The 286,944-nt window shown below is 46.7% G+C and overlaps 10 protein-coding genes and 2 long non-coding RNA genes across 30 annotated transcripts in view; 6 read left to right on the forward strand and 6 right to left on the reverse strand.

The window, feature by feature from the left end:
• Positions 1-16,264: 16,264 nt before the first annotated feature.
• On the forward strand, positions 16,265-25,708 carry LOC8032430 (zinc finger protein 423). 6 transcript variants are annotated; one of them, XM_029977112.4, is made up of 3 exons: positions 16,265-16,777; positions 17,518-17,647; positions 17,738-25,708. In XM_029977112.4, exon 3 carries the CDS (start codon positions 17,871-17,873, stop codon positions 24,927-24,929), a length of 7,059 nt encoding a protein of 2,352 aa, XP_029832972.2. In that variant the 5' UTR covers positions 16,265-16,777; positions 17,518-17,647; positions 17,738-17,870; the 3' UTR covers positions 24,930-25,708. The 6 variants fall into 6 exon arrangements, with proteins under 6 accessions (XP_029832972.2, XP_029832974.2, XP_040077232.1 ...); XM_029977114.4 differs by having other exon boundaries at positions 17,594-17,647; XM_029977113.4 differs by lacking the exon at positions 16,265-16,777 and adding an exon at positions 17,145-17,291.
• A 10,143-nt stretch (positions 25,709-35,851) lies between these two features.
• LOC115317484 lies at positions 35,852-38,178 on the reverse strand. The gene is made up of 2 exons (XR_003918070.2): positions 38,103-38,178; positions 35,852-35,946 (listed from the first exon to the last, which is right to left on the reverse strand). It is a non-coding gene; the product is annotated as an uncharacterized LOC115317484 (long non-coding RNA).
• A 22,913-nt stretch (positions 38,179-61,091) lies between these two features.
• Positions 61,092-86,185, forward strand: LOC8027870. 2 transcript variants are annotated; one of them, XM_040208357.3, is made up of 6 exons: positions 61,092-61,468; positions 70,495-70,668; positions 71,592-71,675; positions 76,115-76,204; positions 83,869-83,992; positions 85,940-86,185. In XM_040208357.3, the coding sequence occupies exons 1-6, from the start codon at positions 61,244-61,246 to the stop codon at positions 86,002-86,004; spliced, it is 762 nt and encodes a 253-aa protein (XP_040064291.1). In that variant the 5' UTR covers positions 61,092-61,243; the 3' UTR covers positions 86,005-86,185. The 2 variants fall into 2 exon arrangements, with proteins under 2 accessions (XP_040064291.1, XP_040064292.1); XM_040208358.3 differs by having other exon boundaries at positions 61,098-61,468; positions 83,869-83,983; positions 85,940-86,184.
• A 5,075-nt stretch (positions 86,186-91,260) lies between these two features.
• LOC8043801 (ileal sodium/bile acid cotransporter) lies at positions 91,261-130,232 on the reverse strand. 2 transcript variants are annotated; one of them, XM_002400754.4, is made up of 4 exons: positions 128,814-130,232; positions 99,929-100,100; positions 94,732-95,424; positions 91,261-93,199 (listed from the first exon to the last, which is right to left on the reverse strand). In XM_002400754.4, exons 1-4 carry the CDS (start codon positions 129,351-129,353, stop codon positions 93,186-93,188), a joined length of 1,419 nt encoding a protein of 472 aa, XP_002400798.2. In that variant the 5' UTR covers positions 129,354-130,232; the 3' UTR covers positions 91,261-93,185. The 2 variants fall into 2 exon arrangements, with proteins under 2 accessions (XP_002400798.2, XP_029849497.1); XM_029993637.3 differs by having other exon boundaries at positions 91,261-95,424; positions 128,814-129,621.
• A 327-nt stretch (positions 130,233-130,559) lies between these two features.
• On the forward strand, positions 130,560-133,590 carry LOC8043805 (mannose-1-phosphate guanyltransferase alpha-B). Its single transcript, XM_002400752.4, has one exon. The coding sequence runs from the start codon at positions 131,167-131,169 to the stop codon at positions 132,421-132,423; it is 1,257 nt and encodes a 418-aa protein (XP_002400796.3). The 5' UTR covers positions 130,560-131,166; the 3' UTR covers positions 132,424-133,590.
• On the reverse strand, positions 133,360-152,379 carry LOC8043799 (thymidine kinase 2, mitochondrial). Its single transcript, XM_040208361.2, has 9 exons — positions 152,048-152,379; positions 148,650-148,705; positions 146,936-147,010; positions 143,495-143,548; positions 142,104-142,267; positions 141,962-142,050; positions 140,699-140,778; positions 136,932-137,012; positions 133,360-133,889 (listed from the first exon to the last, which is right to left on the reverse strand). Exons 1-9 carry the CDS (start codon positions 152,310-152,312, stop codon positions 133,779-133,781), a joined length of 975 nt encoding a protein of 324 aa, XP_040064295.1. The 5' UTR covers positions 152,313-152,379; the 3' UTR covers positions 133,360-133,778.
• LOC8043806 (low molecular weight phosphotyrosine protein phosphatase) lies at positions 146,691-156,567 on the forward strand. Of its 4 annotated transcripts, XM_042287483.1 has the most exons (6): positions 146,691-146,731; positions 146,851-146,945; positions 153,497-153,570; positions 153,859-153,972; positions 154,037-154,198; positions 156,305-156,567. In XM_042287483.1, the coding sequence occupies exons 1-6, from the start codon at positions 146,706-146,708 to the stop codon at positions 156,386-156,388; spliced, it is 555 nt and encodes a 184-aa protein (XP_042143417.1). In that variant the 5' UTR covers positions 146,691-146,705; the 3' UTR covers positions 156,389-156,567. The 4 variants fall into 4 exon arrangements, with proteins under 4 accessions (XP_042143417.1, XP_029823480.2, XP_029823484.2 ...); XM_029967620.4 differs by lacking the exons at positions 146,691-146,731; positions 146,851-146,945 and adding an exon at positions 151,697-151,921; XM_029967624.4 differs by lacking the exons at positions 146,691-146,731; positions 146,851-146,945 and adding an exon at positions 152,856-152,896.
• A 6,219-nt stretch (positions 156,568-162,786) lies between these two features.
• On the forward strand, positions 162,787-190,871 carry LOC8031589 (craniofacial development protein 1). The gene is made up of 8 exons (XM_029967617.3): positions 162,787-163,005; positions 167,856-167,955; positions 171,851-172,034; positions 180,276-180,367; positions 180,792-180,860; positions 187,684-187,756; positions 188,008-188,093; positions 190,663-190,871. Exons 1-8 carry the CDS (start codon positions 162,933-162,935, stop codon positions 190,760-190,762), a joined length of 777 nt encoding a protein of 258 aa, XP_029823477.1. The 5' UTR covers positions 162,787-162,932; the 3' UTR covers positions 190,763-190,871.
• A 57-nt stretch (positions 190,872-190,928) lies between these two features.
• On the reverse strand, positions 190,929-191,558 carry LOC115309359 (CXXC motif containing zinc binding protein). Its single transcript, XM_029967618.4, has one exon. It carries the CDS (start codon positions 191,441-191,443, stop codon positions 190,958-190,960), a length of 486 nt encoding a protein of 161 aa, XP_029823478.1. The 5' UTR covers positions 191,444-191,558; the 3' UTR covers positions 190,929-190,957.
• A 42,998-nt stretch (positions 191,559-234,556) lies between these two features.
• Positions 234,557-236,848, forward strand: LOC121833833. 2 transcript variants are annotated; one of them, XR_006076885.1, is made up of 3 exons: positions 234,557-234,603; positions 235,188-235,317; positions 236,569-236,848. It is a non-coding gene; the product is annotated as an uncharacterized LOC121833833 (long non-coding RNA). The 2 variants fall into 2 exon arrangements; XR_006076884.1 differs by having other exon boundaries at positions 236,573-236,848.
• Positions 236,849-246,365: 9,517 nt separating this feature from the next.
• LOC115316270 lies at positions 246,366-263,063 on the reverse strand. Of its 8 annotated transcripts, XR_006076889.1 has the most exons (5): positions 262,731-263,023; positions 258,849-258,945; positions 256,982-257,142; positions 256,112-256,173; positions 246,366-247,514 (listed from the first exon to the last, which is right to left on the reverse strand). XR_006076889.1 is itself a non-coding variant. In XM_042287536.1 (3 exons), exons 1-3 carry the CDS (start codon positions 262,921-262,923, stop codon positions 257,139-257,141), a joined length of 294 nt encoding a protein of 97 aa, XP_042143470.1. In that variant the 5' UTR covers positions 262,924-263,023; the 3' UTR covers positions 257,071-257,138. The 8 variants fall into 8 exon arrangements, 2 of the variants coding, with proteins under 2 accessions (XP_042143470.1, XP_042143469.1); XR_006076890.1 differs by having other exon boundaries at positions 256,112-257,142; positions 262,731-263,056; XR_006076888.1 differs by having other exon boundaries at positions 256,112-257,142; positions 258,807-258,945.
• A 1,972-nt stretch (positions 263,064-265,035) lies between these two features.
• The window catches only part of LOC8033515 (structural maintenance of chromosomes protein 5), a gene marked incomplete at its 5' end in the record, with an annotated part of 54,331 nt that continues 32,422 nt past the window's right edge, over positions 265,036-286,944 (reverse strand). Inside the window, 10 exon segments of the mRNA XM_042287095.1 lie at positions 265,036-265,559; positions 267,823-267,915; positions 268,450-268,656; positions 274,571-274,687; positions 277,326-277,409; positions 278,714-278,809; positions 282,258-282,386; positions 284,906-285,028; positions 285,097-285,213; positions 285,260-285,334. Of these exon segments, the coding sequence (XP_042143029.1) occupies positions 265,422-265,559; positions 267,823-267,915; positions 268,450-268,656; positions 274,571-274,687; positions 277,326-277,409; positions 278,714-278,809; positions 282,258-282,386; positions 284,906-285,028; positions 285,097-285,213; positions 285,260-285,334 (1,179 nt within the window).

Consider the following 286,944-nt stretch of genomic DNA (forward strand, 5'->3'; position numbering starts at 1 on the left):
CCCCACTATCTACCGACAAAAACAAACGACTGAAAAAAAAAAAAAAAAAAAAAAAAAAAAAAAAAAACTGATCCTGCCTGCGGGGCTGCAAAGTGGGCCCGAGCAACACCTCCTAGAAATAAGGGCTTAGCGCTCCGAGTGGTTACGTCACAATGTCGGAGGAAGGAAGGCCATGGCGCAACTACGTGAACAAATTTTTCTTCTCGAGCGGCGCGGTGGTGTTCGTGCGCGTTTATCCGACATTAATATACGTTTTAAAAGCGCGGTCTTGTACAATTTGTTATATATATAATATAAACGTATACACAACGCGTTACCAATCTTGAAAGTACCAAATTTATATTTATGATTTTCCCCGTAACCGCGGGACTACGCGCAGTCCCGCAGCTCCCCACACTTTTCGAATGAACGGGCCCCGAATTTCCGATGCGACATCTCTTCCCTAGCTCGTACGGGCTCCGATTATGGTAAATTTACGTCGTGTCTGAGCTGCTGACTGTCTGAAAAGGAAAGCTGAGACATTTCAGAAGGGAAAGGAACTGAAAAGAAATCCAGTCATCGCCGCAGGGAGCGCACACGAGCAAGAGATGGGTCGACAACGTTAAGCCTCTCGTCCTGCTGCTGCTCTCGTGTGTGTGTGTGTGTGTGTGGTTTTTCTTTCTTTTTTTGTGTTCGCTTGATACAGCGGCATTTACGTGGATTCACGAAACAAGTCCTGGCCACGGTTTGAGTGACGTGTGTGGCAACTAGTCAACGATGACACTGGTCGATGACCTATCTCTCGACAGAGAGAAACTTCTTGAAGTTCGTGTTCAAATGTCTTCGTGATGGATAAACGCGAAAAACGACAGGTGAGAAACAACTTATTTACGGGCTTTCTTGGTCATGTAAGACGCAAGTAAAGTGCTGCAGTCGTTTTTTTTTTTTTTTTAATTTTGTTGATAGAATGGAATTTTGTTCTTCGTCGTTATTCGTTTGCTATTGCGACGACATTTGTAAATATGCGTGGTAATCTAGGTTTTACTGGAAGGTAAATAACAAGTCTGTGATTATTGAAAGTGCGTTGTTTGTGCTTATGTGTTTATTTATACTAATGTTATTTTGTTGCCTTTACCGCGTTTATACTAGAATCTTAACTGTATTAAGGTAATAGTATCATTGTATACAAAATAGGTTATATTCTGTTCTTAGGCTGCTCGAGCCCATAGGGAGAAGTAAATTAGTTGACTGTCACATAGTAAGTTTAGTACACCTGCCACACGGAAAAGTGAATATATTTTGATTAAATAATACGGGATTTAATCATCTCGCTATTTTGAGTGAGTATACGAGCGTCGCAAGCTGATTTGTTGACCCCATATTGTCATTCGATCGAAATTACATTAATTTTAATCAGGGATGGGCAAAATACATGCAAATATGTATATCGAAATACAAATAACAAATACTTCGTCAAATATGTATTTAATTAAAAATCCAATTACATCTCCAAAAAAGCATTTAAATACAAGATACAAATACAACCAAATGTATTTGGTCTTCTCCAAATACTTTTCCAAATACATTCCTCAAAATTTGCGCCAGCGACTTCAGGGCACCTGCAACGGGTTTCCGGGTATCTCATTTTAATTTTGCATCGCACACTCGAGAGTTAGTGTGCGAGGCTCTGGTAACGTAATAGAAATATAATCACGAAAAAATGTACTCAGCTTGGACGTTATAGGTGAAAAAAGTACAGAGCTTCAAACAGCTTTTTTGTCGATTACATTTTGGTATAGGCTCCTTGCATTGACGTCACATCGCACACATTTGCACACCAAGTAAAAGGAGGAGAGGGAAGCTGCTTTTGTAAGAATTTTGAGTGACGGGTTAATCTTCTATAATCTTCTGGGAGGAGAATAGCGACGCCTGTGCAAATCCGGAAGGCACAAAGGAGGGTCCTGATGAGAGGGGAGCTCCTTCTCCCCCTCTTCGCTGGAGGGTATCGGAAATGACGTCATGTGCAAGGAGCCTATAGACCAGGGGTGGCCAAGCTGCGGCTCGCGAGCCGCATGCGGCTCTTCGCGTGTTAAAGTGCGGCTCGCGGCTGCCTACCCTAAACCCCCTCCCCCCCCCCCCCCCCCCCACACACACACACACACACACACACACTCTCCCGGTCACACGAAGCACTTCCCCAAAGAGATAAATGGAACGTATTTCTAATTGAAAGATAGGTTGTGGTTTGGTAGTCTTGTGCTACTGCTGCCTTACGTACAGGTGGACTGCTTTTGACTCGGATGTATTGAAAGTAGTTCGAGTTTCGTTTATTGCTCTAAAAAAAAAGTTTGCCTCCCTTCCCCCCCCCCCCCCCCCCCCCCCCCCTTGCGGCTCTTGGAAGTTTCGTGGTTTTGTTTGCGGCTCTTAGGCCGGGTCAGCCTGGCCACCCCTGGTATAGACCAACAAAGAACCAAGACGACCAAGACGCGCAGCACTAGCTAGAGAATTTTTTATTGTTGCAACTCGGACCAGTTACGAAAATCTGGAAGACCCGCGCTTTTAGAATGTTCCAGGCAAAAATATGGAGGGAAATCAAGCTGGAAAGCATCACAAGTTGTCACAGGCACTTATTTAGCCAGTCTGCCTGTGAACGTCGATTTCGTCACTATTCTTGCCCTGAACTAGCACCGTAATCACGAAGTCACTAAACGCTTGTGCTTGATCGGTGCAGAACGTAGTTTTCTTCCTGCTCTGGACAGTGACAATAAATTTGAGGGATGTATTTTCGTCCACAAAATTGTATTTAATTACAATTGTCAGTTACAATTGAAAACGAGCGTGTTGGTTAATAGATACAAAACTTGAAAGTATAAAACAGAGAGAGGAAAGTATAAAACAGAGAGAAAGATGTCCTGTTCCCGTCCTCGTCCTCTCTGTTTTATACTTTCAAGTTTTGTAATTAGGCCATATGCGAAATTTAGAGCGCCATCTAGTAGCGCGCCGAGAACTACGTCCGCCATCTTGTTAGTGGCGAGAAAACGAAACCAGTGACCCGACCGGCAAAGACCCCATGTAAAAAAAGCGACCGCGCTTTGTGCGAGAGATGCAATGCCAACGCGTTGCTGCGTTCCGCTGTGGATGCAGCGATAAACCTTTGATTTGTGCGTGAAGTGAACGCAAACATGAACAGGGTTCACCTTTTTTTCCTTATTTTTATTTGTTACTTGAGAGGCAGCTTTTGACAAAAACAATCGGTGACAACGCGAAGAAACATGCGGACGTTATCGCGCGGTGTGAAGCCATTTACAACTACTGAACTGGGCCTTAATATTTTCACGAAGTTGTACCGAATTTGTTTATCACCTTTTTTTCTTCTATGTGCGTCGTAGTGTCGGCCTGCTTTGTTCTTGATGCGCTCGCAGCTCAATGCATGCAGACAAGACCAAGGCTGTTAAGCGAGGCAAAAATATGGCAGTTTTAATATTCTACGCCATCAACCAGAAATGAAGATGCGTTTGGTTAACAGTGGTATGGTTAGTTTCATCGCAATGGCTAAAACTTCGATGTCGACGGCGGCAAAAACTTACGTTGCGGACAGTATACCGCTAAAAAGTACGGCTTCAAGCGTATTCGCATCGAAAAAAAATTAAAAGTGTTCTCAAAGATGAAAGGCATGACGGCCTAGTACTTTCGGAGGCCTGTGCACACGCTGGCGACAACAAGCTTCCACAGCGAAGGCGTAGGACTTGGTCCGCTGCTTTGACGAGGTTGTCCCCAGCGTGCACAGGCCTCCCAGAGTTTTATCAGACAGTTGCAGTAGGTTGTTTAAACTGTTCGTCCACATAATATGGTCAGAAGGCGGAAAACAGTTCCTGCGCCATCACACATTGCCCGTACGGCTGTCTCCGATGCCTGCACCGTGCTTCGGTACCGACGACGCTTGCCAACATTAAAATGGCGACGTTCTCAGTGTTGTCAGACCACAAAACAATTTCGCATAAGGTCTAATACTCACGTTTTAGTATTTAAATACACACGTCAAATACATTACCCAATTTGTAACTAAATACAGATTCAAAATACACAAAGTATTTGAAATACGTATTTCAAATACTTTTATTTGAAATACTGCCCATCCCTGATTTTAATTCAGTGACTGCATGCGATAATATCGCTTACACGATCATAAGTGACCCTTGTCTAGCCGTGTCCGCGTTGGCTACGTCCACCCGATTTTTAACTATGATCTGTTTTGCTGTGTCCAATCACTGCGTGTCTCGCCATTTTGTCGAAATATTTCGGTATAAAATATGCATTCCTACAGCAATAATTGCATGACTCAATATTTTCTACTTAAAACAATCACATTTTTCTGTAGAGGTCTTCTACGCATACCTCGTGCCATTTCGTATCGATTATTTAGCGGTGAAATGTTTTGCCCGTGTAATAAAGTGTCTCTTAGACCCGTTGCAATCTGCAGCTTTCATTTTAAGACACGCGTATGTGACGAAAAGTGCGTTACGATCGACTGTCGATCCACGCGCGTTGCCTTCGCTTCGACGCGCGCCCCCGATGGTCTTCCTTTGTGACGTCACGAGAAGAGGGCCTTATTTCTAGGAGGGCCCGAGAGGCGCTTTTCTCCCACGCGGGCCCCGCAGCAGCTACCAACATGGCGGCTCGCGTGGCCAGGTCAGAGAGCCAGGTCGGCCAAGTCCATCTGGCTCAAGGCCGTCGCCATTCGCCGGCGCGAGCAGACGACGGCGCAGATGGCGCCGTGCGCCCGGCTTCCCCGACGCGAAACCCAGTTCACGCAATTGGGCATCGGACCGAAAGCGCCAGTCCACACTCAAGAGTCTCTTCTCGGCGTGAGCCAAGGAGGCAGATTCCGTTGCACTCGGAGAGAAGCGGGGTCTAATCTTGGCCAAGCGACGCCGGAGATATCGCCGTAGGGGTCGGCAACCTTCCAGAGCGTCTGGGGCCGCATGGAACCCTGCAACCTTTGCTCAATACAACATGTCCGTTAGTGGATTTCTCCCTGGGTTTCGATCAGGGGACTCATTCGAGTGTGGGGGCCCAGCCCCGAAAAGACGACCGCAGTACTGGGCAAGCGCACCATCTTTGCCCTATCGCACAGCTCAACAGGCATAAAAACATATATCTTCATGCGGCAGTTTTGGCTTTTCTGACAATTAGAAGAAAATACTTTCATTTTAAAGACACTGACCCTCGTCTATTTTCAGTGTTTTTATTCTTTCTGCGTGAAGTGTAGCTAGAAGCCCGAGCTAATAGTTTAATCTTGGGCCGTTGCATGTGCTGTGCAAGAGTTGGCGCAGAGCCGAGGTGCCTCCTAGAGCAAAGAGCTCGCACTTGTATACCTCTAGGACCAGTGGCGTCACAAGGGGGGACACCGCCCCGGTTGCCGCTGGCCCTATAGTGACGCCCCTGCCTGCTATTACTATTCCGGATGGTTGACATGAGAAAGTGCTGAGAAGCAGATATTTAGACAAAAACAACATTTAAGAGAGAAAGAGAGAGAGAAAAAAAAAAAAAAAGAACAGTGCAAAATACGTGAACAGAGCGAAGCTCCTTTTCGAGCGGAAATGATTCGACAATATAAAACTATTTATTTATGGAGCATGTGGCTGCGGGATGCTTCCGGGCCGCATCCGAGAGTCGCGATCGCGTGTTTAATGGTTTCGATGTTTCCTAATCTCTGCATACTTTCGCTTTTTGAATGGACCTCTCACCTACAGCGTTGCAAGAAAGCTCAACACACGTACCAATGCAATCATGTCGTTAATTAACGACATGAGTTTGGCCTTGACGTTTTTCGCGCAAACCCTTTCTCCTTTCTAGGTTGCGGTAAGCTCTGTCGCGAGTTGCCCGCCGAAAAAAGTGTCTCCAATCAAAGAGCGCAAGGACCGGGGGTACATCTGCTGCTCGAGCAGCTCGGGCCATTGCTCTCCCACAGGTGAGCTTTGCTTCGGACTTGTTGGGAAGCGCTATCGCTCCGCCCATAAAAAGCGTCTTTCCGCGCGGCGGTTTGCGATGTTCCGAGCCCGTCGGCGGCCCCAAACAGAATGCGCTGGACTCGAGGCGTGGAAGGTCCCTGCGGGAGCCTGCGAATCATGTATCAGGGCGGCTGTAAAGCAGATCTATTTACGCCACTTCCCCGGAAAGTTGGCGGTGCACTAAGTTGAGAGAACTCCCATCCTGAAAAGCACTTTTCGCTTCAATGAGCTCTTTTCTAGAACTAGAGGAGATGAGAAAACCTCAATTGGGGATAGGTTCCGGTTGTTCAAGAGGCGATTGGGCCTACTCAACGTCAAGCAGGTCCATTGGGGAAGTAACAATGCTCGAAACAAACCTTTCCTCACTACAAAGAAATGTCGGGGCCTCGACAGTTGTGTCTGAAAATAATTTTTCGGGTATGTATTCTGAAGGGCTCACTTTATCTCTAAGGTCAGGCGTTGTCAATACTTCAAAAACTACCCTGGAAACGTGTGATACTTCCAAAGGAACCTGTTATTGGTGTGGGCTCTAGCGCGAGATATTTTGTTTGGTTCAATTTCTCTCGTTAAAAATAGCAGCAGGCGGTGCCGAAAGCAGAAACCTGTGCCCGTTTCATGAGAACTTGTCAGAATACGACGAGACACTTGTAGGCACTGGCGTCTCTGAAGATTCGGATCAAGTGAGTTGGTCTTAGCCAGTAGCAGTAGCTGTACGATCCAAAAGACGTTGCTAACAGTGGCGTAGCCAGCAATATTTTTCGGGGAGGGCATTCGGGGTGCGAAAGGGGGTCACATTGTGGCTCGGTTGTGTTCTTCCGCGAGAACAGCAACTGCTGGAAAGCAGCCAACAGCTATGTCTGGCTCCTGCGCGTCTTTCCAACAGTCGATGAAGGAATATCTTGCCACCGTTCCTAGATTATTTCAAATTGTTCAACACTGCAATATATCGAAGAATGTTTTGTGCTTTGTATTGTACCTTATAAGTTAGAATGCAACATATTTTCTCCTCACATACGAACATAGGGGGTTTTAGAATAGCGTACATAAAAAATCGCACTGCGAATACGCCGAACGCTAAGGACGTTTTGTGTGCGCTATTCTAGCGTGCGCTAGTTTTCGGAAAGAGCACGCAAAGAGTCTTTGCGTTCCTCCAAGGAGGATTCGTGCGGGGACCAAAACCAGCACAGTTGGAAAAGGGCGGCTCCCAGGATCGCGGCACCACATCGGCGCCTTTCTCAGCTGCACTCCTACCAGAGGTCCGGCTTCGAAGACACAGCAAGCTGCCGGCAAAGATGGCAAATTGCTGCTTGCGACGTGCCAACGTTTGTCACCGATGGTCATGGGGTTTTCTTCACCGTGGGTGTGCGAAGGATAGCAGGAGGAGTGCGCAACCGTAGCCTTCCCAAGCAAAGCGTATTAGGCACGGGATTTGTGACGTACTTCCCGTAGAGATCATTCTCCGCCTGGAAAGCTCGAGAGATAACGCTGTCCCCTGAAGCCCGCTCATCCTACTCGATTTTTTCTTTTCTCGCGTCGTTTAGCGAGTTCTCATGTATATTAGTAATTAAAGTAAGCACGTCACACATATGTTAAAAAGAAAAACTGTTCTCTTTATTGGCCCGTAAAGGAAAAATATGTACACCATTTTAGGGAACGTTTAAGTCCATCAGAACAAACTCTTGACTTGGACGAACGAGAACAAAGATCGCTTGCCTTTGAGCCATTCTTCGAAGGATTGCGTTCTGAAGGCCTTTCTTACGTGCCCACAAAAAAGGCAAATCACACGAGTATGAGTAAACGAACAAGTTAAAAACAAAAAGATCTGAAAAACAAACAACTGACAAACTGTACACGTTTACGAATGCAAAACTTCAAAAATCAATTTCAGTTAAAAGAAAAAGTTTCGGAAAGTGCATAATTGGAGGTAACTCCAGCGCGTTGGGTTGCGGTGGACGCGTGCATTCGCTCCTGTAAAGATCCAGGCTGAATTGCCCGCCAGGGGAGAAATTGGGTGCTGTCGGCCTTTGGCGGTTAATAATGACCGCATTTGTTTGAAACGCCAAGCTGGGGCCCTATGCTAGACGGCGGGCAATTTAAAGCTGGGGCCCTATGTTAAACGGTGGGCAAAAACGAGAACTTTTTTTTAGGAATGTTGAAGTTTTGGGTGAAATGGAGGTGACATGAGGTATCTTTCCCTGGAAGCTGTATATCCGCCCCTGTAAGAAACAGCCCTGAACTTCCACGATCACAGATTTGGAGATCCATTCACAGATCCTAAAAGCAAACCCATGACACGAGGGTGGTGCTTCAGCCAATTGTGTCTTCTCAGTGCCAACCACTCAAATACCTCGAACAGTTTTGATCCCAATTATATTTATATATATATTACAAAAAAAAAAAAAACACACACACACACACATTTTAAAGCATGGGCTTGGGCAGTGCACTCAACGCGAGAAATAACACAAACCTTGATCGGTCACTGGCAATTGTGACTACCTCGCGCGACGAAACCTTCTCAAGTGCTGGAACTTACTGGCTTGACCTCGTGTCGCTTCAGGCACAGTCTCTAAAATGGGGAAATCACAACCAATGTCCTTAGACTGGAAAGAATTCCGGGAGGCTCGCGTTGTGGTTCCACCTCAAGACCCCCGTAGTCTCTTCATCGTCGTTCCAATAAGAGGATTCTAGACATTTCCAAATTTACATGGCGCTTGCTTTGCTCAAAGCGACCAACACAAGCGTGCTGCAGAACACTGCATTTGCAACGGTCATTACCATGCATGAATGCATGGTAATGACCGTTGCATGCATGGTAATGACTACACGTTTTGTAACGGGCGGCAGCTTGCGCCACCTAGCCAAACATTTCGTCATCCCTTTTTTTTTTTTATTTGTATAAATTTTGTTTTAACACAACCCCCCCCCCCCCTCCCCCTTTTGACGGGCAATCAGGGCTGCCAACACGGAAAATCAAAATTTCCCTAGAGGACGCCTGAAATTTCTCTATTTCTGCCAGAATTTCCTTATTTCTGCTGAAGTTTCCCTCGCTTGCCCAAATAATTATATAATACCAGATGTTCGTTGTTTTCTGCATGACTTCCATTTTCACTATGAGAAATATATGCGGAGCGAAAGTTCGTCTGCTCCTTGCACAAGGGTTGCGATGACGTCAGAACGCCGAATTTTTATTGGCTGATTAAAAAAAAAAAAAAAAAGGGGTAGATCTTAAGGCATCCAGCATTGAGCTCTACCCACTATCCTTTCAACCAAAGCCAATCTGAGATCGGCGTCGTTCTGACGTCACTGCAACCCCTGCACAAGAAGCAGACGACTTGCTCTACGCATAGCCTTTACGCCTCGCATACGTTTCGCAAGAAAAAAAAAAATAGTTTATCGGGATAAAACTGTGGCCAAACCAAATCTGGCGAAGGGAAGTGTTACCGGGGGTTAATATATCAAACTGACGAATGAAACCCTACCTTCGCCTTAGATGCTATGCACGTCATCAGAACATGATAATGCCTTAATAACTTCATTAGCGCTTTTTATAATAGTCAATCCAAAACAAAAGGTGTAGCAAAAGCGAGAGTTTTCAAACTCGAACAGACGTGGAACGCGACGGCACTTCACGAAAGATTATTAGTCATGGTAGCTATTCTTGTACTCAAGCTTTTTTTTTCTTCCGAGAAGGCACGGCCGCGCTCTCAGAATCTTCGACTCGGCTGATACCTTTATCTAGTTTTCAGGGGGCGATGAAAACTGATTTTGCAGAAAAACGTTGGGTGGATGGATGGGTGCTAACGACTGTACCCTTTATAACGGCCGGTATCTTGCACCACCCAGCCTAGTAGTGTTGCCAGATAGTCGCACGACAAACGGCCGTACGGCTGGAGGAAATAACCCAAATGTAGCCAAAGCCGCCGAAATTCGATGTTATCATCGGAAACAAATCATAATTGACCTATAAATTCCAGATATATACGTTGCCCAAAATTTCCCTCAAACTAGCAAGATTTTCCTTATTCCCAGATAGAACTTTCCCTCGAGTTGGCAGCCCTGCGGGCAATAGACCGATCTCGCCAAGCGTTCGGCGCATGCCAGACGCCGCCATAACTTTATTCCGCAGGAGGCAGTGGCTGCTCTCCACACGCAGAGGAGGTTGTTGCACATCCAGAAAGCCAAACTGACTGATCGGTCTATTCCAACTTCCAAGTAGAGCACAGCACGGGCCTACCTCCTGAGGCCCGACGGGATGCCCAGCAGTCGACTCCAGCCCGGCCCGGCTGGAGATGAAGGAGGTCTCGGGACAAAAGCCCGGCCCTTTTGGGTTTTCCCGTCCGAAAATTCAAAGACCTCCGGGACCATTAAATGAGAGACCTGCATACTTTCGCTTCCCCGCGGATAACCGTGCTCTTTCCACTCACTCCCACTATCGCGACAACTTTTCTTGGCAATGCAGTGGAAGGTACGTCCCGCGTCCCCTCTCCCATTTCGAGTGTACGCAGGCTCTCCTCCTCTCCCCGGAAATGGGGGAGGAGGAGAGCCTGCATACACTCAAAATGGGAGAGGGGATGCGGGACGTACCTTCCACTGCATTGCCAAGAAAAGTTGTCGCGGAGTATAGTGCCACCAACGATCAGAAAGCACGCCGAAAACAAACGGCACCGTGACTCGCACCAAAACAGTTAACGAAGATAACAAAAAGAATGAGAGGAAACTGCATCAAAACTCGGGTTGCCATATTACTTGTATATTGTCAACACCAACATTACTATTCCTAGTCCCCGGTTTCATGTCTGTGTAACTATATGTTACGATTTCTTTGCGTTCTTATGTACAGGGTATAGCGCGCAGAGTGGCCTGTGTCATGGCTATTGCATTTCACCAGATCCAGTGTTGGGAAGTAGTTTAATATAAACTGTACTTAAAGTACTACATCAGGTAGATTTAGAAAACTTGCACTACAAGTACATTCCCGGAGTATGCACCTGTACTGTACTTCAATTATTGTTTCCTGGTGCTTTCCGAGGAAAGTACAACTCCCGGCATTTCCAAAATTTGGCCGGTGAAATTAAGCCCTTTGAAGAACAACGCGCTCGTGTCCTTGGTTTTCCCAGTAAGGTTGAGTTCATCTCCACTTTTCAAAGCAGACGATCACGTCATTTCATGGATCCGCAATTTTATTTTTTCCCGGGTACAGTTTTCAGTTGTAAACAGCCTTCATCTAGGTTATGTTACATCTGGAGATCCTCATTCTTGGCCCTCTTTTTTTATGCTTATTAACAATCTTCCGCTCTCCATCGTATCTAAAGTACGTCTTTGCGCAGATGACTGCTTATTATGCCGTCCAATTATTTCACATAACCATGTGCTCTTACAGAATGATTTATCCACCATAATGACTCGGTGTTCCGATGGCTGATGGCTCTAAATTACTAAAAATGCAAATTCGTCCAATTCACCCGAAAACGATCGATTTCATTGCGCAATATTTTCTGGAGATACCATATCCATTGTACCTTTCACGTCGTACAAGTACATCGGTGTGGTCCTTACATCCGACTTATCCTGGACCGCTCACGTCGATTCCATTTTACTCACCGCTTCAAAAACCTTAGGATACATTCAGGCGTCGCCTACACTCTGTCCCTGCGAATCTTCGAAAGCTAGCCAATCAAACCTTTGTGTGACCAAAACTTGAGTATACCGCTGCCATCTGGCGTTCCCACCAAGCTTACCTCATCAACCAGATCGAATTCCATTAAAAACCGTGCTGCTGGCTACATCCTGTCCAGCTACCAGCGCACTGCAAGCGTCACGGCTATAAAGTCACAACTGGGCCAAAGTAGTGATTATAATGCAATTAAATGAAAAGGTGCAAGCGAGCTGGACAAGAATGACGAAGATAATCCCCAGAGAAGGGGATTATCACCTAGCTGTGTTATGAGATTTTTGTCCCTCTTGTTCCCTTCTCCGGGGATTATTTTCGTCATGTCTAAGTAGGCTGTCCACTTTCCGAAAAACACCAGTACACATCCGCCGGAGACGAAAATACATAATCGGTACAATATATAAAAACACCGGTGGTTGCTATTTCCTTCGCAACTGCCACCCCTCGAGGTTCGTCAAACGTGTTATCTGGTGGATCCTGCAAGGTCGCTTTGGTTCTTGGAAGACACTGCCAACACCGTGGAGAAGTTTAGTTTTCAAGGGCTTCCGGGGCTCGGCTTGATGCATCACCAAGTTTTAGGTTCGCTAGAACTGTTCCACTCCCTTGGCATAAGGTTTGACGCAACGAGCGTGCTGCCATGACGGATGCAAGCCTCTCGAAGTATGCTTGCATCTACTATTTAAGAACCGGCAACGAGCCGTTCGTCGAGAGACAATTTGTAGCAGCGCAGTTAAGGCGTTTCGTCATAGGGCAATTCGTCGCGGTGACAGTTGGTCAGACATATTGCTCCCCAAAGGAAAAACCTCGGATGAGGCCCTACTGAAGCAAATGTTGGGAGTCTTATAGCTGGTTGAATCGCTGTTACTTTCGCAATAGACGCTGTTTGGTTTCCTGGGACTCCGACACAATCCAGGTGCGAGTCCCGGTAACTAATGGAAGACAGCGGCAAATATGCAAGTTTGTCAAAACGAATTTATTTAGAAATTGTCACTCTAACCTATAGATACATCTACTCATAGTGAAATGTTTTGGGCGCACGTGGGTTGTGCATCACCGTATATCTGGATGGAATTGCTCCAGATAGAGCAGGCACTGGCCGGAATGAAGTTAAGCTGCAAGCGGAGTCGTCTCGACAAGGGTGTCCTGGAAGCAAGAAGCACGCGGCAAGAGCCTTCAAGGACTTCTTTGACGCTACAACGGAACCGACAGCAGACAATCACGAGGCGTGTGCCCGAAACATTTCGCTGTGAGTAGACGTATCTATATACGGTAGAGTGACCATTTCTAAATAAATTCGTCTCGACAAACGTGCATATTTGCCGCTGTCTTCAGATTAGTTACCAGGACGACTCGTACCCGGATTGTGTTGTTGGAGTCCCGGAAAACAAGACGGCGTCTATTGCGAAAGCCACAGCGATTCAACCAGCTACTGTAAGAGACTCCAAATATTTGTCAGTAGGGCCTCCCCCGAGGTTTATCATTGGGGAGTGATGGGCGCTAGAAAAATGGCACGGAAAAACCAAGTTATTTCAATAGTCTGACCAGCTGTCACCGCGACGAATTGCCCTATGACGAAAGGACCCACTATAAATTCTTTCGATGAACACTCCATGAGCCGTTTTTAGCCTAACGAGTCGTCCAAATGAAATACCCACCGGTGTTTAAAAAGTAAGTAAACACGGAGAACATTTGCCGATTCTTCTCATTAATAAACGCCGGAAAATACACACCCTACTTATAAGTTAATTTTGCTTTAAAAACCAATGCATACAGCGCAGCACAAAAAAAAAAAAAAGTTTGACGAGATACGTGTGGTACCAAAAATATTGGCAATGCCAATCTTTTTTGGTCATGGAAGTCCCCAATTAAGGTGCTAAAAGTTCGTCCGCGAGAGTAAATCAACTAATCTGTGGCCACTTGACTTTATCCAATATTTGCCACCATTTCCGAAAATAACTGATGCACCCCCGATTACCCGTGGGGCAGTGCATACCAAATGAAACATTGTGTTAAAAAGTACTCGCACTTTACCTTGAAAGTAGATTGTATTTATACTATTAAACTGCATTGCATTGCGCCCAGTGTACTTATTACTCGAAGTACTTAACCTCTAATTTACTTTGCACTTTTTAGATGTACTTTAGCCCCAACACCGATCAGATCTATCATCCTCATAAGTATTCTGCCCCATGTGAATATACCAAAGGTCCTATGCCCTTTGATTTATGCCTGGTGAGTTTTCTGTCACAATTATTTCGTTATGTCGTAATTAGCAACATACTGAATTTAAGTATATATATATATTCAGCAACATTACTTTATTTAATTTGCGTATTTAAATACTCGTTCAGGTCTTATTTGTTCAGTATTTCCTCGCTTATATTGTCTTACTTTCTGTGCCTGGAGACTGCGGCGGATCCCTAATTCGCTCCAATCGTACACATGTCCCGTGACAGGTAGACTGACGCCTCAGCGGCTTTCAGGGAGCTAAAATGCAGCCTAATTGAGAGCCAGAACTGTTTCGTATCGAAATCACGCCAGAACTGTTTGTTAAAGTACTACATGAATCATTTGCCAAGATTATCTGCGTCCGTCGGGGACAAAGCGATGAACCGGGCGAAGCCACGTTGACTACGCCAGCTGCAACGGACACCTCCTTGAAAGTAGCCCAACGGAACCCCCGTTCTAATCACTCGCAACTCACGAGCCAGGTCGTGCTCCAGTGGCCTCCGTGCAGCACCATTGCTCGCGCTCGGAGCAGAACCTGGCCACCATCGATTTTTTGCCTCGGGCCCCCGCGCAGTTCGAAAGCGAGAACCCAGGCGTCGTCTGCTGCGCGCCATCGACGCGATCGATGGAAATCGCGGTCGCCGGCATCGGACAGGGCAGGGCCGGAGAAATCAGCCACCACAAGGACAGTTAAGGAAGGGACTCGAAACGCCGGTTCTTTTTCTTAGCGGAAGGAGTGCGACGACATACGCCAGCTGATCATGACATGATAGATGACCAAGACGACGGAACAGATTAGCTACCTTTAGAAGTTTGTTACGCTTCGCCAGATACAGGGAGAACCGACTGGGGGGAGATCGAAAGTCATCGTATCATTCAATTGCAATTGAATGCAAAGGTGCAAGCGAGCTGGACAAGAATTACGAAATAATCCCTGGAGATTAATAACCCGGACCAGGCGGATTTTTTCGGTCGCGCACCAGTCACCTAGCTGTGCTTGGAGATTTGTGTTTGTTCTTTGTCCCTCTTGTTCCCTTTCTCCAGGGACTATTTTCATCGTATCATTTTTTTTCCCCTTGACTGCGTAGAACATGGATTACACGAAAAAGTTCACAGGCTTACTGTCTATTTTTAATCGCTGTGTCTAAAGTGCAGTCCGACGGCTCTCTTGCAGAGCGTTCAAGTGCCGTCCGAAAGTGTTAAGCACAAGTCACGCTTACTTTGACATGTGTTCCATCAGCCGCTCGCCGACAATTTGTTTTAATATAAAGCAGGAGCGAGACGAACGCTAGAGGAGTGAGCAGCATGCTTTCTTATGTTTATGCCTGCGCGATCTTCTCAAGTTTGCCGACGTGGGACTCTCTCGAATGTTCCGATTGCGATTTAACTCTCCTATCCTCCGGTGACAGCAGCAGCCTCTACAAAATAAATACACACACACACACAAAAAAAAAAGTTTCCAAGGCACGCGCGTATCGAACCTAAATATTTGAAAACCATAAAGTACAAGCCAGGCATGCTAACCATTACGACTCAGGGATACCATCCTTTAGTTTTCAGCTATAAATAAATAAATAAATAAAAGGCACAGCGAAAGCAGGCACACTCGGTGACAACTTTTCTTGGCAACGCAGTGGAGGGTACAGGCACAAGTTCCCTCTCCCATTTTGAGCGCGAGGTGTTGGCTAATAAAGCTGCGCGCGAGCTCTCCTCCTCTCCACTGCATTGCCAAGAAAAGTTGTCGCCGAGTGTAATTTCGGCCACAAAGTGCCAAAACCAAGCAGGACGGCATTTGCGCGCGCGGTAGGACAGCACTCGAATACGGCACTTGACGCTTCGCAAGAGCGTCGTCGTACGGCACTCTAGACACTGAGATTTTTCCGTCAAAGAGTGAGAGGCACGCGGTTCGACTGTGGGCGAACTGCAAATTCTCAAACCATTTGGTTTTCGGAGTCAAAAACAAAGGCCCAAAAGCAACTGTGCTTGTGCACCGCCAGAAGGTACCATGCCACTGTCTTACCGCGCCCACCTGGAAAGGAATTAGATAACATCTTTTCAAAATTAAACCAAGTCGCAATATCCGATCGGCAAAACTTGATTCCACGTCTTCCAATGATCAGCCAAGCACGGTCGAGGGAAACGAAAAGCTTCTGCGCGTCCTCCATCGTTCCGGACGGTCCACAAGTGCAGAACGTGGCCGTCTCCGAAGCAAGCCTCGGGGGCTTAAATGATGCGTTCTGCGAAGCCCCCGCCGTCCACCACGGCCCTGCCAAGGTCGACTCGCGCAAAGCTATGGCTTGGACGTCGCCGAGTGTCACGGATCGAACCAGCGAACAAACGCAGATAAAGTGCGAGTCGACGATGTGGCACGAGGAGGCCACCGGCGGCCAAAGGGCCAAAGTGGCCAAGTCTCGGCAGCAGGCAATCGCGCGCGTCGATAAACGTGAGCCGAAGCAGGCCAGGGTACCGAGCCAAGGGTTCGGCGGACGACCGAGCGAACCCGGTTGAGAGCCCCGGAAGTCGAGCGAAGAAGCACGCCAGCAGCAGGCTTTGACCAGGAGGGGCATCACGTGATGCCTCCTGCCAGACAGCAGATCGGCTGCGCGCAGAGCGGATGGGAGGCCGACGCCGGTCCGCCCAACTTTTCCAACCAGCCGTCCCCAGTACACCGCGGACAGTCATCGGTGCATCGCGGCTAATCCAAGTGGGCGCCGATCCTACCTCGTGTGTTCCGCAGAGACCGGATAGCAGAGCGACGCCACCGAGGACGGGTGTGACGCCGTGCATCTGCCCAGTTGGCACACTCCAACATGGCGCCCCAGCCTTGTCTGCGGGCCCGGTACAAAGAAACGCCTCTGGGCAACGCGCACTCGGCTTCTCACAGGTGAGTCCTGATGCCTTTCTCTGCACCAGGATTCTGCATGCGGGATGCGATTGGGCCGAGCAGCGCTGGCGCTGAGATCAGTGGGAGAACAGGGCACGGTCCGTGCGTCCGTACAGAGCAGGCACAGAGGATGTCTTGCTGCGTCGGAGGTACCATGTTGAATGGAGAGCTCTCCGGCTCGGCAGACGGCTTTCACACGCGGTTGCAGCCCCGCGGTGGCCACCGTTTAGTGATCGGTGGCAGTGCCGGGGTCACTTTGAGCTCCGACAGGCCAGGTAGCAGCGACGTACTACAGCCGTACCGGAGTATCTACCGATGGCAGCGGCAAGGCTCCGCGTGACGGGCAACACTGGGCCTGAGCGTTTTTGTGACTTTTACTTGCTCGTTTCCGGCGGCGGCCGCGATGGCGATCCGTCTGGTCCCGCAGCGGATGGTCAGCAAAAAAGCCTCCGTACCTCCGTACTATCCGTACCGACGCTGCGTGCCTGGTCGAAGCCGACGCCCAGCTGCTTATGTGAGCGGAAGGATGACGGAGAAACGCTGCGCCATTGCAATGGCAGCGCCCGGCTGCCAGGACTTTTCTCATGTGCGCTATGGCCTTCGAGTTGTGGAGGAGGCCGTTGGCCCATTTCTTGCCGTCGCGAAAATCCGTTTCTGGGGGGCGTTTTCCGAATCGTTGGCGGTGCTAAGACCGACCTCCAGTAGGACATCTCTGATGAGGCGCGCTCTTTGCCCCGCAGGACGGCTGGTTTCGTTGGCTGGTGCTGCTCTCAAGTGGACACATGGCCAGAGTAATGTATATCCGTGCTTTTGCAGTGATCCCAGGGGACTGTATGGGCCATGGTGCTGCTGCCGATTGCAAGCCGATGTGTGAGTTCTCGCAAATGCATTTGAATGTCACAGTGCCTGTCCACTGAACCAACTTAGTGTGTTGCCCTTTGTGCCTCCCCCATTTTGCAGAACCGACACTGCCAAGAGTTGCTGCCTCACATAACCAGAGGGTGCCTTGGTTGACTATCGTTGTCGAGAGATCAGTGTGGCTCTTAACTACTCTGTCTTACGTTGCTATAATAGGACAAGACGCAAACTTCCTATGAGGACTCGTGTCATGGCTGTGTACAATTGTGACAGTTGCAGTTTTGTGGGAAAAAACCGGAAGCACCTAGCCAACCATGTAGCCTTAAACCATAGCACCCGGGTGTATCGATGCACCCTGTGTTCATTTGTCACCCGGTACCAGGCCAACTTCTATCGTCACCGGCGCAGCATCCACAAGCTCAACAGCGCTAATGTGTGCGAGATGTGTGGCCGGCTCTGCGATAACCAGGATGAACTTGTTGCCCATACATCCAACGACCATCCTCAGTTCCTGGATGTTCTCCTTCGAAAACTTGAAGCCAAAAGGGCTCGGTATGCCAAGTACACAGCGAGAGCAGACACGGACGACCTGGATGATGCCGCAGAGGCTGTTGTGGAGATTAAGGAGGAAGTCCTATCGGAGAATGGCGCAAAAGAAGAGGAGCGCAAGCGACAGAGGAGCAGCTCCCCGCCAGCGTCGAGCAAGAAGGGGCGCACAGGGCGGAGGACCTACACCTGTGCTGAGTGCTCCTTGGTGACCAAATGGCCACGGGAGTTTCTGAGTCACAGGAAAGACGTCCATGGAGACCGGATAACCATCCATGACTGTCCGTTCTGCGAGTATGCCTCCAAGCAGCCGCAGAAGCTCCAGCGTCACTGCAACATAGTTCACAAGAAGGAAATGAATGGCGAAGATCCCAAGGACTTCCTGAGGGCAGTGGTGACCCCTGAAAAGCCGCCACAGAAAGTGCACCCGCCACCTGGGTTCAAGTGCAGCAGTTGCGCCTTCCAGGCTCGAAGCCGGGTGCTGGTCGAGGAGCACGAGAAGACGACGCACTTAAAGCGGCGCTTCTATCGCTGCCAGCAGTGTGGCTACATGTGCCATGAAAAGGGGCGCTACACTCGGCATCTGCGTTTCCACAGTTTGCCCAAGATCAAGTGCCAGTTGTGCGACTTCCAAACATGCTACAAATGGAACATGGACCGCCACCTCAAGTACCACGCGTCGGATGGGGAGTTTCGGTGTGACCGGTGTGGTTTCACGACCATGTCGCGCAAGAGCCTTACTGCGCACTGCCTTCACCACCACAATGAGAACTTGAAGGATATTTCGGACAGTGATGCAGACAAGACCCAGGAAATGGAGAATCCGGAAGACGATGAAGACGATGACCGACTCATGATTGACGAGGATGCAGAAGAGGACGACGCATTGCAGCCACCCTTAAAAATGACGCTGAAGAGGTCTGGGGACACGGCTACGGTGGAAAGTACGCGCTCAGCTATGCAAAAGTGTCGCTACTGCCCACAGAAGACCACGTGGCCATCCGAGATGAAGAAGCATGAAGCAACCCACTTTAAGATGACCAAAAAGCATGGCTGCCCACTTTGCCATATTCGCTTCGACCACCTCGAACACTTGGAGACCCATGTGATGAACGACCACCAAGAAGAGGACGAGCACTCGGCAGACACTTCGAGTGCTGGGATTGCTGCAGTGCGCACCACCAGTACACCTATTATCATTGAGCTTGGCAAGTCTGAAGAGCTGAATTCCCGAGCGAGCTTCTCTGGTTCATCTCAAGCACTGGACATCTCCATCAAGAGTAAACAGCCAATGCAGACGTGCGGCAGCTGTGGATACACTACACGCTGGATTTCGGAGCTGCGGAAGCACGAACTGGTTCACGGCAACCTGAAGCCCTTCAAGTGTACCTACTGCTCATACACGAGTCGTTGGAAAGGGGACATGACGCGGCATGTTTTCAGAATGCACAAAGAGAACTCTGGTGGCTGTGAGGGCCAGGAAGGGGATGTGGAGCAGTCCAAGTCTAGTCATGTTTTGCGATTTTTGCTGTCACAGCCCAAGAATGCCGACCATGACTATGATTCGAAACCCGTTGAAGCAGAAATCAGTAAAGTAACCGAGAGATCTGCTTCTAGGCATCAGGGCTCGCATCAGCCAGGCACCCCGTCGGGGAAAGTGGTGCAGAAGTACAAGTGCCCCCAGTGTTCCTTCTTGACCCGAACAGCGTCACGGTTCCACGTGCATATGATTCAGCACTTGAACAAGCGACCCTTCATGTGTTCAGCCTGCAACTACCGTTCCAATTGGCAGTGGGACGTGAATAAGCATATCAAGACAAAGTCTGCTTACGACACAAGCCACAAAAAGGCGGATCTGGTTGTCATGGACGAAACTGGATTTAAGAACTACTCCAAGTACAAAGTACACCTTGTGGATGTAGAAGAAACTTCCAAGGGAGACCGAATTCTGCAGCCAGCTCCGTCTGCCAAAGACGTTGCAGATGAGGACGAAACCGAGAACATTGTTGTAACCCCCGACATCCTTTATGGAGACCAAGATGATCAAGACCCTGGAGCAGTGGCTGCTGAGCAGGGAGGAAATCAGCAGTTGCTGAACTGCGGCCATTGCAGCTTCAGCCATGCCGACCGTAAGGTGATCGTTACGCACCTAGGGTCCCACACGGGAGTCAAGCCTTACCGTTGCCGCCTCTGTGACTTTGTTTCAAAGTGGTATCACATCGTCCTGATGCACGTGCGGCACCGACACAACACAGGGCCGCGGGACATTGAGAGCAGGGTGTCGTATGTTGAAGAAGGCGGGACATTCCGGTTGGCAGAAGAGGACGATCAGCCTGCCCCTGCTGTGCCTCAAGGGCCGGTAGAGGAATCAAAGATCTTCAGGTGCAGTGCATGCCCGTACCGCTGTTCCAAAGTCTGCCACATGGAGTTTCATATGAAACAGCATGTTCCAAAGGAAGGAGCAATTTACAAGTGTCCCCACTGCCCCTACTATGTTAACATCAAGAAGACTCTGGCTCGCCATATGAAACTGCATGAGGCTGAGGGGCAGCAGCAGCCCTTGGAAAGCATGCCTTACCAAATGCCACTCAAGATGGACATGAAGAAGCACACATGTGACTACTGCCCCTATACATCAGATAACAAGACACAGTACCTGTACCATAAGCAGTTCCATCGGCCCAACAAAAACGCACCATACAAGTGCACCCACTGCACATACTGGTCCACTCACAGCCACCTGATGGCACAGCATCAGAAGATTCACCGCATAGGTGAGGCCAATGGCATGCCTCAGCATACCCCAGATGGAACACCATACAGTGGTGGCATCCAAGCCATGACAACTATGGTGAATGGAACTGCCCGTCGTATGTTTAAGTGCCGCTTCTGTCCCCTAACCAACAAGCGCCGCGCTAACGTGAAGGTTCATGAGCGTATGCACATGGGTTCCAAGGGTGCCAAGTTCCAGTGCGTCCTCTGCAGCTACCGCTGCAACAACACCGGGGTGCTCGCCAGCCACATGAAACTCCATAAGGCCGAAAACCCATCTCTGGATCTAAACCGAATGAAAACCTTTTGTGAGAACCTTAACTCCCTCACTGAAAGACCAGTGGTTGTGAAGCAGGGTGTCTGTGACATGACGCAGAGCTTGAGCTCGGTGTCTTCAGCGAACAAGATGAAGCCATCGCCACGCAAAAAGATCTTCAGCTACTTCTGTGACAAGTGTCCGGCCATGTTTAAGAGCCACACGGACCTGGACACTCACAGAACGTACCACAGCTCATCCCACCTCTATCCTTGTCACCTGTGCGACTACAGAGCGCGACATAAGCCACATCTGCACAAGCACCTCCTCGTGCACACACCAGAGTATGCGGAACGCCAGAACGGGTTCACGCTGGCAGAGATCCGCAGCCAGGACCGGAGTCAGCAACAGGCCTCGGCCAGTACCCCCGCTGCGTCGACACTCGCTACTGCTGACCAAATGCTGCTCCTGGAGGAAGCCGAGACGCGTGCCTTTGTGGATAGTGGCTCGCAAGCACTGAAGCTGCACCGATGCAGCCGTTGTCCGGCAACCTTCCAGAAGGCTACTACCCTCGATTACCATGTGGGGCTGCACGGCAGCCCCGGTGTGTATGCCTGCCACTTCTGCAACTACGCTGCCAACAGCTCCGCCAATGTGAGTGCACACACACACCTGCACTACCGTGGTGCCCTCAAGCAAAAGCAACCTCCCAAGATGTTCAGCTGTGACAAGTGCCCCGCATCATTCTCCAAATACAACCGCTTTGAGAGCCACCTCACACTCCATGGACGTAAGGAACGTTTCTGCTGCACGCACTGTGACTATTCTGTCAGGTTTGCCGCCAATTTGGTCAAACACCGCAAGCTTCATGAGAAAACCCCAGCACCTGAAACTGGGGAGCCTACTGCAAAACCCACACCAGCCATGCCTTCTCTGGTGACTGCACCTAACATACAGGAGCCTTCAGAGAAGGTTGTCCAGTTGAACACGATGACCCCCATGTTGGACATTGAGGCAAAGGTGACACAAGCCCCAGCTGAGGAGAAGCGTATTTATGTGTGCAGTCGGTGCCCATACACATACCACCGGAGAGACACAGTTGCAAACCACTTGCGGCGGCACGGTGCGTCTGACGGCTCTGCATGCAGCTTCTGTGACTACCGAGCAGCCCACGTGTCGACGCTGCGTGACCATGTCAAGTGCCATTTTCAGCCGGCACGGCACAATAAACCGCAAGCTTTCATGAAGTGCGACACTTTCGAGGTATGGAGCAGTGATGGTGACGGTGCGAGGTTACTGCTCTTTCGGGATGGCGGGAGTGGCAGCTACTTCCCAGAGCATGTTGGAGAGCTTGACGATGAGGAAGTGTCTTCACTGAGCCCTATGCCGTCGAGTTCCACCTCGTCTAGTCCCTCCACGTCAAGCTCAGCTTCATCGGCTAGTGCACATTCACCTGGGTTGCCCTTGCAGAAGGAGGAGCTTCCAGAGGTGTCCATTAAACAGAAAACGGACGATGTAATTGCAGCCAGCAAAGAAACTTTGGATGACCTAGTCAGCAACGTCGTTGTGTTGAATGACACCAAGGACGACTTGCTTCAAAACTGCAACACCCAGGTTGTCAACATTGTGGTCTTAGACAACAGTGGAAGGAGTGCGGATGAGCACGAGGCTTCAGAGATTCATGGAACTACAGACGTTCACGAGGCTGTGCACTTGGAAGGACGAGAAGAGAGTGTATTAGAGAAAGACGAGGGAAAGGGAGAAAGTGCACAGGACCTTTTCAACCGCATCTGTAATCCAGGTGGAATGGAATTCGACGACGTTGAAGATGAGAAGGAGGTCTACGTTGACAGTGTCGATGAAGACGTCGATGAAATTGAATGTGAAACGGTGGCTTTGGTGGACAATATGGAGGAGGAGGAGATTTCTGTCTTGGAAGATGAGCAAGAGGAGCATCTGGAGTCGCCAAGCAAAAGACAAGACTTGAAAGATGAACCGATTGAAAATGATTTAGGTGAAGTGGACAAAAAGGAAAGTTTGGAAAACAAAGCTGTGGATGAAGAGAAGTTGGTGGAGAATAAGTGTGGAGTGAAGCAAGAAACTCAATACATCTCTGAGACTGTGTTGACTCGGAACCCTTCTTTTCTAGAAGATGGGAATGCTGAGGTGATGGACGATTCCTGTACAAATGTGCCTGGAGATGTTCATCAAGCTTGCAAGTCAGGCACTATACAAACAGTGGAGAATTTGTATGTCCCGAGTAACACTTCTGTAGAAGACCACGGTAGAGACCAACTACCTGCATATTCTAATGGAGCAGAGCTTCGGAGTAACCTAGCTCATGCCTCGGGAGACTTCATCGAAATTGAAGAGGTGTTCAGAAAGGACATCTTCTCCGAAGACTCCAGTCAAGTTGAACTGGAGGTTTTCAGCAACTCTAAGGAATTTGAGCATCTTGATGAGGCATCACGAGACTCTGCTAAGGAACTAGAATCTGTAAAGTACATGGACCAGCCCATACAATGTTTTACTGAAGAAGTGGAGCTTGCAGGGAACCTCAAGGATTCAGTGCAAGGTTCTGTTGAGGAAGACGAACCTGTGGGCAAGTCTCACCGACTGCTACCGGGATTTTTCAGTGAGGATGGGCCTGCAGAAAATCGCAACATGCAGGACTTTGTCAAGGAGGTTCCAGGTACTAACCTTGACCAACTGCCCAGTGCACTTGTTAATGTGGAGGAGGCTGTCAACCAACCTGCAAAATTTGTACAGGACATTGTTGAGGAGGAAGTGCTTGCAGATAACATTGACTGTCTGGCGCATGCCTTTGTTGACAAGGAGCAGCGGCCTGTACAGGACCTTGGACCAATGGGGCCGGACATTGTTAATGGTCAGGAATCAGTAGGAACCTCCGAACAACTTGCCAAAGACTTTGTGGATGAGGTTGAACCTGTTGGGGACCTTGGGCAAGTGGAAGAGGAAGTTGTCAGTGAGGAGGACCATGCAGAAATCCTTGACCAGCAGGTATTGGAATGCCTTCACCACCCAACACGGGGTCTTGAACCACTGGAACAGGAAGTTACCAGTCAGGGTGAGCTTGCAGGAGTCTTTGGCCATGCAGTACAAGAAGTAGAGGAGCCTGCTGGAAATCATCCAGTGGGCAACTTGGCTAAGGCAGAGGGACCTGCAAAAGACTTTGGTCAAGCACTTGAAGGCCTTGTTGAAGAGAACAGGCCTGCAGAAGACTTAAATCTACTGGTGCAGAAGCACATTGTTGAAGAGGTCAGACCCACAGAGGACTTTGATATACCAGCGCAGAAGAATGTAATTGAAGAGCCTGTTGCATCTCGAAATAGGGACGATTACCCAAGCCCCAGCAAGGTTGTCTGCCTTCAGACTTCCAAGGAGTTGAAAGTGCCAGGAGATCTTAAGAAATTGCAAGGTGATGCAACACATTTGACTATTTTCCAGGTCCAGTGTGAACAGAGCAGTGAAACAGACTCCAGTGGTGTTGAAAACGAGAGTGGTGTTAAGCCCAAAGACTCTGTCAAAGAGACAGCTCGGGCATCAGTATTGTCTAAAGCTGATGAAGTGGTGCTGGTGCCACAGGACGTCTTCGAGATGCAGTCGCCCACCATACAAACACCAGGTCCACCGGACGCCGAGCCCAGCATGGAAGTGAAGCATGTCAGCGTGCTGTTCACTGCTGCCGGGTCTCATTGATACTACTGTTTCAGCACGAGTGCTCACAGTCCATGGCAGCTGTGCAGATGCATCAGCTTAAAGCTGGTACAAACTGCACCAAATGGTTTTAGCTTGGTTCTGTGCGTAGAGTTGTGAGTGAACTTTTGTTTTCTTTAGGTCACTTGACTGCAGTGAAATCATTGAAAGCTGTTCATGTGCACTGGCATATTTTAATAAGAGTACATCTAGTTTTTCACACATTATGAAAAGAACCAAAACGTGTTTATCTTTCTGTGATTTACACTTCTAAACTGCATAGCCAGGTATGCTGTCAAGGAAGTTTCTTTTTTGTTTTATTAAATGGAATGTGTTTCACAGCTCTGTATATTCTGTCTTGTAGAAGTGGCTGGTAATTCTTTTTCTATCAAGCTGTTGCAATGCATTTTGAACTCTCAGTCGTATGGATGAATATGTGCCCTTCCTGCTCGTGTGTTTTAGCAGAATGGTTTTATTTACTGATGCAGCAGGCTTCCACTAGTTGGGACTGGAACATGCCTGCACCAGGGTGGAATGTCCACCTAAAGAGTAAAGTGTGTTTTGCCTAAAAGGGCTCACCTTTCTCCATTTCCTTTGTGCATACATGGTTGTTTTGTGCAGAAGGCTGAATATTGACAGATAATGTGCCCATCTCGTGCCAGCAAGCATTGGTATGGCAGTGGAACACATTCCTAGTCATGTGGGCAGACTGGCCGATTTGTGGCCTGGCCACCTTTCAAGGATCGACATAGTTGTGGATCAATAAAGTGCACCCATACCAACGCCAGGGATTTTGTGGACCCCTACTTGTCACCTAGTTCCAAAGAGGGTTTCGCTGTTATTGTCAGTCACCCATTTTCTTTCGCTCACGTTTCGCTGTCGTGCTTTATGCCTGTAGCTTGTTTCAACGCCATTAGTATGTTGGCATCGGATTATTGAAATTACTGGGCATCGCAAAACATTATTTTTTTGTTGTTTAAGTTAAATTAGCATTGTGTTAGGTGTAAATTTTATTTCAGCATTCAACGTTTTAGGTATATTCTAAATGTTAGTATAATGTTCAAATTGAACATAACATTGTGTACAAAACATAAAATCATTTAATGCATAACTAAAACCAATGTTATGAAGTCAATGCAGAACAGTAAATTAATGTTGTAAGATGCAATATTGAACTGTTTTGATAACATGTTTCCAAGGTTATTTTGCAGTTCATAATAAAACGATAACAAAATGCAAAATAGTAAAATAATGTCACAAATAATAACACTGAAATAATCTGGTTTGATCACATTTCTGTTATTTCAAAGTTCCAATAATTGTTGCAAAACAAATTGAACAAATTATTGGACAATGTTTTTTTAATTATTCGAAGTAACAGTGAAACACCGCAGTAACAATTTGTTTATTGGTTTAATATTTTCGAAACTATAACATTTGACAAATGTAAGAAAATGTAGTACACTATTTTAGTTTCAAATTTTATTAAAATTTAGTGTGAAGGTACAAAAAATGGCAAGGAAAATGAAAATATATGCTATGATGTTTTTTTGCATTTAATGTCTTTTACCCTGTAAAGATCAAACTGTTTTGAAGCTTTTATGTAACGGCTGCAAACTCCAGACAACGGGAAATCATCTTATCGTAAAGTATGATCCATAGAAAGACTGACGATAAATAGTATGCCCAAACGTTGCCCCTGTTTACTTCTGAAATTTTGTTTTTGTTTTGTTTAGTTAAAGTGTTAGAAAAATTGATGTTCCTGATCTCACTTTTGTTTTTCCAAAGATTATTCTAACAATCGGAAAATGTTCTTACAGCATACATGCAATGTCTGTAAAACATTAAGCACAAATATAAATCTTCCTTGAAGCAGCACTTTCTGCACAAAAAGAGGTTTTCCACAAAAGTGCCGTCTATCATAGTAATGTTATGCCATAACATAATTTCTTTTTAGATCTGCTAAACCTCTAATTAAGCTGCTGAACTCCAGGTGATGGAGTTTGTGCTTGTAGGAGCACAATAATAAATAGAGGAAAGCAGCAAATGAAAACAGGACGAGACATCTTGGCATAACGTCGTATCATTTTTGTTACTTCGTCATTTATGCTACTGCAATGCTTTCCTGCCAAGGACTAATTACAGGCACCAATCAGTTGGCCATAATGCCACTCAGTTCATGACTTGACAACAGAAATTAAGTCAGCCTAGCATGTGTACCAATGCAAAACAATGCAGAATTTTAAACAAGAAAGAAAACATGATTGACAGGACAAAAGATCCTCTCCAAAATCATCTCGGCAATAGTTGATCCTGCGCCGTAGCTTCTGAGGCATTTTCACAGTGCAGCAGTACACGCATGCCACTGATTATGCAGACGGGGGCACAGTGTGCTTGTTTCACTTGTTTTGGTTGTGTTTCACACGAATAAATTCCCTTCTCTTTACCAGGGAGGCCTGGGGGGAGGTGGGGATTATGTCGACGAGGGAGCTTGTGGAAGCGATGATGTGTATCACGACAGCCCTTTCTTCATAAACAGTCACTCGGCTTGCCAGCTCAATCCTGCCAAGGTCCTTGCTACGTTTCCTTGGCCCCAAGTGACCTGCATCGTGCTACAATCTACTAAAGAGGTGCCCGAAGGTGATGGAGTGTGCCCGGAGCGCCAGGGATTTACACATCCCCCCACAAAGAGACGGACACCACCTCAAAATATATGCCCCTAACACCCTTACATAAACAGTGACCCCCTTTTTCTCCCCTTCAATTTGTTTTCTCCATTGGAGAAAACAATGTTTTTTTTTGTTTTTTTTTTCCCTTTTTACTCCAGGGGAGTAGTGTCTTGATACTTCCTAATAATGAGTCCACCACCTTCGGGCATCTCAGTAGTAAATCATAGCGGGACGAGTTGAGAAGCCAATTTATGTAGTCCCTTCGAAGGACCAATGAAACATGAGAAGAGAGTCATAATCTCAAATTGCGGCTAGCGGGAGAATATGGCTTTGGGAACCTGTTGAACACTATGAGCGCGCTGCTGATGGTGAGGTGCACCGCAAACCTCTCGGTACTGGTATACCGCCAAGTTTCGGTTTCCATTGGCACCTACGGTGCGGCATCACATAGCGACTGAATGCACTGCTTGCAGGTCTGTCCAATACGTACCTCGCCACTCAAATCCTGCCTCTGTGGGCTCAGTTTTAAGAAAACATTTCAGTAGTGATGCAGCATAATCAATATTCGGTTAGTGCAAGCCCCAAAGGTGTTTGGTTTGCCAACAGCTTGCTCTTTGTCACATCAAGTTGAGCCTCACAGGCACTTGGTGTACAGGCGACACGCCTTTCTGTGATGCCTGCGCCCTCACGAAGAAATACTACTCTTACAAAAAGTGGCTTCCCTACACGCCCGTCACTGGCAGAAGAAAATGAATTAAAAACAAAAATATTGCTCTCCCTACTGCACAAAAACAACTGCAAACTCTTCCTCATATCCACATATATCTCCCACCCAAATTTTATACTGATTGGAAACAAAGTATTTGCAAACCCCGAAGATCGGCTGCGACGGGGATCACGTCGAATAGTCCCAACGGCGGTCCCCTGCTCCTCGGTAACGGCCGCTGGAAGGCTGTGTCTAAACAGCGGCCCAGTTAGGAATGTTGATAAAATACTAGCCTGAAAAATCATATCGGGAAATCTTTCAGTGCGTAGAACTCTTCCATGGTTTCACCAGAGCTTGTGTCAATCTTCGAATACTATCTCGGTAAAGGACTTAATTTCTCGCACACACGCTCGGGGATTGCATCACAAGGAATATATTTCAACATCGTTCAGCCTAACTGACCACCATAATAAGAAACACAATGCAAGGCAGTGAAGCCTATGATCCCCACCATCCGACGATCCTTTCAGTTCTGTGATGCCACGCAGTTGCTATGGATGTCAGCCATTGAGTCTTGCGAAATCAAGTGTGTAGTTTCATACCTGAGCTTATGATGGGCTTTACGATTATCTGGAGGCAGAACTCATGCAAGAAGCACAAAGAAAGGCAGTGCGAATGGAGGATGACGACGAGGCCAGCAGAAAAGACCGCCAAAGACTAGCTTTATCGTACAAAGAAAAACTTGTAAACAACATGCAGGAAAGGTTTTTTGAGGAGTTTTTAGAGCTGGCAAGATCTCACGAAATTTTGTTATCAAGGGAGGGAAATCTAGATTTCAGAAAAAGCGAAGAGGGCAATATAAGATCTACCGAAGATATCCCGGCGACCTGGCTTCTCGGAAAGAACTGCTGGCACTTGCATCCGGAGTCAAGAGGACAGTCACGTTTCCTGCACCGTCTGCTGCGGCAAAGATCTTGCTTCCTCCCGTTTCAACTGCTGATGCAGAGAGAACGTTCGCAACCATGGACAGGATCCTTACCTCGGAAGAGTTTTGTCCGACTCCCGCTCATTTAGGTGCCCTAATGAAAGTTTCCGTCGAAGGCCCCAACATTCCCAACATTAGAGATGCCATGGATGAGGAGACGGACCAGTACTGTCAGTTTAACCATAAAGCTTCATATCTGGGCATACGAACCATGTGGTGCCTTTTAAAGGTTTCTTTTTGCTCTCGGGTTGCATTAAGATGCTTTTTATGTTCTGCACATCTACATGCGACTATTGCAGGAACTATATTTCGTGCAGTACCACAAAGGCAAGTCAAAAGAACCATGACAGAGCGGTACTGGGAGGAGAGAAGCATTTGGTGTAGAGGACTGCAATCTGTAGCTATCACGGACAAGTTGTGTAAAACCTGTATATAAAACATTGTTTTTAAATATTCTGTTACAATCTTCTAGACTTTCTGGCACCAGCTGCTGTAGACAAGATGTTTTTTGTTTTTTTTTAAATGTCACCAATGCATTTTAAATTTTTGGCCATGCCGAAAATATTGATATGAGGCTTTATTTGTGGCCCTCCAAGAATAAAGCAGCTCCCCTTAAGATGTTTAGGACCTTTACTGTGTTTATAGGTACAGTAAACATACATATACAATATATGTCATCGCCCAGTGGTTTTGTTACGTCGCACACGGCAAAGCCTAGAGAGGATCGTCCCCAACAGCCCAGTTCACTGGGCATGGCGACACCATCGAGAACATGCATGCAACCAAATGCTGGCTCTCTATAGAGGTTAGTACCCATAAGTAGTAATAGGTTTATTGTGAATGTACCCAAGGGTGTCTAGCAAAATATTATTTTGAAATTCCCTGACTTTTCCAGGTTTTCCCTGACAGTTTCAGGTGAAATTCCCTGACCACTGTAGAGGCGATTAAATATATAAGACCATTACTACACAAGGCATTGAACACTAAGGATAATACTGCACGGGCTTAATCTAACTTGCATATTCCGAAATATTCGGGTTCGACCAGTCCGGATTAAACGAGCCCTTTCTTGCTGCCGACATCGTCAGTGAAGAGGCCACTTCCGGAAACATGATGAAAACGCAACATTCAACCACACGCGTCAATAACCGACTGGCAGCAAGGCCGCCAGATGCACTTTCGGGTACTTTCGGCTTAAGGCTTGGACTGGGGACTGCGACTTTTCTATTTGTTACTAAATCTAGTAGCTCTGACTGGATCTAGCCTAGTGTCGCACCCTCAATCCAATCCAATCTAATGCTTCGACTGAAATTGTCGGCTGTTCCCTTTGCATCAGGTAGCGCACTCTACATCGGGTAAGCAGAGCCCGCGCTCCGCTCTAAGCAGAATTTATTGCCTATTTTTCTGCCCCGAAGTTCTCAATTCGTTGCTCGGGGCACTCTATGGCGTTTCCGGTTCATTTTCCCCGACTGGGCTCGCTTTTTGACGAAATTCCTGACAATTCCCCGATTTGTTTTGGTAATTAAAATTTCCCTGACAATCCCCGGTTTTCCCGGTTGCTAGACACCCTAGTACCATGCCCACGAACCCTTTGTTGTATTGCATTTGGGTGTTTTGATACTTGCAAACTTTTCATCTGCGGTGATGTTGAATCCAATCCTGGCCCAACAGTAGAGGAAATGTTCCAAACACTAATGGAGGGCCAAAACACGATTAAAATGACCTCCTCGAATTGAAAACGCAACGAAATACAAGGTTCGCAGAAATTGATTCACTACTGAGTGATTTTAAGGCCATGACTGACCAGACAGATGTCCATTAAGCGGCAGTTGCCTCGTTGCGAGAAACCGCATGGGAACAAATGACAAATCAACAAATTTTGAAGATAGAAGTCGTCGCTCAAATCTGGTCGTTTTCGGCCTTCCTGAATTGTTTAGTAAAATGGAGGTCCAATTAAGAACACCAGTGACTGTCGATATATTTGGCTAGAATCCATCGGCTCGGAAAAAATAAAGGAAAACACCATGGGATCTTGTTTTTCCGAGACTATGTCGAAAAAGTTAACATACTTAGTTATGTTAAAAAACTAAAAGTCTCATCTATATTTATTCAAAATGATTATTCGCAAGCCACGCTGTTAAAACAAAAGATGCTATGGAATAGTGCTGCAGGTGATAAGGCAAGGGGCCTAAAAGCGTTCCTCGTCCATGATAAGCTATGAGTTGGCGATTTTAATGCAATTAAATGCAAAGGTGCAAGCGAGCTGGACAAGAATGACTAAAATAATCCCTGGAGAAGGGAAACACGGGGACAAACACAAATCTCCAAACACAGCTAGGTGTCTGTCCTGTGTCCCTCTTGTTCCCCTTCTCCCGGGATTATTTTCGACATACGAGTTGGTGTTAATCTCTATGTATGGGATGAGGCCCAGAATGTGAATGTGTTGCTATCGACTACCAATCCTGATCAGACGCCAACCGTTGTATCCTTACACCCCAGGTTGTCGAATGACATGCCTGTATTATGACCCGATGACAACTTATTTAGGCAATTAAAACTAATTAACTCAGTCTTGTTAATAAGGTAACCAACTTTGAACAGGTATTAGTTGAGCATGACCCAGACTTCGTGGCCATAACGGAAACGTGGCTGCATACTGCAGTAACAGACAGCAAAATTTTACCTCTTGGTTATAATATTGTATGTTGCGATCGTGAGTCGGGGAGGAGGCGTTGGTCTCGTAATAAAAAGCAGCTTCAGCTTTCAGGAGCTTGACAAATTACCCTAGATTGAATACGTTTTTGTTAAAATTCCCTCCTTTAACCCTCCACTGATTACTGGCGTGGTCTACTGCCCGCCTCATGCACCTAAATCCGTCCTAGAGTATCATAGCAATTATGTTATGCACAGAGTGGAAATCACTCTGTGCATCGGGCAATGCTTGTCCCAACTCCGAGCTTTTAATCGATATGGCATTCCATGCAAACCTTCTTCAAATTGTACACAACGTCACTAGAACACGTAAGGTTCTAGCCAAACTATCTTCAGGTTTACTAAAGGCGAAGCTAATATTATGGCTTTGAGAATACCTCAGCAATAGACATCAATATGTTGAAGTAAATGGCTGCAAATCATCCCAGTCCAATGTAGATTCGCGAGTTCCCCAAGGATCAATGCTTGAACCTTTACTTTTTTCCATTTTTATCCACGACATTACTAGGGTTGTGCGAATGGTGGATTTTGAGTTTGAATCGAATTCGAAGTGAATCGTGAGTTCGGTAGAATATTTTCGAATCGAATATTGAATATTTGCCGTTCAAAAAACTTGGCCATTTTTAGAGGGAAGTTTACAGAAATACTTCCAAACTGGACTTCTCACGCTGTCGTTAGTCCATCTTGCCAACCGACTTAGCTGCTGTCATTTTGACAATGTCGATGTCATTCACTCACCTTGTCACTGTGATAAAATATTATAGTTTAAATGTTTTGAAACCGTGTTTGAGAGTTTTATCGGAAATAAAAGTTTCTGAGCAATTATGCATGTTTGAGAAATTTCTAAAGGTATTTATTTTTATCCTAAACATGTTTTTCTAAATTTATGTCTGGATGCGGCGGTGGTGAGAAAAGAGTGCTGGCAACCAGGGCGCCAAGATTGGCAAAGATGGCGTCGGCGTCTTTGGAGTTCGTTGCTCGGTTTCTTTTGCCCGTTATTAAAAAAGTTGATGAAATTATTACGATAATATTTATACCATTTTTACGAACGTGTGAGTATATTCTTGATTTTAGATATCGTTTTTTTCTGGTCTTTAGACAGTAAACAAACTTGCGACCCTGAGTTTGCGAACACTTCGAAAAGCACGAATATTACAACTGTTTTCGAAGCGAATATCGAATAGAGTACTATTCGAAACTCGAATATTCGCACAACACTAGACATTGCCCATAATATACCTGCGACAATACACCTTTTTGCTGACGATATTATGTGTACAGTCTCCGGCAATATGAAAGGCCCACTGGGAGCGCGTGGCTGAGGCGGTGGCTGGCGGGGGCGCTGCGAGCGCTCCGGGCAATTCCATTCTGCTTCGAGGGGAGGACGCTCGCTCGGGGCTCAGCACAAACTGATAAGCGCGTTTAGCTTTAGCTGAGCCCGAGTGAGCATCCTTTCCTCGAAGCAGAATGGAATTGCCCGGAGCGCTCGCAGCGCCCCCACTTCGGCCACGCACTCCCAGTGGGTCTTTCATATTGCCGGAGACTGTACACCAAAGTAAGATCAATCGCGGATCAAGAACTCGGTGCTGGTTTAAATAAAGTTAACAAGTGGTGCAAGGAGTGGCAAATGTCCTTAAACTATGCGTATAACGTGAAAAAAAAAACTACTTCCCTTTTTAACTATAATATCCTCTTTGACTATTTACCTTATTTAAATACCTTGGAGTCATTATCACAAATGATTTACGATGGAACTCCCACATCACGCATCTACACGCCTTGCATTAAATAAACTTTGGTACTTAAGAAGGAAACTGAAAATCTGTATCATCTACCGTTAAATTAGCAGCATATAAAACATTTGTTAGATCAGTTCTTGAGTACGCTGATATAGAATGGGACTCTTTTACAGGATCTAACATTATTTTAACTGAAAAAGTCCAAAGAAAAAGATTATGCTTTTAAAATAAGTACTCTCGTACTGACTCTGTAACAGAACTGTACGCGATCGCTGGTCTTCAACCCTCGGAACTTCGTCGTAAAATCAACAGGCTAAAATTTTGTCTAATTTATCTTATGACCGCTTTAATCTGAACAAGAATAACTACATTTGCCGCCACCCTCCACCATGCTACCCCTCTAGATTGCAGAGCGTTATGGCCCTTGTTGAACATACTTCTAAAATAGACACATTTACATTTTCTTTTTTTTCCCAGGACAATACTTGACCGGAATTCTCTGCCTAATGATGTCATACAAGCCGAATGCGCCTAATTTGTATGCATGCTTTATTGCCATTTTTCTTAAATTTTTCGCTTTGTGCTCGGTGGACTCTGCTGTGTAAACCTGATATGTATCATGATGTTAAGATTCCCTTTCTATGTACACCTGAAAGTGTTGACATTATTATGCATAGTGCTGACCCTGTTGATTTTTCTCTCAGTGTATTAGCAGTGATAATTGTTTACTGCCCACTACTACAAAATCACCAATCAGAGGTGTAGCATCAATAAAAAAATAAATAAATAATTACTAGATCCAAAAATATTGTCATGATGAGATTAAGGACTAGACGAGTTTTGAAAAAGTTTAAAGGGGTAGGGAAACGAAATTCCAGCGCTCATTTTCTCGCTTGAATGTGTTGCATGTTGCACCTTAACCTCAAAAACACCAGTCTTCCGTTGAAAGGCACAAGGAAACTAATTTTAAAGCTAAATAAACAATCTTTCAATGTGCACCTGGGGGATGCATGCGGAGCCTATTTCAGAGGTAGTCTAGCAACGTTGTGGAATCTGCTACGTAGTCGTGACGTAGCAGATTCCTTCGGAGCAGCGCCGCTCTTTGGCATTTCAACATTTTCCCTCTTAGCTTTCCTCCCCAACTCACAAGTCACGCATTGTACCAAACGGTCCAAGAAGACGGAAAGGAAGGACTCCCCTCTTTCTCGGACCCTCGTTCGTGCAACCGGACACAGCCAACCTCCCCTAGAAGATTAGCCCGTCGCTCAAAACTCGAACAAAAGTTGCTTTCCCCACCCCGTTCAGCCCTAAGCTGAGTGTTGTGGAAGCTATGTGCTCCTTGGGCCAGCCACACGCTCGTCACCCCACGGGTACTTCGAACGGCTCGGTTGTAACGCGCTGACGCTATTGACACCACCACAACGCTGACGCCACCAAGGGCAAAGCTCATAACCACGCCAGCCTTGCTACGTCACGAATGCGGGAAATTTTTTTTTTTGTTTTCTTTTGCGCCGGATATCCTATGACGCATCGCGCTCTCCGTTCGCTTCTCTTCGAGCGCTTGCTCGAGTGCACCGTTTGGAACGAAAAATAGTCGTTCAAAATAGAAACGTGCGATTATCATTTACGGTTATTATCCGTCATGCTTGACTCATTTCCGAACGAAATTTTAATATTTCAATTTTTGTTTCCGTACCCCTTTAATAGATGTAAGTAACCAAATCATTTTTTTTTTGTCCTCTGAGCAGCAACAAACTCTTGATATTCAAACTTTAGTTGAGTACATTGAACAAGATTCTCAATTAAACAGCCTACATCTATCAGTACCGTAGAATAATAACCCCCCCCCCCCCCTTGAAATTTATGGCTACTTTGAGTTTATCCCAGGAATTCCTGGGGTAAATATCCTAAGGACGTCCCCAGAATATCTGGCATATATTGGTACACGTCCGTTGGATACTGCAATATCACAATGAGATTTCCCAGGGGTGGCCCTGGGATGTACTCGTGTTGTGTGGGGTTACTGCAACATTTTGATGTAACATTACTGAAAGGTAGAATTGGCGGCCGTTGGCAACGCTACATGACAAATCATCATGGATGACTGCAGGGCATTCGGAGGAAATGCCAGGATATCCTACAGATGATTCCCAGGTTCTTTTATTAGGTACATTTCTGCTGAAATGCTCAGCCATCAGCGGGCACGCTTCTGAAAAGAGAGCAACGATAAAACCCTTTTTGTGGGACATCTCGCAACATTTGGGCTCGAGAAATGCGACAATATCGGAATATACAGTCGTTCAAATGCCTTAGTGTCGTCCTTTAGGAAATACTAGAGTCAGTTAAATTAATTATGTTTAGCCTACTCAAGCTTGCTTGCAACCTTGTCTCTAGTTTGAGTTTTCAAATTTGTTGCCACATGAACGTTCAATGCAGAGGGCAATTTCGTCTGCTTCTTGAGCAGGGGGTAGCGGCGACGTCAGAACGCCGAGCCCTGATTGGCTGATCGCGACCCCCTATCTGAGCGTCGTCTGCGTCTGTCTTATCTTTCCTGGGACTTTTGGAAGTGCAGGTCTTTACGAGCGAGACTTCGCCTTTCAGAAAGGGCAGACGAAATGACTCGAGCGGTATATTGTTTTTGTCTAACAACTAGCAGACGCGCATCAAGGAGGGAAGTCAAAGGACTCACTAGCGAGGTGTCCCGAGGCTCCGAGGTTTGTTTGCTAAGAACCGAGAGTGAGGGTGGTTAGTGTCCGCAAGTCTGCTAATCAAAGCGATGGCTGCTTTACCTTTCCTGCGTCTGTCGGAGATTCACCGCTTTTTCACCGGCGAGAACGCGGCCTTCGAAAAAGATTTGTGTTTGTCCTTTGTCCCTCTTGTTCCCCTGCTCCAGGGATTATTTTCATCATTCTTGTTCAGCTCACTTGCGCCTTTGCATTTAATTGCATTATAACAATAATTACTTCTTGGTGTCAACGAGTCTACGACATAACTTTCGTGATATGTTTGACGCCGCTCGGGTAGCTCGATCGATCTTGCTCGGATTCTTTTCCAGAGATTAGCACAAGTTTTCAAACTTTTGCCACTTGGGTTTACGCCACACATACATACCCCAATACGCTCTGACATCAGCCTTTTAGTCGAGCGAGAAAGTTGTGACAACAAGTAGCGATCGAGCACTTTGGGGCTGATGTGCTCACAGTACCGATCGCACAGCCGCAGTTGTTTATTTACAGTCACTACATCGGCTGTCATCTGTCTTTAGCTGATTATCTTTGAACAACTCATTAAACGCGAGGTACTAATCACGAAACGCGTGCAACTACAGGTTTAGCATAGCGATGAACATGGTGTTTACTTCTTACCTGAGCGAGCGACCTGTCGCGGCATGCTGCTCTTGGGGCGTTGCAGCCACTGCTGTGGAAGGTCCATCTTGGACAGTCCATTTAGAGCCGCGTAAAGTGCGGTAGCCACCATGTGGCTGCACATGGCGGCCCCGCGAGGACACTCACAGTGACTCTCTAAAATGTCACCTTTATCGGAAAGCATCATCTTTACCACGTAGCTGCCTGGACATTCGCAACTAGAGTGAAATCCTTCACCTCAAAAGAAAGGATGTACACTTCAAGGTATTTCCCTTCGCCTTTTTCGAAGGCCGCGTTCTCGCCAGTAAAAAAGCGGTGAATCTCCGACAGACAGAGGAAAGGTAAAGCAGCCACCGCTTTGACTAGCAGACGTAAAGCAGACGACGTTAACTGCGCCAACCCGCCGACGCCATTAAGGAGTGAGGAGTCTCGCCGCACACTAAAGAAGGAAAAAAGTATTTGGGAGGGAACTTGCGGACACTAACCACCCTCACTCTTGGTTCTTAGCAAAAATACCTCGGTGCCTCGAACACCTCGCCAGTGAGTACTTTGACTTCCCTCCTTGATGCACGTCTGCTAGTTGTTAGACAAAAACAATGTATCGCTCGAGTTATTTCGTCTGCCCTCTCTGAAAGGCGAAGTCGAGCTCGCTCGTAAAGATCTGCACTTCCGAAAGTCGCAGGAAAGGTAAGACAGACGCAGACGACGCTCAGATAGGGGGTAGCGATCAGCCAATCAGGGCTCGGCGTTCTGACGTCACCGCTGCCCCCTGCGCAAGAAGCAGACAAACTTGCCCTCCGCATAGGACATATGAACCCTGCAGGTTCAATTCAAATATGAGAGCGTAAAAAAAATAGGCATTTTTCTTCTTTTTCCTCAAAACCCATGTTTCTCGCAAATTATGTGTCAGCCGTTTGTGTCCAGATAAACCAGTGCAGTGTTCTCCTGTGATTAGCCCTCTTGTGTCAGAAGCACTTGCAATGGTGAAGGCATGGCTTACCTTTTGCACTGGGTTCCTTGAAAAAATTTAGGCGCTTGGGCTTCCGGGTGGCATAGCATGGCACAGACATCTGGAAAGAAGGCGAGAATAGGACTTTTAATGGGACTGTAGTGATTTTGGGGTCAGCAAGGTGGGAGCAAGAAAATGAAGAAGAGAAAGAGACAAGAGCGAGCAGTTTGCACAAGAAAAAAAACTGAGACGAGAGACGAAGACAAAGTAAAAAACGTTCTCGGTACGGACAGGGCAATCATCAAGCTCACGGGGGCTAAGGCTTGCAGCTATACGCAAGGTCTTCACCCCACATCGAAGTCTTGCAGCTTTACGCAAGACCTCGTTCCGCCAAGACGGCACAACCAAACCTGGACTCCGCCGCTGCACCACCAACGAGAAAATGAACTCTGATGAAGCTCGCCGCATCCGTGAATTGTAAGACTTACATCAGTATTGTTTCTTTTCCTTTTCTTTCTGTGTTTATGTCATTCACGCTTGAATCTTGTACTTTTTGTTTTAATCATTGTATTATCTGTCCAAATCTAAAGTTTATTTTTCTTTCTATCTATCAAACTGGTCTCGATATCCTTTCTCTTCGCGTCGCATACCTGCGAGAGTGAAATAGTCCACTACAGCGACATCACAAAACGTAGGACACCCAAATTAACAGAAACATCTCACGAAGGCAAATTAAATGCCTAATGCAAATATTACGTGTGCTTGACATTTTTCATGTTTGACTCAACAGACCTAATCAAAAAAAGATAATACCCGTAAAATCCCGAGAGATGCCCCACCCCCGAAGGATAGCCCACCCCTATTTCTGGCTTGGTTTGCTATACTTTTTTAAACACCGAAAGATAGCCCATTCCTATTAATCGTAGTGCTGGGATCAGTGATGGCCTCGGCGTAAATGCGGCTAGTTAGCTATGGTGGGATATACGCGAACATTGCTGACTGAGAAGTACAGATATCTTTGCTTCATTGCCGGAAGGGACACAACCTTACAATAGCAATTTTTTTAACTTTTCTTGATTGTACATTGAAAGTTAGCCCACTCCATATTTTCACCCGATTTGCTGTTGATGTTACGTGGGCTATCTCTCGGGATTTTACGGTAGAGTGAACGAAACCATCCCCAAATGGGCATCATGGAAGCATTTATTAGGAAATATTCACAAAATCACCTTATTAGAACCATTCCCATTGCGATGTCGGCTGCAAGCCAGATTAGACAAAAACAACAGAACAGCAAAAACAAGACTAACGAGGCAACCAAGATGACCGCGGGGGCATGGGACAGAGCAGAAAGTAAAGTACCGGCTGGAACGGCCAGAGGCCCAGATGGCATAGGAATGAGACTAGTCAAGGCACTAGGAACAAAGAGCAAATTAAAGTTAAGACAGGCAATTGATCAAATAATAATGGGGGGAGAGGTACCCAATGATTGAAAACTAAGCAGAATGAAATTACTATATAAAGGCAAGGGAAATAAGGATAGCATAATATCATACCGACCAATGACACTAACGTCTTCCCTGTACAGGCTAGTGATGCAGGTAGTAAAAAGAATGGCTAGAATGGGCAGAAAACATTTTAGGTGAGCTACAGAACGGCTTCCAAAGAGATAGAAAGAGTAGATGATAACTTATTCATCATCACTCAATGTATAGAAGTGGCACAGGTAAGTAAAACAATGTTATGGATAGCATTTCTAGACATTAAAGACGCATATGACAATGTGAGTCAGGAAAAACTTTAGGTACAGCTGAGAGAGTATGATTTGATGCACACTTGATTAGGCTTTTACAACGGGTATACACAAACAATAAGGTTGTTATAACATAGGAAGAAGAAATAACAGAACCGGCAGAAATAAAAAGGACTCGGGCAGTAGAATGGAAAAGAATGGAAAAGAAATTAGAAGAGTGCAATTAAGGTTTTGATGTAACATATATGGAGAGAGGTAGAAAAGTAAACCAAGTTATACCAGGAATGTTCTACGAAGACGACATTGTACTGTTAGCAGATGGATATGTTACAGGAGTCGATTAGGATCTGTGGAGAGGAAGGAGACTCTCTGGGCCTGAAATTCAGTAGCGACAAGTAAGGAATAATGGTTTATAACAATGAGAAGGGGGACCTGTAAGGCAGTGTGGCAAAACCCCATTTATTTTCGTTTAAGATTGTTCCATGTTATATTAAGCGGCGGAATGCCAAAGAACGAAATCTGCTCGGACCAACAGGCTTTCTTCGAAGATGCGCCTTTTGTCCGGTGTCATCCGCTCGCTAACTAGGGCGCGGGGGCCATCTGGAACCTGGGGACCGTCCGTGCGAGTTATAACCGGGGCGCGGGGCTAGCCTCGCCTCACCAGAGCGACCCCTCCGCGGCTCCCCGGACGCCACTGCAAAGAAGTGGGACCTTGTTAACGTATTCTTTGAAAACTCATTTCCCACTTGCTCTGGTTCTGTTGCCGCTTGCTTCGCTTTTAGAAGTTTGCTTTGATTTGTTGTCACTTGCTTTACTTTGAGAAGCTTGCTTTGGTTTGTTTCGCTGGCTTGGATTTGAGAGGTTTGCTTTGGTCTTTTCCCGCGGAATGAGTGAGTCTGGAACTGGGAGCGGAGAGAGACGGACTTCTCAGCAGCACCCTCCTAACCCACACTCCGGCAACAAGTGTGCCGATATCTGGCACCATACTATTTCTGAAACCTTGCTTGATTGACAGTCCTGAATTTTCTATAATATTACTTTTCATCTTTACGAACGTCTGAGCGGTTTGGTGGTCTGCCATCGAAGTCACAGGTGTGTGCGGAATTGCTGGACGTCCGGAAGCTTCTCAACAAGCGACGCCCAGCAGCGACGAAACATCCATCGTCGACCGAACAACGAAGTAAAAGAACCTTTACTGGACCCACTGAACATTCAAGACGTTTTAATAGAACATGTAGAGAAGTATAAATACCTAGGAGTATGGCTGTGTCGTGAGAGTCAGAGTATGAAGAGTGCGCCATAAGGCAGACCACAAGGAAGCCAGCGAAGGGACCAGGCATGTATCCACCCCCCAAAAATTTTCAATTTTGCTGGGGCCTCCTCTCCCCCCTCCCCCTCACACAGCATTTTGTCATGGGCGGGACTTCTCAGCGTAGAACTTCTACAAACATGCTGGAGAGGATCAAAGAACAGAAGCAATATCCAACTATCGTGACAGTCAGGAACTATTGTTCTACAACGTGGCCAGGGGCGTGTCACTGCCACTTGCAGTACAAACATATGCCAACGTGTCCCAAGAGCTCACGGTAGTCGAGGGACTTCTCCTCAAGGGAAGTCGCATTGTCATCCCGCCAAGCATGCAGGACGAGGTGCTGGAAAGCCTGCACACAGGCCATCATGGCGTAGGTTGTTGCAGAGCGTGGGCCAGTCAATCAGCTTGGGGGCCTGGCATCAGCAAAAGTGTTCAAGTCTACGTCTCAAAATGTCCAGTGTGCACGACACACCAGAAGCCTGGCACAGAGCCCTGCTACACGCTCCGCTCCCGAATCTCCCATGGGAAGTGGTAGGCACGGACCTCTTTTACAAAAATGGAGAGAACTACCTTGTGGTGGTAGACTATTTCTCTAGGTTCTTTCAACTTGAGAAATTAAAAAGGACAACAACGCAAGACATCGTACAAAAACTCAGTCAGATGTTTGCCCGTTTCGGAGCACCCGCCATCATTTGGTCCGACAATGGGCCCCAATTTGCTTCCGCCGAATTAAAAAAGTTTGTGAAGGAGTGGGGGATCACACCATGTAACAAGCCGCCCATATTATCCACAGAGTGATGGGGTGGTGGAAAGGACCATACAGACAGTGAAGCAGCTGCTTAAAGGGGCAGTGCAACGGTTCTAAAGGGGCCCTGCAATCATATTTAAGCGCCTACCTTTTTTGCGGTTTCCACGTCCTTCGGGGTTTGGGCAAGCCAGCGGGCACGGAGAGAGTAACTAAATATCAGTGCGTCATATTTTAACCGGACGAAGCGGAAACCTCCTCCACCGACGAAGGCGACCTGCGGTACCGAAAGCGCGCAAAATGTGACGTCTTTGGTCCTGGGCTTACTACTGGTCAGAGCCGCTAAAAGCTTCTTTTTGGTCGAAATACAAAATATAAGTGGCGCGCACAGTTTCAATTATTTATAAAAGTAGTTTTTGTTCAGAATTTGAGATTAGAAAAGAAACGAATGCAGTTTATAAAGTACGGAAACAAGAAATGACCCGCCGACATACCCGCCACCAAGCGGTGCAAAAGGCGGCGCATACTAGAAAGGAGTAGTGGCATCGGGCGTTGACACGGAAAGGTCTCGGATGTACGCAGCGGTGCTGCGGTCGTGTGGACAGGAGGATCCGACCGGCTCCGAGTGTTCCGAAGGCTTTCGGCGTGAAGCTTTGTCTAGCGGTTTGGCCGTTTTGCCGCATGGCAGCGCGAAGTGGCTCCCATTCTGAACTGATCTTTACCACGTGCTTGCTGTCGTTTGTGGCTAATGAAGTGTCAAGCCGAATTAGTGTTTAATTGCGCAGCAAATGCAATGAAAGCCGCTCTGGCTTCCCACTGCATACAGCCTATCCAGAATATGCTTTAGTGGCGCCCTCTCGAGCCGTCAACACGGAGTGCGGCAGCCGTGAGCGGTCGCCGAGCTCACTACCCCTCCTCTAGTTCACGGCCACTCAAGCAACCAAGGACGTCATGAGGAAGGTTATTTTTTGCTTGTTTTTATAATTTTAATTTGCCCATAACTTTTAAAAAAAAGTGAATTTTGAGAAAAGAAAAGTTTCACTAAGTTCCTACGTCCAGTGCACTCAGGTTCGATGCAAATTAAAAATTAGTGGAAAAGTCATTGCAGGGCCCTTTTAATGTTGAAAGAATTGCCAGTTTGCATTTTTTATATTGTTTATACAAGCCAAGTGACCAAAAATGAGTCACCTTTACCCAAAAAATGGCTATTCTGCTGCGTAATCGCAAGGCAAAAAACGAATTATTTGCCGATCTGCAGCCGCCTGTGGCGGCTACGGGAACTAAAATGACGGCGTCTCTGGGGGATGCGCGGAAGTCAACAAACCCTGTCCCCCTCCGCCGCTACACTTGCCGTCAGCCCCGTGGCGAACCGTCTTTTGTGTCGATCGCTCGCTGTGACCTTTGACGATGCTAATCCTTTGAAAGTTGACAATCGCGGAGGAAGCGGCTGGGGTCTCTGAAGAGAGGGCCCAAGGGGAAACTATGTGATCCCCCAGAATACGTCATTCGAAAGTCGGCGTGGAGAGTTGAGAGGCAGTTTGACCTTCTATTTGTTTCATTTTTTTAAATAAGAACCAGCACTCTCAAGAAAATGCGGCTTTCGGTTTTTCGTTCCATAGGTGACACAGATTAATTTCCACAGTTAATTGGCCAAAGTCTGAAAATCGTTGCACTGCCCCTTTAAAGGACACATGCAAAGGAAAAAAATATTTTTTTTTAAACAGGCTAGATGGAAAAAGAATATTATTAAACAAAATTACAACGAAGAAAAAAAATTTAGAGCTATATTTACGGCGCAAAAGGAATTTGTAGCCCCCGCTGGTCACGTGGTAGGCCTGTGCGCCGCCACGCTGCGTCCCCACTGCCGCACACCGAACGTGGTGCGACGCCGGTTCAACGCGTTTCTCCACGCCACCGTCGCCTGACCGGCGCACAGGTCTATCACGCCTGCCTGCGCTGTTTCAGGAGTTTCCTTTGGCTTCTAAAAGTTACGTATTAATCTTAGTTTTTTGTTATACTTCCAACAAAGATGAATACGTTACTTTTAGAGGCCATAGAAAGCTTCCGAAAGAGCGCAAGCACAACGTGACAAATAGCAGCCAGTCACGTGACAAATAGCGGCCACTTTTCCGCGGCACCCACGGGCGCCAACTACAAATTCGTATCGTGCCGTAAATATAGCTCTAAAATTTTTTCTTTTTCAATTTAAATTCGTTTTATGACTTCCTTTTCCCAAACCCTCTGGAATTGTGTTCCAATCCTTATCCCCGTCCAGTGGAATTCACTCTATCTCACTCTTGGGTAAAGGTCTTGTACCCGCTGCGTTCGAAAACCTACCCGCGTCCAGCATGGCTGTATCTGTCTTGTCACGTGACTTGATCCACCGGAATAACTCTGATCCATTTGAGTAAGATTGGAAGGGAGCCCCAGAGTGCCCATCTGCTCACCGTGATCTGCCCAATCTGATCTGGCCCACCTCTGGCTGCAGCCATCTTAACGTCACGTGATCACTAATGAGGCAAACAGGCAAGATGGCGGCAGCCCGGGGGTTGCCATTTTTGGCCGCTGGTTTACCGCTCTATGTTTACTCAAGCTCGTTAGTACAGCCGTTAGCATCCATCCATCCAGCTGGTGTACTTTCTACATCTTGAAAACCCGAGACCAAGGGACGCAGAAAGGGGAACAGACTTCTGTGTGTCTCGTCACCATTTTTATTCCTCGGTCTCGGGTTTCCAAGATGCAGATTTGATAAGTGTGAAGCTGTTTGACATTTCATCCCTGGGCCAACAGTAGTTACGCCCAACCATTTAACTTAGCAACAACAAATCGCTTTTCTAGAAGAAAAACAAAATTTAACAAAGGTTTTTCAGACATCTGCCATAAAATGTACTTGCAGAAGTAAGTGAAATATAAACAACTAGCACAGTGGGTGTGATTTCGACAAAATAGCGAAAGGCAGAGAAGAGTACAGGCGGAGCGCTGCATCTGTGTACTCTTTTTGTCCTTCGTCGCTTGTATCGTGCTGTCCTAGAGTAATAAACAACTATTCATTTTTCTTAAGAATTTGCACTGCAAAGGCAGGCTGGCTGTAATATATTCTACACGCTATATTAAAAATGAAAAGGCTGGAAACTTGCCTTGAAATTGGTTTCTTCCCATCCAATCAATCCATCAGCGATGTTAATGCGCTTCCAAATTCATTAGCCGGGAATGTCACCTCAGCAGAGTGGAACGATCCAATTCACTATGCATCTGCATCCTCTTCTTGTTAAACAGGAAATTTCTGAAAACGAAAAACAATTTTTTTCTTTTTTAAATTTTTTTTAAATTTAATTATCACTCAATTTTTACCCACTTTCAGCCAGCATACAGATCAATTGAGATAAAACAAAGGGTAGACTGCAAAAAAATTGTCAGCCCGGGGCACTCAAACACATTTGAATGCCACATCTTAAAGGGGCCATGAACATAGTGAGGTTGCAAAAAAACTAAGCACTTCTTCATATTACTAATTAATTAATGTGTGGTCCAGTTACGATGGGACTTGATCGTCCTTTATCCAGCAAGTGCCAAGACGTGCAGCCTCAGCTCTGGCCGGGTCCATATCACATGAGTGAATGACGTTTTAGCGAACAGCGACATTTGAGCGAATGGACGTTTTAGCGAATAACGGGGGCGCGCGTTAACCCATCCGCCGCGCTGCGCTTACGCCACTTCGCGGCGACAGTCTGCGGCGGCTCATTACAAAAATGTGAAGCCATTTAGCCCACCCGAAAACGCCGCTTCGCGGCATCCGACTATTCGCTTAAGCGCCATTCGGTGAAACGTGGGCGTTCGCTAAAACGTCATTCGATCAAGTGAGTGCCTCCCGCTCTGGCCATGCCCCACGTATTGTTCTTGATTGACCGGCCTCGCAGCTCACCACCAATTTTTAGTCTTTTCTTTTCAATAATATGTAAATAGACCACCATGCAACACTGGCAACGAGGATAAACCTGGATGGTTCAGTAAGGATGGTGGAAGTTCCAATTCCAAACTACACTCCTCTTACGAGTTGGACGTCCTGGAAGGGAAGGCTCCAATTCTACTTCCAACGACGTCACAGAGACGTCAAAGAAGCGAGCGCTACTCTTCAGCCTACGTGGGGAGGAAACCTACGGCAAGGTTTGTGATTTACTTCACCCACAAGTGCCATCCGAGTTTCCCTACGACGGCGTCATGCAACGTCTACCACACCATTTTAAGTCTGGTCCATTGGTACTATCATATTTTCCAGTGTATAAGACACACTTTCTAAAAATATTTCAGCAGTGCTACTTTTTTAACTATTATGACAGCTCAATGCGAATGCGATGCTACCGCCAGAACTTGCCGAACTTTTTGAGAGCGCGTCGGAAGACGACCACTTTGAAGGCTTCGAGTAATAAAATGTTTCTCCGGCAATTTCATAAGTGTTCTTAGAGATACGTCTTATACACAAGTGCATCTTGTATACTAATTTTTACTTATACTAATTTTTACAAAGTAACTTGCTAAAAATGGGAGGTGCGTCTTAAACAACAACGAGTCTTACACACCGGAAAATACGGTACTCGGGAGATGGCGACTTCACAAACGTGATTAGGAGCATCACGAAGCCATTGCCGATTATGTCGATGCTCTGCGGGCTCTTGCAAAAGACCACAACAACGGTCACGACCGTGGCAGCTGAGCGGCTCCACAATCGGCAAGTGGCGCCGGGAGTACCATGCAGCAAGCATCAATGGCACAGTTAGTAACATCTACAGTTCTTCCACTGGAAGTTATGCTATGCGACCGCTTCATATGTGGTTTTCGAGACGTTTACCTCCAGCAAGCCAATGGCATCTTGCACATCACAAGTGCCCCCTATCACCCGGCTACCAACGGCCAAGCCAAACGAATGGTACGGGAGATTAAGGAGTCGCTGCGCAGACTTTCGGAAGAAAGTCTGAACTGCTGCTTGGCACGTTTCTTGTTTAGGCATCATACAACACCAAGCTCAACAAATGGGAAAACACCAGCAGAGTTGATGTTTGGACAACAACTGCCTTGCCCATTGGACAACATTCATCCATGGGTTAAAGGGATACTACAACGAAATTTTGGCGCTTATTTTTTGGTCTATTCGTGTTCAATGGAGCATTATCACATTAGACACAGCAATGTCTTGTTGAAAAAGACACGAAAAGAAATTTTAAAACTACTTAAACGATTAGCAAAGACCACCTGGTGGATGTTGCTAAAGCCTTGTTTGTAATGCCTGTCTAGGAACCTTGACAGGGAGTGACGGTAACTGCCTTGCCTCCAGCCACGATAAGAGCTGAAGGAGGAACTTCCCTCTCCCCAAGATGATCTCTTCTGTGGGTCCCAGAAGTCGCTACTGTCCCTCTACACGATTATAGAAGATTAATCTATCGCTCAAAATGCGTACAAAGACAGCTTTGAGGTTACTTGCGGTGGCCCAATCGCTGGTATGCTTTGGCTGTCTTCAGCGGATACTTACGAGCCATCGGGGCCTACCCAAGGCCGTGTGAATGTCACGTGACCTTGGAGAGGGGCAGAGCGACGCACGGAAAGCGTATCACGGGCAACGTCCACAGAGCGGGATTGGCTGGGATAGCTCGCAGTTTCCGCTGCGTCCGGACGTAAGGTCCAGAGACAAACTACGTCACAATTGCAGCAGATGCGATGTGCTCTCCGCTGGCTGCTCTCCGAGCGCTTGCCAGAGTGGGCCGTTTATAACGAAAAATACAGCCATCAGGCTCAAAATACAAACGTGCGATTGTCATTTACGGATATTGTGGATCATATTCAGCTTATTTGTGAACACGACGGGTATATTTCAAATTTTGTTGAAGTATCGCTTTAACGAAGTTGAAGAAGGCTACAAAGATGCTAAGTTTAGCAATTCACAAGCCGTCTTTATTAAGGGATTCGCGGGACAACCAAAATGGATAGCAGTTAAGGTGCTCAGCCAGGTTGGTTCCGATTATTTGAAGTAACGACTTCAGATGGAAGAATATAAAGAAGGCACATCGACACGCGAAGTTGGTTAGCCCAACATTCGCAACTATGAAGTTCCCCATTGTCTCGAATTATTCAGCAAGTGCCAAGACGAATGGCCTCGGCTCGGGCCACGCCCCACGTACTGTTCCTGATCGAGCTAGCGACATGTTCGCCGGGCTCGCAGCTCACCACCAATCTCTTACAGTTGCCTCCCACTGGTGGTAATAATCAGTCTATCGAACAATGTTTCATCAACAGGCAGTGTTTCATCGCCAGCTCAGATTGGCTTTTTTCTATAGTGAGCAGCCCAGATGTCGCCACGAAGTGGCAACGGGTGGGTCAGGTGAGTTAACATTTTTGTAATGAGCCACCGCAGAGCAGCGTGAACAGGTGGGCCCGGTAGGTTAACACGTGCACCAGTGATGCACACTCGACGAAATGACCTTATAGCGTGTAATTCGCGTAGCGAGTGTTCATTAAACGTGTATCCATGAAAAGTTGTCCATGAAACATGTTTCTATGAAGTGCCGGAATAAGAAAGTCAGTATTCTACTGGCAGACGTCACGGGATTTCAGACAACCAATGGGAGGCGACTGCCTGTAGAATTTCGGGTGAATTATTCTTATGGCTGCCGGGAGAATAGACACTGCCAACAAATAAACGGACAAGCACCCAGCCGTCTCAAAGGTACGATCGAGTCAAATATGAAAAAAAAAGTGCAGGTGTCGTGGCCATGCTAATTATGTCGCGCAGTGTGAGGAACTTTTCGCATATCGTACGCAAGAGCTGTGCTGAGAGTGCTGCCAAAGCTCCAAGCGTTCAGACGTGCCTTCGTAGAGCGACCGGTGGTTTTGAGGAAGAGAGTTTGAAAGCCTCGCGCTTGTAGCGTCTACTGCAGTCTCAACGCAAGGATGAACTGGGTGGAGCTCATGCCAGCACTTTGAAGACAGATTGAACGCGCGCCCGCAGGGTCTGCAATTAGGAGCGCATGATTCACGAAGTCTTGAATGGGGGTACCGACTGTGCGCGCGCTGAAGAATATAATTTAAAAGAAATAAAAACATTCAACTTCATGCACTAAATTTACGATAGCGTGCATAACGCGTGTGATCACTTACTGTGGGTTTCAATCATTCTAAACTCGCTCAGGAAAACTGACGCGCTTCAAAACAAGGAGCCCAAATCGGCGCGCGCCTCGAAGAGATGGTGAGATCAGAGGAATGGAGCACCCTGGTAGGGTGCCTACATGTCTGTCTGTCTCAGGGTGAAGACATCCATTGTTGCCCTGATTGTGCCAGCGCATGACGCTCTCGCGCACTAGGTGCGTTACATGGACGGTAAAATGGCGTCTATGCATTAGCCAAAGCTACGCGCTCGAGCTGAGTGACACCGGATTGCGCGCACTTCAAGATGTATAAAAAAACAATTGGGCCGAAAAATGGCTGAGATGTCACCACTCAAGCAAAAGCGCGCGTGTGTATGAAGGCACTCTAAACCCTGGGAGGCCGCAGCGCCATTTGAATCCCCTGGTATCTGGTGGCTGTACTAAAATCTACATGGCGGTAAGTTCGTTTCACACGCACTGGCACCGTTCGAGTTTTCTCCCAGAATGCATCGCACTCGCAGAGTGTTGCACGGAAAACTGGACTCAAACGAACTCGCCCAATGCACCGAGTGCAAAAGACTGATGCTGCCGCCATCTGTGTTGTAGAAAAGGTACCGAGCTCAAACCGAAACTAGCGCCTTTCTGTTCGGAGTGATGGGTAAGAATGCGAGAGTGCAGTCACTACTAACGTTTATCTACAAACGTTGAACGCTGCAACCTGTAGTTTATAGTTGCGATGACTTCAAGCAACTCGGCTGTCGTAGGTATAGTTACAGAAGGCGTAAATTTCCGTACCCAGCTGTCTACAAAGCAGCTGGTTGCGATCTTTCAAATCTTATAACCGTTTACACTGAAGAAAACTGATGATGCTGTCCGAGCAGAAGCTTGATTCGTTTGAGCATGGTATTATGCGTGAACCACTGAAAGGGTACGGCTTAAAACTAGTCTGTCGGAATATCCAGCAAAACTTTTCGTGGGACTTTCGATTTCAATCGTCATTACAAATGGATCAGATATTAATTAGCCTTGGTGAGGATGTCAAGAACGAGAGCTTTCTCGAACAAAATACGACGGGGCAAGTTAGCTGACGTAGGTAAATGTTAAACATGATGATGTTGCCGAAGCCTCGGGTAAAGTCACTTTGTTTTGCTTTCTCTGTTGCTTATTTGCAAGTCAGATGTTTCTGCTGAGGGAGTTTTGTCGACAAATGTTCAATTTTTCACCCACACACGGATGTTGATAAACATCTGGGGGCCGCTGGTGCATTTGTTCTGAGCTTTTCTTGACACACTGTATAGTTCAGCGTCTGTACGGCAACAGAGCGACTTAAAACCTGCAAATAAAGTACGGGTTGTCAATCGCTTCTTTCATGTAATAGCAGACGCTCACAATTCAAGCTCGCTTTTGATTCTGTTGCCCGCGGGACGCGATTTCTATCAGAAAATCTACTTTTTCTCCTTTCGGTTCCGCGACACATCGCAGCAGACGAACCCTCGTCGTCTGCTCCCGCTCCTCGTCGCCTTCGCCGGAGCGAGGCATGACGGGATTGCATTTTGGCGCACGCCCGATTTTCTCGGTGCAGCGAGTGCATGCACGCGTGGGGTGCCGCCGCTGAAACGAACTCGGAGAGTGCAACTACTCGTGGAGTGCCTGCCGAAACGAACTCGTTTTACGCCGCGAGTGGGCACGCGTGGACACGAGTGCCGTGAAACGAACTCGCTATAATAGCGAGTTCGTTCCACACGCACTGGCACCGTTCGAGTTCTCTCCCAGAATGCATCGCACTCTCAGAGTGTTGCACGGAAAACTGGACTCAAACGAACTCGCCAAATGCACCGAGTGCAGAAGATAGAGTGCCTTCATACACACGCGCGCTTTTGCTTGAGTGGTGACATCTCAGCCATTTTTCCGCCCAATCGTTTTTTTATGCATTTTGAAGTGCGCGCAATCCGGTGTCACTCAGCTCGAGCGCGTAGCTTTGGCTGATGCATAGACGCCATCTTACCGCCCAAGTCACGCACCGAGTGCGCGAGAGCGTCACGCGCTGGTACATTCCGGACAACAATGGATGTTTTCACCCTGAGACAGACAGACATCTAGGCACCCTAGCAGAAGACTGATGCTGCCGCCATCTATGTTGTAGAAAAGGTACCGACTTTAAACCGAAACTAGCGCCTTTCTGATCGGAGTGATGCGTGGGAATGCGAGAATGCAGTCGCTACCAACGTTTATCTACAAACGTTGGTCGCTGCAACCTGTAGTTTATAGTTGCGATGACTTCAAGCAGCTCGGCTGCCGTAGAGATAGTTACAGACGGCGTAAATTTCCGCAACCAGCTGTCTACAAAGCAGCTGGTTCCGATCTTTCAATTCTTATAACCGTTTACACTGAAGAAAACTGATGATGCTGTCCGAGCACAAGCATGATCCGTTTGAGCATGGTATTATGCGTGAACCACTGAAAGGGTGCTGCTTAAAACTAGCCTGTTGGAATATTCAGCAAAACTGGGACTTTCGATTTGGATCGTCATTATAGGTGGATCAGATGATCCACCTATAATGCCTCGGTGAGGGCGTCGAGAACGAGAGCATTCTCGAACAGAATACGACGGGGCAAGTTAGCTGACGTAGGTAAATGTTAAACATGATGATGTTGCCCAATCCTCGGGTAAAGTTACCATCTTTAGCTTTCTCTGATGCTTATTGGGCGGTCAGAGGTTTCTGCTGAGAGAGTTTTGTCGACAAATGTTAAATTTTTCACCCGCACACGGATGGTGATAGATATCTCGGGGGCCGCTTTTACGTTTGTTCTGAGCATTCCTTTACACATTGGTATATTTCAGCGTATGTGCGGCAACAGAGCGATTTAAAACCTGCAAATAAATCACGGGTTGTCAATTGCTTCCTTCGGGAAATAGCAGACGCTCACAATTCAAGCTCGCGTTTGATTTCGTGGCCCGTGGGACGCGATTTCTATCAGAAAATCTACTTTTTTTCCGTTCGGTTCCGCGACACATCGTAGCAGACGAACCCTCGTCGTCTGCTCCCGCTCCTCGCCGGCCCCGCCGGAGCGAGGCATGACGGGATTGCATTTTGGCGCACTCCCGATTTTCTCGGTGCAGCGAGTGCATGCACGCGTGGGGTGTCAGCGCTGAAACGAACTCGGAGAGTGCAACCACTCGTGGAGTGCCGGCCGAAACGAACCCGTTCCACGCTGCGAGTGGGCACGCGTGGGCACACTCCCATAGAGAAAGCTTTGAAAAAGTGGCCCCAATCTGTCTCCGAGCACCGAGCTAATGACGAACACAACGCCACCATTTCTCCCGCAGCGGCCACTCGAGGAACTGCACGTGACTTCTATTTTGGCTCTAAGAGCAGATATAGCGGTAAAGGTTATAGCGGTGCCACCCCCGTATCCCCGGCGGACGCGCCGCGCTCAGCAATTGGAGTTAAAATGCACCTAGGGCGGGACGTGCTACATGAAAGGCCCGCTGAGGCATGGTTGTATAAAAACAATATTGATTGTGCTGCGAAACCCTGTAACCTAAAAATTTTAAAAACGTCACGCGCCCATCATTTGGTACCAAACTCCAATAAATTTCATACGAAAAGAGTCTTTTCCGTTTGTTTTTACCCCAAAAAACATGCTTTCTAAAAGCTCAAGGTGTCCACAGTACAGACAATGGATAAAGAGTGGCGCTGTTGTCGCATTTAGCTCGGTCTCGGTGGACGCCAGCGGCCCAGGTTTCGGCGGCGAGTTTCCCAACTGAGTGTTTAATAGCATCCTCGATCATCCGCACCGGTGCGCACCGGGGCACTCGGGTTCGCCCCTTCATCTTCGATCAAGTGCACCGGTGCGCACCGTACGTCCTCGATCAACGATGCGCACCCTCCCGGTGCGGCTTTTCGTTGCCCCAACGCGCACCGAGAAAATCGGCGGTGCGCCGGGGGGCAGTCCCATCAGGCATTGCGGCCACGAGCGGGAATCGAGAAGATGGCGGGAGTAGCAGACGCGCAGACTATCGAGATGGCGATCTTGCAAAAACGAACACGCCTCGCAGCTGCACTAGATGATTTCCTCGGGTCTTCTGACGGCGAGACGACGAGCTTCTCACCATCGCCGCGATTACTGCCGAATGCTGCGGTGGCAAGGAGCGCCCGAAAAGCACGAACTTCGTGGAAAGCGGCGCGAGGCGTTTCGATGAAGCGAGGTACGGCTATTATCTGGTGTTTCGCTTTCTTGAACTAATAATGATAGCCAACATATACATGTGGAATTGTCACCCGCTTCGTGACCCCATAGACAATCACGTCCACGATGTTTATCTCTGTGGGACCGTCAAATCCGCGAGTAAAAAAATAGAAGAAATTGACAGCAGACGGGCACCGCGCGCTGACCTACGCAAAATAAACGAACAAAACGCGAAGTGACGCAAGGTGCACCGGCGCGGCGCAGTTTGTCCTCGATGTTGCACCGACATCGCGCTGCACGACCGAGGAGCGCTGTGCACTGTGCTGGTTTCAGGGCGATTCCGGTGCGAGTTGATCGAAGATGCTATTAGTATGGTGCCTGGAACGCGTCTCCGACTGGTGTGTTTACCGGGTTCAAAAAAGTGGTCCCTCGATTTCCGCCTGATGACGTCATAGAAGTGTCATGCTGTCGCCTGTTGCGACCCTGGCGGCGCCCCAACAGTTGTGGTGTAAGTGGCAGACGCCTGTTCTACTGCAGGTCGCTTTCCACTGTGACAGTTCACGGAAGCTGCCGCAGCCGGAAGTTGGGACGCCTAAAGGGACGCCGTGACGAAAGCGACACACGCGTTCGCTCGTGCTTTTCGCCAGCATTTCTACGGCCAACCGCCAGGATCGCGACAGGCAACAGCATGACACTCGCGTCATTTGTTGCCACATTGGGACCATTTTTGATGTATGGGCGGGATAGGACGCTAAACACACCAGTCGAAGACGCGATCCAGGCATCATACTATTAGTAACGTTGATGGCGGCACAGCGAAACCAAAACCAAAACAGCACGGCAGCGCTATTGTGTTTGAATGGATGGGCGGTAGTTTGCGCCACCTAGATTAAAAAAAAATATATATTGTAGCTTTAGTACTGTATTAACTGAAATAGCCAATTAGCGCTGTACTTAATTCATCTCTTAGCCATTATCATCCAATCCGAAGCCAACTGGCCTGCCTGCCGCGCATGCGCACACGAGTCGAACCTCAATAGAAAGTTCGTCGAACTTTCCACTAAAGTTCGAAAAAGTCGAACCTGGTCGAACTCGAACCGGGGCCGGTTCGCGACACCCCTAGTTGCCGCCGGTCGCGATCCTGGCCAACAGATCGGCTCCTTCGAAAAGCCGAGCCCCTCCGTCCTCCCCATAGGTTCGTGCGAGCGTGGTGACGCTATCGTCGCAGCCCGCCTAAGGCCCAGTACACAGGGGCCTTAAAGGCCGACGTACAACCTCGATTTTCTGCAGGGAAGATAATCCTCTCAGCGCTCCCCTCTCCTAAGCTGTGAGGGGAGCTAATTCCACTCCTCTCAAATCCAATATCCTCGGCGCGGACAGGTTTTCTGGGCTTGGCGAGAGCCAACTATCGTCGGGGAGGTCTCGGCTATCGGGCGGTGAATGATGATGATGATGATGGTGGTTCTACATACCAAATTCATTGTTGTGGAAATGCTCGAGACACGTGCCGCGCGCCACTTCTAGGAAGAACATGGCGCCTAAAATCTAGCTCAGTGCTGTGCCAAATACTTTGCTGCGCTGTGCCGCCACGATCTTCCCAAGGGTTGCACGTCGCACGTGCCTCGTGCATCGACGCACCTTGCGCTACTCTTGAAACTTGAAGGGGCTTTAGGTGGAATCGAAGACGACGCCGCCGCGGCCGCCACGAACATCCACGTGCGCATGGGTGTGGACTGACGCGGACCGTCAGGGCTGGATTCGGCGCTGTAGGCGTTCTGTCTAATGCAAATGAGCGGAGTGGAATGTATTGGTAAAAGGGCAAAAGTGAAAAGCGCGAAGACTACGTCGGCCTTTAAGCCCGCCCGGTCCGCAGCATAGGTCCGCAAGGCCGGCCAAGCTCTGGGTACAATGGCTTAAACACCGCGACGTCCCCGGCTCCGCGAACAGCCGAGTTGAGCCAGGAGCTCGTTGTCGGGTGCTTTAAAACTCGATAACTGCACCTCATATTTAAAAAAAAAAAAAAAAAAAAAAAAAAAAAAAACACTTATTAAATTTTTTAATTTATATCCAATGAACGGACGATTACGAGGCTTGTATTGGTAAAGAATAAATATCTGAGCACCACCGAAAAAAAAAAAAAAAAAAAAAGCGCGCGTTTTGAGGAGGTTGTGAGAGTCGGTTTTTCGCGCAGTGCAGCTGTTCGTTTATTTTTTTTCGCTCGACAGCAGTTGCTACACCGCTAAGTTGGAAAAGCCTGGATGACAGCTGCTCCTTTTGCTATGTCCGTGCTTGCACGATAGATATCGGATTATTTTATTTTCGCGGACTGTTCCAAATGGATTTGATTCAGATGGCGCACGCAACGCGACACAATATTTGAGAAGTTTATCACAAGTGGAAATATGTCTATTTATTTATTTATTTTTTCATCACTTGGTACACTGAATGAGAAGTTGTTTGAAGGTGGGTGAGAAGTGTAAATTGTCCAGTCCCAAATATATATCTGTAAAATTCTTTATTCTAGTCTCTGGTGCTTTGCGTCGTAGTGCCTTTGGGCTTGCTCGCTCCATTTGTGGGTCGCAATAATCGTGCAAGAACTAGCGCAAAAAACAACAAAAAACAGAATGGCTATTGAAGGCTTATGAAAAAGTGCGTTAAAAAATGTAAACGTGGGAGGTTTCTCACTGGCTTAATGGGCAACGGTACATGAATATTTTAAAATATGTGATAAAGAAATTTATTTCTCTTCGCAATTTTCTAGCGTTGGTGAGTTCGTGCAAAAAGGATCATCTTATTACTGCACGAGAGTTATTTCTGTTCCTCGCTTTCATCCTCGTTAGTGAGGGGTCAGGTACCCAGCACTACAGTTAACGTATTATTTTTTTTTTTTCGTCTTGGAGCCTCTCAGATAGCAGATAGCTAGAAGAAAAGTATGTATTGATAAGACAATAAATAACCTAAAAATAGACGTAACACAGTCAATGAATTGGGGATTGTTTTATCTATTCCGACTTACTTTTTACAAGACATTTCCGCACTCTCAAACTGTAGTTCGTCCGCAGCTTATGTATTTTAACAAAACAAATAAAGTACGGCAGAGGCCCACGTTTTGGGAGTATCTTATCAGAAATATTTGCCAAAATGTTTTCTATCTTCGAACCGCTATAGGGTGGTTTCATTTGAAATCGAACACGCTTGTCGGGGTGGGTCTTTCGATTTTTTTTTTTAATATATGTAATTGCCCCATTTCTGGAAAGAACAAAACCGCTTTTCAAATTTAAAAAAAAAAAAGAAATATTTCGCTTCACAAAAAATTATTGAGTGGAGCAGGGTGGAAATCTGTTTTTTACTCCGTGATTTTTCTACCCAGTTCTGTACGCTGGTACGAATACGGGAAGCATACAAAACTCACAGTAATTTTTTGTGCTCTTGTATGTTATTTTGACTTTTTTTAATTCAAAGGAAAATACTTTTGTATTTTTGTTTATTGAGGTAAAAAAATGGCAAACATCGCCTCTTTGACAATCCGGTGACATCTTCAGAGCCTTGTAACTCGTGAGTTATTATATTTGTCGCTTATTAAATACTATGCGGGTGTAGCCCTATAGACCGACACGCGGAGCGGCTCTGTTTACCAACACGGCCGGGAGGCCGCGCATGCGCGTTAGCTATGTGGGCAAAAGCAGCCCGGCTCTCCGTGTTTGCGCCATTGCGCTCTATGGCGTGCGCTCGTTGTGGACGTTGTAGGGACGCTTGTATCTTTATTTGTGCGTCGTATTTCCTCATAACGTATGTCGTATGCTATGCCCGACTATTTGAGCTCGTTGCCCGAGCCTGAACGGTAGAGGTATCGAAACAAACTGTGCGTGGACGGCGTTGCCTACGAGGATCCGTACGCCATAAACAAGGCCTGCTGGACTACCGACGTAAAGTTGCTGCCACGGAAGTCGACGGCTCATGTCGCCGTTCATTTAGTTTTTTCGCCAAGCCAGTTCACGGTCGACACGGTGCAGGCGTACAAGTCTCTCGAGGTCTACGATTACATCGAGTTGGTTTCCGCACTGCCGGCGGGATCAGCAGACTGTGGGTCTGCGGAAGTGTGTGTATTCATTAATTGATTAAATACACAAAGCATCTGCAAGTCAAGGTATGATATTTTTCATACCCTCATGACCACAAGGCATTACAACCAGTAAAGGTTTGTCCGTTCTGCAGTCTTGGCGGTGACAGGCTACAAGTAACGGCGTTACCAGGAACGCGCGTTACTTTTTTCAGTAACGTAGTAACCTACTCGTTACGTTTTCGACACAGTAACGGGTAACGTACTTATGTTACTATTTCAAGTAACGTAGTTACGTTAGTCGTTACTACTTCCCAAGTCTTAAAAAAATTACACTTCAATTGTTTCCGTGTTTTAGGCGTCAAGCCATGTTTTTCTTTGCGTTTTTTCTCCTAAGTATTTAAGTGAAACCGTAAAAAAGAAATAAAGTAATTATGTTCAGTTTCTGCATAAACATAATGTTTCTTGATATATGACCTGCATCGTCAAAACCCTAAAATGTGTTAAATCATTATTAAAAAAAAATAACGCACAAGTAACGTGCCTTACTTTTTATCGGTAGCGGCAACGCGTTTCTTTTATTTTTAGATAACGTAGCTCAGTAACGCGTACCTTTTATTTGCAAGTAACGAGTAACGTATTTCGTAAAATTTTTTTTGGTAACGCCTACAACACTGCCGTTCTGTCGCCGATCCCCTTCTACTCGGTAGCACGGGCGTAGCGAGCCTCCGACGAGCGCTTGGCCGGTGCGTTGTGCGCGAACACCGTGGGAACAAAATCCGGGTGGTCTCGATCAGACAACGGTTTCCCTGCACATAAGCAAGCCTCGGGACAGAGATTGAAATGGAAGCCGAACTTGCATCCAAGAAAGTGTTTGCCGCACAAACGGTCGTTCGCGCGAGGCGACCATTCCTTTCGATCCACGGATATTATCCACCTTCTATGCCTTTCAGAGTCTGCCGGGAACTTGTGGAAACTCACTCCGCTGCTTTTCTTCTACATTTCGGTGCAATTAACGGCAACACAGCTTCGCGGCATGCTGAAATGCTATGACGCCCATGCAAAACGTGCGCGCTTTTGCCCACACCCCCCGGCTCCGGCGCGATCGCAGCGCCGCCGCAGCTCCGTGACGTCAAGCCCGCGTGTCGGTGTATACATGGGCTATCGACGGGCATAAGTTTAGTTTATTTTATTTTCACCGAATATTTTATATAAAATTTGAAATATCGTCGAAAATGAAATGAACCGATATTTTGAACCCACTTTATGGAAAAAGGCCATTTTTTTTATTTCGTTCGATTTTTTTATTATTGCTGCCGATCATATGACCTTTCAATTGGCTTGATGCGATTTCCCCCTTTTTTTACTTTGGGACTTTGGGACAGACCCGCCGCGTACATAAAGGGTATGACGCCAAAGGCGTCAATGCTTTCTTCCACACATTTTAGGAGACGTTCTTAGAGTAAGGAATAATATAGGTCCTTGATATCGATGGAAAATATCTTTAGCCCTTCCTGACGATGTTCTTCTAGAAAGCTGGAGACCTCGTAGGAACTTCGAACCGGGTAGGGATCGTCTTTCTTTAGCAGATTTAGCCTCTCCTGAAGGAATATTGCCACCGATTTTTGTCATGTTCCTCTTTCTAAGACAATGTCTCTAAGGGGACATTCTGGTTTGTGTGTTTTTGCGCTGAAGAATAATTCAAGGTTTAGATTTTTGGTGCGATCAATAGAAGAGCAGAGCTTTTTTTAAATCGAGTGATTGACAAAATTGTCTTGCCTCTCTTCCATCGATATCAAGGACCTATATTATTCCTTACCCCCAAAACGTCTCCTAAAATGTGTGGAAGAAAGCATTGACGCCTTTGGCGTCATACCCTTTACACTCTCAAGAAAAAAGGGTGTAAAAGGGCGTATCGTTACACCCTTTGTCCTATATAATACACCCCGAAACTTTCATTCGAGGTACAGCACCCTACAGTCGAAGAGACGGCCCGAAATTTTACGAGGGGCTTGATGGCCGTGTGGTACAACTTATTAAAATAGCTAATCTACGTTTTAACGACAACAACAAAAATAATCGGGGTTTTCTTGACCCACCGTAAAAACTCGGTGTTTTATTTATGCGGTCTTTGATACGTACTTTAGCTATTTAAAAAGGTATATCGCACCGTTATCAAGCCCCTCGTAAAATCTGGGGCCGTATGTTCGACTATAGGGCTCTGTACGGTCGAAATGAAGTTTTGGGGTGTGTTATATGGGACAAAGGGTGTAACACCCTTTTTTCTTGAGAGTGTATGAACGCGGCGGGTCTGTCCCAAAGTCAGTTTCTGGACTTCCTGAATATCTATTTGAAGTCCACTTTCGCTGCTTGGGATGGAAATGCCTACCTGCAAAAGACGGGAGTATGCAGAGGATCCAGCATTGCTCCAGTCCTTAGTGACATCTTTCTTGCACACCAAGACAGGAGTCTACAACGAATATTGGATACATAAAAAGCAGTGAAAGTATGTAAATCCATGTAAAACGGCAATAATTGTGAGTAAAGCATATGGTGCTATCAAAGTCGCGACTTTCGACAATCAGAAAAACTTCGAAATGTGCCGCCAATCCTTCCAAGCTAACTGCCCCCCCCCCCCCCCCCCCCAAAAAAAAAAAAAGGATTTTGTTGTTTTATTTTACAATTTTGTTTAGGACATTTATTTTCTTTCATTTTTGCGCGACGTAGTTTCGCCAATCTCAGCCTTTCCAGGTCTAAGGAACGACTACCCGTCTGCATGTCAGGCCACTGCGGCAAGTTTCGTTGGCGCTGGAACCGGTGAAATGAAACATTAGTGAGTTTCAGTATTGCGTAAACGAGCAAACGCAAGCACTGTGTGTTTGCGTCATGTTGCGTGATCCACACTGCGCGTGCGCGGAGCCCAAAACTGCGGGCTTGAATCGGCACATTGCGACGACGCGCATGCCGCAGCGTGGAGCACACAACTCTAACGCAAACGCAGGGCGTTTGCTTATATGCGCAAAACTGAAACTCTCTAGTAAGGTACAATCCTATACCGGCTGCAGCACTCCAATGGGACAGTGAAGGGTGTTGTTTGCATACGGAAATGACATTTCGCGAGCCATGATCGCGAGTAGTTCCGCCGTGGCCGCTGAGCAGAAGAACTGGGGGACTCTAGCGCTTTCCGTTTCCGCCGCGAGAGGGCGAGCAACGAGCTGGAGACGCTAATAGTCAGATAAAACTTAAGAAAGACAGTGCGAGGGCGAAAAGGACGTGGAGAGGAGCGACCTCCTTGCCACAAGGACTTTTCTCGTGCGCGCCCTTCCCCCCTCGCACCGTCTTTCTTATTGTGTGAACTTAAAGGCGCCAAGAAGGACTCGTCGACTCCCAGATCCACAGCTACCCCTGAACGGAGGCTGAAGATTCTCCTTTTTAATCGTGCGAGCTTGGAAAGAACAGGGAGTGGACGTCTCTCTTCAGGAACGCCGACCCGACACCGAGACGAATGGAGAATGAAACTAGTTTTCTTTTTCTCGTGGTGATTTTGATTATCCACTTCCTGGATAAATTCGAATTGAGGAAAATGTGAGCATCAAGTGCTTTTGGGATCTTTTCGAGTTTCTCCAAAGCAGTTTCTCAAAGCCGTGTGACGTGCACGAAGTGCGTGTCGTCGTGCACTCCCGAATCCCTGCTGCGAGAGGCTACATTCCACGAGCGATTACGAATAACACGCATGAAGCCCACAGTCTGACGAAGACCCCGTCAAAATGTCACGCCGTCCGTTCCTGCCGCAAGATGGCGCAAGCTCCCAAGTCGTCGGGTTCCTTTGTTGCGCTCCTTTGTTGTTTGGTTGTCTCGCAGAAGGCGGCCTTTCCGCGCCGTGGAACCTTTCAAGAGCCGGCGGTCAGAGATGGCGTGCCCTCTCCTTTTGCCCGTTTGTGGGTTAGTCGAGGGCCTGCGGTGGAGGGCAGCTTTGCACCCTTTCCACGCCTGCCATAATGCCCGTCGCGGTTGGCTGGCGCGAAAGGCGCTGTCCTACTTTGGGTCGAGCTAGCCGCCACTTTCCTGACGCCCGTTCAGTGCCTGCGTCTGCATCGTTCGGCGGCAGCAGCAGCGTCTCGACAATGGACAAGGCCCAGGAAGCAGCCGGCATGGGAGCTCTCGACTACGCAACCGGCGACCTCGCCAGTACCATCAGCAGCAGGGACCTGCTGCCCCCACCGGTGCGTTGGAATCACCCATCGGTTGGCCCTCGTGATCCATCCCTTGATGGGCGCAGACTCTCGGCTGGTAACACAAATCGCGGTCACACCAAGCTCTGGTACATCCGCCGAGGGGAACTTACACAAAGTCCAAAGAGCGCGCCGATTGTCCGAAAATAGCGTCCAATCGGCGCGCTGCTTCGACTTTGGCTCCCTTGATCGCAGGGCCGTGTATGACTGAACTCAGAGCCGAACGCGAACCGTCCCGCGTTCTTCGGGTGACGCGGAGAATTCATCGGCTTTGCTATCCGCCGAGCCGACCGATACACTTTTCTGAGCTGTCCTTAGCCGCCAGTGTTGTGCTGAAAAGAGGCGTGCAACTATCCTCATGGAACTTGAATGGATAGCCTTCACCGGTAATAGAGTGGGGATCTTCAGAGCTAAGAAGGGGCCTTCGTCGAAATGTGTCTGTCTGTGGGATCCCCCATCGTTTCAGCATCTATACTTTGTACTGAAACTGCTGACTGTAAAACATATCATAGAGGCCCTAGTGTTCGTATACGATGACATGTAACCGCAAATCAAATGCCAGAGGTGTCAGCGTGCATGTTTTGCTTGCGTCTCAAACGTGAAATTTGTTTGCAGGAGTCTCGAATGCTTCTGGTATAGTTTCAACGAGCACGGGTGAACCCGGAAAAATCACCGCAGAGATTGGGAGCAACGTTTCATATCAGCCGGCGTCGATTTCATTTATCTCCCTCAAAATGTCCAAAAGCACTGCACGAGAAAAGAGTAAAAAGAAAGAACAGAAACATAATTGGTGCAAAAACGTAATCTACGACGTCTCGTACAGATGAACAAAGATGTACACACCAGGGTATACCAGGTATAGCATTACAGTAGAGGGAATCAATGCTCGCTCCAGAAACCTTTTCAATCAAAAAGGTGAGAGCGGGAAAGTGTGGGCGGATTGCTGCGAGCAGACTGAGCGCAACGCCGTCGTGCAACCTGTTTTGCCGTCCTCCATACGGGTTATCGAGGGCATTCATGCCGAGCGACAGCCATTTTGCGGAGACGGCCGAGGACCCAGGAAGCGCACCGAAACAGCTTCCCGCTCTCGCAGCACGAACGCGTCTGCCAGCCGAGATCTTACTGTTGTTGCACCAAGTATGGAGGTCGACAAGATGGTGGCCGCCGGGAAGCACTCCACTGGCCACGCTGGCTTTGCTCGACCGCCACGTACAAGCGATGGCGCCGCGGGCAAGCAAAAGAGAGCTGACCACAGTATTGCAATCGTGTTGCTGCGCTGCCCTGGCCACCCTGCACCGAAACTAACGGAAGTTCGTTTGGCGCTTTGAATTAGGTTAATGGCTTCCTATGGCCGCCAGCACGAGACCGATTCACGCTACGATGCGTCACGCAAACAAAGAGCAGGAAAAGTTCAACGACCGCCCATAAGCCACTCACCTGTCACTCAGGAAAACGGACATTGTTTTTCTTTGGCGTGATAGGGATCGTCATTTATGCTGTCGCAGTAATAATATTTGCATCTTGGATTAGGCCCGTGGATAGGGTTATGACTGCATCCACCCTTATTGCGAGTTATGCACCCTTTATCATTATGGTTCTCTTGAACGGAACGCCTTTGATTCTCTCAAGTGTGGAAAAAAAGAGTAACGGTACAGTGTGTGGAAGCGATACCAAATAGCTTGAGTGGAGTTTGTTTTAGCGACCACGTTGAATAAGTAGTGCCTGTACCAATGTTTTTTACTTGGAGATACAATCCATGAAATTGGAGAAGCTTTATGTGAAATATTGACGAATACAAAGCAACAAATATGTAACCTCCCTAAGTATCGAGCAGTCACCATGCAAACGACTATATTTCAGCTGCCAAGTATACATAGAAGGCGGTGCAGTCAACGACGTCCTGTGGTTTCGGCCTCGCTCGTGCCTCATTGCATCTGTGTTTGTTTCTGTGCATGCGACAGCTATACGTGGTGCGTATTAATTGCTCGTAAATTTTTGGCTCGTCAAAAAAGATCCCTTGGATGCATAGGACCGCCACCAGCCTATCTTAGGAAGTTCACCAGCACTAGAAGGGTGTAGCTGTAACAGCCTCAAGGTGCAGCCTCATGGTAGTTATCAAGCATCACGACGTATCGAGGCATATAATGCCTTCTATCACATCCGTCGGCGCCGTCTCCGATTGGTCAGCGCCGCGCCGCTGACCAACCACAGACGGCGCTGATGTCCCCGTCCCGCTTGGTTCCGCCGTGATAGGGCCCCAGGGGTCTCCAACCTTGGCCCGCGGGCCACATCCGAAAAAGGGAGGCGTTCCGGCCGGCTCCAGAAGAACCCTGCTCTTGAAAACAAACGAAAAATGGGATGTTGAGACAGCCTCCATGCACGGGTTACCGGTCTCTTAGCTGTAGATGAGAAATAGAGCCAGTGCAGTACAACCGCTGACCTAGGGGCTACACGAACGCGTGCCGGTACGAAACTTGTCCAGATCGAACCCAGTTCAGTAGCGCAAGTTTTCGTTTGAGTGACGCCCGGTCGACTGCTACGAACGCCCAAAAATATGCGCGGCCAAAACCAACGGCACCTTGACGCGCAGCAAAACATTAAACGAAGATGGAAAAAAGAATGAGAGAAAACTGCCTCAAAACGCGGCTGTTACGCGTTGTATATTCATTGTCATTACTATTCGTAGTCTCCTGCTTCATGTCTGTGTAACGATGTCAAAATTCCTTTGTGTTCTCATGTCTAGCGTGCTGAGTGTTTCGTGTTCATGACTATTGCATATTATTCTTATGTGAGGTACCACCCTCGTCGGTCTTCTGCCCCGTGTGAATATAGCAAAGTTCTTATGCACTACGCCTGGTGAGTTTTTTGTGTCACAATCTATGTCATAATTTGTAAGATATTGAATGCAGAGTGTTTCTTTCTAACCTGTATAAAAAAATACAGGGGATTTCTTTTTAACCTTAACAGATTTGTTTAAAAAAGCCTTGAAATCTACACTAATGCGGTTTGTGCAAGTAACAGGTGGGCATAGTATAGGGGTCAATCGTAATTATGAGTCGGGTAATGAATTAAAATATGTGCATTACCGTTGTAATCCTCGATGCAATTGTTCCGCCATTGTGCAGTGGTTCCAAACTTTTGATAACCGGCACGTGAATCTCGAAAGGAGTCTATTTAGCCGTGACTGCATCGCTTGACTACCGCCTTGCCCGCTATTTGCTAATGATGGAGGGTTCCTCTTTGTTACTGAAGCAGATTACTTGTTACCTTTTGAAACAAGAATCGAGCAATTGGGAACACAAGCCTTTTTTAAAATAATGTTAAAGTTTCATTTAGAATGGGTATAAAAAATGTTGAAAAATGAATCATATCGCAACACTTTGGTTCGGATAAAGACTCCCTCCCCTCTCTGTTTTATACTCGGCAGTTTACTTAGCCTGTAAATATAATTTCTGTAAAATGCCAGCAAAAACCAGCATATCCGCTAACAGGTGTATCAATAAAGATGCGTCCTATAAGTTTTATGAACCTACCAAACTCAACGCTCTAAACCATAAAACAACCACCATATTATGAAAACGTGTGCTTTAAAAGTGAAACTTCTCTTTAGCGGTAAGTCAAAGTTTGCGGCTCTTTCGATCGACAGCCAAACGGGAACTACCTTGATATAAACCAGCGTTTTTATTTTTGGCGCAGTTATTTCTAAGTAGAGGTCAACCTGCCATCAAGACCTAAGCAGGTAGACCTGTAACAGTAGTGAACATAATTTCCGAGCTTATCAAGCTAACCCAGAGCCGTGTATAGAGTTTGATCAATAGGAGGTAGAATACCCGAGACTGTGGTAACAGCTGGAAAACTTGGTCGAAGAAAAAAGACAGGCGAAAAGAACGTCTCACTAGGAAAAGCAGGCAGAGTCAGGGCGTGCACCAGACGCAGAAAGAGGGCTTGAGATGCTCTCTCAGCCAACCAGAAGCTGAAAGTAATCCCCTAGCGGTGGTAGTGACAAACAGTTTTAATAAGTGCTAAGAGTTAAATGTAGAAACTCTTCATGGTTGATAGTGTGGTTCACGCGAGGTTTCGATTATGATCATGCAAAAAGATGCAAGAAACGAATGACTTCTGTTTTGCTCGGACAGGGTACGACCGCTCGGACGGCAGATTCCCGGCCCTCGACGCCTGGCGTACGGATTCCGTCCATCGTTCTGCTAGTCGCGCACGTCCTGTTTATATCTCCTATGCCTCTATATATCTTCCAGCATGATTTTGCATGACCGTGATCGAAAGGTCACGCGCACCTTATTTTCAGTCAGCGAGAGTTACTCCGTCGCACTCATTAATTTCGTTTCTCGCAACCACCACCAGGGTATTATTTCCGGCTTCTGGCTGGCCACATTCGAATTTGTGAAGACGCCCTGGAACACGCCCAGCCCGCTTTCGGCCCCAGTTGCCTCCGATACTTTCCAATGAATGGCCCAACTCCCTCAAATGCCAGCCGTTGGTCCGAGCAGCCCGGTGCAAAGCGCTGAAGCTGGACGCAGGTGAGAGGTGGTGAGGGTTGACGCCAAGTATGGTCAACGCTTTGTCCCCGCGAAAACTGGGTGGGGCGGTTGAAAACACAGGGTTGCGAGCAGCAACAGAAAACATGCAGCTGCACTCGACAACGACGTGAGCTCAGCTCCGAACAAGAAAGGCAACGATGCCGACTCGCTAATCGCTAACCCTGACTGTGAGCTCAGCCGTGTACCGCCGCTTATGTTTCTCGCCGACAGCGCACAAGGCCGTTCCGTCCGTCGCGGCCGGAGCGAGTGGGTGCCGCCGACGTCGCCGGAAACGCGGATAAGAATCCGCCTTTTTGCATTCCCAATTTTTCGTCCGCTGCACCAGTGGAGACGTTGGCCCTTACCCCCGCGCTTCTCACCTTCTCCAAGTCGTCCCAAAATTGACGAATTTAGGGGTTTTCGATAACGCTCAGCAAGTTTCGAACTCCAACTATACGTTTATTTTCACGAAATAAAACGTTAATTAGTACATTTTAGGCTATTATCTCGCTAATTAGTACGCTTCCTGCAATCTCTAACGTTCGCCGTGTCTCGCAGTTTATGTTTCTTTTTTATTCATCTACAATGCACTGGAAGCCATCTGCAGGCCCAAGCAGGGTGGGACAATATAGAGTGAACTGTAGACAATTTACGACCATTAACGCTCATATCGAAAGGCAATAAACCGCAATATAAACTAGCGCAGTGGATCAACAAATAGCTGGCGTCATAACCACTGCGGAACCAGAATAATGATGAAATACAACACCACGCGCTTAGTCGTGACGATGTTTAAACCACAAAAAAAAAGAAAAGTATATGCTAAAAACAATGACTTGTAAAGATTGGCAGAAACAGCCAGTATGTCTATGTTTGTGCTCACGAAAGGGAGCTCAACATCGTTTCATTTTGAACCTAAAGCAGACCGGAAGCGAAATCGATGTAAGGAGGCGAAAGAGTTTTGGCTCGGAACGCCCGTCCAGCCAACCTACCTAAGGACGTTCCTCAGATGAAGGCAAATAGCGCATGCAAGGCGAGCGAGTTCGTCACTCCAAGTTGCGCGCCCGGTTCCCGCCTGCGAGGAAAGCGCACTTTCGCGCCCAAACCGGCGCCGTCCAACGGCCCCCCCGGCGGAGCTTTTTCCACCTGCTCGGCTCAAGTGGCATCTAGGACGCGGCGACGCAGCCAAGCGAACCGCCGGGCTCCCACGTCTCGGGTCCAGCGAGCGTGTCCGTCGGGTCGCGCGCTGGGCGGCCTTGCCGCTGGCCAGCCTCGTGGAACGCCACTCACGTTCCCGGGGCTTGCAACTCGGCCGTGTTGCAGAGACGCGACCGAAATCCTCGTCGAATACCCTTTGCTTGCCGATTCGTTCATCCAGTGTCCCATTGGCTGCGCCAGCGAATCCTCCGCTGGCCGCGTCATGTCCGCGCATCTTCAGCATCGACCGCCAATGGACGCTTAAGCTTCGCCTTTAAGAGGGGAATAATAAACCCCCATTCGTTCTCAAGCCGTGCAAGCCTGTCTGGCTCGCAACCGAAGGATTGTGGGTTGAATCCCGCCTGAAATTCTTAAATTTTTTTCTCGAGGGCAGATGAATTAACTTATAAAGTGAGAACATTTGAGACATGCGGCGACCTTTAATTCGCATTACATGTCACGTTTCCACGCGTGACGTCACGTTGCACGTGAGCGTTGTGGGCTGTTTGAAATCCCCGCGCGAGGTCATGTGGCTGTGACGTCATAACCCTATCGACCAATCAGGATTTTCGCGGCTTCTCTAGGAAGCCACCTGCTTTTCTCTTTTCGGGGGGGATCGGTGGCCGAGAGGGCTAAAGCCACGGCTAAAGCCAACGTTGGCTAAAGCGCACACCCAGCTCGACGCGCGTGGAGCGAAAGCTCGCGCTGCAGAACCCAGGGATCCTGGGCTCGAGCCCCACCCCTGCCCGTCTCGATCTGGATGAGCATCGTACCGGCGTGCGGTCGTGTATCACTGCTGCGTGGTGCACTTTAAAGACCCCAGGCTAGCGGTTGTACTGCACTGGCTAAATTGCTCATCTACAGCGTGTGACTCGTCGCAACTTTAAATGGCTGACCAACTACTCGCTGTATAAATATCCCTCCCCCCCCCCCCCCCCCCCCCCCCCCCCAATTTCTGTTTTTGGAACGCCACCGAAACCGGCGCGACACGAGCTATAGGCTGTCGCTTTAAAAAGTCGGCGCTCCAATCCACGCTGTGGAGGTGGTTGGACAGCGATGCTTGGCATCACCTGCAACGATTGCCCACTGCACTACAGACACTTTTTTGGTAAACGGCACCAGGTGGTGCTCCCGTCTTTGACGTCCCAGAGAACTTCCAATTCATAAAAAGAATTAATAAAGCCCACCCTAACAACGCTGCTTGAAATGGCGATGAAATGTTTAATCATCAATTCTCCACGTGAACGCCCCCCCCCCCCCCCCCCCCGCCCCCGAAAAAAAAAAAAAAAAACACGAAAAAGCCCGAGATCTGTTATAAGTTTTCCATTATTTTTGTAAACCAACTGGCCTCCTCCAAGACGTTAAATTATCCCTCCTTAAATCTCAATTTTTGATGTACGTGTAGCATTTATGCTTTCTAGCACTGGTGACATAAGCAAGCTTGACAGGCTTGCAAAAACGGAGCGACCAGAAGTCGCTTGGGATGCAGGAGGCAGTTCATGTTTGTAAGCAAGCTGGGTAACGCCATTTTGAGAGCGAGAGAGAAGAGGCAAAGGGGCTACCGGCCGGCGCATTCCCCCTTGCTGGTGCGTTAGTGTTAGAGAGAGTGGAAGGCCCAGATGAAAGGCTTTGCCGGTGTTGGGTGTATGCATTGCCCGAACTTGGTTCGCGATGTCTTCTCTGTTTTAAACTCGCAAACTTAATTAAAGCCACGGGCTTGGATGGCGACAGTCCCCCGGGCATAGGGACACTTTTGCTATGTCATAGGGTGCACGAATAACGACAGAGAGCGTCGAATACTGTCCGAGGACCTATGGAGCTTGCACGAAATCCGGCAAGTGCGGCTGCAATGTCTTTAAGCTCCATCGCTTTCCACATGACCCCGATCTCCGGCTGCGGTGGGTTGCGTCCGTAGATCGAAAAGACTTTTCCCCAACGTCATCCTCTCGACTGCGCTCGGAACATTTTGCAAATGGAGCGCGCACCAAACGCTGTTCCGCCGATGAACATGGGGTACGCTCGCAAGGTGCGTGCGAGTTTTCTCGTGATAATTGCTGTCTCAGCTTGTAACCTTTTGTAACCTTTTGTAAAACAGAGAAGAAAGCGCGAACGAAGTTTGGGCAATGTATACACCCAACACCGGCGAAGCCTCTCATCGGGACTTTCACTCTTTCTAGCGCACCAGCAAGGGGGAAAGCGCCGGTAGCCCTTTCCCCTCATCTCTCTCGCCTTCTTTCAGCAAATGATTGACGAAAGAAAAGTAAATGCACTGTGCCAAAACTTTTTATGTATGAAAGGCTAGTGACGTCACTCGGAACGACGCAAGCTGCGGTCGCCGCGGCAGCTTGCGCAACAACCGGGAAACGTATGCGGTGAGCGTACGAGCTTCGCATTGTTATCAGGAGTGTCTTATCACCAATAATGTGGTTCGGATACTCGTTTCGTGCTTGTCTTTATTGGAACGAATGCTGTGCTGTGTGTTGTATGCGCGATGTATGCACTTTTCTCTTCAACCGCTAAAAGCTTTTTTTGTGAGGTTGACGACACGAAGCAATTCCAGAAATCCGACCTGTGAACTATGTACAGCTAGCCTGCACCCTCACCATTGCTTCGCTGTAAAACATTCTGAGAAGCGGCAGAGTGGCTCGCTGGTCGCCGCTGCCGTGCGGTTATCGGGGACTCCCGCGAAAGGCCCCGGGCAACGTCGGATACGGCGACGCGTTTCCATTGCCATAGCACAAGTCATGGTTGCCCGACTGGTTTATTCGAGCAGTTCGTGTGCACAGCATGCATTCCCAGAGGAACCGACCCCGTTTGTTCCCCTCACTTCAGCATGAGCGCGGATCGCACTTACCGCTGGAACGGTCGACGCCCGCGTGGCTGCGCCTCGGTGGCTCCGAGGCAAAGCGCCGGCCTACGGATCTCCATGTGGCGGGTTCGAATCCCTGCCGAGGTGCACCGCAATCTGACGGAGGCTTATTGCGGAAGGCGCCGTGTAACCGAGCTTTCGGTTGCACGTCAAAAGATCCCCTGGTGGTCGAAATTAATCCTCAGTCCTCCGCTGGGGCGTGCCAGATGCCCGTCGTTGGTTTGGCACGTAAAACCCCCAAATAAGGCAGAGCTGTGTGAATGCGCGTCCTGCACGAGGGTTAGCTTGGCGGGCGATAAAGGCTCGCTCAAACATTTGCGCACACTGGACGGCCCTCGGTTGCCGTCGTTCGAGGGCGCTTTCGGGTGCTTCCTACGGCAGCGCTTTGGCTGCAGGCGTCTTGTGTTGCGCAGGCGTACAAGCGTCCCGGCTCGGAGAGGCTCAAGATGAGCGTGGTGCTGGCCAGCGCCCTGGTGGCGGTCTCCGTCGTGGTCGGCGTCGTCGTCGTGCTCGTCGTCCACCTCCGGGGTCAGCAGCAGCTCCAGTGCGCCTGCGCCCAGGCGCTGCCCGCCGCCATGGCCTTCACGGTACGCCTTCCACGCTGGCTTCGCCGTTCCTTTGCGAAGATTGGCTGCGATGATCAGATGCTCGGGATACTTGTGGCGATTGGGGGACGTCTCGCGCCGCCGAGACGTCCCCCCAACTGAACCTCTCCACCAGGGACGGCGCCAGGATCTTCATAATGGGGGGGCAGTGGGGAGGCGAACCAAATTGGGGGGGGGGGGGGAGAGGCGGTTGCTTTTAGGTGCTGTCGCCCACGGGCTTATGAATGATAGCTTATGCGGTGTGCTCATTGAAAAGGGAAATGCGTAGACACGAGGAGGAAGAAGGGGGGGGGGGGGGGGGGATATCACAGCAGGGACCTCTGCCCCCTTAGCTCAGACTCACAACCAGGTTTTGCTTCCCTTTCTGAGACAGTCCGGAATTCCCCATGACCTCGACTTTAACTAAGCTCCCCTTCGTTCACGTCTCCGGTCTCCGCTGAAGATAAGCACCACAGAGCGGAATACGGAGAGAAAATCCAGCAGGCATCACAAAGGGAAGCTGCTTTTTCTAAAGCGCTTGATAGTTTACTCGCCCGCGGTTAGGGAGACATGAAGGCACCCTACCCGAGGTACGACTTCCAGTGGCTGGAAGTTAATAGAAAAAAAAAAAAAAAAAACGCATGAACGGCTTACACTGGATCTTCAAGCCGACGTCGTAGGCAATTATTTGTGTACAAAGCTGCTTCATCTTGGGGTGGCAGAAGAAATTTTAGGGGAGGCGCCCGCCACCCCTCGCATCCCCTTGGCGCCGTCCCTGCTCTCCACTGCCATAAAGGGGAGTTTTATGGCTGTGTCCACGCGGCTCGGCCAAGTGATTCGGGGGCTTTCGGGTAACTGGGGCAGAGTGCGAGCAGCGCGAGTGCCGGCCCGGGAGACGCGACCTGAGCGGCTGACTGTGCGTGCAGGGACGCGGCGGGGCGCAGCCCGACCTGTCGTCCGGCCTGGCCTCCAAGATGCCGCTCAAGCTGCAGCTGGATCCCCTCGCCGGCGTGAGTGCCCACCACTGGGACTCTACCAGTGCGCTCTAGATCCCTTGCAAAAGGGCGGACCAATCAACTGCCTGATCAGCTGAGCTCCGCGCGGCAGCGTGGTCACGTGGCGAAGGCTGGTTGAGCGCGCTCGTAGCTTCCAGCGCAGCCTCAGCTCCTTCCCAGTGCTCCTCAGCAGAAGGCCGGTACTTGTACGAGTGGCGCCAAGGATAGGCTGACGGTACTTTTGTTGTTCCATGTTAGCGGGATGAGAATTGGAAGCTTCGGTTCCTTGGAAGTCTCGCCTTTCCTCCAGAGAACTCGTAACAAAATGCACGACGCCAGTGAAAACAGCGCTCGCACTTTAGTCAAGCGGTCAACCTCGCACAGACGAGTTGAAGCCGAGTTGAGCAACCTGTGCTGCCTTAACTGCCTTGTCACAGGCGTCACTTGAGCGAACGACGAGTTCGGAGAGGAGCCTGTCACTAGCTTCGCCCGATTTACCTTCACCTCCTCCGCCGGTCAGAAAAGTGTAGGGCAGAGTACTTCCGGTCAGGGGAGTAGCCAGGGGGAGGGCTTATGGGGCTTCAGCCCCCCGAAATCCAGCCGACCCTATAATATACACATGCATTTTGACCCCCCCCCCCCCCCCCCCCTCCCTCTCCACACCCCAAGTCATGGACATCCCAGGCTCCCAGCCACCTCCAGAGTCCTCCCCCGAAAAAAATTCCTGGCTACGCCACTGCTTCCGGTATGTGTAGTTCGACACGACCGGAAGTACACCGCCCTACACTTTTCTGCACCGATAGAGGAGGTCAATCGAACGCAGCTATTGTTGGCAATGGGCGTAGGCCGGCAACCCTGTCGACGACGAAAGCCAACTGGGCCAAGGTCCTCCGCTCGTATTTCTACCGCTCACCTTGGAGCGGGGCGAAAGTCTCTCAAGTTCCAATGCATCTGCGCACGGCATAGAGTTAATATTCTAGATAGAAAGGTCTGCATTTCGGTCGCCTCGGAACGACAAGCCATAGATGCGGACATCGTCAATCCCGATGGGACCATATTGCCGGCGACCCTTACACAAAAAGCAGCAAAAGATCTAGTTTTTTTCTAGCTTTAATTTGCGCAAAACCATGGGCGTCCCGGATGACAAGTACTCGAGCAACTTCTACTCGTCGCGGCAATTAAAACGAACACGCCGAGCGGCCCAAGCCTATCGTCTGCTGTAGAGAGCTATATGCGCCCGGATTGATTTCTGTTCCTTCTCTATCTTGCACGTGTTAATCGTGAAATGACTTTTCAACTTCTTCCTCCTTAGCTTCCCTCCTCAACTCAAAATCGAAATGAGAAATCACGTGGTCGACACGAAGTATATCATGACGTCCTGTATATTTACGCACGTCACACGCGAGTGTCACCGCGCCCAGAGCGCCTTTGATACTGACTGCGCCCGCCTAGAGATCGTACTAGATTGCACTCCTGCCGAGAGATGGCGGTGCATCTCAGTTGTTCTTAGAGTAACTATATAGGCTCTGAGCATATGCAGTTTCCCTAGCTGTTCTGCTCGGCGTTCTGGTTCTCCTTTGCGCGGAGGCGCCCTCGGCCCACGTTTATTAACAGCGCGAGCTGCGTTCCCGTGGTCCGTAAGCATTTTCTGGAGTAGTGTGTAATTTTTGTTACGGTTTTAATTGTGCCCGACGGATGTAAGTGGACATCTATAAGTTAACGCCATGGTTTACTGTTGCGTACCGTTTTGTAAACAGAACGGGGAAAAGCAGCGGGTGTTAGCTTCCACGAATTCTCCCTATCGCGAATTGATCATGGCCATTAACCGAAAAGGTGACTATCTTTCCATCTTGTTGAATTACCCGAGACTGGTGCGACAAACATAGGAAACATCGACCATGGAAGAGAAGGACGAAGGTGACAGGAGAACGAAGACGCAAACTCAGCTAAAGGATTATAAAGGGGTGCTTTTCGAGTAGTGTCCTTCATTCGGTAAATTCGTAATAAAAAATGGGGCGAAAGCAAATCATTCATAAACGATTAACGACCGCGCCGGGCGCGCACATGCCCATTACCCCAATCATTTCTAGCACGCCTTCCTTGAACAGCCAGAGCCTTTTAGTTTGGCCAATGAGCGGAGATTGTTGCCCGCTAGAACCAGCGGACTTCGCGACAACACAAAATGGCGTTACTTCTTTTTTCTTGTTTATTCCTGAGAAACCGCATAGAGTTCCCATGAGTAAGAGCCACAAAATGGCGTACGGGAGTAGTCATCCCCCGGTTGTCAGACTATGCTGCTGTGGTTACCAGGCTGTCTAAATCTCATTAAAGGGCAACTCCGCTTCATTTTTGATATTTAGAAAACTATGTAGCCCTCCCCATGTCCAATATTACGATCTAATTCCGTCTATATGTTTAATAAACTGCCCAGCAAACTTTCAAATCAGCCAAGTCGCCGAAATCTGCCAACTCTAGCGTGCGACGTGAGGGGCAATCGTCAGCGCAGTCAATGCGACGGAGTTGGAGCGGCCAACGTTGAGGCAGAGGCATGTCTACGTCATTCTCACGTTTTGTTTGTTTTTACTTCTCAGAGCGAAATTGAACGATGACGTCATGAGTTTCTCCTCCCGGTGTTCGCTGAACGGCGTCCACGTGATCACCGTAACGCGGATGCGCTAGTTTGCGCGGCCCTGTGCGCTTATCGGTCTGTTTCTCCGTTCCCCCTCTCCTCTTTCGTGTTCTTCCCTTCCCCCTCTCCCCCAGGCCATCACCGTCCACGCCATGCGAAGCGACCTGCCCGCGTCGCGTGTCCCGTTTCTCGCCCCTACGAACGTTACAAGACCACGTGGTTGACGTGACGTGGCCATGACTCTGACGACACGAGACCAATGGTGCCTGACGCAACCGAAGTTTCGGTTTCGGTATCAGCTGATGTTTAAATTAAGATTACCCAAATAACATTCCACATTTCGCGAATCCGAGGACGTAGAGCTGTTTAATAGTGCTTTGTGAAATGGAATCAGATGTAAGCCTATTTTTTTCGGAATTGAGCGGAGTTGCCCTTTAAAAAGTCTGTGACCAGCTGAGTAATGGCGCCATCTAGTGGGACAGCGAGAAATCGGCCGCATCAGGGCACAGCGCTGCCCGTGGCCGCGCTACCGGAATGCGATGATCCCAGGTTTCCGTGCTTTTTAAGCAAACCATGGAGCTTGTCCTTTGCAAGTGAGTGCCGTCAGGGCACTCAATAGCCATTAACGTGAATCGAAATATTCGTCGACGGATTGATTGTTGACGAGCGCATACGTCCGAGTGACGCAGTGCTCGTGCCCACTGCGTGAGCTGGGGTCCGCTAACGTGATTTGGGTGCCGCAGATGTAACGCTGTGAAAAGGCGGAGAGCTTTGGAAGGAAGCACGAGATAATTAGCTATATTTTAACGCGAGAGCGTTAAGAAGCTCGTGTCGCACAAAAGCTGATATCGGTGGCGTGACGCGAAAATCCGGGATTGCTCATGACGTCAGAGCCACATGTTGTCGCGTCCGAATCTCAAACAACCCACAACGCTCATGTGAAACATGACGTCACGTGTGGAATGAAAATGATTAAAAAAACATGACAGGTAGTGCGAATTAAAGGTCGACGTTACCTCAACCTTTTCGTTACCTCAACCCTTTTATAATCCACACTTGCATCTTCTCCGCCGAAACCCAGGGCCCCTTTACGTCTGTTCACCCTCTTGCACCTCAAAACCAGGTGTTCCATAGTTTCGCTCTCCATTCCACATATGCAACAAACTGTATCTATATCTTCGAATTTTGCTTTATAAGTCTTCGTTCTTAGTACCCCAGTCCTGGCCTCAAACAGTAAAGAGCTCCCCCGAGAATTGGGAAACAAAGTGTCTTTCTTTATTTCCTGTTTTTGTAACTTATACAAAGTTAAAGCTGATTTCTCCTGCATACTTCCTTCCCACCATCTCTCTCTCTCTCTCTCTCTCTCTCTCTCTCTCTCTGCATCCTTAACTCTGTTTTCTACTGACTTCGTTTCACTATCCGCCTGTAAAAATTTGTTTCCGAGCTTTCGAGTCCGTTTCGTCCCATTCGTGTTCAAGCTTTTCATGTTATCTTAGCTGCCCACCTCACCTGCTTCATATCTGCTAGCCTTTGGTGAAACTTTTTTTTTACTTGTTGCCTCTGTGCTTTCAAAGGGTGCCCAACCCATATCCCCTGTACGGCTGATGATCAGTGTTGCCATCCCTCTAGCATATAGTTTCGGGTTTTGCCGTAGCCTTAGCTGAAAGCAGTCGTAATCTCAAATTGCCATATTGACCGAAGTTGGCATTCCGTAAAGCACAGCGAGAGAACGAGGGGACTCGTGCTCTCGCTGTGTTTCGTTTGCAGCCTTGGAGCAGGCGGGCCCGGAGAGGGGCTTGTGAGCGAAGGACGTTTCATGTTTCAGCAACTGCTCAAGAAGAACCAGAGGGCCCAGGTGAGCTGCGTGGTGGAGAAGAAGAAGGCCAGCGAGGTCATCGCCCACGAGCCCAAAACGGTAAGGTCTAAAGTCTCTGAACGGAGCCACTCCTCGGTTGTCCACCGGTCTGCACAGTTTTCCTATATCAAGGCTGTATACCTCAAAACTTCCCATTCGCGTTTCGCCCGTTCCCGTTTCACCCCATTTTCGTTCGAACCTTCTCAAAACATCCAAACCGGGTTTTTCGCATTTGGGCCTATTCGCAGTTGGTCCCGTTCTCACTCGGACCGGATGGTGCGTATGGTACGCGTTTTCAGCCCTGGATTGGCTCCGACCGTGGCTCCGACGGCTCGTAGCAGACGCTGCAGTCTACTTGAAGGCAAAATAGAGTACAAAGTGGGGAGGAACCACTCCGGGTGCCCCCTCCCACGTCCCCGGAAAAGAGAGAAGCCCTGCGTTGACACAAAAGAGCAGTCCGAAAAATGTAGCTCCAACCAAATCTCGAAAGGAAACCTGAGGTTTCGAAACCAACTCGGTTTCTTCTTCGAGGGTGACTGAAAGAACGCGGAGCAGCAGTAGCTCCTAACCTCGTCGTCTTCAGAGAAAAGAAATATTCAAAAAAAATTCAAACATTTTCTTTTTTTAGAAGACGAAGAGGTTAGGAGCTACTGCTGCTCCGCATTTTTTCACTCACCCTCGAAGATGAAACCGAGTTGCTTTCGAAACGTCGGGTTTCCTTTCGAGATTTGGTTGGAGCTACATTTTTCGGACTTTAATTATCACCCAGCCAGGCAGATTTCTGCCGATTATGTTTCCTTTCAAAAGAGCGGTTGGGTGCTTTATTGCCCAGCGCCTGCTGCCACTTCCGGAAAACCCAACGAGCGGGCCCTGACTTTCGCTGCACGTTTCCAGAGCAGAAGGGACGTAGTACAGGAACGGCTAGCCAAACCGCGGGACTAATTAACACATGTGCGTGTGAGCGCTTGCGTATAGGCGAGTTGGGAGGGGCGAACTCGAAAAAGCTTCTTCAGGGATATGCGGTGACCCAGCCATAACACCGACACCTCGAGGTGCCCCCCTTGGACTTTTTTTCACGAAGGATGAAACGCGAATTGGATGTAACGAGAACAATGCGGTGGGCCCAGCCGAGAAGGACGTTTTAAGAAAGTCCCAACGAGCAAATAGAAACGAGAACGGACCCAAAAGGCCAGAAAGGCCACTCTGTGCCTCCGATCACACGAGGAAGCCATAGATGACTTTTGGGAGTTCATGCCTAGCTCCAGTGCGACCTGTCTCCCTTCAGCGCTCTGGGGACGCACCAACTTGCACTCTTAGAAAATAAGGGAGAAAAAAAAAGGTAGCAACAACGGGTTTTCCTCCCTGCTACAAACGCGCCCTCAAGCAGACTCGAGAAGGGAGGAACAAGACGTTTTCCTCCTCCTCCAGGCAGACGGGAGGAAACTTGCGCCATCCCGCCCCTAATTCTTTCGGTCTCGTTTGTCGGGCACGTCACGCCGCCGCTTTTAATTGAGCACCAACCGCTTGGTTTCGTGCGTCGCGCCCGTGGTTTCGGTTGTTTGGACGGCAACGTCGCAACGAAGACCGGCAGATTGCGCTGCCACGTGGCTGCGCGTCTTCTGCGCTAAAATCGGTTTTGTTTCCTGTGACCAGGTGCCAACCAACGATCAGCGTGGTTTGGTGTTTGAACGTGTCACCAGCATCGCCATGGCACGGCTTGCAGTGTTGTGCGTTGTAAACGAAGACTCAAATCGTCGCCGATGTCGCCATGTGTTTCGCGTACCGGTGGGGTAACAACAATATGAGATGACTCATCGATCACTTCGTATTTTACTGTACAATCGATCGGCCCGCGGAGAGTCATGTTGGAATGTTGGTCTGAACTCTGAACCGTAGCTCTTATTGTACCGTGGTCAACGTAACTCTCGTCTGCAATGCCCTGTTGGCCAGTGGCGCATCCAGGAATTTTTTCCCGAGGTGGGGGGCGAGGGGTTGAGGTCGCTTGCATGTCCATGACTTGAAGGGGGAAAGGGGGGGGGGGGGTCAAAATGCAGGTGTATATTATGGGGTCGGCAGTGTTTCGGGGGGCTGAAGCCCCATAAGCCTCCCCCCTGGCTACGCCACTGCTGTTGGCCCCTCCCTGAAAACGATTGCGCTCTCGGGATAGGGCTGAACAGGCTCGAAATATCACAGAAAGGAAGCATGGCTAAATACGTATTTTCATTCAGTCTGGAATGTTAGCGCTAAGCTCAATAAAGCGGAAAGACAAAAATGGTGCCAGGTGAATTTGCTTCGTGCCATATGACCGGATTGTTTATTTAGACAGCTAGTGGCCGAGAAGGAAAAAGAAAAGAAAATGCTGGTGACCCTGGTAAGATATTAAAAAAAAAAAAAAAGGCTCGTGACGATAAAATTGTACGCCTCTTATGTATACCAGTGGCGTAGCAAGGAAATTCTTCTTGAAGTATGGCCTTTCAGCACATTTTTTTTTTTTTTTTTTTTGCCGCAGGAGCGATGTCGCAACTCTACCGCATGTAAAATTGCACCGTGTGAATCAGGCATAACAATCAAAGAAGGCAAAACGTGAGAAGAACACTGCCGCCGAAGGCGGTGCGTCTGACACATTTCCGACTTCGGGGACGGTGTCCTTCGCTGTTTGCCGTCGTGCGCATCGCCGCAACTACCGCAATTCGCCATGTGACGAAGGGTTTTGTACTTCTAAAGATCTAACAACTTTATTGGCCTATATTCACGGGACGCCTTTTTATTGGACGTTGTTCGCAGCGCATGCTCAGACAGCTTTGATCGGTACTCATGGTCCGCGAGCGCACCGAGAGCTTCACTGCCTATGCACGCGGATGAACGTTCAACGTCAATCCTTGTTCTTGGAAGACGAGAAATGGGAGTCTGAGCATGCGCTGGCAACCATGTCCAACGATACGTCGTCCCGTGACATGAACGTCGTACAAGAGGTTCCAGTTGTGGTGAAGCACGGTCACAGTCAAACACAAATGTGTGAACCAGCCTCTGCCGTGTGCGCATGTGCGGCTAATCGTGGGGAATTGTGGGGCTGTTCCGACGTACGCTAGTGCTGAATCGAACGCTCTGTATATCTTGGAGATTATCTTTCTCTTATCATTCAAAGCTCAGAACGTACAAGAAAAAAAATATTACAGGACACTTAAGACTGCTTACGTGTAGGAATACGAAAGCATTATAGTCCCGCGGGTGAAATGTTTTCGAGTGTAGGACGACGTCCTAGAGATCGACGCCAAGTACGGCGTCTCGGACGACGCCGAGCACGACCTAAAGGACGACGTCTAGGACGACGTGGAGAACGACGCCTAGTGGACGACGTCAAGAACGACGCCTAGAGGATGACGTCTAGGAGGAATTCTAGAGGGCGACGTCTAGGACGACCTCAAATTACCGGTTAACGACGTTAGACCTCAAAGCGTAACATTAGGCCTAGCGTCAGGCCAGCGCATACCCGCGTCCCCCGCCTACCCCTTTCCCGCTGCACCGCGAGCAGTTCGGCTGGCCCCTTAGCAACGATAACGCCGTTGCTATGGAGTCACATGACGCGTCGCACCCAATGGGAATTCAGGTGTCGTTACACTCCGAGCCAATGGGAATTTAGGTGCCGTTTCTGGCCGGCTTCACTCCATGGGGAGGCCTCCATGGGATTCATCAGTATGAATACTTTATTGGTGATAACTACATCTCTCGGACGATGAGCTTTAAATATCTTGGTATAACAATTTCTAGCAACTTATCTTGGTCCTCACACATTGAACAAGTTTGTGCAGCTGCCCGTCGAAAACTAGGTATGATAAGGCACAAGCTTAACCACGTGCCTTCTCATGTGAAACTTTTAGCCTATAACACATTGATAAGAACGAAGTTAGAATACGCCTGTACAGTCTGGGATCCATTCACAAAAAAAAGATATCAAGATACTGGAAGATGTTCAAAAGCAAGCAGCTCGTTTTATATTTAATCGCTACCACTCGCATGACTCACCTGCTGCCTTAATTCGAAGTAACAACATCATCTCTCTTGAATCACGAAGGAAGCTAGCTAGACTAAAATTTCTTTATCAACTCTGGTTTAAAAAACTCCGGCTTGAATCGTCGTCCTTTCTTCACCCATCCTCGACTAGGCGCACAAGGCATGACCATCCGCATAAAATAACTCCAGTATTCGCTCGAACAAATGGATTTAAATACTCCTTCTTTCCCAGAATCATAACAGAATGGAACAACCTACCTCATCACATATTTATATCTGACAATGTTTTGGAGTCGATTGAGCGTTTGTTTGATGTGTAACTCTTTGCATGGTGTTTTATTTTCCTGTTCCCCCCTACCGCCACCCCTCCCAACTTTGTTGTGAGCTATTACATGTGCTTTATTACAATTTTTGCATAATTTTCCCCTGTTCCCCTCTCCCATTTTACGGATTAACTGGTGTTGCGCTTTTTTGACTCCACTTTTGTAACCCCCAATCCTGCTTGGGCCGCAATTGACCTGCAGTATTCCTAAATAAATAAATAAAATAAATGGGACAGTTAATGCTTGCGCATTAATAAATCAAGCACAAAAAGAGGCCCTCACATACTCTGTTTTGCTTCCCTTCTGCCCTCTCCGCGTTTCGAGATCACAAAATGTTAAACCAACGTCAACTTCGTCTTCGATTCCTGGATAATGTCAGGTGCCGCACATCGGAACGTCACAATGCAAACGGCGGGGGCGTCACATATTTCCGGAAAGGTATATTCGGCACTGGAGATGATGCGCGTGTCACGTGCAGCGATGTTGCGGCCAAAATCGCTGCCGCTAGCCGCACCACGGCACAAATCGCAAGGCGTCTTCCGGGAACGTTTTTTGCCACTGCGATGCCCAACGTTGCTTGCAACAAACGGACACGAACAATGAATTTTAGCCGTCTCCAATAACAATCGGAATGCCTTAGATTTCAGTTTCCTTTTTTTTATTTTTAATTATTTAAAATAAAATAACCCTTTAAAACATAAAAAACAGTTTTATTTGTTCTTTTTTTTTTTTTTTGAAAAGTTTGTTGTCGCGGAGGGTGCAACCTCGGTTGGAAAGACTCCAACAAATATGGCCGCCTCGGAAATGGGTATATGCATGGAGATATGTGTTCATGAGGAGGCGAAACACGACGGCACAAGAAACTCAAACACTATAGACACGGAAGTCTCAAGAATGCTGGACAGGTTCTTACACAAAAGGAAAGAGGAAAAGGGAACTTGACCTTGCAAGCACAGTTCCAAGACCAGCGGTGTCGGAACAGTGGGGACAAAGTTCAAACGATGATATGCCCGAACATTTCTGACATTTTATGCAAAATATTTGAAGGAAGGGAGGAACAATTTCCTCCCCATTGTCCCGAACAGTTCTGACGCGACCACCGAAGCAAAAAACGCTAAACCCACCGGTAAAAATTAAAAAAAAAAAAAAAAAAAAAAACCGCGAACCAGTCGCTTGCGTACTTTCTCTGCACGTTGTCTGCTTGAAAAAAGTAAAAACGCCATTCTCTGCGCAAGCTTTCACGCCAGGCTTTTCCTCCTGCCACGTAGTTCTCCACCGCGCTGTGAGTGGCCAGCGCGAATGCCGCCGCCTCTCCGCGCCGCTCTGCCGCTTGCGGCTGGCCAGAGCGCCGCGGCGGCGTGAATCGCGCCGCTCTAGGAGCCAAATCGCTGCATGGGAAACACCCCATTGTTCATCATTTAAACCCCAAATTCCCCAAGCAGCAAGAGCGTTCTGCGAGTGTAGTTACACGGGCTGCACGTGCAGGCGTCTGCAGTAATAACTGTTCTAAAGCAAAAGCCTATGAGGAATTTCATTTTGCACGCGTATTCGTCAACGCCTTGGTTATTTACTTGGATTCTTTTATGCGGGAAAGGCACTTACATTTCCAGCATTCTCCTTGATACTTGGGTATTTGAGGGTCTATTCTGTTGAGGTGCGAGCTATACTTTGTTTCAGCTTTGGTCCGAGCGCAGTCGATCTTATGAGCCGAAGGGCCAATCAAACACCGAAAGGGGCACAACGTCATGGCGTGCTCTCGGCAGTTGGTAGGACTAGCCAGTATTCGCCGTCTCTCTGTGCGTGCTCCTCCGCCGGCTATTCCTATCAAGCGCAGAGAGCACGCCATGACGCTGGGCTTTTTGGGCTCTTTGATTAGCCCTTCGGCTCATAACATTGGCCACGCTCGGACCTAAGGTGAAACCAAGTATAGTGCGTGAATTTCCTTGGGCGAGTTGTGCAGTGAAGCTCCGTTCTCTGGAACCTCGCGCACGGTTTCTGTGGTGCTATTGGCGACGTGCGCGATCAAAAGCGTCGCTCTGGTCGGCATCCCACGATTGGCCGAATGCTGACTATGACGTCAGCCAAGGATTTCCTATCGACGGAAATAAGAGGAATGTGAGAATTTGAATCTTGATGGTGTTGGCAGTGTTGCTTGGAGAGCGGAATGATTTCGAGCTTCCGCCATGCTAATTACAAACACCATCGAACTTGTTGTTAGCGAGGTAGTGACACCACGAGAGGACACCATAGGGGGCGCCACCAAAACATCTCGCCGCTAAAAGCTCTGCGTATCTCAGTTGGGATCGACTAAAATGACGTCTGGAAGTCAGAGGCTCGAACGGCTGCGAGCTGGACATATTTCTTTTCTGATTGCCGCCTTTGTCGATCGTCTTGCCATACCGAGCGTGCATCGGCGTGGCACGGTAACGTACTGACAACTCTCGACGCAACACTTGCACAGGCCCGCTTGCGCGCCGTCACCCAGCGATGCATTCCAAAGGGGCCACTGTGGTCAGCTGGTCTTCTAGGACACGCGCCCGTGGGGCGTGGGCCGGCTTTCCACGTCATGCGTGACCGAGGCCAAAACAATCGCGTGTCTTCACGTGACACAGCGAATACGCCTTTCGTTTTGGTCACCCTGCAGAGTCCCAATTGACCAGAGGGTGTAGACATTGTATACGGCCGTGTCGAGTGGAGGAAAAGTGAAAAAATAAGAGGTACATGTCTTTTGGAAAACCTTGCGTCGCTGAGGAAAACTTCTCCTCCGTATCCTACCCGTAACCCAGAGAAATGGAAGATGGTCACGCAGCGAACAAATTATGGCTCTCAAATGTTAAGCTCCACACTCCCGTATTTGTTAAACAACCTTAACAGCAATAACATTGATCTAGAAAATTTAACCTTTAGAGACTTGCGCTTATTATATGCTTGCACATGATCCTTTTCTCTCAACATTTGCAAAAGGTGCTTTTAGATTTGTGTACTGATTTGTAACATCATTTCCTCTAGCACGTTATTATGTTGTTTTTGTTTGTTTTCCCGCATGCTTCCTGCTGTCCATTGTAGGGGCCCAGGGACTCGTCAAGCTGCTTACTGCAGCTTTTTTTCTTGGGCCCCACCATCATAAAGGATGGAAATAAAGCATTATTATTATTATATCCGTAAAAGTGCTTAAAAGTTGTCGGTAAAAGGGCAAACAGAGTAGGCTTTCCGTAACTTATATTACGGAAAGCACTCTTGAGTATCCGTAATCCTATGCGGAGCACAAGTTTGTCTGCTTCTTGCACAGGGGTTGCGGTGATGTCAGAAGGCCGAGCTCTTATTGGCTGATTGAACCAAAAAAATAGTGCGAAAAAAAAAAAAAAAGAGTGAAGGGCCCTGCTGTTGCAGCTCATCACTCCGTTCGGCAACATGACCACGGAGCCGAGGATGGTGCACCTGACCGGAGAGCGGATGGTCTTCTCCTGCCTCACGGGGACGAGGGACGACAGCCCACGCAACGCCAGTACGCAGCGTGAGCTTCACCGACGCACCATTGGAGCCTTGCTCTCCCGCCTCGGGAGAGCCGAATGGGGCTTCCTTTCCAATCGAGGATCGACCTTTTGTGCAAATGGGGCCCCAGGAACCGAGAGCACAACATCAGTACATCCGGACGAAATTCGTTGAGCCATTTTGCGTTCTCCCCGTACCTGGCTCCAGCGAAGGTTGTGTTTCCTCAGAGTCCCTAGCGCATCCACAGTCCTTTTGCCATCAAAAGAAAATCCAGTCAAATCGATAAAATCCGAAAAGCACTCGCTGGTAAAAGGATTGTCAATAGACACATTCACAAATTCAGTGCCATCTAGTAGCTGAAAGAGCAGTCTAAATTGTTCTCTGCTGATGGCGGATAAAAGCTGGCACCTATTCATCGACACTAGACGTTAGAAAGTTACGCTTATTTCTCTATTGGCTTCAGTTTCCGACGGTGTCAAGAAACTACCACTCTGTGGTAGTTGCTGTTGCTACCTATGCTATATACTACCACTCTGTGGTAGTATATAGTTGAGTGAACCGCTTGATACAATTGACATTTTCTTCTCATGAGCTGTCTGGGGCGTGCCGAAGCCAAGCATTCCAAGGACTTGTACATTTACCATGTTGGAACTTATCCCGAGACTGGGGTAGAAACAGAAACTTAAAAGTAGAAGGGACAGAGACAAGTGAAGAAGAGAACGTCTCAAAAATTGAGACGTTCTCTTCTTCACTTGTCTCTGTCCCTTCTACTTTTAAGTTTTGAGACGTTCTCTTCTTCACTTGTCTCTGTCCCTTCTACTTTTAAGTTTTGAGACGTTCTCTTCTTCACTTGTCTCTGTCCCTTCTACTTTTAAGTTTCTGTTTCTACCCCAGTCTCGGGTTAAGTTCCAACATGGTAAATATCCACCAGCTCGCCTGCACTTTAACCGTTTTTTCATGACTTGTACATGACACCCTCAAATGCGTAGCGCATAGAAGCTTAGAAGTCTCGATGCTCAGGCTCCCCACCGGTTTGTCTTCAAATCCTTCCTTCACCAGCTATAAAAATGCCACCATTATGCATGTACAAATGACACACACTTCGGTGTTGATATCTATCCAAGTGACCAGACTGAATTTCAGAAAGGATGTATTGGGATTTATCCGAAGAACTCTGAATTTTAAAATGGCAAAGAAGGACGACGGTAAGTTTTCTTAGAGCACAGGGTCCCGAAGTGATGCAGCTTGAGTTTTCTTTCGAACCTGAGTGCTGAGCAAAATGCTTGTTCAGGACAACGGCTCATGGCAGGCAAAAGTCACTGTTCCGCCTTTCCAGTTTAGACTATACTATTAGTGCCTCTTAGAGGAGAAGGGGCTCGTGTTTTCTATCACGTGGAACAATATGAACCCATACATTTCATAGGCAGCTGGAGCTTCTATTCTTCCCAGCGACTAGGCGTCAGTTGCTTTCAAGTATTGACGTTTCCTCAGGTTTGCAACTTTTGTCGTGGGACAGTTAGTATTTCCAATGGCAAGGGCGCCGCCATGCCAAATCCAGCTAAAGATATTTATTTATACCCACATCGCCCTTTACTATGGCGTGATCTCATATTGAAATATCATTCGATACAGGTGAATATAAGGGATGGTTGTGTTGTTTGGGTATTATTTATATCTATTTTCAGTTATGTGCAACTGGGAAGCACAGCAAAATTTAACTCGGAATTTTTGAGAATGACCGCCCATATAGCCCGAATTTATCTCAAACAATAAACTCGGAAAAAGAGCCAAACTTAACTCTGGCAGATATGGCGTGTCATATTCTGTCATAAATCGTGCTTCATCTTTCTTTTCTCCACTTAACATACCAGAGTTGTGAGTGCGTCTGTGGTCCTTCCTCGTTGGTCCTCGCCTCTTGGTGCGCGATTTTGAACCGTGTTCCCAGTTCCAAAGCGCGACTTCTTCGCAGGAAACGGCCGGGTGAAGCGAGGCATCGCCGAAGAGAAAGACTGCGCCTGCAACTGCTCTTGCTGATCGGCAACCGCAATCACGGCAGAGTACAGTTCCAGAGGCTGCACATTTCGGACCTGCCAGCGGCACAGTGCAACGCCACTTTTTGTCACCGAAGAGCATCAAAGAGCTGGAGGGCCGAAAAAGGATATTAAAAGCACCACAAAGCACAAGTTTGCAAAAGGCCAATCAACCAACGGTTTCAACATATAAGAACCTGAAGCTACATTTGGGAATCTTCCTAACTCTACCCCGCCGTGGGTGCTCCTCCCTCTCTCCCCTTTGGCAGAGCACTAGCGAGGGGGCGACCTCCTCTCCAGCGTTCGCTCTGCTAAACTCCCCAGAAGTGAACAATTTAGGATATACTTGAAACTCAAGGTCTAGCTTGTACTATTTGAGCGGGTTGGTGGCTTAGATGAGACACATAGGGGACGGCACAGACGGGACAATCTTTCATTGTCCCGCCTTTGTCGTCCCCTATGTGTCTCCTCTTTCCAATTGTTTAAAAGTTGTCTTGGTTGTGCATTTGTATTGTGAAAATATTGGTTGTCCGTTTTCTGTTTTATTCTGGGCACAATCGGGTAAACACTTAAAATAAAGAGCCTTCCGGATGACGTTATCGACCGCGGCAGACGCCAGATGGAGCATTCACAATAGCAGAATGATTACCTCAAATGCTCGACTTCTGAAATGCAACTTGTCTGGATGATTTTGCTAAACCCGCGCAGAAGGTTTCGTGCGGGCATGACGCATGCGTTCTGATTTGTTGGTTAAAGAGATCTCTGGGGATACGCACTCCGTTGCCACCCTCAGAACAATTGAGACAAAATTGATTCGTTAGAAGGGCTTCTTCCGAGGGTACGTCCAGTGCCTCGAGAACCAAGGTTACTAGATGAGTTGTGGGACTCCCGCGGAGAAGGGTCTCACACGCTTTAGTTCGTCTCCAGTCGTTCGAAGCACCATCTAGATTTTCGTTTCAAAATTGTGAGTTCCATAGAGTACGGTGAGCGGTCATCTAGACGCTCTGCTTCGAAACGTACGTATTCCCAGAACACACTGCAGTTACTATGTTAGCCGTCTGGCGCGTGGAATGACGAGCCGTGGGGGCACAGCAGGAGCGGTCCCAGACTTTGGTTTTAAAGGGGAAAGGGCCAATTTGTTTCTAAAAAAAAACAAAAAAAAAAAAAAACATTGTATTGTATTGTACAGTGCACCCCAGTGTGCAGGTATTCAGGGAAAGGCCCATACACATTTTGTGCCCCTGACACCGACCGGGCGGCGCTATCTCGTTATTTGCTGAAGTCATTTTTATTTGTTCTTTTGTTTGCAGTTTAGTAATGAACAACTTAAACCTTGGTTCGCGATATATCTTTACGCTAAGTACTTTCGTCATAAGCAATTGTACAATAATTAAACGTGAGGAAGATACATAGAAAGAGAGACGGACAACAATGACTTCCAACTAGCAACAACATGTATTGACCCGAAGTATGCATATACAGGTGAAGGAGGGAAGGGTGAAAGATGCCAAAGTGGAAAGGGGAAAAGCAATGGGAGAGGGGATAGAGACAAGAGGTGAAGGACGATCCCGTGACATCTAATCGCTTGGAGCCGCGGAAACGAGGGACGTCAGCTCTGGCCCCAAGAGGGAGATAAACTTCTTGGGGCCAGAGCTGACGCCCCTCGTTTTCGCGGCTCCCAGCGATTAGGTGTCACCCTCAGGGGATCGTTCTGTGCCACTGGACGAGTCAACATGGATATCCGATGGATGTTCAGAAGTCCCGTTAAACGCTATTCGGTCATCTTGGACCGCAACCATGTCCTCGAGCGACGGAGCGTTGAAAATGTGCGCTCCGCCGAGCCGACGCTGAGGCAAGAATCTGCATTAACGGTCGCACATGTGGATACACATTGCAAGAGTCGAGGGGGAGTTTTCGTACACTGCGTTTCCCCCTCCGCTAAGAAAAAGCCGCTACTGCGCCTGCGCGCCGATGGCCTTGACTGTAGAGTTCCGGGTACCGTAGAGGGTTGCGGAGAGCCATTGCGGGACGCCGAAAACCATCTACCGAAACTCCCTAATGGTTGTACGCGAAAGCGGAATGTCACCGGTTGAGGGTGACCAAATCACCCCCGCCTGTGCGAGTGTTGCCCCTGCCCAAGGAAACTGACATTACGTGCAGGCATCCACTCTTCCCGTGTGTAGCAACACTCAACAACAACCACATGAGTAGTTCAGACGTAAGAGTTTTCCCCATCGCAGCGACCTGCTAGTCTCTTTATTCGTGCGTCATTGCCTTCAATTAAGTCTGTTACGAGAGTACGGAGTACACATACGTTCAAGTCGTAAACCGAAAGGGTTTCTTGGGGAAGACGCGAAGGGAGATCTTCAGTGATTGATTCCAAAATCGGAATAAAAACTCCGTGCCCGTAGAAAGTTTCGCAGTGTTGCGGAGTGCCACTCTGGAGTGGAATGATTCCGGAATTATTCCGCACTTTCGGGACCCCGGAATGGAAATGGAATGGGCACGGTCCTTATGCGAGCTGAGCCGATTATCATCTATGGCCTACGGGCTGATGGCGCCATTCGCTAGCGCGTGGTAAGTGGCTCTTGAAACAGCATCATTGCGCTGGAGGTGACTGACGGTTTCATCGTCTCACTGTCCTATGCTCCTTCGAGGATGAGAATGGCGCTCCCTCGGTCAAGCAACCAAACGGTAGACAGACAAGGTGTCGTTCCTGGTGCCGCGAGACGCGACAAAGGGACTGTTGTAATCGTGCGCGATTAGCATGCAGCTTTGAACCGGGGTGTCGAAGTGAACCCGAACACCGGAGAAAAGCCGTTAATTCTAACTGACCCGGAACAAAACTGTAACCAAAATCAAACATTCGATATTGAACCCGAGCCGGAACAGAACCGTAATCTCATGTGGCGGTTACCAGTTCATTGGAAACGGTTCGGCGAAATAAAATGCGAACCGCATCTTCCTGCGGGTGGCGGCTCAGTGAAAACAGCCGCTAACGCCACGTTAGCGGCTCAGTTTTCACTAAACAAACGGCTGCGACGACATGGAGACAGCGCAGTAATAATGAAACAAACAAGTATATTTCTGCACAGCGCGAATTGGCGTCGGCGTGGAGGCGTATTCCTATACTTTGCTTGAGCTTACGATCGATGGACCGCAAAGGAAGCTAGGAATCGCCACATGCCCTTCCGGTTGGGCGGAGCGACGCGGGGAGCGCCAAGTGACGAGACAAGCTACGAACTACGGCTCGTGTAGCTCACAGCGTCCATCGCGGCATATCGTTAGATGAATCTGAGCGTATCTGACTGTGCCGAGGGGGAGTTCGAGCTACGCTCTGTGTGTGTTTCTTTTCTTGCTGTGAACATAAACATCATCAAAGTAAAAACAAAAACTTGACGGCTGTCGGCACGTATGTTCCGCGGTGATGAAATCTGGAGGCAACAAGACGCGACGAGCACGACACTGCGGCGACCCCGGTTTATCGAAGCCTTTATAGAGAAGATAGAGAACCCATTTTAGAGAAAATAGCGATGAGCCTACGGCCGCCGCGAAGCGGCGTGTACGGGTGAATCAGGCGAGTTAACATTTTTGTAATTAGCCGCCGCAGACTGCCCCCGCGAAGCGGCGGGCGCGCAGCAGGGGGCATGGCTTAACACGCGCACCAGTGATACACGCGAAAAGTAGGAAAGCCTTTTTTTTAAAAAGCGTCCCCTTTTCGATAAACGGCGTTAGAAAACTTTGGCTCCGCTTTCTCTAAACCGTGCCCACTCTCTAAAACGTGCTTCGATGAAATGGCATGCGATCAACCGTAGTAAACCCCGCCAGAAACACGAGCCGCCACGAAAAAAAAAAAAAAAAAAAGTCAAATTTGGGGGTTTTACGTGCCAAACCAACGGCGGGCATCTGGCACGCCCCAGCGGAGGACTGAGGGTTAATTTGAACCACCTGGGGATCTTTTGACGTGCAACCGAAAGCTGGTGTCCAAACAGGACACTACAAAACGCACGACTCCGACAAATCGTGAAAATTGAAGCGGGCTTGAAGCGGGCGCGTCCGCTTCAATTTTCACGATTTGTCGGAGTCGTGCGTTTTGTAGTGTCCTGTTTGGAACCCGCTCTCGCCTCGGAGCCAACGAGGCGGCTAGCCGCCACGGATTCACACGTTGCAGCATGTTTCACATGTTTACTAAGAGATGGCGCCACCAGTCACACAAATCATCATGGTTTACACGGTCGCGCCAGTTTCACGATTCGCTAAAATATGTCAAATTTCACGTACGGTTTCACATAACAGACCAGCTGCACTGTTCGTGATTTTGGAACCGTGTGCTCAAAAGGCGACTCGCTAAAACTGGCGACTCGCTAGAACTCCCTATTTCTCACTCGGCCGAAAAGCCGTGCTATTCGCTAGGCCTTACCGAGGAATTTGACCGTCGCTAACCGTTCTTTTGGGGGGTAGTCAATTTTGACCACGTGTGAGGTTGTCATATTTATCGTAGGGGTCATTATAATCGTGGCAACTTTTTACCGCCCAAAAGGTAGTCACATAGACTACATTTCTTTCTTTGTGTCAATTTGTTTCCTTTTTTTTTTTTTTTTTTGCCCATCCCGCTTGAACTCAAGCACTTTGCAGTATGTAATAGGTTGTTTTCATATGACGTCAATCCGCCATTTTGTTGTTAGTTTATTTTTTCAAACAAATTCACTAATATGAAGGATTACATCGCAACCTGTCGAGGAGATGTCAGCGTGGTAAGACTTGTAATCTTCTGTGCTCTACGCATTTAAGGGGTCATGGAAATCCTTGGAATGCTTGCCTTCTGCACACGGTAAATAGCTCAAAACAACAAAATGGGGGACAAAATTACGTCAGTGAAAACTACCTATAAACAAGTAAAATGAAAGGAAAAAAGGCGGCTTTGCGTGCTTCACGGACGTTTACATTTTTCTCCCATCAGACTTGTAGGACCAACGAAATTGTCGAAACCACTACAAAACGGCAGCGTCCGGTCTTCCGATGGTGGCATAGTTTTACCCAAAAAGACTAATTAAAAAAAAAAAAAAAAAAAAAAGATTCAATAAAAATTAAAAAACACGTGCAGCAATCTAATCGAGCAGATCCCCGACGGCCGAACGAAAGGTCGGCGCAATGGCGGCACACGGCAGTGTGACAAAGCGCGCTCTTTTTACTTCTGCCCGCGGCATTTCTTAACACTGGCATTTGCGCGAGTGCAGCTTCACAAGCACAACAAACTGAACAACTTATGCAAAACAAATTTATTCACGATTGCCACAGGCAGGCCACCGACGACGATCCACATGCGCTGTGGTCGAAAATAATTCTGTAGCTCAAAAAATATAATTTGGGGTTAGAATGCAGCGTCTGGGAGTCCTATCCCCCTTTGCAGAGGGTAGACCCCACTGCTAGTGCCACAGCCTCATAAACTTGAGGCAGTGGCAAGTTAAGTACATTTGTATTGGATGGCTATGTCTACTTTCAAAACCTTGAACATACTATGTACGCGTGTTCATTTGCAATCTTGGTTGTTCGGGACATTCTTCCTCCTCATCAACACAGCAGAACATTCATTCTCAAGGACTGCCACTGCGGATAAAATAGCCAACGCAAATCACAGCATTTCACTCTGCAAGCAATGCAGCAGCCACTTGGCCAAGACAATTCTTCCGACACCAAAGTGTGTATGCACACTAATTACAAGGCCACCGAGATCTGGTATATGTAATTCACCGAGAGTTTAACCATGAGCTGTGCAAAACAGTGTAGAAACAAGTACAGATTCAAGGGCATCACTTAGCTAAACGATTTTTCAACTTCTTACGTGCACTCTACACAGACTGGAAATACATGAAGTTGCCACTGCATACTACAAGTGAATTTGCAAGTAATATTTAAGCAGTCCAACATGTTGCTCGAATATTTTGCTTAACCTTTTGTGCCAAAAATACCTTGCACAAACGATACTACCACGCTTTCAATAAAAGAATCCGCACTGGCACGTGCAATCAAATAGGTGCATCTAGGGCACAAAGATGCTCAATTTCTGGTACTGGCAGTCAAAGCATTGCTTGCTTAGTCTTTCCAATACCCGCTTCTTACTTTTAAAGCTGGAGACAGCACTCTGTATTGTGTGCAAACAGTGAAAAAAGATGGCTAGCTTTAGGTGTTTCGTTCCGTTTTCCAAAACTGTGAAAATTGGCCACCAAACACGGATTCATTTCTTAGGATGCTAAAATTCACATATACACTTAAAAAGTTCTGAACTAAAATTTCATTGCTACAACAGCAACAAGTTTCTTTAAGGTTTGTGCTGGTAAACTTGTAGCATTAACACTTTACTTGGAGTCCCAGTCCAATCAATCATGTGGCTGTATGGCTGAAATTACACCCAAGTTGCAAACCAAACACAATACAAATTTAGCCTTGGTACAAAATTCAATACCAAGCAGAGCATGGACCACTGGATAAGCAAAACAAGAAACAGAAGCACCGACTTACAATTCATACGTGAATAAAAAAACTCAGAAATTGAACTCGCAGGAATACCAGACATCTTCAATAAAAATTTTTGTCAAATGCTCGTAGGAATCGAGTTACTTGGAGCTCAACTGACTGAGCAGCCTGAGCCATTTCTCTCGTCCACTCATGGGAAGACCGATGTCACCCAAGGACCCGACAGGGCTGACATAGTCACTAATGAGTACACACTCCGAGATAACCGCAAACCAGTTTTGACACCACAAACTGTTACAAGAGAAACTGCTTGCTGCATATCAAAGCGTCAGGTATTGGTGCTTTTCCCATGAAGAGATGGAACTCCCGCAGTCACTTCACAAGCGTGGTTCTGCGAAAACTATATAAAAAACACATGCAATGTTCTTTTCCACACCTTTTCATGCGAGGCTTTTACAATCAATTATCAGTTGTGTGCAAGCTTTTGTGTGTCTTCCATTTAAGTAGTCGGTGTGCTGTTTGCTGTCAAATGCTGGCCTACTCTAGCCCATTCCCAATCGGCTCTGTGGCTCTTGTAACCCGACGCATTCATCTTGGCAGCACTGGGAGTCTGTCCCAGTGCTGGCAGACGGTGCAGGGAGGAGTGGGCCGATGCTGCTTCAGCAAGGCCCGGCCGCTATGGCCACGCCTAGAACGTGCAGCGACTCTAAGTCACGGGATGGACCCTAGTGGAGGGAAGAGAACAGAGGGACACCACACAGGAGAGACAAGGTCGTTAGTACCCTTGTCCCACTCTGCACAACGCAAACTACCAAGCTGGACACCGTTTACCAGACTGCCAAGAGCCTCGACTGCACCCTTCAAATTGGGTCAGATTGCTATGCCCAGAGCAAAATACCAAATTAGGAACCCTAAGCTTCAAGCATTTTGCAAAACAGGTTCGAGTTGTTTGTTAGTAGAAGAAATAAAATGCTCGCGATGCAATCAGGCAAAAAATAAATGCATCTACAAAACAGAAAACTGAAAGCAGCAAAATAACAATACTGCCAAAGACAACTACATACACCAGCGCACTCAAAGTTTGCAGAAAGTGCACTAAAACGAACACAGAGGTGTTGAAAATTTGGGAGATTCAGACATGCAAGGAACTTGTGGGACGGCCCAAACAAATGCATACAATGAACGCTCAAAGTCCAAAGGAGGAAAACGAGAAAGAAGTGTAGCGAGAAGAAAGCAGGCAACGTAGTCACAGACGAGGCTCTGTACGCTGGACTCAGTCCGACAGAAGCGGACATTCCAACTCGCTGTACTGGACCTGAAGGTGGGAGGGTTGGAAAAGAAAACGGGATGGGGTCTCGGGTGAAACCATGGCTCCATTCTTTTTCCACTGCTGTCGCGCATCTAAATGCAAACAAGTACAGTTTGACCCACACTGGACACTAAGCGTACGGGCAAAATTAACAAGAAAAAAGCTTTGCCCCTTTCACTTTAATGCAAAACTGTGCACACGCTAAACAAACATTCGAGCAGAGTTCCAAAGTCCTTCTAGACAGGGTGAGGCAAAAGTTGTGCATCATTAACAAATATGAATGATGGCTAGGGGTTAGTGGCTGGCGAAGCAGGCAAGAGAGCAGGGGTTGAGACCGGCCAGCAGTCAGATCATTCGGCCAACCAAGCATGCAGTCGCAGAGCCTGACGGAAGGGCTGACCCGGCTACCACAAGGCTAAAAGCAGGGACTCGGCCACTGAGGGGCTTGTGCGCCAATGCAAAAAACTGCCCCTCCATTCCATGCGGTGGAATGTGTGGAGCCAAAAAACAATGTTCGTAGCTCGCCTATTATGGCAGGAAGAAATTTGGTGTCAATATCACAGACATCTTGTCCTTATGTCAATTATATGTAATCACGGCTCACAACTGTGTACAAGTACCATGAAAGGGCACCGAGGCCATGGAAGGGCACTTGGAGACAAGGAGGTGGCAGCTTCATCGCTCCCCTCACCTTAGTCCGCAATCCTGGGAAAACAGTAATCGTCTAGGCATTCGGCGCACAAAAATTGGGTGCTCTCATCTTATGAGCACGACTGTTGGAGCAATCCAGGCACAGAAAGAGGCAGGAAGAATGCACAATAAAAACAGAGGTCATAATGAATAGCGACGAAAAGGGTGAAACCGCCAAGCTGGACACCACAATGCAAGCCGAGGAAACAAAGACGAGCCAGACGTATCACTTTCACAGCCTATCTGCCAGCTCATCACCGTAGCTCGCCGCCGCCGCCTTCCCGCCACCCAGAGTTGCCACGATGCCATTTGCTGTGAGTGCCGCCTTCTCGTCGAGGTCGTCGCCTACCTCAGCAAAGCGTGCCAGTGGGGGCACCCCCTTGGACGCCTCGGCGTCCGTCACCGCATCACTGCGTCGGCAGCACCGGCTGTACACCCGCTGCGCCAGCAGCAGTACCAGCAACGGGACAGGCGTCACGATCGAGGCCGCCACGGGTACTACTGCCGCGATGTCCGCCTCGGGCTGGGGCAGCGAGAAGCCCAGCAACACGATGGCAATGCCCGTGTTCTGCACGCCCGTCTCCACAGACACCGCCAGGACGTCCGGCCACGCCAGACCCGCCAGGCGCGTCGCCACCGCCCCGACCGCAAAGCCCACCCAGACGTTGGCCGCCGCCGCCACCAGCACCCGCCACGACATCAACTTGAACATGTAGAGGTTGGCGTAGGTGCCAAAGGCCACGATGTACACAATCATGGCCACCGAGACCGGGGCCAGGATGCGCTTGCAGAAGGCCGCCACCTTGGGACGGAAGCGCTGCAGCAGCAGCCCGATGGCCAGCGGCCCCGTCATCGAGACCAGGGTGGTGAAGATGTTACGGAAGGGGATGCGCACCGAGGCGTCCTCGAACAGGCTGCGCCCCAGCGTGAAGAGCCACAGGGGCATCGTGCCTGCGGCAAGGGTGAGGCCCCCAGCTCCCTCCAACAGTGCCCAAAGGCCCCTAGCTCTGTACCACACTCGCTCGTGCCACCCACCTGCTCAACCACAATGCTCCCCAAAACTCTCCAGATCTATGGCAAATTGCTGGGACACTGTGTTTGATATGTGCTCTTGCATCACAAACATCTAGGGATACTCTGAGCCTGTGTCCACAGAGTATGGGGAATGACAGGCCGTGGCCAATCACGTGACGTCAATTTCCCCGCTAAATCTATAGGGAAACACAATTTGAGTATAGCTCACGTGACATACATTTCTTTTGCTGCAGGGAAACTCGATTAAGTCATGTGATATCATTTTCCCCGCTAAATTTAGCGAGAAAACTGAATGGGTGTTGAGGTCACATGATGTCATTTTCCCGCTAATTCTAGCGGGGAAACTCAAGTCATGTGACGTCACAGGCCACAGCTTCACGAAATTCGGTTTCACGAAATCCAGAGCAACTAGCCGAAGAATGTTTCACATTAAAATAAGCGAGCCAAACAAACAATTCTCTTTTACCTAGTAATACAAGGTTCCTGGAACCTCTAGCACGTGGCCGGATATCAGTGCATGCCACAGCTGTCCCGAACGTACCACTACTACATCCGTTGTCAGTGTATTGCAAAAGCTACGTTGGGCGACGTTTTCCTCGTTCCTTTGACAAAGGACCCCGTGTACAGGGCACAGTTCAAAGTGCCCTCATCATTTATTTTTTTTTAATTTTCTTACAGGGATCCACGTGTTACAAGTGGCTTATGAACGGGGTTCCAGGTTTTCGCTACTACATTTAGCGACGTTAACCCGGCTTCATCGAGATCAGCGAATACCCAAAAACTGCCAACTGGAGCTTGAACAAGAAAAGTTTCACTGAAAGAAATCTTTATCTACAGCATTCTTTTGCATTCAGCCTGAACACAGCCCACAGCAAACAGCCACACAGTCCGCAAGGTTGCTTCTTTCTCAGGCTTTCCCCACTTTATACTTTGCAGTTTCAAAAGGGAGCTCGACACTAAAATCTTCCCTGTAGAAAACCCGGCTTGTACCTTCCGGGAATGTGCCTCGTTCTGTCAGTCATGTCATGTGCATGTACCCTGAAGGTTAGGAAATCCCCCGTTTCTTCAACACGACCCACAATTAATGCCCATTTTTGTCCCACACTGAGAAGAGACACTGAAAAAAACACCCTCAACCCTAATTATAAATGAACAGACAGCACAAGAAAGCTCTAGGACAATTATTGCCACTAATATTACAGGAATAATGTTTAATCGCGCCATTCCCAAGATATTCATATCGGCAATTTCAAACACGGATGTGGGAATATGATTCCAATTCAAAAAGGTGTTGGGAATAAAAAATTTTAAGATATATTTGTTCTGCAAGATGGAATGCCAACTTTGTGTCTATAGACAATGCGCGTGAATATGCATTGGTGTAGTGTTAGTAATGTTAATAAACCCACCTTACAAAATTCTCTTCAGTTGCAATGTGCACGTGGACAACTATTTGAGAGAAATCTCCGGTAGTTTTTCCTTCACCAAATGGTAAATAAAAGAAACAGTCATAAATATAGCTTAATAGTTTTTATAAATAAAAAAACTAGTGATGGGCCGAACGTTTGCTGAATCGAAAATTCAACGCCGAACCTTAAGATTCGGACAAATTTTTTTCAGACTTTTCTAAAGATTCGGCAAAAATACATTGTTCCCAGACCTAAAAGTTAATATAACGTTTTTTCGTGCGAAAAAAGTTTAGGGTTTTTGTTAAATGCATACTGACACAGTTATTACAAAATAAAATGATATTCTACGAGATAACTGTATCGGCGTCATTTTTGTGCGTTTACTGATATTTTAAAATGATTTTTTGCAGAAGTGGTGTGACAACGAGGTTGGCTAGTAGCGGGCACAGTCACGATGCGCGAGTTTTGGTTTTGAGGCCTCATCAGCACAAGTCTGAAGGGAGGAATTGTTGAAATAAAGGCAGTAACACTCTGTTCTTAATTTCCCTGTGAGTCATTATTTCGTGCATGAAAATGAATGCAACGGCTGCTGTGCCTTTACCAGAAGAGATAACAATGTTATTGTAAATATGCATGTTTTTCGATTTGAGTCACTTTAGCTTTGCATGGAAGTGTGCGTCCCATATTTGCAATGTCTCGTTTTTCACTTTTAAACTGCTGGTTTCTGATGTTTGGACTTACCGGACCTCAAGGAAGATGGCAAGAGTTAAGAACGTCTGATGTGCAACATTGCGCATGAAAGTTCTGTGTTCAGTTTTATGCGGATAGACGAAAACCGCGAATTAACGCTAATTGAAAAAGCAATATTTTGTTTTGGCACAAACTACTTATGAGCAGAAAATAGGATTGCTACAACGGCGAGGAGTGCTTTAAAGTATTTGTTGGTCAATGCTGCGATATCTCATTGCATCACTGGAAAGATCAAATGAAAATCACGTTATCCCGAATGTACCGCATCATTTGTCACTTGCACGGTGGACTGCGTCGTTTTTGCGTCCATTTCTGGTCGATCTTCTGTTCTTGAGGCAGAAAATATTAAAGAGACCGACACTCGGAAAGGCTGACACACAGTTATCATGTTGCCTACTCCACTCCTCGCCGTATCCGCTGGTAGTACTACACTGTACGATGGTAATCGCACGATCGCACGGCGTCCATCTCCAATCCATGGCCCCGTTTGCATTCTCGCACATGCGCAGACGTTTGCCGAATTTTTGCAGAATCTTTACCGAACTTTCCTTCAAAAGTTTGGCATGTGCCGAACTTTGCCGAATCTGAAGTTTGGCATATTCGGTCCATCACTAATAAAAACTAGCTCGATCATGCTGACAAAGACAGGGGAGCACAGAATGCGTCGTGAATGAGTTGGGCATGTGCTATACTCCGTTTAACGATAACTTGGCAAACTGTGGAAGCTACGGCTCCTGCGACCCAATAAGAGCGTCAGAGTGAGACACGTGACCTCACGTCACAGGAGCGCGTGTGTCAGCGCCAAATGCGAGGCCTGAAGAAACCTACTGTCGTTTGCTGGCCAAGGGTCGTCTGCTGCGAGACCAACTTCAGATGCAACATTGCCGTCAGCTAGGGTAGCGAGCTTTTTGGGAACAGTTAAGGAGACAACCATAAGCTCAAATTACCCGCGAATCTGTGGCGAGTATTCATGCCAGGGCTCAATGCCATGTTTGGAGCGGAAGCATTCGATTCCATGGCTGCGATCGCCAATGGCCACGGCGCTACAAGGAGAAAGAAATCGGGAGTGGATACGGATGCGGCGTCACTTTTTTTGGTCTAAATATAACTGAAACTGTAAATTAGCGAATATTTATTCCTTATTTTTTATGCACTGTCATAAGAAATAGAATTGTGCGAGTTCAATTGCAGTTAAAGGACTACCTTTTGTCGCAAACAGCGCTGTTGCTGTGGCGGTAACGAGTGTTAACACATACCTTGCTCCGATGCTCTTAACAGGGTCACGAGGTCCACAGCCTCCACAATTCACTAAGTTATAGTGAAACGAAGTATAGAGAGTGAGAGTGAGTGAGTGTGTGTGTGTGTGTATGTGTGTGTTATCACGTGACATCATAGTCACATGACGTCAGGATGACTCATGACATGACAGTGTGACCTCATGGTGTCAGTTGACGGTCCTTCGCAATGGTCCTTCTCGACGGTTTTCTCATGGAGTGCGTTAAAACCAAAGCTCGGTTCAGGTCACCTGCACATGTCATCTGCGTATACAATGTCTGTCTGAAAAGTATCCAGCATCTTACCTCGCTAACCCAGGGCACAGCTTCCATGTAAATTGGCAGGCAATCAGACGCAACTCTACTGCGCATGTCATTCGCATTTTGTCTGCTCAGTCGGCAGCACAACGTCATTGAATCAGGTAAGCGCTGTGTGATGGTCGGATTTACTATGACTGGGCGAGTTGATTAGCAAATATGCTCCAAGTTTTGGTTCAAACTTTGATATCCATCAACGGACATTGTTTGAATGATTAGGTAGACTTTTGGGGATAATTCAGAAAAAAAATATGGTACGACTGAGGGATGCTGTAAGGAGACAGAGTTGCGGGTTCCTGGCAACTGTCAGCTTCAACAAGAGAATACACCTGCCCATTTGTATCGCATAGGGGTTTCTGGCAAAATGTCACCCAGGCATGCCAGCCCTCCTACAGCCCAGACATGACACCCTGCAACTTGCGGCTTTTTCAAGAGCTCAAATGGCAGCTGAAAAGCAGAAGGTTTGAGATCGTTGACGAGATTAAAAAGAAAATGACGAGGCAGCTGATGGCCACACCAAAAGAGAGCTTTGCAGAATGTTTTGTACTTTAAAGGAGGGCGTCATTTTATAGAATAATAAATGGCTGGATACTTTGTAGACAGACCTTGTGCCTGTGTGCAAAGGCGGCAGTGAGTGCTGACCAAAAGACCAGAGAAGTGGGCACTGACCAAGAGAGGCGATGGTGCTGATGAAGGTCATGGCCACACTCAGGTTCAGGTTGCCACCCAGGAGCACTGTCCACATGTTGCTGGCGCCACCCCCTGGCGAGCAGCCAAAGGTAAACAAGCCCAGCTGCAGGTAGGCTTCGCTGAAGAGCCACTTGGCCATGCCGTACGCCACCTGTGGCACCAGACAAGCCTCTTAGAGGGCACCCAGAGAGTAAGCACAGCCACCACCGCAGGCCATGCTTCTAACCCAGAGTGAGCAACATCAAATTCAGCAGAAGCTACAAGCCTGTTTTATTTTAAAATCAATACCAAAGGTTCACCACCGAGCAAACAATATAGAAGGTGTGCTCTGAAATTTTCTAGAAAATATGACTAGCACTGATCATCTAAAATGAGCAACGGCTAAAATGAGCAATGCCATAAAATGTGCGAGTTGGCACTCACTCGCATTAGTTGCAAAGTTTAATAACCCTGCCACAGAGCAAGCGCAGACGAGTCAATCGGAAATGACTCATTCTTAAGCAGCATTAAGGGGAGGCACTCCCTTGGATGGTCTACTTTTTAAGTATTTGTGCCAGGTCAATGAAATTTTTAGGGTATGTTAAACGTCAAAACTTGGGAGGCTACACCAACTTTCAACCGAAAAGGTTTATTTTTTGACAAGTTACAGCCTTATTCGTTGAAAAAAATGTACATGTAACAGTGCCAAAGTAAAAAAACTATCGTTTCAAAATATTAATAAAAAGGCACAATTTCTTTGTTGGGATATAACGCTGAATGAATAAACTAATCGGTAGTAGGCTTGAAATAATTTTTAAGGCGATATTTCACGTAAAAATTAACTTTCAATAATGGTATGAATTTTTAATTTTTTTCTTGTTTCACAAACGTCAACATTTTTGTGTGAAGAAATAACAATTTGCAAAAAGTAAGCCCATAGCCGAGTTCTCCAGTAAATTTCATGCCAAAAAAGCCATACATTAGACTTGGGGGTGCTTAATTCATCAAACAATAGTTTTAGAGCTGTGAAAAAATGGTGAAAACATGAAGCTGAGAAAAACGGGTTTGAAAGTTCGAACACTGTTTTAGTTTAGATGGGGCTTGCCATTTCATCTAAAATGCTCCAGGGGTATATGTCACTCCTTCCTCTGCACGGTCCCTCTGTGCCTTGGCCACAGCTTCCATCTTCCTTTTTTTTTTTGTGGGACATCTTGGAGGACTTGAGCGCTTTCACTTGGGCCTTCGCAACCTTCATCTTGGTGGCCCTCTCCCCGTATGACGCTTGATAGCTCCCTGGCTGTATGCCCATTTCCAACAGAGCTTCCCGATTCGCTAGGACGAGCCACGTCACGTGGCTCGTCCTAGCGAATCAGAGCTCTTGTTTCGCCAGCTTGACCAATAAGAGCGTGCACAGCTATGTTTTCTACGGGGTTTTACGGTCTGTGAGCACGATATCGCGAACAATGCTGCGAACAGAACGAAAGAGGGCGAGACGCTCATTCCAACAAGGGGGGGCCTGTCCAAGCTAGTCCTAAGAAACGCGGAGGGAGCGCGCTTTGAAAATAGCATTTTCGTAATCAACCGCGTCGTTGGCGCGCACGTGCGGCCGCCAGCACTTCAAAAATAATTTATTTCGGAGTAAATACTTTACTTACAGGAATAAAATTTTTGGACAGCATTCTTTATGAGTTGTAAAAGCTGGTCAGCCTATTTTCCAAAAATGTAACTTTTTCGAAAAAATCGCGATTCCTAGGCCGTGCCTCCCCTTAAAGGACCTCAAAATGACTGCCTCTGTAGGAGGAACTCGTATCACCACGAAGGTCTGGATACAAATACTTGAAAGGATAAAACATCGAGGACGGAAACAGGACTTCTTTTTTGAAAGAAGTCCTGTTTATGTTTTCGTCCTGAATGCTTTATCCTTTCAAGTATTCATATCTATTCACCAACACGCTCATTTTCAATTATTACGGCCAAGGTTTGGATAACATGTAGTTTAGTCCTGAGTTTCCATGTCCCAGTGCAACTGTCATGACTCACTAATATAGATCTCCTTAGAACTGGTTTGAGACCTTAATGTGGCAGGCCAAGGGAAGGTTGTCTGCATTCTTTGGCGGAGGCAGCAAGTTTGCCTGCTTCCACATTACCGGGAATACCAAGGTGCCGACAGAATTTTATATAACGTCCGAGCTGAAAAAGGGTCTGCTTTATCTGTACATGGGAGTTTTGCAGAAAAAAACTCTTGCTCTTAGCTGAAGAACACCCTCGTAATCGAAAAAGAAAAGCGCCATCATTCCTTAGGAAAATCGTCCAGAATAATGAATCAAAAGAGTAGACAACAGGCACGGCCACAAAAGATGCAATTTACATAGCCCCCAAAAATATCATATTTTGGTCTGCATAGGCACTTTGCAGTGTAATTTGCTGTTCAAAAAGCACAATATGTCCGAGCACACACTGTCCACCTCTGCTCAATGCCCCACATTAATTCCAGTAGTGCCCTGCCCTTTGTTCAGACAAGGGATGCACGTGAACATCCTTCAGGTTTCTGTTCCAGTACATGCTTTGACATAATTGTACCATGAGAGGGTGGAGAAGAAACAGAGATGATTAAATCATAATTTGAATAATATTTTAAATCATGATTTAAATAGCACCGATATCGCTATAATGATTTAAATTGCACACTTTTACCCCAAAATAATACTGAAAATATTTTGTATTTACTGTTTGTCTATCGGCGTTTGCTTCCCGTAGACATTTATTTTGTATTTGAAGCAAATAATAATAAAGCAGGAGGGATTTATATCAGATAGCCATTAAACAAAACACATCTAGTGATAAAAAGCGTAATTACTTTCTAGCTTAAAGGGACACTGACACCCCCCTAAAATTTTTTTATATTTTTCCAGGCAATCCACTATGGTGTCAGAAGGCTACCCAATCAATATTTTGCTACAGCGTCACATATACTTTTTAATAAAGTAAAAAAACACAACTGCTCGAAACCGAAACTGGACTTGACAGGAAGAATAAATATAGAAGAGGAGAAAGTTACCGGGTGTCACATGGCTGTGAAACTTTTCTTCTCTCAATCAATGTATTTGCAGCTTTTTACAAGCCACAAAAAAATGGGTATAATATTTTTGTCTATTTTTAGCCTTGAGTGTGTGCCTTCAATGACCCACAACTTTTATTATATTTGGTGGTTATGGCTAAACCTTAGAAAACAGCATGTGACCACGGAGAAGAGAGTGAGTGCGACTCAAACCGGCCAGCTCTCGATCGGCGGTTTTCGGCCGTAAAGAAAACAAATTTCGAGCTGAAAATTCTGTTCTAGGTAGTCGGGCTGTCATATGTCATGTACAACTAAAAACCTCAGCGGCATAAATACCCTGTCAGTGTCCCTTTAAAGGGATGGTGAACTGAAATTCGGATTTCAAAAAAACAATGCAGGAGCTATAGGCGGGACGCTACAATCCCTACAACAGTACTCGTTAGGAGATATCTCGAATGGACGGCTGTACTTTTTTGGAAAAAAAGAGGTCGAGATTGAACCAGGCCAATGAGGCGCGTGACATAGAGATATCTCGTTTTCTCCCCTCTTCGCTTTGCCCCCTCAAGGCGGCGAGGAGGAGAAGACGCGAGGCCGTTCCCTCTCCTTCTCGGAGAAACATGACGTAGACAGATTGTCAAATGTGCCTCCTTTTTTAGAAAAATACGGTCATCCGTTCGAGATATCGCTGTATGTGTGATGTTTTAGTGTTTCTGGCATCCCATTGCATGCTTTGCCGCCATGTTTTGTGGAATCCAGATTTCGGTTCAGCCTCCCTTTAAGTGATTTAGATCATGTAGGTTTGATTTAAACCAAATAAATCTGGTTTAAACCAAACAAATCTGATTTATTTAATCAATTTGTTTTAATTTATCGACGTCGTCTTTTGAGAGCGTGTATCAAGGCGTAAGCTAAGCACGGGTCATGCGCAGAATGCACCTGTGGCATGTCCAGACACAAGTGACAGGGTCCAACGTCTCCAGGGCAGACGGCCATGTCAACCCATACAGTCTAGGCGGGACTGTACTAAAGAGAAGTCGCAAGCGTCTATCAGTCCCCCAGGGCTTGTACGGCAGTACTGGGAGGATATCTGAGGAGCGACTGCTGTTTCAACTCTTTCATGCAAGCTATGAATGTGAGCTTTGAAGTATGTATAGTGCAAAGGCATCTCCCCCTTCTCTCCCTTCTTTCGACTCAGCAGTGTGAGGTTCAGGGGAAACTCCTACCACACCCTTCTACTTTAAGAGACACTGGAGAGGAGGTCGCCTCCTCTCCAGCGTTTGCTCTGCCCAAAGGCAAAGAGGTGCGAGAAGCTTCCCCTCAACTTTTAACCTGTCACCAACTCTAAGTTGGCCCCCAGAAACGATAATGCGGTCTATAGAACAACTTTATTGTTTCTCCTGTTACATAACCAGATCATAGAGCTTCAAGGGAAGCTGACACACTTGTCAGATAACCCGAGTCAGAAGCAGCCCTTCTGTTGCTTTTTATCCCCTCTGCTCGAATATTGCACTGAAACTGCGCACAAGTATAACTAAACTGCTTTTATTCGAGACAAACGGCAAATGATGTTTGGCAAACCTCGCTGTTGCCTGCGATCGGTCAGTCATCATTGTTCTCTACAAGCTAGCTGTTACAGCTCCACTACAAAAATATGCTGTACTATGTTGTACTGGACAAAAGAAAACTCCCCATTTGTGTTTTTTTTTTTGCACAAATTATGTAAAACTTTAGCGTTGAAGCAGCAAAAAATAAATATGAAATGATTTGCAAAGCCTAGATGCTGGTTGGGTGATGACACCAAGCACATGTGTCACTTTCTGTGAGCAGTAGCTGTAGCTGGGATGCAGGTCACTTACGCAGTGTATTTAGCCAAAAAAACCGCTTCCAATCATTTATAATTAGGTAACTTTTGTAGGCTTGCAAGTAGCAAAATCTAAGCTCTTCGGAGCATGTCCATTAACTATAGAGGAAGATAACCATTTGTAAAATAGGGACAATATATTCTATTCTGGTCTGGACATGATTGACAAGTCAGCAGCAAAGTTCATGCCAAAGATGACTGGGGCACCAGGAACACTTACAGTGGTGGTCCAGCCATTTCAGGTTTTGGAGCAATTTTTGGAGCAAGAAAAACCCAATTTTGGAGCAATTCGTATCACATAAACTCCCCTTTTGGAGCAGGGAAAAGCTCGTTTTGGAGCACCTTGGTATCAGGAAAACTAAACATTTTGGAGCAGCATGAACATAGAGCAGTTCTGTGCCATGTCTTTATTATTATATATATATTACGGCTGCCGAAAGTCCGAAACTATAGCGATTTATTAAACATGTTTGCAAGCTCTATTCTGAGTTCGCACGCAGTGCGACAGTATGACAACCAAGGGGTGACCAATCGTTTACGGCATTTGACATGAAAAGGAACACGCAACAATTCGCAACAAGGAAATCAAGCAACGACCACGCGATCGAAAAGAGTACCACGTTCGGTATTGATGCCGCATGGTCTGCCGGTGAACGAGCGTCCGAGCAAATTTCTACTATGAAGTCTGTAACTTAAAACGCGCATGCAGAAAAAAAAAAACTACTCACGTTGGCTCCTCTTTAAGAGGACTTAGTAGTGGCGATGCAGAAATGAACAGCCACAACGCCGCATATCAAAACGGTCGCAACAAAACAATAATGCGCAATAATGCCACTGGGCCGGAAACCTGAATTGGATTGTGATGGCTATGGTAACGGCTCTACCCTTTATATCGGGCGGCAGCTTGCACCTGCTTGCACCACCTAGAGCACTATATAGCTCTATAGTGCTCTAGCACCACCTAGCCTAGAAAATAAAACTCCCCCGGGTTGCCAGCCGAAAACGCCATTCTTCCAAAAAAGGAATCGTTCACGGACCGACTAGCCCTTTTTGGCGCAGTTTGGCGCGGTTTGGCGCAATTTGTGTCTTTAGGCGCAGCAAGGCGGAGGTAAAGGAGAATTTATCAAAATGGCGCAATTGGCGCAGCTGGACCACCCCTGCACTTACTTATCGCATCCTAGTTATCAGCAATTGCCTAAGTGGCTGGCAACCTTCTGCCTATCAATTATCTCGGCACAAAGCATAGAAGACAATGGGATCCGCAATGAACAATGCCGCCAAAAATGAGAGCACCGACCACTGAAGGTACTTGAGAAGTGGCTCCCGGTGTCACTCTCTGTACCGAACTGCACGCCCTCAGCACTTATAGAACAGCTCTAATCACCAAACACAAAAGACCTCTGCCTCTCGACAGTTGTGAGGCAGAGTCAGCGGTATGTGGCACTTGTTCATCAGCCCAGTGCAAGGCTAATTCACTTTCTCTAGGAGAGAGGAATAAGATCAATACCCAGACAGATCTTCCTTTTAACAGAGTCTGAACAAAGATCTCGCAAGGAGAGCTGCAAATTCTCAGAGAAAGAATATCACTGGTCCTTCTGACAGGATCTGGGAAAGGTACTTCTCAACCTATATATATATATCGGTCTGCTTTGGTGGCACACACATTCATCTCCTGGTCAAGTTCTTTTGAGCTCAAAGACCAATGACCAATTCATGCTTTCCACCTTTTCCCTGCTTCCTCCTCTCCCCCCTCCTTCCCTGTCCACGGCTGCCCGTTTCCTCCTCCCCCAGGGTGAGGAGGATCTTCTGCCTTGCAGAATCTCATGTCTGGTCGCGGCTTTTAAGGGATATTGACAAGATATTTATGCCTGCCTAGACTGGAAACAAAAACCGAGGTAAAATACTGGCCAACCCAATTCAAACTCTAACACCCCTCTCCCCTCAGGTTCGAAAAAAAGTTTGCAGCCATATCTAGTTTAGTAGAACTCCTAGGGTACCCACTTTGGCAGTGTCTTGTGTACACCATTGTAGAGGATGTCCACAGCTTCTAACAGAGGGCACATTTTCAAAAGGGGTCTATTGTAGGGGTGTGGAAATATTAGAGTTTCGAATTGAATAATAATTGACCAAATAATTTAATTCAACATTTCTATATCTAGTATTCTAGTTTTTTTTTTAATATTTCAATATATGGAATATCAGTATCGCTGGCAAAAACTAGGGATTCGGGAAAGCTGTCCATATGGTGAAATAGTTCTCAAAGGCCTCTGCTGGATCTAAATCAAGCCTGCATTTAGAAGTCTTGATTGATGAATTATTTTGACTAAAAGCAGTTTGTTCTTTGCATTCCTCGAACAATCCAGTCATGCACCTAGCTTCTTGGATGCACTTAACGAAAACCCGTAAACCATGCAAGTCATCATTTTGAATAGAACAATATTGCACCACTTGTAATCAGCTTTATGCACTATAAACCTATTCTTGGTTCTGAAGTCCATAATGGCAATTTTCAAAATACAGATAATGGCACTAATTGAATTGGCACCTTCTGCTAACCTGCCACTCCCAGTTATGTCAAGCGAGGTTCCAAGGCTATGTTAGAATGGTTCAGTCATATCCATTCACTTGTCCAGCATGCCACGCATTTATGCGTGGATGAGTGGACATGGATACAAGCTATGCTAGAGAGTAACCACATTTGGGTCATCTCGCAGCTTAAAATCACGGTTGCCAGTTACCCGAAGCTTATAAGACTTCCATGCTCCAGAAATGTGGGAAGTGTCCGCAACATAGCAGAACAACACCTCCAAGCTTCAAGGCAGCCAATCAAAAGCTCAGGAAGTGGTATTTCTAGATCTATTACCAATTGCTCCTGAACTGCACTTAGCGGCAATTATCTGTCACCCCATAATCGGGGAGCGCCGCTACTCCAAGCAGAGCTCATTTGCTGGGTCTAGGTGAACACATCCCTCAGCTCTGTGCAAAGTTTGTCCTTTGCTAGTCCTTTCACATGCCCTGCAGGAGAACAAACACCTAGGACTTTTTTTTCTTGTCAATGTGTCTTTTGTAAGTGTTGAGAACATTGCAAATAAAATTTGAGGGATACAATATCCAATTTGGCATCAGACTTTTTGCCAACTAATTGGCACTATTCAATCTGAGCTGGAATTTCATTATTTGCACACCTCTAGTCTACATGCAGTGATTTTTCACATCATTGTCATGGGGAAAGAGGAAAAAATAATGCCTAAACACAAAGATAAAAAAAACAAAAAACCTTTGTTGTGAAATACTTTTTGTGTTGCTCGCTGAAGATATTATTATTGTTTGGATGAGACTTTTAATGAGCCCAACACGCCATAGCTCTCATTATTCATAGGAAGAAGGTGAGGCTAGCCTTATCCTCGAGGCCTGCAAGAGTGTGAAGCCAACTTCCCAATTAATGTTACCAAAGTGGCAAGCCCAAGATTTCAGGCAAACAGAAAAATCCAATTAGTAGCCAGATGCGAAGAACTAACAACACCCACACGCATCTGCAAACCTCCCCTGTCTCATCCCCTTCTTTGGCACTGACTTGCCTGTCTTAGGTACTGGGCAGCCTCTGGGGTCCTACAAGAGCACTGCCAGATTCTTTTGCCAGGAGCACCTAGTTACAACACTGAAGGCTTTCATTATGACAAACCACACATAAGAGTAAAGGATCAACCAAGCAAGTCTTGAAGCCAGTTCTACATACCTGTTGTTACCTGTTGTCTCAAAGAATTTGCAATGTCTTCAGGTCTTTGTTTTGCACTAAGGAACTTCACAGCCAGAAGTATATGCAAGTCTTCAGGTAGCACCGTTGTGCCTAATCTAGGCATTGGTAGCACATTTCCATTCATCTCAATCCTTCAAAAGATAACAAATAAACATAGCTTGTTGAGGTTAACAATGATTAAACGGAAGACCCTGGTCTTCGTGGGAATGGCAGAGCAAAAGTGTGTCAACTTAAGGTGCACTCGAAATCCCGGATACATCTACTGGACCGAGTGATCGGCTGCATCCAAGGGGAAAAACCCATCAGGGGTCACATTCAGGGTTCTTCCCAGTGGGCGGCAGGGATTTAAGTTCGGCTGACTGCCCATCTCTGATGCCTAAAAATGTCGCAAACCCACTGAGGTTCCGGTAGCATCAGGTTCAACAAAAGTTTGACTATTTAGAATTGGATTGTGATGGCGAAAACTTGTATCGGGTGATCACAATTTGGGAAACTGAATCTAGCTAGAAAACATAAAAACAAACAAAAAAACAAGAAACGCAAAAAAAAAAAAAAAAATGCCGTGAAGGTGTGATGCAAGGTTTGCAGGCACTATCAGCACAAAATGGAAAAGAACTAAACAAAGATTTTTTCCAATGAAACGAGATCTGTTGCATTCAAGACAATTAAGACGTTCATGTAAAAGCTTACATAGCATGTAGGCTTTTAATTAAAAGGTGAAATATAGGCGATGTTGTGTATGGCTATCTGTGTTATGACAAAACAGTAACCACTCTATGTTTACAAGGAAAAACAGTGTCTAGCAAATTATTATTTTTTCTTTTAATTCCCAAAGTTTTTTTAGGTTTTTGACAATTTCAGGTGAAATTCCCTGACCACTGTAGGGGCGGTTGAATATACAAGACCTTTACAACACAAGACATTGAGTACTGTGAGGATCATTATGCACGGGTGTAATCCCCGAAATATTCGGGTTCGTCCAGTCCGGATTAAACGAGCACTTTCTTGACGCCGACATCGTCAATGAAGAGGCCGCTTCCGGAAGCGCACTGAAAACACGACGCTTGTGTTACACGTCAATAACCGAATGGCAGCATGGCACGCCAGATCCACATTTTCAAATACTTTCGGCTTGAGGCATAAATTGGATTTCGGGTCTGGGCTTTCCCATTTGTTACCAAATCTAGTAGCTCTTACTGGACTAGCATAGTGTCGCACCCTCAATCCCATCCAATCCATTCCAAGGCTTGGACTGGATTTGTCGGTTGTTCCTTTTGCATCGGGTCGCACACTCTATATCGGGTGAGCAGAGCCCATGCTCCGCTCTAAGCAGAATTTATTGCCTACTTTTCTGCCCCCAAGTTCTGAAGTCTTTCTTCAGGGCACTCAATGGCGTTTCCTGCTCATTTTCCCTGACTGGGTTTGCTTTCTGACAATATGACTGACAATTCCCCGATTTTTCCTGGTAATTAAAATTTCCCTGACAATTCCCGTTTTTCTCGGTCGCTAGATACCCTGAAAAAGTACTTATCCAGAAAAGGACATTACACAGCACACTGATCTCTATGACAATTTGCTGGATAGTGCATCCCGCTTGGTCACTGCAGCCACAAGTGCAACCACCGGACGGCCATCTTGCCTGCAGCAAAATTGTGTTTTTGCGAGCATTGCAGGGGCTGGCGGCAGCATGCTGAAGACACGTTTTCTACTCATTCGTCATCAATCACTGAAGAAAGAAGTTTCGTAAACCCTCGTGAAAACTGTGAGACTTGCCTTTGATAACACGTGGAAATTTTTACGAAAGCACAGTGCCGCAGGAAAAAGGCACAACTCGTTGAAAGCAAGTTTTGCACGTCTCGCGGCGATGATCAAAGTTTCCTTGGCACGCCAAAGTGCCGAGTCTCTGTCCCTTCGCACGCTTAGATACCGATCAAGAATCGATGCTGTGTGTACCGTAATATCTTGAGAGATGCCCCACTCCTGAAAGATAGCCGACCCATATCTTTGGCATGATTTGCTACTTTTTTTTTTTTTTTGAAACACCGAAAGGTGGCTTACTTTTAGTAATTGCAGAGGTCAATGGTGACCTTGGCAAAAACAGTATAGCTTCACCACAGCGGGAGAGATAAGTGAATATTGCTAACTGGGAAGGACAGTCGTCTTTGGTTCATTACCCCTTCCAGCAATCGCTGGAAGGGTTAATGAGGGAAGTAAGGTATTGAGGGAAAAATCATTATCAAAACAGAGCTCAGAATACTAGTACAGAAGATGCAGAGAAGAGGGATCATACATAAAATTGCGTAATGATTTAACGAGACAGAATTCAGAGCAACATTTAAAGGGGAGGAGCATAAACGATTTTAGGCTAGGTGGTGCAAGCTACCACCCGAAACTAAGGGTAAAGCCAACACCATCCATCCATTCATCTTCTTCAAACTATGCTAAAGCTATAAGAACAAAGGCCGGACCAGTCAAAACTAAGGTTCAACGTCCCAGTGATGTCCTCGCCCACCTCCATATGAGGTGCTGTCTAGTATATATTGTTCAACTGGACCAGGTGACACTGTTTTTGCAAGGATGTCCTAGATCAATCTGTTTGGCCGACTCATGTGGCACCATGCATAGGTACAAATTCCTGCACACAAATCACTGTAGGCGAAAGAGCATCGTGAGCACCAAAAGTTGCAGCGACCACCCCCATTCCCCTGGCCAGGTGGCAGGTTTGAATCCCGGCTGAGGTATCCGCAATATGACGAAGGCATATTGTGGAAAAGGTGCTGCGCAATCGAGCTTTCGGTTGCACGTCAAAAGATGCCCAGGTGGTCCAAATTAATCCTCGGTCCTCCGCTGCGGCACGCCAGATGCCCTTTATTGGTTTGGCACGCAAAACTCCCCTATTTGATTTTTCCTGTTCTGGTAATTCAGAGGTTCACATCTCACAACTCTCTGGGGAGAACCCTGGTCACCAGGTTATCTACCTTCTTAGTACATGCTCAACCTAAGAATGGTCCACAAAAACAGCATGTCTGGTCATTTGCCAGCAGTGTAACAATCATTCATATTACAAAAACTGAACAGTTGAAGGCTTCCTAAAAAAATATGATGAACCAGACCAGCTCCCAAGGAAAGCAAGTGCAGCCCCAACTTACATGGCAACCAAGAGAGTCGATTGTAAAACAATACAGTTTCCTTGCTGACACCAGATCAGTTGGCAATGCTGCAGGTCACTAATCAGAGCTCAGATAAGCTCCCCGAGATCCTTCTCACCATTCCAACCCTCCCTAAAAGAATCGGCACCTAGCCAATGTGTGTGCTTGTTTCACAAAAGTTGTTTTCCTAGTACATGTCTTGCTTGTACTCTCCAGCAGTGCCATGAAGGGAGGCTCTTGGATAATGTTCCCAGAAATTATGAAGAAGCAACAACTTTATGGCAATTATCTGCAAAAGAGAATCATATGCTGCAATGCAGGTCCTGCTATACCGGTTTATTCATGGATGCTGTTTCATCTACATGCATATTCGAGTTTTGTCCATGATCATGCACTGGCAGTGTATTCGCAGTGGCTGTTTTATATACACAGAAACGTTAAATCCCAGACGGGGACTAGGCACCTGCAACACCTAAATGGCAGGCGTACAGAGCTCAACCAAATGCAAATGCTGGAGTGGAGGAGACCTCCTCTCCAGCATTGGCTCTGCTAAAAGAAAAAGGGGTGGGAGGAGGTTCCCCTGAACTCTTAACCTATCACCAACCATAAGATAAGTTAACCAAATGGTGGAGCCACGTGGTTATTCTACGCTAGATCAAGTAACTGTACAGGGTGTACCCAAAAAATTTTACAGGGATTTCTTTTTTTTTTTTTTTTTTCAGTGCAAAAATAAATTATGCATTACTGAAAGCTCATTCTCCGCCCAAATGTAGCCCTAGTGGTTCGAACCAGATACCGCATTGCCAGTCAGCGCACGTTTTAATGTTGCAATAAGGAGTGTGCCGATCAATGACTCTGCCGTCTTATTGCACGCAGGTCACACGCTAGCCACTCCGCATCCAATCATATTGCGGCGTTTTGAACACCCAAGAAGGAATCAGTCAGCGCATGAATACAATAAGCCAGATGGTTCTCACTGACAATGTGCTGCCCGATTCCTTCTTTGGCCTTCATAATGAGCAACACCGATTAGCTGCCGAGTGATAAAGGAAAGCCTGCGACAGAGCCATTTGGCAGGAACAGGAAAGGTCTTTAGGTGTCGCTTCCTATACTAATCACAATACCTTATGTTGTGTAAAGTCAGATGGAGTGTATGGGCCGCCCTTAATTTGCGAGTCCAATGGCCATATTTTGTCCTTCCTGTATTATTTGTTTGTCCGCGTCTAAAATGTCAAACTGTTGTGTGTTGTGTTTTATTCTGTGTATATTCATTAACTCACGGAATGTTGGCTTGCAGGCACCTCAGCGTACGGGTTTGTTAACTTTCTGCCAGCCACGCACGCTTCCCGTGTTCTACTATTTTGTGCAAATAAAGATTGATTGAGAGCAGTTTGGTTGCCTCATTTAGAAAAGAAACTGTCTTGTTCTGCCACCATCTCAAGCTTTAAAGACTAGCCCTTCGATGTGGCCACTTGACGCAAACATTTCCAAGTAAGTCTAATATACAACAGGTAGTCTTATTCAATAAAAGTGTGCGGCTATCGGTTTTCAATATAGCTCTATTCGTGTGGGAAGTTGCACTCGTAGACGTGAAAGATAGGTAAATCTACGGCCTCGTGCGCTCATCTGGCAAGTTTAAACGGTCGATTCATTCAAGCGCTCGGACCGCTAACTACAATTCAAAGTGACGTTATCACAATAGGCCCGTAGCTCTCAAGTTTTGAGCAGCCCTCCAGGTGAGGAAATAGAATATTTGTGGATCACGTTTCAATCGTTTGTCATTACGCTTCCCATTCCATTCTACGTGCCAGCGTAGCAGAGGCTACAAGAGCCAGCTCCAAACGTGAGCATCGTTCAGGGGAATGTGCTTTTGCAAGATTCAGCTTCGCTATCACAAAAAGTGAAACCTCTACCTCGTTCAGTGAAACACACGTGCTTACGGAAGCGATGAAAGAAAGCAATACAAATATTAAAGCTAAAGGAATGTTTAATGGGACGCTGTGGCTGCAAGCTATATATTTTTTTTTTCTTAGACGTTTTGTAATTGCGCATCCACAGATGCTGAGCTATGCTTGTATCCGAACATGGCACGCGCAAAATCGAACGTTACAGCGCCACGTAGATTGTGCAGCCAGCATAACATGGTCGCGTCTCGAGGACACACTCGCGCCCCCTGCCCCAGAGCAACAAGTTCATATTTTTGTAGTTAATACATGTAGCAATTGTTTTCCAAGGACTGGTCATTTTAGCAACTACGTTCGACGAGGCGTGAGAAAATTATTTGGCCGCCGATACGACTTATTAAACAAAAAATGTAAATTAATTTCTCACAACAAATTTTAAAGTAGGTACTTCTGTGTGTGCAAACGTTAGGATCTGTGGCAGAACTTAAAAACAGCCCAGTGATAATTGCAATATAATGAAATTTGGCTTTTACATAACCAGTCTGCAGAGATGATGTGATAGAGCCATCCAAGCAAATGGAAAGGGACATTGCTTTCACAAAACTGCTATTAGACTACCTGCTAGCGAGTTTCACAGTCAGAGGAGTTGCGAGCACAGCCACTAGCGATCGGTTGGCCCGGAATCCCCAGAACGCCGACAACTGTGCACTGAGTGTTACATGAGTTCGCAACTAATGCGGACTGCAAGTTTGTTTGCTTCTTGCAGGAGTTGCGATGATGCCAAAACGCCGAGCTAAGCTCTTATTGGCTAATTAAAGAAAAGAGTGGGTCTACCCACTATCCTTTCAATCAGAGCCAATGAGAGCTCGGCGTCGTTCTGACGTCACCGCAACTCCTGCGCAAGAAGCCGACGACTTGCTCTCCGCTTAGGGAATAGACTCGAGAATAAGGGGATGATGTAACAGCAAGCCTTTCAACTTGCGCAGCCACAAACATTCACTTATTTGTCACAACAATGTGGCTGCGAGTGCATACTGAAACACATAAAGGGCATCCAAATAACAAATCCACCCTCGCTTTTAATAAATTAATGGTATTGCTCAGTTGCTTGTCCTTACTCCGAGCAGAAAAAGAAAGAAATTCTGAGCACGTGATAAAGAAATGGCTGTTGTAACACCCAGAACCTCCTCACCACACCACGAAACTTGTACTGCGGCGCTGGGGCCAGAGTCGTATATAGAGAGAGTTTGGTCAATGGGAGGCGCGGGCAGAGACCGGGTGCGCATGAGACGCAGATAGAAGGCTTGATGTGCTCTCTCGGCCAACCAGAAGCCAAAAATAATCCTCAAGCGGTGGTAGCGAGAAACCAGTTTAATAAGTGCGCAAGAGTTAAATAGAGTAACTCTTTATGGTTGAAAATAGTGCACGTTATATTTCTATTATGATCATGCAATAAAGCACTGTTGGGTAAAGTACATCTAAAAGGTACTTCGAGTAAAGTACAAAGTAAACGAGACATGATGTACTTCAAGTAAAGTAGTAAGTACACTAGGTGCAATGTACTTGAACTAAAGTACTATAAATACAATGCACTTTCAAAGTACAAGTATTTTAACACAATCTTTAATGATGCCCTTTCATTCCCCTATACAGTGATATTTTTAAGTGGTATGCACTGCCTATTTTCAAAAACAGCGGCAAATACTTGATAAACTCAAGTGGCTACAGAGCAGTTATTTTCAGAAATGGAGCTAAATTCACAAGTCCCTCTTCTGATGTTGGCACCGCTTGCACTGGATTGTTGCACTCACGAGGGTTAAATATACTGGGAGAAAGCATGACGTCAGCCCCGTTGCTTCCGCAAGCAATCCTCTCATAGAAAAATGTCCTCTCCTTAAAAGAGCTGTGCAACGATTTTAACGTTGAAAGAATTGGCATCTTCTGCTTTTGATATTGTTCACCTTGTCACAAATGATAGAACACACCTCTTTTCATCGAAATGTTGCGATTCCGCCGCGTAATAGCGAGGCAAAACTTAGAATATTCCCCGACCTGCAGCCGCGAGCGGCGGCCATGAGAAACACGCGGCATGACGTCAATGGGGAATCTTGTAGAAAGATAGCAAGTTGTGCGAATACCTGCTCGATAAAAGGTAACTTTTCTATAAATCTTGTCGTTCCAACATATATATGAATACGTCAAAAACCTGGTATCATCGACAAAAACTTTTATTATACGGAGTTTTAGTGGCGCCATCTATCCTGGGTCCACAAAACCGTCAGCTCTCTTTGCTACCGCGAACAGCCACCAGAAGCCGGAGGGGGACAGGGCCGGACGGGTATGGCCGGACCCGGATGAGACTTTCCTCCTTTCACCATATCGTTTGCGCGGTGCCCGCCAGCACGTGGTCACGCGGTCGCGAGCGGATGATTTCTAACTGCTCACTGATGGCTCTAAAGAGAGAACTTTACCGGAACCCCACACCTACCCCATCAACGTCACTGCGCATGTTACCAGGAAGACGATGTACGAGTTGAGAGGCGGCAAAAACCTGGATCTTTTTCATTTTTTAAAATAAAAACTAGGGTATCCGGGCAAAATCTGTTTTCTGTAGTTCTCTTCAGAAGTGTCAGGCATCACTTCCACAATTATTTAAGCAAAGCCCTGAAATTCTTGCACAGCTCCTTTAATGAAAAAAACAAAAACAAAAATACAATGAGTGTGTAAGCGAGCTGGTGATAAATAATCATAACGTGACACCCGAGGTTGGAGTGCGAAAAAATTAAGGAACTTTCAAGTCGAAGGAAAAGACAAAAGAGAATGTCTCAAAACATTGTGACGTTCTCCTCTGTTGTCTTTTTCTTCGACTTGAAAGTTTAATTTTTCCACACCAGTCTCAGGTGCTACATTATGATTAATTCTGCTCTCCTAATATATTAAACCTCCTCGCCTGCGCTGACCGATCGACAAGTAGAGAGTTTAAAAAGCTACGGAAAAGCCGCCCCAGAACAATTGGAGCGATGCGTCATCTGCTCGCGTTTCTGGTGAGAGTAGAATATCCTTCCCAGTATTTGTTCAGGGTTGACAAGGCGTCATTTTGCGATAAAAATTTAACAAAACCAAATTCGGGGAATGTACTTTGAAGTCGGGAGTTGTACTTTCTTTGCAAAGTACCAGAAAAAAATACTTCAAGTAAAGAACAAATACACACTCAGAGAATGTAGTTCAAGAAAAGTACAAGTTTTTCAAACCTACTTGAAGTAGTACTTTAAGTACAATGTACTTAAAGTACTTCCCAACACTGCAATAATGATATAAGAATCGAATGTGCCACTCACTCTCTTTTGCTCAGGCAAAGCCTGACTGCTCAGACGACATATTCAAGACCCTCGGCCCCTGGATCATGTCGATCGTTCTCTTAGATTTTTATTTTGCATGACCGTGATAGAAAAATTACGTGCACCATATTTTGAGTCACCGAGAGTTACTCCGGCACACTTACTAATTTTGTTTCTCGCGACCACTGCCAGGGTATTAACTTGGTTGGTTATTGCACGTATTTCTCGAATAGATATGCGTGCAATGATGTTTCTAATTACACACAAGTATTGCGAAAAACAGATCATATATTTCTAATTTAAATCACATTTGGACTTCGGATTGCACGAGCTCGAAAATTCGCAGAATACTTTCTCGGGAGACTAAAGTTATATTTGGTTTTACGTGCACTTGTTTTGAAGCCTCATCTTACAAGTCTGTGCTTTATCAATTATGTGCTCTAACATTTAATTAGGCTGCCGCATATCATCGCGAGACTACTATATATATATATATATTGCACAACTTCACAATTTGGATATCCCCTATTGTTGTACTTTTGTTTCAGCTTAAAGGAGCATTGCAAAGGGACTAAGAAAACCAAATTGTGCTTCAAAAGGCGCATCTATCAGTGCCCTACACGAGCGTTCAATGACGACATTAGTCTAGAGCAGGGGTGGCCAAGCTGCGGCTCGCAAGCCGCATGCGACTCGCGGATCCCTCCCCTATCCCTCCCTCCCTCCCTCCCTCCCTCCCTCCCTCCCTCCCCCTCTCCCCCCCCCACACACACAGACACACACACACACACACACACACACACACACTCTCTCTCTCTCTCTTTTCCCACCTCCCTCCCGATCACACGAGCACTTCTCCCAAAAGATCAAAAGACATGGTTGCAGTCTGGTAGTTTTGTGCTACTGCTGCCTTAAGTACACTTGGACTGCTGTTGACTCAGATAGATTAAAAGTAGTTCGAGCTTTGTTTATTGCCCTGGACAAAAGTTTGTCCCCCCCTGTCCGCGGCTCTTGGAAGTTTCGTGGTTTCAATTGCGGCTTTTAGGCCGGGTCAGCCTGGCCACCCCTGGTATAGAGCGTCGGATACTGACGACATAGAATTCTAGAGAAAGGACTGGCTGAATAGCAAGGAGGTTATAAATACTAGAAGGGGGTAGGTTGCAATATTTGTGAAGCTTAGTCATAAAAAGTTTGAACTATTGTTTGGCCAACGTGACTGCAAGATGTCACTGGCAATTGGTGTGCGTGACATGTCACGTGCGAGATGAATGGTTGATTGTAGAAGCATCCCTTGCAAGGATTGCGCGTGCTTCGTCGGGTAGGTTTTATCAGGTTAAACATGAAGCAAGCAAGCGGTCGAGGTGGATAACGAGCAGAGGACAAACCTCTGATGGTACACAGGATGATCAGGGCAATCGCAAGGGAGAAAACAAAAGCCTGGCATCGCTGAGACGCTAATTCCCGCCAGCTGCGGGATAGACACTTGCAGCGCGGTCGGCTGCCCCACAGACTGGCTTTTCTTCAGCGGGGGTTAGCTTGCAAAGCGACCCTTGGTGTATTACACACACATAGTTTTACGATAACAGAAATCTATCAACAGTTCTCTCAGATCTCCAACGGTCGCCGATCTGCGGAAACAATGCATTTTGGCCGTTGGTCGCGGTGGAGGCTGGGCCCCATCGAAGTGGAGCATGGTGTGCTTCGAGCACCTACAACAGTCAATAAAAAATCTCCCAACCTCGAGTCCAGTTGAGCTGGTTAAATCTGTCATGACAACAACAAAACGTCCCAGTGGACGACCTGCATAGCAGTCGCAACGAAAAGAAAAAGCCAAACGTATTTTAGTGCGATATAACAGGAGTGCGATGAGAGTGCAGCTATCATTTGCAGGAGAGTGCGGAAATCATTGCCGTAAAAATGTGTAAGTATTGGTCCAACCTGTTGGGTCGACATACTAGTTACACAATCATGTGTGTATATAATTTATTCTTGCTTTGGCTACTCTAGTAATTAGTGGCCAGGAGATAAAAAGAAAAATAATTCATGTAGCAATTAGTGGCCACTAATTACTACATGATGGCATGTTTTTTTTGTTTTTTTTTAAACATTCTGCCATGTACATTAACTGCACAAGTGGGGTTGTTTACGAAACTCCTTTTAGCTGTGGCCACATTTATATAGTACAAACGAGTTTCGACGGCATGTTTTTTCAGGCATTCCGTTGTGTACACTAGCTTCACAAGTGGGGTTGTTTACAATATTCCTTTTAGCTGTGGCCACATTTACATTGGACAAACAGGTTGGTGTTTCAATGAGACAGCGCGCGAGCATAATCTGTCGGTACGAAGGAATTTGGGTGGTCATCTTGTTGAGCACGTAAAACAATGTGGGTGTAAACCGCTTTTGAATTTGACCAAGTTCCTGAAGAGAGCAAAGGACAAGACAGAGAGAAAAATTGCAAAGGCGTTTTTATCAAAAAAAGCGAGAAAAGTGTGTCAGCATGCCGGCGGTGTGTCTCACTGACAAAGAATTATCCTTTCTTGATGGTTTTACCTCAAGATAGGCCCGTGGTAGGCATGTAATCTGAATGCATAACTATTTTTGTGTTTTCTTTTGTCTGCAGGTGATGGAATATATTGCTTGGTTGGATGATGCAATAAACTTAGTTGGAAGTCAGCATCAGTATTGTTGTACCTATGCTTTTTTTTGTCCTTGTCAAGTTCGCACTATTTTAAGCTCGTCTATTACGAACCAACTAGCCCAATCAAAAGTCACGTTTGGCTGCCTTAATGATGTGTACATGTAAAATGGGTCATGCAACAATTTTTGTACATTCAGTAACACTAAGAGGTAATCCCTGACGTTGATAGCTTGCAAAAATAGTAAAGGAAAGAAATAGCTTTCCCCTCCTCAACTTGCTACTACAACAAGCGGCCGATGTGATCCGACTCTAATCACATACCGCCAGTGTTAGAGTTCGGCAATTCTCATCTTTGATTGAACACGAGCCAACACGAATGTTTGGCGATGCTGATTGTCAAGAACCTGAGCACTCGACTCGGGCTTCATGACAAACGAGTATGTCACAATGTCACGTGACTCGCGGTGAGAAGTCGTGATAGCTTGTGACGTCACGGTGTGAACAGCGCTAATACATTTATAGTCCGTTGCAACTCAGGAAGGCAGGGTGAGGGAAAGGAGGGTCGGGTAGGAAGAAGCAGACGGAACGCTGGAGAAGAGAGGAAGAAACCTCCTCATCTCTCCAGCGTTTCGCCTCCTGTCTCCTCCCCGGCCTTCCTTTCCCTCGCCCTACCTTTCCGAGCTGCAACGGACTACCGTGACATACTCAATTTAAGTCCACTTGACGCGGTGAGTCTCGCAACTACGTCAAAAGGCAACGTGATGCGACATTGTTTGATTGCACATCTTGATACCTCGACGTCACGTGACCACGTGACACGATTAATCGCAGTGCCAATACAAAAGCGCCACGAAAACTCACGATTTCTCATACTTTGCAATTCGGTATATGACAATTTGATTGCTGCATAAAAATACAGCCACTAATTTTTACTTCTCAAACACTCATTTTGTAATAAAAAAAAAAAAAAAATTACCGTGAACCGTTTACCCTTATATTTTTTTCCAGGTCAGTTCTAAGATGGCGGCAAAGATTTCAATTCGGTTCAGTTCCGGTTTGGCTAAAAATAATGGTTAAGTTCCGGCTCGACGCTCTAGCCGTAACTGCTTTTAGTAATTGAATGTAAAACAATGCTGCAAATGTGCAACGTTGCTCATGAGCGACATTTCAAAAACATAATAGACCCTTTCCAGAATTCAGTTCGGCCACTTTGATCACTATCATCATCATCATCTGAAAAATAGCATATGTGCTATTGGCGACTCCAGCGCAATCAATGCCGAGTAACGGCGACGCCAAGCTCTAGAGAGGAGGTCGTTTCGACTTTGTCGTCTGCTGTCGCTGCTTGGTTCTCGTAGGCAGCATATAAACAAACATCCTTTCCAGAGACTTTTTAGTGTTGTGTCTTTTACCCACAGTCTCGGGGTTTTTTCAACCTTTTCCAGTAATTATTTTTATGCTTCCGCCATGTCATTCCTACGCACTGACTGGAAGAATGTTTCTACCATCAAAACATTGCTTCGCTTTCATATATAACACAGATTTTACGCTGCAGTGCAAGAAATTTATGGTGGTCTGCATGCTGAACAATGAAAACGACCTCCTTTCGTCTGCCATTCTGCCTGATCAGCGCGCCCCTTATAGTTCGCTGGAGTCGCGAATACACGTTTCCAAGTGCGGTCTCAGGGTGCCGCCATCTTGCCCAATGGGGTACGCTTGGGCGCGACCATAATGCAATTATGACGCCTTAGCAAGGCTTCATAATCGGATCAGGACATGTCCAAGCGCTCCCCAGCGAGCAAGACGGCAGCGCCCTGAAGCCGGACTTGCAAACGTGTATACTAATGGCGGTCTTCTGTTTAATGATGAAGGAAGAAGTTGAAGATGCTCCTAAGCAGATGATTTGAGGCCTACACATTCTAAACGTTATCGCGACGTGAAGCAGGAATTGCATGCAAGAGCTGTGTAAGCGTTCATTTCCAACTCGGGCTCAGTCAATCTGTTGTAGCACACACTTGGCTTCAAAGCTCCTACATGTATAAACTCTATCAAGGCATCTATGTGGGTTGGCGCTTCGTTCTGACTAGTTGCATCTTTTCTGCCATTGACACTGAAAGGGATTGAAAAAGAACTGCACAATGAAGCGCACATTCTCGTTTACAAAAGTGACTGTGCCCCATAAAATACTGCACACCACAGGTTCATTTCCGCCATTAGTATGGTAAAAGTTAAACTGCCATTTGAGTCACCAGATGGCACTGAATTCCGGAAAGGGTCTATTATGAAAAAAAAAAGGTAATTTTTTCCCCGAGACCGGATTCTTATTATTCTGTGTTCTAAAACCACGTCAGGGTTTCTAGGTCTCCAGCATTTCAAGTAAAGTTTTGGCCTTAAATGGGAGGGAGCGGACGTGTTTTTGAGCTGCGGTAGACTCGCGAAGCTAAGTATTTTTTTTTTCTTGGTATTTTGGGGTTTAAAGCGTACATGGTATAATAGAAGTAGATTTATTAGCGACAAGGTACGGGATTTAGGTTAGCCTAAGCGACCGGGTGGGCCATGAGAAGGTAGAGTAGGGTCGGTCTTTGTGTAGAGTTTGGCGGGCTTTTTCTTTGTGATAGACGCGCGGGTTTATGAGTAGCTAGGCAATGAGTAGAAAAGAGAAGACCAGGGGGGACATGAACATGGTGGAGTGCAAAGAGTGCAAGCAGTGGTGCTATTTAGAAGAAACGGAATTTGGGAGCTTAGCTGACGCAGAGAAAAGTACCTTCGCTTGCCAACTTTCTGAGAAGATTGAGGCAGGCTTGAGAAGGCTAGAACGAGAGTGGAAGGATAAATTCAAAAAGAGGAGGAACTGAAGGAAGAGTAGGAAAAGTGGGTCCTGCTAGAGACGCAGGTCACCGAGTTGAAGAGGGGGGAGCCTGAAGTGAGATGGCAGGCTGAGCTTAACGAGGAAAGGGAGAAGCGGGCAGAACCTGAGAAGCAGGTAGGGGGAAGCATGGAAGGCAGGGCTAGAAGAGGGAAAAAAAGGAGTGCGAGGATAGAGTGGAGCGCGTCATCAGTGTAATTAGGAAAGAGAAGGGAAGAGCGAGGAAGGACAAGCAATGATGGCAGAGTTGCAGAGCATTCTCAGAGTAGAGGTCGAGAACAGGGCCGGCCTAGAAGCACAGTGGGAAGAGATGAGGAGGGAGTTGACAGTGAAGGTAATGCCTATGGTGCAAGGGGCAAAAAAGCAGGGAGAGAGCAGAGCAGTCCCGAAGGAGGATCCTAGGACCTATAGTGAAGCCCCGCAAAAGGAGAAGGAAACAGCTGGATTGGTAGAGCCCAACCTGGTACCGGTGGTAAATGGAGGGGGTAGCAGCGTAGTGCCAGGAGTGGGAGAACAGTCGTCGGCAGGTAGGAGAGTCCTAGTAGTGGGAGACTCCAACGTGGCAAGGATCATAGAGGGAGTGCTAGACAGGGTGAAAGAGGATAAGAGGGTGCAAGTAGAGGCTCAGCCAGGCAAGTACATGGTAGATGTGATTGCAAAAGCAGACGAGGTATTGTGGGACAACATGGAGGGAAAAAACCTAGTGCTGATCCACGCCGGACTCAATGTATTGAACGGGAGGAGCCAGAACCTGGGAAAACAAATAGAGGCTGGGCTGGGTAAATTAAGAGTGGTCAGTGAGAGGGGGCATGTGGAAATATGCACTATCCCACGTGTCCGGGGACAGTCTCTTGACATCGAGAGGCGGGTCATTGAGGCTAACTGGGTGATTATGGGGATGAGCCAACGGCTTGAGTACGGCGTAAAAGAGATAAACTGGGAAGTTAATGCGGCTGGCTCCTGCCCTTTTACACAGGGTGGAACCCACTACAGTCCAGACGCAGGTAGGAGAGTGGGAGAGAGGCTGGGTCGGCATATTGCAGCTTTTTTGGGGACCCACAGAGCCCGAAGGGCACCAGTGTAGATGTACCAGTACCATATGTACCGGTACCAGAGTGGGGGGAAGCTACTGGGTGCAAGTACCACAAGAGCAGCAGTTAGAGCAGGAGGAAGCCCCGTAGAAGTAAGAGAAAAAATCAGCTCAATATAGGGTTTATAAACATGCAGGGAGGTAGACAGACTCAAGCGGAAGGATATTGGTGAACAACTAGAGGCTGATAATTTTACAGTGTATGGGGTAGCAGAAACGCACCTTAGAGATGAGGAGGAACCACCATACATACCAGGCTACTCCTGGATGGGAAGCAACCGGAGGGGAGGTGAATGCAAAGGCGGAGGTCTAGGCATGTTAGCTAAAGGACTGGGAAAGAGAGGGAAGGCTGCAGAGAAAACATTGTTGGAAGGTAGGGTAACAGGTCTGAACATTCTTCTGGGGTTTGCTTGCCTGAAAACAGGAAATGACTCTAGGGAGGAAAATACAGAACACTTGACATGTATATTGAGGGACATCAGAGAAATTGGCCTTAATCAGGAAATAATTATTATAGGACACATGAATGCCCACCTAGAAGAGTTTGACGGATTCACAGACACGAACAGAAAGCTGCTAGAAGATTTCTGTGATGCCCTGGACCTAATGTTAGATAATGCACAAGTAAAATGCTATGGCAAAATAACGTGGGAACAAAACAACTAACACTCAACTACTGCCTCATGTCCCACAAACTGTATGACAGGTTAGAAACTATGGAAATAGATGAGGAAGGTACAAAAAGCTTAGGGAGTGACCACAAACAAATTAAGATTAAATTTGGCGCATCCGAACCAGAACAGCAAGCTCAGGAACGAGCAGGTAAGCCTAAACTAAGTGAAGCTCGAATACAAAAAGTATCCAAAAGCATTGAGAACATAGTATTGGAACAATCAGAGAGAGAGTGGACGTATGAGGATCTATAAGGAATCTTAAAAAGAGAATTAGAGGAGCATCAAACTAAACAAAGAGGAAAGCAAAAACGAAGACACAAACCTAAAAGCTGGTGGGATAAGGAGGTCAAAAAAGCCATATTGCGGCGCCAAGATGCATCTAGGGAGCATAGGTGTGCAAAGAAAAGGGGAGCCTTGCCAGCTGAAGTAGCATTCAAATGGGAGAACTTCAAAGAGCAGAAAAGGGAATCATCAGCTATAATACAGGCCAAAATTGGAAGTGCAGGAGTGCAGTGGATGATGGAAATAAATAAAAAAATATAAGAATGCGGCAAAAAGGCTTTGGGAAAATATTAAAGCGCAGGGGAGAAAGACAGAGGGTATCCAACACTTACTGACCAGACAGGAGGGGAGAACAGTGGAGGGGGAAGAGGCACGTGAATATATTAGGCAGACAATCAAAGAGGCTTTCTCCCAGCTTGAGCAGGGGGGGGAGGGTGGATAGCACGGTCAGCAGCAGTGTTGAGGAGGAACAGAATTGTGTAACAATAGAGACGACTACAAAAGAATGGGACAAGGCAGAAAGTAAGGTTCCAGCAGGTACAGCGGCAGGCCTAGACAACATACCCATGGAACTCATAAAGACACTTTAAAAACAAGCAAATTGAAGTTACGGCATGTGATTAACCAAATAATTATGAGAGGAGAGGTGCACAATGATTGGAAACTAAGTAAAAAGAGACTAATATATAAAGGCAAAGGAAACAAAGACAGCATTAAGTCATATCGACTGATAACGGTAACTTCAGTTCTATACAGATTAGCTATGCAGATAGTAAAACATAGAATGGAGCAATGGACAGAAGATATGCAAATACTGGGCGAGCTCCAAAACGGATTCCGAAGAGAGAGAAGACTGGAAGATAACCTAATCGTCACCACCCAATGTATAGAAATGGCAATGAAGAACAAAACTCCTTTATGGTTAGCTTATTTGGACATTAATTAAGGCAGCGTACGATAATGTGAGCCAAGAAAAACTCGGGGGTCAGTTGAAGGAGTATAATTTAGATACACATTTGGCTATGTTTCTTCAGCAGGTGTACACAGACAATAATGTAGTTATAACATGGGAAGCAGAAACTACACAACCTGCAGCAATAAAAAGAGGACTCGGGCAGGGTTGTCCACTGTCAACCCTGCTTTTCATGATATATCTCAGTAAAATGGAAAAGAAATTAGTGCAGTACAACTTAGGTTTCCATGCGAGTTATATGGAAGGAGGGAGAAATGTAGTACAGGTAATACCAGGACTGATGTATGCGTATGACATAGTACTCATGGCAGGTAACCAGGACACATTACAGGAACTAGATGGAATATGTGGAGAGGAAGGGGACACCTTGGGCATGAGTTTTAGTAGTGACAAGTCTGGAGTAATGGTGTTTAACGACAAAAAGAGGGAACCCCTGAGAATACAAGACATTACAATAGACCATGTAGGAAAATACAAATATCTGAGAGTCTGGTTCAATGAGGGAAGGAAATATCTAGAGGAACATGAGAATATAATTAGAAAAGGGCAAAGAAATTAATATGGAACTATAATAGATATGATGTGGTCAGAGGTATATGGAAAGAAGTGATGGTACCTGGACTGACTCTTGGCAATGCAGTACTGTGTATGAAATCAGAGGTTCAATCAGGATTAGCAATTCGACAAAGAAGCGTAGGCAGGTTGGCACTGGGAGCACATGGAAAAACATTGAATGAGGGAGTACAGGGGGACATGGGATGGTCGTCTTTAGAAAGCAGGGAGGCAATTAGTAAGTTGAAATTTGAACAAAGGTTGACCGAAATGGATGATACACGGTGGGCACAGAAGGTATTCAAGTTTTTATACATGAAAAGTTTAAACACAAAATGGACAAACTGAACCCGAAAGCTTACATTTAAATACCTACACACTGGTGATGGCGCTGAACAGACTACTTCAGTGAAGAAAGGGGTGAAGGAGGCAGAGAGGAAAATGTGGGAGGGGAGAATGCAGGAGAAATCAGCTCTAGCAGTGTACAGGCAGGGGCAGACTTAGATGGGGGGGGGGGGTGTCCGGATGTCCTGACCCCTCTCTTGATTTCTGCATCTGTGAAAATTTAGGGCATGGAAGCGGGGGAGGGGGGTTGGGGTTCCTGAACAGAACATATGGTACGCTGACCAACACCTGACCCCCCACTCTATAAATTTTTGCATTTGCCCCTGCGTACAGGTCACAAAAAGAGGACATAAGAAAGGAAAATCTGTTTGACAATTCACTGGGAAGTTCTTTGCTGTTCGAGGCGAGAACGGGAGTTTTGAGGACGAGGACGTATAGGGCCAAATTTCTGGAGACAGACACATTATGTGCCGCCTGCCATAATGATGGCGAGACACTAGAGCACTTGGTTTTGAAGTGCATGGGGCTTCGTCCTGCCCTCCCTGAAGGGGTAACCGATTTGGCCGGGGCCCTGGGCTTTGCGAGCTACGTGTAGGATTGGAGTCACAAAGAGGCGATTAGAATTATGATTATAATGCAATTAAATGCAAAGCAGCAAGCGAGCTGGACAAGAATGATGAAGAAGGCGATTAGAAGATTGGTGGATATTATCTAGGGAAAATTGAATGATGGACAACTAGCACAGCTGGGGACAGGCGGGGCAGAGGAAAATTGGGAGTCCCTCCTGCGTGGGTCCCGTGCTGGGGTAATGCCGACAAGGTTTGACCAGAGCAAAATTGGCAACTCCCTCGCCGGGGGGAAGAGGCAGGGAGGTGATGTTTTTAGTTTTTTTTGCCCGATCCCCCGAAGGTCATCCTGGTGATATCCCACGCTGCCTGGTGATAGTTAGGGGGAGAAAATTGGTCATAGAAGGGTGCGAGGAGTCACATATTTTTGTCTTTTTAGACTTAGGCTAGGTGGCGTAAGCTACCACCCGTTACAAAGGGTATAGCCATTAATATCCATCCAACATCCATCCATCCAGTGATACACGCTTGAAGTGAATTTTTTTAGAGCGCAGCTCTTTGTGCCCGTTTCCGGCTTGAGCGGCGTCGCCGTCACCGCGCGGTGCATTATGGGTAAATTTCCCCGCTAAATCTAGCGGGAAAATTTTCCCGCTAGATCTAGCGGAAAAATTTTCCCGCTAAATCTAGCGGAATAATTTCCCCGCAAAATCTAGCGGAATAATTTCCCCGCTAAATCTAGCGGAAAAGCTTCCCTGCTAAATCTAGTGGAAAAATTTCCCCGCTAAATCTAGCGGAAAAATTTCTCTGGGGAGTCACGTCACCCCCCCCCCCCCCCCCCCCCCCAGTAAAACCTTCCCTTTTCCTCCTCAAGAGCTGCGCTCTAATTCGGCGTTACAGGGAGTTGTAAACGGCTTTCACTTTTTTTTTAAACAGCGTTCTTTTCAATAAACAGCGGTTCTCTAAACTGAGGCCCCGCTTTCTCTAAACCGATCTGCGATAAAACATTCTTCGATGAAACGGCGTTCGATCAACCATAGTAAACCCAAACTTTTGACTAAGGTAACGGTTAGTTCTGCAACTTTGGCATCTGGTTCGGACCGCTAGCGCTACATTCGGGCGGAGAATGAGCGTTCCGTGATGCCTAGTTGAATTTTACGGTAAGCTAAACATACAGAGTTACTCCAGCGAGGCCATGAGCTGCGCTGGTCCATTTCGTTTCGTTGAACTCCGTACATTCCACGACTGCGTCCAACGAGCTCTGGGACAGATGGACCACGGGCCCCCAGGGGGGCTATGTTCGCCAAATGTTTCGTTCCTCCTAAAAAGAAACGGAAGTGACAATATTGCATCCGATTGGTTACAGGCTCAAATGATGGAGAAGGTAACTTTCGTCATTTGAGCCTCTAACCAATCAGACGCGATATCATCACTTCCGTTTCTTTTTAGGAGAAATGATAGCCCCCCTGGTCTGTAAACATTGGCCACATGCTGCAGTGTTTTCCCTCGCCTGCGCATGTTGCCATGCTGCTACTGCCCAGCTTCACGGACAAGATTGCTTTCCTACCGGATGTGAGGCCCTTACACTGGCTTCATTAAGATGTTTTTACTTGAACGCTTGACCTTCCCCAAACACCGGCACGAGCAGAACCTCCAGACGCGCTCAACCCGTTCTCGCAGCTCGGGAAACAAGACGGCGCAGATATGAGCAGCGATTTCCTGGAAGGGGACTGCAACAACCGCTGTCAAGGTCGAGAGCGGCCTGACGGATCCGCCTCATGGACAAGACGGGTCACTGCAAGCCTTTGCGCAATACGCACGACAGAAACACTCACCAAGGGCATGGCCAGGTACTGGCTGAAGAATCCCACGATGGGTCCGATGGGTCGGCGCAGGACGTTCTTGACAGTCTCCATGTCCAGCGCGCAGCCCATGTTGATGTAGTTGAGGGACACGAGCACGGCGACAGACACCGTGAAGGCCAGGGACAGCAAGCTCTGCTTGCGGATCACGCTGACGGGCAGGACGTCGGACGTGTCCTGGCCGCCCCGGGTCCCGTTCTCTAGGACGAGTCGCACTTTGGCGTGGCCTAGGAAGTTGCCCCTCACCGTAAAGGTCCCGTTTGCGAAGTCGTCGCCCTGCGCCGTCAGGTTCATGTCGGCCACGGACGCCACGGCTGGATTGTCCGCGACGAGCGTAAAGAAGCGCGACTCTGGCGCCAGCCTGGTGCGGGCCGAGAACGCCACCCGGGTCTCATCGCCCTGCTTGAGCTTCTCGACGCGGCTCGGATTGAAGGCGACCGACAAGGCGGCCACCACCTCGAGCAGCAAGAGCAGAAAGCTCAGGATGAGCGCCAGCAGAATGACCGGACACATGGCTCGCCTGTGGTCAGACTCCCAACGGCAATATTGGCCCGCGCTCGTTCCTCGGCGGCCCTTGGAAAAACCTGTCTTGGAGAAACGAGGACACTACACCGGACGCCGAGACTCTCTCGCACGGACCGCACTCCGAAGGACACGCACACTGCGCTCGATGTCACAGGACGTCTCACTTTAGTCTCACGAGTGTGCCTAGATTACGGGGTGTTTCCAACTGGTCGAGCGGGTCACGTGTTTTAAGGGGGGGGGGGGGGGGGAGCGTTGTGATATGCCGCGTTCGCAATTTTCCTCCTTCCCACAACGCCGCAACGCGTGCGCACTTGCCACCAATCGTTGTAGGAGGCGCCCGCCATTTTAAGTTGTAAATGTTCTCTCACTCCTTCTCTGTGGCTTGAGTTGCTCTCTCTCCCAAATCTAGCCTGTCACAAGCGATTGCGCGCCCTCTTTAGCCAACCATTGGGAACTAAACGTGACGTCAGCCACTACGTACAGATACACGTCGTTCGTACGTGACGCGTTGGCGTCAGCGTACGTCAACTTGTCCAACCACTGCGTCCGACTCAGTGGTTCAACCGCTGTTCTATATGATAATATACCTTTTGCCGAATTACCCAAGCGTCAAAAATAATGCCGGGAACGTATGTACACGCGTTGCTCGTCCGACGGCCGGGAGCTGAGCCAGCCACTTCGCACGCGCGTTCCACGGATGCGTTATTTTGAGCACGTGCAGCGCGTGTTCATCAAAGAGAATGTTGGGAACCTACGTTCCCAACATTCTCTTTGATGCATGGATAATTTAGCAAAAAGTCTATTGCCGGATCGTGCTTCCCTGCTCCGCGGGAACGCGTCTCCCGCGTCTCCGACTGGGCCGACTGGTGTGTTTACCACGTCCAAAAAACTGGTCCCTCAATTTCCGGCTGATGACGTCATAGAAGTGTCTTGCTGTCGCCGGTCCCGATCCTGGTGGTGTTCCAGCAGCAGTGATTGTAGTAGCAGATGCGTGCTCCGCTGCAGGTCGCTCTTTAATCTGACAGTCCACGGAAAATACAGCAGTCAGAAGTTGGGACGCCGTAACGACAGCGACACTCGTGTTCGCTCGTGCTCTTCGCCAGCGTTTCTATGATCAACCGCCAGGATCGTGACATGCAACAGCATGACACTTCAGGCCAACGTTGACTTCCACCAGCTCGCCTGCGCACTGTTTTTTTTTTTTTTTTTTTTCATTTTTAAGTTGCACATTTGCTCCGCTCTTCAAAAGGGGCGATTTCTCCCGCAACCCCCGCAACGCCCGCAACACGGCTTGCCCGCGTTGCTATCATCATTATTAAATTTTATTTTATTCCTTTTATTCGCACTGTTTAAACAAGCAGTTTTGCGCAACGTTACTAACGTTGGTTTTGCGCTATAAACGAGTTTTTATACATTTAAATGACGTTAAGATTACCAAATCATCTTTCTGAAACGGTTTATTTAAAAAAAGAATATTAATTTTAAACCAGAACCAGGTCTTTAGTTGTCATCATCACCGGCCCGGAGTATCACGTGAAAATATCGCGTCCCTGATTGGCTGCTACCGCTTCAAATGCCGTCTTTCTTCGAGCCGGACCCGATTAAATCCCGATCTCAGCGATTCGTGTCGATCTGGGTACCTCGGGACACGTAACCCCAGCAACCCCAAAATTGCTGAGAAAGTTGCCCCGTCTGAAGCGTTGCTGAAGCCATACGTTGACACCGCTAAGCCAGCTGAGCATTCCGACCACAGCGATGCCGACGGCGCGATAGACGTGAGGCACCACGTCGACACGAGACGATGCTGAAAGCGGTCATCCTGATCGGCGGGCCCCAGAAGGGCACCCGCTTCCGACCGCTTTCCTTCGACATTCCGAAGCCCCTGTTCCCGGTGGCCGGCATGCCCATGATGCAGCACCTGATCGAGGCGTGCTGCAGGCTGCCGGCCCTCCGCGAGATCCTGCTAATCGGCTTCTACCCGGCCGACGACGCCGACCTGTCGAGCTTCGTGCGGTCGGCTAGCAAGGAATACCAGCTGCCCGTCCGCTACCTCCAGGAGTATACGGCGCTGGGTACCGCGGGCGGCATCCACCACTTCCGCGACCAGATCCGCCGCGGCGATCCGGAGGCCTTCGTGCTCATCAACGGCGACGTGTGCGGCAACTTCCCCCTAGCCCAGATGGTGGCCTTCCACCGGTCCCTGCCCAAGAGTAACCTAGTCACTATGCTAGCCACCGAGGCGACGCGGCACCAGTCGCTCAGCTACGGGTGCATCGTCGAGGACCGTGCCACGCACGAGGTGCTGCACTACGTAGAGAAGCCGTCCACCTTCGTCAGCGCCGTCATCAACTGCGGCGTCTACGTGTGTAGCCTCGACCTGTTCCAGCGGACGGGCGCCGTACTGCGTGAGCGGCCCGAAGATGTCTTGGCGCCCGACCACCGGGACGCCATCAGCCTGGAGCTGGACGTACTCGGTCCCCTTGCGGCCAGCGGGCGCCAGCTGCATGTCTTCCAGACGAGCGAGTGGTGGAGCCAGCTCAAGACGGCAGGCTCGGCCATCTACGCTAACCGGCACTACCTGGAGCTGTACCGGCGTTCGCACCCGGAGCGGCTTGCCAAGCCTCTGGGCCCCCCCACCATCCTGGGCGACGTGTTCGTGCACCCGTCGGCCTGCGTGCACCCGAGCGCTACTTTGGGGCCCAACGTGTCCATCGGCCCGGGCGCCCGGGTCGGGTCCGGCGTGCGCATCCGGGAGTCCCTGGTGCTGGCCAACGCCGTGGTAAGCGACCACTCGCTCGTCCTCCACTCCATCGTGGGCATCAACAGCACTGTTGGCGCCTGGACGCGCGTCGAGGGCACTCCGTGCGACCCCAACCCGGACCGACCCTTCGCCAAGACGGAGAACGTGCCGCTCTTCAACGCCGACGGCCGCCTCAACCCCTCCATCACGGTGCTAGGCTGCAACGTAACGGTACCCTCTGAGGTCATTGTCCTCAACTCCATTGTCCTGCCCCACAAGGACCTCGCCCAGAGCTACAAGAACGAGATCATCCTCTGAGGCCAGACCGTCTGTTGGACGACGCCTGGAGGGGACTTCGGGGCCGGCTCGGTGTCCGGATGGCACCAGACGCAGTGTTTGCAATAAGGTTGACTCGTCGACCGTACATGCTTTGGATACTTGGCCCGAGGGATGGGCTTCTCAATTAGCCTGACTGCGTCCGGATACATGGACCCTGATGGACGTCAAACCCACTTTAGACGGTCTGCAAAACTCGCTTTTTCAACGATTTACTACAGAGTAGGTGGTGAAAGAAAAAAGATCAATAGAATCGAAAATTTCGGGCAATCACTTGCAGACAGCGTGTGCTGTCCACTTAATGACATATCGGGAACGTCGAGAAGGGTTGCTTCACTACCCAGTGCATGTGCACTTGCAATTGATTGACGCAGTAAACTGAAAACGCTCCGTGGTTTGCCCCCACATCTAGGCTCTCCAATGCCCAGCACCGAGCTTAGCATCTTCTGAATGTCTTGACTCCTCAGCGCACCATATCTCTCTAATGTACCATATTCAAAGTGCAATAAACTAAATAGAAAAATATTAATTTTAATAATTCTTGCACAGAGATGATAGGAGATACTTCACGTTGCACCATCTGTCGGCAGCACTTATGAGCAGGCGAGCACCGTTATGGCACTGTGTGCAAGATTGCCCCAAACAGGTTTGTCACCGGGTAAGCTCATCCGTCCATATTTTCGCTGCACACTTGCACCATTTAGCCCCACCTCTGTAGTGAATCGCACAGCAATATGTAGACAAAGCAAGTTTTGTGGACCGTCTCCAGTGGGTTCCAAGCGTTGGTGTACATGCTGAAAAATATGTGCCACCTTCAACCATTGAAACCGACCAAACTGCAACAACACACTAGTAATGGCACCTTTGAAAGCATTTTTGTTTGAGCCTAAAAGAGATTGACTTCCAACAAAGACAAGCTTCCTTTCATTGTTTTATTATCTTTGAAACATTTTTCCTATAATTGACTCTCTAGGCACCTTTGAAAGCATTTCCGTTTGAGCCTAAAAGAGATTGACTTCCAACAAAGACAAGATTCCTTTCATTGTTTTATTATCTTGGAAACATTTTTCCTATAATTGACTTTCTAATGTGCTCGGGCACTGCATGCACCATTTTATGAAATAAAAACAACTTTGTTACGACTAAAAATTCTTGCACAACTTTGTGTGGAGCATTCTAAGTAGGTGTTCCACTGATTTTCATAATGAATTTGGGTCAGCAATATTCCCAAAGACGAGCAAACAGTAAATTTTTGGGCACATTTTGTAAGAAACTTTGTGAATCGGTATCTCCTAGATCACGGACAGAGTCCAAGGCAGTGTGACTGTCCTTTCAGCCTAGAAGCCCAGCCAGGAGGTGGCCGGCACAGAGCCAGCTTTAAGCACGTCTGGCACCCGACGCGTCAACTCGTGCTGGACGTCGATGCAGTCTCGATTGGCATCTATCACCTGCAAATATTCGAGCAGTCGGCGACTTTCTAAACTGGTCCCTAAAGAGACTGCACTGTCATCACCTTGGCCCATCAACACAATGGCCACAGTGCTTCTTACAGCGACTGGCAATTGGCAACGTGCGCGACCGAAAGGGTCGCTGCGGTTGGCCTTCCACGATTGGCCGAAAGCTGACTAGGACGTCGGGAAAGGCTATACTATCGACGGAAATAAGAGGAATGAAAGAACTTTAATTTCGAACGCGTTGGCAGTGTTGCTTTGAGAGTGCTATGATTTCAGGCTTCCACAGTGCTATTTATAAACACCATCGAACTTGTTGTTCGCAAGGTAATGACGTCACAAGGGGGAACCATAGGAGGGCGCCACCAAAACATCTCGGGGCTAATAACTACACCCACAAATAGATGGATTAAGTGATCTAGAGGACTTAAAAGTGCAAAAAACATGGACGAAGAAGGGACACATACAACACGAACTGGCGCTACCTTATCGAGAGAAACCACCCAGCACACATGCGTGAACACCCTTTCCCATCTTGGCAACCCCCTGTGATAAAAGCAACCCATAAACACAAAGAACAGATGACAATGATCTAAAAATTCATATCAGTTCAACGTGTCGACACAAAGCCATCTAGAAAAGAAACCTTGTCATTTAGCAAAACCGAAGGCGTGCTGACGCAGTTGTCACCCGAGGACTTCATAAAATACGCTTCAACTATTTCCCTTTCAGTCTTATTGTTTGCTCTTTCAATAAATTTTGCTAATTCTAACAGGGGATCACACTGGCACTGCATGCAGTGTAATGCAAGATGTCCCCCAGATTTGTTATGAACTGCTAGACGATGTTCACGCGCCCTTTCATTAAAACGTCGCCCAGTTTGTCCAATATACACGCGCTCCAACAAGGTAGAGGGGCTTAGAGCGATCAACTGGTATCCCGTTCACCAGGCAAAAGTGACCCCCCCTTGGCTGCTGCCATGTTGTACAATTTTGACCACTAGACACATGACCGTAGTAAATCTTGAGGCTTTTATGCAAAACTGAGCCGAGATTTGTAATGCAATCGCCATAAAAAGCATGATAAACTATTTTTCAATACTGATGGCTCCGATACAAACCCAAAATACAGCACCGCGGCTGATGGCACCTAACAGAGGCATTGCGAAGCTGCCCAGAGTTTTTGTCGTAAAAGCCCCCCATTTTGAACTTAAAACAAACGAAACAACTTATCCCGTCGATACTGTTATTTAAGATCAATAAGCAATTATTTGTGAGCGGTACTTCGTTAAAATCTAGAAAAAACACTAACAGGTCACGTGTCTAGTGGTCAAAAATGTGCAACATGGCGGTGGCCAATGGGGGGTCACTTTCAGCTGCCAGTTTATCGCTTTAAGGCCCTCTACCTCGCTGATGCGCCCGCACGTTAGCACTTAAACTTTTAGTTTTCTCTTGCTGACCGTCCCCCGCGTTGCCTTTTTTTTTTTATATCTTTTGTAAGAGGTTTTCCCACATGCCGGTAATCAAGCAGGCGGGGTAGCCCGCCCTGTCTAAGCGTTCTACCTAAAGTTCCAAGCTAGACGTCAAAGCGTGATGCCAGCTTTTTGTCACAGCAGCCTGAAGACGGGTCAGAGCAATCCCTCTCTTTATCAGCTTAGAAAAAGTGCAATCAAAAGAGGCCTTTTCTTGAATGCGGCTTGTACAACCAGCACACATGTTCATCTGTAAAAGTAAGCTGTAGGCCTAAAAACTGAATGCACGTGTCCATGGGAAGCTCCCAGGTGAACTTCAATTCGTCCGACATGGCCTCAAACAATTTGACGACCTTTGTAACAACATCATTAAAACACATCACCAAGTGATCACTCACAATAACCAGAAAATCGTCAACATATCTAAAAATCCTAAGCACGACACTGACAGGATATTTATGCTCGCCAAGGTTTCTATTTGTACATTACATATGAGAGACCAACTAGGTACCCAAAAAATAATTCGCGGCTCGAAATTAATTTTCTTTTTGACCGAAAACAGTCGATCAAGAACTCGCTCTCTTCTCCCCCGGCCACGTGCCGTTTTTTAAGGTTTAGACACAACCACCAAATATAATCAAAGTCGTAGGTCATCGAAGGCACGCACACAATATTAAAAAAAGAAAAGAATTATGAGACCCATTTTTTTTTTTTTGTAGTTTCTAAAAAGCTGCAAATGCGTTGTTTGGGAGGAAAAAAGTATCACGTCCACGTGACTTCTGCCACCTCTCTCCTCCTCTATTTTGTTCTTCCTCCCCAGTCCAGTTTATGTTTCGAGCAGTTAGTTTTTTTTTTTGCTTTATTAAAAATATGCGTGACGCTGTAACAATATATTGATTGGGTAGCCTTCCGACACCAGAATGAATCGCCTGACAAAAAATTAAAAAGATAAATATTGGGGGGTGTCAGTGTCCCTTTAAAATCTTTCAGCAATGTATGAACTGGCAAGAGGTATTTAATTTACTGAAATTAGTTACAACTTGAGTAATTACTTCCCATTAAAATATCATTTCAGAATCTCACTGCAATTTCGTGTAGTTCAATTAGTTACTTTTCAAAGTGATACCACAAATACATAAATTGGCACGAATTGAATTTCAAAATAAGAGTTCCATGTGGTCACTGCCTCAAGCTCAGCCGTGAGTAGGTGAAGGTGGGAAGAGTGCCAGTATCTTTACTTCAATTAAAACTGAGGTGTTCAGAAGGAACTGGAACATCACTTTGTTCACTTTTCCAGCTATAAAGTCTAACCGCATACATTTGTGAAAATGCAACTATTTATCAGTCGACTACGCTATAGCTCCGTAGGCTGGTGAATGTGTCGAATCAGCAATAATCAGCAATGCGCAAAAGCCCCCCTGTCGAACAATACTCGGTAAAAGCAATTAGCTCGAGCTTGCCTCGATGTAGCTGAAAAGCGGCCATAAGTCAAGAGCTGGCAAGCTAACAGCATAGCAATGCTGTTGGCCGAGACGCCTTCTCGAGCCGGGAAGCGGCCGGGAACTCACCAGGACTCGGGGGGGCAGGGGAAACTTGGACCGGCCCAGCAGCCAACTGTCGTGAAGCATGTGCACTTGGCGCAGCCAGGCCTACAAACGACACAACTCATCAGACCCTCGGCGGTCCCGCTCGCCTTTCCACAAATGAGGCTAGCAACAAGACTGGAGAGTTAAAATCTGCATCATTTAAATCGCGATATAAATTAGACCAGTTTTACCACGATGATTGAAATCAAACCTTGCCCGGAAAAATAATCCTGAAAATAGCTTTTGTTTACCATTTATCTATCATTTGATGCTTTCTGCATGCACTTGTTCAGTGAAAAGACTATGTGCACAGGTAAGCTGGCAGCAGCATGCTGCAGAAAAGTAAGAAAAACTTTTAGTTCAAGGAACAGACACAGAAGGGAATGTCTGTTCCTTATAACAACTTATAATGTTCCTTACAAAACAAATTTATAACAACCAACAGAACTGGGTACAAAAATCAAGCAGCCTAAATGTAGCCTTTCACCTTGCTTTACTTTAGAATTTTTGCGGAGAAAAATATTTGTAAAAAGGTTTAAAAAAAAAGACCTCGTTCATTACGGAAATGGGTCTTAATTTTTTCCAGCCAATCAAAATATCCACCCCGGCACACGTGTTCAATTTTCAATGGAAGCACCCAATGATAACCAGAGGGGCATTTTATGCCACGAGACATGGGGCAACCCCCATTCAACCATTTTGGACCACGACCAGCTCTATTTTACTTGCGACCACTTCAGCCGCGAGTGCCACAGCACCCGCTTTGGTCATGCCCTGCTGTCCACTCCTCCCGAGAGATGGCGGTGCATCTCAGCTGCTCCTCTGCTGCTGGGGTCAACTGTTGCATGCTCTTCGACACGCATCGTATGCTGCATTTTCTCCCACACTTGCCTTCGTTTTATTAAGTCGCGTGTTGTTTAATGTTCTTAAAACATGAGCATCCTCCGACCATGGCACTTTTCGTAAACATATCCTGTGTTGGGGAAAAGAGTGAAGCGTGGTTTCCTCACTGTAAAAATAATGTACGCCTGGCGGAGCGCTCGTTCTCCCGTTGGGAGCACAAGGTAGTGTTTCAGAACTTGCCGTTATATAATACACAAAAGATATAAGCAATTGTCACACATTTTTCACGAGGAAATGGCGGCAAACGGAGTCCGCACATCCATGGGTGTGAGGCGTCTGCTACCGGGAACGAGCCCTAATTGTCGTAATTGAATATGTCAGAAAATCGCTTATAACTTGAAAATCAGATAAAAGTGAGTTCAGAGACTTTGGCATCTGGTTCCAACCGTTAGCGCTTAGTATATTTTTACGGTGAAAACTTAAACACAGTTCTCTTGCCATCCCTGGTGGGTTTCATACCTGCGTCTACCTGTCGTCGGCTTCGTCATGAATCTGGAGAACGCTGCAAATGCTGCATTTAGTGTACATCTCAAAGGTTATTGGCGGTCATTCTGTACAATGTACATCTGTAATCAGTAATTATGCCCCCCCCCCCCCAAACAAACACATTCCCAGTTTATCAGCTGAGTTCATTAGGCTAAGTCCACCAGACCTTCTTAGAAGACTGCAGACTGATAAATTTTGAAGTCATTCACATTTCCTTAGAAATCACACGTTCAAGGTGTTTGGGCAGAGAATGCGCAAAAAGAACAACCGCTGGCTGAGATGGTGCTCTCGCTTGAAAGTGTGCCATGGTCTCTCGCAAGTTCATGAAAGGTGAACGTCTGTTTTTATTGCAAATCCCTAGAACATTGATTTCATAAAATCTGGATTCAACGCAATCCTAAAAATGCAAATGTATTTTATTTTTACATTTCCCATTTACCGGTTGTTTTCGAGACAATTCGGGGATAAAAAAAATAAAATTGTATAAGTAAGCGAGTGAACAGACTGCCATGCAACTTTTCCCAAAGGTGTTTTTAGGTGGTGCATTGATCATACTAAAAATCGGTGAGTGTAAAAGTCTAGAAAAAATAATTTAAAAAATGTTTTTTTTTCTTATGCGCTGTAGGAAAATGGAAGGAAACACTCGGGTCGACGCTGCATGCTTACATAAGGCACCACATGATACGAAAACTTGAAAGATTCTTAGAAACCCTAAAGCAGATTCCGAAGATCCAAGCATGTGTGGTACCATGCACGAATAGCAGCGTCAACCCGACGGTTTGTTCCTGTTTTTCTCCCATGCAGTGGGAAAAAAACGGCTTTTCTTTTCTTGAACTTTCCCCCAATGACCTACACTCCTGATATTCGAGTATCATAAAGGCACCACCTAAGGCCCTTTCGTGAAAAATTTCATGGCACTCTGTTCATGGGCTTATTTATGCAATATTTTTACAATGCCCTTTAGAGTAAAACAGAACTCAGTTTAAGTGCTGTTTTTCTTTGCATTTATCTTAAGGGGGCCCTGCAATCGTATTTCAGCCTCTACCGTTTTTGCAGTTTCCACGTCTCTTTGGGTTAGGGCAAGCCAGCGGGCATGGAGACGTCATATTTTAACCGGACGACGCGGAAACCTCCTCTACCTACGGGGGCGACCCACGGTGCCGAAAGCACGCAATATGTCACGACATCGTGACATTTTAGGTCCTGGCCTTTCTACTGGTTAGAGCCGCTAAAAGCTTCTTTTTAGTCGAAATACAGAATGTAAGTGGTGCGAGCCATTTCAATTATTTATAGAAGTAGTTTTTTTTCGGTATTTTAGATCAGAGAAGAAACAAATGCAGTTTATAAAGTATGAAAACAAGAAATGACCCGTCGACATACCCGCCACCAAGCGGTGGAAAAGGCGGCGTATACTAGAAAGATGTAGTGGGATTAGGCACCGACGAGCGACGAGCATAGAAAAGTCCCAGATGTACGCGGCAGCGCTGCAGTCGAGGATCCGACCGATTCCGAGCGTTCCAAAGGCCTTCGGCGAGCAGCTTTGGCTTGCGGTTTGGCCCTTTGGCTGTATGGCAGTGCAAAGTGGCTCCCGTTCTGAACTGATCTTTACCCCGTGTTTGCTGTCGTTTGTGGACAATGAAGTGTCATGCCGAATTAGTGTTTAATCGCGCAGCAAATGCAATGCGAGCCGCTCTGGCTGCCCGCTTCATACAGCCTATCCAGAACATGCTTTAGTGGCGCCCCCTCAAGCCGTCGACACAGAGTGCGGAAGCCGCGAGCGCTCGCTGAGCTCACTACCCCTCCTTTAGTTCACGGCCACTCAAGCAACCAAGGACGTGATGAAAGAGGTTATTTTTTGCTTGCTTTTATAATTTTAATTTGCCTATAACTTTTAAAATACAGTGAAATTCGAGAAAAGTTTTATTAAGTTACTACAATCAGTGCCCTCAGGTTCAGTGCAAATTAAAAACCAGTAAAAAAAGTCCTTGCAGGGCCCCTTTAAGGGGTGCTTTGATTGTAGCATCGTTTATTCGGTGAATTTGTGTTAAATAGTAAGGCGAAAGCAAACCATTCAAAAGCGATTTGCCATCGCGCAGGGCGTGTAAAAGCCCATTACCATAGGCATTTCTAGCACGCCTTGAACAGCTGAGTTATGGCGCCATCTAGTGGGACGGCACGAAATTATTTCGGCATATCAGGGGTCAGCTCTTTCCGCAGGCTTGCTCCGGGTGACATGGTCGTATATAGAAAGTTGGTCGTGTTTTGGACATCATATGGAAATCACCTTCCAGTCCCATCTCTGATTCCAAAGCCCCTGTCACCAGACCGGGGATATTTGGGGAACTCTAGGGGACACACACCAGCGAGATTTGATCCTCTTCAGGCCGCTTTCGATGTCGAATGCGCTCCATTGCCACCTCGGGTTCCGTCCTTAAGTACACTGGAATGGAAAAAGCCCCCATCAGATGAAGCAGTGTAAAGAGCGCAACACAGATAGCAAGAATAGCTGTTGCTGGTACATCCTAATTTTCTTTCGCAACTCAAAGGCTGTCATGAAAACTACAATTTTGGAGTAATGCATTTTTTGGGCACGTGCTCAGGTGGTCAAATATGGTGCTCACCAATGTATTTTCTAAGCACGAAGCATGATCATGTTTCTTACATGCACTAGCTCAAGTTATGCTGTATAGAGAAATGTGTAAACATTGCAACACAGCAGAAATTCGAGATCACCCAGTGCTCTCACATGTTTTATAAAAGCAAAGGTAAAAGAAAACTATGTACAGTATACCTAAGGCACTTGGCAGTAGATTTGAACATGCGGCATGTTTTAACTGTAGCCGTCAAGAAGTGTAGGCAAAACATCTGAAAACCTGCCAGTGAGAAAATGCACCAACAAAGCTGTGAAGTATACCGTAATAGCCACCGTGGTTTCAGGCACCATTTTCAGTTTGTGCAAAAACCTCCAAAGATAGACCACTCGCACCAAACAGCTGACCTTGGCAGTAATATATGGGCAGCTTTTATTCCATCACTAGCATCTCCCTATATTTGCCACCTTCGTATGGGCCTTTGTTAGAACCATTTGGAACTGCTCTTCAGTACTGGGCCTATCTGCAGAAAAACCTCGCATCCAATTATAACACAAACCAAAACAGCGGTCATGCCATGGCCTTTATGAAAATTACCTGTGGCCATGGTAGCTTTAATGAAATTGAAACATCGACTATAGCCTCAATTAAACTTCTCTATTGCATGGGACCTGGGCATTGAGGCTACAAGAAAAAGACAAAATTACGGCAACTCCAGGCTGCGGGCCAACGGTGCATATAGAGTCCGAACAATTGACCCCATAGCTGAACAGCGTCTGAAATTTCAGTCCTTGTAACAATAACTCCACGGGGCGAGCGACAGTCCTGGGAACACGTCCGAAAAGTGGGTCGCCGACTGAACCTCCGATAGCTTGCGTGACGTGTTGTGTTATACCGACTTTCAGGCATTCTCGGCCTGGCTCCGATGGTTTTTAAAACTTTTCCCGCTCACACCCCGGAAGTTGGCCCACCCCTCACTTTCAGCTTCTTTGCGTACGGAGAATACTAGGTGAGGAGGGCAGGCTCACGCACCAACGAGGTCGAGTGCAACTCTCTCATTTTGCACGATCCACTGGAACCACTGGTCCAGAATGGAGTGCTCCAGAGGGTCCATGAGCCCGCTGCAAACAAAAACGGCTCGAAGGACTGCGCGAGGGCCAGGTCGACGACGCACCTCTGGAGCAGATTCTCGACAAAGACGTAGCGAGCACTCTGAAGGGAGCGCTCCATGAGTCTGACGGTCGACTGGACAGGAGCCAGGTGGAGCTGCAGCATCGTCAACTGCACGTACGTCTGGAACGCCAGGCTCCATCGCTTGGGCTCACGGTACATCAATGCCTGCACAACACGACTTTCGTAGGCAACAGCCCAATCAATCAACCCTTTGTGTGCACTTTCTTCATCAACTCTCCCATGTCACCCCAGACGCTTCATCTCAAGGGAATCTGGACGTCAAACTGATCGAGTCACACTATGAAAGGGCTCGCAGCATGGAGAACAACTAATCACATAAGCGGGAACCTGAAGGCAGGAATCAAGGTAACAATGCACTTCACACAAAGTGCCTTGACCACACTGCCGAAAAATCTAGTAAGGGTGCCTTCCCCCCAAAAGATCCTCCTATCCCGCGTTTCTGGCTAAATATCTGTAACAAAAAAATGACGAGACATTGCCCACCACCCGATTCCCGAAAGAAATCACATCAGGTGCGAAATCTGCGGTACCAATATGCACATGACAAGCGAGTTCACAGCAGGTTCCCGCGTTTTTTCCACGATCTGCGCTCACGATATCGGTTCCTGTGGCAAGTAAGTTTGTAGCTGGTGTCTGCGTGTTTATCGCAATGTAAAACACGAATCTGTTGCATGTGCAGTCTGCAGCATCCTTCCTTGTGACACTGGAGTCAGTAGCGAATTCCCACATGTTTATCATTGTGAAACGCGAATTGCTGTGTCTGCGGTATCAGTTCCCTTATCACATAGTTTGTAGTGGGAGCTCCTGTGTTTATCATTAATTTTTGGCAACGTTTCGCTGTCTCATCCCCAGATAGCCCAGCTCATGCTTTTCCCCATTTATCTCTTCATTTTGGGTCAATGTCCTTAAAGGATTTTATGGCCGACATTTCTTGACATAACCAATAGAGGAGAGAATGAATGGGACCAGCTATTCCCAGCTTGCAAGCATGAGCAATTTTCATGCCCACGTAAGGGCCTCCTACATATCAGAGGAAGCCAAGGACTAACCCTTTCACAGAGTGAGGCCTTTACTGCTAGGAAAAACCCAAATCAAAGCTTCGTTGACAACAGAATGGTGTAGGAATTCAAACATCAATCTTATTGTTTCTATGCTGTATTAATATAAAGTAATAAATGGCCATCAGGGGCCTTCTTGCATGCTTTTCCGACTCGAGATGCTGCTGGTTGTGCATGGTCACTAAGTCGAGGCTTTCGAAAAAACAATATGGGCACGATAGATGAGTGCATATCTTGGGGAGATGCTCAGTAATAAATAAGGGTGGCAGCAGTTAGTTCAAGCCCCCCAGAAAGAGAAGCGGGCACACCTTACCAGCAGGTTTTTTCCATTCAGGTCTCGCCACGTACTGACTGGTTCTATGAGCACCTGCAACAGTGGTTCACAAGGAATTACCGTGGAATCTCGTTAATTCAAACTCCCTTAATTCACACTCGCGGTTAAAGGCCGTTCACACTCTTGCGACCTCTTAAAACTGGGTTCCTAGAAACATCTTACAACGAAAGGACACACTGGCACCATCTATTGGGTAGCGGTGTAAACTTGGCGGTCCGGCATATTTTCTATTTCTCTCACGCATTATCCTTTCTTTCTTGGCTCGAAAAACTTTTGTCAACGCTATAAACGAGCCTTTCTTATAGGTATTACGCACATTTGACCTCGGAAATCCCGCGAAACCTTCGTTCTTGTGAAATGCAGTTCCAGGATCACCACATAGATGGCACCATAAAGGCAGTGTGTTCCCTCGTCCTAAGTTTAAGAAATTTTAAGAAGTTTTAACAGATCTCGCCTCTCTCGGTCGTACTCAGTTGCAAGAGTGTGAACGGGCCTTAATTCAAACTAACATGCAGGTCCCGTCTTATGTGTTTCTAGGAAGGAAACTCCCGGTAATTCAAACTCTGCATTATTCAAACAAAGTTTTGGTCCCCCCTCGGGTTCAAATTAACAAGATTCCACTGTAGTAGCCGCCTTTGATTACAGGGTGATGAAGGTGCCTTAAGCAGGTTCTCGACCTCATATTTCGAGAAGTTACATATTAATTGTGCATACCCTGTCTTCCTATCAAAAATGTGATCAAAGAGGGCTTCTCCAGTCTGCTCTGGATGAAAGCAGCGGAAAAATAATGCAGCAAATGGACCTGACCAGCAATCATGAGAGCGGCCGTGAGAGCGGCCGTAAAAGCAGCCCAGCAAATATCTTTTCTGCCTGGCACCCTTTTTCTAATAATATTCTGCCTCCTGGCCTTTGGACGCTCTCCTTGGAAGCAGGAAGCGAGTTTGAAGATGGGCCGATGAGGTGCACTCTCCCCTAGTTAGCTCAGTTGGTAGAGCGCTCCACTGGAAATGGAGAGGTCCTGGGTTCAATACCCGGAGCAGGCAGATTTTTTCGGTCACGCACCAGTCACTTAGCTGTGTTTGGAGATTTGTGTTTGTCCTTCTTGTTCCCCTTTTCCAGGGATTATTTTCGTCATTCTTGTCCAGCTCGCTTGCACCTTTGCATTTAATTGCATTTGAATCATGCTCATGGTGGCGTCCATATGCCACGCAGTAATGCCGACTCAACTCACATTGATAGCACGCCGTGCACGGATGCACAAAGTGATTTCCCTACATACCCCCTGGGGGTGTGTGCACCCCCCCCCCCCCTTGTGTTTCTGAAGGCACCCCCTTAATTTTCAACGACTCCTCTATTCTCAATGCCCCCCCCCCCCCCCCCCCCGTCCCCCCCGTCCCCCCCCCCTTACAAGTTTAAACACCCCCCTAATTTCAATTCCTGGGGAAACCCCTGGACGCAGGTATGTATGCACCAAACAAGAACAAGGGCCTGCTCCTTGTGATAGATAAAAGCGTCCAACTTGGCCCGACACCAAGTATTTGTCAACGTGATTGCGGGCTTCCCTGCTTCTCCAGCATCGCTCTTCGTCGCTTCTTTCGTCTGCTCAATCGCTCGTTGAGCCTGGTTAATTCTATTTGCCTGCCGACTTTTTTTTTTCCTTTATTAATGAAGAGAAGATAGCAGTGTTATAAACATGCTTTTACGGAACAAACGTTTTTGCTGTACGATGATCGGTGGTGTTCATCATGCGTATGCAAGCAACAATAGTAAAGCATTCTTTTATGAGTATTTCTTGCATAAAACAATTAAACTAATTTGAGTTTTTGAGATTAATGTACCTCTTGTGCAGTCGCGCTAGATACATACAAAAATATTTAAGTTATTTTTTTTATTTCTTTTTTATCTTTTGTAGTAACCCACTGAGACATGGTCCACCCCACTTTTTTTTTAATTTCAGGTGGCGGGGTGGGCGATGACTCGGGATATTGCGGTTAACAAACATTTCCTGAAAAATAAGCAAAAGCCAACAAAGAAATACAGCTGATGAGACAAAATATGTTAATTTCATTTGGCCTGGCAGCACTGGCTTTCATGGTGTTCTGACTGTGCATGCACAAACTTTCTAAAGTTGGTGCATTTGCACTGGGTAACAACCATACGCTCCGCACTTCTACCACACTACGAAATATAAACATATTTTCTCGTAATGAAAGTCATAATTAATAAAAGCAACACATATCTCATAGTTGCGTATACCTAACAAAGCAGGCAAACCAAAATGGGTAGGGCATGTGGCATGCTCCAGTAGATCACCAAGGGTGTCCTAAGGGGCACTAAACCACTTTCTTGGATAGTCTATTTATGGTCAATAACTCGATCTATAGGCTCTATAGATTTGGTTTGTTAGGATGCTTAGAGCCTATAGATTGAGTTATTTCTTTATTATCCTCAAGCCAAAGCATTACAGAGGGGGGAGGGAGTCGGGATCAAACACGGTACAAAATGGTCAATACGGCTCAAACGCATGAATAATAAAACGCTAGTGTCTTCTTAAATCTTGTAAGATCAATGATGGTCGCGAAGCATGGGGGAAGGCAGTTCCATTCGGAAGAAGTTTTTGGGTAAGAAGGAACTGTAAAAGGAGTTATAGTCTTACATGTTGGTACATATACTTTGCAAGATATGTCATTGATAAGCAAGGACAAGTTACAATTCTATGTGAAACTCTCATTGCTTTGCATTTATTAATATTCAGCTTCATCTGCCACGTGTCAAACAAGGTCGTAATAGCATGAATATTAAATTGGATCATGTGAACATCAGAGTTGTTAATGATTTTGCAATAAACAACCCAATCATATAGGCAAACAGGCCTATGGACGTGGTAATATGAGGTGGTAAGTCGTTAATATAGACCCAAACTAAGAGAGGAACAAGGACAGAGCCTTGAGGCACGCCAGAATTAATGGGAGTCGACGTTGAGTTATGGTCATTAACAGTAACAAATTGTGATCGGTTAGTCAAAAAAAACATTCTAGCCACGTTAAAATGTTGGGATCGATACTGATATGATGATAAACAGACTATACAAGAAAGTGGTTAAGCGCCCCTTTAACATGCAACAAAAATTTCAGTTCCATAGTGACCACCGTAACTACACTTCCAACGTCGGGGACCTTCACTGAAATGTATGAAATTTATTTTTCACCAAGCTAGGTAAGATCCAAGGATGTAGCGTGACATCTCGTCAACTGTTCTCCTTTTGCAAAATAATGCTTTTACATATGTGTATTTTTAACCAGAAGGCCCTTTTTGAGCCTTAATACCTTCCGCAGTGGACACTGCACCATGAAGCGGCAGAAATTTCCACCAGAACCAATGGTGGAACTCCCCGACATGGCTTCAGAGGCCTCTACTCACTGTGGCATCGGTAAACAGTCTGCAGCTTTCCAAGAATGTCGTCTTGCCGCTGCCAATGTTTCCTTCGACGGCAATCTGCACGCACGGTGACCAGGGGTAGTTCAGGGAGGGGGTCACGGTATAATGCAGAATGTACAGATCTGCTTTGCTTCGCACCCAAACGGCAACTCCATCACAGCTGTGAGGTTCCATAGCTCCAGGATGCATACTGACATAGAGAATCCCACTAGCTGCCTTGCACACAACTATGCCCCGTTTCACGATAACTGTAGAGGCTGGAGCCCCGTGACCCGATAAGAGCATCACAGCAAGTCACGTGATAACACCCCAAGGTCCAGGCAACCGAGGCTTCGTTACAGCCACAGCAACCGTGCCACATACGAGAAAAAGTAGGTCTAGGTTTCATTTTCTTTTAATCGTAATTGAACTCGAGCAATTCCATCTCTATTGAGAATAAATAAACAAATAAATATTGAAAAATTTATGAGTTTCAATTATATTTAAACCAAAAAAATGACGTCACATCTGTATCGGTCCCAATTTTTTCTTCCTTGTAGCGCCGTGTAATTGCCCGCTTCCACTTAGAATATCGCCTGGCATTAGCACCCGCCACAGTTTTGCAGGTAAATTGGGCGTACGGTTTGCTCACAAACTGTTCCCGAAGGGCTCTAGCGGACTGCAATGTTGCAGCGGTGGACGTTCATCCCAAGTTGGTTGGCTTCGCAGCAGACAACACTTGTCCAGCAGATGACAGCCGGTTCCTTGGCGCAGTGACACACACGCTCCCGTGACATGGTGTCATGTGCCTCACTCCGACGCTCTTGTTGGGTTGCTCCAGAGCTCGCCAAGTTATCGTTCTGCCCCACTTACTACACGTGAATACTGACTCTCAACTCGAGTTTCTTGTAGTCTCCTGCACCGCCCTTACTCCAAACGTCCCACCCTCTCTTTCGTGCAAGTTTTCTGTGCTCAAAGTTAAAAAATATTTGTTTGAAACTTCTAGACATCACTGGGAAGTATATTGAGCCCCCTAAAATGTGACAAAAACAATCTTTAGAACAAAATTGTCTTGAATGTCAACCTTCGGGACCATCAAGGTTGACATTGCACACTGCTGCCGTGGGTAGACAACCATGAGAGCAGTGTGCAATGGCTGCCTGAGCCCCCCACAAGGATGAGTTTGATCATTTTCAGATAGCAAGTCAGCTTCAGCCAGGAGTATATGCAAGTTATCATTTTGTAAGAAATACAATGTTGATACATCACAAACATGAGTTTTTTGCACCCTGCTTATATGAGTAACGTTCAACACCGAGCTTTACCACCTCGGTTACTATATCTTTTATCACGTTTTCAGCTATAAAACGAAATGAAAAAGAAAAGGCCACCACTTGTTCATGCTTTTTGTGTTGTACTTTGCTTCATGTCTGAGGCAAGCAAGAGGGAACCTCCAATTCAGCAGCAGGGCTCCAAAAACACTGGGCCTCGTGTAGATGTCCTTTGACTCAGAAAATGAGAATCGCATTGCAACTGCAGAGTATACATTGCCGTTGTGCCACAAATTTGAAAAGCCCTCTCGACTGTATTCACACCAGCGTCCCACTTGAGGTCCAACCACTCCTTGTGAATGCGGCCTTTCTAATGCAGCCCTTCAGCACGTCCCCCCGACTCGCCCAGCCCAACTAATGCCACAGAGAGTGGAAACCAGACTCACTGTGACTTGTTGCCCCTTCTCTGCTGCATTCTTCAGGGTGGCATCACTCAGGATATCTAAGAAACAAAAAAAGCTGCATATTAGGGGAAAAAAAAATCTTTGCAAGAAAAAAAATATATCTTAAATTTGTTTGTAAATATAGATGCATACTTTTTGTCTCTAAGATGAACCTAAGAAGAGCTCTGTGACTGAACAAACAGGGATGAGATTCAGCTGTAAGACCTACAAACTACGCCAAATTCCAGCAATGTAGTGGACTAATTTGATCGAAAACAAAATAAAACAAATCTCCTGCCCTCCTATAGACAAAGCACGGCATCCAGGCTGCAGTCGGGGCTCAGACCTTGCTGGAAACTCGCTAAATTTGTGGGAAAAACAATGCCAAAAGCCCGGTGCATGAAGAAACCAAACCTACGCAAGAACAGAGAACACTGCCAAACAAACTTCCTAACCTCCTGCCCAAAATGCTGAGAACAAACTCGTGGACATCATTAATCTCATGTTTTGAAGTACTGGAGTAAAGACATTGCGGCTGGATATCTCTCCTGCCTCAAGAGATGCGCGAGGAAACCTGCCAAACTGAGAGGGACCTTCTTGACTGTTGTTCAGCTGGGACCACTGCAACAGGGGAAAGAATTTGCACTCTCCAATCACTTATGCTTGGCTGCAAAATCCCAATAGACCAAATGCCTCAGGTCATTCACTGTCTCCTTGAAAAGTGAATCCAGGGACATTAGCAAAAATGGGACGGACAAAGCAAACACTTACGCGCCTTTTGCCCTTCAAGAAAATGGCACTGAAATTGTTGAGCCAGCCATATCTGCCTTAGAATTTTTCCATATATTTCGTCATGCAAAACACTACAAAACTCAGCAATTATCTAGCTCACGAGAAACACATGGAAATGTGTAGAGGGCAGAGTGTAGAACCGAAATTTTTATCGGTTTGGTTCGGGTTTGTGGCTTTTGGTTCGTTCTCCTTTAGTTCTGGGAAGCAAAGATAACGGTTCAAACCTGTTCGAACCAGTTTCAAGTGCTAAAGTGAGAATATATTTTCCGAATTGTTCTGGCAATAGGCACTATTTCTGCTGTGAAACTATTAACTAACTATTTTTTTCTATCGGTCGTACAATCCACTTTTTATTTTCAAGTACCAAAACTATAAAATTCCGTTATTTAATTTTTATGTAACAGTAAAAGAAAATCCAGATTAACATACAAAACGACATGCTTATATGACTCAAAATTCCTTTATTTTCCAAACACATAAATTTTATGTGACTCAAAAAGTTGTCGCGAACTGTGGTAGGTCACCCAAAATACACGACGCAGTATTAAAAGTTAAATCGCAGCTGTGTCCTTGAGACGGAATTAATTACAGTGCATAAAATAACGAAATGGACACCTCGTCGCCATATATAAACAGGGTGTTTCACGAAAGGTGAACAAATTCAATATTACGAAAACTGTGCATTGCAACAAAAAAAGGCTCGCGTCGTTTTGGTCCTAGGCCAGGGGGCCTATTTAGGAAAATTATTAAAGTTTGGGATAAATAGATTGTTACTTATTTTTGTAATTATTTTTTAAATATAAATATTGAGTTTAAGGGCATGGTTTTAATTAGAATCTTGCTGCCCCAGGTAGAAATGCTTCCAGTCCAGACTGCGTTATGAAACCGGAAATGGACTACGGCTGGAGCTGGAAATCTATTTCACCAGCCGAATTCCAGGCTGTTTCTACCCAGAAATGGACAAATTTCTTGATGGAAATTAGATTTTCCCTCATCTAGCTGAGAACCTTCCAGGCGGATCATGTACTTCCAAGCTGGAACAATTGGTGCTCCAGCTGGAATTTCTGATTTCCAGCATGTGCAGCATCCATCTCCAACTGTAAACAGGATTTCCAGCTGCCGCTGTATAATTTAGCCAAAAAAGCGGCTGGAAATCTTTATTTCCAGCTGGAAGCTGCAGCTTATTTTCATGTGGGTGAACATCATTGAAAAACACTAAATCAACAAATTGCAGAATGATAGAAGGCACGCGCAGTATTTTGCGACCTTCTAAAAAATCGCACAACTTCCGACGGGTTGTTATGTTTCGGTTTGCAATCGGAGCGCTCCTCGGCACCAACGGCACTGCGCCCCGTGGGAAAATAGTGCAACCAGCCTCTGTTGCGTTTCAAGGTGGAAGTGCAGGCCAGCACACGTGTCAAGGGTTTCTAACAGCACAGTTGCTTCAGAGCACATCCGTGTAATTAAGCGAACTGACTGTAACAGATATATATTGTTGCAGAAGAAAACAAAGCGACAAACGTCAAAGAGAAACTAAAAATTTAATCGGCAAACTTGAGCCTCAAAACCAAAGAAAGCTTGAGGAGAGTCGAGCAGTGAGCGACGGTGCGTCGGCGTGACAGCTGGCTGAGAGTCGACAAAGCCGCGCTCAGCTCCAATGTACACTCGGCATCTCGAGCATTCGAAGACGTATGTTAGTGAGCTAGGCCGAGACTGACTAGGCAAGGTTATTCTGGCCTCCTTATCTTTTTTACAATCAAGGTAAGAGGAAACTCGAATCTTCTAGAGGCACGGAGAAGCGTTCCTTCTCAGTCATGCATGCTTGGGGTCTTACTTAAAACTGAATAATCGGTAGAATTTTTCTCAGTTTGATGATTTCAAGGCAGGCACGAAAGAGACACCCATATTGCGAGCATGAAAAACCAAGTTTGGGGTCTCGAACCGCTCATGTTAGAGTGAAAATAGTTGCTCTTTCATTACAATGCACGTTAACCTTATAATCAGGAAGAGGGCCCGACGCTGCTTTGATATTGTGTTCTAAACAGATGCTTTTCTAGCTGTATTTTTAACAGATCTCTATACGTGTGATGAGTTTCGACAGACAGTATCCCGTACCGCACGCAAATGCAATTGGTTTTTATAAACCTGATTAGTTTTCTTAAGCCTGCAATTTCCCAAATCATTGCAAAATCAAAATCGCATCATTCTGCAAACGATTCAAACTGTCGCAGATGGCATACTTCCGTTATTCGTGCGCGTTCGTCGAGTGTTTGTCGTCTGCAACAGGCATCTCGAGATGTCTCGAGGACCGGAAGCTGCCTTCGCAAATATTTCAGAAACAGCCGATTCTAGACAAACTTCTGTCAGTGTGAAATCTAGGCTCCCTATGTCTATTCTTTTTAGACGTTTAAATTCCCCGTCCGATTTTCGACCGATCGTTCTTTCGGAGCACCATCGTTGCACTGGCTCCCACGTCCGAGCAGGTGAGCAGTTCCCCACTTTTTCAAGGCATTTGTTACCGCGCATGAACGCGCTAAAAGGAATCGTCTGAGCAAAAATGCGGAATGCTGAGCAGCGGGCAGACGATGAGAAACAAAAATCGGGCGTACCTAGCAAACGCAGGGGTCTTGAAGTACGGATCAACTTTTTTACGACTTTAGGAATAAACATGAATGATATCCTACAGTTGTCTTCGCTGTTCGCAAGGTGTGCTGCACCTGCACGTGCGATAAGCTCCCATTCGTGCAACCACTCGGGCCTGGTGAGCAGAGCAGAGCAGAGTGCGTAGTGCGTAGCCGTAGCCGTAAAGCATGTACCATAACGTAGCCTACCGGCCAGCTTGCCCACTGTACCAATGTGCGTTTGAACGCACATTAACCAGCATTGAAACGCGAAAACCAGCCGCAAAGCAGCAGAAGCCTAGCAAAGCAACACGAAAATCGGGCAAAAAATAAACAAAAAAAGAAGCTACATTATTTATTTTTTGACTCTAGGTAGCGCAAGCTACCACCCATCCTTCCAAGCACAGAGGCGCTGCCGTGCGGTTTCGGTTTTGGTTTCGCTGTTCCGCCATGTTGATTTTCGTACAGTCTACGGCGTCTACGGATACCAGGGAATTTAAATGGCGCTGCCGGCGCAGCAGACTCCCAGGGTTTACCATCGTTGTCAAGGAGGTTAGAGAAGTACTAGGAGGGTGCACGTTGCAATATTGGTGAAGCCTAGTCATAAAAAGTTTAAACGATTTTGTGCCCAGCGTGACTGCAGATCTGTCTGGCGATTGGTGCGCGTGACATGTCACGTGTGAGATGGATGGTTGATTGTAGAAAGACTCTTTGCAGGCTTGCGCGCGCTCCGTCCGGTAGGTTTTATCAGATCGAAGGCTAGACTGTGGTGTCTTCTAGTACCCCATAGCAAGACGAAGGCTAGCTACGGTCACGTGATGTGGTCACGTTGGCATGGTAAGTGAGGAGAGTAAGGAGGAAAATGAGAAAGAGGCGAGGCGTCAAGGGAGCATGGCTTGTGGAGGCTACGCGGCCGACGTCAAGCCCTCTCCTACCCTTCTATTCTCCATGATCGTTGGTTGTAGCCAGTTTGATGATGTGAGGGTGAGAGAGAGAGAGGAAAGCCTCTTTTGCTTGTACGAATTTTTGGTGATGGGAAGCAAAGCGATGCGAGTTCAGAGTTCACAGGAGAGGGTGTCCGGAAAGGGGGAGATTTTCTCCTTCCCCTCCTTTTCAACTGCTCGTGTTTCGCTCTCGCCCCTGTACCTTTGACCACAGTGCCTTTGACAACGCTTTGAACCACGTGAAGTGCGTGAAGTCAGTAGAGTCGCGCAGTTTCAGTTTAGTCTACGGAAGGGCGAGGTTGTCAGTTTGCGCACAGGAATCGGAATCTCGAAAAGCTATAGTAATCGAGAGAATACCACTGCAGTTAACGCCAGAAATCGCAAATGGCAGCGTCTTCCAAGTCTGCGCTCTTCGTTTGCCGCGGTAACTGAAACTGCATGCTTGCCTGTCGTGCGTGTAACACACTCCGGTGATTAATTTCTACCTTTGCAGGAAACATCTGCCGATCTCCGATCGCAGAGGCAGTCTTTCGCCAAGTTGCCAAGCAAAGAGGAGTCCTGGCTGAGGTACCAAATTTTTGCCCTTCCAACAAATGTGCGCGACAATTGTCAAGAACGTAACTGAAACTAAACTGTACGTCGGCACGTGCGCGACAATTGTCAAGAACGTAACTGAAACTAAACTGTAGGTCGGCACGTGCGCGACAATTGTCAAGAACGTAACTGAAACTAAACTGTACGTACGTCGGCACGTGCGCGACAGTTGTAACTGAAACTAAACTGTCGGCGCCTCGCCATTGAATACAATGGAGGGCAGTTGAACTTTTTGTGACTTATTGGAACGCACCTTCGCAGTGGAACATCGACAGTGCAGGTACGGACGGCGAGCACGTAGGCAGTAACCCAGACAGGAGAGCGGTCCAATGCATGAAGGACCACAATGTCGAAATGGACCATCGGGCCAGGCAGGCAAGTTCACAAGGCACTGCTCAGGAAACGTTTACGCTGAGAAAGTGCGAATTTTGTTCACCAGGTCACACTCGACGACTTCCGCGACTTCCAGTACATCTTCGCCATGGATAACGCCAACATGAATGACCTGACAGATATGGCGCCAGAGAGCTCCAAGGCCAAAATCGAGCTCCTTGGCAAATATGATCCCGAAGGCCAGGCAACAATCCATGACCCTTATAATGTAAGGCATTGTTTCTTCATCTCTTGCACCCTTAGTTAATTCAGTGATGTGATTGCTGCGCCAAGGGGCTAACCCTGCTACATCCTGCCACATTTTGCCATAATATGGGTAATCTGCGCCAAAGGACCAATTTTGGTCGCCTTTGAAAACCGAAACTAAACTGAGTACAGTAATTGAGCACACATGAGCTAGGTGGTGCAAGCGGCCATCCGTCACAAAGTACCCTGCATCAATCGTTCATCCGGTCTTGCATAATTCCGCCGTCTCTCGTCTCGCGTATTTTTTTTTTTTTTTTAATTTCAATAATAGACGTGGGCGTGTGCGGACGCTCCGACGCTAGCGTGCTGGGTACCAGCCATGCCGTCATGCTGTGAAACGAAACCATGTTTTTGCGCGGCGGGGGTTACTTTATGGGCTGAAGCACTCGCTCCTGAAAGCAACGGCCGTGGCCAAACTATATTTGGTCCCTGCCTGCCAGCCACCTTGGTCGCGCGGCGTCGGGTGTTGCAGACCCTACGTCACTGCAGTTGTGGCACTTTCTAAACTGAAACGTGAGGACACCCTCATGTTCAGCAACAATCCTATTCTTGTTTAATACACTACTACAAATATCCCTTTAGCTCAAAGACTGCTGTGTCGAAGTATTGATTGCCTAGGTTTCTCTCGGTAGGTTTTTTTTTTCGAGACGTACCCCGGTACCTGAAAAATCAGCCGCGAAAGGTGTTGGTGAAGAAAAGTGAGATAAAGCAAAGAAGGCAATGTCCGCATGCTGAACCCGCACAGCGTGCTTGGTTAACTCGAGTTCAGTCGTTGCACAAAGCGCTCCAAGAACTTTTTGACCCTGGTTCGCGATGTCTTGCATCGATGCACTCAGGTTCTTTTTTTTTTTTTGTGTGTGTTTAGCTTGTACCTCGCCTGCCGGCCTGGCAAGCACGTGCCGCTGGACTGTTTTTTTTTTTTTGCCGTATGTCGGACAGTTACTTTTTGCATACAATTTTGGGAATTAGTTGGAGACGGAGCGGAGTGGCATGGTCGCGATCACTGATGGTTGCGATCGAACAGCAATCTTCGCTCGCGCGACAATTTCGCATTGCACGGCAGTAGTTAGATGTTTCATCTGTTGGAGACTGCTTCCATTTATTATATTACTAGTCAACCTAATGATGTGATAATAGAGAGTTTTAGTAGCTCGGGTTTTTGGGCCACGCTACTTGTAGCGGGAGCTCGCGCTACCCCTTCGATATGCTCCGAAGCGCGCGCCTGTAGCGGTAGCGGGCCCATGAAAACGATCTACTAAAACTCTCTATTTACTACTAAGCTGGTCATTTTCAAATAGATTTTAATATGTGCAGTTCGGTCCGATATATTCGTATCATTTAACCAAAGCATTGCAAAATGTGTTTATGTCATTGGCATTTCAGTTACATGTCGAAAGACTCCCGGGTTGTCTATCTTGACAATAATTGGTTGATTGCGGCGAGCAATCTGTCCTTCGTTTGTCCACCACTTGAAACTAATCTTTTTTTTTTTTTTTTTCTAAAAATATTTGTTTTAAAAGCCACTTTCGCTGCTCCGAAACACTGTTTTAGCTGCTCCAAAAGCCAGTTTTGCTGCTCCAGAACTCTGTTTTGGCTGCTCCAGAAGGTGCTCCAAAACGGCTTAGGCCAATCACATCATTGTTAATTAAATCTCGTAAGACACCGCCCCACACTTTTCTGCAGCAGTGCAGGACGTGTAGGTAAATCAAACGCAGCTAATATTATCATTAAAAGGCTTCAACTTTGTGTATTAGGTAGAGGTTAGCTGTTACTAGAAAACACTGACAAGATGGCACTAACTGCTGTCCAGGTTCAGGCGTGTGCGTCCACCCATCCACCTTTGCCGGGCGGACTTTCCTGTTTTCATGCTTTCTCGATGCAAACCCATGTTCCTCGGGATAGTCTTGTGACATGTAGAGGTGCACTGTTACATCACCTGCACAAGCTACGTCTACTAACGAGTTCATTATATTTTGAGTCGCATCGCTCTGCTCCTGTGCCTGTCCGTTCTTGGAACGCAGTGTTTCGCAGAAAACCTTGGAAGAGCCTTCTCCCTGCCTTGTTACAGGACAGCGGAAGCCAGGACTTCGAAGAGGTGTACGCCCAGTGCCTCCGCTGCTGCAACGCATTCTTTGACCAGCTCGGCGGCTGAGTGCCACCCTGGGCCGTTTGGCAGCGCAGGCGAGCCTTTCCTCCCGCTGCCAGTGTTTCTTGACATACTCACTGTCGTTAAAGCACCGTTTGTACAAGGTGCCCAGGCTGCCTGTCGACGCAAGCAGCTGTCGGCCTGTTCCAAGTTGAAGATTTTTGAATAAACATTATTTTCTTGCAGACCTGCACTTCACTTACTGGAACTAAAAGCTGCTTCAGACATTATCATGCTCGAGTGTTAACCGCCAACTCCTCACTTTGCACTACGACATATATGACAATATGTGTCGTAGCAATAAGTATTTAAACTCCTTAAAAGCCCCCTCTCGCCACGGATGGGGGAACTAACTAGGTAAGTTATTAAAACGAGATATTTCAAACGGGCAGCTGTTTATTTTTGCTCTATAATATTATAAATGATACGAAATAGTTGCAAAACGGCACATGCAATGACGCAGTTGTTGAGGGATATTTGCGAATAGATAAGGTAGAACATACAGTTTGGATATAATTGCAATATTAATTTTATTGCAAATTATTATTAGCCTTCAAACCATGTGCATAAAAAGCAAAGTAGGTAACGGCAGCTTTCAAGAATGGAGCTGTGGTTGGAGGTGCATTAGATCTACCCACTGATCTCTGTCATTGAGATCGGTGGATTTACCCGTCATTTTCTCATAGATTAACGTTGTGACGTAGTACCTGGTCAGTTTTCTGGGAGGTATGTTCAAACTAGAGTTCCTGTATAGGCTCCCTACGGCAGCTGGAGTTTCGCGTCTGTTTTCCACACTGATCTCTGGTTTTCCACGTGCCGCCGCGCCGCTATTCGCCGAGATATGATCACGTGAGGAGCCGGGTCAAGTGTCGTGCAGGAAAGAAGACTTCGCGCGCGCCCCAGCGTACGTTCCCCTGCTTTTGAGCGCGCCGCTTTCCTCGAACGCACGGCGCCGCTATTCGCCGAATTCAGTCACGTGAGGAGCAGACTCCGCACGCCGTGCAGGGAAGCCGAACGACGCACGGACGAGCCATGGGGACGAGCAGAGGCCATGCTGAATGATGTTGAGGCGACGGCGTGCAGGCAAGCAGCCACACGGCAGGCCGTGGCAGGCGTCATTTCTCACGTGATTGTTGTGACGTATTAAATTAAAACTATTTAGTCGTTTGCTGGGTAAGCGGAGCAAGCCACCGATTCCGCAAAACCGGCAAAACTACCAGCATGGCCTCCGAGATCCCTAAGCGCGCGAACGCTTCTAGCACTTCTAGGGCGTAATCGGAAAAAGGGAAGGAGGCTGCGTGTCTCCGCGGGTAGGCGCTTCCAACCCAGTCATCGACAGCATGGCGCGATGCTGAAGAGTTCAAGGATAAGTCTTGTTACGTCGAGTTACTGCAACTTATACTTACAAATTTTTGTGTATTGTGGTAGAACGGTGAACAGCTGCTCTGGGGACCTAGATAGAAAATTTGTGATGCTTATTTAATTATCTAATTTGAGATATTCATCTGGACATGTTGCGGCTAGCGCTACACGCGCCTTTTGATATATTTGAATGTAATCTGTAGCACGTATAAAACAAAAAAAAAGCTCCGCATATAAAAACATATTAGTATTTCCCTAAATAAAAATATTCATGCTGCAATATTTTTTTTTTTTTTTTATCTTCGCACGTTGTTTGGCGTAGCTTTTTGAGCCTCACGAGGTTGGTTGCGCCCTCTTATGGTTTCCATCCGTGACGGCACGACTGGGATTTGCCTCGCCGTGACGTCACCAGCTGTTACCCTGATTACTTACCTTCAGGTGTGACGACGAGTTCGATGGTGTGTTTAAAAAGCACAGTGGAAGCTAAGAGCCATCGCAATCCGAAACTAACACCGTCAAAGTTGACAATCTAACAACGCTCGTATGCCCATCGTTTGGCCAATCATGGAATGCTGACCGCAGCGACGCTTTTGGTCGCGCACATCACTAATAGTGAAGCCCGTGTTTTCATTCTTTTAATATTTTTAATATTACGCAATTTTTGCGGGTCGTATTGCGGTGTTTGCTTCTACTAGTAAGCCGGAATCACCTTATACATTATACAAAAGACAGTCTGCAGATATCAGTCACCACGATATCCGTGGTTGAAATGCTGCGTGCCAACTGTCTTAAGGTCTGTTCACACGATGCATCTTTTAGGCGCGCAACAGTTTCGCGACACTCAAGTTTCGCGAAATGTGCTCGTTATCACGTACCGCTTCACGTGCAACAACGATGACGTTTTGACTCGCGAAAATAGTTTGGGTGTTGACTATAAAGTGGCGCTTCAGTTGAAAGCCAACATCATCATCATCACAATTAGCCATTCAGCGTCGTGTCATTTACTTCAATTTACTTAATTTACTCTTAAATTGTCATTTACCAGTTGTTGAATTGTCATTTACTGCCATTTACTTTATTTACTGTTGAATATGTATAATTTGGATGGAGGTTGACAAAGAAGAAGACTGTTGTGGAAGTAAATGAGAGCTGTACGCTGTGCTGGTTTGAGACGGTACTGTGTACGTCCCTTTTTGTTTCCTTGTCTCAAGGTTTTATTTCTTAATTATGACTAAAAATAGACACGAATTATCATCATCACCGATTAGGTCTTCGTCCATCTCTGGATTTTTTTCCGATATGCTACTCACTTTTCCTTCAGTGGTGCTTGACGTGCTTGCGGAAGCGCCGGCAGTATCCATCGTTCGTGGTTTCGTTTTTTTTTTTTTTCGGATTTGGCTCGGCTACAACACCGGCAGTGAAGTGGTCTTCTCAAACAGCTTGCTCCCCCCTCAAAGGCCACGTGAGAGCGTTTCTGAGCGGCCATTGGCGGCGCCCTCAGAGTGATTGACAGGTCTCGGCAAAGTTTCAGCAAAAGCTCGCTCCAGAAGCGAGGTGTGCGCGCAACCTTTTTTAGATGCGCGCGTCCTTTTCGGACTCGTTCAGACGGCGCAACCATTTCGCGAAACTACGTTTCGCGACACTAGATGCGCGAGAAAAATGCATCGTGTGAACGGGCCTTAATTGAACTTGCTGCCTTGCGGCATTCGAAGCTCAGATCTCGTGGTGACTCGAGTTTGAATCTGTTTGCAGACTGTCTTTTGTATGATGTACAAGCAGCGTGACCCCGGGTTTGGGGGAAAACCTTTGGTGGTGAGGTGCAACCACCTCGCAATGATTTCGCCATTTTTCTCTTTTATAAACTTTGTGATAATTGTAGGCACTCATTGAAAAGGTGGGGCGTTATCTTGTAAACGTCTAGTATTTGGCACATATGTAGCACGGACCACCGTATCCCGTAATATGTGATGCAGCTTAATCGATATGCAAACAATGGGATCTCAAGAAAAGGAACTCTGGTTTATCCGCTATCCATTTCCGACAGCCGGCGCAGCCCGACCCGAAGCTAATTTTCACGGGCCAGCTGCGCTTTATTTTACCCCAGTATGAATAGCTCACTAATTGCGTGGCATGGCAGCTCGCTTGCAACTGCTACACATAAGTTTATTACGATACCCAATAGTAAATACTGTAAGCATTTTTTTTTTTTGCTGCTATTATTAGTTCGACCAATCTGCAGGCCTAGGCAGCTTGTTAAAAAAACCACCCAATCTTCCTGTTCTGAGACCAAACACGCGCGGAAAGGACGAAAAAAAAAAAAAATGACAAGCAGAAGTAAACAAAACCACGTGTCACAGTTGGAAAGGAAGGGAGTCAAGGGACACATCGCAACGGCTTTGTACAAAGGACGGGAAAAGTTCGAAATTAGCCGCTTTCGCTATGCACAACCGTAAAAGAAAAAAAAACAACAACAAAAAAACCAGCAATGTCGTTGTTTTTTGCGGTGGTCTGCGAGAAATTGTTCAGGAAAAGTACCCCTCCGAGGAAACCTCTTCACCCCTATTGGGCATGCAAGCACTCGTGCGTACATATGGTTTACGCTGGCGAGGGTAGGTATGTGCGTGTTTGTGGTGAGAAGCGATTGTATGATGGGCGACGGCGCCGCCGGGGACGAAAGGAACGCCGCATCGCTAGTCCTCTGCAAGAGCATTCGCTGCACACACCGAACCATACAGACAAACACCCGCACACACAAGCTTCAGCATCTGTTTATCCCTCACTGTGGTTCCTCTCCCAACCCCCGAACACAATTCCAAAAAACAAGCCGTTAAAAAAAAGAAGTAATGGCCGGTTTGGCTTGATTTGGTCCCCCTTGTAGACGTGAGTGCAAGGCCCGTACGCGGCCCGGGCCCTTCATGAATGTTGACGTGAAGCCCGAGCTCGGCCCGAGGGCCGGGCCGGCCCGTGACCCGCGGTCTGGCCCGTACCAGTGCAGATCTCTACTGTCTCTACCAGCCGAGTGCAGCTGTAGCCTCCACCATGGTAAGGAAAAACTAGCGCCACGAGGCGCTAGTGGCAGGAAGGCGAACATACGTCTGGTCGGAGATTAAAATTGGACTCGAAAGACTGCCAGATGGCGCCACCACTGCCGTTGGCGTGCGCTGGCGTGCGCCGTGCGCCCTCCTCCTCCTCCCCCCCCCCCTCCCCCGGTTTCTTTTTTTTTTTTTTTTTTTTTCTGGTTTGTTTGTTAGACTGGTGCCGCGCCGGCCGCTGTGAGCGGCCAGCACGGCACCGGTCTAGCAGACGAGCCGCGCGCGATACACTTCACAACAACTGCGCTTCACGTGATAATACCAGTGCAATCAAACAGAAACAGCACGTTCATTGAAATGCATTTTTTTATTGAACCCCATTCAAATGAGTTGCGGTATTTCAAACCCGTATCTACAAACTCCGTTGGCAGTCCACCGCCCTCAAAGGGGAATCAAGAACTGTAGTAGGCACTAAACACAGTAAAGTTGTCAAATATGTAAAACGAAATTAATTACTTCAACGTACAAACTAAGAGAAAAGCACTTATCATCGAATTATCTAAATGGCTCTATAAACAACTCCCACAAACTGAACTTCTGAATACCCAAACAAACAAATCAACCCCGAAATAAAGGAAAAGGCTTGCAGGTGAGCTGCATAAGAATAAACGATAAATAAACCATAAACAAACTCGCTAATAGGCAATGCAATTAAGAAAGAAAGAAAACAACTACTGTTTTGGAGTGACTACATCTCTGACTGTAGGTGCACGTGCTTTATCGGTACTCTATCCTAACATATAAACACGAAGCTGTCAAATTAACTGAAAATTGCTCTGACAGCAACTCACCCAGAGGAGCAAGTCCTTGCAGCAACGGATTCGTAACAAGAACGGTGGGGCACGCGTTTTTCCACAAACGAATCTTCCTACAACTTGCAAACACGGTAGCGCCGAAGCGCTCGCTGCACAAACAACACTGGCGCAGCTTGCTCGTCGGCAAGGCGGGCAGGCTTCCAAAGTCCTGGCGATTTGCATACGCAATCCATTTCGATGCACTGATAGAAAAATCGAATTTCAAACGCTCCTGTCGTCTGTTGGAAAGCGGAAGAATGAGCACTCCGAGTTACTTCGCCGCGCTGTAGACTCCGTAAAACGCCGTCATGAGGCAAGCAAAACACTCGGCAGAATCTCTGTCAAATTAGAGACGTACATCTCTAATTATTATAAGCGCGCAGCAGCGTCGCACCGTACTTGCCGTAAAATCCGCACTTTCGATTTTAGCACGCGCGGAACGGTTTGAAAGCTTGGAGTGACGAGCGAACGTAAACAAAACAAAAAAGACAAAAACGGTCGTTTCCCTTCGCTCTTACTGATTGGTCGGAAGAGCCCAGAGTGCTTCGCTTTCGGTAGCGAAGATCATATACACGTCGCCTGCGCTGAAAATCATAGCGGCGAATATGAGCATAACAGTTTGGTCGGAGTCGGCTGGGTAGACCTACGAATCTGCTCTTTGGATGGACGTACGAGAGAGAAGCCAGCGACGCGGCGCCCCTATCGGCCCACCCGGGAACTCCGGAGCTGCATTCGGCTGTCTCTACCTTCAACGTTTACGGCTCGCCCCTTGTTATGACTGTTATGACTGGGCAGACAGCGCCGCCTCGCGGTGAGCGACGGAGTTAACGCAATTACAGTCTTCTGCTGGGGAGCGAGACGAATGGGACGGCCGGAGAAGCCTTCGCGCGCGCGCTTCGGGATCTCGACTTTTCTTGGCAATGCAGTGGAAGGTACGTCCGGCGTCCCCTCCTCCTCTCCCCGGAAATGGGGGAGGAGAAAAGCTTGCGCACACTCAAAATGGGAGAGGGTACGCAGGACGTACCTTCCACTGCATTGCCAAGAAAAGTTGTCGCGGAGTATACCAGAGAAACAGTGTTGGTTTTCACTATGAGATGGCGCTGTAGGTCAAGCAAACCGTTATCATCATCATTGGCTTGGTTCTATCCGTTCTATCGCCCGGCTTCATTTTACGACTCGCTAAAATGCTAAAAATCCGGCCGTGACGCGCACGACTGAGCTAGCATTCGGCTGTACCGTTGGAAATTTTAGAACAGTTCGTTTCGTTCCAAAAACGACTTGCTCAAACTCCCTATTTTAATAATGTCAACCTTTGACCTGACGAGGCCGGCCGACTGCTCGGAAAGCGAGGACGACGAAGACTACGTTCCCTCCGGTAAGCATCTGAGCACTAGCATGTTTCATCGGGGTGCCATTGCTTTTCCGCGCGGCACATTTTGGCGTTGTTCTCAAGTTTTGAGTTCTCAAGTTTTGAGTTCTCAAGTTTTGAGCAGCGCTCCAGCCGATCGAAATAGAATATTTGGCTTGGGTTTCGAACATCACTAGAGTTTTTTTTCTACTCCGTTCAATTCTAAGTGCCAGCGTAGCAGAGGCTACAAGAGCGAGCTGCGAGCTGTCAGCGTCCCTGTCAAGCACGCGCGCTCGTGCAGTGCGAGCATCTTTCAGGAGGACGTGCTTTTGCGAGTAGCTTCGGCTTCCCTATCACGTAAAGTGAAACATACGTGCTCGCGGAAGCTATGAAAGAAGGCAAAGATGAAAAGAATGTTTAATGGGACGCTGCGGCCACGAGCTGCATAATTCTTTTTCGAACGTTCGAATTTCGAACGTGGCACGTGCAAAATCGAACGTTACAGAGCCATCTGGATTGTTCAGCACGAGCTGCATAATTCTTTTTCGAACGTTCGAATTTCGAACGTGGCACGTGCAAAATCGAACGTTACAGAGCCACCTGGATGAGCATAGTTGTAAACCCGAGACTGGAGATACGGACAAGGGACAAAACACAGAACGACACGGACGAAGTCTCAAAAGCTGCGTTTGAGACTTCGTCCGTGTCATTCTGTGTTTTGTCCCTTGTCCGTATCCCCAGTCTCGGGTTTACAACTATGCTCAATTTACATCAGCTAGCCTGCACCCTCACCATTGCTTCACCACCTGGATTGTTCAGCACGAGCTGCATAATTCTTTTTCGAACGTTCGAATTTCGAACATTCGAACGTGGCACGTGCAAAATCGAACGTTACAGAGCCACCTGGATTGTTCAGCCATCATAACATGGTCGCGTCTTGCGGATGCGCTCGCGCCCCCTGCCCAGAGCTACGGGTCCATTTTTCGGATCGTCGGAAGTTTTCGCGTGCTGGTGCTCTGTGGGTTACTCCTGATTTAGGCTGAGGCTAGGGTTCCGTCCAGAGTCACCACTAGAGTTGTTCTCAGTGGGCCCAAAAAAGCTCGTCAATGATCAAAGACAAACACGACCAGCCCCGTCCGAATCCAAGCACGATCTGTTTGAATCACGAGCCCCTCCTGGCGGTATCACGCGGGCACGCCAGAACGTGCGGCACGGAGGCGCCGGCTTTTGGCGCCGCTTCGGGTTCACGAGCTGCATCCTCTACCTATACCTTTTTTTTTTTTAAATTATTATTACAGTAAAGCCTAAAACAATCACTACCATTCCCCTTTTCCCTCTCAGATGGGGTAAAATCTAGTGGAAGTCGTCCTTCGTGCAGACAAAGTTACGAAAATTCTGGGGAAAGAAGCGCCTCTTGACAACTTGTCGCACAATTCAGAGTTCAGAACATGTTCAAAGCAAAATCTAGGAAAATCGCCAGTGACTGTGGCTTGACTGTGGGCAATCCAAAATTCAAAAACTGAAAAAAATAAAAAAAAGAGTCCTGTGAATACACGAAGGAACACAGTTCATTTCGTTTTGCCGTGTCCAAAACGTGGAGAAAAAGGAAAAGAAATCACTGCGCCTCAAGTTTTGTTTGGTTATTGGTTAGTAATCTTAGACATGTTAATTTTGTGTTTGTTAGATTACTCATCGTGTTTATCATGACCAGTATGTAAAAATTTGTCTCTAGTTCAGGAGTTATTACTTCAAGAAGTAGAAAACAAACTAGTGGCACTTAAATCCTTAACAAGGGACTGAAGTTCACATATACAGAAAATTCATGAAGTGCACTGCTCATATGTATACACTGAAACCATAGAAAACACCAGTTCACTCTGAAAGTTCCTCGAACGTTAGGCTTGTGAATTGTATAAAGCTGTGTGTTGTTCTGGGGGATACTTCTGGTCCCACCTCCTGGCACGGTTTCTCCGGTGCCGACTCTTGAGTATGGTAAAACGAGAGCACATAGTCTTTCAATCTCTCCGGTAGTCTTGGTTGGCGTTTTGGCTGAGTCGTCACAACAGCCACGGTTGGTTCGGATTCACAAGCTCTCAAGGAGTCCTCTAAAGGAGGCATTGAATACGATGAGCCGGTCAGGGACGGGACTGGAGTACTTGTGGATCTTGGCCTGAATGGCTCTTCACATATATTCAGCGAGGCCGGTCGCAGAAGGAAAGGGAGCCTCCGCAGGCTCAATGTCTCTTGAAGGCATGCTGGGATCGGTATCTCGAGCAGGAACGGCACCTGCAGGCTCACAGGCAGGAAGTACATACCTGAGGCTCTAGGGTGGGATTATTGATCAGGGCGAGGTCAAAAAGGTAGTGTTGCCGTTCTGAGAAATGTAGGATGGGGCATCACAAAGTTGGGCGAGGCCAGCAGTTTCCAGTACGTCTAACAGCATATCATCGAGTGGGTCGGACTAGTTAATGTGACTGCTGAAGTCGCCGAAGGTGAACAGTGGAGAGAACCTGCTGTGGTCGATGCACTGTAGGCCGCCCTGGGGGAGGGCATACAATTGTTCACGGAGGGAGGGTGGGCAGTAGGTAGACGCCAGAAGCTTTCCATGTTTACATAAGACCCAGACGAAGACTACCCGGAGGGGTGAGGTGGTCGAGACGTTGGCTGGGCAGGTGTTTTGGCACAGCAAGGAGGATGCCACCTCTAGTTGAGGGGCGGTCTTGCCGGAACACAGACGATTGCGTGAGATTGATTATTTGACTGAGACATCTAGCCATGTCTCACACACAGTGAATATTGTGTTTGGGAAAGATGATGTCAGTGCTTTAACCCATTTTCTACCGCGCGCGCTGCCGGGCCGTCTGTATCACACATTTTTCCCCTAAAACAGGGCCACTCTAGGCGTGACTGTTTTGCTTGTATAATAAGCTTTTACAGTAAAACTCGGTGCAGAAAACAAGAAAACATGTTTATATACATGCTTAAGGGGTTTGTTCAAGTCTTTAAATCAATAGTCCCTCACAGATTCTTCCTCGTATGAAAGATCTCGAACACTCCATCCTTGGTCGCTTAGGCGTCGCACAACCAGTGTGCTCTTGTCGTGATTCGGACTCCGAAATGCTGTCGGAGTCGCTCCCATTGTCGACAAAAGGCTCCGAAAACTCTCTATCCTCACCAGGCATCCCGTGGCAGCGTCCAGTGTGCAGTGCGGCCCAGAAAGCCACTGATACTGGACGCTGCCATCTTCTCCAAGCAGGCAGCGATTGAGCGGGAAAGACGACACACAAAAGAACAAGCTCAAACAAACACAACGGACAGAACGACCTTCGCCATCTGTTGGCAGTGTATCTAACTGCACTACCCCAAGTCTAAATAGCACACCATCTATGAATGGTTCTTTAAAACAGAAATTCATGAAGACCGGCGAATCACCGGCTTTGGCAATATGGCCCCTGGCGGCATACCCGGCGATTCGCCGGCTTTGGTAGTGAATGGGTTAAGTCGGGTAGCTTGATATTTAGGGAGCGAACGTTGGAAGACCATACAGAAATCACGTGCGGCAGCGCTTCAGCGCCGCCGGCCGCAAAGTTGTCGTGTGAACGATGAATGCCACCGACGTCGTCGCTGGTCAGAGGCGGGTCGAAGAACTTGAAAGAGCTGGTGAGGATGGTGGGCTACGCAGGGGTGCCGTGCTGCTTGGGTGGGAAGAGGTCATCGGCCAGGGGTGAGAGCTGACATGCTGCAAAGAGCCACTCGGTTCATGACGAGGAGAGGTGTCAATACAAAGCGAGAGATACGTCTTGGCATTTCTGGTGGAGCCACATATCACAACCGTCGCATTGGAGAGTGGCAGCATTGTCGAACACAGACTGGGAACAGCGGGGACAGGTAGAATGTGGGCCAGGTTTTGAAGATACATCAACAATAATCAGCAATAGCAAGATTAGGTGAGGTTTATGGCGAGGGTGTTGAGTGAAGAATGCTCGGTCACTAGGCTTAGCACCGGGGCCACCCCAGGAGGTCGTTTCCGTGGACGGCAATGTTTGATGCTGATGCTGTTGTCAGAAAGTGGCTTTCTAGATGCTTGCAGTTTGTCGGTAATAGGTAATATTTCTCTTGAAGGGCCAGTAGTCTCGCTAGGCAGACCAGAAGACGGAGGATTGTAAAGGCGCGAGAGTGTGTCGCCATCTTGCGTTCCACCTGCAAAGCACGCATCACCATCTATTACCTCATTACCCATTAAAAATCTCCCATACAGGTGTTTCCTCCGTTTTTTTTTTTCAAGAGTTTGTAGTCAATGTGAGCCAGATCCATTGAATATGGTCGATATTTTTCCAAAGCTTTCTTTGCATCCATTGCAATGCAAGACCTGAGGCTGGGTGCATTGTCGTAATGAAGGAGCAGGTCCTGTCTCAACTTACTACGACGCCTTGATTGCAGAACATAATTTTGTAACTAGGTCCGGATAGTAAGAACCTGTTAGATTATTGTGGCTTCACCTCCATCACAAAAAGAAACAGCCTTTGGCGTCCCAAAGAACTGATTGAGAGCGTGTTACTCTTATTCTAGCTTGGACGAAAAGGAACAACACTCTCTACTGGGCCCTCGGGATGGAACCGTCGGAACTCTACGGGGTCTGCAATCATTCCGTCTAGACGGAGCTCTACTGCATCTGCTATCGTTTCTGTCTGGACGGAACTCTAGACTTACCATTATTGGCTAGGTGTTGCCATTACACGTTTCTTATGTCGAGGCTGACTGACTTTTCAAATCCTGAGTTGTCAGTTGACACTTGCTCAGAGATGCTGTTCCACATGAGGCTGTTGGAATAGGAGGTGTTTCTTGCTGGCAAGCTTTATTTTTTATTCTTTTTGCAGGTGAAGAAAGCGAGAGAGATCTCACAGATTGCGAGAATGATGCCGAAAGCGACGTTGAAGCTGCCACCAACAAGAAAGGCAAGAAGGGCAAAGCGGCTGGGTATGGCTCTCGAGTTCCTCCCTTTGCTTTGCTTGACTGTTTTTATTTCTTCATTGGAAAGCTTCTAGCCTGCTTGACAGGTGATACTGCTAAGTGGTAGCAAAGATGGCTCTTTCGTCCCGCGGTTTTGTGCAGGTCTCTTCTTCCGCCCTGAGTACATATATTGAGAATACACAGAAAGAATAAAACACGTGAAGGATGAACACGGACACACTGTTCTGTGTGTGTCTGTGTTCGTCCTTCACGTGTTTTATTTGTTCTGTGTATTCTGTAGTTTTCAACGCGCTCTCCTACGTGTACATATATTGAGTTGAGGCCAGAGAAGAAATAAAAATAATATGCCTCTTTCCACTGACCTAAAGCCAATTCAAAATAAAATGAATTGGATCCTTGGATCAAGTGGTAATTTCTTGAAACAGCCAATTGGAAAGGGAATGGGAATAAAGAAAACCGGCAAACGGGGGACAGCCAGGGGAACGGCCCGGGAAAATCGGGCGACTACTAGAACCCTTCAGGGCTCGACTAACCTATCCAACTCCGCTACTAAGTCCCGAGTGTGCCTCAGAGCGGGTCGGACGGTCACTGCATGGCAGCCATGAACCACACAGCCCCGTCGCAGTGATTTGTACGATATCCCTCGGCTCCACGCAGAGGATGCCCTAAAGCAAGGGTTTCTCCTTCCCTCGGAAGACACGAGAGGCGCCACCTTGATGTCAGCCTTCCCCTTAAAGGGGCCGCCTCGTCGCAAGGTTGACCACGCCGCCTCACAGGCTCCCCTCCTCCAGCGGGAAGGCTAGAAGTCACCGGCCCCTCTTTGTTGCCCCCGTCCACAAGAGGAACTCCAGTGCTAGGGCTCCTCCCCACAGAGGGGGGTTTTTCGCCAGCGCCACCGTTGCAGCAGTGAAGCTGGCAGGGCACACGACGGGCACGTCGTGGTTGACTTCCCATGGGGCGACAACCGCGTGAGCTTGCGCCCCCGCGCTGAGTACAGTGCAGACTGTTTATTTACACTATATTTACTCTAATACTGTCGAGACCGTTTATAACCAAGTCAATGGGAATAGGAAAAATCACTTCGCCATTTCCGCTTCTTTGCTATATATGGACTCATAAAAGTAACATGCAAAAAAGAAAAGAAAAAAAATTATAACACGGGTTATCATGGGCACATTTTTATCATGCGTGCAGAAAGTGGTTGAGGGTCCCCTGCATGTGCTCTCTGCTAGATCGGAACCGCGTCTTGCCAGCTATGAGAAGCTCTGATAGAGAAAAGATCCCGCGAGCTACGTACGGACAGTGTCGGCAGCTGCGACGACCGCCGCGGGGGATGCTGGCGGTGGAAGGCATTCTTTACGTTTATGCGCACTTCGTCAAGAATGGCACGCTTTAGTTTCAAGAAGATTGCCTTCACCTTCCTCGTTGAGGTGCAGGCGGGGTCGGGACTTTCCATCGTCGAGTGGCGATGATCTGCCGAAAATCGGTGCTTGAGCAAAGTTACTTTCGTGCAAGAGCGACCAACACAGTCTTTTAGACTCGTGCAAGACCGACACGGAACACGAAACAAACAAAGGAGCGTGCACGGCACCGAGTTTGTGCTCAAGCTCGTCTTTTGTCGGTATAGAGAGCCTATATTTAAAGGGGCACTGACACATCAAAATCATATTTTATTTTATTATCCGAAACGATTGAAAATGATGCCGGGAGAATACCCTCAAAATGCGAAACTTGGGAATTCTGTATTTGTGAATTGAAAAAACTATTTCCAAATGTCGAATTTGAAGTTCCCGTGCGATCTGCGCCAGTGCAGTGAGTCAAATTTTGCGGTCTCCTGCGACTCGACTTTCTTTCGGACCTCCGCTCTACGCTGTGAAGCAAAGCGCCATTGCTACCGCGACCCGAAGCGAGGAGGAGGTGAGCAGGCGGGATAGAAGGGTGCCGGCACGGGTAAATACCGGTTTCGTCCCCGACTCTGCGATAAGCCTCTGCTCGAGTGCCGCCAAGTTTTGCGAGGGAGGATACAAATCCAGGAAGCGACATCACACCGAAATCTGATTTTTGGTATTTCAAAAAGAAAGGCCGTAGTGCATTCGCAATTGCGTTAAAAAACATGTTTTACGATTGCTGTTATTAAATGTTATAGAAATGTCGCCTACAAAGCTTTTAAATTTCCTGATTTTTGAAAATTTTTGAAAATTTGAAAATTTGTGAAAATTTAAAAATTTTTGAAAATTTAAAAATTTCTTTGCGCATGCGCGAAGAAATGTTTTTTCGCGATGCTTTTTTTTGTGTGTGTCTATGACTACAACTTGCATCGTTTTAGACAATAAAAAAGAATGCGACCTTTGTGGTGTCAGTGCCCCTTTAAAAGAATGGGCAACTACTCGATCGGGGTCACGTGGTTTGTGGGCCGTGTTTGCAAAGCGAGCTGCAGCATGCAAGAAATCAAAACTTAAAAGCGTTCCACCTTCTGCAAACGTGTCCACCCCTCTGCCCAGTTTCCTCGCCACACTGGCCATGCGACAACCAAGTGCAGGCATACTTGCGCCAATTGGCCGAGGAGGTGTCTGCCATTAAATTGCAAATGCAATTGGTTGGAGTTCTTCCCTCTCTTAAATCTGGGCCCTCTCCGTCATTTCCGGCGGTACGTTGTCGCTAGCGCTCCAAGCGCCCCTCTGGCAGGCCACGACGGCTTCTCCGTGTGCAATGCGGAAAAGCCACTTCCCAGATAATGGGCAGGGAGCAGATGACGATGCCAACGGCCTTTGCGGCATCGTCTGTGGCCCGTTCTGGGTGAATGCTCAGCCGCGGCAGTCTGAGACTTGGTAAACTTTTTGAATTTTAATATTTAACTTATTACTAAATTTCTCTTCGGTTTATCCACGGGAGCCGCTCAATTTCCTTGGCTAAAAACAGACACAAATGCATTGAAAAAGTGCAAACGGGAATGGGAAATCGTGATTGCTTCGCTGTAGCCGCTAATAACCCGTCTGGACAGTACTTGCATTGCGAGCAATGTTCACATATGATCTGTATGTACAAAGTAGTGGATTCCTGGTTGACCCGTTACAGGGTCAAGACCCCAGCCATAAATCTCCCCCTCTTGCCCGGGCTTTTGAGGGGCCTCCGTGCTCTCGGACAGGAGCTAGCCAATTTTTTTAAACCTTGACGAAGGCATGTGACGCGAGCAGACCAATAGTTGACATTGGTTAGGCCTGCAACGGCTGACAGCTCTGATGATACCTCTACCGAAACCTAATTGTCTTCGCGGCGGGCTCGCACGAATGACAAATGTAATGACCCCCGCCAGTAAAAAAAAAAAAAAAAAAAGACGTACAAAAAACGCGCGCGTAAGGGAAGACCTCTTGCCCTGCAAACAAAACTGTAATCGCTGGGGGATACCACTTTTTTCCCCCAGGCCTCAAAGGCTCGACCACCCTTCCAGGGGTCTAATGACTGATAATGATGCGCATCACAACCATAAATTCAAAATTTATGTTTTAAATTTGGTCCTTTTTAAGCCAAATTATTAGCAAGATTACACGCCATAAAAGTTTGCGTTTACAAATATCATTGTGTAGTCTTGCCCTCGATGACCGGGTTAATTTTTTTCCCGCTCGGCACTTGGAACTATTTCTGCCGGGCCGATTTTTCCCGACACCCGTAGGTCTGTTGCAGGGACGTTCATTTGTTATCTGCATTATACGAACCCCACACTTATCGTTAATTAGGGGTGCTTTTATCGTTCATGCAGGTAGAAAAAAAAGCCAAAATCTCGGGCGCCAGAAAATAACTTTTGCTGCTTCCATTTGGAAAGTGAAGCAGGCTCGGTTGTTCGGACGGCAGCCACCCCCCAAGCTTGCCCAGCAGTGGCGCACAAAGAGCATTTGTCTCGCAGGAAGCGCAGAGGCGGCACGAAGCTGGGCGCTTGCGAGGCTGGACCCGCCGAGGACAGAGCGGCCGAGGACAGAGCGGCCGAGGATTTGAGCGAGCTGACCCGCGCCGAGAAGGAGAAAGCAGACCTCCTGTGGGCCGATTTCCTCAAGGACGTGGAGCCTCTTCCTAAGAAGCGGCCGACACAGGTGCGGCCGTCGGTTGGCACAGGGTTGGCGGCCATCTGGGACGTTCCGTCAGGGGACAGCGGAGCAAACAAAACATACAGCTTTAGATTGAGAAGGGAGGGAAATAACCGATACTTCGTCCTTGGTTATAGGGACCATATTCCTCGGGCCCCAAAGCGGGACATTGTGTTGCGAGACTTGAAAACTTTAAATTTCGGTAACAAATCACACCTGTTTATTATTTCGTCCATGTGCATTTCTATTCCTTGCAGTTTGCATACTGTTTTGGCATGGACATCTATCTAATACATTCGGTTGGAATATTTCTTTAGTATTAATGTATTTATTTTTGTAGATACTATTTCCGTAGTGCTGTTCACATGTCATGCGCAAATACGCAAACCTTCAACATCAGCGTCTTCTCTGCCAAGCATATCTTGTTCTTTGATCAGGGAAAGCACCTTCTCACTGGTTCGATCCATTTGTTTATCTGCATCTTTGATCTATTAGCGGTTTGGGGGAGCCAAAGCGAAACAAAACACCGTCCCCCAAGCATGCTGGCAGGACCTGTCCCGCCTAAATATGGGCGTCTGGTCGCTTTATTGTTGGTTTGCATTGTGCAAATCGGACAACTCTATGCAGGCTTAAAAAGAACATCTGGGCCTTCAGAAATGCCACTTGTGCCAGGAAATGTATTCTATAGGGTCCGAGAGAAAGTGTAAGTTTGTTTTTAGCTTTTATAAATAAACTATTCATCACAGAACACTGAAGCTCAATGTGATGCTAGTGGTGGTGGTAGAATGCAAAAGCTTGAGAACATGAACTGGACTAGGAGATAAAAGAAAACTTCTCTATGATCCGACGTCCACCGAGTCTAATAACATACACCAAACCAAGAAATCACATTGTGGGTGCCTTTGGCCTCTATTGTGGCAGAAAAAACTGGTCACTAATGGCGAATTCCAGTGGTCATTTTGGAGCGTGCCGGGATTGACTTTTCTGGAGCGCGCCTATTTCATCGGTATCAAGACAGACATGTTCTACTTGTCGTTTTGAATCGGCTCCCACTCCAGATCTCCGATCTCCGAGAAAAATCGCTCCACTGATTTTGGCGGATTCGACCGGAAGCCAGCCTGGCCAGCCCTCGGTGCGCACACGTGACTTCCTTTCTCGCCTGGTATCTAGTCTCAAATGAGATCTGTGACTGCTGGAAGGGGATTACGACGGGAAGGCATCCGCCTATCCCGGAGAAGTGGCTATGTTCCACTGGGGATCTGGAGGCGGAGCAACTCCGTCTGGATCACATATTCCATCTTGGATCTGGTCTACTGATCCCAGTGCGTTCCAAAACAACCAGTGGAAGTTGCCATAAGAAAGCGGCTCTTGTTTTCCTTTTCAGTGACAAGTTTTTTTGCCCAACTAAATGCCACAGGTGTTAAAAAAGGAGGTTTAATATTTTCTATTGGATCCCCTTTTCTCTTATTGTACCTGGGAGGAACTTGGCCAAAAGCTGTTGGACAAGAATACTTGGGTGCCTTCTGGGTAATATTTTGGAAGGAGTCAAAATGGGGGGGGGGGGGGGTGGGGCACACCTGACTGGTGAGCTTACAACCCTTAGGCATCTGTCTGCAGGTGATCTCTGTCACAACCCTCATTGGGCCTGCCCGTTCCAGAGCTGGCGGTGGGGTTCTGTGCCCTCGTATCGCATATCGGGGATCATGTGACAGTGCCATCTCGGGCGCTTGCATTATTTCGTGGGCAGGCACTGCACCGCGCTGGCAGCTTACTGAAACTCACCAACCAGGCACTCAGTAGTGGGCTGGATCATCGAGTGAAAAGCTGCTGTTGGCATAGTACAGGGGTGGCCAAGCTGCGGCTCTCTGCGTGTTAAAGTGCAGCTCGCTGCTCTTTCCCTTATCCCTCCTCTCCCCCCCCCCCCGCTTCCTCCCTTCCGGAGCACTTCCCCTAAAAGAGAAAGGAAACGCGTTTTAAATCGAAAAACAGGTTGCGGTTTGGTAGTGTTGTGCTACTGCTGCCTTACGCACAATTGGACTGCTTTTGACTCAGATAGACCGAAATTAGTTCAAGTTTCGTTTATTGCTCTAAACAAAAATCCCCCCCGCGGCTCTTGAAAAGTTTGTGATTTTGTTTGCGGCTCTTTGGCCGGGTCAGCCTGGCCACCCCTGGCATAGTACTTGGGTGCTAAGAAAATGCAAACTAAGCATGGAGTAGATGGGAAACCCTTGTTTAAAAAGTGAATCCTATTTAATTACGTTTCTCCTAGTCTGAAAAATTTATGGGTAGCTTGGGGCTCTTCATCTTAGCCTCGTGCATGATTCTTGGGAGATGATGCGGGTTGCCCTTCCAGAAACCCAGAAGCCAGCGTAGACCATCTTTTACCCCCCAGGATGCTGTGTAACAGAAAACGAATGTGCATGCGTGGAAGAGCGGTAAGGGGATAAATTGAGAGGACAGAAGAAATTGGACCCACGACTGCGCCAATGGGGAGGATTGGGAAGCAGTAGTTAATAAGGGGGGACCTGGAAATGTCAACTTTTGAACCACTCACTCAGTTGCACGATATTTGCAGGTGGGGATTGTAGCCATATAGGAGGGCTTGCAAAGATTTAGCCCTGGGAACTAATTTAATGCGGTACTATACCCCCAGAGTGAAGTAAAGCATAGCTTTGCATGGAATCTGCTCAATGAATTTATCGAGAAATGGTGTTGATAACCTCATATTTTTCTTGTTGAATGCATACTGGAATGCCTGTTGCCGGTTGCTATGAAAAACAATTTCAGAAAATATGCATTTTCCAAATAAAATAAAAATGTATGAAAATTTTTTTTCCACATTTACCAAGTTTTGTGAATTACAATTTTTTTATAATAAAGGAACATGAAATTGCAAAATCTAAGTTCATAGAAACCGGCTCACAAAATTTCGGCACATAAGCCGCAAATATTAAGTCTCAATAGTTTCATACAATGTTGCCGAATTGTGGGCAATTCCCAACGTTGTGTAGAAAGCCTCACACCATAGGGTAAAGATAAACTTAATTTGAATGCACGTAAAATATGAATTTTTAAAACTAAGCATATCTCTTATTTCACATGCATTCGAGTTTAGTTCCCCGCTCTCCCCTGGAGCTATGTTTGTGAGGAATTTCCCACGATTCGGCAACACTGGTTTCATACCTAAAACAATAGTTTTATATGTGGGATTTGCCGCCAGAAAGCTGAATTGAGAAAAATGTGTTTACAATTTCAAGTTATTTTCAAATTTCCTAAAAAAATTGTCTGGGTTGCCCCATGTGACTTAGAACTCTCCAGCTCCATATGTTGGTCCTTCTTCTTCAATCGTCTTCTGCTCATTTGCCATGGCTTCGAGCTTGCAACATTTCTGGGCAGTCTGGGTATCCAGTACCTTCACATTGGCCTCCAGGATCTTCTGCTGGCTTGCCTTCCAAGCGTGGTTTTCGTGGTGGCTTCCAGGGCACATGCCCATCTTCTTGAGGATCTCCTCAAAGCCTTAGGCCCCAAGTTGTATCCGAGAACAGCCATGGCCACAGCAGTCTCCACTGTCCTTGGCGATGCAAATTCCGTCAAGGGGCATCTCTTCCAGATGAGTGCGTTGAATGACTCATTCACGTTCAGAGTCTTCATTCTTCAGCACCTTAGAAGCAGCCTCTGATGGGATAGCCGGTTGTAGATGGATACCAATTCCTTTGCAATGTCCCTCGTGAAGGCTGGGCGATTTAGGCGTGGCACAGATGGTTTCCCAGCAGCAACCAATGCATTGTGGCAGTTGTAGTGGCACCACGAGTCTTCTCCGCTAGGGCAAGCCACATGCCGTGGTGCTTCATCGGTAGAGTATGAGGCGCAGCCGTGAGCGTTCCAAAGAAAGCTCATGCAGAGAAAAACAATCGAAGGACCAGAGATGTCAAAATCAGTGTATAGCAAAATACCCCATTGAATTAAAGCGCCGCCACACACGATTTCTTGCATTGATGTACAGGCCTGCAAGGCGATCCCACCACCATCTCTTGGTTCAGAATCACACTGACCAAGGTGGGGTTGCAGTGCAAGAGACTTGCGTACACACCTTTCTGCATTTTGGTGACATCAGGAGCGTTGTCTTTCAAAGCAGTTGCATAATAGTTTGTTAGCTTTCTAATCATGACGTTAGTCAACTTCCCTTTCCCTCTGTGGCCTTTCTTGCTCTTCAACTTTTCCATGCCACTGTACATCCTCTTGGCTAGGTGGTTGACACACGCTTTCTTCTGGATGTCCTTGTCATAGAGGCCAAGACCAGCAATGTGCGTAAACGCCTTGCTGTCATTATCACTTAGCATGGTGGCATACTGCAGCTTGTGGAGCTCTAAAGATCTACTGGAGATGACTCCTTCAGCCACAACCTCCATAGCGTTTGACGATCCTCTGAAGTTCTTCTGACAAACATCTTTATGAGACTCTATCCAGGCCTGGTAGCCTCCTGCGTCCTCCTTTGGGCCCAGGTTGCATCCATGACAGTACTTGCTCTGAATGGAGAAGTCGAGCACCAAATCGGTTGTCACTTCAATGAGTGCGCCAACGCTGAAGTTCGACGTGTGGCCGTGCTTCTGCCACGTGTCGAGTGAGTCATCTGCGTTGTTGACATGGTCTCCATCCTCGGACACCTGAGCTCCTCACTGCGGTCGCTGCCTCCTGCATCAGGTCGCATGCTGCTGCCATGGACGCTTCGTGCACCTTCTCTGCAGTCTTCTGATAGGTGTTTAGATGCATCGGCGATGGAGCATTCATGCCCTGATGAATGCTTCAGCATCGTGAACCTGATGCCACTGTCCTTTTCGACTACACAAAGGCGCACAGGAAGCTCACTTTGCTCGGCCCCTCCGACGGCTGCCGACTGTGCTGTCGTCACGATGTCCCCGCGTGCTCTGCATACAATGACAAACTGAAGAATGGCTCCAACGCCACTGTCTTTCAAGTCCAGTCCATTTCCACAGCAGTTGAAACACAGCAAGGCGCTCACCAATGTCTTCACGGCAGACATTGGTGAGCGCCTTGTCGAAACGATACCTGTCAAGCTCTGCGTCGCGAACGTCGTCAGCTGGTTTTGGCAAGTCGGCAGGTCAATCCAAAAGCGTGATCTTACGCTCGAAGGTTGTCAACTCCATACTTCAATGTTGAAGCACTCTCGAATTCTGGCGTAGAAGAAAAGCCCTCCAGAGACGGTGATAGGTGCGACGGTCCACGCGACGTCGCCAATGGGGCTGTGTTGGAAGCTTTAGAACGTCGACCACCCGCTGTGCCTCTCGATTTCGTGAGCCGAGAACGCTTACCGAGGTTTCCATGCATGTAGGCTTTACTCGGCGACATTTTCGGCACGAAAAAAGATATGAAAGGTTGAAGTTAAACAGCGAGATGTAGCAGGTCCGACAATAAAACGTGGTCTGAAGCATGACTGCCATGAATGATCACGTGATGGCTGAAAACCACTCGTGGCTCTAATTTCAGTTTTCCGATCAATAGGAAGACTAGTTCTGTCAAATTCCCCATTATTCTTCCCGTGGAAGAAGTTTTTGCGACGGGGTCCTTTTTGTGCACGCTTACCCTCGACCCGTGTTTACTATTTTACTGAAAAGTCAGAGAAACAACCTTTCCAACGAGGGTATGAATGCCACGCTAGGCCTTGCAAGCGCGGCGCTGTACTGCACTGAAAATCAGAAAAATGCTGTTTTCCTCGCTTCTTTCAAGAGCGCACCACACCTCAGAGCACTGTGGAGACATGGAAAATGTTTATTTTCTCGCAAATTACGACGCCGAAGTTTACCGAATTTCGCCATATTGCTTATTAATAGTTAGAGGTACCAAAACTGCAACATTTGAAAAATGAATTTTTTGCCGAAAAATTAGCTAAAATTTGAGGGCCGTGTCTTCCCTTAAATGCGATAATACTCGATTGGCCAATCGACACCTCGGAACGTACAAGTGGCAGCAGTTTTTAGCTCGGACTTGTGGGTCCGGCATTGTGCAGGGATTGCACAGTTTCTAACAGAGGGCACGCTTTGGGGTCACAGTACATAGCACTCGTGGAAAAAATGAAATCCATTGGAGCAACTAACTGGGATATATGGAGAGGAGGGGGCCATCTTGGGTCAGAGATTTTGTACTTGCAAGTCTGAAGAGTGTTCCAAAAGAGAAAATCCCTTAGAACACAACAGTCCATGATCTGCAAGTATGGCTCAACGAGTGAAGGAACTATCTAGAAAATGAGGAAAATGAACTTGGCTAGTAGGAAACTCGGGGCACTGTGGAATGGTAATAGATATCGGGGGTATATGGAAAGAACGATGGCATCTAGACTACTCTTTGGCAACGGGGTGCTTTGCATGAGGTCGTAGGTTTAATCGGGACTGGAAATTCAACAAAGGAACATAGGCAGGTTGGCTTTGAAAGCATACAGGAGGGAGTGCGGGGGGGACATGGGCTCCTTTGAAAACAGAGAGACAATTATTAAATTGAAATTTGAACAAAAGTGGACTGGATATGTGATAGGCATGAGTATACCAGTATATAAAAATTTAAACACAAAATAGACACAAATACATTGTGTCTATTTAAACACAAATACATTGTTATGTCTGGTATCATAAGTGGATTGCATTGTTTAGGGCTAAGTGTCAAGCCCTAGGCCATAGTGGTAGTGAGACGCTAGAACATCTGGTTTGGAAGTGCACAGGGCTTGGACCTAGACCTTCTTGAAGGGTCAAGAGTGGAAGGCACAAGAACTGGCTGCTGAGTCGAGAGGAGATGTGCGAGTTGGTACAGTGGTGGGTTCTTGAGGGCTCGATGTAGGTCTAGAGGGGGGTCTTCCAAGTAATGAGATAGGACAAGAGCCGCTGGGCGAGAGTGCAGGGCACAAGGGGAAATGTGCGAGCGGATGCACTCGGTGGGTTCTTCAGGAGGTCTTGTTGTAGCAGACGAGGAAGGTGAGAGAGTCCGTCCCACTTGGCTTGTTTCAACCTACTTAATAAGAATAATAATTCCTTTATTTTTTTCATCACATGTTGAAGGGTGGGCCGGGGAAAAAAAAGCTGTGAAAACAGCTTGACGGGTCCCCGACCTCCTGCACTGGCAGAAACATAACAGCTCAAACAAGCAAACAGAAGCAAAAAAAAAAAAATAGCTGTTACAAAAACAGCCTTGGCAGGACAGATTGTCACAAAAACCGTTACACTGTGCGGTTATTGTACATAGTAATTTCGAAGCTCATTCATGGAGAGCAAGTCCAGTTGAAAGTCACGACTAATAAAGCTGTTAAGTAAATGTGGTAAAGTATATTTTAACGTTTGCAGGCCATAGTTAGTTCTACGAGGTACCATCCTCCAATATTCAGCGCGCCGTGTAGGATAGGTTACAACGTTTCTAGTTTACGTCGCGAGGGTCGTCAGGAATTGCAAGTTTCGTTTTTGATCTCTTTTAAAACCAGCGGTCAACCTGTAACTGTGCAAGTTATGTATGGTTATGACAGCGTATGTTTTGTACAAACCAGCAGTATGAAAGTCATGTGGGGCGTTGCAGATAATTCTAACGAGTTTCTTTTGAAGCAGGAATATCTTTTCTGAGTTTCCAGCTGTGGTCGTGCCCCAGATAAGGTGGCAATAGCTTAGATAAGAGTAAAAAAAGAGTTGTAAATAATCAGTTTGGAGGAAGTTGGTAAGATAGAGCGGTTGCGGTTTGCTAATCCGACAACGCAAGATAATTTAGATAATATTGTACTTGGTTATCCATGATATGCTCTCAGAAAAGATGACTCCAAGTGTCTTAAAGCTGTCAACGATTTCAATGGGCGTTCTGTTTAAGATGAGGCTATTAGTGCATGATACAGCCTTATTTTGCGGACGAAAAAGAATGACTCGTTTTATTTGTGTTTATTTGCAATGAATTTTCCTGTGCCCAAGACTCTAGTTTTGATAACGTTATATTTGCATGGGAGTGAGGGAAACAGGTCTCAATGGAATCGAAGGAATATGGCCCTCGTATAAACAGCCAAGCACCGCAGATACGGCCCATTTTCGATTCCAAACGTTTGGGCTCTGTTCCAGACTATCGCCACAACCGCCCTTGCAGTTGGTTTACAAACTTTTTACCAAACCGTTCTGAGCATGTAAACTTGTGACCTGATGCGAATAAAGCGTGTAAATGTGCTTTGTCAGCATCGCCGATTGAAGCTGCATTTCTCTTCTTTTGTTGCAGTCATGTCCAACAACTTCGAAGCCCGAGCCAGCGACGGTGGAAAAGAAAGTGAAAGTCACCAAAGTCATGAACTTCGCTGGGGAGACTGTCCTGTGAGTTTCTATTGGCCCCACTCTAACGTTGGAGCTATGGGTTGCATGCGAGCAATTTTTATGATTTGAACAAGCGGTAAAACCCTAATGCTACATCTGTCTGGCTTTCTCTCAAAGACATGATTGAAAAACTAGCTTGCTGAAAAACAACCCTGGCATCTAAAATTAAATGAGGGCAAGTCGAACAAAGAGCATCAATGTATGTTTTCGAGCATGTAAAGCACATCATCCTAGGCGTGGGGTCATGAGGAAGAAAATATGCTAGGCTTTTTTGGTGCTATTGATTGGCCAGCAGCGCCTCTTTGAAGCCTGTTTTGACTCGTTTGTGTGCAGCTGGCCCTTTGCCCAAGCTGTTTGTGGAGTAGGGTGGGACTGGCATGCGACGGAGTGCACAGAGTGCGTCTGACCGGCCGTGGGTGTGCAGGGTGGACACGGAGGTGGACGCCAAGGAGGCCAGGGAGAGTAACTCGGAAGCAGAGGCCCCCTTGCCTGGGTGAGTGCAAGGGGCTTTTCGGCCCCCCCCCCCCTCCCCCCCCACATTGGGGCAGCGTCCAGTTTGCTCAACACTCGTCGATGCACACTGTATCCCGTCAAACCCTTTGGTTGCATGGCTGAAAATTATTGTGCTGCTGATGCACTCTTTATTTTGCTTTCTTACAAATGTCACAGCACTATGCACAGCTGCCCTTTTCTGACTAGTGCAGTTAAGGAAAGCAAATTTTTTAGTTAACGATGGTGTCTAGCTTTAAACTAAAGGAGGTTTCACCGTGGAGTATACTAAAGGAAAGTGATCTGGTCAAGTCTGGTTCACATACTTGCTGCCACAAACTTGCATTATGTGGCCTGATGATTTTAAATGAGGCGCTAGCCTATGGGCTAGCCCCTCACGAGCAGCCAGCAATATTGTCCTCTTCTCTGGACCCAGCACTCCAGCCTCTGTTGGTCATTGGCGCCTAGGGCAGGCCCCTGCCAGCATGCGCTTGGGGCACCTCTTGTCTTGGGTGCAGGCAACACACGAGTCCTTTCGTCAGCCTCGCCACAAACTGTGTGTACTGGCCATGCCTCTGTCTGGCGGTAGCATTGGCGATACACATGCTTCGGTAGTGCAAAAAGCTGGCGGCTGCCCAGGCTGTTGTCTCTGCTGAGATTGCTCACTTCCAAAGATGGCGCAGCATCGACTAGGACTGTGCCATCCCTGCCCTCTGTCAGCCTCGTTCATATCTCCAACTAGTCTGGTGTGGCATTCAGAGGGGCCCTAATGAAGCCGTACTTGTTCTCTGGCTGGTACAGCCACAGGTCTCTACTCTCGTGAAAGGCTCTGGGCCCACTGGTTGCGATCCATGAGGAAGAGATGGCTGTTGTAAGAAATCTTGTTGGTTGCCTCGACCACTCCTTGCTGAACTGCTTCATTGCTACCATTCCCCGACATCCCACGGCCTGCCACCCAACCGCTTGCTGCCCATGTTCCAGAAGTTCTTGCACCAAGCTAGGGACACAAAGAACTGCCTACACTGGCATCTATGAGGGAAGGTTTGGCTGCATTTGCGAGATCAAATGTAGCACATTTTCCGGACGGTGCATAGTCCGCAGGGGCAAATTTGGGATCAAAGATACGTTTTGCTTAGATGGTCCGCATAGTGCCTAGTCCGAACGTAAAAATTGTACATGGCACAGCTTGACAAATACCTGCTGTATATTAGCTCTCAAAGAAGCTTGTATCATAGATAAATCAACATTAATATACTTTGTTATTCATAAAATCCTTCACGTCTTATTACAGTGAATGAGCTAGAAAAAAACAAATCCTTCTATGTACATGTAGATAGCCTACATCGGGTAAAATTTCAACTTGTAAACACGTATAGTCCGGAAAATATGGAATGTGCTGTCTCTGAGGAATTGTAGTTTATTACATTGTCAAAAAGGCCTGTAGTGAAAAAATTACGAGCAAAAAAAAGATATGCGAATGGCTTCCCCCGGTAGATGGCACCAGTGTGTTTTCTCGTCATAAGCGACGGCTGCACAACACACTCGGTTGCAACAAAATGCTACTTGTCGCAACGAGGAAAGGTCCACCAACGAGCTCTTGAGCAATCAAAGTGGTGATATTTTATGGAGAAAGGAGTTCCCCTGCTAAATTTAGCGGGGGAACCGAATTGCCCTAGAGGTTGTCATAGAGGTCGTGCTCGAGGTCGTCCTAGATGCGTCCTTGAGGCTGTCCTAGGCATCATTCTTAATGTCGTCCTCGACATCGTTCATGGCCTCGTAACAAAAAGACGTAAACATGACGAATGCTATCGCAATTCATAGACAATAGTGGTTTCTGCAGCATTTGTTTTCTTAAAGTTCTTCACTGCTGCAATGACTACCATTAGTGATTTTTAACATCAGTTTATGGAACTATGGCTGGGCTATTGATCAATTAACCTATCAATTAATGCTTTAATCGCGATTAATTTTTTAACCAATCGGTAAAATTTTGACGAACCAAAAGAAAGTGAGAATTTAGCGCTTTCACCATGCAAACGTGGAGGAGTACACCTGTATGAAGGGCAAACTTTGGGTAAAATTTTAACCTAAAGTATACCGTATGGGCGAGATTTGTAACTGCAGACAAGGGAGGTGCAGTAGGTTACACGTGTCCCAGCCACTTGAACGCCGTGGAGTGCCCGTTGAGCGTAGCAGAGACTATTGCGAACAATCCAAGGAGGTTGCTCTTGCTGGAGAATATTAACGAACCTTTTTGCCTCGTGCAGCAACTAAACATCAAGGTTGATTCATAATCAAAATTCCATATTGAACCGTTTATTACATATTGATTGAAAAAAAAAAAAAAAAAAAAAAAAAAAAATTGAGAAAATATTATGCATGTAAATGAACGAGATTGATTAATAGATGAATTAATCAATTAAACAGGAGTGATTATTCAGGTTTCAAATAATAATCGACGCACAACCCTATACACGTTTGCAAGTCCGGCCTCAGGGCGCCGCCATCTTGCCCAGTGGGGTGCGCTCTTGGGCGCGGCCATAATCCGATTACAACGCCTTAGCAAGGCCTCGTAATGGGTTTAGGACTCGCCCAAGAGCGCACCCCAGCCGAGCAAGATGGCGGCGCCCTGAAGCCGGACTTGCAAATGTGTCTAGCCCGACACACTGTTTACAAACAAGCCCGCGTTTGGACACACCAGGTGTGTGGGCCCTCTGCGCGCGCAGAAACCGAATTTGCATGAAGCGCTTGCACCGTGCCGTGGACAGTGCCATTACAGCTGCGTGACGTCAGGGCCGCGTGTTGGTGCATATTTCGCAATTTCCGGATTGTGGGAAAAATGCCTGTTTTGTGTGACTTTTTGTTTTGTTCATGAGAAAGCTATTAGGTTTACTATGTGATGCCTTACATAGAAATGAAGCTAAATAAGTGGGCCTTTAAGTGATGCAAACATCAAAGCAGAGGTTTGTATTTCAACAAAAAATATAAGTCATCAAACACTTTTTCTTCTACAAAATGTTCCAAACGGGTAGGTCTACAGTAGGCTCTCATTAATTCAAACTCCAGAAAGCCAAGAATTTTGTTTGAATTATCAGAAATTCACCTACGGTAATTATCATGCAAGGTAAAATTATGGTTTGTTATATGAATGGCTACGTATACGAAGTAGATATTTGATGATTTTCTCTATATGGGCCCACTGATCATAAGCAGCTATGCCACACATAAAATAATGGTGAAATGTATGAGATAAGTTCATTCATCCCTCGAAATTTTCTCTCGTAGACTCTTTAGACGGCATGCGACACCTCCAAACAAAATTAAGTTTGTTCATCCAGCAAAAAAGTTGTCAATTGTGGAGAAGCAACACCCGCGAAAGCGAGCTCCGTGGGTGTTACTTCTCCGCGATGCACCGGTGCACGGTAAGAAGCACGCTCAGCGGGGCTGCGAGAACACAAAGTTTGAATTACACGAAAATGCCTTTCAAACTAAAGGGACCCTAAAAAGAAAAAGAATGTTTTTTTTAAACAGTCTGGTTGGGACACGCGTGTCAAAAAAATTAATTTTATGCGAAAAAAAAAAAAAAAAAAAATTTAGAGAAATTTTGACGGCATGAGATGCAACTTAGTCGGTGGCCACATCCTTTCCACTAGTTTTCTCGCTCGGCATTTCGGGCGCGAGGAGGAGAGTCGGATCGGCTTGGCCATCACGTTGAGGTGGACAGACTGTATGACCATATCGTGACGTCATGGGCTTTGCACGCAGAATTTCAAATAAATCTCGCGCCGTTAAGTGTTCTAAAAAAATTTTTTGTTACCGTAAAATTAATTCCTTGACACACGTATCCCAACCAGACTGTTTAAAAAAAAATTTTCTTTTCAGTAGTTCCGTACTCCTGCGATTTCTTCGTGGTCCCCGATTTGCTTGAAATTTTGCTAAACTCGCCAAACAACATCGCTAAAATAGTATCCCAAATATTACGTTAAAATTTTTTTTCACAAAGTTATTGAATTTACAGTTTCGCTCCTCACCGTGTTTTTCAAACTGAAAGTCTCTACTGGCAACAACGAAAAAGGGACGTCAGTGGAAGTCAAGGGTTCAGTCTTTGGACTGTAGAATTTGTTCCCAACTGATTCCAAGCAGTTTCATGGTGGCAAATGAATGCTTTGGAAGCTCGCTCCAGCACGGAACAAATGATTGGCATATTCTATTTTTTAGACTGCTCGCCCGACTGGCAAGCTAACCTTCCACTGACGTCACTGCACTGAAAAGTGTGGGTATATTTGAATGTTGGTTTTTGCATCATTTTCATTTGCTGATTTCCCAATAACTATTATGAATTTCGTGATACTAAATAGCATACTGGAGAGTATAAAGGCCGGGAAGTCAGAAAATATAGTTAGTTGAGGTAGCTCAAAAAATCGCCGGAGTACCCCTTTAAGTGGCTTTTGAATACATTGAAAACGTAGCGGGACGACCAAAATTTTGAATAGTGTTCGAATTAACCAGAAGTAGGAAATATCCGAGTTTGAATTATTGCGAGCCTACTGTAGCTATATCTCGGGGAAAAAAAGCAGTAATAAAAATGAGAAATATGCTAAATGTTTCCCAATTTGAGAATAAAAATCTGCAAATCTTTGAGCTCAAAGAAATCGTGAGCTATCGAGAATGCAATGAAGCCTGGTGATACCATTGGGCCAAGCAGTTTTACAGTATGGTGAGGTCTGAAGAACCTCTGGATGATTGGCGAGAATTGGCCCGCTTGCGAGCGTGCGTTAGACCCGTGTCAACAACAACTGTGTGCCGCCGGTTTCACACTCTGCTTAAAAATGGCTGCCATGTGGAAAGAGGAAGGGACGCACAATTTACCCACGAGAAGTGCAGCGAGAGTTTTGAAATGGGCCTCTGCACCCATTTGTCACGGGTGGTTGTTACTCTCTGGGTGCGGTCAGGAAGGAGTACCTGAGAAAATTTTTTGTTTTGTTCAACTGTTACGCTGCACGATGCATTTAGGGTTTGGAACAATTTGACTTTGAAAGGATTTGAATGTGATAGTAGGGCTAGTTTTGTGAGCCTGGCTTGGAGGAGTGCAGAGGACTTCCCAAAGAAGGGAGGAGAGCAAGAGCGAAGCGGGTCGCCATCGCTTATCTCGTCGCTCACCAAATTGCTTACATGCGGTTTATACTCAATTAATTTACAAGCACACAACATTGAACCATTAGCGCCTCGATATTAAGTATAAACTGCATGCAAGCGATTTGACGAGCAACGAGACAAGCGACGGTGACCCGCTTCGATGTCGCTCGGTCAGTCGCACGACGAAGCATGGAAGCAACGGGAGCAAGCGATCAAGACTGTGAGCGACGTTTTCTAGAAACCCAAAAACGGAGCGACGCGACGGGCAACAGTAAGAAATCTCCGTCGCTCGTCGCTGACTCTCGTCGTTGTCGCACGCTAAATCACTTACATGCGGGTCGTCTTCACGGAAACGAGCGCGCACATGCAGCGAGAAGCACGACTGGATAGCCTTACTGTGTCAGTTGCAATTTACATATGTCGCAATAGTGTTGACTCCCCTTTATTAGCGACAAAAACGTAAGAATGGGATGAACTTACATGGTCATTGAAGCCTCATAATCTTGTATCGTCGATCCATTCGCTGTCCGATTTCATTTCATAAATACGAAAATACAAGAGCTGGTGTTGAAATATAGATATCAAATGATTAAATGAAAGTCCGAAATATCGAAACACACTATTTCAACGCGGGACGTAAAAGAACACAAAAACAAAGCTCCGGTAGTGGCCTGTGCAGCACACAACACGGAGGAACGGCGAGAAACTGAAGGTCGGCTATATGGCGGCAGGGTCCCGTGACGTCAAGATGGCGGCGCCCATGAAATGTTGCCTGAAAGGGTCTAAATCAATACGCATGTCAGTACGAGTTACTCCAAAGGTTAGTTTAAGTTACTCCAAAGGTTACCACATGACCAGTCAGTTAGAGCAACAGCATAAAACGAGGGTAGCTTTTCAAACGCCTAGGTTCAAAACCTCTACTCTGGAGTAAGTTTGAATGCATTTTGGAACACTGCTCATATGATCATGGGTGCGCTAGGCTCCAGTTGACTTTATTAGGTTGTCGAGTGAAGTGCATCGCGCCAAACTACTCCTTGTGTTTCCCCAAGTTAAGTTGGAACGATCAATGGCGCTTTCAAAAGCCAAGAAGAAGTACTTGCAAGTATTTCTGAGATCATACACGACTGAGTTTCCGTGCTTGAAGGTGACAAGTATGGGTTCTCTACCGCGTGCGCCTGTGATGCGAGCGATTCGTACGGTGGCAAAGCCGACATCAAGATACACATCGCTTCACAAAAGCATCAGAACTATGTTTGTGCCACAGAAGGGCAGGGCACCATCGGCAGTTTCCTTCAAAACAACTGCGAAGACAGTGTTATGTTATCCGCACAGAGTGCCCCTTTACAAAGTTTCTTGTCACACTAAAAAAAAATTTCTTGACCCCTTTCTCTTTTTGCACGGTGGTCTCCCAAATTTTTATGTTGCTAGGTTGGCAGGTGCGTATGCATGCTGCTTATGACAGATTCAAAGCAAATGACTAAAAACAGGCTTTGGTGAGGGCAAATTTGCCATTTGTTTAAGATTTGTGCTTTAGACAAGCCCCTTTTGTGGACACCAGTACATGTGACTACACTTGAAGGGTGCTCCTTGTTGCTTGGGTCATTTAGCGAGGGATCTATTAATTTGTGGTTTCTTTTTCGGGGAAAATGTATTTGAAAAGAAGCCGACTGAATTTCCATTAATGTTTTCAGCACAAAGCGGCCTGCTGGGGTCCAGAATGTCCTGAGTCGGATCCTGAACAAAAAGCAGAAGCTCAGCGTCCTGGTACGTCCCAGTGGCAGTAATGGGCGTTGCGGAATGTTCCTGGTGCACATTTGCTATGACCGAACAAAATGTCTTGGTGCTGACTTTGCTCGGTCAGGTCGGCCCCAAATACTGCGAGCCGAGATTGGTGGTTGTAGTAGTTGCGTGGAGATAGTGCATGCATATTGAGCTTACTGCAGCTACCCCTCTGAGACTGCCTCCTGCTTGAGGGCCCATGCATGGCTTGTATGGATGGTTCTCTTGGCACGCAGGACAAGTCCAAGCTGGATTGGGAGCGGTACAAGAAAGAGAAAGGCATTGAAGAGGAGATCCAGACCCATAATCGTGGGAAGGACGGGTGGGTTGTTTTCCAGAGTGACTGATCTGTCCAAAGTAGGGCCTTGTCTGGTCGTTCTGCCCTTGTGAAAATTAAGAACAGTGCCATCCATCCATCGTCCATCTTCGCACCAATTTTCGCTAGTGCAGAAACCAACTGGCCAAAGTTTCAACGATACTGCAGTCGAATCTCGTTAATTCTAACTCGAGGGGGTCCGAAAATTGGTTTGAATTACCGGGAGTTTTCTCATAGAGACGCATAGGATGGGACCTGCATGTTATAGTCTGCAGTATCCGCAAGTTCAAATTAAGATATTTTGGATTAACGAGATTCAACTGTACAACTTCATTCTGCCCGTTGCTGCTTTTCTCCGAGGGCCTCTTGAGAAGTTATCTGTTTAGCCATACCTCAGTTTTCTACGCAGATAATCCTCTCCTGAGCTGCAACCCCAGCAAAGACAAGGAAGTTGCTGTACTCTTAAGCATAGTTGAGTGTGACCGATGTGCATCCTTGTTAGTTATCCTTCGTATCCATTCTTCGAGTGTAATCATTGCTCCGGATTGAATGGCTAAAGATAGTGTAAGTTACTCGTTTCGAGCATTTGGTTGCCATGTTTCCGGGGATGGGGGGGTGGATTGATGCGGCTGCCTTGCCGACAGGGCTCGCATCCTAAACCGCAGTAACGCTCAAGTATGGTTAGCAGTTACTGCCAATCATACTCTAGCATACCTGCCAACTCTCCCGAATTGTCCGGGAGCCTCCCGAATTTTGATCACATCTCCCGATTGTACGGGCGCTACCTCAAATCTCCCGAAAAGTATCCGCCATTGTTTTTTTGTTTTTTTTATGATGCCTTATTGCTATAATCACGACGCGTGGTGGGGTGGGGGGTGGTAGGCATTCGACTGGCCGAGGCGGTTGGGGGGAGGGGAGGGGAGGGGAGGAGTCTGCTGAGATATGACGTTGCGGTCTAAACGTTGCCCAGATCTATTTTGTTGACGCAATATTTGCTATGTCACCAAAATCTAAACTTTGGGCTGGTGTATATCAATAAACTTGGATAGAGCGCGTTGGTAATAGATTCAAAAATATGAAAGAGTTAGACAAAGAGGACAGACAGGACAGACATCAGATGTTTGTCCTGTCCATCCTCTTTGTCTCTTTCATATTTTTGTATATCAATTATTTTATTAACACAAAGTTGATCTTGGAAAGCTTAAAGGGGGGGGGGGGGAAGCGGTTGCCCCACCCCCTTTCCCTTTTAAATCTGTTCCTGGGATGACGTGAAGGGGAAAATGCCCTGCACGGCATGCAGGAGTGGAAAATTTATGTTCTACATTGTATTCAGCCTTTTTCGTCAGTGGCACCATCTATCGGGTGACACACATTCTCATTTCTAACACTCTCACCAAAATAGTGAATTACGTCTTCCAGTGCTATAAGCGACCGTTAGATTTGATACCGCAAATGCTACAATGTCTAGTTGAGAACTGGGTGTGTTTAACGGCGAAAACTGGTGGCCTCTGCATTTCAACTTTCGCGAGAAAAACTAATAGGAAGGGTGTAACAGTCAAGTTCTAAGGTAGTAATAATAAAGCATTGCCACCAGTTTCATTATTTAATAGCCACGCCTGGTATGTATGCTTCCTACAAAGCCTAGGCATCTTGAAAGTTGAGGAGTGCAAAGAGGCATAGCGCACGCTGCGATCTAGCATAGAAGCTGGTATTGCTTGCTGCTTACACCTGTCTGCTTGGTTACTTGTTGGGTGCGAGCCTTCTTTGGTGTCACAATCAAACTCCAATACGACGCACCAGCATGGGTTACGGCTAGGGTTCCCCGTTTTCTGTTCTTATTTTTCCTCGAATTCGGGGTGTTTCTTCGGGGTTTATATTTTTTCATGGATTCGGTACCTTTCGGTATCAATTTTTGGTGTCCGACAAAATAATCTGGGATTATCGGACTTTATGTTGAAGAATATAGTGCATGGGCATGAAATTCCCCAATCCTTAGAAAATGTCCCCGTACCGATTATAAAAGAAAAAAATTATGCGTGTGGTTCTGAAGAAAATAGCAGCTTTGAGCGTGGCCAGTTTATTGGATGGGGGCTGTGTCCCAGGTGAACTGGAAATAAAGCGATACATACATATTTCTTCCTGTGAAGCTCCAATTCAGAGTTGATCAGTTCTCCCCTATTTTGATCAAATCAACTTGGGGGTTAATTTGGGGTTTATCGATATTTACCGAAAACATGGAACCCTAGCTATGGCAGTGATGTGTAGTCTTAGCAGGGAGGGGGCCAACCCGGAACTTTGTTAGTTTGGAACCTGGACTGTTGCAGGTGATGCCCAAGTGGCTCACTGTGCAGAAAACAAAGCAATGGGGGGAACATGAGCTCTGACCAGCCATGTGGAAAGCAAGAAATACCCAGTGGCTCTGAAATCCGCATCCTGTGAAAGTGCATTTTCAGACATGTCCTATCCCCTTTGGAGACATAGGGGTAAGAACTGGACAAGTCTGGGAGACTTGCACATAAAGCAAATTGTGCGTACTGTGTCAAGCAGTGGGCTCATTTCTCCTTTCATATGACAGGTACCTCGAGAAGCAAGCATTTTTGCAGAGAGCGGACTTGCGCCAGTTCGAGATTGAAAAGAATCTTCGCGCCAAGACGAGAGTCAACAGGCTTGTCTAGAGGGGACCTGGAATCAAGGGGCTGATCACCTGACGCTCACAAGGATGATGCCTGTCGGTGTATGTGCAACTGCTGCTTAAGATGTCAATAAAACGACCCTTCTGTAGAATGGCGCTTTGCACCGTCTCGGATGGGTTTGCATACCAGTGGGAGAACGCACGACACAAAAGCTGGCGGCATCTTTTATTAGCGCATTCAGTGTTTCAGTTTGACAAACCTGTGGGTCAGCTCGTACACTCCCACAGTCTGCTTGGCTTTTTCGTCGTAGTCTGCCCACTCGTTGTCTTCGAGCTTGACCTGAGCGAAGCGGGAGCCAGACTCCGCGGCCACGGCCTCGAAGCCGTCGCGTGCGTCGAAGGCGACGGGCTCGACGCCCCGGCAGTCGAACGCCACGATCGTCTTGAAACTGGGCGAGTCGTCGGCCGTGTACGGCACCAAAGACGACGGAATGACGTCCAGGCTGTTCTCGCGGCTGCACAACTTGCACCGAATGACCAGGTTGGCCGAGCCGGGCCCTCCTTTGCAGGCGCTCTTGGAGTCCGCTTCGACGCTGTGCCAGTTGACACCCTCCTCGCCGCAACTCATGCACTTGAGCTTCAGGTACCAGACAAAGTCTTCGCCAGCTTTGAAACTCGACAAATTCTCCAGGTTGGCGCTGAACTGCAACCCTATTTTAACCATTGCGGATCCCGCCGTACACAAACTACCTTCGTACAGCCAGTCAAACCGGGGCTGCGGGGGCCAATCAAACGCGACTTCGCCCTGGCTGGCCCTTAGCGCAATCCCAGCAATCCTTTGAACTCCGTGTTTTGCCGACAGAGCGGCTCGGCGTGAGTCACGTGGTACTCAGGGTTCCAGGAGTCGGCCCGCCCTATGGGAGAATACATGGAGATCGACACAACACGGCTGATTAAAAAATGAACGGCGAGTTCACACTTTTCAAAACTAGTCTGTCGTGAAGTTAGTAAAGCGCTAAACACTTTATCAAAGTTTTAATAATATCGGATGCGTGTGCAAATTTTGAGAAGGCAATTTCCAAGGCAATGGGCGCGTTCAGTAGCGGCCCCGGAGTCAAGGAGTCACTGACTCCTTCCACTGGACGGCCAAAAGTCACTTCCGGTGCACGTAACTCCGGGGCTTCCGGGGCTTCGGAGTCAAGCCAGTCAAGCTCCGAAGCACCGAGTCCGGACTCTAAAGACCGGCGACTAGAGAAAACTTCGGCGCGCACTTTATTGGATGAAATTTGGTGACGTCACGACCAATAGGAGCACGGAAACAGACGCGGTCTCCTCAACGCCGGAGAAACATCGGAAACATCGTGCCTGACGTACCGTCGTCGAACGAAAGGTGAGTGGTTTGAGTTTTCCTGAGATGTGATCTCTATGTGTGTTCGTTCCACGCGTCTGAGCTGTTTCTTCGTTTCAGATCTATTTGGCGCCGCTGCCTACATTGTTTGAGCTTGCGTTCACGATTAAAACAACCATCGCAGAAAGCTGAAAACCCGCCGAAGAACGGCTGACTTGCGAGCTAAACCTAATTCAACAAAACCATTTGATCCGACAGAGTAATGTGCTTGATCTTACATATCATGTCAACAAAGAACTGCACTGTCTGTCTTCGTCCCTACATGTTTTATTCTTTCGTGTTTTTTCAAATCTTTACCAACCCGCGTCCAATCGAATGCCCCGATCACAACAAATAGTTGGTCGTGCTCCGATGGCCCTTATCATCAGCCGGTAAGGCAGTTACGTTTTTCGTTTCTATATTTTGACCCAAGTAACGTCATATTCTCAAACTGTGAAATTCTATCACCACCTCTAGTTTCACATTCTGGTGCACCGTGCACTTGCAGCTTCCTGCACCCCTGCGAGGTTTCCTGCGATCGTACCCTGTATATGATGGATTTCTCGCCGCACGCGAGTGCTCTCGAAGGCGTGCTATACACTCTGTAACATAGGTTGTGTGCAGAAAAGGCACAGGCCCGAGCACAAAAGCGCCCTTTTTGCACGAGCAGCCGTGCAAAAAGAACATTCTGCGGAGCTACGCCCTCGCACCCGTGCCTCTGCTGCACACAACTTATTAATAACCGAGCCGTTCTCGTTTTTGTTTTGCATATTACTGTGAAAGAAGTGTCATTGTTGTTTTCTTCTTCAACAAAACTCACACGCTAGACAAAAGCAAACAAGTAGGAGTCTGCACATTCACACCCTTTTCTCCCTTGTGCGACAGGTTATAGCTGGTCGCGATTCAACACCGTTTCTTTTGAAGCTGATGGGCACCACAAGGCGTGAAAGAGGTGACTTGCAGCTTTGCCAAGGCAGCAGCAAGACACTACAAGCCTTCGCATTAACTGGCTAGCCAGTGCCGCTCTGTTCTGAACAGCACTGCGTGCCATGCAGAGGGTTTGTGCAAGCTCGCTGGGTGGTGACGCTAGCCACGGTAAGTGCATCCTATGCAGTTTTCTTTTAGGGATATATGTGGCTTGCAGGCCATGTCGTGCATGTGCCATTCGAGGGACAGCAGTGCCAGTCGCAAGGCTGTGCTGATGGTAATCACCACTGCACTGTGCTTTCATTCAATAACTACTGAAAAGGAACCAAGTACTTCCGAGAGACTCTCGGTTGTGCTTTGATGAACTCCAGCTCGCTTATGAACAGGTGGATGGCACAGCTGGCCTTTCCTAATGGACTTGATGTCTGTGTTAATAATGCAACCAGACTTCTTTTTAGTTTGGGGCGTTGTTTCTGCTGCAGATGACTAGCGTTGCAGTAGAGAAAAATGCAAAATAGTGTAATGCTTGCATTAGTTACCTAAATTAATGGCGGGAATAACTGACCTACATTTCCACCGACTACATTTCTCAGAGGAATAGCCTGGACTGGATAGCTCGCTGCACTATGGCCTATGTTGCTGCTGCGCCAGAAAACTCCAAATTCATTCATTCATTCCTCCTTAGCCTGTACAACTCGGCGTCCTTTCCTGATTGTCTTATGTGGCTGCTTCTGTGTTTGCCTAGGCACTCGGTTGAGATAGTGAAAGCTGTCTGCATCGCACATAACTGCCATGAAAGCCAGTGTGGACGTAGCTGGGGTAGCCCCCAATATGGCTTCTCTAGCTCGACACAAGTAATGTTGCTACCACTGTCGTGTATGATGCCAATCCAAGATTGAAATATACTTGTGCTTTTCATTGCCGTGACGTCACGCAGGCACATAGCCAGGATTTTGTTTTGGGGGCGGGGGGCGGCAGCGGCGGGCCAGGCCGGGCTCCATGAACCCCCTCTAGTTACGTGCTTGTGTCACAGGATGACAGGCTCACGGTTCGAGCGGCTGTGTAGAAATGAACTATGCCGAGCATTTGTTTCGTGCTGCTGGGTGGGATTTGGGGCGACCTTCCAAAGCATTCTTTTGACACCATGAAACTGTTTGTGATCAGTTGTGAACAAAGTCTACAGCCCTAAGAGTGAACCTTTGCCTTCCCATGATGTCTCAATTTCAATGTTGCCAGTAGAGCTTTTCACTTTGAAAAACACAATGATGACCAAAATTGTAAATTCTGTGACTGCGAAAAAAAGCTATTTCGGCCAGATATTTCGGTTACTATTTCAGCGATGTTTGTTGATGTGTTTAGCAAGTTTTTAGGCAAATCGGGGACAATGAAGAAAATGCCGGAGTACCCCTTTAAAACATAAAGTGCACATGGTACACAATGGAGAAGTTGCTCGCCAATCATTCTCTTAGAAGTGTGAGTTGAGCCCCTTCGAGGCAGTTTACTGCTGCAGCGTGCACTTTAATCTGCCCGAGAAGAGAAAACGAGATAAATGACGAGTAGGATATCTTTGTTCCAAGGCTTCTTGAGACAGGAAAGGCTAGGGAACCAGTATTGTTGCTTCTTACTACCCGGTACGAGACTAAAACCCGACATGCAAGGAAGTCGAAAGGCCTCTTCATGTGCCCTCTTTCTGCTTCCTTGTGCCTTGAGTTTTAGCTGTGTCTACAATTCACGCTCGCCTGCATGCCTACTCTTTTGGTCTCTTTTTTGTTCACTGTGTTACTAAAGTTTTCTGTCATTGCTGTCCCAGAAATGCTTTGTGGATGCACAAAAATACAAGGTGCTCGACGCCTGCAGCTAATTGGTATTGCTTTTCCCGGTACCACGGCATGAAGGAGGTGGCCTCTCTCCCTTCCAAGCAGCTGCGATATACTACAAGCGCTGGGTTACAACTGCAGCTAGCCCATGGGTACCGTTCTGCATCCTGCACTGCATGTAGTTTTGAGAGCCATGTGAAAAGGCAGGTGTAACCTTTTTAGGCACTGTCCATTTTGATTTGTGCATTTTCTGCCGCTTTTTCGGGGCAATTTCTTTTTAAGATTCAAATATTAGAAAACAGACTCAAGTGAGAGAGGGGGTTTTCTGAGAAGACTGGCTTCTTTGCTAAACCATTGGGACTGGTATTATATCTGTAGAGTTCATGTACACCTTACATTATGTACTTTTTCTTTAGTTTTATTTTACTCGGTACTTATACTTCGATGTTACACGACAGCCACTAAAAATGAAGAAAAAACAAAAAAAATGTTGACCTGTCGGTTTTTTGTTTTGTTTTTTTGCAATATGTTGGAAGAGTCAATGATGTGGTCGGTCATTCATGTTATTTTTCCTACACGCACGTCCAGCCTATGTTTACATAAAGCCCCAATTGCCCCTTAGCAACGGAAATAATCTGTGCGACAGACTAGGCGGCAGCATTGTGGACGGAAACTGGCCTGATTATATCTGCCATGTTTAGAAACTACATTTGATGTCAGGTTATGAATTCAGTGGCAAATTCCCCTTAAAAGAATCTACATCACTCTGCCAGCCAATCGCTGCCGTCAGTTGTCGTGACGTCACGTCCAGCAAAAAAACTACAAACTAGTATTTTTTGTTTTTTTTTAATGGCAGGCCTCTGTTGTTGATGCCACATAGCACGTCAACACTCAAGCAATTCTTCCGCTCTTGACCTCTCCGGTTTCACCTTGCGAAGTCGTGACGGTGTCTGCTTTTGTTTGCGGTATTTCCCATGTGTCGACGTGAGAAGGCAGCGGTTGTATCGCCAAGGAAGTAGCATTCAATCTGTGGATTTGCTCCAGCGGCACAGTGTTACAAACAGGACTCTTTCACCAAAGGCAAAGTCTAACGACTCGTCCTACAGTTGCCAGCATCGTGCAGCCGTGAATGCTGCACTGTGCTGGCATTACTTCCTGTACTATGTCCTCTAATGAGTCATCACGACAAACACACACATCATCGTCAAGGCTAGCGTATTCCGCCTGCTCGGCGTTCACATTATGTGCTTCAAGGCCAGAAAGCATGATGCCAGTGAGCTGGTCCTCATCCTCGATATCGTCTTGGTCATCATTGCTAGTCTTGAAGCACATAATGTGAACGCTGGTTTCCGCTAATGTGTGCCCGCTTGAGCCCCGTTGAGTGCGCTTCTTTCCGAGCACCGGTGCTCTGCGGAGAAACAACACTCATGAAAGCACGCTCCGCAGGTTTGCTTCTCTGCGGTGCACCGGTGCTCGGAGAGAAGCATACTCAACAGGGCCGCGAGTACAAAAGTATGAATTAAAGGAGTCATGAAACGCTTTTCCAACTTTTTCCTGTTTAGCTTTCCCCTTCAACTCATAAATCACGCATTCTACCATACAGTTCAAGAAGATGGAAACGGGGCAGTCCCCTCTTGCTCGGACTCTCGTTTGAGTACCGGGACACAGCCATTGTCCCCCTAGAAGATTAGCCCGTCGCTCAAAATTCAGACAAAAGTTGCTTTCCCCACCTCAATCACCCCGAAGCTGACAGTGCCGCGGAAGCTACGTGCTCGTTGGGCCAGCCACATTTTTGCCACGTGATCACGCTATCTCGCGCATACCCACGCGCAGAGAATGAGGTCAGGTGATGAAAGGGAGGCGGCTGATTGTCCGGCAAGCACGTAGCTTCCACCACAATGTCAGCTTTGGGGTGACGGGATTAAGTGAGGTCCGGTGCTGTGTGACGTGCGTTTGGACCTGGTGACGCGCTGGGGGGGGGGCTTTGCAACGCGCTACGGGGACTGCGGATGTATCACAGTGAAAAGGCAGAGAGCTTACGAAGGGAAGGAGTTACGAAATAGTTCCTTGTGTTTTCGAATTTTCGTACCGAAAGTCAGGCTTTTGACTTTCTACCTTTTTTCTTTTGGCCCACTGAACGATGTGTTATTAGTAAAATCCCAATATAAATTTATTTATTCCAGCCAAAATTTGTTTCATGGGCCCTTTATGCGAAAACGCCGTTTGAGTTAAGTGGCTTATAAATACATTAAAAACATAGCGGGACAACCAAAATTTTGAAGTCTGTTTGAATTAACCGGAAGTATGAAATATCAGTTTGAATTATCACAAACCTATTGTATCAATTACTTTCTGCAGCGACTTTGCGCTTAAAATTGCAATAAAGTTATTTTTAGGCTAAATTCATTTTTCTGGACTGCTCGATTATTCTGAGCTTTGCGCAACCCCTTCATGTTCCGAAATATTGGTCAGTGACTGTAAAACTTAAACACAATGGTTACACACCACAGGTCCCGAGGACCATGACATCAATGAGCTGGCTTTCACTTTGTCCAAGGCAGCAGCGGAACACTATGGGTGGGACCCTGGGTCGACACACCGGCCGGCTCATGGATGCCGTCCTGTACCCTGGACGGCACTGCGTGTGACTTAACTGGCCAAGCAGGAGGTCATCGCATGACTTTTATGAGGCGTCGCTAGCCATTGTAAGTATATTTTTTGACACTCATGTCTGGTGATGTACTTTGGTGCTGTACAACAGAACACATTTGGTGGCAGTTCAGTCTTGCCAATTAGGCCATTTTGAAACGGAACACATTTAGTGGTGGCTGGGTTAGGTTTCCTGGCTCGGCAATCTTGCAGCAGTGTCTAGACTCGGCACAAACCTTTACTTCACTGTCAGCGCTAGTGTAATCTCTGCAATGCTGTCAAAGCAACTTCTGCACGCGAACAAGATGCAAGACGAAGCCACATGCTCGTGCCCAGTGTACGACTACATGTATACATGGGCACTCGTGCCCATGCGTACCTACTCGCAATGTGGAGCGAGTTCGTTTTGGCCAACACTCCATGCGTTAATATTTGCGTAGTATATATATTTTTTTTGTTATAAATGGCAGGTCTTGGCTGTTGATGCCACGGAGCACGTTGCCACTTGAAGCAATAAACCCTTTGCAAAACTCCCAAAAGGCTGCGCACCGCGCAATGAATAATGGGAGCCCTCGGTACGCTCCTCCCGCTACCACGTGATTACATGGCATACGCGAGCAGGTGCAGGTTACCACGGCAACAACTTTTGAACAGCCGAGTCGGGCGAGCGACAAGCCAACGGCTGCCCCTTTCTCATTTCTCTCCTTTGTACCAACGCTTCGTCAAAACCTGCCACAGTTGCGGCGCTCCATCACTCAATTTTTGTGGACTATATTACGTTATCGACAGCACAAGGAAACCCCGGACAAATCGAAGAAACTCTTTAACGGGACTGTGATGCGGTCGAAGTCTACACCTCCACAATAGGACTCACCTTATCTCCCTCCAAAACTCAACTACTGGTCACATCCTCCAAGAGAGGACCTGACCCCGACTGAAAACTCGTCAAAATCAAGCTACGGGACAAGGGAATTCAACAAGTTGATCAAATCAAAATTCTAGGAGTAGTATTCCAATTCAACGGTAAACCAGAAGGATCACTCAACCGCCTTCACGCCCAAATCAATCAGATCGCACACCTGATACAACGGACCACAAATCACATAACCGGACTCAAAGAGCATAATCTACTCCATATCATCGACGCCTTCGTCATATCTCGTCTCCTATACATGCTACCGTACCTCACGACAACATGTACCCAAATCAGAAAGCTCGAAGCCAGTCTCCGTAAACTGTATCGACTCGCCTTGGGAGTGCCGCACTACACGTCCAGCGAACGCCTTCTCAACACGTAAACTTTCAACACCATTACAGAGCGCATACAAATGCACAAAGACGGGTAGATATTACGACTCTACCTCAAACCAAGGGCAAACAATTTTGCAGACACTAGATATCAGCACGGACTCACTTCCCCCAGTCCCCATACCTCCCCCTCCGTGGAAAAGCGCCAACCCAAATGTTACAGTGGAACCACTACCGAAAAACATGAACCCCCACAACACGTATGTTGGGCCTACCATCCTCGTACGAAAAAGGGACTTCTGCCCTTCGACTCCGCCCACTCAAAGCTCGTCAAACGAAGCATAGTGTCTTCGTGTATGCAGGCTGCCCTTGATAAGTCCTGTCCCCATTCTATGGCAGAGAGCTTTGAACAGCAGACAGTGCGGCTTGCAGCAGGGGGATACCCTTCTTCTGTTTTGCTGGCGGTAGCGGAAACGCTGTTAACAAAGATTAAGGGGGGACCTCATCAGCGGCTGGATAGACCTAGCAAGAGACCTCAGGTTATCCCGTATCAGCACAGAATTTCCCACAACCTGAAAAAGGTGGCGGGGAGGTTTGATGTCCCTGTCGTGTTTTCGGCGCCTCGTAAGCTGGCACACCTTTGTTCTAAAGTAGCCGAGAGGAGGGGGGGTGGGAACCAATGCACTGTAAACCACAGAAAGAAGTATGTGGATTGTGCGATCGGAGTGGTGTACAGGATCCCGTTAAGCTGTGGAAGAGTTTACATCGGGCAAACGGGCCGTTGCATAAATGAAAGGGCACGCGAACATGACTGGTCGCTTAGTTCAACAGCAGGAGGGCATTTGCCCCTGCACTGCGGAACATGCAAATGTCATCCTGATTTCAATAAGATCACAATCATGGGGAGGGGAGCAGATAAAACAGCCAGGGAAATTTTAGAAGCGTATGGCATAAAGAAGGAGGGGGAACAGAACTGCGTGAGTCAAACTTCTGTGTATTTACATAAGAAGGAGATTACTTTCATGGACACGTGTTGATGCGAGTGTGTTTTTTTGTGGGTGTTTTCTTCGTTGGGTCCTTTTCAATAAATATTCAGTTGTCAGTTCAGCGCTCGTCCTGTGTACTCCTTTTCCTCCCGTCCTTGTCGTTTGCGCGCTGTTTCCATTATTTCTAAGCATGAACCAACTCGCCCACATCGCTACTCTGATACATGTTCCACCACATCTACAAACGACCCGACTCCCCCACCTGCCCAAAATGCAGAGAATACCCTTCCATCCCTCATATCTACTGGTCTTGTAACCCACCCACCCTTCCCCCAACCCTCTCACACATCATTTCTTGGGAGGAATGGCTGGCTCTACCCATGGGCACCGACATACCCACCGCACTAGAAGCACTAATTAATCACTCCAGTCCCCTTGCGGAATCCATCCGCGAGACGTGCGCCGGACGGACCGTCCGGACCAGGACGTAGGCCCTTACACAAAGTAAAGTTTTGCTTGCTTGCTTGCGGTGCAAAATAAGTGGATTCGGCGACACTTCAGTTACGACGAATAACGCATTCAAATAAGCTCACCTGTCGCAATGCCTTTACGCTGTTACAGATACAGTACGCCGCCAATGACAAACAACTTGGCGGATGGGCAGGATGGTTGCAACGGCTGCTGGCGGTAGCTGCCGGGACACGTGGGCAGTCGCAAAGGTGCAACGAGAAAGCGTGTGATCTGTACCGAGGGTTCCCGAAATTTCCTGCCGTCGTGGCGCTGTACGTTTTGCAAGGGGTCTATTCTTCCACTCTTGGCCTCTCCGGTTTTACCTTGCAAAGTCGTGACAGTGTCTGCTTTATTTTTTTGCGGTATTTCCCGTGTGTCAATGTGTGCGGTATTTCCCGTGTGCCGAAATATTTTTTAAACCGACGTTCGCTCAAGTGAGAGTTGCCCCAGAGCCGTAAATGTAGAGAGTTTGGCCATTCGTTGGGTAGTATAGGAGACAAATGAGGAGGCGCCATTGGCCGAAAGCGGACTGGGCGTGTTCCAGGGCGTCTTCAGAAATTTTAATGTGACCAACCAGGAGCCGGAAATAATACCCTGGCAGTGGTCGCGAGAAACAAACCTGATAACTGCATTGGAGTAACTCTCAATGGCTGAAAATATGGTACACGTGATGTCTCAATCACGTTAATCCAAAAAGATGGTGGAAGAGTGCGACTAGCGGAACGATCGACATAATCCTTACGCCAAGCACCCAGGGCCGGGAATCTGCCGTCCGAACGGTCACACTCTGTCAGCGCAAAACAGAGTTGCGCGACGCATTCGTTTCTTACATCTTTCTGCATGATCATGATCAAAACAACACGTGCACCCTATTTTCAACCACGAAGAGTTACTACCACTTCACTCTTACGCGCTTATTAAAACCATATACGAACGTAGACTTTTGATCAAAACTGTTTGCCGCTACCACCGCTAGGGGATTCTTTTCGGCTTCTGGTTGGTCAAGAGAGCATGCCAAGCCGTCTTTCCGACTCTGCCGCACGCCCTGACTCTACCAGCGCCTCCCATTGACCAAACTCTCTACATATACGGCTCTGCGTTGCCCTACATGTTCGGATAACGTACTGTTTCTGTTCACCTGGTAGGCACTTTTATTCTCTACATACACCGTAGGTTGAAAATGCGCTGAATCATAGATCAAGCCTTGCAAGATGGAACTTCTCTTTAGGCCCAGTGCCTGGATCAAGTAGTGTCCCCCATCCCCTCAGGTCTTTCTGTCATATAAATTATTGGTATTTCTTAAGACGGTGCGCATCGCCTGCCGACCACATCTTACAGTCGAATCTTGTTAGTTTGAACCCGAGGGGGACCAAAACATTGTACGAGTTTAAATTACCGGAAGTTTCCTTTCTAGAAACATATAGGATGGGACCTGCATGTTAGCTTGAAATATTTGCGAGTTTGAATTAAGAGGGCTTGAACTAATGAGATTCCACTGTACAGAGTGTGGTTAATCCAAGGTTCAGATTACTCTGAAATATGTCGGGTGATTACTGAAAGGTTAAGATACAAAACTTTTGGTAGAAAGGAAATGAATCTCCTCAGTTTTTAATTTTTCTCGCCACTTTAACTGCTAGGCACGCTATGTCTGAAGTTTTTCAGAAGATCATGGCATCGGTCTCCGCCCATTTACACTTGGAAAGAAATGCTACCGGCAATAAGGGCTACGAAGTTTTCTTTGTGTTTGAAGTTATGTACGCTAGTGTGTATCACTTGTTTCTCTTGTGCTACCTTTGCACAAGCTTGCCCGGCGAGTGAGGAAGAGCTAAACTCAACTGGACGTGGTGTGCTATCTTTTACACGAATTCGGTATTCCTATAGACCTTTTCATCTCGGCAGTTACCTGACTGGTGGACACGGGGCATTGACACACATGGTGCCATAGAATGGCTTTAGTTTGGTTGGTTTTTGGTTTCAGCGGGCTCGCGGCTGTGTTATGTGCGATAAGAGACAAACCCGCCAATCGAAGTCTTGTCTTCTAGTGTATTATTTGTGAAATAAAATTAAATCGTGCAAGAGAATTGGCCTCCAGCAAGCTTGGCTCAGTCAAATGCCAGGTACCCCTTCATGGATTTGTGTAGACAGATGTTATTTGTTTGAACATGTACTAGTGATTCAAAACTATCAATAAATTGACTATCAATACTATTGATAGTTTTGCACCACTAGAGCGAACACAGATGCCGCACTGCCGCTCACCTCCCTTCCTCCTCTCCGCCCAAACTCCCATCTTCATCATCACTGAAAGTTGAACCAAGTTGGGATGGTAAGTGCTTGGGCTAGTTGGTGTCCCATTTGAAAAAATAAAGTGAGAAAAAGAAGAGAGCGACGCTAACTACTAGTGTCGCAAGACTATCGATAGTAAACCGTTGACAGTACTATCAATAGGTTTACGATAGTCGACTATCGATAGTACTATCCATAGCTTTTCGACCGTTGACTATTGATAGTAGTGTCTAGTTTTTCGATAGTTGACTATCGATAGTTTTTTTGCTATCGTGTCAGATTTCTGGCTGCTTTCGCTACTATTGATAGTTTTGCATCACTAACAGGTACGCTCTTTCAGCGGCGTCGAGGGTAAATCGGCATCGACATCGCTGCACCCGAGCGATTTCCATGATGATGGTCTCTTTTCAGCGTTGTGCATTATGTGCCTCGGGCACTTTTGCTAGGCACTCAAGTTTTCTTCGACACGTTTTTCACCCCAAGAGGCAACCCTGTGTGTCTAAATAAATTATTTGTAGTTTATTTAAATTCATAAATAGATCAAACAAATGTTTCTACTACAATCCTGATTCCCCCATATAATAAAAAGTAACTTTTGGATTCGTTATAAAGGCAGAGCACGATGCTTTCAAGAAACAGTGACTACTTGCATTGTCTATATCTGCAGTCTTCTTTAAGATCGTAAATGTGTAAATATACCTTGTGCTTCTTATTGCACAACTAACACTTAAGCAAATTTCCAGTGTCGTAAATAATTGGCCTCTCAACCCTTGTCTGACTTGGGGACCTCTCCATACTCTATGTGTGCCAGTGCTAACGCTGATTCCTTTCCCCGACGGTGCATATATAAAATACTGTGCAGAAGATGCACGCATAATGATGGCATGCAGTTAGGTAGTAAATATGAGTATCAGACAACACTTTACAAAGCAAGACAAATTAAAAAGTTGGGGCTCCTATTCACACTGTAAAGACAGTTAGTTGGCCAGCGAAGCTGTGGTATCACCTGCAACGATTGCCCACTGCACTATACCAAAACGTTTTTTGTAAAGACCCTTTTCTTTGCAAATGCCACCAGGCGGTGCTCCAGTTTGACGTCCCAGCGAACTTCCGATTCACAGAAAGAATGAACAAAACCCACCTTGACACAGCTGCCTGAAATGTCAATGAAATGTTTAACCACCAATTCTTCAGGTGAACGCCAAAAAAAAACAACAAAGAAATGGGAGACGCTGTAAACAGCTTATTTTTTGCGGGCTCAATATTTCGCAATTCACGTTAAAGCTAAAGTTTTGGAATAATTCGCGGGTTCTAATTTTCGCGATGCGGTGGAATCTCAATATAGATTCCAATGTATTTACGTTTTACCAGAATCGTTCGCGTGACCTATTTTTTACGAAATGTAGGCGGTTTGCAAAATTTAAGTCCTTTACGGTATGTTAATAAGTTTCGAATATTTTGTAAACAAACTTTCCTCCTCCAAGACATTAAATTGTACAGCCGAATGCCCTCATTAAATCTCCAACCTTGTTGTCCGTGTAGCAGTTATCCTTTCTAGCATGGGTGACATAAGCAAGCTCGACAGACTTGCAAAGACTGTGCGATCAGAAGTCGCTTGGGACGCAAGCAGCAATTCATGTTCGTAAACAGCGAAAGGGCCTATGTGAAAGACTATGGTGCCATTGCCACGGCAACTTATGAAACCACAATTTTTACCGAGAGACGCATGCGGGGAGCACTATGTGTTTCGCATTGTGCACGCCTAATTTATCATGTGGTTCCGACACTTGTGGTTTTCTTATTGAAAACTACAAGTGTCAAAACTACACGATAGAAGACAAGGAGCGCATAATGCTTTTCTGTCCACTACTGTTCTGTTGACAGACACAAAAGAAAACTTGCCAACGAGTCAGATAAAATTGCGGTAAAACTCAACGAAAAAACAAATGCAACGTGTTCGCGAAGGGGAGGGAGGAGCGACGATTTGAAGCCACCTTATGGCGGCTATGTGACATGATTTCAAGATGGCAGCACCCATGTGACGGGGTGAAAAAAAAAATAAAATTTTAGAAATAAATTGAAGGGATGCCATAAAACCACTTGCAGGGGGGATTGCATAGCTTGGGAGCCCAAGCTACTGTTGCATTGGTAGGAGACTACATTTGGAAGATGGAGTGGCGGTAGCTGGCTTCAATCGCTGTGTTGGCATATGCATCTGTTGACATTTGGTGACCATAGCAAGCAGAATTTATTGTCCAGGAGGAGACTGGTGTGGCGAGATCAGGTGCATGCTTGCGCTCTTTTGCAGTGCTTTTCAATAAGGCCGCAGGACATGAACATAGAGTAGAGTTCTCAATAAGGACAATGTGGATGGCTGATATTTTCCAGCACCTAATATTTTGACAAGCCTTGCATGAAAAACATTTTTTTTTTCTTACCTGGAACATGGTGCTGAAGTATCAAACTGCCTCGGATGTTGTGAATGAAAAAAGATGCCACCAGTACATCTCTGTGCTAATAGTCGCCGACAAGATGAGAAACGCATAGCATCTCTTAGCGCCCAGCCTCCAGCAAGCACTTGTCGCCTTTTCTCATTCTCTGTCTGAGTGTGCGTTCTGGAGGCTCGCAAGATGCCAAAGCATTGCCAAATGTAGGAGGCTCCTCCCTGCAATTCTTGTTGTCCTACATTTAGTCCTCCAAGTCAGTACAAAAACATACAAGTCTATTCAACACCCGAACACGATTTGGGCGATATGTTAGATATAGTCCCTAACGGAATGAGAACGTCTGGGCGTGTCTTACAAATGCCCGGGCTTGAAGCATTGCCAAAAGTAGGAAGCTTCTCCCTACCGTCCTCATCTTGCGAGTTGCTAGTTATTAAACCATTCTAAATGTGGCAATGCTACACCATACAATAACAGTTTTTACAAAAGCAATTTCTGGTTGATCTTATCAAAAGCTTGCTATAAATCGAAATAAATATCGACTTGCTTCCAAGAAAGAAATGGCACCGTGTATTCAAGTGTGCAGAAACTAATTTCTAAATCTGGGGATATGCATGCTTCAATGATGGGGCAAACAAAATCAGTGCTGTTCTTAACAATAAAAGAAGATAAATCTGGACCCAAAAACAGCCTAGCTCTAATTTCTTTATTGCTTTCAACATTTCGGTGTCAACTTCTTTGATTGCTGAAATGTTAGTCAATATTACTGAAAAAAAAAAAGATGCGCTTTTATTGACCAACGTGTGAACGCTGTAAAAACATTTTTAGCAAACAGCAGATCTCCAACAATATCTGGACCCGCTTGGCAATGGTAGCAATGTGTGTACATATGTTCTTAGATCTAGGTCAGTTGACAAGCTTCGGAAAACGCCCGACGCCTTTTTGCGGCGCACCCGCTTAATGGCACCTGCTACACAATCGGCCCGTCATATGGACAGATCCGGTGAAACGTTGGATGCACATTACCTGCGGCGGAAAGTGACTTTATTACAATAACACAATACGTTACAATAAACATAAGGTCTTCACAATACTTAATGCAAAAAGAGCGTCGTTCAAAAAATGTTCTCTGCTGACCATGGAGGCATTGACGCTGTGGCGCTAGAAATGTTATCTACCTATACCTGCTTGCGTGCCAGCAACAGAGAACTGTTTTTGAACGCTGCTTTTCTGTGGAGCTTGTCAACTGATAGATCTAAGAATGTTGGCATGTAGGGCCTGAGTGGAGGCACTTATTTTCTCAAGCACCAGTTTCGAAACCCCCATTTTATTGAATCCTTTCAAAAAGACACACAGTTTAGAGAAAATGGCAACAAACTTGCTTTTCGCAAATTCAGGAAAATGCAATTCATCGAACTCGACTGCTTGCTCTGCCTTGGCCGACGGTAAAGCCGAGCCAGTCAGCGAATCGCTCGCTTGGGCGGCCAGCACATTCAGAGTATGATAGACATGTTTTGTGCATGTCACAACCCTGCCGTTTTTGCAATTACATTCTGCCTGGTTTCAGCCTAAGAGAAAAGAGCGAGTGCTCTAAGCATAGGCAAACACGCCTCAGTGAATCGCGCTAGCATTTAGGGGCTTCCAGATTAGCTTATGCCAATTGAATAGATTCACTAAATGGCCATCCTTTCTCAATAACTGATGTTGCTGTAAACTGAGCTTCGATAAAATGGTTCCGTTCTCGAAAACATGCTTCTATGGAATTGTGTTCGGTCAACTGTCGTAGACCTCTGCACGAGTGAAACTGAGCAGTAGTTGTAGGTGCAGCACATTCTGTAAGCATAAAATAAAAGCACACGGCCAAACAAAGCACCTCAGTGATGCCTAGCAGACCACCAAACAAATAAATATTTAACACGGGGTACTATTCTGCAGTAAAGTGGAGATTTGGGCCAGTTGGTTCATTGCAAGCAAAAAAGCGCCGAAAAAATACAGGGACACAGACGAAGGGAAACAGGACAAGGCGCCTTGTCCTGTTTCCCTTCGTCTGTGTCCCTGTATTTTTTCGGCGCTTTTTTGCTGGTACTATTCTGTTTCATATCTCCAACATTACCGTCCCGCTTCGGCTCGTCACTATACTTCGTTTCAGCTTCGGTCCAGACACAGCCAAAGCTACAAGCGCGAGCTCCGGGCTTTCAGCATCCCAGCCAAGCACGCGCGCTCGTGCAGTGCAAGCACTGTTCTGGGTTACATGCTCGCGCTTGCAACATCGGCTGCGTCTGGACAGAAGCTGAAACGAAGTATAGATTGTTGACAGCTGCCCCGCAAGGATGCTTTCCGGACATGCGGAAACATCTCAACACAAGCGCTATCCACCCCTGCTTAACCACATGTTCTTTACGAACATAACTCGGCTTCCTAGCGATATTTTAGAACGCCATAAGTTAAATAATATTTTCAAAACAGTAAAAGCCTATCTTGCAATTGCGCAACATAAACAGAACAGTGCAGGTAGAGCTCCATGGGCACTTTCTACTTGTCCGGATTCATACAAAATATGATTGTCGTTAGCAAACTTGTAGGTAATGAAAACAGGAAAATGAACAACAGTGTGTGATGGGTTTGGAAGGGAAAGAAACGTGGACAAAAGGCAAACACAAGCAATTTAGAACAGACGAGACGACCCACCGTGCTAATGCTGAACAGACGAAACGACCCACCGAGCTAATGCTCTGTACGAACAATCTCAACCTTAAATACTACTTTCTGTACAAATACAAGATACCCACGATATTACGCGATAAATAGCCACCAAAATTAACGTACCGATTGAAGTAAATCGCCGAAGTCACAGAACGTTCACGAAACAAAACGGCCATCTTGGAAAAATAAAAATAGTGATGGTGATAGCGATGTGTGTTCTGTAAAAACTCCGAGGACAAATGTAGTCAATGTTTTTTCTTTAAATTTATGTATGGCACCTGCAAACGCTCTGGAAAACATACTTCACCTAGCAAAACTTCATTAAAATCATGGTGACAAAATAGTCTAAAGTTTAGGCATTTGGACGTGTTGAAATACACTTGGCAATGTCTATGTGGAGTGCAAGTTCGTCCGTTTCTTTTGCAGGGGTTGTGGTGATGTCAGAATGCAGAGCTCTGATTGAAGGATAGTGGGTAGACCTGAAGGCAGCTAGCATTGTGTACCCACCATCCTTCAATCAGAGCTTGGCATTTCGACGTCACTACAACCCCTGCAAAAAGAGGCAGAAGAACCTGCACTCCGCATAAACCTTTTCTCAGTAATTAAATGCAAACAGAACAGACCTGGGAACCCTTCTTGCTGATAGCCTTTCCTTGAAAGTGTGAATTGTCAAAAGTCAATGCCATGATAAGCTGAAATACTTCGGACATAGCATGCTAAGGTGGCAAGAAAAATTAAACGGGGATAGCTATCTTCTTTTTATCAAACTTTACGGAGCTTCATCTTTTGTATAATTACTGTCGTATAAAGAAGACAAAGTCTGGCGGCATGTGAGACGGTCAGCTGGCTGGGCCACGCGTGAGGGTCCGAGATGCGCATGACTGGCAGATACGCTTAAGGTTCGATAAAGGACTCACGGGTATTGGTTTGCGGCCCCGGGCTTTGACCTTTCTCTCGCCTTGGAACACGACATGGTGGCAGCAGTGGGATACTGAACAATCCCCCATCGTTTCTCGGGACCTGAGAAGCCGTACCAAACTCTGCAGTTCGACCGAACGGCCAGCAAAGAAGATTCGAGCCGCTGCTAGATCTACGCCATGACTAGCAACGCAGACGGTTCGGGGGCTTCAATCTCCCAGGCCAGCGGAGGACCTTCCTTCTTCAACCCCTTTGCGGTCGAGCTACCGGAGAAGCTGGATTTCAGGAATCCGAGCGACTGGAAGCGATGGATCATTCAGTGGGGCCGCTACGGATCATCTCGGGGCTTCATCTCTGTGACGCTTCGACTCAGGTGAAAACTTTCATCGAAGCGATGGGCAGAGGATGTCCTTTCTTCGCTCGAGATGACACAAGAGGAGCTGAACGACTACGACATAGTCAAAGCTAAGTTCGACACGCACTTCATTCCGCGGGTGGACGTCATCTTCGAGAGAGCGAAGTTCAATTCTAGAAAGCAAGAGCTGGACGAGCCTGTGGAGGTCTTTATCACAGCATTGCACAGATTGGCGGATACCTGTGACTACGGCCCTTTACGGGACGAGCTCATATAGGACCGCATTGTCGTCGGACTCCTGGACAGGAAACTAAGTGAGAAACTCCAGCTCGATGCTAAGCTTACACTGCAGCGCGCGACTACGGCAGCTTGATCATCAGACGGTAAAGCGCCAACAGACTGAGTTACGCAGCACAAAGACAGACAGCGACGTTCTTGAAGAACTCAGAAGACAGCCGAAAACAAAAAGCGAGAACAAGGACTTTCGACGTCCGAACATGTTGCCTCTCCAGGCCCTGTCTCATAATTCGCCATGGACGTGCCGATCGTGTGGCAGTTCACGGAAACACGCCAAGTCTCAATGTGCCGCAAAAGTCAAGAAGCGCAACGCCTGCAGAAAGCTAGGCCACTTTGAGAGCGTCTGTTTTTCCAAACACACTCGAGAAAACTTCAGTATACAAGAGCACAGACAAGGACTGAATGAAGTCTTCCTCGGCGAGTTTGTACACTCAAGCAATGGGCAATGTACCAGGGGAAGCCTGGAACATTACAGCCAAAGTAAACAACCAAGACATCACATTCAAGGTGGACACGGGGGCGGACGTCCCAGCTATCCCTCCCAATATGTGCGACGCAACAACGTTTGCAACTTTGCAGACAACAGGGACGGATCTTTATGGAGCAGGCCACACTCCGCTGAACACGCTAGGCAGGTTCACGGCGACGGTAACCTGGAATGGGCGCACTACTAGAGAAATCATCTATGTGTCTGACCAGCTAAAACACTCACTGCTGGGGCGGCCTGCAATTGAAGCCCTTCAGGTGCTACCTAGCTTGAACGAAGTCAAAGCCGAAAGCAAGCCGGAGTATGACCACCTCCGTAAAAAGTACCCCTTGCTTTTCCAAGGACTGAGGAAAATGAATGTGGAGTACAAGATCGCGCTTCACCCTGATGCGAGACCATTCGCAATCACATACCCGAGACGGGTACCTCTACCTCTGCTACCCAGCACTCAACAGGAATTGCAACGGATGCAAGACATGGACGTTATTGAAAGAGTCGACCATGCGACAGCATGGTGCACACCCATGGTGGTGGCTTAAAAGCAAGACAGTTCTCTTCGTATCTGCGTGGACTATACACAGCTAAACCCGCAACTGGTGCCGGAGCGGATTATCATGCCAACCGTAGAGGAGAGCTTGGCAAGACTCGCCGGGGCGACGGTATTCAGCAAACTAGATGCCAATGCCGACTACTGGCAAGCACCACTAGCCCCAGAGTCAAAGGAACTGACGACTTTTATCACACCAGTGGGACGGTTTCAATTCAAAAGACTCCCGTTTGGCATTGCGACAGTGCCCGAAGCCTTTCAGCGGGAGATGCTAAGGATCCTAGAGGGAATCCCAGGACAAGTATGTCATATGGATGACATCTTAGTTTTCAGTCGTGACAAAAGGGAACACAACATAAATCTTGAGTTGGTACTCCCCCGCCTCCACGATTCCGGAGTGACCCTGAACATCTCAAAGTGTGAGTTGTCCAGAAAGAGCATCAGGTTTCTGGGCCACCTTCTGGACAGCAGGGGCATTGCGGCAGACCCCAAGAAAACGGAAGCGATCGTCCAGATGTCGGCACCTGGAAGCTTGGCAGACCTGGGATCATTCTTGGGGATGGTCAACCACCTTGGGAAATTTCTTCCCGACATAGCCGAGAAAACTATGCTACTTTGAGATCTGCTACACGAGGATGCTAGCTGGCTCTGGAGCGAGCCTCAGGAAGAAGCATTCCTTAACATCAAAGATCTCCTATGCAAGACTCCTGTGCTCACACTCTATAAACCGGATGCACAACTTACATTGTCGGCAGATGCGTCTTCGTTTGCACCGGGGGTGGTTCTGCTCCAAGAGGAAAACGGCAAAAGACGCCCAGTGGTATACGCATCGAGAGCCACGACACAAATGGAGCAGAGATACGCCCAAGTTGAAAAGGAGGCTTTGGCCATCGTATGGGCCTGTGAACATTTCCGGACCTACTTGGTAGGAAAGGGATTCCACATCGAAACAGACCACAAGCCTCTGGTGCCACTGTTCACAACGAAACGTCTTGACGAAATGACACCAAGGCTACAGCGTCTGAGGATGCGCATCTTTGAGTATGACTTTGCAATATCCCACTTACCGGGCAAAGAGATGTTCACCGCGGATGTCTTCTCCAGGAAACCCCTACCGACCACACGCCAGTCTACAGACTCAAGGCACACCGTGGAGATCAGTGAAACATTGGTTTACGAGTATGAAATGCTAACATTGGAGCTCCTTCCAGCCCCTACCTCATTTTTGTCCAGACTGAAGGCAGAGCTTTCAAAAGACCCAACCGCATCAAGGGTTATGGAATACTGCGAAAAACAATGGCTGGCAAGGAACAAACTTCCTCCCAACTTAAGCAAATTCGCAAGTCTCGCCGCAGACCTTTCGGTTGTGCAGGGATTACCAATGCGTAACGACCGGCTGGTGATCCCGCCTAGTCTGCAAGGAGAAGTCTTGGAGCGATTGCACAGCGGCCATCAGGGTGTTGTCCGATGCCGGGCAAGAGCCAGACACTTCGTCTGGTGACCTGGCTTAAGCACGAAAATACATGATTATGTGAGTCGCCGTCCTACCTGCCAGCAATATAGACGACCACATACAGAACCCCTTCTTCAGACTCCACTACCCGATCGTCCCTGGCAGGAAATTGGAACGGACCTTTTCCAGTTCAGGGGGAAGAAGTATATAGTCATCGTCGACTACTACTCGAAGTTCTTCAAACTTGAAGAAATACCTCGAACAACCACAGAGGACATTATCAAGGTTTTCAGCCAGAACTTCGCTAGACACAGTTGCCCAGAAGTCATCCGCTCCGACAACAATCCCCAGTTCGGCTCAACCAAGTTCCGGCGATTCGCCAGAGAGTGGGGAGTCGAACTGGTTACTTCAAGCCCGTATTATCCCCAGAGTAACGGAGAAGCGGAGAGAGCGGTGCAGACTGCGAAGAAAACCTCGAATTCAGCAGAAGCTCTTCTGGCCTACCGAACCATCCCTGGGCCCAAAGGGTTTTCCCCTGCCGAACTTTTGATGGGGCACAAGTTACGCTCCACTCTTCCAATGGCGCCCAGTACCTCTCTGGCAACACTCCAGGAGGTATCGGCAATGATACAGGAAACGGAAGACAAGAAAGGCGTCTAACTATAATAGGTGCCACCGTACAAGAAATGGCAGGGAGCTACACCCACACGCAGCAGTGTGGATTCACGCGGGAGCGGCCGGACCACCTTGGTCTTACCTTGTAGAAACCGACCAAGGAACGATACGACGCACACGGCACCATCTCCAGCCCGGGATTCCCGACAGCGACAGCCAGCCGGCCGGTTACTGGGAGAACGATCCTCAAGCAACCATAACACGAAGTGGGAGAATTTCACGACCACCGGAACGCTATGGACGATGAGGCTGAAAGGGGGAGGCGTCGTATAAAGAAGACGAAGTCTGGCGGCATGCGAGAAGGTGAGCTGGCTGGGCCATGTGTGAGGGTCCGAGATGTGCGTGACCGGCAGATACGCTTAAGGTTCGATAAAGGACTCACGGGTATTGGTTTGCGGCTCCGGGCTTTGACCTTCCTCTCGCCTCGGAACACGACAATTACCTTCTCGCATGTTTCACAGTAATCTGTGGCATGGATTTACCACACTCTTTTTGTGACGTGTACCAGTAGGTGTGCACTGTCATGAGAAGAAAATACAATTTATTTAATTACGACAGGGAGCCACGAGAGGGGAAGATGGCAAGTCCCGATCCACCAAAAAGGACAGGGCATAAGAGTGAAGTCTTGCAAGGCTTGGTCCACGATTCAGGACGGTTTGAAACCTATGATGAACGAAGAGAACAAAGGAGTCCATCAGGTCAACAGGAACAATATCTGACCTAAACATGCAGGGCAATGAAGAGCAGGGGCGAATTTATAGGTCAGGCTGAGTGGGGTGGAGAGGGGAGAAGGGGGAGTTTGCAAGGAGATACTTATTTCACGGGCAAAATGCAGCCCAGATGCAGTCTTGGGCAGTAACTAGTTACTAGTAACGCGTTACCGGTAACTAGTTACTTTTTTCGGTAACTTTTAACTGTAACGCGTTACTCTTTAATACTGGTAACTTGTAACTGTAACACTGTTACTTTTTTATTGGGTAACTGTAACTGTTTAGGCCGTTACAGTTACTTTTTACTATAAAATTAAAATTCCTGGCTGACAAAAAAAAAAGAAATTGAACAAACAAAAAAAATTGCCTCGTTTTGCCCACGACGGACCATAGACGAGACGGACGAGCGAGCACGAAACCGGGAGATTAAGGAAGCGGCGCCTGCGGTGGTAGGGGAGGCAAACAATGTGTGTTTCACCGACTTTGGCTCAATCTTCTTCTGTGGGGACCGTCTGCGGGTGTCGGTGGTCATGCGACATGTCTCCGAGTATTCCGTCTGGGCTGTGTCTGCCCTTCCCCCTCTCCCTTCCTCTTTGTCAGATATGTCCGCGCTGTACGTCGCTTTTACACCCAGCCGGTCGCCGCTCCCTCTTCGCTATGAGTTTCCAAGGAAGCCGTCCCCATATTAGGCGGAAAGTCGGCGCTTGTTTAACTTATTCTTTCTCTTCGGAACCGCTCGAGTAAATTGCCTTTCCCGCTGACAGCCCCAAGAAATACTCCAATAGACGTTTTGTTGTGGATTCTCTGCAGTGCTCCAGCTGAAGCGATTACCCGGAAAACACGTGTTTTTAAGAGAGAGAAATTGCTGTTTTGAGGCGCGTGTGCGGACTGATCTTCCACAGTTGGCGTTTGAGACAGAGGCGCCGCGGTGGTCGTCGTACACACGTAGAGCACCAGAAGGCCTCACTTTGTCTCCTTTCCCCCTATATTCTTCCAAAGCTGTTTGACCTGCTATATTTAAGCCTGCTTTCGAGTATATCCCATAAGGTAATTATGTGACCATCTGTGTCCTCTTTGGTTTCGGAGTGAAAAATAAACGAAAATGTTCACTGACGCGGGAGGTCCATCTAACGCAACGTATGTCCGAAAGCTTGTACCCTGTCGCCTATTGGTGAAAACTTTTGGGGGCTGAGCCACGTGCGGGAATGCGATTGGTTTGCGCAGAGGCCAGTTTAACCAGACGGTTCAAAAATGGCCACTATTCTTCAGCTATCACTTGTCAGTTTATTGGGAAATCTCAAGCAGAGGTTACTGTGCGCGTTCAGCCTGTTTATTCTTGATAGCGCTCAAGCCATCCTGACAGGCAGTCATGTCTTCCGACACGGAGCAGCCGTTACCTTGGCCCTCGTATCGCGAATATTTTTCTGTTCTGACAACGACTGCGACAAACATCACAGTGCTGTGCAACATTTGCAGTAAACAGTACTCAGCAAGCAGGACGTCTTCGTCCAACCTGCGCAAGCATCTAGAGGTATGTTTAAGCTTTCTATTCTTGGGAACTCCGGTTTCTTATGGCTCATTTGGCGTTATGAATTGTGCTGACGATGGGGAAATATATCCATATCATTAAATTGTGCTCTTTTCTTTCTTTTTTTTTTTTTTTTGCGCAGAAGAAACATCTTGTCGCTCTGAAGGAATTCGACTCTAAGAAAAGGAAAGCCGAACCTGGTCAGCCCTCGAATGAGAAAAGACATGCGGGTGGCGGCTCGACACAGACATTGGAGTTCTATCTTGCAGGAACGAGTAACGAGAAAGTAACGGCGTTACTCTTTCTGCGGTAACTGTAACTGTAACACGTTACTTTTTTAATCCGATAACTGTAACTGTAACAGAGTTACTTTTTCCCCCTAGGTAACTGTAACTGTAACACTGTTACTTTTTACTGGTAACGTGCCCATGACTGCCCAGATGTGTTTTGTTGACCTAATATTTGTTATGTCACCAAAAACTAATAATTTCTTCCTAAGAAAAGTTGGGGTATGTTGATTTTTCATTAAGAAAAAGTTAACCTGAAAAAAAAACAACTCCCCCTCTTTAAAAAAAAAAAAAAAGAAAATCTGCAAATGATGCAGAGCATTTGAGTATGCACCAAAACACTGAGGGAGAGGGGGAGACGAGAATGTGTGTGGACGTCAGAGCACAGAGCTCTGGTTGGAATGACTAGTGGGTAGACCTAAAGGTAGTATACGGCTAGCAGTTCAAGAGGAGGAAAAGAAAGAACTCCGCTCTTGCTCACAGTGCTTGGTATTTTTGTACCCGCACATCACCATTCTTCCCTTGGAAAATTAGCCCCTTGATGCTCTTCGCTCAACATTCGGACGAAATTTGCCAATCCCCCCCCCACTCCGGCCTGTGGCTTCTACAGTACTACGCACAAATATCCTCCGTGAACCCCTAAACTGACAGTGCTGTGGAAACTATGTGCTCCTTGGGCCAGTCGCGCTTGAAAATCTTTTGCCACATGATCACGCTCCCTCCCTTATAGCCACATTCGCAGAATGGGGTCAGGTGATGGACAGGGGGGCGGGCGAGGTTTGTCAACTAAAGTCTCAACTTTTCACCCCCGCACGGATTGCGACAGATCTCGCGGTAGCTGACGTTTGTTCTGAACCTATCTTTATCCGCTGATGTAATTCAACGTCTGTCTAACAACAAAATGACTAAAAACTTGAAAAATGAAGCACAGGTTGTCGATTGCTTGCTTCACAGAATGAATAGCACAGCTCGCGTCCGATTTTGTTGCCCGTGGGACGTGCTTTCTTGTTTTCTAGGTTATCTCGTCTCTTATGGCGGAAAAACCCCAGTTGTCTGCTCTCGTTCCTCTCCTGAGTGCTGCATGACGGGAGTGCATTGTGGTGCACACTTGACTCTCAAGGTGCAGCGAGTGCATGGACGCGTGGAGTGGCAACGCCGAAATGAACTCGTGAAGTACACTGGGCACGAGCACTGGGCACAAGCATGTGGCTTCGTCTTGCATCTTGTTTGCGTGCAGAAGTTGCTTCGACAGTATTGCAGAAATTACACCAGCCCTGACAATGAAGTACAAAAAGGTTTGTGTTGAGTCTAGACACTGCTGCAAGATTGCCAAGCCAGGAAACCTAATCCGAGCCACCACTAAATGTGTTCCCTTTCAAAATGGCCTAATTGGCAAGACTGAACCGCCACCAAATCTATTCCGTTGTACAGCACCAAAGCACATTGTGTCAAAAAATATACTTACAATGGCTAGCGACGCCTCATAAAAGTCATGCGATGACCCTCTGCTTGGCCAGTTAAGCCACACGCAGTGCCGTGCAGGGTACAGGACGGCAGCCATGAGCCGGCCGGTGCGTCGACCCAGGGTCCCGCCCATAGTGTTCCGCTGCTGCCTTGAACAAGGTGAAAGCCAGCTCATTGATGTCATGGTCCTCGGGACCTGTGGTGTGTAACCATTGTGTTTAAGTTTGATAGTCACCGACCAATATTTCGGACTCGATGGGGATAGCGCAAAAGTCAGAATAATCGAGCAGTCCGAAAAAATGAATTCTGCCTAAAAATCACTTTATTGCGATTTTAAGCGCAAAGTTGCTACAGAAAGTGATTGATACAATAGGCTCACAATAATTGAAGCTTGGATATTTTGTACTTCCGGATAATTCAAACAGGTTTGAAAACTTTGGTTGTCCCGCTATGTTTTTAATGTATTTATAAGCCGCTTAATCCGAATTGCGTTTACACTTAAAGGGGCCCTGCAATGACTTTTTGACTGGTTTTAAATTTGCACTGAACCTGAGCGTACTGAACGTAGTAACTTAAAAAAAATTTTCTTTTCTCAAATTTCGCTTTATTTTAAAAGTTATAGGCAAATTAGAATTACAAAAACAAGCAAAAAATAACCTCCTTCATGACGTCGTAGGTCCTGGCTTGAGTGGCCGTGAACTAGAGGAGGAGTAGTGAGCCCATCGAGCGCTCACAGCTGCCGCACTCCGTGTCGACGGCTCGAGAGGGCGCCACTAAAGCACGTGTTGGATAGGCTGTATGAAGCGGGCGGCCAGGACAGCTCGCATTGCATTTGCTGCGCGACTAAACACTAATTCGGCGTAACACTTCATTGGCCACAAGCGACGGCAAACACGGGGTAAAGATCAGTTCAGAACGGGAGCCACTTCGCGCTGACGCACCGACAAATGGCCAAATCGCCAGCAGTGCCCGCGCCGAAGGTCTTCGGAACGCTCGGAACCGGTCGGATTCTCGAGCCGGTATACGACCGCAGCGCCGCCGCGTACATCCGGGACCTTTCTACGCTCCTCGTTCGTCGTAGCCTTATCCCACTAGTTCTTTCTTGCATGCGCCGTTTTTTCCGCCGCTTGGTGGCGGGTATGTCGACGGATCATTTCTTGTTTCTGTACTTTCTAAACTGCATTTGTTTCTTTTCTGATCTAAAATAGTGAACAAAAACTACTTTCATACGTAATTGAAACGGTTCGCGACACTTATATTATGTATCTCGTCTAAAAAAAAGCTTTTAGCGGCTTTGACCAGTGGCAAGCCAAGGACCAAAGACGTCACATTTTGCGCGCTTTCGGTACCGCGGGTCGCCCTCGTCGGTGGAGGAGGCTTCCGCGTCGTCCGGTTAAAATATGACGCACTGATATTTAGTTACTCTCTCCGTGCCCGCTGACTTACCCGAACCCCAAGAGACGTGGAAACCGCAAAAAAGGTAGACGCTAAAATATGATTGCAGGGCCCCTTTAATTCGTATCCTTTTTTGTTCTCGCGGCCCCGTTGAGTGCGCTTCTTTCCGAGCACCAGTGCACCACAGAGAAGCAATACCTGCGGAGCGTGCTTTCAGTGCACCGGTGCTCATAAAGAAGCACACTCAACGGGGCTCAAGCGGGCACATATTAGCGGAAACCAGCGTTCACATTGTGTGCTTCAAGACTAGCAATGATGACCAAGACGACATCGAGGATGAGGACCAGCTCACTGGCATCATGCTTTCTAACCTTGAAGCACATAATGTGAACGCCGAGCAGGCGGAATATGCTAGCCTTGACGATGATGTGTGTGTTTGTCGTGATGATTCATTAGAGGACATAGTATAGGAAGTAATGCCAGCACAGTGCAGCAGTGAGAGTGAAGATGACAATGAAGAAAGGGATGACTTGCTACCAACTGTCACAGCCATAGCTTTGAGCACATCGCTCAGCTCCGGAAGTTTCTGTTAGCAAAGGAAGAGTCCCGTAAAGAGCTACTTGCGTTGGCTGGTATTAAAAATTTTATTTCGAGATCGTATGTGCTGACTAAACAGTCCACAATCGACAAATTTTTTGCCGGATGAATAAACTCAATGTCACAGCTCTTTCACTAATGTGTTATGCCTGTACTTGCTTATAATTAGGCCTATGTAGAGGAAACTGGCAAAAATCTGCTTTGTATGAGTAGCTATCCATGTAACAAATCATAATGCTGTCTAGTATCATATTTAGATGAATTTCTGATAATTCAAACTAAAATCTGTGACTTCCTGGAGTTTGAATTAATGAGACTCTACTGTAGTTTGCTGTACGGCATTTCGCATTCAGCACTGTACACAGACGAAAGCATAAAAGCGTTCGGACAAGTTACACATTCACGGCTGCACGATGCTGGCAACTGTAGGACGAGTCGTTAGACTTTGCCTTCGGTGAAAGAGTCCTGTTTGTAACACTGTGCCGCTGGGGCAAATCCACAGATTGATTGCTACTTCCTTGGCGATACAACCGCTGCCTTCTCACGTCGACACATGGGAAATACCGCAAACAAAAGCAGACACCGTCACGACTTCGCAAGGTGAAACCGGAGAGGTCAAGAGCGGAAGAATTGCTTGAGTGTTGACGTGCTATGTCGCATCAACAGCAGAGGCCTGCCATTAAAAAAAAAAAAATACTAGTTTGCAATTTCTTTGCTGGACGTGACGTCACGACAACTGACGGCAGCGATTGGCTGGCAGAGTGATGTAGATTCTTTAAGGGGGAATTCGCCACTGAATTCATAACCTGACATCAAATGTAGTTTCTAAACATGGCAGATATAATCAGGCCAGTTTCCGTCCACAATGCTGCCGCCTAGTCTGTCGCACAGATTATTTCCGTTGCTAAGGGGCAATTGGGGCTTTATGTAAACATAGGCTGGAAGTGCGTGTAGGAAAAATAACATGAATGACCGACCACATCATTGACTCTTCCAACATATTGCAAAAAAACAAAACAAAAAACCGACAGGTCAACATTTTTTTTGTTTTTTCTTCATTTTTAGTGGCTGTCGTGTAACATCGAAGTATAAGTACCGAGTAAAATAAAACTAAAGAAAAAGTACATAATGTAAGGTGTACATGAACTCTACAGATATAATACCAGTCCCAATGGTTTAGCAAAGAAGCCAGTCTTCTCAGAAAACCCCCTCTCTCACTTGAGCCCGTTTTCTAATATTTGAATCTTAAAAAGAAGTTGCCCCGAAAAAGCGGCAGAAAATGCACAAAACAAAGTGACAGTGCCCTAAAAAGGTCACACCTGCCTTTTCACATGGCTCTCGGAACTACATGTAGTGCAGGATGCAGAACGGTACCCATGGGCTAGCTGCAGTTGTAACCCAGCGCTTGTAGTATATCGCAGCTGCTTGGAAGGGAGAGAGGCCACCTCCTTCATGCCGTGGTACCGGGAAAAGGAATACCAATTAGCCGCAGGCGTCGAGCACCTTGTATTTCTGTGCATCCACAAAGCAATTCTGGGACAGCAACGACAGAAAACTTCAGTAACACAGTGAACAAAAAAGAGACCAAAAGAACTGCAATAGGGTGGGAAGGTGGACTAGTTGGTAGTTATTCATCTTGGTTTTAAAAGCGCACAAAAGACGAGGACAGAGTAAGAAACACAAACAAACGAAAGCGCTCGTCCATCGTTTGCGTTTCTTACTCTGTCCTCGTTTTTTTGTGCTTTTAAAACCAAGAGACCAAAAGAGTAGGCATGCAGGCGAGCGTAAATTGTAGACACAGCTAAAACTCAAGGCACAAGGAAGCAGAAAGAGGGCACTTCAAGAGGCCTTTCGACTTCCCTGCATGTCGGATTTGAGTCTCGTACCGGGTAGTAAGAAGCAACAATACTGGTTCCCTAGCCTTTCCTGCCTCAAGAAGCCTTGGAACAAAGAAATCCTACTGGTCATTCATTTTGTTTTCTCTTCTCGGGGGGATTACAGTGCACGCTGCGGCAGCAAACTGCCTCGAAGGGGCTCGACTCGCACTCCTAAGAGAATGATTGGCAAGCAATTTCTCCATTGTGTACTATGTGCATTAAAGGGGAACTCCGTCGATTTTTTGGTAGACTTCGATTTGGCTGGAAATTTACAGCTGATGAAAACTGTGCCAAACGAACTTAACTTAAAAAAACTTTACATAGAATTACCCCTTCCCTATTTTGAATTAAAAGATTTATAATGTCTTTCTGTACCTCACGCACAATTGTATCTTCAAGCAAATATTCTTTATTTGGAGATGAACAGTGTATTTGTGTATTTTATATGCATTCCCCTGCACGTTGATGTTTGGCTTGGTGGTTGCGAAGTTCTTTTAATCGTCATTTTAACACAATCGTCATGACCAGTAACCTGCCATCTGATCTACACGAACGCAGTTCATTCCATTCTATACTTTTCATTGTTTACGATAATCACAGTCTACAAGTCTTAGGTACCAGCCCAGCATGCACATGTTCATCGCTTTGGAAGGCAAGCAATGTATGTGCCACACGCATGAACGCTGAAAATGGCATCGACCAGAAGCGCTTTTCAGAAATGGTTTACAGATCTTTTGCTAAATTACTTAAGCACCAAGGAGCATATTCATGCCACAAGAGTAGTCACACGTGCTGACGCCTGCAACAGTAACTTTTCAAAAGAAAATCTAAAACAAATGGCACGTTCCTTCAGGTCATATGAGCGTGTGGGCATCTGTACCCACATTCCGAGCATTTTCCGCGGTGCTTTGGCAATTCACAAAAAATTTATTGCGTGACTCTTCGACCTTTCTTCACCAGCCATCTTCTAATAAAAAGAGAATGGATTTACCAGCGATATCACGAAACTAGCGAGGCGCGGCTTGAGCGTAGCGAGTTGCAAAAATGGTTTTATGAAATTCCAATCGCACCCGTTTTTATTTTACTTTCTTATAGTTATGCACATAGACCAAGGCCATACTTTGTGCAAATATATATAATTATCAACTCTAAACAGCACGAACGCCCAGATTTTTTTGCTGTTAGACGCGAGTGTACCCGATTGCCGGCCGCACGCCTTGCTGCACAAAGTGACGTGACGCTTGGGCGGCGGGGAAAACTGGGGAAAAACTAGGGAAGATGATGTTTCGGTTAACTAGAGTGAATCTGGGAGAATGAGATAGCATTGCGGAATCAGGAAGCCATCCGCATTCAGATTATGCCCTTGGATTAGGTAGCTCGAAAAGTCGGAGTTCTCCTTTAAAGGGGTACTCCGGCATTTTCTTCATTGTCCCCGATTTGCCTAAAACCTTGCTTAACACACCAACGAACATCGCTAAAATGGCCAAAATAACCTTTTTTCGCGAAGTTACAGAATTTACAATTAGGGTCATCATCGTGTTCTTCAAAGTGAAAAGCTCTACTGGCAACATTGAAATAGTGACATCATGGGAAGGCAGGGGTTCACTCTTTGGGCTGTAGACTTTGTTTTCAACTGACCACAAACAGTTTCATGGCGTTAAAAGAATGTTTTGGAAGGTTGCTCCAGCTCCCGCGCAGCACGAAACAAATGCTTGGCATAGTTCATTTCTAGACAGCCTGCTCGAACCGCAAGCCTGCCATCCCGTGACGCAGGCACGTAGGCAGGGGGGGCCATGGGACCTGGGCCCCACCCCGAAATCTTCCATTTTGCTGGGACCTCATCTCCCCCCTCGCCCTCATACAGCACTTTGTCATAAACAAGCCCCCCCCCCCCCCCCCCCCCAAACAAAATCCTGGCTACGTGCCTGCCATGATGTCACGGCAATGAAAAGCGAAAGTATACCGTAAAATACCGCGCGCATCCGCCCATTCCACATTAAGCGCCCATTACCAAACTTGTGAGATCTGAGCAAATACGTACAGTACATTTATATGTAAAATTGATGACCGGACAAGCGCCCATCCCCCATTTTTTTGCGATTATCTCCAAAGTTTGAATAGGCGCCTTCCCGGTATTTTACGGTATTTGAATCTTGGTAGTGGCGTCATTTTCATTTGACGATTTCATAATAACTATTTTGAGTTTCGTGATAGTAAATAGCATACCGGAAAGAGTAAAAGATGGCGATTTCGAAAATGTGGTTAGGTGGGGTTGCCCAAAAAATCCCTGGATTTTTTAAGCAGGTCTTTTTTCTGCCAACACGACAGTGGTAGGAACATTACTTGTGTCGAGCTAGAGAAGCCATATTGGGGGCTACCCCAGCTACGTCCACACTGGCTTTCATGGCAGTTATGTGCGATGCAGACAGCTTTCACTATTTGAACCAAGTGCCTAGGCAAACACAGAAGCAGCCACATAAGACAATCAGGAAAAGACGCCGAGTTGTACGGGCTAAGGAGGAAGGACATAGTACAGCGAGCTATCTAGTCCGGGCTATTCCTCTGAGAAATGCAGTCGGTGGAAATGTAGGTCAGTTATTCCCGCCATTAATTTAGGTAACTAATGCAAGCATTACACTATTTTGCATATTTCTCTACTGCAACGCTAGTCATCTGCAGCAGAAACAACGCCCCAAACTAAAAAGAAGTCTCGTTGCATTGTTAACACAGACATCAAGTTCATTAGGAAAGGCCAGCTGTGCCATCCACCTGTTCATAAGCGAGCTGGAGTTCATCAAAGCACAACCGAGTCTCTCTCGGAAGTACTTGGTTCCTTTTCAGTAGTTATTGAATGAAAGCACAGTGCAGTGGTGATTACCATCAGCACAGCCTTGCGACTGGCACTGCTGTCCCTCGAATGGCACATGCACGACATGGCCTGCAAGCCACATATATCCCTAAAAGAAAACTGCATAGGATGCACTTACCGTGGCTAGCGTCGCCACCCAGCGAGCTTGCACAAACCCTCCGCATGGCACGCAGTGCTGTTCAGAACAGAGCGGCACTGGCTAGCCAGTTAATGCGAAGGCTTGTAGTGTCTTGCTGCTGCCTTGGCAAAGCTGCAAGTCACCTCTTTCACGCCTTGTGGTGCCAATCAGCTTCAAAAGAAACGGTGTTGAATCGCGACCAGCTATAACCTGTCTCACAAGGGAGAAAAGGGTGTGAATGTGCAGACTCCTACTTGTTTGCTTTTGTCTAGCGTGTGAGTTTTGTTTGAGAAGAAAACAACAATGACACTTCCTTCACAGTAATATGCAAAACAAAAACGAGAACGGCTCGGTTATTAATAAGTTGTGTGCAGCAGAGGCACGGGTGCGAGGGCGTAGCTCCGCAGAATGTTCGTTTTGCACGGCTGCTCGTGCAAAAAGGGCGCTTTTGTGCTCGGGCCTGTGCCTTTTCTGCACACAACCTATGTTACAGAGTGTATAGCACGCCTTCGAGAGCACTCGTGTGCGGCGAGAAATCCATCAATACAGGGTACGATCGCAGGAAACCTCGCAGGGGTGCAGGAAGCTGCAAGTGCACGGTGCACCAGAATGTGAAACTAGAGGTGGTGATAGAATTTCACAGTTTGAGAATATGACGTTACTTGGGTCAAAATATAGAAACGAAAAACGTAACTGCCTTACCGGCTGATGATAAGGGCCATCGGAGCACGACCAACTATTTGTTGTGATCGGGGCATTCGATTGGACGCGGGTTGGTAAAGATTTGAAAAAACACGAAAGAATAAAACATGTAGGGACGAAGACAGACAGCGCAGTTCTTTGTTGACATGAAATGTAAGATCAAGCACATTACTCTGTCGGATCAAATGGTTTTGTTGAATGAGTAAAGCTATACGCACTCCGGAGTGCGCTTCGCGCGGAAATGGCTATACGCACTCCTCCGAGAGATCATGCCGCTCGGGCCACCCTTGTCGAACGGCGCGTGAATCACTGGGGCGCTCGTTAACACAGCCCCCCGCCTGCGTTCACGCCGCTTCGCGGCGACAGTATCGGCTGCTAATTACTAAGCGTAACCAGTACACGCCGCTTCGCGGCGTCCAGCCGGCAATCCAAGCCCCGCTGTCCCCGATCGCACCTCCGGAAAGGGAGTCCAATACCATTTAGTTCTGCAAAGTTTCTCGACAACAATCGATTTTTTTTTTTTTACTGTTCATTGCAAAAAAGGAAATGTCGTAAATATCGCCAAATGCCTCAACAAAACAAAATGTTTGAGAAAAAGAAAAAATAAAGTAGGCCCACCGCGGATCGAACCCGCGTCCACTTGCGTATGAAGCGGGCACCCTAACCACTACGCCATGGCACCGCTTAGGAAACTCGTTGTGTCCACTATTTTTATACGAGAAAAGCGGAGTGCGTATAGCCATTTCCGTCCGAAGCGCACTCCGGAGTGCGTATAGCTTTACTCTTCTTGAATAAGGTTTAGCTCGCAAGTCAGCCGTTCTTCGGCGGGCTTTCAGCTTTCTGCGATGGTTGTTTTAATCGTGAACGCAAGCTCAAACAATGTAGGCAGCGGCGCCAAATAGATCTGAAACGAAGAAACAGCTCAGACGCGTGGAACGAACACACATAGAGATCACATCTCAGGAAAACTCAAACCACTCACCTTTCGTTCGACGACGGTACGTCAGGCACGATGTTTCCGATGTTTCTCCGGGCGTTGAGGAGACCGCGTCTGTTTCCGTGCTCCTATTGGTCGTGACGTCACCAAATTTCATCCAATAAAGTGCGCGCCGAAGTTTTCTCTAGTCGCCGGTGTACATACTAACTCTATACTCCGTTCCACCTTCAGTCTGAGCGCAGTGGACGCCACAGGCCATCCCAGCCGATCCAGCGCCGGGAGAAAATCGCGTGACCTGCCGGTTGGGCAGAGGGACACAGGGAGCTCAAGGTCACATGACACTTTCCCCACGCTGGATTGGCTGGGATTACTCCTAGCGTCCGCTGCGCTCGGACTGAAGGTGAAACCGGTGAAACGGAGTATAGAGGAAAAGGTCCGCCATTTTCCCATGCATTCTGGCTGCCGCAAGCGGCGGAACATGCAGGCCAAGGAGGTTGGAAGTACTGGGAGGGGGCACGTTGCGTATTGGTGAAGCCTAGTCGGCCTAGTCATAAAAAGTTTAAACGGTTTTGTGCCCAGCGTGACCGTAGATCTCTATGGCGATTGGTGCGCGTGACATGTCACGTGCGAGATGGATGGTTGATTGTAGAAAGACTCTTTGCAGGCTTGCGCGCGCTCCGTCCGGTAGGTTTTATCAGATCGAAGGCTAGACTGTGGTGTCTTCTAGTACCCCATAGCTAGACGAAGGCTAGCTACGGTCACGTGACGTGATCACGTTGGCATGGTAAGTGATGAGAGTAAGGAGAAAAATGAGAAAGAGGCGAGGCGTCAAGAGAGCATGGCTTGTGGAGGCTACGCGGCCGACGTCATGCCCTCTCCTACCCTTCTATCCTCCTTGATGCAGGCAGACCCTCGGGGTCCCACACATGGTTACCAACTGCCTTTGATTTCACAAATATAATTATATCATCAGATCAGTTTTATGAACTGCAACAATACACGAATTTACCGGTGGAAAGATATTTGCGTTCCTTTCGAAGCTTTCTTTTTGCATAGCGCGCAGATGTACGGCCTTCCGTCAACACTAAACTGAACCAGATAACCGAGATCACCGGCTTCGCGAATGGCCGCGCAACCACCATATTTCAGAGATTTCGACAGAGGGAAGGTTAATGCAGCCTAATGAATATACCGCTTTTTATAAGCGTTAGAATAGCTAAAAATTTAGTTTACAACGCTAAATCATCACTATTTATATTGCTGAGAGTTTTCAGTCTTCGCGATTACCATTGCGACTGTCGTCCTTCAGCTGGCAACATTGGTTTCTTTCGCTCGTGTTCTGTCGCTCTTTCACTCAGGACCCAAGATGTCGGCGCACGCAAGGAGGGGCGCACGCAAGGAGGTTAGAAGTACTAGGAGGGGGCACGTTGCAGTATTGGTGAAGCCTAGTCATAAAAAGTTTAAACGATTTTGTGCCCAGCGTGACCGCAGATCTCTCTGGCGATTGGTGCGCGTGAAATGTCACGTGTGAGATGGATGGTTGATTGTAGCAGGACTCCTTGTAGGCTTGCGCGCGCTCCGTCCGGTAGATTTTATCAGATCGAAGGCTAGACCGTGGTGTGTTCTAATACCCCAGCAAGACGAAGGCTAGCTACGGTCACGTGATGTGGTCACGTGATGTGGTCACGTTGGCATGATAAGTGAGGAGAGTAAGGAGGAAAATCAGAAAGAGGCGAGGCGTCAAGGGAGCATGGCTTGTGGAGGCTACGCGGCCGACGTCATGCCCTCTCCTACCCTTCCATCCTCCTTGGGCGCACGGGATTTGCCACTCCTCCTCACCCACCTTTACCCCCCTGCTGAGGGCACAATGGCCGAGTTTATTTGCACAAACAGATGTTTTCCTGGGGGCGTGCGAGGCGAAACAGAAAGGCGGAAGCCCGTACGCTGGTAGAAGAACTTGTAGTTGGGCTAGTTGGTAGCAACTAGCCGCGAGCGCCTATCCAGAGATCTGCCCGTGCCTAGATCTGGGGACAACGCCAGCGTAGGGAAAACCGCTCGTAGGGAATCCGTTCGCGTAGTGGTGATGATGATGATAATCATGTCATATAACACCTGAGACTGTGGTCGAAGAAATTGGAAACTTTTTAGTAGAAGGATCAGACACGAAAAGGGACGTCTTAAACTCAGCTAACTGGTTTATTTCTCGACTATCCTATATCATGATTGACTTGCCCACTGGCGCCACCCTGGCCTCGCTGTTTTCAACGGTTCTCAGGTTCCCGGAGCGGCGTGTTTGAACTGTTTGAACCACAGGTTTGAACCACAGGCATCACAGGTTTGAACTGTTTCAACGGGAGTAATGGAAAAACGGACGGAGTAGCACTGCGTGGCCTCGCAATCCCAGCGACCCGACGAGCTCGCAAAGCGGTGCTCGGAAGACGAACCTCCCAAAGCCGACGACGCGCACTCACCTCTGTGGACAGCGAAGAAACATCGTCGCACTGTGACAACGGCGACTAGTACACGGTATTTATTTTTTGTTGGCGTTCGTTTCATAGAACCCGTCTGTAAGGTATGTGTTCAATCTTCATTATTTTACCTGCGCGGTAGAACCGGCCAATATCTGAAAGCTAAATCAGCCTGCGCGTTAGAATCGCGAAAACACGGCCAAGCGAATCTGCTGCGTCCTCAACCCCTTTTACCATGACACAGGATGTCGTAGCAGAGTCTTGCGTGTTCATCGCATCATAAAACGCAAATATGCCGTGTCCGCAATCCGCGGTATCAGTTCCCGTTTTATGTGGTTTGTAGCGGATAGCCCAGTTGCTTATCGCGTTTTTTAAAATAAATTTTTGCTGTCGCATTCCCAAAGATAGCCCACCCCATGTTTTTCCCAATTTATCTCTTCATTTTGGTTGGACATCCTTACGGGATTTTACGGTAGTTTTGCTTTGTCCTCTGCATAGGTCAATGTCCTTTCCACTTTTCAGGAGCTTGTGACCACCCTGAAAGGCTTGACGAGCTACGTGCTCGTATTCAAGTTGGTGCCACGAGGTGGGCCTTTCGGGCATGCCAGGGAGGCTGTCCCTGAACCGCCTACTAGTACAAAAAGGTGTTGCCCTCGGCGTTACCATCGTGAATGTCGACCAACGTAAGTACATGGAACTTTCACCCCTGGTGCACTGTCCTTTTGAGTTACATGTGACATGCCCCTTGTGACGAGATGTCATCTTCCGTGTTATTGGTAGCCAGGTATTCATGATACCTCTGGAATGCTGTTCATTGAGAGTGACAAGGTTGGGCGGATATAACCTAAAAAGCATTTGAAATGACAAATACTGGAATACACAGCAGTGACTGCTAAAGTACTGATACTAAAATACATTTATAAAAGGAGCATTGCAAAACAACTCAAATATATATATATGACTAAAAAAATGGGTGACAAGTATCTTTATATATGTTTTGTTTGAAGGAGAAATCTTGATACTGAAATATGGGGGGCAGTCAGCTCATTGAACGACGTTTCATTGACAGTTCGTTTCATCGACAGTTTGTTACATTGACAGCTCAGATAAGCTTTTTTTCTGTAGTGACTCCCCGCAGAATGTTTCTGCGAAGCAGCTTGAGTGGGTGGGCCCACTGATCTCTACTAAAGGGGGCTGGATGGCGCTTAGCTGCTCTCCGAGCCTGGCGCAAGTGAAGCCACGGGAAGTTCGATTCTTGTCCCGGAAGCTTCCTAGTGCATTCAGTCGATATTTTGGACCATGCTTTTTTGTTTCTTTGATTGGGTTTTAATACTCCCGTCCTGGATTAAATCCCGAGAATGAGGCATTTGAACTTGAGACATATTCACAACTTGATCAACTAGAATCTCAAAATGTTTACATTAAATGGCTTCCCATGATACTTCTCGGGTCCACATGCACTCTTACTGCGCAACAAGCAGGCTCTCTTGAGGGAACAAGTGAAAATCCAGCGCCCTCGACGCTTTTCGAACCAGCACTCGGAAGGGTTACAAAGCCTGCCAAGCACTCACTTCCGGGACAAGCCGCTCACCTCCGGTGGCTTCATACTTGTTTGCTCAATGCGCATTCATCCAGCCCTCTCTAGTGGAGATCAGTGGGTGGGCCTTGTCGTGAGGATGACGCCAAGCCCTATGCCGTTACATACCCAAGGCGAGTTCCTCTTCCACTGCTCTCACAAGTGGAGAATGAATTGGAAAGGATGAATGAAATGGGAGTCATCAAGAAGGTGGAAAAAGCAACGGAGTGGTCCGGCATCCTGCGGTACAGTGACACGGCCAGCAGCCCAACCAAGGTCCTACATTGTAAGCACATCGACAGGACTAACACGACGCACCGGGACTCACATGCAGCCAACGGCGGTCACTAGGAGCGAATGACCAAGCAGACCACCGGACAGGTTGGACTTCTCGGCTCCCTAATCCTAAGAAAGGGGGGTATCGTGAGTGGCATTGCGAGCGACCGCCGACTGCAGCGCCGCGACGCGCATATGCGCGGAGTACTCTCGCTCCGGGAGGCCAGCGGACGGGGGAGAACGGCGCAACCATGCGAGGACATGGCTGTATGTCGCGACTGCACGTGTTGCCTTTAACCCGCAATAAACTGTTCTTGTTATACCCGAACAACGGCTACGACAGGCCTGGTGTGTTAATATTTCTGTAGTGAGCCGCCACAGACGGTCGCTGCAAATGATGTAGACGGGCGGGCCGGGTAAGTTAATGCATGCCCCAGTGACACACACAACGAAACATCACAACATCGTACAGTTAGCGTAACGATTGTCGATGGCATGTCAGTGTCGACCAGGGGCGGATTTAGAGGGGGGTTCCGGATGTCCTGACCCCCCTCTTGATTTCTGCTTGTGTAAATTTTAGGGCGTAAAACGAAGGAGAGGGGGAGGGGGTCCCTAAACATATGGGACGCTGACCGACACCTGACCCCCCCCTCAGGAAATTCCTGCATCTGCCCCTGGTGTCGACGAAATGTATGTCAATATGTCGTTTGACTAAAAGTTGTCGATGAGATGTCTGTCGATGAAACAAAACAGATATTAAAATGTAGGTTGCCACAGTAGCGGGGTTTGCTATAAAATGAAGCAAAAAATTATAGTCCGGGTGTAGCAAGCTTCATATTTTGTCACAGGTGTATTGCAGTGGTGGATGTTACCATGTGAAAGTTAAAGGCACTAATTTGTTTGTGCGAAAAATCGGAAGAATATATGCAAGATTTTCAGTTATGAATGCTGATGTTGACAGCTGAGGGTTGTGTTTCGTTCTCATGTTGAGAGATGGCAGAGCACATCACGGAAAGTAGACCGCACTGTTGAGCAACGGGTCTACGGCAGGGTGTCTCGACCCCAATTCCGTTTTTCTGTTGTGGCTTTCATCTCTGCGTGCATGGCTATATTGTCACGAATAACAAATGGTGAGGCGGCGAATAACTGAAGAAACTAAATGTTTAATGGGGCGAACTTGTGCCCAAAACAAAATAGAGAACGGCTAGCGTCGCAGGCGTCAAAACAGCAGGATTGAGCGCTGGGAAGAGTCTGACTTCGCTCGCCATGCGGAGTCCCTTTTGTAGCTGCGTGGGTCTCTGGAACATTCGGCCTAGACATTTCGGTGCGTAGATTATTCGTAGCTCGGCCAAACAAGCAATTTCTCGAATTTGCGAGAACGCCAAGTAGAAAGAATAAATAAAAGAACATTCCGCTGCCTGGAATCAAACCCAAATCTTCTGCGCTACAATCAAGTGCAGTAACCATTTGGCCACGTACGCGCTCGCTCAGCGACGTCCGTGAAAATATTAGAAGAAAGCTGTGTTACAGCAAGATTATCTTCAGCCTCGTCGGACTCGCCATCACGGTTTTTTCTAATTGCAGCACGTTGCTCCATCTCCCAACAGAAGCACCAAACATTGCTTTCGGCCATATGCGGTCCTGACACAGGTTGCTAATGCTTTGCAAAAACAAAGCTGCACCTTTCGATTCTACAAGGCAACACCCATCACTAATGTAGTTTGACAGAACCTTCAAGCTTGCCTTGTGCAGGTGCCACTCTTTCCAGAGAATTCTACAGCTAGCTCCGCTATTGGTATCACGTTATACATACTTTGAGATATTGTAAATGTCGTCTTCTGTGTTATTGACAACCAGGTATTAACGATATCAAGAAAGATCACTCCAGCCATGTATATTACTTTTTACATATAGTATGCAATCAACACAGACCAAAAGAACAATTGCTAAACTCACTTGCATTTGTGGATGAGCTTTTCAAGTGAATGATGTTCAATCAGTTAGCACCTGTCGATTTGGGCGGAGGGCCGTGGAGCATTATGTTAGCGGCTGTAAATATGCTCTCGACAGGTGCCGATAAAAATGGTGTTCTGTGGTTTATTTGTCTTCTAATCTTTGTCCATGCTTTACGCATTGCTTCTTTTACTATGGTCAACCAGCTTGCACAATTGTTAATGCCAACTTCATCTCCACATCAGTTTTTGGTCCTCCTAAATTATCTTGAGGTGCCTCCATGCTCTGATTTGGTGAGGTCGCCTTTTCAGTAATGATCTAGTGACGTCACAATGGAAGGAATCGCTGTTCTCTTATCTATTGATAGTATTTGAAAGCATAAACTCTGCTCCCATCCATCGATATGGCACGAAAGTGCAGAGCACACCTGTAAAGTTTGTGCTTGCAGTGCCTTAAGGCCCGTTCACACTCTTGCAACCGAGTACGACTGAGAGAGACGAGATCTCTTACAACTTCTTAAATGTTTCTAGAACGAGGGAACACACTGACATTGTGGCGCCACCTATGCGGTGACCCTAGAACTGCATTTCACAAAAGCGAAGGTTTTGCGGGATTTCCGAGGTCAAATGTGCGTAATACCCATAGAAAGGCTCGTTTATAACATTGACAAAAGTTTTTCTAGCCAAAAAAGAAAGGATATTGCACGAGAAATAAAAAAAAATATGCCGGACCGCCGAGTTTACACTGCTTCCCAATAGATGGCGCCAGTGTGTTCTCTGGTTTAAGAAGTTTTAAGGAACCCAGGTTTAAGAGGTCGCAAGCAGTCGCAAGAGTGTGAACGGGCCTTTAGATGTTCAGAATCTAGATGAAGTTTCAAGGAAAACATTTGTTATTCTTTTAAAATAGAAAATAGCATCGCCTGTTGATTAATCTTATAATGCTTTACATTTTTTAAGCAGACCTTATACGAAACAGTTTCTTTTATTTATTATTCTATCATAAAGATAATTCACACTGTTTTTATTCACTGACCTTGTTGCAAACCTTGCAAAAGGCACAAAGCAGTACATGATGAGGTGCACGCGTCATAAACCACAAAATGGCACATAACTCATGGCAAGCTGAGCTTATCATAAGCCGTTAAGAGGTTACATGATCAATTAATTACACCCTGAGGGTCCTCATGGACAAAGACAAAATGCTCTGATCAGATCCTGGTCCGCAAGGTACCAAAGCCTCGGTGGCCTCTTCACAACAGTCTCCAGTCATCTAAAGCAAAAAAAAAAAAAAGGCTTTATTTTTTGTTTCTAGTTTGTTGATTAATTGAAAACATTAAGGAGCTACATTGGGTTTTGATTGTATTTTTATACCACAAACACACCCAAAATATTTTTACTTAGTAAATATAAATAACCTATAACTAGGCCGTATATCCCCCGGTGTTTGTTTATGAGAAAAATCGGCGGATGTTTTTCATTGTTTATTTATTTTTCAAACATTGGTGTCTTTCGACCAGGGTTGGGTCAAAATACTTAATGTACTCGGAAATACAAATGCTGGGGTACATAAAAATAGCTAAAATAGTGATACTAAAATATATATGTAAAACTGTATTGTGATATGCATCGGAAATACATTTTAACAAGGAGCAAAACATATTTGTAAATACAAATACAGGAATACCTCTTAGGGATGGCAGAAATACAGATATTGAAATACATTTTTCCAATTTGCTTGAGGTGCGAACTGTCATATCATAGGCAACAATTTAGTTGGGAGGTGCAATAAAAATCATTCTTGCTTTGTCTGTTATTTTACACTGAAGCGATACAAAAGAAAAACATGCAAGTGCTAAACTCAGTTACACTTGAGGAGCAGGAGCTTCTCAAATAGCCCACCTGTGAGCCGTTGCCCATTCAAACGCAACGTCATGTTGGCAAAAGAAAAAAAAAATAGCTGCTCAACAGTTGTTGAGGAATACAGGTTCATATTAAATCAAAGAAACATTGCTTTCACAGCTGGGAACCACATTTTTTCATTAAGAAATGTGCCACTCACAGCACATTTCTTATCTTCGCAGAATAGAGAAGAGGTCGCATAGACAAATATTTATTTCTGGGAATTGGAATGAACCTTGGTCAGCATAGTAACAATGCCCCAACGTCCCCTTAAAAAAAAAAAAAAAAAAGAAGACGTCCAGATTTTTTTGGGGGGGGGGGGGGGGGGCAGAAGCATGGTGGAAAACATTCTTCAGTTTTGCAGAATAGAGAAAGGGGTTGCTAAGATCCGACACAAATAGTTCCGGTCAAACCTAGGTTCGCATGATAGCAAAGGCACAACATACCCCTCATAATGCCCTCTGGCCTTCTCTAGCAAAAGAAAAAAGTTGTCATCTTTTTTATCCAGAGGTGGGGGTTATTTCTCAAGAAGTGTAACGAAATACATCCCATCTTGATTGTATTGCGGTACCAAGAAACATCCCAAATGCATTTCGATACAGAAATACAGATACTGGTGAAAAAAAAAGTGTTGCAATACAGAACTGCAGACACTAAATGTATTTCTGAAATACTATTGCAATACATTTGTATTGCGATACTGCACAACCCTGCTTTCGACTTGTTGTCTCATGTAGATGCTAAAACAGAGATGATCGGTGAAAAAAAAATTGGTTTGGGACAAGTTGCTTCCTTATCTGCCGTCCTCTGACATGAATCAACAAGGGCGTTGTGACTGTTGGTAGTAACCGTCTGACTGACCTCTCGGGCTCTTGTCCTCCAAGGTCAGCGATCCCACTGATTGGAGATCCCAATTTGCTTAATTCTAGGTAGCAAAACAGGCTCAGCAAATGCCTAGAATTCGGGGATTTCAACCAAAATAATAATCGCCTAGCGCCAAATCGTCCCCAAAAACTGTTTTTCTGTTATAACCGATTTTGCATTCTCGTCATCGGCGGATGTTTCTCAGTATTTTTAGGTTAAAACTGGAAAGTCACAACCTACCGATAACTTGGGTTCTGTGTTTTCTGAGCATTTTTTTTTTCTCGAATTTTTTTTTTTGGGGGGGGGGGGGGGGGGGGGAAGTAACTTTTTGTGCAGATTCGTTTTTTTTTTTTTTTTTGTGTGTAAATTGGTTATGACTTCAACCAATTTACACAAAAACACAGAATCTGTGGGAAAAATTAGACACCGAAAAAGAAATACCCCCAAATTTGAGCAAAAAAAATTAACTTTGAAAACAGTGAACAAGATAGCGTTTTCGGTTTTTATTTTTTTTTTCGAATTCGGCATACATTTATCGGTTTTTATTTCGAAATCCAATATTTGGTTTTTATCAGTTAATATACACCAGAAAATTTATCTTTTTCTTTTTCAGTGAAATGTATTCTGTTACACCTGTTCTTTTATAAGCACTCAGCGATGGATACAGTTGTAGACAGTAAGTTCCTTGAAAGTTTGAAAATCCAAAAAATAGGTAATTATGTCAGGAATATAACAAGATAGATTAAAAAAGAGTATACCATTTGTGAAAGTAACATGTATAGAAGGCAGTTTTAAACCCTGACAGAGTTTGAAACTGCCTCTATGCATTGGGAAGTTCTGAAACATTTTTGATAAGAAACTATCCAAATCACTTCTTAAAATCACAGTGAACTCGGCACACGAGAACCGGTACCGAAGGAAAACAGAAATTTAACTCGGAAGGCGAGCCCAAGTACTGCACCTTAATGTCTGTGTTTACAGTTAGATCCTCCCCTGACTAAACGAAGGTGGGCCCCAATAATGAGCAACCAGCCCCATAAAACATTTGCAATGAGTTAACAACCCCCACCCCCTGCACGCACACATCCACACACAAAAAAATAGCTGCACAATTAGGTCTAAAATACTGACCCCTACCTAAACCTATAAAGTTTATCGACTGCTTCCAAGTTAGACACGTCTGTCCTGTGTGGTTCCAAGGAGTGGTCACAACCCAGCTTTGTTTTATGCTATTAATTAATTCATTCGCTGATGTTTCAGCACCTGTTCCTCAACCGAGGCAACATTGTCAACCTCGACAAGCTGGCTACCGACCAGTACAACGCCTGCCATGTCAGCGGCATCCAGCGCCTTGCATTTGCGCTCTGCAAGGCACTCGCAAAACTTTATGGTAAGTCTTTCCTTGGTGGGTGGTGTGCCCCATTCTGACGTTTCAAAGTCCACAGGTGGAGCCTGTGGCCAGTGGGCAGGTGTACGTCTCCAATTTGCCGGACCCTAGCGCTAGCTAAGTTACCGCCGAATTCACAAACCTCATTCCAATTGAGGCGCCCCTCCACTTCCTCAAAGAAGGTGCGAGGGCCGGTGCTGGCCAGTCGCGACGACGGATAGGCGGCCTAGGCTGTTTAGCTGTCCTCGCGATTGGCCAGTGCCGTCCCTTGTGCCTTCCTTGAAGAAGTGGGGGGGGGGGGGGGGGGGGGGGGTGCCTCCATTGGAATAAAGGTTTGTGAATTTGGCAGTTAGTGTCCCTTTTCCCCTATGTGCAATCCCAGCCAATATGAGCTAGAATGAAGAGCTTTCCTACAAGAACCTTTCTGATGCATTAATTCAGTTTGTTTATTTCTAAAGAGCATCTCAGTGCCTGCATTTTGATGTGTCATAATGCTCTACTGTAAAATCTCAAAAGGTAGCCCACTCCTATTTTTGGCTTGATTTGCTTTATTTTTTTAAACTCTGAAAGATAGCCCACTTCTAGTAATAGTAGTGTTGGGATCAGTGATGGCCTTGGCACAAATGTAGCTAGTGAGCTGTGGCGGGATACAAGTGAATGTTGCTGACTGGGAAGTACATACCTCAGGATTTTGTGGTATATGCCAAATGGCTTTAGAAATAAAGGGATCTGCAGAGATGCTTGAAACATCATCACTTTTCTCATGGTAAGGAACGAATTCAGGGCCATAGAAGGGCTGCAACAAATTGTGTAGTTGGGCTAGTTGGTTGGTCATTTTGAAATGGTATCTATCTGCTTCTTTTTATGTTTACTTACTGTACCATGCAGAAGAAATATTTTCAGTTTTGAGTGCTGTGTCTGTGTTCTCTTCGTTTTTTTTTTTTTTTTTGTGCTGTTTTAATACCATTTTAACTATAGGGGGCAGGGATGGCGCCAGGATCTTCAGAATGGGGGGGGGGGGGGGGGGGGCAGTGGGGAGGCCAACCAAATTGGGGGGGGGGGGGGGTTGCTCTGAGGTGCCGTCGCCCACGGGCTTATCGAAGATAGCTTATAGCTTATGCAGTGTGCTCATTGAAAAGGGAAATGAGGAGACACGAGAAGGAAGGGGCGGGGGGGGGAGGGGGGGTTATTACAGCATTGACCTCTGCCCCCTGTGCTCATGACTCACAACCAGGTTTTGCTTCTTTTTCTTAGACAGTCCGGAATTCCTCATGACCTCGACTTTAACTAAGCTCCCCTTCGTTCACGTCTCCGGTCTCCGCTGAAGATAAGCGCCACACAGCGGAATGCGGAGAGAAAAGCCAGCAGGCGTCACAAAGGGGAGCTGCTTTTTCTAAGGCGCTAGATAGCTTACTCGCCCACGGTACGACTTGCAGTGGCTGGAAGTTAATAGAAAAAAAAAATAATAATAATAAAAGGTATAAACGGCTCTAAAGTCTGGACACTCGTTACACTGGGTTTTCAAGCCGACGTCATAGGCCATTATTTGTTTACAAAGCGGCTTCATCTTGAGGCGGCAGAAGAAATTTTAGGGGAGGCGCCCGCCACTTCTCGCCTTCACTTGGCGATGTCCCTGATAGAGAAGCTTGCACACCATTGGTTGGGTAGCTTGCGAACCATGTCGCTGAGTGTCATTGTTGATGTGCACTTTTTCCCATAAGAAGAAACAAAGTCAATCAAAGCATCAAGCGAAAAGTTCAGTACCTAATTATGAATGCTACAAACAGAATATTTGGAAGCCTTTTTCAGCTTAGGCCATTCTAGATAGTTCAGTTTTATTTTCTTAAAAATTGCTTTGAGAAGCTCTTTACAGACTGGTGCAGATTACATACCCGGGGTTCCCAAACCGGGTTCCATAGGCTGATCTTTTGGATTCCGCAAGCACCCAAATATATATTTCATTATTTTTATGGGAAAGTGAGGAACTGTATATTTGTACTCAAATGCTATGTATACCATGAAATACCGAGCATCTGCCGATTCCACACTAAGCGCCCACCCCCTGAATGTTGTAACATCTAAAAAAATATGGACAGTGGAAATATAGATAACATTGATAGCATATCAAGTGCCCATCTCCCACTTTTTTGCGATGATCTCCGGATTTGTAGAGGGTGCCTGAGCGTTACTTTACGACATATTTTAGGGTTGTACAAATATTCTAAAATTCAGAATATTGAAGCGAATGACGCCATATTCTACTCGCACTTTGAATTGGTGAGGAGTATTCGGCAACTTTAAATATTTTCAAAGTATTTCTTCACCGCTATACACCGCCGCAACGCACCGGTGTATAGCGGTGAAGCGTGATGCATGCGTGGCGGAGCAAAGCACTGAAACTTTTGTGAGCACGATGGTGCGAAGCATGACGTGCTTGGTGCAGCACCTTTTGAAGATTGCTAGGATTCCTTGTCACCAGAAAGTTTGAGAACACTTGTTTGTAAAGATTGAGTCAAGGTACCGGATAATGCATTAAAATCAAACGGAACAATTGGCGCCTGCATGTAACAGGCCAGCATTTCACCATATTCCTTTTCTCGCTTCAGGGGCAAGCCCAGATTACCCATATTTAACTGCTCAAATGAATAGGGCCCTCTGTGAGGGGATCCCCCCCTGACAGGGGGCGTGTTCCAAACCTTACTCGACTGGATCCCAGCTACTCCTGCGGGTCATATCACGTGACATTTCAAGCTGAGCAACGCTGGATGCAAAAAGGTTTTCGAACACCAAGGTATGAAAATGTTACTCTAAAGTGAGATTGGGTAAATTTCGGAACACGGCCAGGTTGATCACAACCCCTGGCCATCGCTGAATCAAAAGCAGCTGGCATTGGCACGAGAGCGCTCGACACAGAATGCTCAGAGTGGTCTGTGTTAACCATTGCGTACAGCGTATATAAATTTTTTTTCTGCGTCTACCCTTCGCCGGAACATTCTGCAGGCTTGATTTGAAACGGATTGATACGGTATTCATGCCCATGCGACTCCAAGACACGTGGTGGTCAGCCCGAGCGGATGCTATGAAGCTCTGTTCGCTCAGGAAATTAGGGTCGCCTTGAGGGTCTGAAGGTTAGGAAGAACTAGCAGAGACATGGGTTATGGTCGAAGACTACGGGTATGACTGCAACAGTTGTAGCTTAGTTCATGAACAGGGTGTTGCAATGCTTCAATGCCATCAGAAGAACGCTACATAATCAGACGCTCACATTGAATGAAGCTGTAAACCTGACGAAATTATTGAGTGATTATGTATCCGGTCTAAGAGAAAGATTCAGTGAAATGAAACAGGCAGCGAAGGAAACATTGGGAACTACATACAAAGCAACAATCAAAAGAAAGCAAACCGATCGGCACAAATGGCAACCTTCACCCTCAAGATGCCTCACTGAACTTCCACTGTGATACCAATATTGGCATGATTGACAACCTTCTGCATTCACTTAAAACTCGTTTCACTGCTTACAGCAAAGTCTGCCTACAGTTTACTTTTTATTGCTGACCACGGCACACTTTCGTTGAAACAGTGGTGATTCAAGGCAATGGATAAATCTGGTCTGTCGGACGATTTCCCCGATGAACTAGAACAGTTTCTTTTATTTGCCAAAAAGGAAGGCTTCTGTAAGAAACATTCCAGGTCTGAGAAAAGCTTCGAGGCTCATTTCTAGGTGTTCATGTACCCATTTTAGATTTTTATTTTGTTATGGTTGCAAACTTCAGGGGTGAACACTCTCTCAGTAGGCCCAAATTGACATAACACAGACTTCGATCAATGATGGCCAATGACCGCCTCAGTGAATTGTCCTTGCGGAGTGTGCAGATGGCTAGTCTCCATTGGGTCAAAGTCGAAAAGTTTATAATCGCGATTTGAACAAAAGACCCCGGAAGATCCCGTGAAATGTAGACATGATACCAGCTTCCTTGTAAATTGTAAATAATGCTGAAGACCACGGTTGTGCAAATATTCATAACTTTTAAATATTGAATAGAATAATGCCGTATTCGATTCATACTTTGAATCGAATGGGATTATTCGTTAATTTTGAATATTTTCGAAGTCTGAAAATAGGTCTGCAAAATGTTGAGCCCCCCCCCCCCCCCCCCCCCCCCCCCCTACAAAAATTAAGATGCTTTGCCGTAGTGCTGTAGTGTTAAAGTATGAAGCTTCATGCAAGCATGTCGGGCGAAGCGGTGGAGCTTTGTGCGAGCGTGCAACTGCAAAGCAAAGAAACTTGGCATCCCCGACCGAGCTCGAGGGCTACAGAGTGGAGGCATACTTGGTTGATATGATAACCTTATGTTATATTGTCTAAAGGAAACTGGCTTTGTAGTATCACAAGCCGCCGTCCTGCCATTTTACGAAGTATCTCCTCACAACCTTTTAGCTTGTTCTCAACTGGTGTCAGCTGCTTGTGCAAGCTGATGAAGCATTTGGAGAAGATAACTATTTCGGTAGTTGGGACGATGACATGGCAAGCCCAGTTGAAAATGTAATGGGATACATTATTCCCTTGAATGTATTGCGAGACCAGGAATATATTTTTACGTGTATTTCGATGCTGAAATACAAGTACTGACCCAAAATCTGGTGTCCTGTATATTGTTACAAAGGGAATGGAAGACCTACATATTATAGGTAATCTGGGCTCGTGTTGCTGTACCGGTTCCTTGACCACCGCTATGGTTCTCTCTAAAAGTAGACCGAGGCAGTTGTTTTCAGTCCCCAGATATGAAGTAGAGTCACTGCCCGCACTTTGATGGTCTCACGCAGTTCATTCATGAGCGTGCATTGTTACCATTTGAGACAACACCATCAATTTTCTGGCAATGAAATGAATTCGCTAGCATTCATCTTGCCATTGCAGATCCTTCAAGTGTAACTAGTCCCCCATAATGAGCTGAAGTAGGGTGGTAGATTGGGCTAGTTGGTAAGAGCGAAACTAATCATGATGGAAAACAGCGTCTGCTACAAAACGAAGTGAAAAAAAAAAAAAAATCTTTATTCATAAATTGGAGTTTAGCACTGCCACATTGTAAGGCTCTATCCCTGTGATTGCCAGCTGCCTGGTTGGCATGCGTGTTTGTGTTAATGTAATAAGACTAAAATGCTTCCTTTTCATAAAATAAACTACACTTGAAGGTCATCCGTTGTTTTGTCGTGTTAGTGCCTTTACTTCATCTGAGGCTGCTTTCCATTATTTTTATCCCATAATAATCATTTTTAACTGACCCTGTGTGCCTTTCTGGCCACAGACAAGCCACCCCCACAACCAGTACCTTAACAGTGCATATTTACTGTATTGTCGGAAGGGGTGTTTGGACAGGACATTTTCACCTGTGCAAATGCCAGCGAGCACCTTTCCCTGCAATACAGCGGTGTCTTTCGGTGAAGCAAACCTATGCTGATCTGCGAGAGTATGAGAGTGTGCTTCATTGCGAAGTCATTAAGCTCTCAATTTAACTTAAAAAAATGGCAATATATATACTCAAATGATCAAGCTATCTACGTTGCGAAAATAATTTTAACTATGCTAAACGTATTTTTGTTTCGAAACCGGGGAACCAGCGCACGGTAACGAGAGTATGTTTACAAACGTCCCGGCGCCATGTTGTAACGGTTCACCGTGGATTTTTTCCTTGCGTTCAAAGTCTTGATGACGCCTTTCCCCGCTGTTATCTTCGTCGTCGCACCTACAGCCCTCAGAGATGGTAAGTAGACCCGTGTCCCGCGAATTCAGTAAGCATGTGTAACATCTACATGTGTGTAGGCGTTGTAAAAGAACATCTACACCGTCGTATGGAACTACTACTTTCAAGAAGCCGAATTGGGCATTCCACGCGTACAGGCCTCGGAGCTTGTGCGAGGAACATGGTTATTCGAAACGTTAAATTAAAACTGAAGATAGTGAAGATCTCTTACCTCAATTCGGCTACGTGAAAGTGCTTCGCTTATCACGTTACGATATTGAGCTACTATCCGGTCGTAGCTACCAAGTGCGGGAGGTGCGCCGAGATTTTCTAACCGAGTTGGACGCCTATTAGGACGCAGACGAGTGGGATATGATCACTGTTCTTTTTCAGTTACTTAGGTATGACGGGTGACAGGCGTTTAAAGGAGCTGTGCAACGATATTCAATTGGAATGTTTTTCTCTCTACACGAGCTTACTGGCACACCTGGGACTCAAGGATACTCACACCCAACGCCACTGGCCAAGAAACTCCCTTGTTACGGTGTAATTTCAAGGACAAAAGCGATCATTTTCATTCAATCTCTCCTTTGCAAAATTTGATGACGTAACTCGGGGATCGCAGTACACCCAAGTGACGATATTTGAATGCGGTTCATAGATTGGACCCGAGCATTGCGTGGGCACTCGAACTTGGGCTCGTGACAATTGCTAGCTCGAGAAGCATTCGGGTTGTGACCCGTGTCCAATCGCTGCAACGACGACAACAGCCGAGCCATAACAATGTCTGGAACTCAGCGCGTGTCCTGCGCTTTGCCAACCCCAGCGCGTGGCTATGATCAACACTGGCGGCATATAATCGGCTCCAGATCACGTGGCCGCTTGTTCTGGCTGCGAGTTGAGGGGGTGAACGCTGCTCGTTTTTCTTTAATTTTTTTCTGGGACTTCTATTGCGTGGGGTGAAAAACGAACGCGTGTTTCATAGGTCATTAACGTTAGGGATCCGTTTTAAGCGGTATTTGTGCACAGTACAAAAATTGTTGCGCAGCTCCTTTAAGCGTTCCGACACGTTAATACCGGTGCTCAGGTTCCCGGTACCTACCGTGTTTTCAACCTGATTGACGCGCGAGACGTAGCAATACTTTTAACGCTGTGTCTAAAGCTACGTGTCGGACGTACCCGGAACGAGGAGTCTAAAGGTACTATCGGGGAAAAATGAAATGCGAACAGAGGAGTGCGTGGCTCGCGGTACAGGCTGCGCCGCCTGGAAGTGAGCCTAGGAGCGAGGGTGCGTGGCCTACCTCGACGTGTTCACGCCTTTCCCTCTGCGCTCCCCAAGCTTCAGCAGTGCGCCTCTTCGTGCGCTGAAAGCTATCACCACTATCTTTGCTGGCTCAGCGCGTGCGGTGCAAAGAAGCTCGCCGCACTCACCGAGCAGACAAAGATAGCTGTGACAGCTTCCAGCGCACCGAGAGGCGCACTGCCGAAGCTGGGGGAACGCCTGTCGAGGGGCGTGGACACATCTAAGTAGGCCACCCACCCTCGCCCCTAGGTTCACTTCCAGGCGGCGCAGCCTGTACCGCGAGCCACGCACTCCTTCCTCTGTTCGCATTTCATTTTTCCCCGATAGTACATTGGACGTATCCGGAACGAGGACTCTAAAAGTATGTCGGGCGTATCCGGAACAAGGAGCCTAAAGGTGCATCGGACGTATCCGGACCCTGGAGCCTTAAGGCCCGTTCACAGTCTTGCAACCTAGTACGACCGAGAGAGACGAGATTTCTTAAAATTTTTTAGGACGAGAGAACACACTGGCACGCTGGCGCCATCTATGCGGTGTCCCTGGAACTGCATTTCACAATAGCGAAGGTTTTCCGGGATTTCCGAGGTAAAATGTGTGTAATACCTAAGAGAAAGGCTTGTTTATAGCGTTGACAAAAGTTTTTCCAGCCAAGAAAGAAAGGATAATGTGCGAGCGAAATAGAAAATATGCCGGACCGCCAAGCTTACACTGTTACCCAATAGATGGCGCCAGTTTGGTTTCTCGTCGTAAGAGGTTTCAAGGAACTTGGTTCTAAGAGGTCGCAAGAGTGTGAACGGGCCTTTAAGATGCATGACGGACATGCGCGGAACCGGGAGATGCGTCGGACGTAGACGCGGTAGGGAAAGGTCATATCACAGCGGGTCATAGCATGCCTCACCGAGACCCCACTGTCAATTTTCATTCCAGCTTTATTTCTCATTGCTACCGTAATTAGTTCATTCTATGCACTCCTTTCATTTCACACCCGCGATGTTCAACGAGGGGGGGTGCTTACTTTCGTGAAATGCTCCGAAATTACAACATTTGTGCAAGAAATATCAATTTATTATAGGAAATTCATAAGAAAAAAAGTCACACAACAAATAAAAATAACCCTGACGAGAATTAACCTGCTCGCCGTCAATTCTCACCGCGCACTAAGTCAACCAGTAGCTCTCAGTACGACTCGACGAGTCCTCGGTGGTTCCGTCCAGTTAGCTGCAAACAAACTCACGAATTTTCTTCTCAATTTCCAAATGTCGACTTTTGCATTATTGCGCCGTCCCGAACACTTTTTACGGATCGCGACGCCCTTGAATACCTACACCTGCTGTCTTTTCCACCGTATCACACGGTATCGCAGATGCTCTGCAGTGCCGTGGTTACCGTTGTCTTTCGCATACCTGATCACCGTCCGCTCTAACTTCACTGTGTACAAAGTCCTCTTCGCACTCATGGTGGACAGCAAAGTTATGAACGCCTGAACATATGGGCTAAACCACGTAAACAAAAACGAGGTGCGCTTGCAAGTCAGACGACGGAGTCGAACGAACGGCGACGAAACAAAAACAGAGCACACAACGCCTTACCTGTGCCTATATTCTAAAGCGCCTGCGCGGTAGCGCAAGTGCCGTTGTGTGCCGCCATCCACCAACTGATGACGAAACCGAGTGCTGGGGACCAGAAGGTGGTGTGCTGCCGGCACCTAAAGGTGGGCACAAAACTAAAAGCGTGGATAAGACGAGCAAAGGAAAGGGGAAAGGAAACAAGCGACGTTTCAGACGCTCAGCCTTGATGGAGAGCAGACATCGCATGTCTCTGATCTTTAATTTCTTGTACAGAATTGGGACGCTTACAATATGCCCGACGTATCTTTAGACTCGAACTTGCGGATACGTCTGACGTACCTTTAGACACAGCATACTTTTAATCCATTTGCAAGGCGATCAGGAAGCTTCAGTGCGACAGCCCCACGTTGATGACACCTCAGCGTGCTGCAAGTTGGTGAAAACGACCGTTTTTTTTTTTTTTTTTTCGTAAAGGCCTCCAGCGTCTGCGGGGTAACTGTCACAACATGTCGTCTGGGTTCAAACAAACCGTTGCTAGGGGCGTTGCTATAGACTAATGCATGCAGACTCCACATGAGGCTAAACTCTTGCTTACAAGTAAGTCAATAATTTTTTGTAAGCAATCTAGCTTCTTGATATCTAATTATGAAGATGTTCTTCTTGTCTCTGTGTCGTACTGCAACGAGGAAAGCCATTTCTGAAGTATTACACTCCGCTTTGATTTGGTACCAGACGACACGATAGATTTGCTGGCCTACCTCTGTTGCAGCGGGCATCTTCATTGAATTGCTTCTGTAAACCAGTGACCAAAAACAAGTGCATCATCATGACCGTAAAAGCTTCAGCGATGTGCATCTTTTTTTTTTTTTTAATTCATTGTGAATATAGTTTTGTTCGGAGGGGCGAAAATGCCGTAAAATCAACCCACGTCATGCAAATCAGTTACGACTACGACCCGAGGTGCATTACCGGCGTAGTGCAGGCCAGCAATCTTACACCTTCGAGGGAAGTCGTTTATTATTATTATTATTATTGAGACTTGTACTAAATTAAAAAAGCTAGTCCAAACAGAAGAACACATGAAGAGCACAATGAAAAAAAAAAAAAAAAAAAATCATTAAAGGGATATTTCAACGAAATTTAAAATATCCCCGTCGTGTTCAAAAATAGGTTGAATATGATCCACAATATCTGTAAATGACAATCATACGTTTGTATTTTGAGCCTGGTGGCTGTATTTTTCGTTATAAACGGCCCACTCTGGCAAGCGCTCGGAGAAGGCCCAGCGGAGACCACGTGACATCCAACGCAATCGTGACGTAGGTCGTCTCAAGGCGAGCAAAGCTACGGCGAGGCTGACGTCGAGAGGAAGGCCTAGTCGTTCCAGCCACCGAAGCGGCTGCTTTTGTACAAATTTCGAGTGACGGGTTAATCTTCTATAATCTTGTAGGGGGACAATAGCGACTTGTGTGACACACAAAAGGCATTCTCGGGAGGAGGGGAGTTCCTCCTGCCCCTCTTCTCTCGTCGTGGCCAGAGACGAGACCTCCGTCACCAGCTGCCAAGGTTGCTAGACGGGCATTAAAAGCGAGGCGTTAGCGACATCCACCAGGTGCTCTTTGCTAATCGTTTAATTAGTTTTAAAATTCCTTTTCGTGACTTTTTTAACAAGATATTGGTATGTTCGATTTGATGGTGCTTTTTTGAACACATATAGACCAAAAAATGAGCGCCAAAATTTCGTTGTAGTATCCCTTTAAAGGTAGATATATAAGCATAAACAAAATAACTGGATAGCGCATGGACACAGGCATACATCTCAACGCCGTTTTACCTTAATATTGTTAAGGCCCGTTCACACTCTTGCAACTTCTTAAAACTGGGTTTCTTGAATCCTCTTACAAGAGGACACACTGGCGCCATCTATTGGGTAGCAGTGTAAACTTGGCGGTCCGGCATATTTTCTATTTGTCGCGCATTATCCTTTCTTTCTTGGCTTGAAAAACTTCTGTCTACGTTATAAACGAGCCTTTCTTATAGGTATTACGCACATTTGACCTCGGAAATACCGCAAAACCTTCGCTCTTGTTAAATGCAGTTCCAAAGTCGCCGCATAGATGGCGCCAGCGTGTTCTCTTGTCCCAAGAAATTTTAAGAGGTTTTAACAAGTCTCGTCTTTCTTAGTTGTACTCGGTTGCAAGAGTGAACAGGCCTTAAGCTCCGTTCAGTCTTGCAACCGAGGAAGACCGAGAGACCAGGCCGGTTTTTAAGCCTCTTGTGATCTCTTAGGACCGGATGCGTTGCAGCGGAGCTGGTCCCAAGAGATTGCAAGAGGCTTAAAAACCGGTCTGGTCTCTCTCGGTCGCAAGAGTGTGAACGGGCCTTTAAGACTACTGAAAGTTTGATCTGGATTTTACTCTCACTACTACTTGCATGCAACTACTTTATCAATATTATAGTAATAAGATATAAATATACCGCCATATTTTCAAACAATATGACCGAACAGAATATGGGTTTTACATGCTCTTGGTTGGTTTGGCCCTTTTTTTACATCGAGGCAACTGTCCGCCAGTGCTACATGTACTCACCTTATGGTTTTTATCCAGTTCTCTCGCGCTTTGGGGTATTGCGGGAATCTGAAGAAACTGCAAGAACCTTTCTTCATGGGATGGTTACAACCAGCTATGAAGCACTTTCACATAACGCGAGTCCGCAAAAAAAAAAAAAAAATTGGGATCTCAACCGGTTGCTTGAAGTGCTTTTCTCACAAGTGCAATGCAATCTTTTAGCAGACGACCATCTCGATCGACGACCGGACTTTCAATAAACCATATTTTGCATCGCACCCCACTATGAATTCTTATAAGTGTCTGAAAGTCATTATATTTCAAACAAATACAATATCAGAATATAGTCTTTATTCACACGATTCAAACGATGGCGCCAGCTTGTGGCAGACGGCATACTTCTTGTATTCGTAGTCTGCTGCAGGCATCTTTAGGACCGGAAGTTGCAGTTGTAATTATTCCAGAAACAAGCGATTATTTCCCAAACTGTGACCATCACCGGCACAACTTTCATCACTCTTCTGGCCCCCCCTTGCCATGCCTCTATGAACATAGCTCAAGACAAAGCATAGGTATTTTTTGTGGGACCCCATTACACACCTGACATATCTTTTGCCGCACAAGCGAAATGTCCCACACTTAAATGTCAACAGTAACATTGGTTCACCAAAATATAGACAGAATATAAATATTGCATGTTCGTCTCCTGGAGTTGTCCCTAGAAGTCCTCTGCGCCACACACTGACGACTAATGCATCCATGTCCCAGTGACTTAGCAGGCTTGCCTCAATTGCATAGCTAGTTCGGCAGATGAACCTGTCATGAATGTTGATCACCATGGCATAACCTTCCAATAAACTTCTTGCCCCACCAGCCTTACACTGTTCACTCGCCATGGAGATCTCCGAAATGAGGCACTAGTTCCATGCCACTAAATTGCACAGCCTCGTGGTGAGCAAATCACCCCGTAGCCTTGCTGACATCTCCAAGGCCACCGGTCTCGAGGTCCAGGTACCTGCACATAATCAATAATTGCTGTAGCAAAAGGTCACAGAATCCACCAGCGGATGCTACATTTTCTTGCAATGGTCAGTGAACTGAATTACACAGGACCTTGACCTTCCCATTCCAATGGCTCCAGCTCTATTCAATCATATATACTTCACTGGGTCCAGTACAAATAGCTTCATTGCTTAACACAAGATCAAGGTAAGGTTTGTTGCAAGGGCAGCCAAATGAAAACCTAATAAAAATGTTTCTCTCGATTTCGACTCCAAAAACATTTTGTCCAGATGAGCAATCTTCATCACTTGTTACCTGCTGCTCACCTGTCATACTTTGGCATTTTCAACAGATTGAAGGTGCTTCCCTCCTTGAGGGTTAGTATTAACCTAGGATGAGTGTTCAGGGAAAAAAAGGCTTAGGTGGCAGGCACCAAAACGGCAACACCCCTGGGTGGCTTAAAAGGTTATTTCAAAACAATGTACTATAGGTAAAGTTCTAGGTTTTTGGTATGACGGCAAACACTGAAAAGTAACCCTTAAAAAGTGTTTCTCGAAAATCGGTGGAAAAAAGCAAATAAGAAATTCAAGTTTTTTTTTAACAAGAAAAACACCAGTTTTACAACAAACAACCTGTTTTGACATCTTCATTTCGTGTTCTCTTGAACACAGACTACACTGATCTGTTTGCAAGGCTGCTTCCTCCTTTGAAAAGTGTTTCTACACGTGCCATTTAGCACTCCATGGGTCTTATAGATATGCTGTCGCTCCTATGACACAAGCCCTGAGAAACCCTGCATGCATTCCGGTCAACAGCAAAAATAGACAACGAATAACATCAAATTTGCAAGAAATAATAAACAGCGAACCCCCCCCCCCCCCCCCCCCCCCCTCTTTTTCGGATTTAAAGAACATGGAACTTGGCTTTAAAGAACATCACTTTAAAAGTTGCAGTTACCCAATAAAAAAAAGTAAGTGTTACAGTTACAAAGTACCGCTAATAAAGAGTAACGCGTTACAGTTCAAAGCTATTGGAAAAAGTCACAACTGACCGGTAATGCATTACTAGTAATCACACTCCATTTCACATTAAGATGGACTGCAGCTGATGCTAGAAGCCATCACGCCCGGCAAGAGTGTCGCGTGATATTGCGCATTGCTGCGCCAAGCCGGAAGGTCGCCCAACACACTCTTAGCACAGAATTAGTTGTGCTGGCTCGTAGCATCTGCTGCAATCCACCTTAAAAGGCCCCTGAAAAGAAAAAAAAAAAGTTAGTTTTGAACAGTCTGGTTGGGACACGCGTGTCAAAAGATTAGTTTATGCGAAAAAAATTCGTTTAGACCAATAATGACGGCACAAGACACCATTTAGTCGGCAGTTACCTCCTTTCCACTTGTTTTCTCTTGGCATTTTGGGCACATGGAGTAGAAATGGACCGGCTTTGCCTTCACGACCGAGATGGTTATTCCGGAATGACCCGTGACTTCATGGGCTTTGCACAAAAAATTTCAGATAAACTCTACGCCGTCAATATTGCTCTAGAAAAAAAAATTTTTTTTTTTTTTTTTCGCATAAGATTTGATTGTTGCCTTGCGTGTTTCAACCAGGCTGTTTAAAAAAAAACTTTTCTTTTCAGGGACCCTTTAAAGGGACACTGACAGGGTATTTATGCTCGCCGAGGTTTTTAGTTTTATGTGACATATGAGAGCCGAACTACCTAGAACAAAATTTGCAGCTCGAAATTCAGTTTCTTTCCGCCCGAAAACTGCCGATCGAGTCGCGCTCACTCTCTTTTCCAAGGCAGTTTTCTAAGGTTTAGACACGACCACCAAATTTAATCAAAGTCGTGGGTCATTGAAGGCACACAGTGAATCCAAAAAGTAGAAAAAAAATGAAACATTTTTTGTGGCTTCCAAAAAGCTGCAAATATGTCAATTGAAAAAAAAAAAAAAAAAAAAAAAAAGGTTGCACAGACAATTGGAAGCATTCTGTGCGTTCACTGCATAATTCTCAACATGGCGTCGTTTCACGTTTCGTGGGACTCACGGACGACGGGCGTGGGACCTCTACTTCAGAACTGTCGTACACGGTGTCTGTGAATTCTGTCTTCTCTGTAGCAAAATATTACTTAAATAGTATTCAGACGCCTGGCAAAAAATTTTAAAAAAATTTGTGAGGGGGGGGGGGGGGGGGGGCAGTGTCCTTTTAAGGTAAACTTGAGTATGGCTACTGCCCATGACTAAGTAAGACAGTTAAAACAAATTCTGTAAAAAAATTTCGGAGCAGCTCAAGAGGAGAACATGTACAATTGGAAGCAGCTTAGGAGCAGAAAAGTCCACATTAAAGTAAAACATGTATCGCAACAAAAACTTATATCAAAAAAAGAAAAGTTCTGGAGGTATTTTGGTGCAGTTTCGGGCTGTTTTGGACAATTTAAGGGTGATTTTGGGATAAGATTGACCGAAGGATGGCTGGTCAACATTTTCAAGTCAATTGATATTTTTATATGTCATTGCTTAATGTCCGGTGTAAATAAACATGTTTATTTTTCATCAGAAGAAGAATCTGGGCGCACAAGAAATCTTAGATCACATAAAGGTAGACGGTCGCATTCACGCACACTATTGGAGCAGGCATCTTTGAAATTAAATAACTAAAACAATAACACCAGGAGAAGACTAATACTTTTTAAAATCAGAAACAAAGAAAATTATTTAGACATGGTGGGTGTAACCATCACAAATTATTTTGTTAAAGGGACACTCAAGTAGATTCTGATACCGTCTATTGTCGTAACTCAATCTATAAGCTCTAAGCATCCTAAAAAAACCCAAAATTAAATTCAAGGCTGGCCGATTTCCCTATTGAAAGTCCAATCAAAGATTGTGCCATGCCCCTCTTTCGGTGCCATGGCGCAGAACACCAGGGGGTGCCACCATGCGCGCCTTCGAAAAGTCAGTCCGCCGGGAAACCGTCGCTCGTGATTTACTGTCATGTGCCTTCCCCTGCTGCCTTCCTGTCTGGTGGCACCCTCTAGTGTACTGCACCACAATGCAGAAAGAGAGGCGCGGAAAAATCTTTGATTGTACTTTTACTAGGGAAATCGGCTGCTCTTGAATATGGTTTCAGGTTTTTTTAGGATGCTTAGAGCCTATATATTGAGTTACAACAATAAATAGACACGGCTGCTATGGTAACTGCAGTGTATTTTACGGAATACATGTTTTAAAGCTCAGCGTCTAAATGGAGTTCCACAGCACTCTATGGAGCACACAGTTCGTAAACGAAAATCTAGATGGCACTTCGAATTTGGTTTTCACACTAAAACCTAGAAGGTGAGCAGCGAGTTGCGAGCCTGTGACACGAAGACATCAATACTGTGAACGCTGCTCTTCTGGAGCTTGATGGTCACCGTGCACGGCTCACTTTTTAGAGCACTAATGGCCAGGCAAAGCGCAAACACAATATCTTCATCACCCTCCAAAATATGTTGCCACAAACAGTGACGTGGTTGGTGTCTAAAACGCGCTCACACACCACAAAGCTTCGGAAGTTGGGGTTTCTGCAACTTTTAAATTCTACCACGCATCAATATCTCCGTCACCTGTTATATGATCCTGCCCTAACTGCTTTGCATTTTTACACAAATGAGTCATTTTTAGCGCAGTGACAAGCGTGAACAAGCAGGTGCATGTGAAATCCTGGAGAATCTATCTTCGTCTCTTCTGCCATCTTGGAAGTACCGCCTTGCCACGTATGGGGCGTTGGAGTTGCAAATACGGGATAATAAGCAATGACAGAAAAATATCAATTGAATTGAAAATTTCGACCAGCCACCCCTTGATCGATCTTATTTGAAATCACCCTTAATGTTTTTGGCACAATTCAGCAACAGCCAATATGTTTTAGTTTTGTAGAAATCTTCATCACATAAATTACAAATTGGCAGAGTGTATACACCGACGTGCAGCGTGCTTTGTTTATCAACACAACGGGAAACTCGTGCATGCGCAGAAGGTATGTGGACAGAAGCGGCCGAGCTCTGTGTTTTTGCCATTGCAGTATGTGGTCTACATTTGTTGGTGAGGCTGCACAAGGTGCCTGAACTTCATTTGTTCTTGCATTTTCTGGCAACGAACCTCGTATGTGATGCTAGACTATTTGGGCTAGCTACCGGACTTTGAATGGCAGTGGTACAGACAAACTGCATTGATGGCAGTGGTACAGACAAACTGCATTGATGGCATTGCACAGACAAACTGCATTGATAGCGTTGCCTTTGACAATTCTAATGGGCACTTTGACAAAAAGTTGGTGTGCCACTCAAGTCAATGGCTTATGTCGTCATTTATGTGGCGCCTTCAACAAGCTAGTACATAGCTGGCATGATTCAGTCGTACAAGTCTCTTGATTAGGGATGCCGCAAACTTTTTTCGAATCGAAGTTTCGATTATCGAATCAAGCAATTCGAAAGGTTCGAAAGATTTCGATTTTTCGAATTTTCTGCATCGTAAAATTCGACAGAAGTCGAATTTTCGAACTTGTTGAGCTAAGAAGTTCGACGCTTTTCGAACCGTCGAACTTATTACGCTAAGATATTCGATCTTTTTCGAACTCTCGAACTTATTGCGCTGCAAAGTTCGATGCTTGTCGAACTTCCGAACTTGAGTGACCAAAAAATTTGATTAATTTCGAACTTTCGAACTTATTTATCAAGAAAATTCGAAAAGTTTCGAACTTTCGAATCCTGAAAAGTCAGAATTTCGACGAACTTCGAACTTTGAGGGTAAAAGTTCGACGCTCGTCGAACTTCGAAAGACCAGCGGACGGTTTCATTTGAATTCAAGTAGTGAGGTACGTTCGTAGTTTTTTTTTTCTCGAACTTTTACACGCGGTGCTGCGTTCCTTACGAAAGACAATGACGTTTGTTTCAATGTTCTGGCATGCTTAGTTTTAAAGAAATAAATTTCTGAAGGGGCGAGGAAGGACGACGGGTTTTTGATGATTATCGTTTGTGCCAGATTTGAAGCGCACTGTAGCCGAAGCTATTTGTGGTAGAGATGTTATACTTTTTTAAGGATGATCTATGTATAGCCTAGGTAAGTGCCGTCTTAAGATGTGATTATTGTTATTCAACGTGAGTTTCGAAGAAATGTCCAAACATGTATCTACATGCAATTATGCCCTAAACTTGATATTTATTTTCATCTAAGTTGTTTGAGGTATCGCATTTAAATTAACATCACAGACCTTGCGTATCATTGCCATCTGCAGAATACAAAATAATGTATTTATTGTTTTTTCACGTTAAGGAATAAATTAACTCATGGGAGAAGATTTCTAATAGTGTTCAAGTTCAGCACGTCATTAAAAGAAAACTTTTTTTTTTTTTTTCGCTTCACGATCCTGGGACGTGTTTCTTTTAGCCTGTACAAATTTGGGAAAAGAAACTTGTTTTGAAGTTCTGAACCTCTGAATGCGCAAGAATACAACACTTCCGGCGAATTCTTTATAGTTTTTATTTTCTCCAGCTTTTTATCCCCGCATTTATTGGCACAGGTCGAAAAAAAACGTAACTTTGAACTTCCGAACCACTAAGCATGTGACGAGTAGTGCCTTCTGACAACGAGTTTCTAACAATGACCATCTACGCAATCTTTTATGCAGTGAAGAGCGACAGTAGCTATACATATGCATAAATAATTTCAGATTAAAATAAGCTCGACCATGCCCTCTTTCCCCGTATTGTTTTCTTTAACAGTCCGAAATATCTGGAAGGGGGGAAGAAAACTGAAGCCCCCCCCCCCCCGCTACCCTCTTACCCCCCGTTTTTCATCTTTCGACGCCACTTGTAGGGTAGAACGCTTCTCGACCTCGAGTTGTGTCGGCTTTTTGCGAGGCGATTCCTCCGTCCCAGAAAATAAACCTCCAGGACAATTACAAACTTAACTTACTATATGCCAGCGTCACTCGGGCGGCGTTCGATCGGATTACTATCAGCGTGCAAGGGGTGGCGAGGTAGTTTGCCAGGTCGCTTCAAGGTTTTTCTGAGCCTCAACCTCCTGCTCGTCCCTGGCCGGTTCGAACTGGATGAGTCTCGTAAAACAGTGTGTTCGTGTGATCACTACTGCGTGATGCAGGTTAAAGACCCCCCCCCGAGCTGGCGGTCACAATTACTGATCCATTGTCACACGTCACTCTGCACTGGCAAATATTCCAGCACATCCGGGACACTCTTCGTCTCATTTAATTGCCTGACCAACTTCGCAGAATCTAGATATCACACCCTAACTTTTCTAAACTTGATTCTGTGAAAACCAGTGAGTCGTGAAAACGTTATTTGAAACAAACTGTGGAGGAACTTGAAAACCGGACTTCGAACTTTGAAAACTTGGACTAGAAAGAAATTCAAAATCTTCAAAGTTTTTTTGTTTTTTTTTTCCCGAATTTAGCGTTAAAAGAGAATCGAAACCTTCAAACTTTTCGAACTTTATGCAGAAAGAAATTCGAAATCTTCGAATTGTTCGAACTTCATGTCTATAAAAATTCGAAGCGTTCGAAGTTGGCGAATTTTGTTTCCAAAGAATTTCGAAATCTTCGAATTTATCGAACCTGAAGTAAAAAAATATTCGAAATATTCGAATTCGAAATTTTAGAAACCGTGAAAGCTTCGAACTTTTCGAATTCGAAACTCCACTGTGATCGAAAGTTGCGAATTTTTCGAATTCGAACCTAGGTCGGTACGAAAATATCGAAATTTTTCGAAATCGAACCTCAGTTCGCTTTGAAAATATCGAAACCTTTCGAAATCGAACTTGGGGTGGTTCGCGACATCCCTACTCTTGATCGGTAAAAATACAGCACGAGTATAAATGCGCATAACCCTTTGAAAGAACCGCATAAATTGCTATCTTGACCTATCGTGCTACGATTTACTACAGAAGTGATCTAGATGGTGCAGTAATTATATAAAAGTTTGAGCCCCCCACACCTAAGGAAACAACACTTTTTATGGGTGATTGCCCACTCCTTTTGGCGCAATATTATCAAACAGCCTTTTGGGCCACCGTGGCATTTATTACGACTGAAAAAATGAGGGAATGGGAAGGAAGTAAACTTGGCTTATGTATTATCTGTCTCCCTTTGCCAAGATAGACAGTGGCCTAAAATGTAACTTGGTTTTCACACGTAAACTACAGAAAAAAGTTTCTTTTTCTTTTATTTTTTACTAAAGTGAGCTCTGTTCAATAATATAGCTAGAAATGGCCAATTTTATTGAAAAGAAAAAGGTTTATGTGCAGGCAAGCTGACGGTTGACACAGTGGTCAAAAAAGACTGGACTGTGGTCAAAAAAGGGGAAAAAAATTAGAAGAGATAGAAAAAAAGGGACAGACAATGTCACAATTATATTCCACCTGTGTGCTAAATTACATTGGTCCGAGCTGTGCACATTATTAGTTTGTACAAATATCACCAATGACGAGTCACATTCGTCCACCCTCATGCTGTGCTGCTCTCTGCGTCAAAGACAAGTTACGTTCAAAAATTGGTTTCGGTTTCTATTTTCAACCTAAAAAGGTGCCAGAAAAAAAAAGCGTTTTGCACTTTTGCAATGTGTTTAGCCTGACAGCAGTTGTTGGCCTGGCAACATGAATTTAAAAATGGCGACACGCATGAGGAATGCTAATGGCGGTGATGGTCCCCAGGAAAAGAGCTGTTCCTAGCAGCAGTTCGGACGGCAGCGATGCTGAAGATCCCAAATTTGTCTTCAGAGTGAGTCTCACATTGCCTGTGAAGACAAGACGGCCTCAGACGACGACGAGAGTGCCCATGAGAACGTGCTTGTGAAGACTTCAGATAAAGTAGGTCGACTCCTTTCACAAGAGGTAGAAAAAGTTTGCGGGGAAACGCATAGGAATACTGCCACTGAATGTCAATATGGTAGTGTTTATAATATTCCTTTGGCACCTGGGTTTTCATACATAGTTTAAACTGGATGTTATGTTAATGAGCAAATCATGGAGCACAAAAGGTGTGCCCTCCTGCAATCCCCAAATTCAGAAACTGTAGTACAGTTACAAGTTTGCAACAGTTGTCATCCGAATTGGATGGCCACCACGGTGATAAGCCGAGCGAGATCAGTTCAAACGCGTGGTAAAAGAAACTCTTAGTATTGGTTCTGCTGGTAATTGTGTAAGTGTCTCGTCGATGGTGATTCACAAGCAAGCACAAACTTTTTGACCAATGCAATTTTTTTTTTGTCAGTTGCTTGACCTTGGCACGTATGTAAGCGTCGAGTGCATTTCTTTTGTTTGCTCTTGCTGACAGTCTGGGTGTGTGACTTGGTGTGAGAGTTCTTGGCGTTGACTGTGGTGTACCGTTATAAAAGGGTGTGGTTTTAGAATAAACCTTCAGCTGTGTTCGAGACGGTGTGTGTGTGTCATCCTTTTTTTCGTGTCCTTTTTCCTTCTGGTGTTTCAGTTTTTCGTCTGCAATTCACCAGCTTGCTTGTACTTTTACTCTCCTCTGAGTTATCGCTTTTTAAAATGCTGGCAATTGAATCTCACCTAGCCCGTTACAAACTATCCCGTGCACACGGGGATGACTTACATGATCATGCTTCCTGTAGCAGATCCTCATGCTTGTGGTCGCCAGCGGTCACTCCCTCTTGGCTCACAAAACAATGAAACAGTGATTATAGGCACTTATTAGCAAGAAAACTATTATATCCTAAAGCATATAAGTCACATACTAAAATAATTTGGTATGTCGCGGGAACTGCAACTTTCACATTCCCGTGCAGCAGTATGCAAAATAAAAAATAAGCATGTAACAGGCAACTTGAGGTATTGTGGTTACACATTAACTTAGAGGTAACCTGTCTGCATAAATTTGAAATTAAATTGGCAAGCTCTGGCCATTAAAACACTTTTCCAATTAAGACCAGCTGATAACATAAGCCACCTGTTGGAGAATGGCGAGCTCGAGCACCTCTCGACATTCTCCAAAGCGGAAAAAGCTGCACATTCTCGTGCAGTAATACTATCTAAAAAAAAAGTGCCGGTTTCAGCGAGGGGCATGCTTATAAACGAGCATTTCGAGGCACTATGGTTGCCCGTTAATTTAGAGACAACCGTTCCGGATCAACTTAAATAAAATTGCCAATCCCTGGTTGTTAAAAAAGCGTTACGATTAAGGTCAGCATATAATGCCTCGCCTAACGTAACCTGTTGGAGGATGGTAAGAGATGCCCCTCTTGCCCTTAGCTCGAGCATCTCGTGACATTCTCCAAAGTGGAAAGAAATCCAAGCTGTCCAACACGCCATTCCTTTTTGCAAGAAGAATACTGCCCCTTTTTTGTAGTCCAATTGTCACGACTACTGATTTGCAAAGTAGTCGTGCTCCTTGAGGGCCAGCACAGACATGCTCGGAACATCCACATGGAGCTGAGCGGATGCTGCTCCTTCTGTAGGAACTCACCTGGCTACGAGGCCCAACATGATGTGCTGCTGCTCCAAGCTGGTGGGAGGTTTGCCATGCATGGGGCCAGAACCAGGGCGTTTTTTGGGGGGGAAAGTACCGTGGTTGTTTTTCCACCTTTTTGTTGTGAGGGATTACCCTAGGTTTTGGAGAAGTCTCATCTGGAACAGAGTCAAGTACTTCTTGGGCCTTGGTACGGTATTTCAACACCGGGGAGCTTGAAGAGCTTGTCAATTTCTTCCTGGAGAGGGACTTGTTCAGTCCACTTATTGTTGAACATATGTTGTCCTCTGAATTTGGTTGAGTCTTCTCCATCCCTACCTCAATACCCTGCCGAATGTCATCCAAGAGGGACTGTAGCTCATCATCTAACGTAAAGCCTGTTGCTTCACGTGTTGTTGATGGCATTTCTACACCTGGCTCAGTGTCGGCCTCCTCCACGGTCGTCACATGGATCCCCAGGTAAGCTACTGCGTGAATATGCTTGCACATTGATGATGAAATCAGGCTGTCATTGCAAGTGCACTTGTAACTGTCGATAAAGATGTCACAGTCCCTGCAACGAAGCACGCAACTCTGGCGGGGGTCGCCCTTCTCAACATGGTAGCTTCTCTCTGTCTGGGACTGAGACTTTACAAGCCAGCCATTGCCATTTTGCAGCTGTTCTACATCTGATGCTGGAATTTTCATCCCCTCCTGGTGCCTCCGAAAAAGGGCTGCATCATGCCGATGAGTTTTTCCTTTTTACGAGCGACTTGGGACGCTCGTAGAGCCGGTCACGGCTCTGTTCAAAGAGGATCATCAACAGCTTGTCAAGCCTCTGGTTGAGAGTTCCATGCATTAGCGTGACTTCAGGTCCTTGTACATTGCCTCCAAGTGGTTGGTAGTATTAAAAGGAATGCCCTTTCTGAAGCAGTGCGCCCACTGTTAGGCTCTGCCACCATGGTAGTGCCCAAAGTACTGAAGAAACTCCTGTACTAGTTGAATTAGTTTTGGATCAGCCTCTTCACTTAGTTTCTGACACGGGAAGCCTGTTGGAGGTCGTTGGAATTGACCCTCATCTTTACAATTTCTCAGCGCCCACAACTCGTCGCGAAGACGGTCACGGGTCTGCTTATATCTTGGACTGACTGCAACTTTAGAGCCCAGTTGTGGCTTACATGCCACGAGCCGAGCATCCAATATTGGGCACAGCCCATCACTTCCTCCCATGCATTACCTTTATGGCCTTAAGGAGTGTTTCATAGCCTTGGTGTCTAGTTACTTTGAGATCAAATATGTGCATGGCATGCCTGACTGATCTTCTGTAGCTGTCATGAGTCTTCAGTTGCAGATTGTGGCCATTTATATTATGAGTGTAGTTAATGCACAGAAACTTGGGGCCAAGCTTTGTGAGGCATTCTTTCTGAGGGACAGTCATCAGGGCAAGCTCAAAGCTCTCTTTTTGTTTTCCTTCCTCCATGTCAGTACAGGACTGGGGAATCCGACTTTGTTCAGTGCCGTAGCTCTTTCGTCAGAATTTCATGCTCGACGGAGATGTTGCCAATGTCTTTCATTGAGAGCAAATGTAGCCTACCCATCTCACTGCCAGCAGAAGAATGTGCGTCTACCAGATCTTTATGGGCAGGGATGCCTTGCTTTAGTTTATCAGCTAAAGCCTCCTTCTCAGTCGTAAAGAGGCGCTGGTGCTTCAGTTCCTTCGGGTGGCTGTAGTGTTCTGCCTGGTACTCTACTGTCACCTTGCCATCTTTCTCTGTAGCTTGAATTGTGGCTAAGCATTGCACATTAGTCTTACAAGTGCCCTGGGTTCTCAGTTGTCATTTACCTCTTGCTCTGAAATGATCCAGAGCGGTGGCAGTAGTAATACCTTTTCAGGACACCCTCATCTCGTCCCTTGGGTCCGTCGTGGAGAATGAAGCGAACATGCTCTCTGCCATCCTTAGCCTCCCTCCAGTCACTGAATTCTGGCAGGCAGAGAAGAAAGAAAGCTTAAAATGAAATGGCCTGAATTAAGAGTGGTATGTCAGTCACATCATATACCCCCTGCTTTAAAACATCTTCATGTTTGTTTCACTAAATGTACATCCCAATCAGACTTTTAGCTGTAGCATGCAGTCCATGGTTTTTTTGTGCTCCCAATGCCCACATAGTAGGTGCACTCCTAAACACTACGGTCTGCAAGAACAGGTTCACTGCACCCCACATGTGTAGTGTTTGCAAGTGCACCTGCTATGTGAGTGATGGGAGGACAAAAAAAAACAAAAAAAAACACAAACCAAAATATGTTTTGCATATTCACAAGTTCAATGCAAGTGCGCACTACAATGGAGAGGGAGCACAAGTTTCTTTGGCTCCATGTCGACCGCGCATCTTTCACAGAACATTTTAAATCTACGGTTAACCAAACACTAAGAATTTTATTTGTGAATCGATTTATCCGAGAGCTTACTATTTTATTTGTATTCCGATATTAAAGTATTCATACACCCCTAGAAAAGAGTCAAGTCTCATTATAGTGGCAGTCACAAGAGCAGCTAAAAAACCCCAGTGTGTTGGTAGCATGTAAACTGTAGACGTGAGATATATGCTTACCATAAAATTCTGAGAGATGCCCCAGCCTCGAAAGGTAAGCCACCCCAGTTTTTGGCTTCATTTGCTTTTTTTTCTTTTAGTTAGCTATTGGGGATATAATGTGTCTAGTTATTGTGTCGAGTTAGCTATGGCAAGATATAATGAACCATTGCCGACTGGCAAGTAGAGCCATTATTGCTTCACACTGCAAGTGAGCCCACTCCTTAATTTGAGCCATTTTTTTATTGATTTTAGGTGGGCTATCTCTCGGGATATTAGGGTAACACTATGACCCCTCTGCTTCACTCCCCAGGTAGCCATACTCCCATCATACATACCTGTGGCAACGGCCAAAGCCGCTACAATCAGTTGTGCTAGGTTTGTGCTTAAGCTTATGTGCTTAAGGTTATGTGCTTAAGCTTACACTGAGCAGCCGAGCAGATAAAGCTCCGCGGCTCGTGCGCATGAACTCGTGCCTTGTGCCCGTGGCTAGAACGTACCCGGCTCTGAGCCGATCGCCATATTAAACCTCTTCTTCTACCTTGCTATCATGTCACCTTTCCTGGCGCAACTTGCAACATGGTGTCAGAAGTGGGATGCGGAAGTCGTTGAGAGCGGAGATGCTCAAGAGCCACGTATAGAATGTGAAGGCAATCTTCATTCACAAACGAGAAGTGGCCGATGCGTCAAGGCTCCCCTAAGACTTTGACTCTTCTGTATGGGGGAGATGTTGGCTACACTGAGCAGCCGAGCAGATAGAGCTCCGCGGCTCGTGCGCATCAACTCGTGCCTTGCGCCCGTGGCTAGAACGTACCTGGCTCTGAGCCGATCGCCATATTAAACCTCTTGTTCTACCTTGCTATCGTGTCACCGTTCCCTGGTGCAACTTGCAACACGACTTGAAACACTATCCACAAGCTTTAGCGTCAATGCACGAGAACAAGTGTTGGCTCGAGGAATAAAAATTGACATTCTATTTTATCTTAAAAAGGGCTCGGACATTCATTCAACTCTTTCTCGACCTAACGTATCGAGGAAGTATGTTACCGCACAAACAATTTAGTGCTAAATGAATTGCATGTGGTAAAATACTCCTTCAGGACGTTATAAGGTATATACACTGGAAGTATGGCTATTCCCATGCACAGGTGTGCTTTAGGAGACGATCCTGTTGATGTCCTGATGTGAAAGTCACGCTTGTAAAGTAACATGGCTTAAAGAAAGCTGAAGTGGTTCCTAAAAATATAGTTGGAGGTCAATTCTTGCCTGGTTTTACCCCATGAATCCAAATATGACAATTATTTGGTGCAAAATTGTTGGCAAACGCAAGATATCCATGTTTCACATTCACCGTTTATGACGTCAAATATGGGTTTTCGGCTACACAGCGCATGCCACTCCATAAAGGGTCCCTTTCATTTCATTGAAACTCGCTTCATAAAATTATGTTTCGTGGACAACTTTTCATGAACACACGTTTCGTCAACACAATCGTTTCATTGATGCTTGTTATGCGAATTGCACGCTGTACGGACATTTCGTCTTGCGTGTATCACTGGGGTATGCATTAACCCACCCACCCGCCTGCCTGCCTGCGTTCACGCCGCTTCGCAGCGGCTCATTACAAAAATGTTAACCCACCTTACCGACACTGCATGAGACTGTCGCAGTGACAGTCTCATGCAGCTTATTACAGAAAAAAAGGTAATCTGAGCTGTCGATGAAACGTCATGCAATGAACTGATTGCCACTTCTCCAGGAGTACTCCGAGTTGCATAGCTAGCTTTGATCAGTGCAGTTGGTGCGCAAGCTTTTTGAGGACCGTGCACCCGCAGAACAAAAGAGCTCTGTATACGACGTCATAAACTACCACTTTGAAAGCACTTTTCAGAGGGGAACGAAAGAATAAACTCGTACCGCACAGCAAGTTTTAAAGGGATACTTCAACGAAATTTGAAATATTCTTGTCGTGTTCAAAAATAGGTTGAATATGATCCACAATATCCGTAAATGACAATCGCACGTTTGTATTTTGATCCTGGTGGCTGTATTTTTCGCTATAAACAGCCCGCTCTGGCAAGCGCTCGGAGAAGGCCCAGCTTAGAGCACGTGACATCCAACGCAATCGTGACGTAGGTCGTCTCAAGACGAGCAAAGCTACGGCGAGGCTGACGTCGAGAGGATGGCGTAGTCGTTCCAGCCACCGAAGCGGCTGCTTTTGTACGAATTTTGAGTGACGGGTTAATCTTCTATAATCTTCTAGGGGGACAATAGCGACTTCTGCGACACACAAAAGGGATTGTCGGGAAGAGGGGAGTTCCTCCTTTCCCCCTTCTCTCGTCGTGGCCGCGGAGACGAGACAACCTCCGTCACTAGCTGTCAAGGTTCCTAGACGAGCATTACAAACGAGGCGTTAGCGACATCCACCAGGTGCTCTTTGCTAATCGTTTAGTTTGTTTTAAAATTCCTTTTCGAGACTTTTTTAACAAGATATTGGTATGTTCCATGTGATACTGCTCTTTTGAACACATATAGACCAAAGAAATGAGCGCCGAAATTTCGTTGTAGTATCCCTTTAAGCATCTCGAAAACAATTTGCACGAAAGACGAGAGAGGGACAGGACAAGCGGCACTATCGAAAAGAATGTGTTACTCTGAGATTCAAAGAAAGGCAGTGTTGCATTTTGATGCTCTAGAAAGATGAACAACCCTTTAGAAGAGAAAAGGAAAGAAAAAAAAAATTAACAAACCAACTTTCTTCTCGTACTTCTCTTAGCACGAATTAAACAGTCAGTCGATACTAGATGGTAACGCTTGTTGCCATTTCTGTTCTTATCCTCTTCTTTTGCAATGTTTTCGAGATGACCAAACTGGCCCAACAATACACTTTTAATTAATTTCCGATACGACAACATATGCTGGGATTTCATGTGGCAGCTCGTGCTATTAGAGGACGAGTGTATTTTATCCCTCTGTGCAATCGCAATAGTCACCATTGGTGCGGATGCAAATTTGTGGTAATGAATTGTCGTCTCTTTTCAGATTTTTTAGTCTTTAAACGAGAGCTTGAATTATATCTTTTCTGCTCTAGGCCCACACCGTATTTTGTAACAGTGGTAGGCACTGTTATTGATTTTTCTTCTGTACAAAAGGTAGAAAACTAAGCGAGCGCACTTACCTTTCAACAAATTGAACTTTAACTTGTCACGCCTCGCGACGATCCCGTGTTTCGCTTCAAAGTGGAGTTGGACACAGATCGCATGCAAGGCGGCAGCGGACAGTGTGATCCAGCTCGTGTCAGCGTCCCCGTGAACCTCCTTTAGGTGCCTCTTTAAGTTGTAGATTTTCTTGAAGCACATGTCACAAATCATGCACTTGTACTTATCTGGGTCGGCGTTATGCCGCTAGCATGCACAAAAGCTACGGAGCAACCAGCAACCACATCCGAAGTTCAAACTGAGAACCGTTAAAAACGGCGAGGCCGCGAGGCCAGCGAGCCAGTGTGCGAGTCATACGTGACGCTATCATCATCATCACCACTACGCGAACGGATTCCCTACGAGCGGTTTTCCCTACGCTGGCGTTGTCCCCAGATCTAGGCACGGGCAGATCTCTGGATAGGCGCTCGCAGTTGGTAGACGTTGGTATTCATGTTACAAGGCGCAAAACCACGGACACAAGAGAGAAAAAGACAAACAGGCGCCTGTTTGTCTCTTTCTCTCTTGTGTCCGTGGTTTTGCGCCTTGTAACATGAATACCGTACGCTGGTTTATCTGTTGGCCCAACCCCAGGAAACAAACAAAGTTAAACATAACAAACCCCCCCCCCCCCCAAAAAAAAAAAAAAAAAAAAAGGGTGGGGGGGGGGGGGGGGAGTTTAGTTTATTGCCCCTAACCGATGCCACGTTTTTAAACTTCGACGGTCGCGTTGTCGGTGTTCTGCGAATGTCTCTTTCCAAGTAAATTTCCCTTTCGGTTGGATCCTCGCTATGAATGCATTGGCCTCAGGTAAGCCAACAAGCCGGGGATTCAAATTGGTCCCTCCTTTGCTAACCTCCTTGTGGGCTTGGTTGAGAAGTCTCTCTTGGACTTTTACGGAAGCTATATCGATGACATCCTCGGATTCGGTTCGCCTCACGCGGTTTTCTTCCCTTGGTGAGTGGGCAAACGGAGGACAGGATGTGGACAGGATCTCCAAACCCTTCCCCTCTCCAGGGTTAAAAAATGTCAGCTCTTAACCAGCTCGCCTTGCACCAAGTTCACCCACTATACTCGTTTTCAGCTAAAAAAAAAAAAAAAAAAAGCAAGTTTGTTTTTATGCTGAACAAGGGTTATTAACAAGATTTGGTTGTCGGAAGTAGCAATGCTTTTGGTTTGACGAGAAAACACATCTAAAATGCACCTACAAAGGGGGAAATTAGTAATGCTCTGCATAGAGCCGGACTTTTTTGACTGGGGTTCTTGAGGTAAATACGAGTGTAGTAAACGCATGCCCCTCCCCGAAATTCACCTCTTCAGTTTCTACTTCTGCTACCTTGACCTCACCATCTCGATCGACAACCACTTTAAAACATCCGTTCATTATAAGCCTCACTTGCACAGCTATCTTCACAACTTTTCTTGCCACCTTCTACACCAAATCGGCTCCATCCCATTTTCACAATTTCTCCGCCTTCCACGCCTTTGCAGTGACAATGACCATTTCCATATTTAGGCCCTGTATCCACATTTTTTCCGATTCGGAGGATACTCTCGCCCCATTCTTCACAAGGTAAGAATGGGGCGAGATATGACATGGTTGGCGGGCAAGTTCTCACCAACCATACCTGCAAATCTGCTCGCTTACGTAACTTTCTGCAGCATAAGCCCAGACACTTTTTATGTTGGCAAAACTGAAAGCTGCATTAGCGTTTCCGAGAGCACTGCTGCCTCGTAGCCCTGAATCAGTAACAGGTCAAGAACGAAGTGGAAGCTCCCTCCCACCCCTTTCCACTTCAGCGGAGCAAACGGTGGAGAGGTCGCCTCCTCTCCAGCGATCACTCTACTGAAGTAGAAAGAGGTGGGGGAGCTTCCACTTCGTTCTTGACCTGCAGAGACGAGATCCTAACCGACCACTTCTCCAAAAATGGACACAATGAACTCTGTATGCACGTCATTAAATCTGGCTTCCTCCGCTCTAGCTGAAAACCTCATGATCTTCAATCTCTGTACTGAATTCCTGAATGGCTTAGGACTCGCCGTCGGCCGATAATACTTACACTCTTTCCTCTGAAGTCGACCCCTCGTCCCCCTTAACTAGCTTTGGCCCTCACGATAGCCTCTCTCATCTTGTGCCCTTCTCATTTTAATGGAGTCTTGTTCCAACAGCTCACATTCTCCTCCTTGATTTCCCTTCCCACAGTCTGACGATGGGCTTGTGCCCAAAATGTTGCTTGTTTTCCTTCCCCTTCTTTTAGTTCTTGGACACAATAAACACCGCCAAACTAGAGAAAGTTGGGAAATTTTATTACCATTATTACAACCAGTTTTATTACTCATAAAAAAAGGCACTCTAGATATATGTTTTGGTCACCAGCCAGGTGAAACAATGTGGCACTCTAGATATATGTTTTGGTCACCAGCCAGGTGAAACAATGTGGCACTCTAGATATATGTCTTGGTCACCAGCCAGGTGAAACAATGTGGCACTCTAGATATATGTTTTGGTCACCAGCCAGGTGAAACAATGTGGCACTCTAGATATATGTTTTGGTCACCAGCTGGGTGAAACAATGTGGCACTCTTAATAATATGTTTTGGTCACCAGCTGGGTGAAACAATGTAGCACTCTTAAAAATATGTTTTGGTCACCAGCTGGGTGAAACAATGTGTCACAGGCGTTTAGCCAGGGCCGCCAAGCCGACGGCGCGACCGGCGAGCGATTCTGGTTTCCAGTCTGGAATGTAGTTTTCGCTCTTGGTGATGAAGATCATCGTCACATTCTCCGCATACGGGAGGTCCGGGAGCAGCTGTGCAGCCAACGAGAGAAACCAAGCAGCTCAACTATCTTCCATTCATCCCAGCAAATGTTCTCCATTAGAAACTGGTCTGCCAAAGCTACGCATCACACACAAAAGTACTGCTGCCGCATTGGTCACTGGTGAGGGGACAATGTAGTGAGGCACAGGGCGTTTCAAGTAATCTTTCCGTTTTCCCACCGGTGCAAGCTTAGAATAGTTTGTGGGGCAGGTGGAATGCATCGCTCCAACGGTGTACCACCACTTCCTTTCATACGCGTCCAGTGCAAGGTGCCACCATCTGGAGAGTGGGGGGCAACCACTCTGCTGGCTGCCTCCTTGCTTACCCTAATATCCCGAGTCATTGCCCACCCCACTTTTGGGCCAATATCCACTTCCAGCCCTACAAAATGTGGACACCGCAAACATTCATCCTACCTGAATGATGCGGCCACGGATCTTGCGGATGGAGGACGTTCGTGGCAAAGTAAAACAAAAGGAGGGAATGACACCTCACTTTGTTTCTACCTTTCCTCCCAGATTTCCGCGACCCTGAAGTCTGAGCACATACGGGCAAAAGGAAAGCGATCGAGATAACAAAATAACTTTGTTTTGCTTACAAACAAGTTTGTTCGGGCAAGTGGAAGGTCAAAGTCCATCTCACACAAAATCTCACACAGCGACCCCAATTAAGATTTGCTGGAATGCTGCCCACTGCAGCAGGTGCCGCCTCAAGATACGGACGAGAGATTATGGAGGCTTTCACCATGCTCCACAGTCAAAACAACTTCGGATCCCCCTCCATAGGCTTATCCGGGGGGGGAGATAAGCTTCTTGGGGCCAGAGCTGACGTCCCTCGTTTCTGCAGCTCCAAGCGATTAGATGTCACCCTCACAAGATTGTCCTTCACCTCTTGCCTCTCCCCCCTCTCCCCCTTGCTTTCTCCCTCCCACTTTGGCATCTTTCACCCTCCCCTCTTTCACCTATATATGAAAACTTCGGGTCAATAAATGTTGCTCGTTGGAAGTCATTGTTGTCCGCCCCCCCTTTCTATGTATCTTCCTGATGTTTGATTACTGTTACCAAGACGCTCGTTTGTACTCTATTTGCCAATGCAATCGCCGGCTTTCCCGCTTCATTGAAAGAAAACTTGAGACTGGGACAAATAAAAAACTGACAGCACGACAGAGAATCTTATTGCTCTTGGTCGCTTCTTTCGCCCGCTCGTCTGCTTTCTCTCATTGCGCCTGGTTGGTTTTTCCATTTTCTTGCCAACTCTTTTTTTTTTTGTACTAACGAAGAGAACATGGCAATGTTATGTAATGTGCTTTCACGGAACAAACGTTCGCACTGTATGCCGATCTGTGGTGTTCTTCGCGCGTATGCAAGGAATGGACTTTGCGATAGTAAAATGTTCTTTCGTGAGCATTTCTTGCATAAAACACTGAAACTAATTAGAGTTTTGAATTTAATGTATTTTTTTGTGCAGCCGTGCCAGATACGTACAGAAGAGTGGTCATTTTTTTCTCGCTCTTTTCTAAACTTTTTGCACTTATCCACCGAGACATGGTTCAGCCAACTTTTTTTTTTTATGACAGGTGGCAGGGGGGTGGGCAATGACTCGGGATATCATCATACTCAAGTTTTATTGGCTGCTCGTGACAAGATGTTGCAGCCCGTCATAGTGGCTGAGGCAGAGGTTGGCAACCGACAAAGCGACATTTTGCACTAATCATCCCGTGCGCGTGGGATGGAAGCTTGCCAAAAAAACTGCGAGAACAAAAGGATTTGCACGTGCAATGCGTCGAGAGCGGCGGCGCTTCGTTAGATGGTGCGGCGACGCATTTCGGCGGGCACTCGTGTCTATAACAAACTATCGTAACAATCTGCCGAACCACATAGTTCACATCAGTGACCCACATCTTTTTAGAAATACGGTGTCATCCATAATAAATGTAACTAAGATATAATCTTTTCTGTGGCCACTGCTTGGCTGTACATGGTGCAGCATATTTGCAGTGGCACCATAAAGTTGCTGGATAAAAGGCGCACATGGTGCTTCTCACGAATACCAACATTTTTCAAAGCGCCCAACACATGGCAATGAAGGTTTTAGGAGCAAAATGGAGATGCCATTTTCTTTCTGCCAAATGCGTGACGGTTGTCAGTTGTAAAAGGAAGTATCGAAAAACTTGACCTAAACCCGCTCAAACTGCAGACATTCCACAAATGTTGAAGGAAAAGCGGCGGCATGCAAAGCAGACAAAGGTCCTACCTTGGGCGTGAGCAGAAAGTATTGTGCAGAGTTCTGGAGGGCTGTGTTCATGATCATCTCAAAGATCCTGCGCTCGTTCTCAGAGTCCATGCCCTGTTGGGGAAAGAGACCTGCTGCTGCACGACACAAGTACCTTACAGGATCACAAACCCTGTAAGGCCCATGATAACAAGTTCCACTGGGCCACACATTGACCATTGAGCACCATATTTTCCAGAATATAGTCCGCTACAGGCTATAAATGTTGTCTCCAACTGCAGTGGATCAATGGACTTGCGATTCCACTGATCCACTGCTAAAACCCAACTCGAACAAAAAAAAAATATATTGGCTGCACTCTGGCATCTCGATTCATTAACCACATCGTGGACTGACATATTTTTATTATTTGCTCTCTCTCCTATCTCACCCATTGAGTAGAAGTGGAGAGTGGCACTGCTGTCAACGCACAGACAATACTTGGAGGTAGGACCGTCGATACCAGGGCAATTGTATAGCACACCGCACAATGGTTGTCAAAGGCCTACTTGGTTGCGCCAGTGGGCGAGGCCTCTGTACCTACCGCTCAAGGATCTCAAGAAAGCGTTGCAAAGAGTCCGTGCACGAGGTGTGACCAGCCAGACCTACCTGGTTGATCTCGTCGACGCAGCGAAAGGGCACGCTCGTCAGCTCCTGCAGCGCCATCATGTAGACCACCGTGGCCACGCTGCGCTCCCCTCCACTCTGGTGGGCGGCCGACAGCTCCGTGAGTCGCTCGTTGTCCCGGAACTTGACCCGGATGTTCACCCCATACTGGTCGTACTCGTGGGCTTTCTCCCCACGGTACAGGCTCACCTGCAAGGAGCGTCCTCTCTTCCAGTCCACTCTTTCCTTAGAGGTCCCGTTTAGTCGTCTGCTTTCTAAGCTGCTCAGCCACCAGAAATCAATTTATGTACAGCGGTGGCACTTCTCAGATGTGGCCTTCTGCTGGCATTGGTAGCTCCTTTTCCGGACAGAAGTGAGGACATCATCGAATTCCTGCTCCAACAGTTTCATCTCCGAGGCCCCAATTATCGACAGCTTTCCAAGCTCTCATAAACCGCGTTATATAGATGCTGGAAGCCACAAAAACTGCAGAAAAGATGAGCAGTGCTACAAACCAAGGCCTTGCACAAAATAAATCTGTACTAAATCTGGAATCTGTACTTGAAGTGTATGTGATTGTTTTTGTAATCTTTTGATATTGCATTTTTCAAGGTTTTCTAAGTTTTGTTTGTAGGGTGTGTACATCTTTAATCGATTGTCTTTTTGAATGTATATGTATGTTTTCTCTCCACTCCTGTGATGACCTCATCGAGGTCGCAGTATTTTGAAATAAATAAATAAATAAATGTATCCTCCAAGATATGCACCAGCGCACGTGACAGCTTCTCCGAACGGCACCAGAAAAGGTAAGCATTTAAGAGCTTCTCTCATCGGCACCGTGAAGCAAACTTTCCAACGAACCAGAAAAATACACAACACCAGCTAGAGTGCTCTACCTTCTAGAAGTTAGAGTTAGGAATGGTGTTTATTAGAGGGACACCGACGGGGTATTTATGCTCGCTGAGGTTTTTATTTGAACATGACCTATAAGAGCCTGACTACCCAGAACACTATTTACGGCTCCAAATTCATTGTCTTTCCGCCCAAAAACAGCCGCGCTCACTCTATTTTCCACGGTCGCGTGGCATCTAAAGATCATATTCAATATTAAAAATAGAAAAGAATATGAACCCCATTTTTATGGCCTCCAAAATGCTGCAAATACATTGATTGACGAAAAAAAAAAAAAAAAAAGAAGAAATGTTGCACAGATCACAGGAAGTTTATGTACCCATCATTCTCAATATGGCAACGTACTGGACGACAGACCTACATAGCGACGGACGTGGGGCGGCTACTTGGGAACTTGTCTGAGGTAACGGCCAATCAATCTTCAAGCGCAGAACAGCGAGGGAAAGGGATTTCAATGCCAAAGAATCGCACGACAAACAGTTCAAGCAAAGTTCTCATTGTTGTCGCCTGCTTCACGCACCTGAGAAGTGGAGGAACGGGAAAAAAACTGAGCAGGGAGCCACGTCACTTCTGGCAACTCTCTCCTCCGAGCCTCCGTGCACATGTTTCGGTTTTGAGCAGTTGAGTGTTTTGGCTTTATCAAAAATATACGCGACTACGTAGCCAAATATTGATGGGGTAGTCCCCTCCAGACACCATAATAAATCGATGAATTTTTAATGGTGTCTCCAGACACCATAAAAATATAACAAATTGTTTTGGGGGTGTCAGTGTTCCTTTAATGAGAAAAATCGGCGGATGTTTTTCGGTTGAATTATTTTTAAACACCGTTGTATTTTGGTCAAATTACATGTAACAAGCTTAAAACCAGTGACTATCGGTGAACAAAGATGCGACTGAACTTGGACACTCGAGAGTTCCAATTTTACTAACATACTTTTATACACTTTTCCTGTGGAAGCATCCATTTTTACACTCGGTTATTATAGTAGATGCAAGAATACTTTGAAACAGCCGCTCCTACCTACCTGAAGTTTAGGCAAGTTGTATGGTCAAAGATGCTAGAAGCTGGCTGCAGGTGCCAGGTATACTATTCTAGCTCATGAGTCTTAAAAAGTAAGGTGGTACTCTCTTTAGGTCTGTTCGATTTGGCCAGAAAGTTCTCAACTAGTTCTGTCCGAGGTCAAAGGAGTGCAGGAGTCGTGCAGCGGCGGAGCAGAACCGGTGCAGCAGCTGCGTTACGACTGGTGCTCTGAACGGCTTTCGGAGCGGAAGCGAAGGGTGTCGTCCGCATCTGTTCGTTCTTGTTTCTCCACGCCACGTTTGATGACAACATTCGCGTTTCCTTAGTTTTGAAGTATAGAAACAAAATCTTTTCCGTGAATGTTTTTGTTTGAGTGTACTAACAATGTTTTCTGCATGGAATGCGTTTGTTTGCATTTTTAACGGCGTCCGCTTCTAATTGTTTACATAAGCATTTATGCCCTTCACATTCATTTAGCAATAGTGAAGTCCTTCCAAGTCTCTCGAGTTTTGCATTTCGATGATAGCTTCGCGGCATCAGGATGATATGGTGTTGAGAGTTACTGGCGGCAGCGGTCGGTCGGTCACTTCGAAGGCCTGACGAGAGCATTTTGGCCAAAACAGTTATTGACCGTCATTTTGGCGGTCAGCGACAGGGCACGCGAGTGCCAATGTACTAAATCCCAGACCTCTGCAATTTATCGGAGTCGTCAGTATGTGTAAGCCAATCTTTTTATGTAAGCCAATCTTTCAACACACACCACAGGGAGCCAAACCTGCAAGAGCAGGTGTGTAAAACGCTTTCAGAATATCATAATCGAGCAAATTCCTACCCTCGGTTAGGATCTCGATTCTGCATCCACCATGGGTACGTTATCTTCATAAATGAGAGGAAGTATAATTTCCGTCTCGACGTTATTGTTAAACATCGCAGACATTTGAGCAAGAGCTGCGAGAAATGGCACCGCGAGCAGAGCAACAAGGAGTGTCGTTTGCTTCTGCACGGATGCTGAACTGCACTCCGGAGCCGGTGCGAGAGTTTGAGAAACTGGGTCTGAACTTGTTCAGAACTGGGATGAATCGAATGCGCCAGTGCAACGGCCGTGCAACTAACAGTTAAATCGAATGTGCCAGTTCCTGCACTGCTAAACTAGTTCAGTCAGTTCAGGCAAATCGAACAGACCTATTATGTCTGGGCAGCTCTTGGAGCTCCTTTCTGGGTTGATGGAATTGAGCTTTCAAACTTTCAAATTTGGCAGCCATAGTTGCATCTGTAGCCAAAAGTAGCCAGAGAGCCAACCTCAATTGTTGGTCACCAGACAAGCTCGAAAGTAGTTACCAACTGTTTAGTATACAGCGAAAAACCCCTACATCATCAAAACCTACACCCGGCTGCTGGAAGCCCTTAAAAACTAAACAGATACGAATGAACGCAGCTCCATTCCCCAGGCGAAGAGACGCATTCTCCGAGGTTAGTGGACCTGGACACACTCATGTTGGCAGTGTCTTCCAAGGACCACAGCAACCTTTGAATAGACACTGGAAGCGTACAGGATCCACAAGGTATTACGTTTGACCAACCTCTATGGGGGATGAGTTTTCAAGAAATTACCCGTCGCTAAGACCGGTGTCTTTCAATTTTAACCCATTTTCTATTTTCATCACCAGCGGATGCTTAGCGGCGTTTTTTGGTCCAAAGCGGAAAGTGCACAGCTCAGTTATAGTGGTTGCTATGGGGCACCCTTTGTATACTTTCAATTTTTTTTATCTTTCAATTCATAGTGTGATTTGATGCAGCTGCAAATGCTTCAACTACTTCTTCTCATTTTTGCTTAAGTTAAAGAGCAGCTCTTGGCTTTGGGATGGTGGCAGAAGTCAATGCGGACTCGGCGGACGCAGCCAGAAGAACCAGGAGGATCACCAACTGCATCGAGAAGAGACTGGAGGACTGGGAAAGGAGTTACTTTTGGCTCGAGCAGGGTCAATGTTTCCATCCTCCGAAATGCAGCTGGCGTGGCACCCGTGTTTGCTTTGGCCATTGCGAGCGCAATAGTAATCATTTTTACATTTTTTTCCTTTTATATTTCTTTAGTTTTTTTTGTGTGTGAAAACTTTGGTGAAGCGAAGCGGCACTGGAAAAGAATTTCTTGTGGAGACTTTTTATACACCACGGACAACGAACGGGAAATTCAAAATACTTCGTTGTCGCAAAAATTTCCATGAAGTGAAGTGGTATTTGCTCTCGTGGGATTCAACGGTATAAACGCTTTCAGCGAGTCAGTTACTCGAACTGCCACCAGTCGGCGCACCCTTCGCGCGCTTTCCGGGCTGCCATAGCCGACCTTCAGTTTCTCGCCGTTGCTCCGCGTTGTGTGCTGCACAGGCCACTACCAGAGCTTCGTTTTCGTGTTCTTTTTTTTGTTGTGCGTTGAAATCTTGTATATTCTTTAGGTCTTTTCCATATTTAGGACTTTTATTTAATCATTTGATATTTATATTTCGACATAGCTCTTGTATTTTCTTATTTATGGAATGAAAGCGGACAGCGAATGGGTCGACGATACAAGATTATGAGGCTTCAATGACCTTGTAAGTTCATCCCATTCTTACGTTTTTGTCGCTAATAAAGGGGAGTCAACACTATTGCGACATAAGTAAATTGCAATTGACGCAGTAAGGCTATCACAGCCTTGCTTCTCGCTGCATGTGCACGCTCGTTTCCGTAAAGCTGACCCGCATGTAAGCGATTTAGCGTGCGACGAGACGAGCGATGGAAATTTCTCACTGTCACCCACCGCATCGCTTGGTTTTGGGATTTCTAGAAAACATCGCTCACTGTCTTGGTCGCTTGTTTTGTCGCTTCCATGCGGTTTGCCTCGTGGCGCGATTGACTGAGCGACAGCGAAGCGGGTCGCCGTCGCCTACCTCGTCGCTCGCCAAATCGCTTACATGCGGTTTATACTCAATTAATTTCCATGCACACACCATTGACCCATTGGCACCTCGATATTAAGTATAAACCACATGCAAGCGATTCGGCGAGCAACGAGACAAGCGACAGTGACCCGATTCGCTGTCGCTCGGGCAGTCGCACGACGAGGCAAACCGCATGGAAGCGACGGGAGCAAGCGACCAAGACGGTGAGCGACATTTTCTAGAAACCCAAAAAACCGAGCAATGCAACAGGCGACAGTGAGAAATCTTCGTCGCTGACTCTCGTCGTTGTCGCCGTCGCTCGTCTCGTCGCACACTAAATCGCTCACATGCCGGTCGGCTTTACGGAAACGAGCGCGCACATGCAGCGAGAAGCACGACTGCGATAGCCTTACTGCGTCAGTTGCAATTTACATATGTTGCAATGGTGTTGACTGCCTTTTATTAGCGGGAAAAACGTTAGAATGGGATGAACTTATATAGTCTCTGAAGCCATAATCTTGTATCGTCGATCCATTCGCCGTCCGATTCTATTTCATAAATAAGAAAATACAAGAGCTACTGTAAAACCCTTTATTTTCGCGGCCCCTATTTTTCGCGAATCGGTCACAGATGACATAGTCGCGACCACTAAATTTCGCGAATTCTAGACGCCTGCATTGAAATTCTTAAGAACCGAAATTTTCGCGTGCCTTTAAATTTCGCGAATTCTTCAATTCGTGAAATTCGCGAAAATTGAGGGCTCGCGAACATTAAGGGTTTTACAGTATGTTGAAATATAGATATCAAATGATTAAATGAAAGCCCGAAATATCGAAAAGACCTAAAGAAAACACACAATCTCAACGCGAAACGTAAAAGAACGCGAAAACAAAGCTTCGGTAGTGGCCGGTGCAGCACACAACACGGAGGAACGGCGAGAAACTGAAGGGCGGTTATGGTGGCAGGGTCACGTGACGTCAAGATGGCGGCGCCCATGAAATGTTGCATGAAAGGGTCTATAACATTTGAGCTGCTGCATCCTGCAAGATTGACCACTTGATTCCGTTTTTTCTCTCTCCACCACGAATGGGCATTCATTCGAAACTTTAGGTTAGTTTCTGGGGCCTTTTTGTTCACCGTGATGTACGAGGCCTGCGAGACTAACTGCTAACTCTAAGGGACTAAATCTTTGCAAAGTGTGAGTTCTAAACCTAAAAGCTTTCTCAGCAGCTTGCCCGACTGGTCTTTGGATGTAAAAAAGCAAGCATCTTGCCTGTCCAGCACAGCCCAGGGCCTGAAAGAAGCGCTGGAATCCCTGGTTGATGCGCTCCAGCAGGCGTTCCAGGTCGGGCAGCCAGCGGCCGCTAACATCTGCCATCTCCTCTGCTACCTGCAAGCGCCTGATTCGTCCATGCCCTGGCAACAAATTCCCATGCATCTATCCGAAACTAGACGAGTCCAACAACTCTTACCAAAACCCCTATTCCCAAAACGAAGCCCTCTTCTCTTCGTCGTTTCTTGACCAAACCTAATAAAATTGTGCGTTCACCTTTTTGTGTTCACTTAAAATATTTGGTCACTTTTTACGCCACTAGCTGTTATTGCCCCTTCCGGGCAAAATATAGCGGGATCCGTGCAAAAAACTGCGTCACTGTGGGGAGAGTAATAGTGCCACTGGCCAGGCTTTCACTCTTCCCATTGCTGTCGCCCCTTGCGTTGCCCGTTTGTTCGTAGGCGGTGCAAAGATTTGGAGGACGACGGCATTGCCCTAGCAAAGGGGTCTCAAAGACGCGGCCCGCAAGCATCTCGCAGCTCCAAGTCCCCGTTCTCATGTCTAGAGCGCTACATGCGCCATAAATTATAGTTTCCTATTGTCCATTCAGTTCCACTCAAAAAGGAGCTCTGCTTCTGTAACGTGTTCACATATTATATAATATTTTCTTTTAAACTCAGTATTGCTTCGTCTAAATATTGACTGCCCTTTCTCATGTAAATCAAGAAGCTCCGGACTCGGAGCGAAAATAAAGGTTTTCTCTCTCTCTCTCATGTGAATCAACTTGGAGGACAATACCACTATTCTAGGTTACAAGCGCGAGCTTTGCACAAAGAGGCACCTCGGCCGCAAAAACTCTCGTTCAGCCGGAGCAACTCCCAAAGATCAAGCTACGTGCTCCGGCTTCTGGCCATCAGAAAAGACCTTGAAAATACAAGTATATCCTTATAACCCCGCTATTAAAAATTATCCGGAGAGTAAAAACGGTCGTATGAGGACCATGACTGGCGAGGTTAGTGAATTGTGCGACAGTGCAACGACAGTGTGATTGCTCTTCTTCTATTGAAAACTGCCAGCATGTTGGCGTTTTAAATCTGATCACATCAGTTGCGGGCCCAAAGTAGCCGTATAAGCAAAGCAAAAGATGTCGCTGACAAAACATCTATAGAAAACCCCTGAGGTGTTGATGGGAGAGTAGGCTGCTTGCCAATGCGAACCAGCATTGCTGTTTCTGGTGTCCAAAAATACCAAAATATTGCCTGCTTCCCCCCATTCCGTTTGGCCCTCAACATTTCGGGAAGGGGCTATCTGGCCTCCACACTACAATGAGTTTGAGACCCCTGCCCCAGCACAACCATGGAATCTACAGCACTGCTACTGGGCTCCCTTTCTGCATACCCTCGTTAGTTCCACCTGGGTTAATTTGACTTTTCGTTTAATTCCATCGTGCTCAAAAGTCCCAGCAGCGCCCATACATTTCAATGGGAGGAAAAGTTCGATAGTTCGAACTTTGGAAGACTCCGCATCGGATAATTCGTCCCGAGCGAATGCACGCGGGCTCACATTGCACGGCACCACGGCAGAAAAACCACCAAGGTACGGCGAAACACGGGCCCTTTGCTGCAAAGCCGAACGTGCGCAAACATGCACCTGCTCCTCTACGACATTTAGATGGACCGTAGCGAATGACACGAGCCAGTGCAACCACTCTGGCGTGGAGTAGCGCGGAGAACATAGCACATGGACGGGCGCGGAGACAGTGCACGCTCTCAAAGCGCTTGTCTGTAGCATCATGTGCAGTCCATCCTGCGTGCCGGAGAGCGCGGGTTCTCTTTTCCTTTCTTTTTTGTTGCTGTTTTTTTTTCTGCACCGCGGAGAGTGAGAGAGGACTGCGGCTCCTGGAGAAACGGCTTTTAGTGCTTAAAGACCGACGACCAGTTCGCGCTTTCCACTTTTCCCTCGCTTCCTCCTCTCCCCCCTTTTTACCCAGTCCACCGTTGCCTGTTTCCTCCTCCCCCGTGGTGAGGAGGATCTTCTGCCCTGCAGAACCTCGAGTCTGGTCGTTGGCCTTTGACATTAATTCGAAGCGGCAGGCGGATATTATGTGTTTTTGTGAACATGACTGAGTCCTCAACAGTTCTGTAAGTACACATAAAATAAACCATCGTATAAGAGCTGCTTTCTATCTCATGTAGAGCACCCCTAAGTGCGTTTTAGGTTCTTAAGTTTTCCTGGATGATACGCTTCTTTTCCGCGGTCCCCTGCAAAACGTATCAATGAGGTTCTACTGTGCCTTGAAACCAAGGTCACACTTACTCTGCAACATTGGAGTCAGGTTGAGCTAGAGCTCATCGACCCGTCGATCGACTCATGCATGGGAACTACAGTCGCTGACAGATTTTTCGGACGCCGATAATTCAGACTCGTTCAACATTTCGGACCTAAAGGAGAAACAGTGACGTACCCGTTTAAAAATAGTGCATATTCACGACCAATGTTTCGGACAGCTTGAAGTTTGAAAGTTCGATTTTCCGGACAAAATCGTCGCGAGCGATTAGTGGGAAACACAACCGAGAAGCTGCCATTTTAGATTCTATGTTGGCTGCACATGGATTGGCTTGCACCGAACGACCGAAATTTACACAATCATCACACATTCCAATAACCCATTTCTATAAAGCAAAAAAATCAGGAGCTACGAGGCAACTCAGAGCAGGGACAAAGTGAAAGCCGTGGGGTGCCCTGGCAGACCCACCTCGGCCAGCTGTGCCTCGTTGGAGCCCAGATCCCCCTCGAGCTGGGTAATGTCCTGCTGCCGGCGGTGGTACTCCTGCTCCACCTGCAAGGAAGAAGCCCCCGTCCATTGCAACGCCCGCGCATTTGCGGTCCAAAGACGGCTCGCTCCTCCGTGCTGGCAGACGGAGCACAACTCAAACATCTCCGAGGTTGTTAGAACTTCCCTAAACATCCCAAATGATTCCTACTCCAGTTTCATCAGAGTCCAAGTGGGAGTCAACTACTGCGGACAACATGAGCCCCAACAGCCCTCCATGCCTTTTTTTCCAGCCAGTTTCTAAAGAAGCTTCGGTGGAATGCAAAGCTTAGGTCCCTCAACTATTTCACAATTCCAGACATAATGGAGCATTGCGCATTTCAGCTCATGTTGTCAGGGGCCATAAAAAGACACAGAGAAAAACATCAGGAACAGCGATACAACGATAGAAGAGTTCATTAGTTAGAAGGTTTTTCACGAGGGCACAACTCAAATTTGCAACAAATGTTTCGACTTCTGCACTGTCGACGGCAAGTTTGGGCAGTTTATTCCGTGCACTTATTATCCTGAGAAAAAACAAAAAATTTAATGCATCATTCCACGCACAAAACTTGCCCAATAATTTTTTTGTCATTAAAATGAGCGTTTACTAGTGATCCTGGAGTTACGTAGAGAGAGCGATTTATTTTAGTTAAATTGTTCTATATCCCATACCAAAACCTCTTTTCTCAGTGCCTAGCTTCAGGTGCTCCAAGGCCTAATCAACTACTAATACCGTCAAATCCCGTAAAGGCACCCGCCCAAATTGAAGAGATAAATGGTGCAAAACATGAGGTGGGCTATCTCTGGAGACGAGACAGGAACACTTTATCAAAAAATTAATGATGAACACAGAAGCACCGGTTAAAAATCCCGTGACACTGGAACCGATATCGCGCGCGCAGATCACGGACAAGAAACTCGCATGTCAGAGGAGTCATTATTACGTGCGCAAATCTTGGATAAGAACGCAGGAACTCGCTCGTCACACGCACCAGCAGGGCAGATCGCGCAGTTGATCTGGTTCCCGTCTGACATTGCACAATGTCCGACGGCAATCGGGAGGTGGGCGATGATTCGCAATTTTTGTGTTAGATATTTTGCCAGAAAAATGGGCAATTTCTCGGGGGAGGGCAGCCTGGCGGGATTTTACGGTAATCATTTCAGTGATGCTATCAGTTCTGTTATATCAGTTGGAAAACCTAGCTGCAATCCTCTTTCGAGTTTAGCTATGTTTGTGACAATGGCTGTGTATATCAATCAACTCCTTTTGACGAGGGTCAGAAAGAGGCTCGAGACAACTGGGCAGGCTGGCGCTTCCAAGAGCTCACCGCACTGTCGACGGGAAGCATGCAGCTGAGCTTGGCCTCCTCCGCATGCACCTGCTGGGTGATCTCGGCCACTGACTTGGGCAGTTGCAGGAACTCCTGCAATGGAACCGTGACAAAGACTTCTTCGACCAGACCTCTCAAACTTCCACAATGCCATCTTTAATAAACCAAAGCCATTTCTTGACTTTAGAAAACTAGCGCTCAGAATTCGTCTACATGTGCTAGTCATTACAAAAGACAACTGTGTGTGCCAATTGAGTCTAAACGACTTCAAATACATCCAGTGATGCAAATGGTCCGAGTCGTTTTGGAGCACCTTGTGGAGCAGCAAGTCAGTTTTGGACCAGCAAGGATGCTTGGAGCGCACGCATACAGGATACTTTCGTTCCTTCCAATCCGAATAGTATGGATGCGCAAGATTCACGTGCTGGCCTCTCCAAGAAATCCTTCTTTGGTCTCCTGCCTCGGCGGAGCCATTCATTAACATCCACTGCTCAGTGGGCCGCTTCACTTCCTCAAACACCAAGCTACCTGTCCACTTATTCTTCAAAGCACCAGACACTAGAACAAGGAAGAGCCACAATAAATAAAGCTGCAGCAGTCACTTTTGAAACATATACTGATTGATGAAGGACATTGCATGAACATGTGTGAATGGCTAGTCCAGGTACCGAATTGACCCAATTTTCACTGAAACAATGATAAAAAATTTTGAGTACAAAACGTGATGCTGTGCAGTCCTCAATTCAGATCAAAGAGCACACTGATGACATTTAAATATATAATGATTACACAAAATCAGCATGTGGGCAATAAATATGCCATCTTAAAAAATCCAGCTGGACTCGCTAAGCTAAGAAACATGCTGTAATTTTAAAGGGGTCATGAAATGATTTTTGAACTTGCCTTAACCCTTTAACCACCCGGCCCGAGCTGTACTCGTCATGGAACGTTTTACCATTTCTGCCAACGACGAGTCACACTTGTCCAGCCATTTTTCTTCCAATTTTTTTTTTTTTTTTAAACAATTTGAAAAAATGTAAAAAAAAAGATTTCAAAAAAAAAAAAAAAGTTTACAAAATTTTAGAAATTTTTTTTTTCGAAAGTAACTTGGTGGCTAAAGGGTTAAAACACTGCAGTTCTCAATTTCTTTATTATTTTTTTTTCCTCTTTTAGCTGCCTCAATAGGACATGTATTTATTAAAATAACCCCCCTAAAAAAAAATGAACACAATATTTAAGTCCCCATCATCACTGACAAGACAGGAAGTGCAGGGCATCTCTGTCAAATGCCCAGGTACTCGCATGTGGTCAAAGCTCCAGAGACGAAATAATACCCATAATAATAATAATAATAATAATAATGTATTTTATTTCATAGAAACATTCAGCAGCAATCATACCCTCAACTGTGATTCGTATTAAGTGGGTTCAATCCGTTCGGCACACACTGAAGGTTAGGCTCCAATGTTTCTTTTATCCTCAACTGCTTTTTCTCTCGAGAACTTGGAACCATGCGCACGTGATGCATCCAGTGTGGTCGTGCAAGCCAAAATGGACACACCAAAAAAATTACACGACGCTTAAGCTTCGCATTTAAAGAGACACTAACACCCCCAAAATATTTTTTTTTTTTGAAATTTTTTGTCAAGCGATTTAATACATATGATGTCAGAAGACTACCCAATGAATATTTTGCTACAGCATCACATATATTTTTAATAAAGTAAAAAATGCAACTGCTCAAAACTGACACCAAAACTGGGCTGGGTAGGAAGAAGAAATGTAGAGGAGGAGAGAAGTCACCTAGCTTCCGGTTTCCAATTCCCTTTTTTGTTTTCTTTGTTTTCCCGGTTTTGCGAAGCTGACAAAAAACTCGCAGTCGCAGTCACAAAACGCAAAACGTCAAGCACTTTGTGCTTGACGTTTGCACGTTTTTCAAGCTCTTCCCAATTCGCGCTCGTAAGACTAGCGATGTCTTCAGCCAAGAAAAGGGGCAATGACACGGCGACATCTTCGTGTGAATCAGCTTGGTGGTCGGGCGTGCCGTACGGAATAAATCCTAATTGTTTTGATTGGTAAACAATTTCTTTCTCTAAGCTAGGCAGATTCGCCAATGAACAACAGTTCTGAAGTAGAGGTTTCATGCCCGTCATCCGCTTCGTTCAGCTGTCCAGTCAGCGCTCCCGCAATACGACGCCATGTTGACAATAACTTGGAGAATGCTTGAGTGCTTCAAGCTCTCAGTGCAACTTTTTTTTTTTAAAGGCGAAGCTCCTTAGGGTCTAGCCTTGTTCGTCTGGCGTCTGTGCTCACATTGATCTTGCTGGTGCTCGTGCTCGTGAACTCACGTGCTAGTGTAAAGCAAAAAAAAAAAAAAAGATGAAAAAAAAAAGAAAATAAGAAGAAGAAATGTTTGCGCAGTTGACAGGATTTGAACCTGTGCGGGGAGACCCCAATGGATTTCTAGTCCATCGCCTTAACCACTCGGCCACGACTGCGGGACGAGTAGGGGGCTCCGAGATGTGGTAGTAACTCAAGAGCTGGGGTTTCTGTCATGGATGAAATGTTGCATGTAGCCGCTCAACATCTATACAGGAGAGGGCGCTGCGGTCAAATGCGTATATAATCGCGTTAAACTTTGCATGCATTGGCTAATGTTTATAGACGAGAGGGCGCTGCGGTCAAATGCTCAAATGTGTATATAACCACGTTCCATACCATACAATCTCTTTCTGACATGGATGAAAACAAACGAAAGGCTTGGCATGCTGCGGCTCAGCGTCTACGCAGACAAGCACCACCAGAGCTTCGCCCAATCAACATCATTCACCACGTGGAGATGCAATCATTTTTTTTTTTTCCACCAACGCATTTGCAATTTTTTAGAAACCACAAAAAATGGGTATCATATTCTTTTAGATTTTTAATATTGAGTGTGTGCCTTTGATGACCCAGGACTTTGATTATCTTTGGTGATTGCATCTAAACCATAAAAACCGGCACTTGACAACGAAGAAGAGAGTGAGTGCGACTTAAACCGGCCAGTTCTCGATTGGCAGTTTTCGGGTGGAAAGAAAACAAATTTCGAGCAGCAAATTGTGTTCTGGGTAGCCGGACTTCTCATATGTCATGTAAAAATAAAAACCTTGACTAGCATAAATACCCTGTCAGTGTCTCTTTAAGAGTGGAATGCGATAGCTAAACATACGTATAAACCCCCGCCTTATGAAGGGAAATCATTTGAGACATGTGGCGACCTTCGATTCGCACTACATGTCATGTTTTCATCACTTTCAATATACGCGCGACGTCGTGTTTAACGTCAGCGTTGTGGGTTGTTTGAAATTCCTGCGCAATGTCACGTGGCTGTGACATCATGATCCTATCGACCAGTCAGGATTGTCCCACGGCTTTTCTGCGACACGAGCTCCCTCGAGCTGTCGCTTTAAAAGGACAAAAGAACCTTCTGGAAGTCATGGGGAACACTAGTCCAGGAGGCGAGAGCAAGAGAACACCAAAGGGACTCCAAGAGTGTCCTTGCCCTGGCGACGCTTGGGGGAATCTGGGAGATGTTGGTGGGGCAGCCGATGGCCTCCTGGGCCTGGCGCAGCTTCCGCTGGGCCTCCCGCTTGGCAGACAGCACAGACTCCCGCCGGGCACGCACCTCGCTCTGCACACAGGGCACACGCTCCAGGCCATCAGACACCTCGCCCAGAGCACACACCCAGCCGACAACGCTTCCCATTAGTGCAACAAACCTCGCGTCTGGGGAACTCGATAGACTTTTCTGGAAACCCCCCCTCTCGCCACAAGAGGGGACGTAAAATCGGGCCGACACTTGGTACGCCCTGGAAGCGGCCCTATCTCTTTTCTCTCGCCCAGTTATTCAACACTAAGAAGAGAGAACAAAATGCGCAGCTAATACACACCCGTTATCATCATTACCCCTTTGCATTTTAAAATTGGCTTAACCAACCATTTGGATGGTTTAGTCCATTTCTGCCAGGAACACAAAAATGAGAGGGACAGACGACACAGGCTCTGGGCCGTCTCGACACCAGCCGCTTCTTGTATTCCAGGGTACTCCTTTAAAACCGTCAGACTGGTGCGTCCAGCGGTCTTCCATCTTTGAGATCAGCAGCTACGGCAGAGCCTGTTCCCATGGTGGACAGTGCTTTTCAACCACTCGTGTTCTGGGGACCCCTTATAAATGGGCGGAGGGGGACCCCATCCACCGCGGGGGACGGGACATGCAAAAAATACAAACTTTTAAGCTTTGAAGCGAAGAATAATCAACCTTACTTGGCTCTACTACCTTTTGGAATAGCCAGCATCAGTAATAAAAGAAACATTTATTGCCTAGCATGACTCATGGGCGAGGGCATCGGGCACCCCAAGGAGGCTTCTGGGAACCCCAAGGACGCCTTCAGCAACACCTCCTAGAAAAGAAGGCCGTAGCGCTCCGAGTGGTTACGTCACTATGTCGGAGAAGAAAGGCCATGGCGCAACTACGTGAGAAAAATGAGTGGCATCGACGTGAAAAAAATGTTTATTGTCAAACGGCACGGTGTTCGTGCGCGTTTATCCGACATTAATATATGTTTTAAAAGCGCAGTCTTGTGCAATTTATGATATGTATAATATAAACGTAATATACAACGCGCTACCAAGGTTGGAAGTACCAATTTTATATTTATGATTATCCCCGTAACCGCGGAACTACACGCAGTCCAGCAGCTACCCACACTTTTCGAATGAACCGGTCCGGTGCGACATTTTCTTCCCCTGTACGGGCTCCGATTCTGGCGAATTTACGTTGTCTGCGAGCTGCAGACTGTCTGAAAAGGAACGCTAAGACTTTCAAAAAGGAAGGGAACCGAAAAAAATCAAGTCATCGCCGCAGGGAGCGCACACGAGCAAGAGATGGGTCGACAACGTTAAGCCTCTCGTCCTGCTGCCGGTGCTCTTGGGGGTGGTTCTTTTGAGACCTGTTTCCTTTCCGTCGTTTTTCTGTCGTCACCGCAGTCTCGGGTAGTTTTTTGTGTTCACTTGATACTAAAGCATTTACGTGGATTCGCGGAACAAGTCCTGCTACGGTTTGAGTGACATGTGCGGCAACTAGTCAACGATGACACTGGTCGATTAACGATAGACCCCTCTCTCGACAGGGAGAGACTTTTCGGAGTTTGTGCTCAAATGTTTTCATGCCCGATACTGTGGGACGTATGGATACGATAGACAGGTGAGAAACAACTTATTTACAAGCTTTCTTGGTCGTCGTTTTTTTTTTTTTTTTCGTGATAGAATGGAATTTTGTTCTCCGTCGTTATCCGTATGCAGTTGCGTCGACATTTGTAAATATGCGTGGGAATCTTCTAGTTTTCACTATTTTTTCACTAGTTTTCACTACACGGGATTTAATCAGCCCGCGGTCTTGAGTGATTTATCGAGCGTCGCAAGCTGTTTTGTCAACCCCATAATGTCATTCGATCAAAATTACATTACTTTTGCCATGTGGCCGGGGTATGATGCAAGAATTCAGTGACTGCATGCGATAATATCGCTTACACGATCGTAAGTGACCCTTGTCTAGCCGTGTCTGCGTTGACTACGTCTACCCGATTTTTAACTGTGATTTGTTTTGCTGTGTCCAATCACTGCGTGTCTCGCCATTTTGTCGAAGCATTTCTGTATAAAATATGCATTCCTACAGCAATAATTGCGTGACTCGATGTTTTCGAGTTAAAACAATCACATTTTTCTATAGACGTCTTACACGCACACCGCGTGCCATTTTGTACCGATTATTTAGCGGTGTAATGTTTTGCCCGTGTAACAATGTTTTCTAGACCCGTTGCTGCGTGCAGCTTTCATTTTAGCGAATAAAACACTCATATGTGAGTAAAAGCGCGTTACGACGGTTGATCCACGAGCGTTACCTTCGTTTCGATGCGCGCCGCCAATGGCCTTCCTTTGCGACGTCACGAGAAGAGCGCTACGGCCTTCTCTTCTAGGAGGTGTTGCCTTCAGGGACTCCTATCTGAGAATCACAGAGCCTCACCGATGCATTCTCTAATGCCGTCTTGGTTTTGCTCTCTTTCCCCTTTTCCTGGGCTGGCAGTCCCTTGATCCGAGCTGGAAAGCTACGGCGGCCGAACCAGCTAGAGCCACGGGAGCGGGCCAACTTACCTCCAGCGCCTGGTGGGCTTCCAGGGCCAGCTGCAGGGCATCCTCCAGCTTCTTCCTGTCCGCAGCCACCTTGAGCATCTCCAGCCGATGGTCCACGCACAACCGGTGGCTCTGGTAGCACGCCTGGGGGGGGGGAAGGTCCTCACCTCCAGGACCACTGGCAGCCCAGTCGAGGCCAACAAGCGGCTCACCTGCAGTCTCTGAACGTAGCTGGCCACCTGGACCATCTTGGTGCGGCACAGACTCCCCTGCTTCTTGGCCGCCTCGGCACGCTCCCGGTCCAGGTCGAGGCACTGGCGCTGCAAAGACTGCGCACGCCAGGCTCGCAGCCTGGCTTCCCCAAAGGCCACTCACCTGCAGCGCCTGGCGCTTCTGGTCCAGCAGCAGCCCGAGCTGCTTCTGCCGCCCGGCCTCGGCCATCAGCCCTTTCTGAAAGAGGCCAGGAGGCTTCTTTCCAACCCTTGCACAGTTGGCTTTTCAGAACATTTCCCAGTGGTTAGGTCCAGAGACAATGTACGCTATTATTCCTTACACGCACGGTGCTTGCCAGCTGTTAGGGTTGGGAAGCATCAGATGCAAAGATTGAGGGGAAAATACTGGCACCTTTCTTCCATTCCGACTTACTTCGGTGCGCCCGCTTCTGCGACATACCGGCAGTCTTCGATTCTGAACTGGAAATGCTTCACAGAGCTTTTCCGTCGGCTGACCGATTTCTGATCCTCTCAAGTTCCCCAAAGACATACTACTAACAAAAAGCAGCAACTCTCGGGGTGTGCGCGATTTCGTGTTTTGACGGGAAATTTAATAGCGACGACTTCAAAGGGTTGGGACCCACTTTTAAACATGACGCTTAAAATCAGTCAAATCGATGGCGCAGACTCCTAGTTAGGGTAAAGGTTACAGTGCAAAAATTTATCAGGGACACAGCAACATTACTTAGTCAATTTTGCACGATACGATGCAGAACGTCTGGGAAATTGCCAAAGCGCATTCACACCGAGGAAACATGTGCGTCGAGGGGTGCGCTTTCTCCTTCTCTACAGTTGAGCGTCGAGGACGACAGTTCTCCATTTCTCCCTCAATGCGCGCGCTTAAGCCAAGCAGCCAGAGACTGGACCTGACGTGTCTTTTTCCGGCTAGGACCTCGTTTTGTTATTTTTCTGTTCGACGCACAAGGCAGGCAGAGGGGTCGACTACCGGGGGCAGCCGCCAAACGTGGCTGGATGCATTTCAGTTGGGAGAAAAGCTGGGACATCCGACTGTGAATGGTGTTTGCTGCGCGTGTGCGACGCTTTGAAACTACTCTTCATCGTTTGGGCCCAAAGACAAACTTGGCAACTCCCCCCCGGACGTGTTTTGTGCATTCTTCGTACGCACACTACAGAACGCAAGAGCTCCTCTTCAAAAACAAGTTGTGTGTAAGGCTATCAAATGTACAGACGCACGGACTTAGCAGCGCGCTAAGCTTTGTACGCACAAAAACAGGCGCCAAAAGAGCGCTAGAGTTTGACACTGTCGCATGTGCTGCATACAACTGGAGTGCCAACATATTTATAATCATCGCCATTGTCCATTCACTGACGACTGTTGTCTCCGAATGCGTATGCAGTCACAAAGGCGACTACAATCGTACGAAGCGGGCCAAAAAAACATTCCCGGGTTCTTTTGACAAACGCGAGATATCCCGCAACAAGCGTGGGTATATTTCCATGTTGGTTTTGGCATCTCCTTCCTTTGCCCATTTCACGATAACTATTCTCAATTTAGAAATACTAGATAGTACCATGCTGGAAGAAAGGGTTAAGGCCAGGTCTCCAGAAAATGGAGCTGTTAGTTTGGGCAGCTGAACAAAATTGTGGGGGTGCCCCAAACATTGAACTTTGAGAAAAAATTATTTTTTCCTACCTGCCTAAAAAACAAACCCTATATATATATATTTCGCAACGCAAACTTTTTGATTTGTGGGCGAAACTGACATTGCACCCCTGTGGGATGATGATGATAGCATTTGTACTTAACCAGTGTGCACTCAGAGTTGG

Source organism: Ixodes scapularis, unplaced genomic scaffold (assembly GCF_016920785.2).
Source record: "Ixodes scapularis isolate PalLabHiFi unplaced genomic scaffold, ASM1692078v2 PGA_scaffold9__187_contigs__length_104089568, whole genome shotgun sequence".
In the NCBI taxonomy this organism is placed as follows: Eukaryota; Metazoa; Arthropoda; class Arachnida; order Ixodida; family Ixodidae; genus Ixodes; species Ixodes scapularis.

Bases quoted from the DNA above. Each gene is read 5' to 3' on its own strand.
- LOC8032430 (XM_040221298.3), top strand. From the start codon at position 17,871: ATGAGGACTCGTGTCATGGCTGTGTACAATTGTGACAGTTGCAGTTTT.
- LOC8027870 (XM_040208357.3), top strand. From the start codon at position 61,244: ATGCCCGTCGCGGTTGGCTGGCGCGAAAGGCGCTGTCCTACTTTGGGT. The intron at 61,469-70,494 runs GTGCGTTGGAAT...TGTGTTGCGCAG, and splicing joins GGGACCTGCTGCCCCCACCG to GCGTACAAGCGTCCCGGCTC. The intron at 71,676-76,114 runs GTGAGTGCCCAC...TTCATGTTTCAG, and splicing joins AGCTGGATCCCCTCGCCGGC to CAACTGCTCAAGAAGAACCA.
- LOC8043801 (XM_029993637.3), bottom strand. From the start codon at position 129,353: ATGTGTCCGGTCATTCTGCTGGCGCTCATCCTGAGCTTTCTGCTCTTG. The intron at 100,101-128,813 runs GTGAGTGTTTCT...CTGGTGCCACAG, and splicing joins AGTACCTGGCCATGCCCTTG to GTGGCGTACGGCATGGCCAA. The intron at 95,425-99,928 runs GTCAGTGCCCAC...CCCTTGCCGCAG, and splicing joins CAGCACCATCGCCTCTCTTG to GCACGATGCCCCTGTGGCTC.
- LOC8043805 (XM_002400752.4), top strand. From the start codon at position 131,167: ATGCTGAAAGCGGTCATCCTGATCGGCGGGCCCCAGAAGGGCACCCGC.
- LOC8043806 (XM_029967620.4), top strand. From the start codon at position 151,735: ATGTCTCGAGGACCGGAAGCTGCCTTCGCAAATATTTCAGAAACAGCC. The intron at 151,922-153,496 runs GTGAGCAGTTCC...CTACCTTTGCAG, and splicing joins TGGCTCCCACGTCCGAGCAG to GAAACATCTGCCGATCTCCG. The intron at 154,199-156,304 runs GTAAGGCATTGT...GCCTTGTTACAG, and splicing joins CAATCCATGACCCTTATAAT to GACAGCGGAAGCCAGGACTT.
- LOC8043799 (XM_040208361.2), bottom strand. From the start codon at position 152,312: ATGTGCGTTCAAACGCACATTGGTACAGTGGGCAAGCTGGCCGGTAGG. The intron at 142,051-142,103 runs GTGCGTCGTCGA...TTTTGTTTGCAG, and splicing joins GTCGAGAATCTGCTCCAGAG to CGGGCTCATGGACCCTCTGG. The intron at 137,013-140,698 runs GTGTGTGTCCCC...TGTCGTTTGTAG, and splicing joins AAGAGGATCAAATCTCGCTG to GCCTGGCTGCGCCAAGTGCA.
- LOC8031589 (XM_029967617.3), top strand. From the start codon at position 162,933: ATGTCAACCTTTGACCTGACGAGGCCGGCCGACTGCTCGGAAAGCGAG. The intron at 163,006-167,855 runs GTAAGCATCTGA...TTCTTTTTGCAG, and splicing joins CGAAGACTACGTTCCCTCCG to GTGAAGAAAGCGAGAGAGAT. The intron at 180,368-180,791 runs GTGAGTTTCTAT...GTGGGTGTGCAG, and splicing joins TTCGCTGGGGAGACTGTCCT to GGTGGACACGGAGGTGGACG.
- LOC115309359 (XM_029967618.4), bottom strand. From the start codon at position 191,443: ATGGTTAAAATAGGGTTGCAGTTCAGCGCCAACCTGGAGAATTTGTCG.
- LOC115316270 (XM_042287535.1), bottom strand. From the start codon at position 262,923: ATGATTTGTGACATGTGCTTCAAGAAAATCTACAACTTAAAGAGGCAC. The intron at 258,946-262,730 runs GTAAGTGCGCTC...TCTGCCTGCCAG, and splicing joins AAAGTTCAATTTGTTGAAAG to AATTCAGTGACTGGAGGGAG.